Below are 288,358 nucleotides of genomic sequence, written 5' to 3'. Positions count from 1 at the left end.
CACGCACAGCAACAAAGACCCAATGCGACAAAAAATAAATGATAATTAATTAATTTAAAAAATATATATTGTAATTAAAAAATGTAACCTACTGCTTTCCTTCCCCTATTACTTTAGCTTAATATTTGCAGAGCTTGCAGTTAATAATAGTATACAATTTTGTGGCAGAGGGAAGGAAACATTACTAATAGAAAGAGTGTATTGTATCTTTGCAATTATATTATAGATAAGGCATGTGGAGTAAAAATGGCAGGCATTCTGACTTTGCTTTAATTAAGGATGTTTCATAGCAGCCCTGGCTCATGGCTTTAAAATGCCCCTTCTTCACATGTAATTAAATTATCTTCTTGCAGCTTTCATTATTTTCATTTCTTTATGTTAGGGTACAACCCATTAAGCTGAGTAAGCAGGAAAAAATAGAGCATAGTCCTGGTTCTTCCATATTCTTACACAAGTTTCTTCATTTCTCCAGGTTTTGACTTTATGCTCTAGAGTAGGGGTTGGCAAACTATGGATCACAAGCCAAATCCAGCCTATCACCTATTTTTATACAGCCCATGAGCTAAGAGTAGTTTCTATATTTACAAACGGTTGGGGAAAATTTTTTAAATCTTCATGGCATTTGAAATTATATAAAATTCAAATTTCAGAGTCTATAAATTAGATGTTACTGGCACATAGCGAGGCTAATTTGTTTATGTATTTTCTATAGCTGCTTGCACAGCAACAATGCAGAATTGTTAAACTTTCACATTCTTTTTTTTTTTTTTTTTTTCGGTACGCGGGCCTCTCGCGGTTGTGGCCTCTCCCGTTGCGGAGCACAGGCTCCGGACACGCAGGCTCAGCAGCCATGGCTCACGGGCCCAGCCGCTCCGAGGCATGTGGGATCTTCCCGGACCGGGGCACGAATCCATGTCCCCTGCATTGACAAGCGGACTCTCAACCACTGCGCCACCAGGGAAGCCCAACAATGGCAGAATTGAGTAGCTGTGACAGAGCTCTCAAAATCTACAACATTTACTAACCGGCTCTTTACAGAAAAGGTTTGCTGACCCCACTTCAGGCTGTTTAAAGAATGAAAGAACTTTATTAAACTATATGAAATGAAAATATATGTAGGCTTTTAAATAAATTAAAAACAATTTTAGATATTTCCCATCGATTGAGGGATCATCTTTTAAATGAATTTGGTAAGAAAAAAGAGTATTCTGAATGAAAAGCTAAACTGGTTTTGCATCAAGAATGTCCTGGTTGCTTCCTCCAGGTACTCTTTCATTTTATTTAAACTGATGTTCTAATATTCTGGTTTCATTCAGAATTTTAACCACAAAAATCAAAGAAAGATGAGTCAGAGTCAATTCCACCTGAAAGGGACTCAGAATGGAATTCTTGAGTTGATGAGACCCAGGTTTCAGTTTTGGTTCCACCACTTATTACCCAGGAAATACAGTATTTAATATCTTTCAACCGCAGTTTTCCCATCTGTAAAGTGGCAGTAACCACATTTACCTCTAAGGCCAGACCAGACATGAGGGCACCACAGGTATTAATTTGGTGCCTTTGCTTCAAACCAATATTCTTTATTTATTTACTAATTGTTAGTGGGAATGAAGAGAAACTAAATTTTCTATTGACAAAGATAAATTGCGCCATTTTTTGATGTTCAGAATAAGGAAAGGGGTTTCTTTTTTTAAAAAAAGTATTTATTTATTTTTGACTGCGTTGGGTCGCCGTTGCTGTGCGCGGCTTTCTCTAGCTGCAGCGAGCAGGGGCTACTGTTCGTTGCGGTGCACGGGCTTCTCGTTGCAGTGGCTTCTCTTGTTGCGGAGCATGGGCTCTAGGCGCGCGGGCTTCAGTAGTTGCAGCACTCAAGCTCAGTAGTTGCAGCAGGTGGGCCCTAGAGCGTGCGGGCTTCAGTAGTTGCCGTGCGTGGGCTCTAGAGCGCAGGCTCAGTAGTTGTGGCACACGGGCTTAGCTGCTTCATGGCATGTGGGATCTTCCCGGACCAGGGCTCGAACCCGTGTCCCCTGCATCGGCAGGCGGACTCTCAACCACTGCGCCACCAGGGAAGCCCCTGGAAACCTGAGTTAATGGTCATCAAATTTCCGATTTATTGCAGTGATATTATAAAATAGCCTCCCTGAGCTGGCTCATGGTTTAATCCTATGAGGAATAAATAAGATTGTATATATGTTACATATATCTATCTATCTATCTATCTACCTACCTATCTATCTATAGCACTCTAATACCACACTCTTTGGCACAAAGTAGGCACTGAAAGTAAGGCAATTGATATAATTATTGCCACCTTGTTACAGGTATCTCCTTAGAAACAGAAGCTATATCAAAATACTATGGAGATGTGAAAGGTAGGCTCTAGAACAATGCTGTCCAACAGAACTTTCTATAATGATAAAAATGTTCATTTTATTTATCTGGGCTATCCAGTGTGGTAGCCACTACCCATATGTGAACCAAGGAATGGATTTTTAAAATTTTAATTTCAAGTAACTTAAACTTTAAAGTCACATTAAACGGCATGACTCTAGAATTTTTAAAGATATCAATTTTTAAAGATATCAATCAAAGGATTAGACAAAATAACATAGCTCTGATAACACAGGGAGAATGAATTCCTAATAAGATACCAAAATGGGAAAATCCATAATAGATACATAGTCACATTAAAATTTGTGATAAACAGCCTTTTTTTTTTTTTTTTTAAATATTTATTTATTTGGCTGTGCCGGGTCTTAGTTGCGGGATGTGGGATCTAGTTCCCTGACCAGGGATCGAACCCAGGCCCCCTGCATTGGGACTGCAGAGTCTTAACCACTGGACCAGGAGGGAAGTCCCAAACAGCCTTTATTTGACAGGTTTTTCACGTAATTGATCATGCTGCAATGATGAGGGAAGGAATTATAACATCTAGGAAAGGCATTCCAAAGTGTAAGCATGCAATTTATTAATATCATATATGTTTACTCCAAAATATATTCACAAAATTAAAATAATATTTTTAATATTCACAAAATTTTAAATAATACTGAATGGAATTTCAGGATTGGTGAGATCTGAGCTTTCTTCCAAAACAGAAATAACTCCAAACAGTGGACTCACTGGTGACTTCATTTTGTGTACCACATTTTATTGATCAGTTATCTAATTCAACAAATCTCTGGAACCCTTAGACTCAGGGTATGTAAGGATGAACCAAAGAGACATAAGGAAGAACACGTCAGGAAGTAGAAATAACCTGGGAGAAGGCCTTGTACTGGAAAGAACTGAAGAAAAGCAATGTGGCTGGAGTAGAAAGAGACAGATGGAGGGGAGTACAAAAAGAGAGAGGTGGACAAGGGCTAAACCTTACAGAACCTTTAGGCCAGAGGGTGAAGTTTGAACTTTCTCCTAAGAGCAAGTGAAAGCCATTTGAAAATTTTTTAAGTTGGGGGTTGAAAAGGGATGATGACAAGATCAGACTATTTTTTAAAATCTGATGATTGGAAATAAAACGAGTGGATGGAAGACTGTCTAGAGAGAAGCATGGGAACCAATCTGGGAAATATGAGGGCAATTGAGTAATACACAAAGTCTTTCAAGAATAAAGTAGATTTTATCGCATTTCATGACACAGCCCCAAAATGTTTTCCAACACAGCAGCCAGAAGGATACTTTAAAAAGTCAGATCCTGGGACTTCCCTGGTGGCACAGTGGTTAAGAATCCACCTGCCAATGCAGGGGACACGGGTTCAGTACCTGGTCCAGGAAGATCCCACATGCCGCAGAGCAACTAATCCCGTGTGCCGCATGCAACTACTAAGCCCACCTCTAGAGCCCGCAAGCCACAACTACTGAGCCCACGTGCCACAACTACTGAAGCCCTCGCACCTAGAGCCCGTGCTCCACAACAAGAGAAGCCACCACAATGAGAAGTCCACTCGCGGCAACGAAGAGTAGCCCCCTCTTGCTGCAACTAGAGAAAGTCCTCGTGCAGCAACGAAGACCCAACACAGCCAACAATAAATTAATTAATTAAAAAATAAAAAGGTCAGATCCTATCATTTCCCTGCTTAAAACCCTTCAATGGGCCTCCTTCTCACTCAAGCCTAACACTGGCCTACAGGGCCCTATGTGATCTGGGACCCACAATCTCTCTGACCTCATGTCCTATAATTTTCACCCTCATGTCACTCCAACCCCACTGGTCTCCTAGTTGTTCCTTAAACATGCCAAGGTCTCTCTGTAGCACAGCTTTTGAACTCATTGTCCCTTCTGCCTGGAATTCTCTTCCCATCAGATATCCCCATGGCTTCTTCCCTCATTTCTTCAAGTCTCTGTTTAAATGTCATTGACAGTGGTGCCCCCTTATCAGCCCTAAACAACATATGTAAGATAGTACCTCCCACCTCCCAAGAGTCCCTTTTCCTGTTATCCTGTTCTCCACAACACTTATCTCTGGCTGATGTACTATTTATTTGCTTGCTGTTTCTCTCCCCACTAAAATGTAAGCTCTGTGAAGACAGGGACTTTGATTTGTTCCCTGCCATATCCTCATCACTGTAGGTGTTCAATAATTATTTGGTTTTTTAAAAAATATTTATTAAAAAAAATTTTTTTTTAATATTTATTGGGTTGCACTGGGTCTCAGTTGCAACAGGCAGTCTCCTTAGTTGTGGCATGCGAGCTCTTAGTTGTGGCATGCACGTGGGATTCAGTTCCCTGACCAGAGAGCGAACCTGGGCCCCCTGCATTGGGAGCACAGAGTCTTAACCTCTGCGCCACCAGGGAAGTCCCAATAATTATTTGTTGAGTGAACAGATGAATGAATGATGAGGGATGGACTTGATGACCTCTCTAATTCTTCCCCAGCTCACTGACTGTAGTTTAGAGAACCGTGACCAGCATGTCATGTTCTGCTACTTTGTGCAGAAGCACACTCCCACCCCCCAGCTTGGGGACAGTTCCAAGAATTGTGGCCAATCTCTCCCATCTTCTACTTCTTTCCCCAGCTCAGGTATCCACAAGGAACCATGCCAACCCTTCACCCAGCACCAACTCTTTCCAGTGCCAACTACCTTCTCCTCGACTCTTTTGCTTTACCAGTGGATGAGAGAGCCGATCAGGATGGCTGAGAGCCATGAGGGCTGGACTGGGGGGAATACTTGGTGGCTGCAGCCCAATTGCAGAGTTTTGGAACTCCTCCAAGGATGCACACAGGGCAGCTGCTGCCAGACTATAAACTTGTTTCCCATATACCATATAGAACCCTTTCTGGCAGTACAATGCATAGACCGCCGAGGAGGTCTATGTGGAGGAGTGCCTCTACATTGGTTGTAACAGAGATGGGCCACATGTGTTGAATTCACCTGGTGAGCTATTTATTGTCTTTAGATTTTAGAGGAGGAACCAAACAAATGGGATTTTTAGTCTGTCTCAAAAGCACCAGTAATTTTTATTTTATTTTATTTTATTTTATTGAAGCACAAAGTAGAGAAAAGAAGGTGGATTAGGACTCAGAAGATCTAGATTTGAATCCCATCTTGTGACTTGGTTTGTGCTATAGCCTTGGGCGAGTAACGAAAACTCTACTGGCTACAGTTTCCCATCTGTCAATAGGAATAACTATTCCTGCTCTGCCCAACCTCTCAGGGATGTTGTGGGGATTATGAGACCATAATGGGTGCATATTAGGTGAAGTATACAATATTTTTCATACACAGAGGTTTTTATGAACAGAAACATAATGGTGGCATCGCTCAAATGCCTGACAAAATGAAAGTGATCTCTCTTCATCCAGTAATGAAAGGAAAGTTCAAGAGAGGTGAGGAAACAGATCTTGATGCATTTTTGGACTTTGCTTTTCCATGGAAACCATCAGTACACGACCTATTGTCTTTAGAGAGATATTATATTACAGATGTGTTTTTATGGCATAGACAAATTGACTACCTCTAGTAATTTAAATTCTCTTAACCCAAAAAAGATAGATTCACATAGTCATGGTGACGAGTTAAAATTATGGCTCTCAGAAGGAATTTACTTTTTAAAAAATGGTTGGTTTGACTGTATATATATATGTGTGTGTATATATATGTATGTATATATATGCATGTGTATACATATGCTTATTTTAAATAAGTGTGCATGCAGAAATGCTTTTAAAATACACTCCACATAATTTTAACCTAAGCACAATAGTTTAATTAAGATTGACATGCAAAGTACAATGTTATGAAAGAAAATGTCATCATCTTTTCTGAGCACGAAAGAGGCTCTAACATAGTATTCATCCGTCATTTGAAAGCGTGAGGTTACTGTAAATCTAGAGAAGTGGCGAGACTGGTCTACTGTTTCTGGGAAAAAGGGTAGGTGGGCACAGGTGAAATCCCAAATGAAAATTCTACAGCAAGTAGAATTAAGTGATCTGTATGTCTCTTCCCACACATTAGAAAAGACTTGAGATTTATCAAAGAGAAAAATCTAAAATTGCCTTGGGTGGTTGACTCTGAGAATGAGGCAACCTCCTGTTCTGAGTAACCCTAACATGAGGTCTCAATGTTCAGTTTCCAAAGGGTCATCATCCAGTCTGGGACTGAGCCACGGCCTTGGCATCTTTACACATGTGTTTCATGACTAAGAAGTTCCTCTGCAGGATGAGGATGGGAAAGAGGGTGGAATCCTACCAGCAATGTAGGCCTTGGTCACATCTGTGCCTTGGTGACAGGAAGAGTAAAACTAAACTGCTGAAATAAGGGTTTGAGTTTACGTGTGAATTTCAAGTGTCTGTGATAGTCCCATCTGCATAGCATGGAACTCTAACATGGCACGCCTTGCTGAAACTGGCAGGTTTGCAAGGATTTCTTTTCTTTGCTTTTCTTTTTTGGCTGCACTGCACAGCATGCAGGGATCTTAGTTCCCCAACCAGCAATCGAACCTGTGTCCCCTGCAGTGGAAGCGTGGAGTCTTAACCACTGGACCACCGGGGACGTCCTCTGCAAGGATTTCCGAGCAGTGAGATGCAGCTATGGGTTCCTCCCGTTTTGCCAGTTAGTGTTTGCTCTGGTTGGGAGAAGATTGGTGTATATCTCGTGGTTCTGACTCACTTGTGGTCATTCTGTCCTCTCCGGAGCTGAAAACCTCACTCTTCAAACCTGCCCCTTGGTTCCTGGCTGTTCATATGTTCAGCAGCCTATGGATCCCATTGTCTTCCATGCATGTTTTAATCATGCTACACATGAAGCTTGTGAAATGGAATATCCACATTATATAAATTGCAATAATAAGCTCTTGACAGATCTCTACAAAATGTATGTCAGTAACTTCCTTCAACGTCCTGAGACATTTTACAAAGAATCATTGTCAGCGTTTCAGAGAGAAAGAAAAATGAGATAGTTATCTATACTATTTCTCCATTCTAGTATTGCATGTGCCTGGAAGCCAACCAGATTTCTAACAGGGTTTAAAATGTCAGCCAGAATGTACTGAATATATAGTAGAGGCTAAGGTTAAATTTCCTTTGGTTTACTTAGATAAACTGGGCTTGGGGTTAGCTTGGGGGAGGGAAGGAATCACTGGTCTAATAATATAATTCATTGCCCTTTAATAAATCTTTTCTTACTTTCCCCTTCAATTTCTGCTCTTCTACGCTTTTTATCATATCCAGAGAGGCAGGCAAGAGTCAAGTCTATTAAATGGCATCTTGTTTGAATATGTTCTAAAAAGCATTACCATGAAAAAAAATCAGTCATCAAATCACACACATTTCTCTACACCATGAGAAAATATAAATGAAGCAATTCGAATTACTTTATACTCCCCCTAAATTGAATAAAGATGTGGAGTTCCCCAATGAGAATGAATTTGCTTATATCAGTCCCAAACAGCATCACTTTGTTTGAAAGTCAAATGGACAAGGATGTTTTCTATTTGATGAAAAACAATCTCTACACTTAAGTTGCAAACAAAGCTGCTAAGTTCCCATGTCACTCCTGGACCCATTTGAGTTTTCCTGGAAATGCTCCAGATTCAGCCCAGCATGGCAAGAAGCACAGGCTTCTGGGATACTTCTTGGGCCACATCTGTAGCTGAAAGAGCTCTTCAGAACTCTCTGCACCTGTCTCCCTGCTGATATGGGCAGAAGCAGAGCCATTATTGCTGAAACTCTACAACTCTTAAAAAAAAAATGTCTTTTGGCAATATCCAAGCTCCTTCTCTTCTGCCACACTCCTTCTCTTTCTTAAGGTCTAGGAGCTGCCAGTTGTCACTAGCCCAGCTCCCCTGCCTCTGCGTAGGCTCCAGGATTAAAATCCTGCCATCAAGGAGTTCACATTTCCTCGGCTCAGGAGAAAGAATCACCATGATCCTGTGCTTTTAAGTCCTGATGAATTCTAACTACCTTCTTATATACATGGCTTAATTATAGCAATGAATTTTATATGTGATTGAGGTGCCATGACTTCACCATCATATTTTGAACATAGACGATTATAGTTTATTGTTTAATTCATGAGAATAAAATGATGTAAGTTTTGTGACTATAGACATATGGACCTGGGTGGGGTACTCAGGGTAAGTCCCCTGCTTCAAACCAGAAGTGGACATTAGCTGTCTTTCAAAGATGGTCTTTGTTTGTCTATCCCTATCGACCTCAGAAAAAATATAAACAAACAAAAAGTTGGATACATTTTTAAACAAAAGAGACTGACTTTTCCTCTACATTCCTTATCCCAGTGACTCTCCTTAGGAAAAAGAAGAGGCAGTGACATAAATCTTATCGACATTTCTTCTCTTGGTGGGAGACTTTCCTTAAAGATAATTTAGTTTGATCCCTCTATTCAACAGATGAGGGAAGGGAAGCCCAGAAAGTCTCAAGGAATTATAAGTTTGACAGAGAACTGACACTGGAACCTCAGACTCGCTATGTCTGTCTAATCCAGTACTTTCAGCATTGTTTCACCATGCTTCTGAGTCATTAAATCACCTGTGGGCACATGGGCAGAATTGTACATGCAGCCATTCCATACAGGCCTCTGGAGTATAGTCTTTGTGCTAAAATAAAATCTGTCTTTTCTACTGTTTGCACAAGGCCAGTACAGGTAGATAGGCCATACTTTCCCTAAGGCTGTAGAATATTTCTGCACTTTGAGGAAGGCTGTGGCCAGGAGAGAGGTGGGGTAGGGCAATGGTTTTCAAGTGCTTTCACCACAGTAAGAAATACATTTCATATTGTGACAAATCCCAAATAACATGACTATGCAGATGCAAGTATATGTATACAATGTAACTGAAATAAATTCCACAGAAAAACACTCGCCTTTATTATTTCAATGAATTCAGCTCTATTATATATATCTATATATATCTGTATATATACACACACACGTATATATATAGATATATATATATTTAGTTTGTGACCCGCTGAATAGATTTCATGTCCCTTTCACCCTTTCATGAACGGAACATGAGTCTGGAGCTTTCATCTTGGTTGGTCTCAGCATGATCAAAGGCCTTTGCTGTCAGCATGTCCATGGGTGTGTCCTAGGAGAGCAGATGCTCTTTAAGAACTGGGCTTGTGTCTCCTCTTTCAAGCTGCTGAACCATCTTTTGGGTCCCCTCCCCATCTCTCTTCCCAAATAGGAGTGATCAATAAAGGGTTTCAGGCCAACCTGTTCTACTCTATGCTGTGACCTTGAGCAAGTCACTTAAACTCTTTGATCCTCAGTCTCCTGATCTATAAAATTAAAAAAAGTTAATTCCATTTCACAAGGCTATTGTGAAAGGCAAAGAATATATTAAATGAGAAACTGCCTTCTCAACTTTAAAGTAAATGTTAGGCATAATTATAATTTTACCTATAACACTGTAGGCCATGACACATTAGAATTAAATGTACAAAGACATAGTGAACTGAAGCTCTGGGAGGTTTCCTGATGCTTCTGCAACTCTCTGGTATTTAATAAACTAACAAACACATTAATATATTCTAAAAACAAATTATTAAATCTATCAGTATCTATATAAAGTTATATGTCGCGACCTAACAAACTGTCTTAAAACTTATTGACTTAAATTCATAGAGAAAGAAAGTAGAACGGTGGCTACCAGGGCTGGGAAGAAGGAGGAATGGGGAGTTCGTGTTTAATGGGGACAGAGTTTCACCTTGAGATGATGAAAAGATTCTGGAGATGGATCATGCTGGTGGTTGCACAATAATGTGAATGTACTTAATGCCACAGAACTCTGTACACTTAAAAATGGTTAAAATGGTAAATTTTGTTATGTATGTTTCACAATAGAAAAGAAACACAATGACTTAAAACCACAGCCCTTTTAGAGTCAGGATTTGGGGCAGTGCTCAGCAGGCTTGGGTCACCTTTGCCCATTGCAGTGTCTCTTGGGACAGTTCACATGGCTTCATTGACCACTTTGATGCTGTCTCTTACCTGAGATGCCTCTGTTGTCCACATGGCTCTCAGCCTCTGAGGTTTCTCAATACCTGTGGCCTCTCTCTACAGCTGGACAGCCTGGACTTCTTTACAAGGCAGTTGGGTTCTGAGAGAGAAAGCAGAAGCTCCAGATCTCTTAAAGGCTTGAAGTCCCAGGAAGTTGCTTCCATCCTATGCTTTTGGCCAAGTCAGCCATTATGCTGGCACAGAGTCAGTGTGGAAGGGGACTGCACATGGCATGAATTCAGGGAGACATGGTACATGTAGAACCATTTTCTAACAATCGACTGCAGCCTCCATGCCACATTGGTAGCATCTCTCCCTGCTCTGCTTATCTTGAATTCTGTTCTAGTGCAATTTCTACATATTAGCAGTGCGTGTAGTGGGTAAGAGGATGGACTTTTGCAGGAGGCTTCAAATGTTGGCCCTGCCGTTTGTTGGTTCTGTGACCTTTGGCAAGTTATTCACTGTATCTGTGTCTCAGTTTTCTTATCTGTGAAATGGGGATGGCAATAGTATTTATCTCATTGTGCTGTAAGTATTAAACGATGAATCTGAACTGAAAACTTAGTAACAGTGCCTGGCACAAAGTAAGAACTATGTAAGCATTTGCTATGATTGTTACTGTTGTTTTTGTCTATTTTGTTATAAAACAAATAGGGTGATACGGTGGGAAAGGTAGTATTTAGGGCTAACTAGGCAGAAAGGCTAGAAACTTGCTTAAGTACACAGGACCTCCCTGCCTCACTGTTCTCACTTACATCTAAATCCCTTGCTGACATTTAAGCCTCTTTCCTTTTGTTCTGCCCACAGGAGACATGGAGAACAGCCGATCAATATCTCCTCATAATAATCCCCTGAACACCTGAAGACAGCTGTGAGAGCTTAAAGATTTGCTGAGGCTAATCTGAACACAGGTAATTGAGTTGATGATATGTTCAAATGCGCATAAACTTGTGCCCAGGCACAGCTGTGAAGTAGTAATAGGCACCTCACACTTCCCTTCACCCCCTTAGGAGCTGGAGTGGTGGGTCTTGTCTGTATGCGGTTAGGGAGTGAGTCTCCTCTTTCTGAGCAGAAACCTGGAGCAGGTTTCTGAGGAGGACAATGCAAGCAGGGCCTGAGAGGCGCCATGTGTATAGCACTCTGCTGGTTCAAAAGAAGAGCTAAACCCAGGAACCGATCATGTTGAGCAGTTAATTAGCACCTCCTGTTTATGTCAGTGAGTTCTTGCGGAGCTCACCAGTGGACCTAGTGCTTAATCCAATAGGCACTTTTCAACCCTCAGCTTCCTAGACAGCACTGTCATATTTGTCATCCTCTCCTGTTTTGGAGTGAGGCAGAACATTGTGGGTTTTTTTCAAGTATTGGAGCCAGAATGCCTGGATTCTAGTTCTGGCTCTGCCACTTACCAGCTTCATGACCTTGTACAAGTTACTTGGCTGGTCAGTTCCATCTTCATCTGTGAAATGGGTTTGACAATAGTTCTAAATTATTGCGTTCTATGTATTTATTTATTTTATTTATTTACTTATTTTGGCTGCTTTGGGTCTTCATTGCTACGCTCAGGCGTTCTCTAGTTGCAGCGGGGGGGGCGCTATTCTTCGTTGTGGTGCGTGGGCTTCTCATCGCAGTGCCTTCTCTTATTGCGGAGCATGGGCTCCAGGCGTGCGGGCTTCAGTAGTTGTGGCACACAGGCTCAGTAGTTGTGGCTCACGGGCTCTAGAGCACAGGCTCAGTAGCTGTGGCACACAGGCTTAGTTCCTCCACAGCATGTGGGATCTTCCCGGACCAGGGCTTGAACCCATGTTCCCTGAATTGGCAGACGGATTCTTAACCACTGCACCACCAGGGAAGTGCCAGGGTTCTCGAAATATTAAAAAAGAATTATTTTTTCTTAGCACAGTTGGGGAGCCATGGTAAGGATTAAAAATATTCTTTAAAAAACTCTTCTCCACTGACTTCTGGGATAGTGGCTCTTCTTCTGCCTGTTAGACCACTCCTTCTATGCCTCTTTGGCCGACACTTCTTTCACTCATCCATGAAAAATTAGCAGTTCCCCCAATGTCCTATCTTTGATCCTCTACTCTTCTCATTTTGTGTAACCTCCTATATGATTCATGCCCTTGGTCTCAATTACTATCTGTACACTGATGTTTTGAAAACCTTTATCTCTAGGCCCCCTTTTCATTGTAGAGTATCTCTATCTGGATAGTCCAAGGCTCTTTAAATTCAAAAGGTCTAACACCAGGACACCCACCCCTGGCTATGATGGAGTAGAAACTGGTAACAGACTAGCCATCCCACCACTTTAAAAAAAAAAATCACTAAGGTGAGCAAAATATTTGAGTCAGCTGTTTCAGGCAGAGCACAAGTTTGTGATCCTTAAGAGAAATCCAAGAGGTGAGGCCCAGAATCACTCTGCCTCTTTATCTGTGGGCTATTTCCCAACCAAGAAGCAATGAGCTGAAGTACCAGCTAAGCTGAGCAGACAGAGATTGGAGTCTGGGGCAGCTGAGCAACTCTCATCTGCAAGGTAGGGCACTGAGAGGAGGGAGCTTTGCAGAGGGAGGGCTCCAAAAATCCTGTGAGGATCCTCTGTGGGTGCTTGGCTAAAAGCTGGTTTGCACATGTGTAAGGTGAGACTATGCAAGGATTACCAGATACCAGCTTCTGTGGGGTTGAAAGCTGAGCAGGGTTATTAGAATTCAAGCAGTGATGAGGGTCATTGGAGTGGTGGCACAGCCTAAGTGGAAAGCCACATTAACACTTTGTTAATAACACCTCAGGCATCCAGCTGGGACACCAGAAAGAACACATTTTGAAAGTAAGGATAATGTTCTAAAGCAGTATTTCTCAGATAGCTGTTCCTGGGCCAGCAGCATTAGCATCACCTGGAAATTTGTTAGACATGCAGTTGGAAATACTAATTCTAGAGTCCCACCTCAGATCTACTCCATCAGAGACTCAAGGGAAGATGCCTAGAAATGTTTTTAATAAGCTCTTCAGATGATTCCGATACATGCTAAAATTCGAGAACAACTGCCCTACAATAGAAGACCTACAATAGAACTGCCCTAACAACGCCTAACACCAAGCTTGACAAGATCACAGGAGAAACAGCGTGAAGGCTGAGTGCACTAAGTCAGAGGGCTTGGGAAGATAGCTTGGACTTTCCAAAGATCTACCCTAAAAAATTAAAGCAAACAAACAAACAAAAATGCCTACACAAGTTCAAAGTGGCCAGACAATAAGTGAACTGCCTACTAGAACAAAAATCAAAACTTTTCAGAGGAAAATAACATACTACAGAATCCACAATTTCTACAATGCATCATCTGTAGCCTTAAGTATGACAATAAAAAATTACTAGACACTCTTTTACATTGGGACTTGGGAGCTGCTCTGTGGTGCTAGGAACAATGGTTTTCAGTGTAATGGAGCTCTTATGTGGAGAGCCTAAGCTTTTTTTAGATGCAAAGGAAAATTTCAAAACATACAGGAGAATATTGACTGGAAAATGACTTGGTTAAAACCTGACGATCTTACCAGCATCCTGCAGGTCGATGAATATTAGAGAAGCTAGGGATGTCACTGATTGATGAGCAGCTTCATTTTGAATGAGGGGTCGCTGTCTGCCTATTGAAAGAGGCCAGTTTGCTGTAAAGTTCCTAAGGTGTAAACATTTCTGGCTAGTGCCAGATTTGAAATTCACTTTGTTGTATGAAAAACTGGTGAACAGAAAAACCTCTTCATTTTATGGATATGGAAAGAGAACAAAAATCAAGACGGATTATATTTTTTAATTTTGAAATTGATTTGTAAATAGATTTCTGAACGAACATCAGATCTAGACTAATGCATCCATAAGATTCAAGCCATTTCTATTTAATCATGTCACTGCCCTAGAGTCATAACCTGTTAACCAGTATATTACTTTCTAGCTCTGAAACTATTTTTAATGGAAAATTCTTTTTCAGTTATCCAGCCTTGTAATTAAATAATTTTGAATGAATGTTCAGCCTTTGGTCGCCTCTCCGAATTTAAAATGCATGATTGTAATTACAGCCAAGTGAAAGTTTATAATACTGTGGGAAAATCCTTAGTAAGGTTTCTAGAGAGATGACTTGGTTTGGCAATCACAAGAACGGAGGATATGGAAAACCTTGGCTTTGTGCAGGGTACTAAGTATTACCGAATTAATGGAGGGGAGAGCATAGTGGAGAGACAGGATCTATTACTGGGGTGAGGGGAGAGAAAGCCAGGCATCAAAACAATCAGTATAATTACTAGCTGAATTATGGGATATTTAGTCCTAGAGTAATAGTAATATGAAAGGGTATTTATGCTAAAAATAGGGAGGAGTACTGCTGAAAATTAAGACAGCACAACATAACAATCAAGAGTCATGAGGGAAGGTTACTGATAAAATCTGGGTTAAAACTGGTCAAACATTGTACAGAATGGATTAGTGTAAACAGTAATAGCATCTGATGTAACCAAGGTGGTTAGGCCCCATGCATAATCATTTTCCCTAAATAGCTACATGAATAAATTGTTTCCAAGCCCATATTTAAATGTCACAGTCAGATGCCAATATTCTTGTCATCTTATAATAAACTCTTTTTCTTTATAAAAAACATTACTAGACACACACACAAAGGAAAACAAAAGTAGAAAATAGAAATCAACCCTAAGATTACTCAGATGTTGGATTTAGTAGACAAAGACATTAAGGCAGCTATTATAAAGATAGTCGAAAAATCAAAGGCAAATATGTTTAAGATAAACAAAAGTATGATCTGAATAAGTAAATAAGTAGGGAGTAGATAGGGAATCTTGAAGATGGGAACTATAAAATAGCAACGTAAACCCCAGAACTTTTCAAAGTAAAACAAGATAACACAATTCACTAGTAGCTTAACAGCAGATGGAAGATGGTAGAAGAGTCAGTAAACCTCAAGATTAATCAATAGAAATTATCCAATTTGAAGAACAGAAAAAGAATTGAAGGAAAATGAATAGATCCTCTGAGACCTGTGGGATAATATCAGATGTATGTGTAATTGGTGTCCCAAAAGGAGACAGTGAAAATGGGACAGAAATATAATAGAAGAAAAATATTCCCAAATTTGATGAAACTGTCAACAAACCTCCAAAGCTCAGTGAACCCCAGGCAATATAAATACAAAGAAAAACTACCTAGATACATCATTGTCAGGTTACCAAAAAATACAAAAATAAAAATAAAGAGAAAAATTTGAAAGCAGCCAGAGAAGAATAATGCATTACATATGGGGCAACAACCATATGGAGGTGACCAACTTCTTGTCAGAAACTGGAGAGAAGACAATGGAATGACAGCTTCAAAGTGCTTAAAGAGTCCATCACCAAATTCATTATCTTTCCACTTCTCACTGTGCTCATCATTCTCTAGTCTCCATTTGAATTACTGGTCACTGTCCATTTGACTTTCCAAGTCAGAAAATTGGGAATCGTTCTAGATACCTGTTTGTCCTCTCTCCTTACATAATTGCCCAGCAGATCTTTTTGATTCTACGTTTAAAATGTCACTAAACTAGTCCCACCTGTTCATCCCCATTTCTATTGCTTTAGGTCAGGCTCCTGCTAGCTAATCTTCAGAAATCAGATTGCCTGGGTTTGAATTTTGCCTTACTAGGTATAACTTTGGGCACATTCTTTGACTTTTCTGAGTCTCAGTTTCCTGATCTGTAAAATGGGAATACATAATAATAGTAATAATAATAATAATAATAAACCTATCTGTGGAGAATTTTAAGATTGTACAGAAATTTTTTGTGTCTCCTCCATAACAGTCCCAGGTGAACTGGGTTATGCTACAGTTACAAACATCCTTCAAATCTCAGTGACCTACAACTGGAAGTCAATGGGGGCTCTGCTATCTGCTGTTCTCACTCTGGAACTTGGACGAAAGGTGCAGCCACTACGTAGAATATTGCCAGATGCCATGGCAGAGAGAAAGCAAGAGCCTAACAAATTTTGTTCCAGTTCTTAGTTCTTAAAGACTCCTAGTTTTCAAAGCTTCTTCCATTTCTTTGGCCAAATTAGGTCACACGGCTGGCCATATCCAACTTCAAAAGCAGGTCAGAGCAAGAGGGAGGAGAAATGGGGATATATGTATATGTATAGCTGATTCACTTTGTTATACAGCAGAAACTAACTATTGTAAAGCAGTTATACTCCAATAAAGATGTTAAAATAAATAAATAAATAAAATTAAGTAAACCATTAAAGGAAAGAAAAAGAAAAAAGCAGGTCAGAAATGTGCAGTTTTATTCTATGCTCAGAACAGGATGTGGTAGTAATTAGTGCTGGTGTCTGAATATTTCTGGTTCTCCTTTTGGACTCATGGTAGGGTTGCACTTCCCTTCTCCCCTGGAGTTGGCTGTGGCCATGTGACACTTGGGCAGAAGCTTCGAGAGCCTATACACAATGAACCACACTCCCTGCCTACTGCTGGGATGATGATCTCCCCTCACTGCTGTGAGGTATATATTGAGATGAAGTCTCCATTATCCTGGGTTTCTTTGTGGCTATGAGGAGCATTGCTCCCTGGCCAACCTGCATGGCACATGTGGTAGAAGCAAAGAATTATTTTGGTTGTTTTATGCCACTGAGACTTTGGGGTTGTTTCCTGTCACAGCATAACCTAACCTGCCCTGACTAATATACTACCTTATAGAATCATTGTGAGGATTAAATAACTTATGTCATGGGCTTAGCACAAGGTTAGCACCCAATATATGTTAGTAATTACCATTCTTGTTTGAACTCTCATACTAACCTCATACCACTGGTATCTGACCCTGCCCCATTTACTCCATCTACTACATTGCCACCAGAGAGATCTTCCTAAAATGCTAATCTGATCATTCACTTTCCTATGTGAAATCCTTCAGTTTTCTCCTGACTTTGATAAAGCCTGAATTCCCTAGCAGGAGTCTAGAGCTTCCATGGCCTGGACCCTGCCTGCCTCTCCAGTCTCATCTCCCATTAATCTCCCAAAGGTCCCCTGGGATGCAGCCACATCAGGCAACCAGTTCTTGTTCTGCTCTTCTTACATTCATATCATTGCAAATGCTGTTCCTTCTGCCTGGAATGCCCTTCCTTCCCTCATTCACAAAGCAAACTGCTTATCATTCTTCAAGACAGCTCGAAGATCATCTCCTCTATGAATCTACTCTGATACACTCAGTAAGAGTTAGCTATAGTCCTCTGTTATGCACTAATTGTTTCCATGTCTATTTTCATTAGACTGTAGCCCTGAATGGCAAAGACTTTGCCCACTTCTTTTTTGTAGCCCAAGTGCTTAGCACTGTGCCTTCCATGAGCCAATTATGTGTTTAATACCTGTTTATTGAAAGAGTGAATAAATGACTATTCATTGAAATACTGTTTCTAATACAATTCATTAATTAGGACACACCAAGGTGGGCAAAGTTTCCAATTTTTCTTCTTAGACATGACAGGACCTAAAAATAGAAAAGATTTTCAAAATAAAAACAATGCCAAAAAAAAAAAAAAAAAAAAAATGCCAACTAAGGTAATTTGTAATTCCATATTTTTTATTCTGAAGATTCCAGGACTCATCTCCAAATTCAGTTCCATGGTTGTCACATAAGTGGTAGGGTAATGTAATAGGTAGAGGTGATAGCTGTTACATGAAATGCTTATTTTTTGACATTTTGAATACCTGAGATACATGACACTATTTTATATGACAATATTATATTGACAATATTTTTGTCAATAAATTTGACAAATTTATTTATATGACATTTATGTATGACAATATGACAATATTTTTGATATAATGACAATATTTTATATGACAATATTTTTGATATAATGCAAAAACAAACCATCAATAGATAAAATACCTCAGGAATATACATCTAATTAGTATTCTATGGGTGCACTTTCTTTTACAAATTGTAGCTTTAATAGCCTTGAACATCTGCAGTCACTTTTCTGGTAGGATTACTGCCCTTTCTATGGCAGATACTTACTATTCCTTTAATCTGTAGCTTCCTTGAGAGTTCTTTATTGTCTCTCTTACTAAGAATGGTAGCTTTTTTCTGTTGAGTTTTCAGAACTTTTTACCTCCACTTCCACCATAAAATTCATAACTATTGCGAAGGGTATTGTTTGAGATTTTTCCAACAAAACTTTCTCTTTCTGAGTCCATGACTTGATTTCTATGGGCCATAAAAATTCCAGTACGCTTATATTGCCCATTACTATCAAACTAACATAGTTTTGCAAGGCTGAGGTAGTCCAATAGCAAAATTTCTAAATAAGAGAACTCTAAAAACCGGACTTCCCTGGTGGCGCAGTGGTTAAAAAATCCACCTGCCAATGCAGGGGACATGGGTTTGAGCCCTGGTCTGGGAAGATCCCACATGCCACGGAGCAACTAAGCCTGTGCGCCACAACCACTGAGCCTGCGCTCTAGAGCCTGTGAGCCACAACTACTGAGCCCACGCACCTATATCTCGTGCTCCACAACAAGAGAAGCCACCGCAATGAGAAGCCCGTGCACCGCAATGAAGAGTAGTCCTCGCTCGTCACAACTAGAGAAAGCCCACGCGCAGCAACGAAGACCCAACGCGGCCAAAATTTAATTAATTAATTTTAAAAAGAGAGAGAGAACTCTAAACACCTAAGAAATATATCTCAAAGATTTATAAAGATCAGACAGATGGAGCAGAGGTTGAGGTGAGGAGGGCATGCAATAATCAGTAAGAAAAGGAATCTTGAAACGTGGGTGTAAATCGACCCATGTGTGGCAGAGTACAGGGACCCAGAGTGACTTGGAGAAGGTCTTCACATAGGAAACTGCCTCTGCAGGTTACGTCTTCAGAAAAAAAGGAAACATGGCTAATGAAGAGATAAATGTAGCTCCCAGTCAAGGAAAGGTATGACTCAGAAATGCAATACTTCTGAGAAAAAATGTGGCACCACCCACATGGGCTAGTCTTTAGACCTGGGAGTTGGTGTAACTGCACTTAGCAGATGGGAGGAAAGAGAAGAGCAGAAACACAGTTCTGGGACAGGAAAAGGACATCGCCAAAAATACTTATCTCCTCTCATACACCAGGGTGTTTTGACCCTCCAAAGACAAAAATGACTTCAACCATAGGGACTTCCCTGGTGGTCCAGTGGTTAAGACTCTGTGCTTCCACCACAGGGGGCGTGAGTTAGATCCCTGGTCAGGGAATTAAGATCCCACATGCTGCATGGCACAGCCAAAATAAATAAATAAATAAAGAACCAAAGGCATCAGCCGTAGTTGGTGCTTTCAAAAAGGAAATGTAAATTCCACAAAGAGAAAGAATTGGAGCAATAGCACAACCGTGTCAGCAACGGTGGGAAAACATATGTCACGTGGTGACTGAGCTGACATTTTTAATTTATTTATTTATTTATTTATGGCTGCACTGGGTCTTCGTTGGTGCGTGTGGGCTTTCTCTAGTTGTGGCAAGCGGGGGCTACTCTTCGTTGCAGTACGCAGGCTTCTCATTGCGGTGGCTTCTCTTGTTGCAGAGCACGGGCTCTAGGCGCAAGGGCTTCAGTAGTTGTGGCACGTAGGCTCAGCAGTTGTGGCTCACAGGCTCTGGAGCACAGGCTCAATAGCTGTGGCACACAGGCTTAGTCGCTCCACGGCATGTGGGATATTCCCAGACCAGGGCTCGAACCCGTGTCCCCTGCCTTGGCAGACGGATTCTCAACCACTGCGCCACCAGGGAAGCCCTGAGCTGACATTTTAGTTTCAAATAGTCTGTGGAATTGTGAAGGGGACCCATCCAGCGTTTAGCATGTTGTGTCTATGAGAAAACATGCTCTCGGTTGAAAATGAGGCTGGAGGACAGGCTATTTCTCATTTGTGGCAGTTTGTATCCAAGTAGCCACCTCTTTCAAGTGCATAACATCTTTAGCAGAATATGACTAGTCACGCAGTGCAAAGGAATTGGCAAATTAAACATTTAATGGTCACTGAAGAGAAAAGTCCATTTTTATAAAGAAACCAACTACATAGATACAAGGAACAACAAAAGGAATGTAGTTACTGAAGTCAGTTCTTTCTTGGACTGGGTCTGAAATACTCTGAACATATGGATTGTTTATTATTACTGTTTATTAGTTGTAGTGAAACGTGCTTTAGAGAAAGACCACATCAGGTCACATAATAAAATTATGTGATTAGCAAGGAGTTCCCAACATTGATCAATCCAGATTGATATTGTAGTTCTTGGTCTTCCATTTCCTAAACTTGCTTCAGGTAATAGACCCGGGGATCTGATCATTCTTTGTTATTTCAGATGAAAATGAATGAACAAAAATAGAAGTAATGGTCTGTGTGGAATTATTTGCTGGCATTAAGTTAGGGTTTCAAGGAGAGGCATGTGTCTGCTCCCTGTGTTGGGTATCTGTTGTCTCTGTGGTAGCTTGAAAAGCAAGTCAAATATTATGCTGGTCAAGACACACGTCTACCCAAGTGTCTTTGTATTTTCAAGTTAAAATGAAATAACTTTTCCCAATTTTAGAAAGAGATAAAAGGCCATCTTCATTTTGAGTGATATTACCTGAAAACAGCAATTTTTCCCAGATGGCAAAGAATCCCCCAATTGTTTCAAAGAACGTCTGAAACACCAAAAGCTGAAACCACTGGATTAGATTGGGATTCAGGAGTCTTCTGTGATAGAGAACTAGGCCAAGTTGAAAATTTTTTGCAAGGAGGACCAGAGATTAAGGAAGTCCATCTTCAAAATACATTTGAAAAGCCTTAAGAGCATGCCAGTGTAAGAAGTCAGCAAATTGGTGAGACTGAGGATTAACAGCTATACAGGATGGTTGGTTTAGTAATGCTCCTGAGCTCAGAGAGTATTTGTTTCTCTTACTCATGTGGGTCAACCAGAGGGCGGTGTACGGGTAAGGTGGGGGAAGGGATGATGGTATGTAGTTGTTAATACCATATTCCTAAGTTATTATTGATTCTATATACTTTAATGATTATGTATAATTTAATCTTAAAGCAGGAAATTAGATTTTTATATTGATTAAATAAATGCATAGGTTAAAATGTACCAAATGGTACTTGAGGGCCCTCATTTAGACTCCCTTTTGCAAAGTTCACGGTAGCCCTTTCAAATAGATTGGTCATGATTCACAATACTTACAATCATTTAAACTATAATCTCAAGAGAAATGATAAAATCAAAGTCTTCCTATCTAACCCCTAGTGACTCTCAATTTTTACTCTATAAGGATTTCTGTCCTTTCTTCAAAGTATCCACCATTGTTAAGGGTGAAAGGGACATAGCCAACATCCCAGTGGTCCTTTTCTACAGGAGGGTGAAGTCTGTCTGCTTTCAAAGTACCAGCTACTTCTACCACTACATACTGTAACTGTGTCCAAAAGGAAGAGTATAGTCAGAGCAAGCTCCCAGAATACATAATCCCTTATAAAACATGTTCAACTGGAGCACAGACCCTTTCAAGTACATTGCATAGCTCCCTGGTGACTTATCTGAATGCTCCACTCAAAGCTTACTCTGTATGGCAGGGTCAGATTGAGACTGCAAAACTATGCAGGTGTGCTTCCAAGCATCTCCACCAAAAACTTCCACTGAGCCATGCAGATGGTCTGGTTAGATCACCAGTCTTTGGGCGGGTATCATGACTTCCTGCCTTAAATGTATGCCCATCAACCTTTTGGGTTTCATTGCCATTCCCACACAAAGAGGCCCTTACACTGTCAGAAAGTTCTAGATCAATGGTCCCCGACCTTCTTCTTTATTAAAATCTCTTTATTAGCATCAACACATTGTAACTTTATTTGGACTTTTATTGAGTGAGAAAACTACATAACTGCAAAAAAAAATTACTAGCTACCTAAAATTGAGAATTAACTTATTAATCAACATTATCTATAGGTATTTTAAAAAATAATAGTTATATATGAAATATAGTCAGTCTTCAGGCAAGACTTGAAGACCTGTTTTACTTAAGGCTCTTTTGGTTGCAAATAACAGAAACAAACTCTGGCCAGATTAGATTAAAAGGTTCCAAGGAAAAGATAAACACCAAGCCATGGGAAGGGTCACTGTCAGTGGCAGTTCATGGCTTCATTTGTCTAGTTGATGACAAGAGTCAACTCATCCCAAAGAGTTACGTCCTCCTAAAAGGGAGAGATCTTCAAAAACTTACTCAAATTCTATAGCTTTTTTTCCTGAAGATCACACAGTATTAGTTGGCTAGGGCTGCCATAACAAAATTCCATAGTCTGTGTTGCTTAACAGAATTTTTTTTTTCACAGTTCTGGAGGGTGGAAATCCAAGGTCAAGGTGCCAGCAGGATTGGTTTCTCCTGAGGCATCTCTCCTTGGCTTGCAGATTTTCACCTTCTCATTGTGTCCTCACATGGTATTTTCTCTATGTGCACATCCCTGGTGTCTCTTGCCCTTTTTATAAGAACACTAGTCATATTGGATTAGGGTCACCCTTGTAATCTCATTTAACTTTAGTTACTTCTTTAAAGGTCCTATCCCCAAATACAGTCACATTGGGGTGGGGGGGGGTAGGGCTTCAACATACGAATTTTGAAGGGACACAATTTAGTCTATAATAGACACCATATCTGTTTTTTTCTCAGTAGGACTTATAAACTGCCATTGGCCAAAAGCACAAGAATCCCACCAGGTTGGGCACCTTCTTTTTTTTTTTGGCCATGGCTTGTGAGATCTTAGTTCCCCAACTAGGGATTGAACCCAGGTCCACGGCAGTGAAAGCCCACGTCCTAATTACTGGACCACCAGGGAATTCCCTGGGCACCTTCTTAAGTAGGTAGGATTAAACAATTTTGATAACTCAGAGGTGAACACCAAATAAGCACTGACCCAGGAATGTCACACTTTACAGGAACACCTCCTGGCAGATTTCAGTATTACTATTTCACTAGCTGCTCATTTTGAAGTTCCAATGAGCAAGGAGTTCCATGATTAGCATATCTAGGCTGCTGTGTGGAATTTTTAAAATATCTGTGGAATCATCCTTATAGAATAGATTCAAGACCAAATGGAGATAGTACATTTTTTGACTTCCAAATTAGGGAAAAGCAAGGAAACACTACATGTATGGCTGGTTTCAACTAAATTCTTTCTTCAAATGACATAATATCATTCCTTACAGGTTTGGATGCCACTGTCATGGGAAAAAATGAGGGAGGTAGGGAAGAGTTAGTTACATGTTATTCAGTGAAAACTGGAATTTGAGCAAAATCTTATCCGGAAAAGAAAGAAAAAGCATTGAGAGTTATAGGTTTTTGTTTGTTTGTTTGTTTTTGCGGTACGCGGGCCTCTCACAACCTCTCACTGTTGTGGCCTCTCCCGTTGCGGAGCACAGGCTCCGGACGCGCAGGCTCAGCGGCCATGGCTCACGGGCCCAGCCGCTCCGCGGCATGTGGGATCTTCCCGGGCTGGGGCACAAACCTGCGTCCCTGCATTGGCAGGCGGACCCTCAACCACTGCGCCACCAGGGAAGGCCGAGACTTAGAGTTTTACCAAACTTCCAACCAACTTGTACCATGATCCCAAACAAATACCGTTGACCTGTGAATAACTCGGAGATTAGGGGTGCCAAACTTCTGTGCAGGTGAAAATCTGTGCATAATTTATAGCTGGTCCTCCAGATCCCCGGTTCCTGGTTCCTCCCTATACACAGTTCTTCCATATGTGCAGTCCAGCATCCGCGGATTCAACCAACCTCAGATAGTGTAGTACTATAGTATCAATATTTACTATTGAAAAAAATCTGCTACGAGTGAACGGAGCAGTTCACACCTGTGTTGTTCAAGGGTCAACTGTACATGACCTCTCAGATCAAAGACAAATTTTCCAAAAACTGAAAAGCCCTTACCAAACAAGTCGAAGGTACAAGAAGATCTAAACTACAGCTATATATAACCCAATATGTAATATCTGTAATTCAAACCTTATTACTTTAAAAAGGTATGGATTTTTATCTGGGCTTACAGCTTCTTTCTCCTCCAATTATGTGCCAAAATAAACAGAGTTGTTCATATTCTGGTACATAAAGTCACTTTTATAGTATTGCCTGCCATTAATTATCACATGAATAGTATCAAAGTATAGTATTACCTGGAATGAGTAGTTTTAAGTATTAGTCCAAGGAGGAAAACCTCTTTCACCAACTAAATGCCCTGGCAAACACTGGCATCTCCCAGGCACAGGCACTGCTGCCTCTCAGCAAGGAACAGTCAGTCCCAGGGGTGCCATATTGTTGAACGCAGATAGATAATCACCAGTACAGAACAGAATACCATGTCCTCACCTGTGTTAAAAACAAATCTGTGGGGCTTCCCTGGTGGCGCAGTGGTTAAGAATCTGCCTGCTAATGCAGGGGACACGGGTTCGAGCCCTGGTCCGGGAAGATCCCACACGCTGCGGAGCAACTAAACCCGTGCACCACAACTACTGAGCCTGCGCTCTAGAGCCCGTGAGCCACAACTACTGAGCCTGTATGCCACAACTACTGAAGTCCGCACGCCTGGAGCCTGTGCTCCACAACAAGAGAAGCCACCACAATGAGAAGCCCACACACCGCAACCAAGAGTAGCCCCCGCTCACTGCAACTAGAGAAAGCCTGTGCGCAGCAACGAAGACCCAACGCAGCCAAAAATATAAATAAACAAATTTATAAAAAACAAAACCAAAAAACATATCTGTGAAAATGGTCTACATGATATATTATCGTGTAAATATTCATACTGTAGTCTGTGTATAGACTATCTTAGGAAGATGTATGAGACTATAGTATCAGTATTGCTTCTGGGAGCCCACTGTCTGGATGCCTTGGGTGGGAGAAAAACTTAGTTTTTATTGTTTATCTTTTCGTACCCTTTTAAGTTTTGTAGGATGTCAAGTATTGCTAATTCAAAAATAAATAAATAAACCATAATTTGAAAAATCCGTGCCACTGTCTGATAAGAGAGTAGGTTAGGCTGGGGGTGAAGAGAGAAGCCTTAAGTGACTCACTTTTGCTACCCAGTGCCAGGCCCTACTGTGAGCATTTTGTAAATATTTAATTCAGTCCTCACCACAGCCCTATGAAGTAGATGCTCTACAGGTGAGAAAACTAAGCACAGAGAGGTTAAATAATTTGCCCAAGGCTACATTGAAAGAATACAGCAGAGACAATATTTGAACCCTAGCAGCGTGGCTCTAGAGTTTATGCTCTTATGGATGCTGTGTTGTGCATCATGATGATGTGAAAACTATGCCTTGATCATATCATATTTAACACAGTCAACCCCAATATCCTGAAATTAATTCAGAACCCCATCCCACCCCCCTTTTATTTTTTCTGGGTCTTCAGTAATGTGCAGAGGCCATTCCTTCTTCATTTTTAAGATGACAGAACTTAAGCCAATTCCCAAAATTCAGTTGGGTACTATAAAAGCCTGAGCTCAAAGTCCTGTGTTGATGAACTCCACCAAAGTACATAGGAAGGAAGAGGAAGAGGCAGCTTTGCCAAAATTATTTAATAAGGGAGGGAGAAGTATTGTGTTGGCCAAAAAGTTCGTTCGGGCAATATCTTACGGAAAAATCTGAACGAACTTTTTGGCCAATCTAATAATATACTCAGAAGATAAGGGAGGAACTCAATCTTTGTCTTGTTAAATTAGATCAAATAGAATTTCCAAATCATCACATCAATGCTCCAATTAAAATAGAGATCACTTATTATGTGGAAAATACTATTTTAACATCCATAAATATGAGAAAGATCGTAATAAGCATTTACCATGGACAATTCAGTCTCGCCTTATGCTTGATTCACTGAGTAGCTCAGATACTTATCTGCTCCCTGCATCAAAGGGGTCCTCATGCATTAACAGTGGCTAAATCGATTGTCTACTATTTTACACACATACATTATCTCTAATTTTCAGGGAAATTCTCTGAGCAAAGCATTTGTTGTAGGCAAAATTTTTTAAGGGCCCCCAAAGCTGTCTTGCCCTAACCCCTAGAACCTATGAATATGATGAGATTTCACTCTGGTGATTATTTTATGTTATATGGCAGAGGTGACCTTAAGAAAGGGGGATTATTTGGGTGGGCCTGATCTAAATACACGAGCCTTGTAAAGCAGTTAGCCCTTAAATGGGTGAGAGCAGAAGTCAGAGACACTCCAAGTGTGAGAAGGACTTGATGTGCAGTCCCGGTCTGAAAGATGGAGAGGCCTCGGAGAAGGAACGTAGGCGCCTGAAAGAGCTGAGAGAGGCCCGCAACTCTCAGACCTACAACTGCAAGGAACTGAATGCTGCCGAGAACAGAAAAGCGCTTGGAAGAGGACCCTGGGTTCTAGGTGAGAACACAGCGGATGGATACCTTGATTTCAGCCTTGTGAGACGGCCCAGAGAAACCAGTTATGCCACCCGGGACTTCTGACCTACAAAACTGCGAGACAATAAACAGGCGTTGTTCCAGTCCTCTAGATGTGTGCAAATTTGTTACGCAGCAGTAGAAAACTAATATACATTAATATCCCCCTTTTACAGAGGAGGAAACTGAAGCTGAAAAAAGTCAAGTAAACTGGTTAAAACTATCTTGTGGGGAATTCCCTGGCAGCACAGTGGGTTGGACTCCGGCTTCCAATGCAGGGGGCTTGGCTTTGATCCCTGGTGGGGGAACTAAGATCCCGCAAGCCGTGTGGCCAAAAAATTAAAAAATAAAAGTGGGACTGTGGTGAGGACAGGGTTTGACTTAGGCTTGACTTCCCAGCCAGCTCACCTTTCTCGCTCACGCCATACCACATACAGTGGGGGAAGCCGACGGCCCTGCCCACCCGCTGCTGAGTAATGTGTTAACCAATCAGGAGCCACGGGGGTAAAAGGAATAAAGTTCTCTCTGGCTGAGGAAAGGATGACTCAGATTCTTATTTTTAGAAACCAACATGAAAGTATTGGCTGAACAATAGCTAGGTTTTCTACAGAGATCTTGATCCGTGGTCGTGGCCTCCACTATCTGCTCTGTTGAGATGTATTAGTTGGTCTCCTTTTTTAGCTGCAAGCACTAGGTGACTGATTTTCAAAGAAGTGGAGCTGAATGGATTTAGACAGATTAACATTCTAACAACAAGAAATGGGGGAAGAAGAGCGAATCCTGCGGTGCTTGCTAACGTATTGAAACAGATTCAATAAAACCCCCCTCTCCAAGGCCTAGCTTTGTAAATATTTGCGTTATAAAGATATGTCAGTTTAAAAGAGAGTAGTTTCGAAGAGCAGTTGCCAGCAGGATCTGGCCCCAGCTCCCTATGTGACCTTTCTTCCTCCTTCCGGCTTGCTCCACTCCAATCACAGGGCCCCTGGGCATTCCCTAGAACCTGCCAAGCGCTATGCTGCCTCAGGGCCATTGCCCTTCTGTTCTCCCTGGCCTGAAACGTTCTTCCTCTAGTGCCTGCCCTGAATTCACTCAGACCACTGTTCAAGTGGTATCTTACTTGAGTGTCTTTCCCTGACCATCTTATTTAAAGCATCTGTGCTCCCCGCCTGTCACTCTCTCCTTACCCTGCTGCATTTTTCTTATAGCACTTTGACCACCTGAGACTCCTTACACATAAAAATATATTTATTTGTTATCTTCTGTCTCCCATACTAGAATGTAAGCTCTAGGAGGGCAGAGAGGATTTCTTTGTTATATTCTTCGCTGCATCCCCAGTGTCCAGAACAATTCATGGCATATAGCGGACAGATATTTGTTGAATGAATTAATAAATCAGGAACAACAGCATTGCATCTGTTTAAATAATTTGTCTGGGACTTCGCTGGTGGCACAGTGGTTAAGAATCCGACTGCCGATGCAGGGGACACGGGTTCGAACCCTGGTCCAGGAGGATCCCACATGCCACGGAGCATCTAAGCCCGTGCGCCACAACTACTGAGCCCGTGTGCTGCAACTACTGAAGCCCTTGAGCCTAGAGCCCGTGCTCTGCAACGAGGGAAGCCACCGCAGTGAGGAGCCCGTGCGCCACAACAAAGAGTAGCCCCCGCTCTCTGCAACTAGAGAAAGCCCACGCACAGCAATGAAGACCCAATGCAGCCAAAAATAAAAAAAAAATAAATAAAAATACATTTAAAAAAAATTAAATAATTTGTCACTCCTGAGGTATCTCTGCATCCACTTTGTTTTCTCTCTCTTTTAAAGCATTTGCTAACATGTTCGATATGGAACAGATACTTGATTGCATGGTTATACAAAATCCAGAATAAAAAAAGATTGAAAACCAGAAACAGACTAAGAATGAAGTTCTTCCTTGCCTTTCAATAGTTATGTGACCTTGGAAAAGTCAATTATTGCTCTTGGCTCCAGACGTCTTATCTTTTAAATAGGGATAGAGTCTTTTTTTTTTTTTTAAATTGAAGTATAGTTGATGTACAATATTACATACATTACAGGTGTACAACATAGTGATTCTCAACTTTTAAGGTTTATATTCCATTTATAGTTACTACAGAATACCAGCTATATTCCCTGAGTTGTAGCACGCAAATTATAGAGTCTACTTTGAAGGACCAAAGCAAATGGGATCTAGAGGTTTCTTCCTACACTAAGATCCTTTGAAATTTGAATTCACTTGGTAGAGAAACAGGAAATATCAGTTTTAGCTTTCCCAATGTTAAATGTACACTGAGTATGTAACTTAGGACATGTCCTTTAACCTCTCTAGGCCTCCAGAGAAACCAACATTTTTTTGAGGTCAGGTCTTAGTCACCAGCAGGGGTGGAGGTGGTGCGGAGCTGGGTCAACCAGATGTCCTGGTGTTTGCAAGACCTTGATCTCTGTCTCTACAGGGCATGGGTCCACCTGTTGTTTGGTTGGGGTGAGGCTCAAGACTGAAATGTTGGTTCAGTAAATATTATCTGAGCACTTGCCATATGCTATGTGCTGGAGGATGCCACAGTGAACACTGCAGACAAGGTTCCTGCCCTCTTACATTCTAATGGTAGGAAACAGATGATAAATAGGTAAATTATAAATGAATCAAGACAAAATGATAAGTTCTAGGAAGGAAGCAGAATGTTATAATAGAGAATAGCAGATAGGAATTATTGGGTTAACTTGGATCAGGGAAGTCCTTTCTGGAGCATTTAAACTGAGCTTTAAAGGATAAGAAAAATCCAGCTACAGGAAGAGCGTTCCAGGCCAAGGGAAAGGCAGGCCTAACCGGCAAGGCCTTGAGAAGGGAAAGGGACATTCTAGGACCTGACAAAGGCCAGTGTGCAAAGGGTGTAATGATTGAGGGGACAGTGGCATGAAATGAGGCCACGAGGCAGGCAGGAGTCACTTCCTGTAAGGCCTTACAGGCCACGCTTAACATGACCAGTCACCCCTATTGCCCAGAACTGAGGAGTTTCCTGGGATGCGGGACTTTTAGTGCTTAGATCAGCAAATTCCTGGGCAAGACACGGCATGAATTGGTCACCCATGGTAGAGGGTTGTACTCTAACCTGTCTGCAACAGGCAGCCACTGAGGGGTTTTAAGTAAGGGAATGATATGTCTTGCCTTCTCTTTTCAAAGGTCATTCTTGGCTTTTGTGTGGCAAAAGGATTGGAAAGGAGCTAAAGATGGAAAAGGAGGAGGCCAACTAGCCAATTATTGCAATCCTCCATGCAAGAGAGGATGGTGGATTGAAATAGACTGGTGGCATAGAAGATGGAGAGATGTGGATGGATGGAAGACACATTTTGGAGGTAGAATGAATAGGACTTGGGAATGTATGTTAGTGTTAGTGAAGTGAAAGGAGTTAAAGATAACTCCTGGGCTTCTGATTTTAATAACTAGGTAATGATTTTTTTTCAGAGGGAAATCTGAGAAGGACTAGATGTGGAATTTGGTGGAGGACAGGGATGGAGGTATCTAGAGCTCCATTGGGAGGAAAATGTGATATTTGGAGTGAAGACACTCCTATTGTTGACGTTCAAAGTATTTTGTAAGCAGGAACTAATTAGTTCTCATAACAGTCATTCTGAGTTGTTAATTACCCGGACCCCATTTTACAGGCTCTGGAGAAGAGCAAGTGTCAGTAATTCCCCTAGGGCTAGAGCAAATTAAAGAAGTAACAGCAGCACCAATTAATACCTGGTAGTCCTATGCTCTGCCAGTCTTTTAAAAGAGTAACTCTTTTGGGTAGGGTGAGTAACTCAAATGGTATTTTGGAAAAGAACGGCATGGATTTTGAGGTTAATAGACCTGGAGTCATGTTTTGGCTTTGCCCTTTATTACTGATGTGATATGGGTGCATATGTAATAATAATATCCTTGAGCCTCAGTTTCCTATAAAATAATACTTATAGAGTCAACTACTAAACATGTTCTTATTTCTGCTGTATTTTCTGCCTAGAAACAATCTTTCCCAGAAAGCCAACTGTCATCCTATTACAGAGAGCTTCTCTGATCACCTATAATAAATTAGCATCCCCCCACCCAAAGGCATTCTCTACCCACATTAGCCTGGTTTGATTTCTCTTTATAGCACTTATTACCACCTGACCTATTATATATCCATTTCCATCCGATCAGGGATTTTGTCTGTTTTGTTCCCTGCTGTGTCTAGAATGATGCCTGGCACAAGTTGCTAAATAGTTGTTGAATGAGTGAATAAATTAAACAAAATTTTACATATAATAAAATTCTTTGCATGATATCTGCCGTGATAGGAACTCAATAATAGTTATCAGAATAGAAATTGAGAAACATACTCAATTTTATGTATTCCTTGTCTAAGAAACATTTTAGCAGTATTTCTCTGTATATTAAAGATAAATTAAATATATTAAAGATATCTTAAAGATAAATTATTAAAGATTTTTAAAGATATTAAAGGTAAATCTTTAGGTTATTCCTGAAAAGGTATACCAATTTTGTGCTTCATTTGATTCATGTACAGAACGACAGTCTTTGCTGTTCTGTGGTAATTCTCATTGTCATTTTGTGGATCACAGTTACGTGGTCATGAGAACAAACCACTTAATGCACTGACCCACAAACAGTGTGCTCATGAACAAACAAAACTGACTGAAGGTTCAAAAGTATGCTACCACCACTTAGGGATGAAAATTGTATTTTTAAACAATTGAGATGAAAATGGAGTTATAGATACTTTGTCATCTCCCAGACCTCCCAGGGAAGAATGGGAAAGCTACAAGTAACTTTTCTCCTGTAAGAGTACTCAACTTCTCAGTAGTAATTTTATTATAAAATATTCATTCTTCATTTCTCTATTCTAGTGATATAGGTCTTACCATTCTTATTATTATCTTTCTTTTAACCTCATCTCCTTTAACTATTTGTTCAAATGCCACCCTATATGTGAAACCTATTCTGACCATACACCCTCCAGTCCCTACCACTCCTGGTCTCCCTTACGCGGCTCTACTTTTTCAAACCACAGCACTTGCCACCTTAATGCTATTATATAATTTACTTATGTATTATGTTTATGATCTGTATCCCCCCAATTAAAATGTAAACTTCACGAGGGTAGAAATTTTTATCTATTTTGTTCACTTCTATCTGCCCAAGGCCCAGAACATAGTCTATCACATCATAGATGAATGACTGAAACTGAAACTCTAAGACTAAACAAAATATAAGTTTGTTGGAGTTTAGGGAGATGAGATGGAAACCGCAGTCTCTGGTCTCAAGTCCCATCAGACAGGTGTAGTAGCATAACCTTTGCATGATGCCAGTGAGACTTCTAACCATGATGTCAGCCAAGTCTGTCACTGTCTTTTCTGCTTCTCCCCTATACTCCCAAGCATTTGTCTCTACTTAGTTACCAGCCCTCAGCTCGTTTATTTTTCTGGCCACTTCCATTTTATTAATTGTCTCTTTCCCCTTCCTTCTGATTTTCTACCTTTCCTCCTTCATTGAGAATAAACAAGCGAATGAAGCATCAATCGATGAATCAGTCAACAAACATTTACTATCTGCTATATATTTAGCACCAGCAGCCATATAATATATCCTAGTGGTTGAGCCAGCAACTTTGGGGTCGGACAGGCTTTGGTTGAAATCCTGGCTTTGCCCTTTACTAGCTGGCTGACTAGGGACAGTCACTTAACTTCAGTTTCCCCATATATGAAATGAGGGTAATAATGACATGTGCCTCAGAGGCTGTTCTGCAGAATGAGTGAGAGTGTGAGTATGAAATACTTAGAATACTGCCAGACACAAATTAGGTGATCCATAAAAAAACATAACATAAACATTAGCTCTTAAGATTAATTCTGTTCTAGTTCTCTGTGGGGAATAGGCTATATGTCTAAAACTTGATCCTTATCTCCATAGAACTTCTCATCCCATAAGCCAGTTAGAAAACAATCCAGGGCTAGATATATGACCTAGTACTCATTTGTTCAGCTTAAACTGTATAGAGATGTAGTGGTGTTCAAAGGAGTAAAAAGGGAAAAAAGTAAATGCCAGAAATACTGATTTGTAGCATACTTAAGAGGCAGAAAATATATATTATTAGATTTGTGGTGCATTAAAAATTTTATATATAGTATATTTAAAATATGTATTAGATTCATAGTATTGGAGGAAAAAAATTGTATGAATTGCAAGCGTTGTTAGCCTTTTGAGGTGCAATGCATTGTAGGGGTTGAGAACTTCAATATCCTAGAGCCATATTGCAGGTTTGAATCCCACTTAATTAGCTGTGTGATGTTGGTCAAGTCATTTAGTCTCTCTGTATCTGTTTCCTCATCTGTAAAATGGAGGTGAAAATAATGATAAATATATTGTAGGATTGTTATGAAAACTAGATTAACACATGTAAAGTACTGAGAACAGTGCCTAGCATATGGTAAGTGCCCAAGTGTTAGATACTATCACCCCACATTTATTCTTTCTTTCTTTCCTGAGTCTTCACGAGAGAAGACTAGTTTAAAATGCCATAGTTAGATTTTTTCATTATTTACTCCTAATATAAAATATGTGTTTAATTTGAGCTACCTCGTAATATGTTGGTAGTAAACAAAGCAAAACAAAACGAAGAAAACACAATCCTTCTTAAGAGTAATCTTAATGCAGTGATGCCAGGTTAGTATCCTGCCGTCTCCTGGGAGGACCAGTTCTTGAATTCTGTGTAAGAAGGTGATATGGGCTTGATTATGTATTAAAGGGGAGAGCTGTTATATTGCTTCATATGCCCAAACTATCGAGCTCTGTTATTTTGCATTTACAGTATTACCCTTCCTCCATATGGATTTCCAGGCTTTTTCATTGCATTAATTTTTTTTCTGCCCAAAGAATTACCATTTAATGACTATACATGGCACATACCTAATACATAGGCCTCACTGTTTTTTATATTTTCTTGTCTCACATGTTCATTACAGTCTAAATTTTCCTTTATACATGTTATTTTAAGTTTACAATAGTGTTCCATTGGTCTATTACTCCATGATAAAAAGCCTTTTAAAAAAATATATTTATTTATTTATTTTGGTTGTGCTGGGTCTTAGTGGCAGTAGGCAGGCCCCTCAGTTGTGGTTCATGGGCTCCTTAGTTGTGGCTCACTGGCTCCTTAGTTGCAGCACACAGCCTCCTAAGTTATGGCATGCAAACTCTTAGTTGTGGCCTGCATGTGGGATCTGGTACCCTGGCCAGGGATCGAACCCATGCCCCTGCATTAGGAGCACGGAGTCTTAACCACTGCACCACCAGGGAAGTCCCCATGATAAAGCTTTTAGACCCCATTCAGATGAGCTTTGCATAGAAGTAACCAAAACGTTTTTTATCTGAGCTGCTACTCAAATTATATTGTAAAGTAGCTCTGTCTCTTTTACTTCAAATAATAAAGTACATTGGGATGTTGGGTCATATGTATAAAATCTTTCATAGGGCAGGATGCAAATGTAAAAGCATTGTTACAGACGGCTCTGGCATGCCAAAAAATCTTCCTTTATTCTAAGGTTGCTAACAATGTCTTCTATTCTAGAAAATAGGTGTATAACTTTGCAGTGGAGAAACCTTAACCAAGTAATCAAGTTAATACCACCACTGATAAAGAGATATCAACCTCCTGTTCCCCCTAAAATGATGCACCAAGGACACATCATTTCTGTGGTCCTCCCGCCAAAAAGGCAAACTTCAATCTAATCACGAGTAAACATCAGACAAACCCAAACTTCAAGACATTCTATAAAATAATTAGCTGATACTCATTGATAATGTCAAGGTCAGGAAAGAAATGCAAAGACTGAGCAACCCCTGTGGATTGGAGGATACTAAGAAGACACAACAACTAAATCTAACACAAGAACTTGTGTTGGATCCTGTACTTCAGTGGAAAACTGCTGAAATTTGAGTAAGATTTATAGTTTAGTTAACAGACTTGTTTCTATGTTAACTTTCCAGCTTTAATAATTGTACTACAGTTATGAAAGATATTAACATCAGGGTAAGCTAGATAAAGGGTAGTTGTGAACTCTATACTATTTTTTCAACTTTTCTGTAAGTCTATAATTATTTAAAAATAGAAAGTAAACAAACAAAAGAACTCTCTGTGTCTGACTTTAAAGCCCTGACTCTTAACCACCAGAATGCACTTTGAATTCTAGGTCCAAGCTTCATAAGGATTGATTGATGGTTGGCTTGTGGAACTGCATTGCAAGACACCTGCCTGGTATCTCAGAGCTAATTCATGTGTTTAAGGTAACTGGAAATAAATAAATAGGAAAAAGAATAAGTAACAGTTTGCCTTCAATTAACCTATTAACAAACTTTCAATCCAAAAACAATTAGAAAGCATGTCAGCATTCAAATAATAGCTAGTATTTATATGGCACTTACTATGTACTGGGCCTTTCTCTAAGCATGTTACAAATTTTAACGTATTTAATCCTCACTCCAACCTTTCGAGGTAGATAGCATTAATTATCCCTTTTTACAGATGATGAAACTGAGACACAGATTTTAAGTGGCTTGCCCAAGGTCACAAAAATGATAAATGGGGAAGCCAAAATTCAGACCCAAGCAGTCTGTCTCTAGTCATTGGCATGTGCTTATCCAAATTTCTACACTGCTCTCCACATAGATTTTTGCGTTTTTAGAAATTTTATTTTGAGTTACCTATGGTTTGGGGAGCACCAATGTTTGTCAACATTTAGGGTCTTGAGGCCTGTACTTTTTTTTTTTTTTTTTTTTTTGTGGTACGCGGGCCTCTCACTGTTGTGGCCTCACCCGTTGCGGAGCATAGGCTCCGGACGCGCAGGCTCAGCAGCCATGGCTCACGGGCCCAGCCGCTCCGCAGCATGTGGAATCTTCCCGGACCGGGGCACGAACCCGTGTCCCCTGCATTGGCAGGCGGACTCTCAACCACTGCACCACCAGGGAATCCTGAGGCCTGTACTTTTTTGGCCCTAAACTATGTCCAGTCATGTCCTGGTACACAGCACAAAGCCACCCTGCAGTTTCCCTGCAGGGTCTACAGAAAAGGCGTTGAAACCTCAGCCAGGTTGGCTCACTGATCTAGCTTTGCCCCAGAAACCTGGAGAGAAAAGATTCCTTTCCCAAACGCAGGTCTCAGTTCTCTATCTTAGGAGTGGGTTTTATTTTCTCTACACAAAAATAGAATCAAATTTATGCTATATAATCAGTGAGTTTGCAAAGTAAGGATTCCATTTCCCTGTGATAGTATCTGAACTGAACATGTGAACCAACAGGCTCCTAGAACTATTGGTTAGTCAATTCAACTAGAAAAACAGAAAATATGCTCACTGGCATGGTTGGGCCAGAGTGGGCGGAGGAAGGCTAAATTTCTATTCACAAAGTCTGATTCATTTAGAAAAAGAAAAAAGTCACATGCCATCAGATTGGGGTTGTGTTCACTGCACTGAGGAGAAGTACAGAGCCTTCATACTCTCAGGGGTGACTAAGCCATTATTTCACTTGGAACACAAAGAACTGTTGCTTTGCGCACCCCTCACTGTAATTAGCTCTTGCAAGCAGGGGATGAAGAATCAAACACGAGAGCTCCGTGGCTGTGGGCCAAACACTCAGAATTATTTATTTTATTTTGCTTAAGGAAACAGAGGAGAAGAGGGCCATGTCTAACAGCCTGTTTCTTCATAGGCCCCTGATTTATGTGCAGTGGGATGATAATTATACACTCTTCTGTCTGAGAGCAATAGTGGGTCCTTCCAAGAGACTCAGATTGCACATGCTGGTTTGAGGCAGTGGTGCATTGGTTTGACAACCAGCTTTGGGAGAGGTTGAAGGCTGATTTGTTGTGTTTGCCAATTTCTACAGTGTAAATACTCCTACCTTGACTGGTTTCAGGCTACTCATCCGACATCACTGAACAAGGAGTTGGGAAGAGATGGATGCACAGCAGTATGGCCATTATATACTCTTTCCACCATTCAAATGCAGTTGATGTAACTAACCTTAAAAACAGAGATAATCGCAAAATGTAATGAAATAATTAGGAAATGATAAGTTTTGAGTATTTGTTACTTCATTTTAAATGGAATTTATCGAATTGTAAGCTTACATCATTTAATTTTAGTAATGGCTGTATTTAACAGCTGGCTCACCAGCTGTGAGAGCCAGAACAAGGCAGCTCAAGCACCGCTGATCTAAGCCCTGTGGCAGGGGCCACTGTGTGGCATGGGCACAGAAGAACTCAAATACATCTGTCACTTCAAAACGGAGCCCACCCATTGTCATCCAGGCTTCTATTTTCTCATTTTGTGAGAATAGTCATTCTAGAATGTCTTGCCTAGCTTTAATCACCAACAAAGCAGAGAGAAGACCATCCCTATTCCTGGTTATAGTCTGCAGGCTCTCTAATCCAAGCCTCTGGTTTTACAAAAGAGGAAAGTAAGTCTCAGAAGAGTCAAATAATCGTAATAATAGTTGATGTTGATTAAACTCCTACTATGGGGACTTCCCTGGTGGTGCAGTGGTTAAGAATCCGCCTGCCAATGCAAGGGACACGGGTTCGATCGCTGGTCTGGGAAGATCCCACATGCCACGGAGCAACTAAGCCCTTGAGCCACAACTACTGAAGCCCGAGTGCCACAGCTACTGAAGCCCGCACTCCTAGAGCCCGTGCTCTGCAACAAGAGAAGCCACTTCAATGAGAAGCCCGCGCACCGCAACGAAGAGTAGCCCCTGCTCGCCGCAACTAGAGAAAGCCCGAGAGCAGCAACAAAGACCCAAAGCAGCCAAAAGATAAATAAATAAATAATAAACTCCTACTATGGCCAGCGACTGTCCTAGGTATGTCATGGTTCACCAAAAAGCAGCTCCTCCTCTTGACTTTGTGTTTTCATCACCCAAGCTGCCTCCCATTTATATCTTGAGAGTAAAGACTATGGCTTTATTATTTTTATATAGCCTGCCATAACTTGCACAGAACCTTAAATATAATAGGTACACAATAAATGTTTACTGAGCTGTATTGAGATATTTAGGCTCCAGACCCAAATATGCTGCTTGAACTCTTGGAAAACACTGCCCCAGTATTCCCTGTCATTGCCAAAAAGGCTTTTAGAACATTTGAGGGGGAGTAAAATATACATATTATAAAATGTACCACTTTAACCATTTAAAAATGTACAATTTAGTGGCATTAAGTACATTCACAATATTGTGTAACCATTATCACCCTCCATTTTTAAACTAGTTTTAAAAAGACACCCATAATAGTTATTTTTTTGTTTATTGAATAAGTAACATATGCCTATGACATAAATGTAAACAGTCTGTGAGGATATATAGGAAAAAGAAAGTCTTCCCATTCCAGACCCTGTAACCTCCCATTTCTTCTCTCCAGAGGCAACCAGTATACATTTCTACACATCTTTGTATTCGAGGAGAACATGAACACTAGAGCTAGCTGGCATGGGTTTAAATCCTGGCTCAACCACTGACCAGCTGTGTGACCTTGAGCAAATCACTTAACCTCTCTGTGTCTCTGTAAAGTAGGGATTATAGTAGTACCTAGCTCCTAGGGTTATTGTAAGGATTCATGCATTCATATGTATAAAGTACTTAGAATTGTGCACATAGGAAGTACTATCTACTTCCTGTAAATAATATTCTGGGATTATTATCTTCCCAAAGACCTTAGTGCATATATGAGTGATATGCAAGTATGTATGTGTCACAAGCAGTGTGGGAGCACTGAAGGGTAAGGGATGGGATGAGGCAGCAGCAGTATGCTGGGAGAACAGCATATGGAAAGTAGGAGACTGGTGATCTTCCTGTGTTGCTGACAAAGCTTTGGGGCTTCAGACATTACCTCTCTGAGCCTTTGTTTTCTCACCTGTGAAATGAGAACATTTGACCAGATGAATTTTAAGGTCCTTTTCACATTTAACATTCAGTATCTGTCTCTAACAGGTTTGAAAGGTGCCAGGACTTTTTAAGGGAACTGAAGAAATCAAATTAGTAGGTAGGGAGGAGGTTTCCTCAGACAGACATTGATACTTCAGTGGGACCGAGACTCTCAGGTCAACTGTGCCACCTGCTTGAGTCATCTGGTTTCCCACATCCTCTTTCAAAGGAGCTACGCACCATTCCTCCGCACTAAGGTTCAATTTCAAGTTCACGTGGTCCAGTTCTAACAGGCCAGAGGGATTCTTTGTTGGCCTTGATGACTCATAGGGACAGTTTGCCGCCTATTTTACTGACTACAATCCAGGATTACTGCGCTGATAGATTCTTGAGTCTTTTGCTTGGTTTTCTTAAAAGGTAAAATTTACCAGCTGGTAATCTCTGGTTATTTTCTGGTCTGCTTGGCCAGATGGCGCTTTCAGTGATAAAGCTGCACAGCACAAAGGTTTCGCTTTGTTCTATATCTTCTCTGCACTGTTTCTCAGATATCAACATTTCTACTCACGCAGCCTTTTTTTCTGAACCCAGAAACTTAGACATTCAGTGATGAAAACTGATGAGGGGACCTTCCCTGGTGGCACAGTTGTTGGGAGTCCGCCTGCCGATGCAGGGGGCGCGGGTTCGTGCCCTGGTCCGGGAGGATCCCACGTGCCGCAGAGCGGCTGGGCCCGTGAGCCATGGCCGCTGAGCCTGCGCGTCCGGAGCCTGTGCTCCGCGACGGGAGAGGCCACAGCAGTGAGAGGCCCGCGTACTGCAAAAAAAAAAAACGGATGAGGGAAGCTTCCAGAGTCTGATGAGCTTGGAGTCATCATCTAGTCACTGTCTGATTAGACATTAAAATAAAATTATGCCCATTTCTTTGGAGACTCACTTTGATTATGAACATTTGAAAATTCACCGTTATTGTTGTTGTTACTACTACATTATCATTATTGTATTGATAATAAATATTGTATAGAATACTTGCATATTGCCATTCACAAAGTATCTTTTAAAATAAGCTTATTTGATCTATATTATTATCCCTTGGGGAAATATAGGACTGTAGATGAGAGAATAAGCCTCAGAGTTGTACCAGATTGGGTTTGAATCCCAGCTCTGCTCTTAGATTTGATTAGTCTCAATGTCCATGTCTGTAAAATGGGGATAATAATACTTAATTCATACAGCTGTGGGTGGATTTGGAGACCTAATGTAAAGAGCCTAGTTCAGTGCTTGGCACATAAAGCCCTCAATAAATGGTGGCTATGAGTACTACTGTTATAATCATTCTCCTTTTCTACATGAGGAAATTGAGGCTCAGAGATGAAGAGATTTACTCAGGGTTGTTTATGCCATAAGTGATAAATTTATGATTCAAATGTAGGTCTTTTGGATTCAAAACTTGTCTATGTTCTTTCCACGGTGTGACATTGCCACCCAAAACAACTGTTTTAGTACACTAAAAGTGCCTAGCTTTGTGATTCAACTCGTTAAAAAGGTACTTGTTGTGTTTTTAAGTTTTATTAGCTATTTTGCTTTGTTCCCTTTTTTTTCTTGTTTTTGGCAGCGAATAGGGATTGAACCTGGGCCCTCGACTGCCAGGGAATTCCCCCCTTTACCTCTTGATAGTTTTCTCTTTCTCTTTCCCTGTCTCTCTCTCTCTCTCTCTCTCTTGCTCTCATTTAACAGAACCCAAATTAGGGAATTTGAAGTGAAGAGCAATAAAAATAGTCCTTGGATTGGTTCCTGACTCATAGCGAAACAGCTCCAACTTACACTCAAGTGCCTACCTCTTTGAAAGTCTCCAAATGTGCCCTTAGATCCTCGGAGCTGGAAGTTCTCTTCCTTCTCTTCTGTGTCATCTAGCACAGCTCCTTCGTGAAAGCCGAGGAAAGCAAGTTAGCGTGGGAAGTTCAAACTCGTGAAGGAGCCAGAGCTGGAACCCACATGTCCAGGATCCCAGTCCAGGTTTCTTTCTTCTTCTCTTTGCTCTTCGATGAGCGTTCTCTCTCCTCTACCCTTTTACTAAAACTAATGGACATTATCTTCATAATCCCATGTGCTGGATTCGATCATTTAAAGTATCAGCTGCTTACACAATTGTAACACTCGAGACATCACAGTCATAAGACTAGCATGGCTTCTTTGGAGATCATGCTGTCAAGATGGGAGTCTCCTCCCAATGCTTTTGTTCTGGTCTTAGGGTGGTAACACGAGGCTTTCTCCTGACTTACCTAAGCTTTCCTGCTTTGGGCAGAATTGAAAGCAGGGCAGTACTTGCCAATCCCGTGGTATTTCAGTGTCTCCCTATGGTCATAACCAACGTTAGGAAGTATGAAATTTTAAATCCTACGCTTGCAGGCTTCCTCCCTCCCTCCCTTCTTGCGTCCCTTCCTCCCTTCCTTTCCAAGCCAAGTACACTGCTAAACCCAAATTTGGAGATTTTCCAAAAGTTAGACCTCTTTAAACTTCCCTTCCCCCTTCTCTCTCCTACAGTCACAATGCCTACCTCACAGTGCACCCAAAGGCAGTGAATTTCCAAATGCACAGAGGAGGAAAAAAATATGTGCCCAGTGTTGAGTTATGATCCCTGACTATTTTGAGCACATGACCTAAATCAAACAATGATGGTCATCTTGTGTTTTGAACTGGGTATGAATTATTTTCAAACTCTTCTTGTCACTTAAACCTAAATTTCATTCCTTACTAGCTGAGACGCCTTGGGCGGGCGAGTCATTTGACCTCTCTAGGCTTCTAGTTTTCCATCAGTCCATGGCTGTGATAATAGCTCAAAGGGCTAGTAGAAGAAATAAATGCTACCTGCCTGGCACATGTCAGCCCTTAAAATATGCTAACATTCTTTCCTTCTTTGCCTCCTTAGTGCCTCTACCGCCCCTCTTCAAATCCTCCTTGGTTCTTTCACAATTTCCACTAACAACATGGTGGAACTCAGGGTCATTTTCCTGTGCCAACTCCCATTTCTTACACTGAAGGCTGTTTAGTTCATTTCCATTTCTGCTCAGCAGGGAAGACCAACTTTCGTTCTCATGGCTCTGGAATTTGTGTTCCTCTTTGTTTGTCTGAAGTCTAACATTGTCGGGTATCAGCCTCCACCTTCGATCTAATCCCTGCTTGTCCAGGCGGACAGGTCTTCCTTGGCAGTGAGATTTTAAAATAACACCACAGGTAAGCACTGCTGAAATTCAACTGAAACCAGCCTTCCCTAAAGACCAGCTGCCTGCTTAACCAAAAGTCTTGGATTCCTCTCCAGGATTACATCTCCTTCTGGGCTATTTACTCAGCCCACAGCTTACTACAGAGCTGGTTTTCACCCTATGATAAAAACTACAAAGATAGCCGCTTTCTTAAAGACTGATGGCATCTTTGAGTTGCCTCAGGCTCATCTACAGCAATTTTCCTGTAGCCAGTCCACCAAGCCGCAGGCCTCTAGTCACTGGTTTTTCACACCCTTGGAATTTATTCCATGGATTGCTAATGGCTGGGCAAGTCTGTTTGGAGACTTGCCCTGCATTGAAAGGATCCTTTTTTTTTTTTTGCAATAAGATCACAATCAGAGTCAGTCCTGCGGGAGGGGCAAGGAAAGGTTTCCTAACCTCCTCTCAAGACACAGAATTCCCCTTGGCCCAGCAGTGCAGGGTCAGGAACATGGCTTCCAGCTTTTTCCTGTGTACGCGGGGGTTATAGCCAGGAAACCACGGCAGAAGGTTTTTTTTTTCTTTCATCAAATATTTATTGGGCATTTACTCTGTACAAGGCACTTTGCTAGGACCTGGGTTGACAAGATGAGTAAGTCATAGTTCATCATAGTTCCTAGTGGGCAAAGACAAACACACCTACACGTAATTACAATGCCATGTGATGCACATCATAAGAGAAGTCTGTGTAAAGGGCCAAGGATCTTGGAGGAAGGAGGCCCTCGCATTGGACAGTAGAGTATGGTGGATGAAAATGGTATCACAGAGGAGGTGATCGTCCAGCAGAACTTCCAGAATGGGGAGCTCAACTGACTGGAGACAAGTGGCATAAGGGCCGAAGTGGAGGAGAAAGGAGAGACTGTTTGGTTGGATTGCTCCAGAAGTAACTTCAGAGACAAGGACTTGAATGCAATAATTGATTTGGGAGATGATTCCAGGAGAGTGAGGACTGCAACAGGGATGGAAGGAAGATGCGTTATCAAGACAGTTGCCATTTGACTTCCCTGGTGGTCCATTGGTTAAGACTCCGTGCTTCCACTGCAAGGGGCGCTGGTTTGATCCCTGGTAAGGGAGCTAAGATCCCACAAGCTGTGCCGCGTGGCCAAAAAAAAAAAAAAAAAAAAAAGTCTGGCATCTGAGGCTAGCATTAAAAAAAAAAAAAAAAAAAAAGGGCTTCCCTGGTGGCACAGTGGTTGAGAATCTGCCTGCCAATGCATGGGACACGGGTTCAAGCCCTGGTCTGGGAAGATCCCACATGCCGCGGAGCAACTGGGCCCATGAGCCACAACTACTGAGCCTGCGCGTCTGGAGCCTGTGCTCCGCAACAAGAGAGGCCACGATAGTGAGAGGCCCGTGCACCGCGATGATGAGTGGCCCCTGCTCGCCACTAGAGAAAGCCCTCGCACAGAAACGAAAACCCAACACAGCCAAAAATAAATAAATAAATAATTTTTTAAATTTAAATAATTTTTTAAATTTATAAAAAAAAAAAGACAGTTGCCATTGTGAGTACTTGGAGCTCAACCCCTTTGGGCAGCTCTGGGAGTCAGTGTAGCATAATGCATGGCTCACACTTACCCCAACAGAAGGGCAAAGACGTTGGAGTAGGGAGAAGCTACTTCCAGGGACACTTCTGGCTTACCCTGCCTAGGGTGCTCCTGCAGCCAAAGAAAAGCCACAGGAAGAGAGATGCAGATGTTTGCAGCAATTTTTAGTGTGGACAGGTAAATGTGGCCTGATGTGAGTGAGGCTCCCATAACATGAGACATGAAAAGAGCACCATGAATTATGGAATTAGTGAAGGGGCAAGAGATAAAACTGAAAAAGAAAGTGGCAGTCAAATTGAATGCCTTGCTAAGGGGTTGGATTTTTATTCGATAGGGGATGGGAATCACTGAGGCATCTGGGCGGCAGAGTGCTATGGTCAGATGAGTCAAGTGCCACAGAAGCAGGACAGGTTGTGAGATGGGAAGGCAAAGCAACACCCAGATACTGGACCTGTCAGCAAACCGGATGGACAAATCAGCAGCGCTTACGGGGAGGAATTAATTGTTCCTTCTTCAGGAAGGAACTTCAGTACTCTCAGGCAAAGCAGGGCCTTTATGCTTTTATAATAATTGTACATGCTTACTCAACCAGACCATCCGTTTACGGGATCTGGTGTCATGCACCAACCTGAGCCCAATACCTAGTGCAGGGTCTAGCACGTGGCAGGTACTCAGGAAGTATCTGACTGATGGATGACTAGGTTGGTTTATACTCATAGCCCTACCCAGAGCTATTCACTTTGCTTATAACAGGATTATCCTTGATTCCAAAGGGCGCTAGATTATATTATGTATGCACAATATAATGGACTGCAGAGGCAAGTGGAAGTGGACTGCAGAGGCAGTGCTGACAGGATGCTCTGAAGTATTCTGAGTCTCCTCTATAAGCCCAGAGCAGGTCACAGATGATGTTTCCTTCCCCCTGTGCTGCTCTCGCAAGGCCTCGGTGGAACTTTCCCTAATTGTCACTTCCATGGAGACATTTTGCCACAGTCCCTATGTCATCACCGGAGGCTGGACTTTCCCTCTGGCCTGGGCCAACTAAGTGTCCTAGCCCCCTCTTTCTGCCTAAATCGGACAGCAGTTTCTTCTGCCTGCCAACCAGAGAAAGAGGGTATCATTGTCATTCAACAAGAGGATAGTTTTCTGAAGTGGCTCTGTGACCTTTTCAGAAAATCCCCATAGAAAGGGGAAATATCCTGATGATAAACAAGAGGAAAATAGAAACAATTCAGTAGCCAAATCATTTCCGGAAGGGGCTCCACGCCCAGTGATTCTGACCCAGATCTCAAAGTAGAGGAGAGTTAATCAGATCCCACCACCACAGAGTCCAAAAAGAATCTCTAGAGGTCATTCGATCCATGACTCTGCTGTAGGCACAGCCAAACTGAGTTCATGAAACAGCTGTACTTCAAACATTTTAGGAAGGAGATTCTTTATCCTTTTCCATTAGAGATCAAAAAATTGTGTGGTTAAGAAGTCCTTCAAGGAAGTAACAGAACTCATGACCTGGAAATTCATTTCATAGCTGATGAAACTGAAGCTGAGCCAGTGCTAAAACATTGTCCCTTGACCCCCCGTTTAGAAACTTCCTTCAATCACTCATCAAGCATTCCTTGAGTGCCTACCATGTGGACCTCTAGTTGGAACTGAGAAAACACAGCTCAACAAGACAGTTTCTGCACCCCCAGGAGGGGGCTCATAATCCAGTTGAGCAGAAATATTTGCATTTAATTAACTATAACCAAATGTCACCAATGCTAACATAAAGGCGTATTCAAATGCGTCTTGAAGTCTTACCAAGGTCTTTTTTGTTTAAAAAAAAAAATAGGTGCTAATATTTACAGCAGATTGCAAATGTTTCTACTTCTACCTCCTGCTCCAATCCTTGTGTTCATTAAGAAATGTACACATTTCATTAGGGACACACTTAATGACAATTGTGTAAATCCCTGAATTTTATTGTAAAATCAGAAAGCACACGCTCCCATCTCAAGTTGCAGTGTCAAGCTGTTATTTGTCCAAAGCGGTAAAGGAGCTGAACTGAGGTATTTACCTCCCTACTGCCTACGACCTTAGAAACATCGTCACCGTGCCGACAATCAATGGAATCAGATGCTAAAAAAAATAAGGAAGAATAAAGAAAAAGGAAATCTTGATACTTTCCAGGTTTATTGTAAAATCCACAATGAAACCCTTAATGCTTTTGAGGCGGGGAATCATACAGGTCACTAGCCCCTGGACTGGTTGTCATTGCCAAAGAAATAGGCTGAAGTTAGAATGTGATTTATTTGAACAATATTGTGTCAATTAGAGCCTAAAAGAAAGATGCTGGTAGACTAGCCCTCTTATCACTCTAAAAAGAAAAAATGCACCAGTCTTACCAAAGTTAAGAGAGGAGATACTACCAGGATGATAGCTTTCTGATTAGTAGGATGTGAGGGGGAAAATGCCCCTGGGGACAGACAGGTAAGTGTGTATAAATTTCACTAACTCTGCCATTGCTATTTCATATGACTCTTCAATCAAGAATTGAACTTGAAAGTGTCAATCAGTGATGCATTGAAGTAAAAATGCCACTTAGATTCTGGAGCCAAATCTCCTTCTGCTCCCCTGTAGTCAGTACTGACCTAGTTTCAACTGCCGGCCCCATAGCTGGATGCTGTGGCGAACCTGTTCCTGGCAACTCATGGGATGCCCCACTCTCCTACCTGCAAGTCACCACCTCTCTCTGTGAATTCCTGTTTTGACTGATGGTCATATGAAGCTAGAAACCTTGGAAGCAGGTTGCCTGCTCTTTTTTCTCACTGCCACTCCCTCCCGTCTTCCTTACCACATTCAGGTGACATCAGATTCTCTCAGTTCTATTTATTCAACAAATCAGCGAGGGTTAAACTGCAGTAAATAGAAATCATTCTAGCTGTTTTAAGCAGAAAGGGATTTAATATACGCAACTAAGTACTTATACAATTATTGGAAGTGCAGGTATTCCACTGGACCTTCAGGCCTGGCTTCCATAGTAACACTGCAGAATTGGCCAGTCAGGGGAGCTGCTGCATTGCCACAATCAGGGAGGTGGGGAGTTAGAAAACCACCACTGGAACTACTGAGTTCAGGGAAACACCTTTTTCTGGGGTCAGAAAGCTACCACTGCCATGTTTGCAACAGACGCATGCCATGTCTGCTAGATTCACACCAGCAAAAAATGGGTGCTCTGTGATCTACGTGTGCTCTGTGCTCTACCCACAAAGCTAGCAGCCCCATGGGATGATGCCACAGGAACATTCCACGTGTTTATGACTGTGCTTGCTGGAAGAAATAGCAGAAGCAGCCAGAAACCTGGCCCCTTCCTCACTTTTTTTTTTTTTTTTTTTTTTTTTTTTTGGTACGCGGGCCTCTCACTGTTGTGGCCTCTCCCGTTGCGGAGCACAGGCTCCGGATGCGCAGGCCCGCAGCCATGGCTCACGGGCCCAGCTGCTCCGCGGCATGTGGGATCTTCCCGGACCGGGGCACGAACCCGTGTCCCCTGCATCGGCAGGCGGACTCCCAACCACTGTGCCACCAGGGAAGCCCTTCCTCACTTTTATCTTCCAAACTTTGCATAAAATGGATCCGTTTGTCAGAACTCACATTGCATTTGGAGCTTCAACTGCAAGTGGTCTGGGAAATGTGGTTTTTAGCTTTCCAGCCTTTCAGGACAAGGAGGTAAACTGGAAGAAGAGTAGAATGAGATAATTCACAGTATCTACCACATTCAACATCTCTTGAACAGCCACTGCCATATGGACCTGGTCATCTCATCTCTTACCTGAACCATTGCAATTTCCTCATAACTAGTCTCTCAGCTCCAAAGTTCTCCCCCTCTTCAATCCATCCTCTGTGTTGCACTTAAAACACAACTGGGATCATGTCACTGTCCTGCTCAAAATCTTATCACCCATAAGAATATGGACCATTCTCCTTTCAAGTCTCTTATCCATCTGGCCCCAACTCACCTTACCAGCTGCAAATCCTGCCACTTCACCACTCCCTAGGCTTTGGTCACACTGGGTGTTAAATGCTTTCACCACTCCTCCCCCTATCTTGTCGTTATTGTTCAAGACCTTCCCCTGACTAGAATTCCCTACTACCCTTCATTTTTCTTATTTTTACTTCCCTGTTCAAACGTTACCACCTCTAAAAAGTTCCCTTCACTTTCCCCCTCTTTCCACTCAGGCAGAATTAATGGGTTCTTCCTGGCATTTTGCATCTCTCTCTATTGCCTTCCTTGCTTTGTATTATGTATAGTTAAATATGTGTCTGTCTTTCCAATATGAGGGAATGGATCATGTTTCTATTCATCTGTGTATCTCCAGTGTGTGATTCTTGGTAGATACTCCATAAATATTTGTTGAGCAAATGAATGAATGAATGATTTGTTCACTGTGTCTAGGACACCCTATCCCACTTGACTAGCTTTCCTCTTCAGCTTATAGACATTCTGAGGCCTTTCTCCTCTCAAAAAGCAAGCTTTCCTTTGATCCTCTGGCTATTATCTTATCACCGTTCTACATTTCAAGCCCAGTTATCTGAAAGGGCTGCCTACACCTGCTATCTTCACTCCTTCACCACCCAGCTTTACCACTCTACCAAAATCACCTTTGTCTAGGTCACCAGTTATCTCCTAGTTGCTAAACAAAATGATAGTTTTCAATCCTTATCTTACTTAACACTTTGCCTCTCTTGACTTTGTGAACAAGCCTTCCTTCTTGAATCTCATTCCTTCCTGGGCTAACACTTTCTCCTTAGCCTTCTCCGTGGACTCTTCTCCCTTTGTCAGGACACAGTTTCTGTCTCTAGTCCTCTTCTCTTCTTCTCCCAACACTCTGGGTGATCTCATGGCCCCATTATCCTCCTAACTCATTTCGTATCATTCTCTCCTTCCATCCCTCCACTCCAGCTACACCAGCCTTCTAGCTGTTCTCAAATAGGCCAACAACACTCTTGCTCTGCCTGGAGTACACTTCCTCTGGGTGTTTGAGTTGCTCTGTACCTCACCATCTTCATCCCTCTCAATGTCACCTTTTCAGAGAGGCCTTCCCAACAACTTTTTTTTTTTTTAACATCTTTACTGGAGTATAATTGCTTTACAATGGTGTGTTAGTTTCTGCTGTACCTGATCACCTTTGAAATGTTGCAACCCACTTCAACTTTATTTTTCTTCCTTGCTTTACTCTTCTATTCCCTTCCCTGCTTTATTTTTCTTCATAGCTTCATGGTACTTACGATCATCAAACCTGCTGTATATTTGGCTTATTTATTATATTTTGTTTTGTTTTTTTTTTTTTGTCTGTCTCTCCCAACCAGAATGTAAACTCCATGAGGACAAGTTTGTGCCTGTTTTGTTCACTGCTGTTTTCCCAAGTTCTAGAACAGTGCTTGGCACATGGCCGGTGTTTAATAAATGTTTGCAGAATGAATGATTACCTCTACTCCAAACCTTTTTGTGTTTCCTAACTCACCCCCAATAACTGATCAGTCACTAAGCCCCATGACTCTTACCTCCTAAATATATTCTTAATCCTCGCTTCTCCATGTGCTTTGCCTCTAGTCTAGCCTCCAACAGGTATGCGAATTTGATCTCTGCACCCCCTTTTCAAAGCCCTTCTGAACTCCTTAGCATAACAGATAGTTCTCATGAACTGGTCTATCTCTCAATTTCATTTTACACTACTGTCATCCAACCCTCTAGCTATAGAGAGCTCCTTGTCTCAAACCCCTGAATCCACCATCTCTCTTGTTCTGGGGTGGTTTTCACTCTCCTGAAATACACTTGTCAACTTCTAAGCAACCTACAGGCCTCTCAGTTCTGACATCATCTCCCTTAGTCGACCCCTAAAGCCTGAGTTAAACTGCCATGAACTTCCTGGGCTTACACACTGTAATGCCATTGGCCGGTTGCTTACCTGTTGCCATAGAGTCTAAATTCCTTGAAGATAGGGACCTTATCTCATTTATTTTTCTATATTCAGCATGATGCACAGAACCTAACACATAATAGATGCTTGATAAATATTGGTTGACAGTTGGATGATGGATCATAACAGGAAGTACTTACATTGGGCTTATTATGGTCTGGTGCTCTTCCCAGCACCCCAATTACAGTAACACATGGAAACTTCCCAATACTCCTAATGGTGAGGATACTGGTAAGGAGCCTAAAGACCCGGGATGGTTAAGTTATTTGCCCACAGTCACACAGTTGGTAAGCGGCAGACACAGGATTCAGACTCAGGTATCTGGCTCCGCACTGTCTGAAACACTATGCTTATACCGGTGATGGATGAATGGAAGGTGTATACCAGGATAGTCTAAGTAGAGAAACAATAGAAACAAAGGTGAGAATATTTACATTATTTTTATGTGGCTTTTATGGTCAATAAATTTGGCCATACGTGAAATGAATTCTGTCGTGTAAAATACTCATCCCTGGACTTCCCTGGTGGCACAGTGGTTGAGAATCCGCCTGCCAATGCAGGGGACACGGGTTCGAGCCCCGGTCCGGGAAGATCTCCCATGCCACGGAGCAACTAAGCCCGTGTGCCACAACTACTGAGCCTGCCCTCTACAGCCCATGAGCCACAACAACTGAAGCCCGCGTGCCACAACTACTGAAGCCTGCGCACCTAGAGCCCGTGCTCTGCAACAAGAGAAGCCACCACAAGGACAAGCCTGCGCACTGCAATGAAGAGTAGCCCGCACTTGCCGCAACTAGAGAAAGCCCGCGCACAGCAACGAAGACCCAACGCAGCCATAACTAATTAAATAAATAAATTTATTAAAAAAAATACTCACCCCCTACAATGTATGTCAAATTAAAACCTTACTCATATTTTGGACAACACACTTTGTATTCACTCTCCAATGTGACCCTAAACCTCAGATCCTAGATGAGCTAAACCCTACCTTCCTTGACACACACTTCTACAAATTGATATCAAAACATTCAAATGTATATCCACATTCACTCATTCATTCAACAAACACGTTCCGAGTGCTTCCTGTGTGCCAGGCACTGTCTTTACACTGGTACTACTGCTACTGGAGTACACACGCCCATATATAATATAATCATAGACAATATAGAATCTTTTCTGAGGCTGTAGAGTGTAGTGGTTAGGATCACAGGCTAAGGAGCCAGACTGCCTGGGTTAAACCCCAGCTCTGCCATTTTCTAGTTGTGGGATCTCAGCATTGTCATCTGTCCTGTGCATTGGTCTCTTCATCTATAAAATGGGTACAAAAACAGTCTGTCTCCAGGGGTTTTTGTGAGGATTAAATAGTTAAAACATGTAAAGTGCTTAACACAGCATCTGGCAAATACTCTGTAGCAAGCACTTAATAAATGTTAGTAATTTTATGTTGACAATCTTTTTTAATAAGTTATTGCTGAATGATTGAGCTTCTTATGTGAGGCTGTCTTCCATTATAAAATAAAAAGAAACCTGGAGGTCTTCTCTGATGGGGAATAAGCCTTAAAGAGATATAAAGGAATTAACCACATTTGTTGCCATAACAAAATCATGTCTTGGTCTCGAGTGGGCCTTTAAGGGCCTGTAATTTACATTAGGGCTCCTTCTATCTCAGCAGGCGGGTGAGGCGGGCTTTGGCAGAGCTATTTGTGCAGGAAGAACGGAGGTCAAGGGACTTCTTGTATTAAAGGCCTTTCTCAAAATGAAGGATTTGGATTCTGAGATTAATGTTCGAAGTGAACCCCTGCTATACTTAATTCCTTTTTCTGTGAACTCAGTGCATTTTTAAAATTCAGTTAGGGGCCCTCCTATGGTGTGGCATGGAAACCACAAACCCAGACGCCCTTCCGATGGAGTTCACACTGCCCTCCCTCATCTTTCGACCCATGGGCTGATGACTGCATTCTAGGGTTAGTCACTGTGCTAAATTCTTTGGGTTAAAGTGTTCCCAGAAATAACATGTCTTAAATTTGCACACTTTAGATCCACTGGGGACTTAATATAAACATTTAAAAATAAAAGATTTCTTTAAAAAAGGCTTCTATGGGTAGTTAGTGGCCACCATGTGAGGAAATGAGAAGCTGTGGAAACTGTGGGGATGAGAGGTCTCTTTGGGTCGAGTTGCATTTTTTAGATTATAATAGGGTTTCTTTTCTGAATAATTTCTGTTGGGCAAAATATCAACAGCCTCAACAGAAAGCTTGGGTTCAGATTGATGATTTTATCCCATCTACCAATAAGTTTTCTGTTTTAGGTAAAATCAGGAGGAATGAGGGAAACTGGTGGAAAGTAAATCCATTGAGAAGATATTTGCCTTTTTCACTTTATAAGATCAGCTCCCATGAGAAATAAACAATAAAAGCTCTCCTCACCACAAAAGTCAACTGCTTATCATATAACCACTGTTACAAGGAATTGTTATATAGGGAAATGATTATAACAGTAATAATAGCAAACAGTTACACAGCAATTACTATGTGCCGGGCATTATTCTAAGCTCTTTGCACTTATTTGTTACATGCCTCATTTAGGCCTCACGTGTACCATTTTAGTGCATAGTCTTTGGTCTTAAAAAAAAAATAACTAACGTGTTGAAACTTAGCATGTATTGAGCACTGTGTTTTTATGTGTATCACCTCATTTAATCTTCATGATGACCCCACAGTTAGGTATTGCATCAGCCGCAAACTGAGGCTCAGAGAGTTAGGTAATGCTCTCCACAACTGCCAGGATGCAAACTTCGGTCTTATTGACATCAAGCCTGAGCTCTTTATCTTGCTGCCCTTCTGTTTGTCATAGAATTGGAAGCATACTGCATAGGGTCAGTATGCCTCACTTTCACAGGGATATTTGATGGGGTTCTTTGTGGGTTTCCATGCCTCCAAAGTGAGAAGTGTCTGGAAACTCTGTCTAGAATTTCCTAGTCCTCTCCCCACAACTAGGAACTAAAATAATTGTTTGGAACTCCTTGATTCTGTTCCCTAACTGGGCATAGGAATAGAGTAAGCATAATTCTAGCAATAGGAATAGTGAAAAGCAGTTTAAAAGAACCCCCAAAAAACCTGAAACAAAAAACCTTGGCTCTGCTATTTACCAGCACCTCGGAGCAACTCTTGATAACCTCAGTTTCCTAATCTGAGCAGTGGGGTGATACAAATGATTTGTGACTTACCCATACGTACACTGTTGTGATGACCAAAGATGACAATACATCATCATTGGAAATTCTATGTAGATGCGTGGTTATTATTGTACTGTGGTTCTCTACAAAGGTCTGAGGCTTGCCCCTATTAATGAGGGTGTCTTGCGATAGTGTTATTTGACCTTAAATATGTGAAACACAATTCTTTTTTTTTTTTTTTTTTTTGCGGTACACGGGCCTCTCACTGTTGTGGCCCCTCCCTTTGCGGAGCACAGGCTCCGGACGCGCAGGCTCAGCGGCCATGGCTCACAAGCCCAGCTGCTTCGCAGCATGTGGGATCTTCCTGGATCGGGACACAAACCCGTGTCCCCTGCATTGGCAGGTGGACTCTCAACCACTGTGCCACCGGGGAAGCCCGTGAAAGACAATTCTTTGTGAGCTGTGGAGTAGGTTTTTTCCAGGTACAAAAGGAAATACCATTTCTGGAGTACCTACTATGTGCCAGGAATCATAATGAGACTTCACCTCTCATTTCCCTCTTATAGAAATCCAGAGAGGGAGATGTTATTATTTTATAAATGAATAAACTGAAGCTCAGCACAGTTAAGCAATTTGCCCAGCATCGCATAGCTAAGAGGTAAAATTTAGATTCAAACTCACGCTATGGGAAAACAATCTCCATGCTATTTGCATCCACTCTAGCACTCTGCCTTTTAGGCAGAAAGGAAAGAAGAAAACAGAAAGCAAAAGCAGGGGTCTGCAGAACTCAAATGCCCCAGGATTATGGGGTTTGCCTGAGAATTAAAATGATGATGATGATAATGGTAATAGTAAAGACGACGAACAGACATCAAGGTCAGCCACAAAGAAGTAATAATGAAAGTTTACATTTCTTTTGCCATAGGCTGCCACTGAAAAAATCCATTTTGTTTTCTGTACATTCCTAGGGATAGCAGTGGGAAGTAGTTAGGAATAAGAATTATACCCACTTAATAGATGGCAGTGTACAAAACTGAGAAAGAAAGAGCAGAAGTGCCAGGCAACATTTGAGAGAAAGTAGCCAACTCAGAACTGCCATAAGGACTTGCTTCCAGGGCCATCTTCCTTGACTCCAGCTTCACGGCAGTCACTGACCTCCGCACTTTCAAACTCATTGTATTATTCCTGGTCATTATTCCCCAGGTTTGGCCCAGTCCTTCCTGTAGAAAAACCTGTTCTGAGGTGGAAGAAGCTGTGAGCCTGAGAATGTCCCCTCTCGAATTCTCTAACTCAGAGGGTCCCTGACACTGGGAGGCTCTCAAGGCCACAATCCAGATATTTCTGGAAAAGAAAAGAAAAATTCAAGCTAATGTGGAGTTGGAGTTTTTAAGTTGTCTTGTGGTTATGGAGCCCTTGGGCATGCCTGGCAGCTTAGATACTGTGAGAGAACCTAGGAGAGTTCTCGATGCCTGATCTTCATGCTTCACTCTGGCTTACATACTGACAAGGAATGAATCTAAAACTCAGAAAATGTTTAATTGATCTGTTATGCCTTGCACCATAGAAAGATAAAAAAATCAAAGGGATTTAAAATGTTTCAGAATTCTTTGCTGGTTTTAAGGAATCATTTTTTCCAAAAGGTGGCAGATGATGCTTTTAGATTTAACTAGAACTGAGAACAACCCCAGCCTCACCACTCAGGGAAAACTTGCACTCATTGACCTCAGTGCCTTCAATCTGCAAAATGGGGATAAAGTACTTCATAGGATAGAACTGTAGGATCAGATAAGATGAGGCGGGTGAAAGTGCACAACAAAGTACAAAGAGCCTCATTCATGTAAAGGGACTATGATTTCTTTCTTTAAGAGTGAAGTTAAGTGGAGGCAAAAGGGTGTCAGCACTGATCACATCTTAGCCTTCAATAATCACTTTCGAAAATTTATGAGGAGTTTGAAAATTATTTCCCCCGATTTCACACTGATTTTCAATTGGCAATGACCATTATTTGTCCAGCATTGGCTTTTAACTGAATAGGATAAGTAACTCTCCCAGGGTCAGACAGTAAATTAAGTGCCTAAATCCAAATTAGAATGAAGCACACATCCATGGTAGATTGCAGGGTCCTGAGTTTCCTCTCTGTTAGTGAACTTCATGGAGTGTACAGGCCGATTTATTTTCATGTATCTTGTCAACCTTGCAACTTTTAAGTGAGATGGAAATCATCTGAACACTATTTTACAGGACCTTTATTTTCCATCACATTCAAGACTGTCCACAATGAATGTAAACTGCAAAAACCTCATCATTAGAATCTCCCAGAAACAGAGGCTGGGAGAGGTTAAAAAAACAACAAAAACAAAAACACTGGCTCAAAGCCTTACAGCTAGTGAATGGCAATGCTGGATCAAGAGCCCACTTCTCTGATCAGGACCTCTCCTCTTCACAAAAAAAGCCATAGTACAAATAATAATAATAATTTAAAAAATATATAGTGGCAGCTGACACAATGTGCCAGGCACTGTTCTAAGCTTTTTGTATGTATTAACTAATTTAACTGGCAAAAAAAAAAATTTTGGAGTATTTCTTCACTAAAGCAGCCCAGTGAGAAGCAGCACTTTTTTTTTTTTTTTTTTTTTTTATAAGTTGAATGACATTGCAACCCGAAATCACAACTCCGTTTTAGGTTCCTGGTGGTGCCTGCTTCCTCTTCTAGTTTGTTTAGTCACAGAATTCGATTCCTGTTGGCCGATTACGCGCCTACAAACAGGCTTAGCGCTCAATTGAAATGCGTGAGACTCCTTAACTCTCGTATAAACAGGTAATGCGAAGGGGTGGGGCACAGATTGCGGATTTCTTTGCGACGGGGCTGGGGTGGGAGTTAGAACTAACTACCCAGAGATCAGGCAAGGTGAAGGGAGGGCTTGGCTGCTGTTTTTAAATGCAGTGTTTTTTGTTCCCTTTCTAGAAACCAGCTGCAACTTTAGGTCAGGGCGCATTAAAATGAGCCACTTCTGAACGAGCAGCGCCCAGGCCCCAGGCCCTGCTGTGAAGGCCCCGGCAAAGGTCAGGGCTTGGTCCGCGTGACGTTCCAGCCCGTGCTCATCCAAGCGGTGCTCTGCCTCAGGTAAGGACACTCTGGGAGGTTCCCCCGTCTTCAGGCCCGCCGCCGAGCTCGCGGTGATCCTGCCTGGTCAAACGACTTCTTTCCTACGGGGGAAGAACGGGGGTGGGGTGTACTGATCGGCTCGTGATTCAACAGCTGGTTCCTTATTCCTCAAACGTGGTTCTGCTTGGGTTCCCCCAACAGCCCAAAGGGGCCAGACGTCTGATTCAGACAGATGTCCTCAGGTGGCGCAGGTGCCACTTCTGGGGCTGTTTCTGGCTGTCTGAAATGGATGTGACTTTTTGAGCGGGGAGAGAAGTCTGTGAGGTGAAGTCCCCAAATCTCTCCCAGTCAAGACAAGATTTTTTTTTTTTTTTTTAACCTTCAGCAAAGGTATCTGCCCTCCTAAAACAACAGGAATGTTGCACTGGCCTTCAGCCAGCGAAGGCTCAGCGAGCAGGATAAAATTTCAATGCAGATTTACGGGAAGTTGCCGGTGCTGGGAGTAAAAATCTGGTTTGGTGAGTTTAAGGGAAGGGAGTAGACGAGAGACAACCTTGCTACTGTGAGGCGCGGAGCCTCGACTGGGGGAGGGCAGAGGGAGGAGGGAGGAGGGAGGAGGGAACAGGGAAGAGCTGGAGCCGAGACTGAGCGCTCCCCGCGCGCAGCACCGGACGCAGCAGGGCTCCCTGGGCCGCCGGTCTCTCCCGGGTGCGGATCCGACGCCGCTCTGCCAGTAGAATCGCCGCGCTTTCAAGTTCACGCTCCCGCCAGGAATTTAGCCCCAGAGAGCTGCCTTCTGGTTATCGCTCCTGCTTCCCACTTTGGAATGTGCAGTTTGGGACAGTGAGAAGCCGGGGCTCAGGGAGTTTTCCTCGTAGAGAGATTCTCTCTGCAGGTTTCCAAGGTTAAGAAATTCTGACAAACTGGAATTCCCAGAGCCTGGGAGTTAAGCCTCAAAAGATCTGTTGCTTTAAGCGGCGCGGTAGGGAGTAGTTGGACACTCCTTATTTTGGTTTTACATTAAAAAGAGGGAGGCCGAGAAGATGTTGTAGGTTACTTCCTAGCTCTGTAAATTGCTACCGGGCTGTGAATGGTGTTAATTTCTGAAGTGGGCGACTGCAAATACATAACAAAGGTAAGGTAGCTTTGGGCAATCCTTCTAACTACTGTCCCTTAATCTTACATTTGGGTCCCAATTTTGAAATCTTGTTTTCTTCTCTTTTTAGCCCTTATCTCCCCTCATTCTACCATCCCCCGTTCCGACTCTGGTATATTTAATGGGAAAGAAATGGTTTATAAAAAGATTTTAAAAGCGTCAGCTACTGGAAAAGCAGAAAATCATATACAGTCAGCCCCATCGTTTCCTCTGGTGATGAAACCTTTTCCATACAAGAAACAGATTTTTTTTTTTTTCGCTCTTGAAAGCATACGATTGGGCCGTCCAGAGGCACAGGTGACTTTTTAGACTCAGATTATTAAAGTGAAATTGAGGAAACCTTTATGACAGGCATCTCGCTTAAGAGAGTGGTAAGGCGGGAGTGGGGGAGGGTTGCTGGGGCGTGTGATATCTTCTTGTACTCATTTACCTCCCAAGGTAACACTGAGTACAGGCTTAGTTGTTTAAAGTTAAAAATTCAGTCCGCATAGAAGCGTTGAGTTGATGAACTCAGACAGCTGACAAATCAGTCACCGGATATTTAAGAAATCAGTTAAAATAAATGAACTGGAATTTTTCAAATAAGTGATTCATTTTTTATTTAGGCAAAAGTTCATATACTCTTGGGTACTGTCCCAAGGCATTTGGAGATGAGGCTTCTTTCTTGAAAGCTAACCAGAGATAGTGTCCTCCAGGTACTCACCCATAGGCTGTACTGATTAGAAGGAAAGATCAAGGAACTTTTTTTCTAGTGGCGTTGTAATGGCGCACTCAGTTTTCTTTAGCATGAATGTAGGTTAGAAATGTGTTCTTTCAAACTTGTAATGCTGGAGTCACACACATTTTTTAGAGCAGAGAAAGCAAAGGGTTGACAACACAAACATGAAGAGGTTGCCACGGTTTGAAGGACCATTGCAATTTAGACCAAGAGCGTCTGAGAATTGCAGGTGCCAGTCCTAAAGAGTGAAAGGTTGTCAGCAGAGTAAAACACAACCTCTAGACAAAGACAAAGCCAAGTCCCCAGTCAAGGCGATGAGATAGCATTTTGCGGGAGTTTGTGTTGCTGTTAATTTAAACCATAATCCTTGTCAGATTGAGGATATGAAATCTTGGAGGGAAACAAAACTAAACCAGTCTGAAATGGAAACAGGAGGAAGGAAAGAAAGAAATTTGGGTTTTTGTATCCTTTCTTGTCTACCTCACCCTTCACCTTGTTCTGATACATTGGATTGGCCAAGAAGTTCGTTCGGACTTCTCTGTAACGTATGGAAAATCCCGAACGAACTTTTTGGCCAGCCCAATACATACCATTGCTTAATTACTGCACACAGGGAGAATGAGGAATCAGACATTTCACAAGAGCCCAGCTCTTGTGAAGGAAGAAATAAACTGACAAAAACCAATCTCCTAGCCAAACTCTGCCATGCTTCTTTACCTGACTAGGTTACACTTAAATTCTGCTCAAGAGTCTTTTGTGAACATATGCTGAAAGTGAATCAAATTTTGAAGATTTATTATCTTTTAGTTTCTGAGTTTTCAGAAACTTGTAAGATTGAAAACTCAGCGTCATCACTTTACTACAATCTCTATAGTTTTAATTGTCAATGTATTTTTGATTCCCTACCTGTGCTGCTGTAGAGTAAATTTTTGCCCAAAACAGTTGGTGACGCTGAGGATGAAATCAAGATAGGAAGCAAGGAAACTATGTGCTTCTGGACACGTGTCTTCAGTACTTGCTCTGACTAGTGTTTAGCACTACTCCCATTTTTTTCCCCTCACATGATAAGAGCATTCAGATTAGACTGTTCTCTTTGGTTTACTAGTAACAGAACCTGTTGTCAGTAATTTAAACAAAGATTAGAAGGTTAACGTAGATGAAGTTATTTTCTTACAAAATGAATTTGCTTTCCAAATTCTACTTTTGATCTGTTGATTAAAAATAAATCACGTTCCAGATGATTGAGCTTTGACTGCCATAGGACAGTATTTGCCTGTTTCAGACAGGTTCCCATCTCCACATTTCAAGTCCCTTCTGATTTTTCAGGACTGGATACAGGGGTGCTGGTTGGGGGAGGGAGATCTCCTTAAAGTTGGACCGAGGTTCAAGTGAAACTGTGATTCAGATTTCCCAGAGGACGCATAATCCTAGAAAAAACTTACTCTGAAGAGGGCTTAAGCTTGGGATTCATAAGACTTAGAAAAAGGATAGATTTTGCATGAATCTAGAATTTGTGTGCCACACGTTTGTGAGATTACAATGAATATGTAAATGCAGTTTAAAAAGTGTTTGTCGGAGTGATTCCAAGTTAAAGGTTCTATCGGAGCATTTCAGCTACTTGCCTTATTAAGAGATATAGTTTTCCTCTTGGGACCAGTCTCTGTGTCTTATGGCGATGTTGATTTTCTGGTTTAATATTCTGAGACGTGTGTGTTAGTCAAAACAACCACCTGCTCAGAGCAATTGTTTCAAAGGACAACTGGAAAAAGATTTTCAATAATGGCAGTGCTCGGATGACTTGGGTGATGAGATAGAAGGCCTTTAGAAACTCCAGAGAAGAACTAGCATAGAAATGATAAGAAGTAATTGTTCAACTGCCACCTCAAGCTGTTCAAAACGTCTCATATGGAGGGATTTAGGGGGAAATGGCACCCTGCCACTTTTTGTGTGTGGTCCTGAATCATCTTGTCAGTAAAACGCTCCCGAGATGGTCTGAGCTTGCTTTCTGATTGTTTCTGCTCCTTTCATATTTGCCTCCCCTTCTATTCTGTCAGCCTGTGTATGGGGGAAAGGAGGCAGAGGGAAAGGATATCCTTCCCTAAAAGTCAGTGTACCCCCTCTTTTCAGAACCTCTTACTTTTTGCCTGGAAAAGGGGGCAAGGAAGGAATTTTCCAGTGAAAGTAGAAGGGGAGAGAGTGTCTGGAGGAATAAAATGCCAAGAAACAGGTGAGCTCCAAACCCTGTTAAGTAATGTGTTCACCCGAAAGCTCACATGGAGATTATCGATGCCCTCCAACTATTGCAGGTGAACTGGCAACTGTAGGAATTTGAGGCTCACCCACCTTTTGTAATTCAAATGCTCCTAGGGCACTGCAATAGATGGCTCATCTGAATGAGTTCAAGATGTCATCTCTAGGTACAACCCAAAGTAAACTGATTACAAAAGGCACAAGCCTTTCTTTCAACTATGCTCCACTCTGCCTTTCCTCTACTTTCTGCAATGGTTTAAGGACACCTGAAAAAAAAAAAAATCACAACTTAGTTTATGTAATTTAGGTATATAATACGAGCATTCTTTTTCATTGTGGATGTTGAGTTTTTGTCATCTTAGGAACTTAGTTTATGCAAAAGTGATTTATGGGTGTGTTTAGATGCAAACAGTTTATATGTCTGTAAAATACAAAACGTGAGGAAACTGATACTATGATAGAAATGCTCGACTATATTTTATAGTTTCTCTTTTTGGTAAGCCCTATCAGGTTTTAAGAGTGGGGTCATTTTAGAAATCAAAAGAACAATCTACCTTTCTGAAGGCCACTTAAGAGAGATGACATCAGAAGACAAAGGGCTGGTGTAACCCTGAAAACCCTTTGTGATTTTTGAGAAAATATCAATCCTTTGGTCTCAGCGGATTCCGGGTAGTGCAAAATGTATACTTAAAATTACATATACAAAATTACAGCCATTAGGCAAGAAAACAATCGCCGGCCTCCAATCACGATATTTGTCTTTGGGAATACTGTATGTTTGTGGTTGTTAGGAACATGGCGGCCCAGTGCCAAGACCATAGTAGGTGGGTGTATGTTGATGAAAGGGGATTTGCTGACAGCGTTTGCCTCCTGCTTATGCTTTGCTTTGGCTAATAGTCAATTTTGCTTATATTCCTTGAGTTTCCACCTACTGGGGAAAAAAACAACCTGATCTCAGAAGCAATGGATAATCCACATGTGAGTGAGCAAGAGTTAACTATACATAACAATGGGCAATGGGTGGATGTGCAATAAATGTGGGGCATTGTGTAGCTGAAACAGGAACAGGACACTTCTACCTGACCAAGGAAATGCCAGCCTGTAAAAATTATAATAAAAAATGTTTACCTTTCAGAGCACTGAGACCTGGCTCAGTCATTTTAAGCATTATACATCATGCCATAAGAAAAAAAGAAGTATTGAATAAAGTGAATAAGATGTTTTTCAGATGTTAGTTCTCTTAGGTCAATGTGATTGCCATTCTGAAAATGTGTATTTGGGCCTTTTGAGCTCAAGTAAAATATTCGTGTTTCTGAAAAGTAGGCATCCATGTCCATGATGATGGTAGCACTGTGCCTTTTGAAAAGACAGCTTAAATAATATTTCTTTTTGTTTGCTGTCATTTATTTTTAAAAATAATAACATGGTTCTTGGTACACCAAGCCCTTGCCAAGATTAAGCCCATCTTCTCAGTAGCCTTCTCAAGACAAAGTTGCCTTTGTGTAACAACTGGGAGGATTTGGTGACACAGAAAACTTAGTGGGGCACTGCAACTTATTATTAACAGAAAATTCAATGGCCTGATGTTTTTTCTGTTGCTGTTATTTTTATTCTACCAGATAATATCTGTGATATATTTCTCCATACAGATGATCTTACTATTTTATTTTAGACTTTCCCAGGGAAGAATGTAGTGGTTGAGAATTTACGTTGGAATTTAGTTAGATTATAAAAGGCAAAAGCTGCAGCATACTGATGCAGAGGAGAACTTGGCTCTGTGGGCTAGTTTGTTCTGGGGGTAGTCAGCAAAATTTGGTCGCATGTGGAGGGAAAGAAAAGGTAGCTAGCCAGAGTGAAAATGACAACCTGGGGGAAAAGGATGACCATTCACATTAAATTTAAACTCCATGGGGAAGTGGCTAAGAACACAGTTTACCTTGGTGCAAATCCTGGCTTGGCCACGTATGGGCTGTAAGCAGGTTACCTAAAAAAAAAAAAAAAAAAACTCTCTGTGACTCAGTTTCCCCAACTGTGAAATGCCTACCTCACAGGGTTGTTATAAGGATTAAATAAGTTAATCTACTATGTAAACAGTGCCTGGTGTGTAGTCAGTATATGGTACATAGTCATCATGATACACGTCATGTTTGGATGCCTTTCTATGTTTGAATTCTTATCTCACTATCCTCCTCCTTTCATGACCTCTTCTGCTGGTTGTAATCCAGGTTTCTCTTCCTAAGATCACTCCTTCTGACCAAGTGCCATTGCCATTATAGGTAGGCACTATTTTTGCAAGTTTCTTTTGGTTTTTGTATCTTAGTTGTATGGAGAAAATGTAACTTAGAATCACCAAGGTGCCTTTTTCTTTTCTCTCAGAGAGCTATATGATGTTGATTAGAAGCAAAAAGAATGATGCTATTATATCTGTCAAGTGAGAGACTGGCAAGTGTCTTGCTGACAACGGAATATAGATTCTGGAAACGGCTAATGCAAAGTAGAAATATTTTGTGTAAAATAATACAATACAGCAAACTTAAGTAGGTCCTGTTATGACTTTTGTTGGTTAGTGTTAATTGGTCATAATCATAATCACAGTATGACATTTTCTCAGAACTGCCACAGTGTCTTATCTGTGCACTTCTCATGGCATTTTATATCACTTGCTACTTATACATATACTGTTTTCCCTGCCAAACAGAAATTAAGAGGCAGGATTTGTGTCTGAATAACATTTGCATCCCTCAGTGTTTGTATTTTATAGTTCAGTGCTCAATAAATAAGAATTTCTTTGCCCAAATTCATTACCATCTAAAATAACAGCATTTTTGCATTCCATAGGCATGTATTATGGATCTTTTTTTTTTTTTTAATAGATTTTATTTATTGGCTGCGTTGTGTCTTCCGTGGCTGTGCACGGGCTTTCTCCAGTTGTGGGGGGCTTCTCATTGCGGTGGCTTGCGGAGCACAGGCTTTAGGCACGCAAGCTTCAGTAGTTGTGTCACACGGGCTCAGTAGTTGTGATGCACGGACTTAGTTGCTCCGCGGCCTGTGGGATCTTCCCGGACCAAGGCTGGAACCCGTGTCCCCTGCATTAGCAGGCGGATGCCTAACCACTGCGCCACCAGGGAAACCCTATGGATCATATTTATTTGGATGACTTCTACTTTTTTCCACAAGCATTTTAGCAAAAGTTGTTGGATAGAATATGATGGAGAGGTAGTGAACTCAGAAAGCAACCAGAATGGAAGCTTTATCGACAGCTAAGCCTCTGAAAGCATGGCAGGATGGGGGAGGCCAAGGGCAGGGAGGAAGTGAATTGTTGCAGTGCTTAGGTGCCCATCACATTGTTTAAAAGTTTATACCTCTTTTTTCTGCTCTTTAACATCCTTTGAAAGGCCCAGACTTGTTACTAGGTAATTATGAGAAGGGGAAAAATGCATTTTGTCAAAATTAGAAGGAATTTATTAGATAATTATAGGAAAAAGTGCATTTTCTCAAAATTAGGGAGAGTGAACAAAGAGATCCACTGAGGAAGAACAATACCAAGTGAATAGATAGCTCTGTGAGCCACAGTGGTGTGGTGTTTCCAGTGGGGCTGCTGGTGTACTCTTGGCTAAGGCAAAGACAAGAGGAAGGAGGACAGGTGGCTGAAGAAATATTCAGAGAATTGCCTCCAGTGAAATCCTATTTGCAGAGCAAAGGGAATCCTGTAACAAGCTAGCTCTAACCAGCTGGTGCAAACAGTAGTTTGGCCCAGGTACCTCCTTGGCTCTTTGCCCTACATTGTGGGTTCCAGGATGCACCTCAAGTTATATGTAGAGTTGCCAATGAGTAAACAGAAACTACTAACTCCGAGGGTACTAATGAGCCCTGGAATTTGTGCCTTGTATCTGCAGTGGCTCCATATTCATAGACAGTCACTCCCAGCAGATGAGACCAAGCCTGGGAAGGCAGGGATCTTAGAATATTCTCCCAGCATCCTTCCCAGAGTGGAACCTAGGAGTCACTCCCGCAGCGGGACGTGTAGGAGGCCCACAGACCCTGAATCAAATGGTAACACCCATGTTCTCACACATCCTAGTAACGTGTGAAGGGTCTTGCCTTTTCCTCATTGGCTAGAGATCAATGAAATTGTCAGGGGAACTGCAGTCTGCTTATCTGTTCTCCCTGCTTCCACCTTTGCCCTTTATCCCATATGCTTGGTTCTTGACTCAGTATCCAGAGCGACTCATAAAACAAAGTCAGATCATGTCAGTCCCCTGCTGAAAACCTTCCAGAGCCTCTGTGTCTCCCTCAAAAGCCACATGAAGCACTGCCTTTCTAGTCCCATTACCTCTTTAATCACACCTCCTACCGCTGACTCTGTTAGCACTTTGCTTTAGCCACAGCTTCATGCCCCCGTGGCCTTTGCAGTCTTTGCTCCCTCTCCCTGAACCATCTTCCCCCAATACATCCACGGTTCACTTTTTCACCTCCTCCAAGTCTTTACTCTTTCTCCTTCTGTCTAAGACAGCACTTCCTCCTTCCTTTTGGCACTCTCTATCTCCCTACCCTGCTCTATTTTTTCATACAGCACTTTTTTCCATGCTATGTGATTTTATGGCTCATTGTCTGTCTCTTCCCCACTAGAACGTCTGCTTTATTTATTGATGTATCCCAAGCACCTTAGAGCAGAGTCGGCCACAGAGTAGGTACTCCATAAATACTTGTCAAATAAATGAATAAAACACAGGCTTTTACACAGCACGGGTATGACTGAAAGCGTAGTACTACTTGTGTGTTCTACTCAAAATATAACCACAAACACATCTTTCTGAGTAAGCATGATTTTTTTCCCCCAGGCCTCTCCTGTTAAGCTGCCATATTTTCTCTGGTTTCATTATTTTCTGTGCCACCACAAGCCCTTGATGGAGGCCATGACTAAGTAACGAGCAAGGCATAGCTAAGTGTGGGGATGGTGCAATCATTTCAGCACTTATCTGTTTCCAAATCAAAGCCTCTTCTTTGGCAATCTTTCTGCGATTTCCATCTAAAACTTACAGCTCAGTTTTGAACAGTCTTGTGAATTGCATGCCCTACAGATAATTAGGCTTGACTCACTCATGTTCCTATATTGTTTATCACTTTTTCTATTGTCATTTAATTATAATTAACCATTGTTCTAAAGGTAACTGTCAAGACAACTTGTGTGTGTGTGGTTTTTTTTTTTTAAACTGTCTCTTTTGACCTTTGAGATTTTGCCAAGTGCCAACTGCTGCTACAGGAGTCCATCTAGATTTTTTTCTCAGTTGCAGGGCTCAGTTGTATTTTCCCTTGACCTGGCCTGAAATGAGCGCTAATGTCTTTGTCTGAGTTGTTAATGTTTCCCCAGAACCTTTTACAAAACTTCAGTCCTGCCTTTACCAACTGGCACAACCGCTCTCTGATCTGTTGTACTGGTTTGCTAGCCCCTGCCTCACTTTCTCCCTCTGCACAATTTTCCTTGGTTTGGCAAAATTGCATTTCTTGGGTCTTGTGCATCTACCTGCCATTTTTAGATCTATAGCTCTGTAAGGTACTTCCTCAATGGCTGGTGGAATCCTGTGACTACTAGGCTTGGGGACCCTAGAATCGGTCTTGAAGGTGAGTGTACATTCCAGGAAGGTTGTTTGTAGTAAACAAACAAAACAAACAAAATATTATGTAAATTCTGCTGAAGGTACACCATGAAGATCCTGGCTTTATTTATTTATTAATAAATTTATTTATTTTTTATTATTATTATTTTTGGGCTGCATTGGGTCTTCGTTGCTGTGCGTGGGCTTTCTCTAGTTGCGGCGAGTGGGGGCTACTCTTCATTGTGGTGCACGGGCTTCTCATTGTGGTGGCTTCTCGTTGCAGAGCGTGGGCTCTAGGCACGCGGGCTTCGGTAGTTGCGGCATGTGGGCTTCGGTAGTTGCGGCACGTGGGCTCAGTAGTTGTGGCTCACGGGCTCTAGAGCTCAGGATCAGTAGTTATGGCGCACGGGCTTAGTTACTCCGGCGACATGTGGGATCTTCCCAGACCAGGGCTCAAACCCGTGTCCCCTTCGTTGGCAGGTGGACTCCCAACCACTGCACCACCAGGGAAGTCCAATTCAAGAAATTTTAAAAAATCCTCAGTATACCTAATAATCAGCTAATATTTCTAGTACTTTCTGCAAATCATTTTATTCCTTATCATATGTACTGAATAGGACATTAAAAATGGGTAGCATATAAATGTTAAATTAGACCTGTTTTTAACAATATACTATGTAGATGGAGCTAGTGGTAACTATTTATGAGTTAGAAAAACTTATCAAAATATAGACCTAGTAAATAGGTATACTTGAAAAAAAAGATGAATATGAATTAAATTGGTTTAAACCAGGCATTGAAATGACCTGTTTTTTTTGTATAGACACAGACTCAACTGTTATTTATTGAGTAGCTGCTATGTGCCAGATACTGGTACTAGGTATGCAGTGGAGAACAAAAGTTCTCTGCCCTCATGGGACTTTCTTTGGGGATGGAGATGGGATTCAGTACTCTGAAGGAACTGAGAGGTACTAGACAATAGAAGGTGGGACTCTGAGCTGGAGTGGTCTGAGATGGCTCCTCTAGGGATGTGATGCTGAAGGTGTCTGATGGAAGAAAAGGTCTAGAAGGTGTAGCATTTATGACGGTCCTAAGGCTGGGAAAAAGCTGGGCATGTTGAAGGACGTAAAGGAGGCCGATGTTTCTGCATTGCTGGGAGCAAGGAGCAGAGAGGCACGAGGTAAGGTCATGGGGTTAACTGAGTCCTATAGTATGTAGGCCCTTCATGACCACGGAAAAGAGTTTTGTTCCTCCTGAGCCCAATGAAAAGCCAAGAAAAACAATTTACTTGTTAAACAATAACTGACTATTGGGTGAAGACTGAACTGGAGGGAGGGTGTTGTGGCAGACAAAGCGAGATTAGAGTCCATTTTTGAAGTTGGCAGTGAAGGTGGGGTCATGCTGGTCAACTGGGTTGACCATTTCTTCTGTGCACCCTCTTGCCTTTTTTACAGTCTCGGTTCAGCTGTGGTATGGATTTCACGAATGGCTGGCAGAAATAGCAAGACTTGGTGATGGCCTGCATGTAGGGTGGAGGGAAGGAATGAGGATTCTGGCTGGAGTTACTGGGTTCAATGGGGGAGACCAAAGGAGAACAGGCTGGAGCGGGGCAGAGGGAATCAGGAGCTCAGTTTGGGGTGTGTTTACTGAGATGCCTGTTAAACATCCTAAAGAGATGTTGAAAGTTTCCCTTTTGTATCCAGCACTTCTAGCAAGAATGAGAGGCACCTATGATAGGCAACTATTTTGGATTTCATTATTTTTTTTCACTGTGTCTAAATTTGCACATATAGATAAGGTGTGTGACCTTTATTTATATATAACACATGACTAAACAGTATTCGAACAAGAAATGAGCATCTGTGGTATATAGGAAACTGTGAGGGGGGGATGGGTTAACACTGAAAAATTTTAAATATAGTTTTAGCCATTAAGAATCTTCTAATTCAGGGCTTCCCTGGTGGCGCAGCAGTTAGGAGTCCACCTGCCAATGCAGGGGACGTGGGTTCGAGCCCTGGTCTGGGAAGATCCCACATACCGTGGAGCAGCTAAGCCCCTGCGCCACAACTACTGAGCCTGCGCTCTAGAGCCCGTGAGCCACAAGTACTGAACCTGAGTGCCACGGCTACTAAAGCCTGCATGCCTAGAGCCCGTGCTCCACAACAAAGAGAAGCCACCGCAATCAGAAGCCTGCGCACCACAACGAAGAGTAGCTCCTGCTCACCACAACTAGAGAATGCCTGCACGCAGCAACAAAGACCCAACACAGCCAAAAAAAAAAAAAAAAAAAAGAACCTTCTGGACTTCCCTGGTGGTGCAGTGGTTAAGAATCCGCCTGCCAATGCAGGGGACACGGGTTCGAGCCCTGGTCCGGGAAAATCCCACATGCCGTGGAGGAACTAAGCCTGTGCGCCACAACTACTGAGCCTGCGCTCTGGAGCTCACGAGCCACAACTACTGAAGCCTGCACGCCTAGAGCCCGAGCTCCGCAACAAGAGAAGCCACCACGATGAGAAGCCCGTGCACCGCAACAAAGAGTAGCCCCCCGCTCACTGCAACTAGAGAAAGCCTGTGCACAGCAATGAAGACCCAGCACAGCCAAAAATAAATAAAATAAATACATTTTTAAAAACTTCTAATTCAGATTAATCCTATATATATTTAATATTTCAGTATTAACTATATGTTTGATATTTGCATTATATATTTAACATATTGATATGCTACTATATTATAAATATGTATGTGCTAAGATGATTAAATATTATATTTAATATATTTAGTATAGAATACATATTTAATATGTGTTGAATTTACATTAAATGACATTTAATATTGAAAACTAAGTGTAAATCATGCATGAACAAAGACTCCGTATTACGGATGATAAAAAGGAAATATTACAACATGAAGTACAGTGGATGTCCTTGTGAGTTACAACCATTAGAGGCATGCAAATTCATGCTGTAAATATTGGCATATACAAATGGATCCATTTAGGGCGTGCAAATATATTTCTTGTCTCTTCCTTACCTAACTTTACAAAGGGTCTGCTGCACTTCTTCACAGTCTGTGAGTGGAAACTGGAAGCCAACACGGACACACTTTAAACTACACTGTGAAAAAAAAAAAAAAAAAAACTACACTGTGAAAAGCTGATTTGTATCTCTAGCAAACCCGTTTTTTTTTTTTTTAATTTTTTAAAAAAGTAAATTTATTTATTTATTTTTGGCTGCATTGGGTCTTCATTGCTGTGTGTGGGCTTTCTCTAGCTGCGGCAAGCGGGGGCTACTCTTTCTTTAGCAGGCTTCTCATGTGGTGGCTTCTCTTGTTGCGGAGCATGGGCTCTAGGCATGCAGGCTTCAGTAGTTGTGGCACATGGGCTCAGTAGTTGTGGCTCGCAGGCTCTAGAGCACAGGCTCAGTAGTTGTGGTGCATGGTCTTAGTTGCTCCACAGCATGTGGGATCTTCCCGGACCAGGGCTCGAACCTGTGTCCCCTGCATTGGCAGGCGGATTCTTAATGACTGTGCCGCCAGGGAAGCCCGCAAACCCGTTTTCTGAGCTTCTAGAGCAAGCAGTTGGGGATATGATAACGAATAAGACATGAGGCTTTTGGAGCTTGGAGGGATGGAAGCTATATCTGTACCACCACTGCAAGCACTCCTCCCCCACCAGTGGTTATTCTAAAAATAAAAAATAAAAAGATTGAGCTTATATTTCCAAATTTGTAGGAATAAAATGCTATATTGTGGTTTGAAGCAATGGAAAACTCTAGTCCAAAGAAGTAATGTTTTAGACAGTCATAAACCATTAATAGTAGGTGGACATAGGAGAGGAGGTTGATAATGTTTTGCAATCACAGCTATAGAAACTGTCAACGGCTGCATCTTTTCATTCTGGTATGTCAACACCAGTGGAGCCCATGAGGCGTAAGCAAATTTATTGTTGCTTAATTGGGCCAAATGGTGTGGTTTTTGGTTTTGCATAAGATGGGTCACTTTTCAAAAGGATATGTAGTATTTGAAGGTTTCGCATTTATTTCAATGCTGTTTTCAATAAGGAAAATACTTTGGTGAGGAGCTACTACATGTATGTGCCTACAGCAATGAATCATAGAGAAAAGGGGAGTCTTGTGTTTGAGGAATTGCTTAACAACCATCTGTAACGGAATATGTGAAGTTGAAAGTTGAAAACAGAAAATAATAATGGCTCCCAGTAATCGTTGACATTGAAGGAGAACCTACTGTAACGCCAGGCATGACTTTAATCAGAAGCAACTGTAAGAATTAGGTCTTCAAGCAGCTTGCCCAGGGTAAATAGTGGTCAGGATTCAGATTCTTGTAAGGCTTCCCAAATGAGGTGGAGTTTGGGAAAATCCCTGGACCCAGGACCAGTCTTCTTACTAAGATCTTCCCTCGGCTTAGCAGACAAGTGACTTTGGACATGGCAATTTACCTCATCGACTTTCAACTTCTTTGCCTTTAAAATTGGATAGAAAGGAGGGGAGATTTTGGACTAGACATGTTTTGCATAGCCCCAAATTTCTCTAAGTCATTTTTTAAAAATTTTATTTATTTATTTATTTGGCTGTGTTGAGTCTTTGTTGCTGCGCGCTGGCTTTTCTCTAGTTGCGGCGAGTGGGGGCTGCTCTTCGTGGCGGTGCGTGGGCTTCTCATTGCGGTGTCTTCTCTTGTTGCAGAGCACAGGCTCTAGGTGCACGGGCTTCAGTAATTGTGGCACGTGGTCTCAGCAGTTGTGGCTCGCGGGCTCTAGAGTGCAGGCTCAGTAGTTGTGCACAGGCTTAGTTGCTCCAGGCCATGTGAGATCTTCCCGGACCAGGGCTCCAGCCCATGTCCCCTGCATTGGCAGGCAGATTCTTAACCACTGTGCCACCAGGGAAGTCCCTCTAAGTCTTTTTTTTTTTTTTTTAAAGAAGATGTTGGGGGTAGGAGTTTATTGATTAATTTATTTTTGTTGTGTTGGGTCTTCGTTTCTGTGTGAGGGCTTTCTCTAGTTGTGGCAAGCGGGGGCCACTCTTCATCGTGGTGTGCGGACCTCTCACCATTGCGGCCTCTCTTGTTGCGGACCACAGGCTCCAGACGCGCAGGCTCAGTACTTGTGGCTCATGGGCCTAGTTGCTCCGTGGCATGTGGGATCTTCCCAGACCAGGGCTCAAATCCGTGTCCCCTGCATTAGCTTAACCACTGCGCCACCAGGGAAGCCCCCTCTAAGTCTTTTTACTTTCATTGTTCAAATCTGTAAAAGGTTGCTATTCATAGGATTTCTAAAGGGAATATCAAGATGGTGGGAGTAAATGAGGACGGGGGGTTGGGATGGATTAGAAGGGCAGTCACCCTGGCATTAAGTCACAGGAAGAAAATGGCTAGGTTAGATGGACTGTACAAATCTTACAGAGTTCTTACAGGCTCGATTCTTGATTCTTGAATCCCATTTGAGGTAGTGAATATTGCTGACATATAAAGTGGTTCTAAACCAGTGGTTCTTCACTGGGGGAGATTGTCCTCCAAGGGACACTTGGCAATGTCTGGAGACATTACTTGTTGTCACAGTCTGGGAGGGGTGGAACACTACTGGCATCTCTGGGCAGAGGCCAAGGATGCTTCTAAACATCCTGAAATGCACAGGACAACCCCTTACAATAAAGAATTATCTGGGGCTTCCCTGGTGGCGCAGTGGTTGGGAGTCCACCTGCCGATGCAGGGGACGCGGGTTCGTGCCCCGGTCCGGGAGGATCCCGCATGCCGCGGAGTGGCTGGGCCCGTGGGCCATGGCCGCTGAGCCTGCGTGTCCGGAGCCTGTGCTCCGCAGTGGGAGAGGCCACAGCAGTGAGAGGCCCGCGTACCGCCCAAAAAAAAAAAAAAAAAAAAGAATTATCTGACCCCAAAATCAGTAGTGCCAAGGTTTGGAAACCCTGTTCTAGGTGAGTCTTTGCTCTCCACAACCACTACAGTATACAACAAATAGTGTTCCTGCCTTTAGTTTTTAATAGCATCCATCTCTTTTCTGAAGATTAAGGGTCAGAGAAGGAATTTGGGGGAGAAGATCAGTGGCAAAGCTGAATTGAACTCTTTTCTTACGATGCAGGTGTTCACCAGCAGCCTGCTAGAAAAGTTCTCAATAGTTTATTTCTCCCTGGGACTTCCCTGGTGGTGCAGTGGTTAAGAATCCGCCTGCCAATGCAAGGGACACGGGTTCGACCCCTGGTCCAGGAAGATCCCACATGCCGTAGAGCAACTAAGCCTGTGCGCCACAACTACTGAACCTGCGCTCTAGAGCCCGCAAGCCACAACTGCTGAAGCCCGTGTGCCACAACTACTGAAGCCGGCACACCTAGAGCCCGCGTTCCGCAACAAGAGAAGACACCGCAATGAGAAGCCCACTTGCCGCAACTAGAGAAAGCCTGCACGCAGCAATGAAGACCCAATGCAGCCAAAAATATAAATAAATATATTTTTAAAAACAGTTTATTTCTCCCTTTGCCATGGATTCAGTGCTTAATGTCAGTCACTTCACTCTTGCCTACTCAGGTTCTGAGAATTTTTCCTTAGGTACAACTGGATGTCACTAAAATACTTCTAGAATTTTGCTAGACTTTGTTTTCTTTTTGAGAGATGTCTTGGTCTTTATAAATTCTAAGAGCTGGGCTTAGAGAAAGTTTGTTAGGAGGATCTTTTCAGATCTAAAGATGCCTTCAGTTTAAAGCTTTAGGTTAGAAAAGAATGAAGTTGTCCTGTGCTTTATCAAGTCTGTATCTTGGATTCATCTAAAAAGAAAAAATCTTGTACAATGCTTTAAATTCCATGGAGAAAGAAGATCTATATTATATAAATACATGCTGGTGATTGATATATAGACACATCGTCACAACTTTGGAGAAACAACAAACATTCAAGGATGTCTAGAAATGAACTCCATGTATTATGCTGACATTTTCCTCTGAAGAAACATTTTGGTCAATATGTGATGTCCTATAGATTTGGAGAAGAAAGATAAATGGATTTAGATTTGCAGTTGTTCCTGGCTGAGGGAAGCTTAGTTTACCTAGTTTCCATACGAAATTAATTACAAAGAACACTTTTTGTGTTATGCTGGGTCAGGTCATTTAAGGTCACAAAAGCTCTACAAATACCCTGTTAGATCAGGGCATTTGCAGGCTTCATGGGATATATTTTGGACAGTGTAATTCATGAATTTCTAGTTACACTCTTTGAATGTCAGTTAGATACAAACCCTAGATGCCATTATGTCTACACACCCACACATTATGCATTCATGATCAGTGAATTCATTCAAATTCCGGAGAACTTACCTACATTTCCCTCCCTTTTACCTTTAAGATCAACTGGTTCTACAATTTACTATGTCTCATTAAAGAAGTGCTTATTTTTCTTCACTCTAAAGCTAACTTTCAGGCTTTTTAGAGGTAGCTAATTTAACTGCACCCTGGCTTTCTTGACCCTTCATGCTTTTGACATTTGAGTCCTATTACTTTTTTTTTTTTTAATTAATTTACTTGTTTTTGACTGCATTGGGTCTTCGTTGCTGCATGCACTTTCTTTAGTTGCGTTGAGCGGCGGCTACTCTTCTTTGTGGTGCGGGCTTCTCATTGCGGCGGCTTCTCTTGTTGCAGAGCACCGGCTCTAGGTGCACGGCTTCAGTAGTTTTGGCATGCAGCCTCAGTAGTTGTGGCTCATGGGCTCTAGAGCGCAGGCTCAGTAGTTGTGGTACACAGGCTTAGTTACTCCGCGGCATGTGGGATCTTCCCGGACCAGGGCTCGAACCCATGTCCCCTGTATTGGCAGGCAGATTCTTAACCACTGTGCCATGAGGGAAGCCCCCCGTCCTATTCCTTTTCAGTCTTCATCTTTCTGTTCTCAAGAGGCTTGTGTCTTGTATGGAAGGCCAATACCCAATGCTTGATTATTTTAGTTGCTCCTCTCATGATACTGGAGATATAGAGATACACATCTCATCTGTGATATTTTTGATGTGATGGAAAAATTTCCCAATTAACCTAAGATGATCTGTGGTTTTGCCCAACTATCAAATAACGCTTTCAATTTTGCTTCCAAAACTCTTCTTGAAAATTCTATGTGTTTTTTTGGCCTTTTTGGTAGTAATAACTCCAGCCATTTATTCATTGAGTAAATACACGTTCTATATCAGGCATTGGAGATACAAAATAGATAAGAAATACTCTGGGTTCTTAAGGAGCTCACAGATGAGGCAAGTCATGTAAGGAAAAAAACACGTTTTTGTATTTTCTATGGTAGAGGTATTTGTTGACTCATCCAATCGATTCACTAAAAACCATTTATTTTGTGTCTACATTTATCTTCTAGAAATAAGAAAAGCTCTATTTTAAAGGAGCATATAGACTAGTACAGACAGACTGACAACATTAAAAATGAGCGCCATGAAATATTCTAGATGCTGTTAGGGATCAGTAGCATCAGTTTAACCTGAGGAGGCATATGCGGGGGAAGGGGTGGGGGGAAGCGTGAACTTCAGGGAACTCCTCATAAAGACAAGACCTTTAATATACTTAACATTCACATAGCAAGTGTTAAGTGCCTGGTCCTATTCTAAGCACTTTACAAAGATGAACTCATTTAATTCACATAAAAACACTATGAAAAGCGGTGCTGAGGAACCTAGTGGCAGGGCAGGAATAAAGACGCAGATATAGAGAACAGACTTGAGGGCACGGGGAGGGGGAAGGGGAAGCTGGGACGAAGTGAGAGAGTGGCATGGACATATATACACTACCAAACGTAAAATAGATAGCTAGTGGGAAGCAGCCGCATAGCACAGGGAGATCAGCTCGGTGCTTTGTGACCAGCTAGAGGGGTGGGATAGGGAGGGTGGGAGGGAGGGACATGCAAGAGGGAGGAGATATGGGGATATATGTATACATATGGCTGATTCACTTTGTTATACAGCAGAAACTAACACACCATTGTAAAGCAATTATACTCCAACAAAGATGTGAAAAAAAGAAAGCACTATGAAGTACATACAATTATTATCCCCGTTTTATAGACTTAGAAGACTGAGCTGCAGAGAGGTTCAGGAACTTGGCTAGGGTTACATAACTTGGTAAGGGCAGAGCCAGATTTCAATACCAGGCAATTTGGCTCTGGAATTCGATGTGATTCTTGAATGAGTCTTGAAAGAGACTCAGAGATATGAAAAACAGGTAGTTGCCAATTAGGGGGGAATCCCTAACCCCAGAGAGAGATGAGGCAAAGAGGCAGGAAGAAACTTTAGAGATAAGAATTTTATCTCATGGCCAAAGCATGTAATTTATAGAAAGTAAATAAAAAGGCAAACTGAAAAAGAAGGAAAAATCACCTGGGTTAAATTTGTTTAATTTTTTGTACCTTTCCTTTAAGCTCTTTGGGTAATGTATTTGCATTTTTGCACATAGTCCTCGAACCATACCACAAGTCTGTGTTGCTGTCCTTCACGTTAGCTCACTTAATCCTTGCACCGTCCCTGGGATATTCGTAGTCCCCATTTTACAGAGGAGGACACTGAGGCTCCATGAGGAAACAGCTTAGATCACATGGAACCCACAATCTAACCCAGGCATTCTAAACTGATGTTCTGGGTTTTTTCTATTTCACACCTGCCTCCCAAAACAAAGGTGGATCTAAAAAGAGGTATGGAAATGTATCCAGACACTGCAGATAGCTCACATGTTTCATGTCATCTTGTTTTTCCAAATCAGCGATGACAGCAGGATTAGCAGACTGACTCTAAGGAATGTTCATGTAAGACACTCTACTTCGTTGAACGGTGCCATGCTTGCAGGATTTCTGCTACTTGTGTTTACTTCATAACATGTGCTCACCCCGAGTGTGGCTTCTTTGCCAGGATCTTACTAAGAATTGTACCTGCTTTACTGACGGCGTCTTTGGCAGGTCAGTGATTATCAGAGCAGAGATTGTCATTGCTCCAACAATCTCTAAATTCAGGATCGCTATGTTTGCCGGGCACAAACAAGCCTAGTTGACAGGAGAGAAAAAGAAATCCAAGTCTAAGCTTGTTTCATTCTCGATGACAAAAGAAAGGACTTTTTATGCTGTTTTGTACATGGTCTTAATACTCAACAGGGGTTGGGCCCTCATGTAGGCGCATGAGATCTTTGGCTACTAGGTTGGTACTTTAGAGCCTGTACGCTTGAGGACCTAATAACTCTCCGAGCCTGCTCTTCCCTCAAATGGTAATGTTCTGCTTACTCTGTCGACCCGACCAGCTTACTCTGTCGACCCGACCAGCATTTACTGGAGCAGCTACTGGTACTGGTCATTCTGATAAATTCTGGGGAGTTGCAGATGAACTAACCACTCTCCCTGCCTTCAAGCTGCTCACATTCCAGTGGGGACAGCTGACCTCTCCCACCTTACTGTAATATAACACGGCACGGGATCTGGACCGAGAGCCCTGAGGAGGGGACAGTCAGGCAAGAGAGGGGTCTTTTAGCTGGATTTTTTTTTTTTTTTTTTTTTTTTTGCGGTACGCGGGCCTCTCACTGTTGTGGCCTCTCCTGTTGTGGAGCACAGGCTGTGGACGCGCAGGCCCAGCGGCCATGGCTCACGGGCCCAGCCCCTCCGCGGCACATGAGATCTTCCCGGACCGGGGCACGAACCCATGTCCCCTGCATCGGCAGGTGGACTCTCAACCACTGCGCCACCAGGGAAGCCCATTGTTGTTGTTTTTTGATATATGTTTAATTCATATATCATAAATGTCACCATTTTTAAAGTGAAAAATTCAGTGGTTTTTAGTAAATTTACAAAGTTGTGCAGTCTAATCCGCCATCTAATCCCAGAACATTTTCATTACCCTAAAAGAACCCTGTGCCTATTAAATAGTCATTCCCCATTTCCCTTTCCCCCACCCACTGGCAACTACTAATCTACTTTCTGTCTCTATGGATTTGCCTATTCTGGACATTTCATATAAACAGAATCTTATGTGGCCTTTGTGTCTGGCTTGTTTCACTTTGCCTGTATGTTTTCAAGTTTCATCTACGTTGTAGCACGTATCAGTGCTTCCTTTTTTAAAAATATTTATTTATTTATTTGGTTACACTGGGTCTTAGTTGTGGCAGGCAGGCTCCTTGGTTGTGGCACTTGAGCTCCTTAGTTGTGGCATGCAAACTCTTGGTTACATCATGCACATGGGATCTAGTTCCCCGACCAGGGATCAAACCTGGGCCCCCTGCATTGGGAGTATGATGTCTTAACTACTGCGCCACCAGGGAAGTCCCTTCATTCCTTTTTATGGCTGAAAATATTCCATTGTATGGATGTATCATATTTTGTTTATCCATTCATGAGTTGATGGACATTTGGTTTCAGCTGGATTTTGAATAAATGGACACGTTTTTGCAAGGCATAGAAAGGAGGGTGCATTTTATGGCAGATAAAACCCATCATTTAAATTAACACATATGTGTGTGGCATAGTACCTGCGGAATGCCAGGCACATTTCAAGTCCTCATTACAACCCGGTGAGGTGGCAAATGAGGCAGAAAGACAATTTGCCTAGGTTACCAGCCAGTAAGTGGAGAGCTGGGGACCAAATGCAGGCAGTCTGGCTTCGGAGTTCATTGCTCAACCACCCAGTTGTGCTATGAAGCCAGGGTCGTGGGACAAGGCAAGCCTAGTCTGAGGAGCTGTCTAGGGCAAGAGGGATGCAAGAGAGCGTGACAGATGAGGCCAGACACTGGGTATCCTGCACTCAGCACTTGTCTTTGTAAAAGACACATCTGACTGCATCATTCTCCTATTTAAAAACTGCCCCTAGTTCTCCATCTTTTTATATTAGTTTCCCTATGCCAATTATTTCTTGCTACCTTTATACTTTTTCCCATACCTATATTTCACATATATCATTGTTTAATATGTTCTTTAAATCAACTCACTTTAGTTTTGCTTATGCACATTTATTTAAAGTGGAACTTTATCTCCCTTCCTTAACTAGAAAAGCAGTATTTTTCTAATGCACATTTAAATAAACCAAACCATTAAGATGAAATGCCTTCACTCATTGCCACCTAAAAGCAGCTTGCACACCAGAAGGGTGTGTCATACTTATGGAGAAATTGGGGCTTGCGGGGTAAGGTTTGAACACTTTGGGCCCTTCAAAACCCTGCTTCAGTCTATGCTTAAGCTCCATATCTGGCTAGTACATAAAAGTGCCCCATGTAGTTGTCACATCAAACATGCTTCCCTCCTTCTTGGACTCATCATGCTGTTTCATGACAACATATTGTTCTTTTGACTGTCCTTCCTTTTCTCTCTCCATACTTCCTTATCACCAGCTCAAATAATTCCTCCTCTCTCAAGTCTTCTCAGATCCTCTGTGTTCCTCCAGAACTTGGCTCTCAGATGTCTTACATTGCTGTTACTTTTTTAGTGTGTCCCTATTAGATCTGAGGTGCCTCAAGGCTGGGAACATTATTTGTTGAATGAATAAATGATTGATGAGGGCCAAAGAGGAAAGACCTTGAATGTGATGGTGTTATGAACAACAACATTCCCAAATCATAGAATGTTTTGAAACAAACAATGTGATCGGTCCTGTTTTTAACAAAACTTAAGTGGAGTTTGTTGTATGGAGATAGAAAGGAAGGGTGAGATCCTGGAATCAGGGAGACAAATATAAAATAAGCACTGATTAAAATGCCAGGTGCCGGGCTTCCCTGGTGGCGCAGTGGTTGAGAGTCCGCCTGCCCATGCAGGGGACACGGGTTTGTGCCCCGGTCTGGGAGGATCCCACATGCCGCGGAGCGGCTGGGCCTGTGGGCCATGGCCGCTGGGCCTGCGCGTCTGGAGCCTGTGCTCCGCAACGGGAGAGGCCACAACAGTGAGAGGCCTGCGTACAGCAAAAAAAAAAAAAAAAAAAAAAAACACTGGATGCCAAAAAGAGGACCCACTAAATCTGAAAATATACATAACTTATGAGCCAGCAATTCCACTCCCAGGTATGTTCCCAACAGAAATCTGTTATATATGTTCATCAAAAGAAAAGTTTAACAATGCCCTTAGCAGCATCATTAAAAATATTGCCAAACTGGAAGCAGCCCAAATATCTATCAATAGTAGAAATGGTTGATTTTAAAACTGTGGTATATTCATTCAATAGGATGCTATATACAGTGAGAACAAACAACTATTACTACATGTAAACATATTTTCACAGCTCACAAACATAATTTTTAGAGGAAGAAGACAGGCCCAATAGAATATATATTGTAAGATTCCCATTTACTTAAAGTTCAAAAATAGACAAATCTGTGGAGTTAGAAGTCAGGGTAGCTGTTGACCTTGGCTGGGTGGTGACTAGAAGGGCACATAAGAGGGACCTCTGGGTTCTGGTGACACACATGTTCAGTTTGTGCAATTCATTGAGAAGTACTCTCTTATCCTGTGCATTTTCTGTATATATACATATGTCATACATCAATGAAAAGTTTATATTTTAAAAAATGGGAAGAAAATAAAAGCAATTACCAAAAAATAATGTTTTAAAATTAAAAAGTCTTGTTCCAGAAAGAAATAAACAGCATACTAATGAAAAATAGCAGGGCTTCCCTGGTGGCGCTGTGGTTGAGAGTCCGCCTGCCGATGCAGGGGACACGGGTTCGTGCCCCGGTCCGGGAGGATCCCACGTGCCGCGGAGCGGCTGGGCCCGTGAGCCATGGCCGCTGAGCCTGTGCGTCGGGAGCCTGTGCTCCGCAACGGGAGAGGCCACAACAGTGAGAGGCCCGCGTACTGCAAAAAAAAAAAAAAGAAAAATAGCAGAGAAACTAATGATGAATCTAAGATCCTGAGCTGCTTCTCTCAGTTTTCATTTGGCTTAGTTGTCTTGGGATTTATTATCGACCATGGTTTAGCTGCAAAAGTAATAACTACTAACAATGGCATTTTTGTTTTACAACATTTGAACCATATAGAGTCATTATTCTATTTCATCTTTAGAACATCTCTCTGAGGGTTCACTATCATCCCCATTATCCAGATGAGGAAGCTGAGGCCCAGAGAGATTCCTTAATTTGCCCCAAGTCACAGGACTAGTGACTGAACTGAAACCGTGTCCTCTAAGTCCCGTCCACGACTCAGGGCCACATGGGATTGGCGGTTGTACTTGAACTTTGAGTCTCCAGGAGCAGAGAGGAGCAGAAGGAAGCTGGCACTAAGGGAGGGAAGAATGGTGAGCCATCTACATGGTTTAACCACAATGGAAGCTTTGTGACTCATTATGTCAAGCCAACAAACAAGCAAAACTTTTTTGGCGTGTGAGTTAAATCCATTGTTCTTTTCTGCTTAAATAATTAGGGGCTTAAGTACAAATGAAAGGACCTCAAGTTAATAGAAAGAGAATGCCATTGACTCGATTGAGTTGTAATTGAAAATGTTTTTGGCTGCTTCCAGTTAGCTTTCAGCAAACAAACTTTCCATGCGTGGTCATGGAATCATCTAAGCATGTTTTCAGTTGGACAGGACCACAGGGGGTTTCTGGTTCGACATTCCATCCAATGTAGAAATGCTTCTGCAGCATCAGGGATCATCATGATCTGATAATATGTGCACTGAGAGTTTGCAATGGACCAGGGGCTCATTACAGCTGTCTGAGTTGCTGTTGTTAATATCCCTATTTTACAGATGAACAAATAGACTTCAAGAGGTTAAGCGATTTGCCCTAAAACACAGGTAATTATAGCAAAACAGATTCAGACACAGGACTTTCTGACTCTAAACTTGAAGGGTTTTGTTGTTGTGCTTACTTTACTGTTTCCATCTTGGCCTTGAATTCCTATAGTGATGGGTGCATCTTCATGATACGTCATCCATGAGACACTTCAGGCTAGGAATGGAAAACCCTACTAGGAAGCTCTTATATTTAGCTGGAATCTTCTTTCTTTATGCAGGAATGAAAAACTGAAAATGATGTAATAGGGTAAGAGCATAAATTAGCCGATTTATAAAAACCCTTTGAGTTATAGCCTATTTATAAAAACTTTCATCTGTGGGGCCTAGTTTTGTTCTCAAGGTAATAATACCGCTTGAGATTCCTTCTTTTGGGTGACAGTCACCACTACAGAATTTTTTTTTTTTATGGCTGCGCAGCACGGTTTGTGGGATCTTAGTTCTCTGACCAGGGATCAAACCTGAGCCCTCGGCAGTGAAAGTGCGGAGTCCTAACTACTGGACCGCCAGGGGATTCCCTCTCCAGAAGTTTCAAGTGAGGGGTTACATTAGTCTGTAGTTACCAGAATGATGCAAGGGCTCCAATTATCTCTTGGTGTACAATAAACTACCCCATTTCTTAGTAGGTAAGCAACCACCAATGAATACCTGTCATCTCTCATGATTCGGGCAGGGCTAAGCGGGGAGATTCTTCATGTTAATACATGCATCAACAAGGACCTGTTGGTGATAATCAACTTGTGGCTAGTCTGGTCCAAGGATCCAAGGTGGCTTCACTCACATGCCTGGCACTCACATGCCTCAAGCCTCTATTTCATAAGGTGTCTCCTACAGGGTAGTTGAACTTCTTCCATGTCAGCCAAGCACTCCAAGGGTGAGTGTACCCAGAGAGGACATCAAAGCTGCCAGTCTCTTCAGGCCTGGGGCTGGAAGCTGGCACAGTGTCACTTTCAGGCCAAAGTAGGCACAGTGCCCACCTAAGTTCAAGTGGAGGGAAATAAACCCCACCTTTCAATGGGAGGAGTGTGTCAAACACTTTGCAGCAATTTTTAAAAAAATTAATTAATTTTTGGCTGTGTTGGGTCTTTGTTGCTGCGCATGGGCTTTCTCTAGTTGTGGCGAGCAGGGGCTACTCTTCTTTGAGGTGCGTGGGCTTCTCCTTGCGGTGGCTTCTCTTGTTGTGGGGCACAGGCTCTAGGCACGCGGGCTCAGTAGTTGCGGCGCATGGGCTTAGTTGCTCCACGGCATGTGGGATCTTCCCGGACCGGGGCTCGAACCCGTATCCCCTGCATTGGCAGGCAGATTCTTAACCACTGCACCACCAGGGAAGCCCAATTTTGCAGCAGTTTTTAATCTGCCATACTAAGGATCAGCGTAACTTAATCCCCATTTTTCTGGGTTGGAGGTGGTACTACCTATTGGGGTTTGAAAGTCCTGCTCAATTTATTATTTTCTCTATTTTGGGGTATTTGAACTTTAGGAACTTCTTTTCCTAATAATTATTTTATAGAATACAATCTTTATCAGTTCTAATTATTTGCTGAAGTTAAAGATGATAAGCTCATTGGTATTATAGTCCCCTAAGGACAGATTCTACATCTGACTGACAGACAAAAGACTTGCTGATATATATATATATATATATGATACATTTACAGTTTAAACACATATGAGTAGAGAACAGAAGGATGCTGGAGATTGGGTAGAAAAACAATATAAAAAACCCTACATCAAAGAGTTTTTATAAATAGCTTTATTTATACTCATACTATTACATCATTTTTAGTTTTTCATTCCTGCAGAGGATTTGTGGTGTTTGTGATGTTTTGATTCTTTTTTTTTTATAAATTTATTTATTTATTTTTGGCTGTGTTGGGTCTTCGTTTCTGTGCGAGGGCTTTCTCCAATTGCGGCGAGTGGGGGCCACTCTTCATCGCGGTGCGCGGGCCTCTCACTGTCGCGGCCTCTCTTGTTGAGGAGCACAGGCTCCAGATGCGCAGGCTCAGTAGTTGTGGCTCACGGGCCTAGTTGCTCCGCGGCATGTGGGATCTTCCCAGACCAGGGCTCGAACCCGTGTCCCCTGCATTAGCAGGCAGATTCTCAACCACTGCGCCACCAGGGAAGCCCTGTTTTGATTCTTTAAAACAGCATTTTAAAGTTCTGTACTTTTGGTCAATGATATTTCTTTTTGACTTTGTTTTCCACTAGAAATTGAGGCAAAATTCAATAGTTATTTCGCTACTTATATTAGTAGAAAGAATTAATTAAAATTATTTCTAATCTTTTGATCCCTGTCACACTGCTATGCAATAATACACTAAAGAATTTTCAGAAAGCAACTGTCGGGGACCTAGCCTAGCTCCCTGCCTTAAAAATGTGCCATTTTGTGGAGTTATGCTAGCAGCTGGTCTACTAAATTGACCGAAAGGTGCTGTTTTCGAAAACATAAAATGCTTTAGGCAGAAATAAAATCAAGATGCTTTGGTTGAGATGTGAATTCATTGTTTCCAGGTGCCTAGTTTTTTGTGCTTGAGATCCTGAGGAAAATCTTATAGTGATTCAAAAGCTGAAATAAGTTTTTATGGGCAAATATTTGTTTGTTTAATTTATTTTTTACCCATATAGTCATTACTGCCAAAATAGAAATGAACTTGAGCACACTCATTTTATGTGCCTTTGCTTTCACTTCTATTGAAATATTTCAGACCTCCTGAAAAGTACAAGGAATGGTATTTTTCCAAAGACCCCTGTGTCCCTGAGCCAACATAGGGAATAAAACATTAGAAAATTGAAGCCGCTTGCAAACTGCATCCCACCCCCAACCCCCTTCCTCCCTTCACAGGAGGGGTCTCTACCCAAAATGCAGGTTTTATCATTCCCTGGCATGTCTTCTTGCCTTTACTACCTATGGTATGAACCCATAATTAACATGTAGGCTTACTTAAGGGTTGGGAAAAAAATCAAAAGAAGATCTGTTGTTTTTGAAAATCATATGAAGTTCAAATTTTGGTGTCCATAAATAAAGTTGTATTGGCATACAGTATAAAAACATATTGTCTCTGGTTGCTTTTGTGCAATGTGGCAGACTTGAGTAGCTAGAACTGAAACAGTGTGGCCTGCAATGCCTGAAATATTTACTATTTGATCCTTGCAAAAAATGTTTGCCGAACCCTTGTCCAGCATTTACACACACATGAACACACAGTAAGTAATCTGGCTAGAGAAAGGTTGGTGTATAGGTCTATGTGCCTTGGCCGGGAGCCGGCTGAAGTGGACACAAGGCTTTTTTTGTTTAAATAACCCAAAAATTCTCCTTTTCTTTTGTCTCTTGACGAGAGCAATGATTGACTTTTCCCCTCCCAACCCCCATCCCCTGAATGATTATATTTTGTTCCTCTGCTCTAAGCTTCTTTTCCACTTGCACTTGTTTTTCCCACCCCCATGCCTACAAAACCAGCAAATTCCATTTGTCCTGTGACAGAAAGAACAGCTCCAAGGATAGTCACCTCCCCCCTCCTGAAGGTTCTCAGCCTAGCAAAGCGCTTTGCCGGCGTCTCTGATTTGGCACATTGAGTTCCCTTGGACTTCCCTTGTCTTCTTTCTCTTAGAATTCTGGCTTATTGTACACCACGAGATTACGTCCACACCAGCTACAGAGACAGGCGAAGGTCAGCAAAGAGTAATTGAGCATATGACCTTTTAAACATAAACTATACAAAGAGTTGATGAGGAAATTTCAATTTCTTTTGCATAAAAAAAATGATACCTCTCCCTTGTTTCTTTAATGATGGATCTTCTCCTTTCCCAAGCGAGAATTATGCAGATATTTGTTCCAACTGATGATTTCCTCTTCCAGTAATAGCTGAATAATGGATGGTGCTGTGCACTCAAGGGGAGCCTGATGGTGAGCTTCATGGACTTTGAAGTCAGGCAGCCTGCCTGTTATTGGGGATACCTTGGAGTTCTCTTAGGTTAGAAGAGGGGAATATGGTGTCTTTCACAAAAGACAGAATACAAAGAGTAATGATACTCAGGCTTCAATCTGAAGGAGCTTTTAAGTAAGTGAAATAAAAAGCGAACAATAGAAAATGATAAATACTACAGGGTAAAACAATCAAAGCGAGTGTGATAAAGGCTGTAAGAGAAGAATGTACAGAGAAGTTATTGGATTGGAAAGGAAAGAGATGATTTCCTTCTGGGGACAATCTGAAGGGCTTCTTGAAGGATGTGGCAGGGAAAAACAACAAAGATTTGGATCAGTGGAATTTAGAGCAAGAATTTTCTAGGCCATGGGATGCATGAGCAAAGGCACTGAGGCCTAGAGAGAGTAGGTTACAAACAGCAGGTCAATCTGACCTTGTATGAAGGGAACTAGGGAGATGAGAAGGGAAATGAGGAGTAACGTCTGGTGAGGCAAGAACTTGAATTCCAGGCAGAGGAATTTTGTACCTATGACAGTTTATATACTCCAACCAGTAATAGGTGTACCCATGTGATGATTGCTTTTGAAGCAGAGTTCTGGCCTCAGTTCTAGAAGACTGCTGTACCACAAGGCCTTGACTCTTCCTATCTCGGTCCAGTGTCACTCCATGCAGATTTGCTATCTTAGTACAGAAGATGTGAAAGACACTGGAACATGCTGTTTTCACAAAATATCTCCAAAAGAGCCAATCTGAGCAGCATTGCACAATGGCCCCCATCCCTTCGTTATCACTTTCAAATCAGGAGAAAATCCCTGACTGTAGCGGAATTTGCTGTCCCTTGCCTTCCTCACTCTTCTACAGTTCTGGTCAGAAAAAGAGGCCAGAGTGGAAATTTTCATATTTGAAGTGGGTGGAGGAGGGGAGGAGAGAAAAAAACATTTTCTAAACTATTCCCTTGGATTGGTAGGGATATATATTTATCAGGGTTTCAAGTGCATCTAAAGTGGTCTTCCATGGGTCTCTTTCATTTAGTAGTCAGGTATTATTCAAGGTTTCCATCTATGAAGGTGGTTTATTGAATGCAAAAATTATTTAATGTTTTTATAATAATCTGTGTCCTAAATAGTTTTCATTGATATTAAATTGGATGGGGAGGTTAGTAAACTGAACTAAGGTTCAAAGTGTCATTTCAGTGAGGACGTGAAGGGGCAGAGATTCTCAAATGTGTGCAGCCTGAGTCCTGGGTCAGCATCACTCTGGGTCCAAAGCCTTGGGATCTGCATTTTGACACATACTTGAAATACAAGTTTTTTTGTTTTTGTTTTTTTATACAGCAGGTTCTTATTTGTCATCAATTTTATACACATCAGTGTATACATGTCAATCCCAGTTGCCCAATTCATCACACCAGCACCCCTACACCCCCGCGGCTTTCCCCCCTTGGTGTCCATACGTTTGTTCTCTACATCTGTGTCTCAACTTCTGCCCTGCAAACCGGTTCACCTGTATCATTTTTCTAGGTTCCACATACCTTCGTTAATATACAATATTTGTTTTTCTCTTTCTGACTTACTTCACTCTGTATGACAGTCTCTAGATCCATCCACGTCTCAACAAATGACCCAATTTCGTTCCTTTTTATGGCTAATATTCCATTGTATATATGTACCACATCTTTATCCATTTGTCTGTATATGGGCATTTAGGTTGCCTCCATGACCTGGCTATTGTAAATAGTGCTGCAGTGAACATTGGGGTGCATGTGTCTTTTTTTTTTTGCGGTACGCGGGCCTCTCCCTTTGCGGAGCACAGGCTCCGGACGCGCAAGCTCAGCGGCCATGGCTCACGGGCCCAGCCGCTCCGCGGCATGTGGGATCTTCCCGGACTGGGGCATGGACCCGTGTCCCCTGCATTGGCAGGCGGACTCTCAACCACTGCGCCACCAGGGAAGCCCTTTTTTTTTTTTTTTTTTTTTTTTTTCTGGCATGTGTCATTTTGAATTACGGTTTTCTCTGGGTATATGCCCAGTAGTGGGATTGCTGGATCATATGGTAATTCTATTTTTAGTTTTTTAAGGAACTTCCATAGTGGCTGTATCAATTTACATTCCCACCAACAGTGCAAGAGGGTTCCCTTTTCTCCACACCCGCTCCAGCATTTGTTGTTTGTAGATTTTCTGATGATGCCTATTCTAACTGGTGTGAGGTGATACCTCACTGTAGTTTTGATTTACATTTCTCTAATAACTAGTGATGTTGAGAAGCTTTTCATGTGCTTCTTGGCCATTTGTATGTTTTCTTTGGAGAAATGTCTATTTAGGTCTTCTGCCCATTTTTGGACTGGGTTGTTTGTTTTTTTAATATTGAGCTGCGTGAGCTGTTTATATATTTTGGAGATGAATCCTTTGTCCATTGATTCATTTGCAAATGTTTTCTCCCATTCTGAGTGTTGTCTTTTCGTCTTGTTTATGGTTTCCTTTGCTGTGCAAAAGGTTTTAAGTTTCATTAGGCCCCATTTGTTTATTTTTGTTTTTATTTCCATTACTCTAGGAGGTGGATCAAAAAAGATCTTGCTGTGATTTATGTCAAAAACTGTTCTTCCTTTGTTTTCCTCTAAGAGTTTTATAGTGTTCGGTCTTACATTGAGGTCTCGAATCCATTTTGAGTTTATTTTTGTGTATGGTGTTAGGGAGTGTTCTAATTTCATTCTTTTACATTTAGCTGTCCAGTTTTCCCAGCACCATTTATTGAAGAGACTGTCTTTTCTGCATTGTATATCCTGGCCTCCTTTGTCACAGATTAGTTGACCACAGGTGCGTGGGTTTATCTCTGGGCTTTCTATCTTGTTCCATTGATCTATGTTTCTGTTTTTGTGCCAGTACCATATTGTCTTGATTACTGTAGCTTTGTAGGATAATCTGAAGTCAGGGCGTCTGATTCCTCCAGCTACGTTTTGTTCCCTCAAGACTGCTTTGGCTATTTGGGGTCTTTTGTGTCTCCATACAAATTTTAAGATTTTTTGTTCTAGTTCTGTAAAAAATGCCATTGGTAACTTGATAGGGATTGCATTGAATCTGTAGATTGCTTTGGATAGTATAGTCATTTTTCACAATATTGATTCTTCCAATCCAAGAACATGGTATATCTCTCCATCTGTTGGTATCATCTTTAATTTCTTTCATCAGTGTCTTATAGTTTTCTGCATACAGGTCTTTTCCCAAGGTAGGTTTATTCCTAGGTATTTTATTCTTTTTGTTGCAATGGTAAATGGGAGTGTTTCCTTAATTTCTCTTTCAGATTTTTCATCATTAGTGTATAGGAATGCAAAAGATTTCTGTGCGTTAATTTTGTATCCTGCAACTTTACCAAATTCATTGATTAGCTCTAGTAGTTTTCTGGTGGCATCTTTAGGGTTTTCTATGTATAGTATCATGTCATCTGCAAACAGTGACAGTTTTACTTCTTCTTTTCCAATTTGTATTCCTTTTATTTCTTTTTCTTTTCTGATTGCCATGGCTAGGACTTCCAAAACTATGTTGAATAATAGTGGTGAGAGTGGACATCCTTGTCTTGTTCCTGATCTTAGAGGAAATGTTTTCAGTTTTTCACCATTGAGAATGATGTTTGCTGTGGGTTTGTCGTATATGGCCTTTATTATGTTGAGGTAGGTTCCCTCTATGCTCACTCTCTGGAGAGTTTTTATCGTAAATGGGTGTTGAATTTTGTGTAAAGCCTCTTCTGCATCTATTGAGATGATCATATGGTTTTTATTCTTCAATTTGTTAATATGGTGTATCACATTGATTGATTTGCATATATTGAAGAATCCTTGCATCCCTGGGATAAATCCCACTTGATCATGGTGTATGATCCTTTTAATGTGTTGTTGGATTCTGTTTGCTAGTATTTTGTTGAGGATTTTTGCATCTGTATTCAACAGTGATATTGGTCTGTAATTTTCTTTTTGTAGTATCTTTGTCTGGTTTTGGTATCAGGGTGATGGAGGCCTAGTAGAATGAGTTTGGGAGTGTTCCTTCCTCTGAAATTTTTTGGAAGAGTTTGAGAAGGATGGGTGTTAGGAAATTTTTTTTTTTTTTAGGAAATTTTTTTAAGATGTTTTTATTGTGGTAAAATATACATAATATAAAATTTATTATTTTAACCATCTATCTCTGGAACCTTTTCACCTCCCCTAACCGAAACTTATTAAACAATAGTTTCCCATTTTCTCTCCCCCAACCCCTGGCAACCACCATTTTACTTTACTATGAATTTGACTAGTCTAGATACCTCAAAAGTAGAAACATATGGTATTTTGTCTGTTTGTTTTTTTTTTTTTAGATGTTGGGGGTAGGAGTTTATTAATTAATTTATTTTTGCTGCGTTGGGTCTTCGTTTCTGTGCGAGGGCTTTCTCTAGTTGTGGCAAGCGGCGGCCACTCTTCATCGCGGTGCGCGGGCCTCTCACTATCGTGGCCTCTCTTGTTGTGGAGCACAGGCTCCAGATGCACAGACTCAGTAGTTGTGGCTCATGGGCCTAGTTGCTCCGCGGCATGTGGGATCCTCCCAGACCAGGGCTCGAACCCGTGTCCCCTGCATTAGCAGGCAGATTCTCAACCACTGAGCCACCAGGGAAGCCCGGTATTTTGTCTTTTTGTGACTGGCTTACTTCACTTAGCATAATGTCCTCAAGGTTCATTTGTAATATGTGTCAGAATTTCATTCCTTTTTAATACTGAATAATATTTAATCTATGTAGAGTACCACATTGGTTTATCCACTTATCAGTTGATGTCACTTGGCTTGATGAATCTTTTGGCTACTGTGAATAATGCTGCTATGAATGCTGGTGTGCTAGTATCTCTTTGAGTCCCTGCTTTTAATTCCTTTGAGCCTATACCTAGGGGTGGAATTGCTGGATCACATGATAATTCTGTGTTTGATTTTTTGAGGAACTGCCATACTGTTTTTAATAGTGACTGCACACATTACCACCAACAGTGCACAAGTTTCCAGTTTCTCCATAGTCTAACCAACGCTTGTTATTTTCTGCTTTTTTTTTTTTTTAATAATAGCCATCCTAATGGGTGTGAAATGGTATCTCATAGTGGTTTTGATTTAGGTGATTGAGTCTTTTTTTATACCAAGTTTGGTAAGAGAATGTGAATTTAAAGAATTGTTAAAATTACTTTACAAATGTCGGTGGTCAGAAAAACACCTTGATGTTACATAGTCCAGCTGTGCATTTTCAAGTAGTTACTCAAAAGTAACAGTGATGGAGGGTCGTGTAAATAAGAGGAAAGTAAGTTAATGCTTGTGAAATGATGCTTTCCTTGTATTCCACGTTTTTGCTGAGTCCCTATAACTGAAATCTACTCAATCCGAGGGAGAACTAAGAAAAAGGAAAAAAAAAAAGTTTAAATAGTTGGGGGGAAAAGTTGGACATTTTAAAGCAAAGGTCAAAGATTGTGCATTCGAGATCCAAATGGGAAATGGTGGCCCTCTGGAAATGAGGAGGCACTGTAAGAACAAGTGAAGCAACACTTTGTTTATGAATAGGCACTTCTCCTGAGTTGTAAAACAGTTTTGGAAGTGATTCACTCTGGGATTACCATAGAGAATCTCTCCTAGAGATGCTTTCTAGGCATTCAAAATATATATAAACTTTAAGGGATTCAGTTTTCACAGAGAGTTACCTCACACCTAATTCTTGCCAGTCCTTAAACATCGTGTGCTCTTTCTGCCATATGTCTTTTTATTTTTTTTTAATATTTATTTATCTATTTTTGGCTGCACTGGGTCTTCGCTGCTGTGCGCAGGCTCTCTCCAGTTGTGGGAATAGAGGGCTACTCTTCACTGCGGTGCGCGGGACCCCCACCGCGGTGGCTTCTCTTGTTGTGGAGCATGGGCTCTAGGCACGCGGGCTTGAGTAGTTGTGGCATTCAGGCTCAGTATGTGTGGCTCACAGGCTCAAGAGCGCAGGCTCAGTAGTTGTGGCACACGGGCCTAGTTGCTCTGCGGCATGTGGGATCTTCCTGGACCAGGGCTCGAACCCATGTCCCCTGCATTGGCAGACGGATTCCCAACCACTGCCACCAGGGAAGCCCCTACCATATGTCTTCACATATGATGTGTCCTGTGCCCTCTCTCCTACCTAGAGAACTCCTTACAATGTTTACCCTCTGGGGAGCCCTCTGGTCCCAGGTAGAACCCATCACCTGCCAAGATAGTTGTGAAATGGTCCCCACACGTCTGCTACTCCTTGTTTTTTCTCACCCCCTAGATGCTGTTGCTTTTTTTTTTTAATTGAGGTAAAATTCATATAACATAAAATTAACTATTTTAGAGTGTATAATTTAGTGGCATTTAGTACATTCACAATGTAATGCAACCATCATTTCTCTCTAGTCCCGAAACATTGTCATCACCTCCAAAGGAGACCTTGTATCCGTTTAAGAAATCACTCCTCACCCCACCTTTCCTTAGCCCCTAGTGACCATTAATCTGCCCTCTGTCTCTATGGATTTATTTATTCTAGATATTTCATATAAATGGAATCATACAATATGTGGCCTTTTTTGTCTGGCTTTTTTCACTTAGAATGATGTATTTGAGGTCCATCCGTGTTATAGCATGAATCAATACTTCATTCCTTTTAAGATTGAAATAGTATTCCTCTGTATGGCTAGACCACATTTTGTTTATCTGTTCATCTGTTGATAGTAGTTTCCATGCTTTGGGTGTTGCTTTTTAAGATAGCCACAGCCAGGTTTTACGCTGATCACCAAGTGAGGCAGTATGTCTTCAGCTTGGAAACAGGGGCCCTTGCCCCAGGAAGAGGAACCTCTACTAGGACTGAATAGTGACCCTACATAAGAGGTGGCAAAGGGGCAGTTCACAGGCAAAATGAGGCTCCCAAGATGTGCTGTGGTTTGTTCTTCCATGTACTGTTGTCCTGCCCTATGTTTAAAAATTGTATCAGTTGGCCTCATTTAAACTTTAAGAGAATTCTCTCTCTCTCTCTCTCTCCATCCCCTCCTCCCCACCCAATGCATGTGGATTTCAGTCTTGTTACAAAACCAAAACAAAACAAAGCTTTATCAGTCCCTGGCCTATATCCACCTGGCAACTAACAGCTAGAGTTGAGTGTGGGCTGCCCCCATCTGGCCCTTGTGTTTGGGGAAGCCCTTTCCAGTTGTCATAGCCCTCACCCCTTCTTAGCGAGGCCAAAGGTCAGACCATTTGAGTTGCTGTTTTTTCTAATTAATGGAATTAGAGGAAAGTGAAAGATGGGCTCCTGTGTCTATCAAAAGTAGAAAAAAGAGGGCTTCCCTGGTGGCGCAGTGGTTGAGAATCCGCCTGCCGATGCAGGGCACACGGGTTCGTGCCCTGGTCCTGGAAGATCCCGCATGCCGCGGAGCGGCTGGGCCCGTGAGCCATGGCCGCTGAGCCTGTGCGTCCGGAGCCTGTGCTCCGCAACGGGAGAGGGCACAGCAGTGAGAGGCCCGCGTACCGCAAAATAAAAAGAAAAGTAGAAAAAAGAAATGAAAGTGGCAGCTTCCCTCATTGCCTTCCATGCCCCTGCAGGCACTTAGGATCTGTGTTCTCTGTCTTACCAAGTGTTCATCGCTTTACTAATTACTAGAATTAAGGGGAAAAAAAGGTTTTATTGAGATATGATTCACACTGCCTACAGTTCAGCCATTTAAAGTGCACAATTCAGTGGATTTATTATATTCACCAATTGCAGCCATCACCAAGGTCAGTTTTAGAACTTTTAAACAGTCATTTAACCACAGTCAGTTTAGAACATTTTCATCACCTTAAAAAGAAACCTTTAGCTATCACCTCACTTTCCCCCTTACTCTCGGACATAAGCAATCTCCGATCAAATATCAGAAGTTTTCTCTTTTTTTGTCTGGTCTTAGCTCACCGACCAGGGATTAAACCCACGCCCTCGGCAGTGAAAGCATGGAGTCCTAACCCCTGGAACACCAGGAAATCCCCAAATATCAGAATTTTTGATGGCACTGCAGAAGGGATGGAAAGGGAAACAACACTAGACACGTCAGCCAAAATTCCAATGCAGACACTGTTGGAGTATGACAGTGCCTCCCACTGCCACCGAAAGAGGGGGCGAGAGAGAGTGAAAGGAAGGAGAGAGAGAGAGAGAAACTCTGACTAGAGCGCTTCATCACTATATAAGCAGCTCATACAACTCAACATCAAACAAACAACAAAAACCCCAACTAGAAAATGGGCAGAGAACCTGAGTAGACATTTTTCCAAAGAGAACATACAGATGGCCAACAGGCACATGAAAAGATGCTCAACATCGCTAATCATCAGGGAAATGCAAATCAAAACCACAGTGAGATATGACACCTGTCAGAATGGCCATCATCAAAAAGAACACAAGTAACAAATGTTGGTGAGGATGCAGAGAAAAGGGAACCCTCCTACAATATTGGTGGGAATGTAAATTGGTGCAAGCCACTGTGGAAAACAGAATGGAGGTTTCTCAAAAAACGAAAAATAGAGTTCCCATGTGATCCCACAATCCTACTCCTGTGTATATATTTTAGAAAAACAAAAACACTAATTCAGAAAGATACATGCACCCTAATGTTCATAGCAGCACTATTTACAACTGCCAAGACATGGCAACAACCTAAGTATCCATCAACAGATGAATGGATAAAGAAGATGTGGTATATACACACAATGGAATACTATTCAGCCATAAAAAGAATGAAATTTTGCCATTTGCAACAACATGGATGGACTTGGATGGTATGCTAAATGAAATAAGTCAGAGAAAGACAAATACTGTATGATATCACTAATATGTGGAATCTAAAAAAAAAATACAACAAACTAGTGAATATAACAAAAAATAGACTCACTGATACAGAGAACAAACTGGTGGTTACCAGTGGGGAGAGGGAAGGGGAGAGAGGCAAAACGGGTAGGGGATTAAGTGGTACAAACTGTTAGGTATAAAGTAAGCTACCAAGAAACTTCCCTGGTGGTCCAGTGGTTAGGATTCCACACTTCCACTGCAGGGGGACGGGTTCGATCCCTGGGGTGGGAACTAAGATGCTGCATGCTGTGCAGCCAAAAAGAAAACAATCTACCGGGATATATTGTACAACACGGGGAATATATAGTCAGTGTTTTCATAATAACTAGAAGTGGAGTATAACCTTTAAAAATTATGAATCACTATGTACACCTGTAACATATAATACAGGTGTACACCTGTAACATATAATATTGTACATTAACTATACTTCAATTTAGAAAAAAAAGATACGGTTGGTCATCTGGTGAGGAAAAGTTCAGTTTCAAGTAGACTTCTATAAAGACCTTTCAGGTATTGTCATCATTCTCATTGAGGATTCAGTTGTGACATTTTGCATCCTGAAAGAGAAACCACCCCAGAAATAATTCCCTTGCTGGAGAACCATTGAATTTTAAATGAGGAAGCCTTGGGTGTGCTGGAATGCTCCCCGTCAAAGCCTGCCAGACTCACCTTGCAGGCTGTCTTCTGTTTCCTGTTGGCCTAAGGTTGCCATATGAAGCAAATGAAAATTATTGGTTGTTTATCCGAAATTTCGATGTCACTGGGTGTTCTGTGTTTTATCAGGCAGTCTTCTCTGGCCACAGCCCAGTAGATCTCATGGCTTCGTGCCTGCTCTGCACCACTGGTTCTTTGAGTTGCAGGGTCTGGGAGGGCTTTGCACACCTCTTAAAGAGGTGGGAACTCAGTGGGGCAGGCACTAGGCTGGGGTCCCTTTCCGGTTGACACAGCCAGGCCCCATGAACTGTCCAGGCAAAAGAGAGATTTTAGAAAAAATAGACTTTCATGCCTGTCATGGTGCTGTCTAGCAGCAGCCCAAATTTTGGGCCTGGTTTCATCACCTTGACCCAAGGCAAGTCACTATAATGCCTTGGAACTGCATTTTCCTCTTTTTACTTCCTTGAAGTGAAAATACCAGGAACCAGCATCTCTTTAGGCACTACCCTTTACTCGTCTGATGTAGCAACCCTAATTAGTGTGGCATCCCCCTCGCGCCCTGCCCTGGGCGCCTCATTTAATTTTTACAATTATCTTTGAAGAGTGTCATTAGACCCGTTATATAGACAAACCAAGGCTCTGAAGGGTTAAGGAGAGAACACCACCCAGCCCTCTCCAATATTTTACTTAGTGGAATCAAATTAAAATAAATTCCAAAACATGATTTCATAGAAGTGGAAGGAAAAAGCAGTCCACTATTGTCTTCATACTTAGTGCCCACGTTCTCCCTGCCCCCAGCATCTAGTGCCTGGCACGTAGTCTTAATACATGTTTCTTGAATGGGTAAATATTTGGAACCACAGGGAAGGTTGAGGAGTCAGGGCCTCTGGTCTCTTCCTTAGTGTTACTCCCTGCCGCACCCCCCAGCTACTCCCTGAGCCCTGCCTGTGGTCCCTGCATCCTGGCCCCAGTCCCTTCGTACCTCCGTTCCTCAAGGATTCCCCAGTCTAAGGCTCTGAGTCTGTTTGAACTGTTCTCTTTGTCCCTTTGCCTCTGCTTGTCTCCCTCAATACCTAAATCATCCTCATCCTCAGTCCCATTGCAGGTCCTGCCTCTTCCTCCAAGCCCTTTCCAACCATCCCAGCACAGTAGAATTCTCCATTCTTCACTCTTCAGGCAGTGAGTGGATATCACTCACACATTTTAGCCCATGGCAGAGCAGGAAGTTCCCTTTGGTTATATTCAGTCCAAACCCCTCATTTTATGGATGAGGGCACTGAGGACCAAGGAAGTCCTGTGATGTGCCCAAGGTCACACTGTTATCTAAAATATGTGTTTGTCGCTTGTGTACAGCTGTTCTGAATCTCCCCCCAACCCCCATTCACTCTGTCACCTGCTGTGTGCATATGTGCACCGTCTCCTGTAAGGAAACCCAGAAAACACCCTTAAAAGGGAACTCGGATCTTCCAGGTTGGCAACGGAGAGGGTCACCCTTGGGGAGGGGTTCCTGGTCCTTCTAGCTGAGACTCTTGTTTCCCAGGACAAGAGTAATAAGAGTAACAAGACTCTTGTTAGAGCTCCCGTTCCCCACCTAAATGTTCTCAGGAGCGCTGCTCCCACTTTAAAACTTGAGTCCAAGCTGGATATAGGATGCTCGAGGGGGTGGAATAGCACAGAAAGTTGCATACAGCTAGATACTCTGGCTGACAATCTAAGGCTTTTCCTTTTCACTTGTAGTTGGACCTTCACTCTCAGTCTCCTTCCCTCACATTTCCATGAAACGGAGGTTGCCGTTAACACCCTCCAAAAGTCTGACTCCTCCTCCAAGAGAAAACTCCAAATTGCAGGAGTTTCTGTTCCTGGTGGTCAAAGGCTAATCTTCCAAGTGCTGATTTTCGGTGCCTCTTCTTTTCAGGGTGTCTACATTAGAAATGGTCACAATCTTTAAAGAAGACGCCCAGCACCACCACTACACAACAGAGTTTTTTTACCCCAAACCTCAATAGGATGAACCTATCAGATCACAACACAGTTATCTCCACATTCAGTATTCTCTGCAGAGGAGTGGGAGGTGGGGGGCAGGCATCTCCCTAACACGTTAATTCTCTAAGACGAGTACCCTCTGTTCTCTTTCTTATGGGTTCCTGTCCTGTGGCTTTAGCATGGTGCTGGGCATTTAGTAAACCCTTGTTAAACTGAGTGGATCTGACACACCAAGTGTACTTTAAGGAGGGAGCTTGGGATGGGGGAAAGAGGGTGGTGTGGGAAGAGATAAAGGATGCCATCCTGCTTACCACCTTCCAGACTGCCAAAGAATGCCTGCTCAGCCTTTGTTCCCGCAATGTATTCATTCATTCACTTATTCAACAAGTATTTCTAGAGTGCCTGCTACTTGCCAGGCATTATATTTGGGGCCGAGCATCAACAATGAATAAAAATAGCATCTCTGCCTGCCCTAAAGAGCTATGTTCTCTGCATGGTGCTTGATGGATGACCTGTCGTGATCTCATTAGTAACAGTACGAGCATGGTTAATAAACCATGCTTGATCATGTGCTGAAACGCCTTCGTCTTCTGGAGATGGCTGGGTTTACTTTGATTTTGTTGTGAAGCATGGGTGCTCAGATGAGTTTTGCCCTGAGAAGCCCCAGCAATGTGGTTACACCAGTTAACCAAGACAGCCAGTATGAGGCAAGAAAATAATAGGCAGTTGTGTAATGGATGTGCTTTTCTTTACACAAGACCTTTAAAGGTCAGTTTATTAGAGCCTAATGAAACAATTAGGTATATATATGTGTATGGGGTAATTTAGTTGCTTCCTTACTTCTACAATAAAAGTCGCAGTTCTTGATGATTGTAAACTAGTTCTGTGCTTTGAAATGAAAAAGATACTAAAGATGAGGCACAAAGGAGCTTGATATTTTTCGCTTTTCATTTTTATTTGGCACGTGAACTCCATTCCATACCAGTTTTTCCCCCCTGTGCATTGTAAAGTTTTAAAACAAACGGCAGCAACTCTGTTTTCCTAGTTTAACTAACATGGAAACATCTAATCCTCTTAGTTTTCTTGATTTTGCAAACAAGGATTTGTTGGGATAAAATCTTTAAGTAGTCCAGTCACATGGACTAGGTATTCATTTAATGACCCCAAGTACAACCTGTAGGAAAAGCAAAGTAATGAATTAATAATGTTGCTCGCAGTAATTTTCTCTGCCTTATTTTTCAACCACAGGTTGTGCAATGTTAATGGAAGTAGTGAATGCAAAGTTAATTCATCCTGTATGTAGGAAACAGTCACTTCACATTATTCGCTAGCACTCCTTTCAGCTTTCTGACCTTTCCATTTTGAGCATGTGGAAAAAAACCATGATCTACAGCTGTGCTTTCTGATACAATGGCCATTAGCTAGCTACTTGTGGCCACTGAAATGTGGCTAGTGTGACTGAGCTAAATTTTTAAATTTTAATTAATTTAAATGTAAAATGGAAACAGTGTATTCTTTTGTTAAACACAACTTTATTGGGAAGCTTATATGTTTGGAGTAACCTGAATGTGTGAGTCTACTCTTTCAACTGTAAATTTTATGCAATACTGATTATTTCTGATGAAAATGTAGCATCCAAATTGTGATGTGAGTAGACCTGAAATACACACCAGACTTTGAAGACTTCGTAAAAAAAAGAATATAAAATATCTCATTTAGTAATTAATAATTTTTGTATTGACTACATGTTGAAATGTTAATGTTCTGGCTATACTGGGTTAAAGAAAATGTACTAAAATAACTGTCACCTGTTTTTTGTACCTTTTAAAAGTGGCTACCATAGAACGTAAAATCATATAAATGTCTCACATGAATTGATACAGAACAGCACACCTCTGTTGGATTGGAACGAGAGGTTCCATGTCATGGTCCACAGGGTTCTGAACAGTTTACCTTGTGAGAATATCACAATGAGCTCAGTTAAAAGCATGAACAAGGAATTCTATGCCATAGAAAATCATGACATATTTAATAATTCTGTTTTTTTTTTTTTTAAGCTTGTCAAACCCAGGTGGTCTTGGATACTTTTTGATTCCAAAACGGCATCACATATTTAATTCCACTTATCTTAGGGGAATCTCAGTCTAAGCTTTGAAACTTTAAACAACTCAGTTGGTTAATAGAGCCATTCAACAGTATGGTTTAATGAGTCTAATTATAGATAACGTTATAAAGCATTTAAATAATATTTTATGCTATAATCACCGTAGAAACTGTGGTTAAAAACTCAGATTTTAGAGTCAGGCAGACCAGGGCTTGAATTCCTGATCTGCCATTTTCTAGTTGTGTGTCCTCGGACTAGTATTTTAAACTTGCTAAGCCTTGATTTCCTCATCTATAAAATGGGGCAAGAATAGTCCCTACCTGATAGCATTGTTATGACGATTAAAAGATATAACCCATGTAGAGTGCCTGGCACATGAGAAGCACTCAGCTTGTTGATAATTGTTGATTATGAGGTTATTATTGTTGTATTATTATTATTGGCCTTATAAGGTATCGGACATTGTCCTCAAAGATCCTATCAGCTGTGTTGCTGTAGTATCTGCAAGACTTGGTCAGAGCTTCCATTCATTTGCAAGTTGTGTTTAGTGTTAAAATCACTTGCTCTCCTTGCAACTTATCTTTTTCTTTTAATATTTATTTATTTATTTGGCTGCGTCAGGTCTTAGTTGCAGCATGCAGGATCTTCGTTGCCGCATGCGGGATCTTTAGTTGAGGCATGCGAGCTCTTAGTTGCAGGCACGTGGGATCTAGTTCACTGACCAGAGATCAAACCCGGGCCCCCTGCGTTGGGAGTGCAGAGTCTCAGCCACTGGACCACCAGGGAAGTCCCTCCTTGCATCTTATTCTTGACATTGTTTTGTTCTTTTTTTCTCCCTTCTTGTTCTTTGCCCCATTCTGCAATTAGCCTTTGATCCTGAAGTTTCTCTTCTCTTACTCTGTCTTTCCTGTACTTGGCACACTCCATATCTCTCCTGAAGTTTTATTTATGTGAGTATGTGTTGAGCACTTCTTGTGTGCCAGGCTCTCTGATAGGTGCTAGGAATACAAAGGTGAATAACAAAGCTCCTGCCTTCAAGGTGCTCACTAACCAGTTAGTCCAGGGAGAGAGTTTATAAAAAAGGACAATTAAATGTCCCTAAGTTGGTGGAGAGTCCAGTGTGGGCAGGGGCGGTAATGAGACAATGGATTCTACCAGGGCGATGATTAGACAAGACTTCTTAGAGAAAGTGACAGTTGAATTGTTTTGATAAATGAACAGGTATTGAGAGTAGGATTAAGATTGGAGAAGAAATATGTAGGGGGCCTGGTGTAGACACATGACACAGCCTGGAGCCAGAATAATGTGTTCAGGAAATGTCAATAGTTTGTAAGTCATAGTACAGAAAGTTGGAGTTGGAACAAGACATCAGACTGGAGAGGGGGCAGGGAACTGCTCCCAGAGGACTTGGTATGCTTTGCTAACTAACTGGTATTGAGTGACACAATCAGACACTAGTTTTGGAAAGATCCTTTTGGCAATAAGGACTAGAGTTAGGGTGAAACCCTGTAATGTTAAACCAAGACGGTGGCTGCGGGGGTAGAAAGAAGGGAGACGAGACATGGAGATTCAAGATAACTGTGTGGTGATGGATGTTAACTAATCTTATTGTGTGTGTGTGTGTGTGTGTGTGTGTGTGTGTGTGTGTAATATTTATTTATTTATTCTGCCTGCGCCAGGTCTTAGTTGTGGCACGCAGGATCTTTAGTTGTGGCATGTGGACTCTTAGCTGTGGCATGCATGCGGGATCTAGTTCCCTGACCAGTGATCGAACCCGGGGCCCCTGCACTGGGAGCGTGGAGTCTTACCCACTGGACCACCAGGGGAGTCCCTAACTAATCTTACTGTGGTGATCACTTCCCAATATTTACATATATCAATCATTATGTTGTACACCTTAAACTTGCACAATGCTATATGTAAATTTTGTCTCAATTTAAAAATTAATCAGTTTCCTCCTATAAAATAAAAAGGGGGTAGGGACCAAGAGTGGACTCGGTGAGCCTTGGCCATTGATGGGGTGAAAGCAGTGAGGAAGCAGGAGAGTCAGGCACCGTCCAGGATTCTGGCATGGTGACTTGGGGGATGCGATCCCCTTGCTAAGACGGGCACCGAGGAGGGGGAGCAGGTTTGGGGGAAAGAGGATGAGGTCAGTGTCGGACATGGTGAGAGCAGCCGGGTCCAGCTGGTAGTTGCTCTACGAGACTGGGGTTCAGGAGAGAGAGCTGGCCCACGGGCTCCGCAATTGTGTAGCTGCTGTTCTCTCTTGCTTTTTCTTTTCCCTCTTGCAGGACTGTTGCCACACATACCACTACCAGCCCCCTCTACATATGCACACACACACCACCACCGCCAGCCCTCTCCGGCCGTACACACACTCTGAATGCTCTCAGTGTTATCTTTCAAAGCATTTCCTGTCAGTGGGTTATGAGCTCTCTTCTGAAGAGGGGCTAATTTAACCCTACTCCCCACACCAGCCCCCCTTCTTATCCTTTCACAGGCAGACTGTACCTACCAGGAAGAGGTCTTCCTCCAAGAAAGCAAACAAACCATCTCTATGGGATGCTTTCTAATTCTCCATCTTCTCAGATGTCCGCCTGCAAAGCTCAGCACTCTTCAGTGGCATCTCCCTGTATTTAGGATAAAACCCAAACTCCTCACCGTGGCTCTGAAGGCCTTCGTCACGGGACCCCTGGCCACCTCCCCAACCTTGACTCTTTCACTTCTGCCTCCATCACCAGATTTCTGTTCCTGGAATTAAAAACAAAACGAGCAAACAAATGCACTTCTCCCCAGCGGACATTTGCACAGGGCGTTTGTACTTGTTTGTGCTTAGACTGTCCTTTCCTCAGATCTCTGCTGGTCCCCCTCCAGTTCTTCTTCCAGTTCTCAGCACGAGTGTCTCGGGGCGGCCCTGGCTGATCCCTGTTGGTCTCCATCCATTGCCCTGCTTCATTTACTTAACAGCGATTATTGTTGTCTGAATTTTAAAAATTTGTATACCTGGTCATTCCCCATTAACGGGTAAGCTCCATGGTTCCCGCACATTCCCAGCACCTAGCACAGTGCTGACACATAGCAGACACTCATTAGACATTTGTTCTAGGAGCTTGAAATCTTGGTGAAACAGCCTTAAATTAAGGTGTTTTCCCCCCAGCCGCTTCTGCTAAGTTGTTTTGAAACAAACTGTAGTTTCTGGAGTGACTCTATCTTTTGGAGTGGGTGGGGAGGCAGTTACATCATTTGGATTCCCCACAGGAAACAGATGTACACTCAACAGGGTAACTGAGGAGAGATTAATAAAGGGATTATCCGGGTTTAGGGAAACCAACAAGGGATTGTGAAGTACTGCCAAGAACCCAGAGCAAATAGAGGCCCTGACAAGAGCCTTTGGTAAAGGGCTGCAGCCACCCTCTGTCACCCAGAAGGGAGGGAACCTCGGGAATAAATGCCCTGACCTTTCTCTACTCCCAGCCTCTCATCTTAACATTGCGAACAGGGAATGCGCTTACAACTCCTTTTAAGAACATAGAGTGTGATAGGGAATTATTCCTCAGTATGTGTGAACTTTTAACCGCATTGAATGATATGTGAAAATTCGCTAAGTGATTATGTTCTGAAACCAGAATATTTGGGGTCAATCTTAGGAATGGCAAGCAACAATTTAACCCTCCATAACAGCATTTCGATAGTACCCCAGTGCTTGATACACCAGGACAATATATGGTCATTTTTGTGTTGTCGGTTTGCTTGTTTTAGTATATCATTTATGGCCACAGTCATAAAACTCCATTTGCGTCCTAGGTCAGAAAAAATTCCCTGTAGGGAAGTGGACAGTCGATGAATCTTCTAGGGCACTTTCTCTATCTGGGCTGACTCTACTCTCAGGTTGATAATATTACTGAAAGGTTAGTGATGCAGCCTTGTCCTGTCAAGTAATATATTTTAGGAGCCAAAAGAAAAAAAAAAAGCGGGATTAAATTTGATGGTAAAAAAGTTAAGCTCTAACATAATCTATTCTTTACTGTTTGTTGAGAGCTCATGAGGTAGACCATGAGTCCCCAAATGTAACAAAAAATAATATCTGCCTCTTTTGAGCTTCTACTGTATACCAGGCACTGGAGTCCTTGACATGACATGTAACAATCTCAGGGAGTTGGTATTATTATCACAGTTTTATATATGAGATGGACTTAAAGTCATCAGCAAGAAAGGGGGATTCAGGATTCAAACTGGCATCTGTCTGAAACTGAGGACAGGTTCTTGCCACCTGCACAGATGCGCTCAGACAGGACTGCTGGGATCCATATTGGAAGCCTGCAGTGGGGTAAGGGTGGGACTGTGGTCAAGTAGGAGGACAGGGCTGAGGGCATGTGTGAATCACTCTTGCTGTGCCATGCCGTGGGAAGTCAGCACTGCGGAGAAGAATGAGTTGTGGAAAGGGCGCCAAGGGACAGGCAGCTGACACTAGTGGTTGAATGCACGTGAACCAGCCCCCAGCTGCTTGGCTTACTGGGAGATGCTGGCAACCACAATCTCAAGCCTATTCTCCCTCCAACTTGTAGACCAACTGTCACTGTGCTTCTGGTCACAGGGTCTCTGCCTTGTGTGCGAGGTTCCTCATTTGGTGTCCACAAGGCTATCCTGTAGTGTTCTGAGGAATTCTTGGAGCCCTGAAACCAGGAAGAGGATCTAGAGTTTAGGTTCCAAATGAGGAACCCAAACTCATTTGTTGTGCAGTTTGATTATCTTTCACAACTAAGAGAAGGTACTAGAAAGTTGGAGGAGGAAAGTGAGGAAGAGGAGAGGAATCAAGCATACAGGTAAGTCACTTGTATTCTAAGATTTTTTCTTTTTTAAGTAGAAGTAAACAAATTTAGAAAATATCCATGAGGTGGAATCATTTGACTTTGCTAAGTAAACGGAGCTTAGCCGGAGAGAGATTTCCTAGTGGAGAGAGGCCCACGGTATTTGGCGTGCTGCACTTTAGACAGACCCAGAATTTGGGAGTACCGTGAAAGCATTTTGGGACTCAAAAAATTATTAGATTTTGCTGAAGATTTTCTGTAAAGTAATGGTCAGTTTGGGAGAAAATACTTTGTATTTCTGCTGGTCAGTAGCTCTACTAAAATCCATTTTCTCAGCATAGTAACTCCAAAATCATTGGAGAGAAATACTGCTGCTTCAGAAAATTTCCCCAGAGCTTCTTGTTAATGTGGATTTACGCATGCATGGGGCAAAGTTGCTCTGATTTGAACGACCTCCGTAAAATGGGCCCAGTGAATTGTCTAATTCTCCCTGAAGTCAGATCTTAGTTTTCATAATTACTTTAAAATGTTATCAATGGAATTTTACCTACATAGACAATCTGAACTAGTAGATTCTGTTTAATTTAGGGTTTCTGTTCATTGACGGTAACTATTACGTTTTGAGCGCCTACTATGCACCAGGCATTGTGCCAAGCATTTTATGAGCATTATTATCCCTGTCAATCCTCACAGCAAGTGTTGTTCTAGCACCATCCACAGATGGAGGAACTGAGGCATAGTCCTCTCGATATCCTAAATAATATAGTCACTCTAGAAGTTAAGGTGAAGGAAAAAACTATATATATATAAAGTTAAGAAAACTAAAAATGAATGAAAGTAAAAATGGTGTCAGAGGGAGACCATTTACTCAACAAATAGTGCCAGGGGGAGAAAAAAAACCCATACTTGTGTGTTTCTTGGTTTCTTTACCAGGGAATAACACAATGGTACTACATCTATCTAATCTCAAGATTTGTGCTGAAGTAGGAGAAAACCCCAGAGTTTGAAAGTGCCTGTGATAAGGCAGAGATTTGGGGCTTTTGGTTTCTTGTTTGGCTGCATTCCTGTCTCTCTGTAACTATAAAGGTTATTCCGGACACTTTTTTTTTTTTTAAGCATGAAACACCAAAAGAGAGGATCAGGGAAGGGAACACAAAATTTTTTAAAAATTGGGACAGAGGAGGTGAGAATAAATGGCGGAGAGGAACATCTTTCTTTTTTCATAAAATCTGACAGGTACCTATTATACTCTCTGCATTTGTTTGGACTGTCAGTCGTGTGAACTGTTTCTAGAACTGTCTTCATGTAACTGTTAACTCCCTCCTCTTTCTGAGGCTGCCTGCAAGGTGTTTAGTCTGCAAATAAGCTGTTAGTCTAGGACCCTCATGAGCAGGCATTTCCCTGTTTGAGGAAGTCCCTGTGGCTGCAGTGTTGGACTGGGGTCACTAGCTTGCAGAGAACGGGAGTGTGGATGCAGTGATTAGCTAGATGGAGTTTAGCCTCTTTCCAGAACTGAAACTGGTCCCTATCCGTTTGTTGGCTCAGCACTCGAGAAAGGCTGTTTCAGGAAGCAAACCCACAAGGAACTAAGAGCACAGTTATGGGTGTATGAGTGACGCACTCAGGCTTTCTGCTCCAGCACGTGACCGTCAGGCAACCAACTGCGTGGGGTGGGCTGAAAGTTAATGATGCATTAGGGTGGGGGTGGATTTTATCTGAGCAACTCTCTTCTTTCTCCTGAAATGGCTTGAGTGATAGGTAGCAACATCCAGCATGAACTTTAGAGCCAGCCTGCCTGATTCTAATCTCCCAGCACCACCAGCTCTGTGACCCTGGGAGAGTTATTTAATATCATTCTACCTCAGTCTTTTCATCTGTAAAGGTATTTACAGAGGAAAACATCTGTATTGGGCATCATCATAGTAATACTTGATAGGGTTTTTGTGAATATTATATGAGAACAGATGTACAGTGCTTATAACAGTGCCTGCCACCTGCTAATTGTAAATGTTTAGCAAGAAAGAGAAACAACTGTCCCATTGCTAACCTCAAACATAAGTGATTTCTCATTGTGACATTAATATGTTACATTTATTTTGTATTTTAGTTTGTGAAATGCTTTCATATGGCATTTCATGAGGTCCTTTGATGAGAGGATAGATAGTAGTTAAAATGTTTCACATTTATAAGAAATAGGCTGAGGAGAGAGTATAATCTAGGAAAGATAAGGGGAAGGGTTTCCACTCTCAAGGAATGCATTGCCTGAAGTGCTTCCCCAGGGGAAGTTTAAGAAAGGTGAACCAATGCTGATTGCATGCCCTGTCTGTCAGCAAGGTATGTGGGCCTCCAGGGCAGGAGTGTTTCCAGGGACCCTATCCAAAGAAGATCCTGGACCACTGGCCTGGCTGGGGGTAGAACGATGAACTGTTGACAAGCCAGAGACCCAAGTGGCTCCACCCTTCCCACCGGGGCTGTTTGCCAAGAGGCAACCTCCAGGTACAGAGAGCATCTGAGGGATCAAACCCCTTGTTTCCCTCCTGGAGCCAGACCTTAGGAGCTTGTTATGTAGAAGACACGGCTCAGAGAAATCCATGAAGGAACCAGATTTTTCTCTTCAAAAGGGAAAAATTCCAAATGACCAAATGGAACTGTGCCCTTGGCCAGCAGAGTGGCTTCACTTGTCCTCTCAGTGCTAAAACCAGGATATTCCTGGGCAAACCCAGCAGTCGGTTACCCTGGCACACTCTAGGCCCTGATCAAAATGGCCTAAGGGGGATTGAGGGCAAAGCTATTACTCAAATTTCAAGGCCAGATAACCTGATGACACCTCTTTTTAGATAGCTACTTCCTTATAGGTAGCTATGGTAATAATATTTTATTATTTTTAATTATAATATATATTTTTTATTTTAATTATTTTTAAATTATTAATATAATTACTTTGTGAATTATAGTGTTGGTTGAGTATTTTTGTGGAGTCCGTCTCCCCCCCAGGTCAGGGTGTCTTAACTCTGGCACAGTTGGTATTTTGGATTGTTGTGGTATGTTGTCCTGTGCATTGTAGGATGTTTAGCAGCATCACTGGCCTCCACCCACTAGACGCCAGTTGCACCCACACCAAAAATGTCTTCAGGCATTACCAAATAACTTCTGGGTTGGGGGGCAAAATGGCCCCAGTTGAGGACCATTGCTCCAAGGTCCATAACAGCATCCACGTTTTAGGAAAATGACCACCAGTTATCTTTGTAACCTATATGAGTTTCTCTTAATTTTTTTGTTCCTTCCCTCCAATTTTGCCCCCTTGATATTTTGATAGCCCTCTTGTCTTTTCTAGTCTCCTATCATCTATGATCATATGATTACTTATGAAATTCTGAAACATACCTACAGAACACAATTTTGTCTAACAGACTGGAAGGAGTCATTTCATTGAGTTTTCTAGAATCTATGGAAATTCTTTCTTGCCTCAACTTCTTTTGTCTCAGAAGGGTGTCCTCTGAGGTTCACTGGAATCAAGCATAAAAAAGTCTTTAAGGTTTATTAGAAAAACCATAATTAATTTTGATGTTACTAGAAAGCTTGTTTCTTCTCATGGCTAGTTTTGCCCAGGCCACTTCTGAAGTAATAAAATTATATTCCCTGTAAAAACTTTTGGAGGAGCTTATTACATGCTTGGAGAAGATTTTTTTTTTTTTTTTTGCGGTATGCAGGCCTCTCACTGTTGTGGCCTCTCCCGTTGCGGAGCACAGGCGCTGGACACGCAGGCTCAGCGGCCATGGTTCACGGGATTAACCGCTCCGCAGCATGTGGGATCTTCCCGAACTGGGGCACGAACCCGTGTCCCCTACATCGGCAGGCGGAGTCTCAACCACTGCGCCACCAGGAAAGCCCGGAGAAGACTTTAAATAACCTGCAACACCTGTAGAGGGGCTGCAGAACTGAAGACCATTTGTACAATCTAGATTCTTCCACCTGTTTAGTCAGCCCCATTCTTTCAAATTATTTAAATGAAAAAGTATTCTAAACACTACTCTTCAGTTGCCATGACAGCTTTGTGGTAAAAGGTCATCTCATCCACCTTTTAGCCTTTAACAAATGAGTAAACCAGAGATGTCTAATACTATTTCTATAAAGTTTTGCAGACATAGAAATTCCAATTATCTTTATTAGTAAACTGTTCCAATTTTTAATTACCCTCTAAGTCAAAATTTCTTCCTTTTCTTAACCACTGAAGACAATCTCCTCCTTATTTACTTTAGTAGAACAAATTTTAATCTAATTATAAAAGTAACCGCAGGCTGTTAGAGAAGCAGAGAGGAACACAAAGGAGAAAATAAAAATAATCTATAAACCCACAACCCAGACATAATGCAGATAATGTTTTTGGAATTATACGTTTTTTTAAAATGCATATAATATATGCTTATCAGATTAACTCTTCTATTCCATTCTCACTAGGGATAGAAAACAGTTCCACAATTTTGTGGTGAATTTTAATATGTTGTATGTTTAAATGAATAAATAAGGAATTTCACAGGAGAATTAAATTGACAGATAATGCATAATGATGAAGACACAGCACTTTTTTCATTATTAAGTTATTGTTTTATTCAAATAAACGAGGTGTGGATATCAATCGTCTTAGTTTCTTATCTATTCTTTGAGAGTTTCTTTACGCTCATCAAACAGACATCTACTCCCCTCTCCCCTTTTCCACAAAAGGTAGACTATTAGGTGAATTGTTTTGCAACTTGTTTTTCTTCACTTAGCAGTACATTTTGGAGTTTTCTCAATCTCAGTACATTGAGATCTTTCATATTGAGTTTTTATAAAACAGAGATATAGTATTCCATTGTATGGATTTACCATACTTTATTTAACTAGTCTCCTATTGATGGGCATTTGGTTGGTTTCCAGTCTTTTGCTATTAAAAACAATACTGAAATAAATTATCTGTACACATGTCATTTTCCAAGCATAAAATATATCTGTAGAATAGATTCTCTAAAGTAGAACTGCTAGGTTAAAAAGTATATGCAATAATAATTATAATAGATATATAATATGATAGATAAGGGTCCTCCACAGGGGTGCCAGTATATACTCCCATGAGAAAGGTATGAGAGTGCCAGTTTCCTCACAGCCTTGCCAACATAAGGTGTTAATATGTTACTGTAAAACTTTTGGATTTTTGCCAATCTGATACGTGAGAAATGATATTTCAATGTATTTTCAATTTGTATATTTTCATAAAGTTAAAGGTCATTTGTTCTTTGTCAACTCTGTTCATCTCTTCTGCCCATTTTTCTATTGGTTTATTGATCATTTTTTCTTTGATTTGTATAAGCATTTTAAGTATTACAGAAATGAGCTCTTTGTGATGTGAATTGTGGATATTTTCCCATTGATTATCTTTTGTTTTTGTTTTGTGGTTTAAGCAAATTTTGTATGTAGTTGAATTTATCAGTCTTTTATTACGGCTTTTGGTTTACAAGTCACAGTAGAAAGGTCTTTCTCATTTCAAGGTTATAAAGAATTTTCCCATGTTTTCTTGTAGAATTTTTATGGTTTAATTTTTCACATTTAAATAGTTGATCCATTTGGAATTTACCCTGGTATGAGATATGAGGTATAGATCCAACTTTGTGTTTTCTAGGGGAAATGTAGATGTCCCAACACCTAGATCTCCACTGGTATGGGGTGTGCCTTTCATGGTCTAATAAATTCCCATATGGACTTGGATATATTTCTGGATTTTCTATTCTGTTTCATTCTGACTACTTATGTGCCAGAGTTTGATTTTTGCATATAGGTGCCTGTGTTTATCACTCCATTTTTCCCTCTATTAGGTTGGAATTCTGTCTTTTAAAAAATATTTTTAGCATTCACTCTGTATGCTACTGGACAGCTTTTAAATCAATTTACCCACCTTAGGGGTTATGTGCTACTCTTCTCATGTATTTTAATTCTATTTATAGTATTTTAAATTTATTAAATATTTATTTGTTTATATTAAACTCCATAAGACATTATCATGATTGTTTTATGTGGTCAGTGTTTGTTTAAATCTACCATTTTTATTGTTTATTGGAGTTTTCCTTGTTTTATTTTTTTGTTGTTCCTCGTTTTATCCTGTATTCTCTGACTTTCCATCTTGCGCCATTTTCCTTCTGCTTAAAGAACATTCTTTAGTGGCAGTCTACTTGTGACAAACTCTCCCTATTCATTTGACAGAATATGTCATTATTTTGAGCTTCATTTTTGAAAGATACTCTTGATGAGAATAGAATCCTAAGTTCGTAGTTTTTTATGGATTTTGGGTTTTTTTTAATTTTATTTATTTATTTTTGGCTACACTGGGTCTTCATTGCTGTGCATGGGCTTTCTCTAGTTGCAGAGCGGGGGCTACTCCGTTGCGGTGCACGGGCTTCTCATTGCTGTGGCTTCTCTTGTTGTGGAGCACAGGCTCTAGGTGCGAGGACTTCAGTAGTTGTGGCTCATGGGCTCTAGAGTGCAGGCTCAGTAGTTGTGGTGCACGGGCTTAGTTGCTCCACGGCATGTGGGACCTTCCCAGACCAGGGCTCAAACCCGTGTCCCCTGCAGTGGCAGGCAGATTCTTAACCATTGCGCCACCAGGGAAGCCCCTAAGTTCGTAGTTTTGATTTGTTTCGCAGCACATTGAAGATATTATTCTACTGTTTTCTGGCTTCCATTGTTACTGAAGAAGGCAGTTGTCAGTCTAACTATTAGCCCTTTGATGATAACTGCGTTTTGCATGATAAGCATAGCTGTTTATAGTCTGTCTAATAATTTCCATATCTTGAGTCCCTGAGAGTTTAGTTTTGTTTCCTGTATTTCTGCTGATTCTCACACATGTTGTCTTTTTTTTTTTTTTTTGCGGTATATGGGCCTCTCACTGTTGTGGCCTCTCCCGTTGCGGAGCACAGGCTCCGGACGCGCAGGCTCAGCGGCCATGGCTCACGGGCCCAGCCGCTCCGCGGCATGTGGGATCCTCCCGGATCGGGACACGAACCCGCGTCCCCTGCATCGGCAGGCGGACTCCCAACCACTGCGCCACCAGGGAAGCCCTCACACATGTTGTCTTGATGCACCTGTTTCTCTTGGACTGAATGCTGGATCCTGTATTTGAAAATGTTTTTGTAGAAATAATTTGAGGTTTAGCATTAAGTTATGTTCTTCCTGGGTCAAACTATTTCTTTACTGAAACTTTCTACTGTGTTTCGATGTTTGATATTGCTAGTGGCTCTTCTGTCAGAATTTTCCTGGTTATGAACTTTAGGATTCACTTAACTAGTTCCAAACCTCCCCTCCTTAAAAAAAACCACTCCATTGTTATTATTTTTTTGGAGGTGAACATGTTAAATTTATATATTAATTCAAAATGGCATCTGAGGGCTTCCCTGGTGGCACAGTGGTTAAGAATCCACCTGCCAATGCAGGGGACACGGGTTCCAGCCCTGGTCCGGGAAGATCCCACATGCCGTGGAGCAGCTAAGGCCGTGCGCCACAACTACTGAGCCTGCACTCTAAAGCCCGCGCGCCACAACTACTGAAGCCCGTGCACCTAGAGCCTGTGCTCCGCAACAAGAGAAGCCACCGCAGTGAGAAGCCCGCGCACTGCAACGAAGAGTAGCCCCCACTCACCACAACTAGAGAAAGCCTGCGCACAGCAACAAAGACCCAACACAGCCAAAAATAAATAAAAATAAAATAAATAATAAATTAAAAACAAAAAAAAAGCCCAAAAATGGCATCTGAAGATGTTGAGTCTATCCAAAAATATGGTAGAGACAACATTTATAAAAAGACTTGTTGGGATTCTCAGGTGTTTTATTCATTTTGGGAGTTTAAAACCATTTGCTGAGGTCTTAATAGACCTCAGTGTTCAGGTATGGTTTAATATATAAATAATTATTTTAGATTGTCTCATTTATAAACATGATAACTTTATCAATGCTATTGTGATATGAGACTCATGGCCTCTTGACTCTCCAGCATTAGGGGTTTTTTTGTTTTGTTTTGTTTTGTTTTTATTTATGTTTGGCTGCGTTGGGTCTTTGTTGCTGCATGCGGGCTTTCTCTAGTTGTGGCGAGAGGGGGCTACTCTTCGTTGCTGTGTGCAGGCTTCTTATTGCGGAGGCTTCTCGTTGTGGAGCACGGGCTTCTAGGCACACGGGCTTTAGTAGTTGTGGCACATGGGCTCAGTAGTTGTGGTACACGGGCTTAGTTGCTCCACGGCATGTGGGATCTTCCCGTGAACACGTGTCCGCTGCATTAGCAGGCAGATTCTTAACCACTGCGCCACCAGGAGAGCCCCCAGCATTAGCTTTTATTTTTATACCTCTCTCCATCCTGAGTCTTGCCCCATTCTGAGTCATTTCGGACAACCAAAAGCTCTGACTTTGATCTTGATTCGGTTAGGCTAGCCCTACATTCCTTTGGCTTTTACGGACGCTGGATTGCAATTCTTTCTTCAGATGTATTCGCTGTGCTTTACAGCATTGTTCGTGATACCCAACAAGCAAGCTGGCAGTGCTTCCACAGAATCTTGGGGTCAGAGACAACAAAGCACAGTGCTTCAGAGAGCAGGATCTGGTGTCTTACCAAACTGGCTTGAAGTCGTAGCTGGGCCTCTTCTAGCTTTGTGACCTTGGCTAGATATTTCACCTTTTGAAGACAAAGTTTCCTCCTCTGGAAAATGGATGTAATAACAGAATCCTCATCAAAGTATCTCGAGCATTAAATGAGGGAACTTATGCTGTGCACAGTAACAGGTGCATATTAAGTGGTCAATAAATGTTAGCTAAAATGTACTTCTCTCATTTAACAGGGACTTCTGCTCAGGTTCACTCACTTGAATAACTTCCCTAAAGTCCCCGGGATTCTAGGAAGTGGCAGAGCTTTTTATCTCTGAGGCCAGTGCTCTTTTCACAGTGCCACCAATGAATAATGAGTAAAGAATAGCTAAGGTACATGGTGCTTATCAGGTACGTACTGTTCTTAGCACTTTACCTCTGTTAACTCAGTTTATCCTTATTAGAGAGAAGGTAGCTACTATAATTATCTCCGTTGTACAAATGGAGAAACCAAGATACAGAGACATTAAACGAGGTACACACAACTAGTAATGATGGAGCTAGGATGTGAACCAAGACAATCGAACTCTTAACGCAAAGGTCTAATTGGTCTGGTAGTCCCCACCACTGGCAGTAGGGATTTGCAGTTCTCAACAGTGTGGAGTGACCCCCTCCAGGTTCTTCTTTGCTGCTCGCCTCCCTGCCCTCAACTGTGGCCTCTTGTCTCTCCCTCTGTCCTCTTATCCTTTTCATTCTGTGTCCTTATCACTTATCCTGTTTTTCTTTTATTCTAATCCCTGTGCCTTGGGCTTGCTCTGAAGATGGTGTAAGCTAAGGAGGAGCTTTAGGGAGACTAGCTTTTAATAAACACCTACTAAACATCAGACGTAGTATCAGTTGCTTTCCTATCTATGTTCTCATCCTCATTTTGCAGTTGAGCAAACTAGGCTCAGAGAATATAAGTAATAAATTACCCACACTCACTCAGTTGGATTGTAACAGAACAGATTTGAGCCTAGGTCTGTTTCCAAAGCTTGTACTTTTCACCAGGGCTGATAAATAGCTGCATGCCCTTGATACGGCCATGCCGGTTGTTAAAATATTGAAATCTCTCTGAAGCTCTTGGTGGATAGCTGCTGTTCCAAGTCTTTCATGTGTCTCTACCACCACCAGTCTGGCCTGTCTAGTCCCTTCCCCAGGAACCTCTAGACGTGCCCATAAGCCAGCAAGTAACAGATTGATGGCCAGTCCAGCAGGGGCATCAAGGACCGTGCTCCAGCACAGAGGCTGGCTGGCAGATGTTGTGTCAGTGTCCTTGAGGCACTTCTGCTCTTAACCACGCTGTTGTGTAGTACCAAGCTTCCTGCTGAGTACTGCCTGACATCACTAGGGCACATCAGGATGAATGAGAAAATAACGTAACAGCTCACTAATGAAATTGCCATTTGGAATCAAATCAGAAACACTGTGGAAGCTTAGCTGAATTCATTGCCTCCCTTGATAAAGTACTGGATGAAGAATGTTGCATCTGTACAGATGGATTTTGTGTTCTCACCAAGACTGGGGTTGCTATAGAGGGAGCTTTTTCTCAGCCACTACCCAGTCTCCACCCCCAGTACCCAGCCTACCCAAGCCACCCATGCCAGGGCCCTCCTTCTAGGCCTCAGCCCCTGGGGCCCTTGCTTAGAGGCTTCTCTGCCTGCCCCCTCCACCCACTGAGGATTTTAAGGCCTCAGAGGCCCACAAGACTGACATTACCTTTAGAATCATTTCTATTGCACTTGTGCAAAAAAAGATTTTTTCATAGGGCGTGGGGTTTTGAACATCATTTCTAACATTTTTTCTTAGGAAAAGGCATTCTGTGTTTCAAAAAGCTACTTATAAATGAACTTTTCTAAAATCAAGACAGGTGTTTTTCTTGTATTCTGGAAGGAAGCTAAGTTAGTCTAGTATGTTTTACTCTTCCCCAAATCCTGTTGATTCCTTCCTGTTGTTTTGTGGTTGATGATAAACCAATAGATCTGTTACCTGAGCTGTTTATTTCTCCTACTTTAAAGCCATGCTTTTCCCAATCTTCAGAGATTCCTTGTGTATTTGTTAGGATAAGCTAAGTAGCAGTAATGTGCAGAGCCCAAGATGTCAGTGGGTTACCCGATAGAAATATAGTTCTTGTAGTCCTGGTATGTGTGCAGGTTTCCAGGGTATCACCTCCATGAACTCATTTGGAAATCCAGACTGAGAATAGCTTTGCCTTTTCCAACACATGATGTCCAGAGTTGCCTGGGCATTGCTATCCCAGTTGGCCAGAAGAGGAAAGAACCCAGAGGGGAGGAGATTTTTAGGGCCAGGCCCACATCACATCATCATGGTGCACATCAGTTTCTCTCCATCCATTGGCCAGAGCTAAGTCAAATGGTCACACCCCACTGCAGTGTGGGAACTATGGTCTTGCTGTGGTCCATAGGAAGGAACGACCACTATTCCTTGTATTTTTCATACCTTTCAAATATACCAGGCAGTTCTAGTTGTAAATGTGCCTTCCTGAAGGATGTACTTAGGGGATGTACTTAGGAGATGTGCCAGTGAGAGCAGGGCTATCACTCTTTTGTTTTAATTCAAGAAGTAGCCTTGGTAACACAGCCACACTGGGAGGAATGTTTATTACCCTTCTGGATTAGGCGAGTCCAAACTGTGGACCAGGTGGGAGGTTAACGTGTGGGAGAGTCCACCCAGGTTCTGCCCACTGGACATCACCGTCTCTGAGTACCACCGTGCATGCAGTGGGAGAGGCCCCAGTTCCAGGCCCAGCCGAACACTGACAGGCCATGTAACCTTGGGCAAGTTACCTGTCTGAATCTGTTTCCTTATCTAGATCAACTAGCAAATATTTAAGGTATTTCAGTGTTTTAAGATGGTATGGTTCTAAGAATTTGACCCCTGGGGATCTGGTAGGGTAATCACAACACAGCCACAAAGTTTGGAGAGCATTTTACAGCTCTTATAGCCATTTAATCATTAAAAAAAGAAAGAAGAAAAGGAAGGAAGGAAGGAAGAAACGAAGAAAGAAAAAGGAAAAAAGAAATGCACCGCAGATCATCAAAGTGTTCATTGTTTAAGTGCTGTTTATGAAGGAAAAAGGATTTGTTTGGAGCCAGTCTAGATGAGTGGTGAACAGCTCAGAGGTCCGCAATCACACTAAAATGTACTTTAGAGTGCCAGTCTAATGTAACACGTGGATCCATTCACTTTGGATGATTTTAAACTGCCAGTTTACACGGCCTTATCACTGGGCTTAACCCTCTTTGGGATGTGGCATTTGGAGCTTCACGCCCACCCGTATGACTCTCAACCCTTGGAGTGAATTCTTCATTGATGTCTCCTCTAAGAATAATATTACTTCCAAGCCCTATATATTGAACCAATACTACTTAGTATGGAAAAAATATATTATCAGTGAAACAAGTTTTTCTTCCTAGGGAGTAGTCATAAATAGAAAGGAAGCATCTTGTGGGCAAATCATGTTATGTTTTCCACTGCAAGGAGCGGTGTATTGTGCACATCTAAGCTTCTGTAGGCTTTGGCTTGCAAAGGGCCAGGCCAGGCTGTTGAAAAAAGCATTGAGTACGCACTTGCTCAAAGCACTGGGCTAAGGGCTGTGTTAATATTCAGAATATTACCATCAGTGTGGGCTACCTAACATTTGCTGGTCTTCTGAATATTATGTCATCTGAGATCTCAATGGGATAGGATCTAAGTTTCTGGGACTTCACTTGGTAGGATTTGGGGCAAAGGAATGAGGGAAAAAGGGCCTTGGTTTGATAATAGAAGCTGTTGTACTATTATGTTTCAAAGCAGTTTTTAAAAACTCTGACTCCCCAGCGTATTACATTGCATTGAATATATTACCTCTTACTGAGCCCACACCCGCAATAGGCTAAATGAACCGCCAGAGAACTGTGGTTGACAAACTTCCCCAATGAGTAGAATTACTGGGACACTGTTTAAGATGAGAGATTTCCAGACCCTTCCTTTAGTGGTGCTGATGCAGAAAGTCCAAGGCAAGGTCAGGAATCTGATTTTTTTAAAGAAAATATTTATTTATTTTTTGGTATTTTTGGCTGCGTTGGGTCTTAGTTGCAGCACACGGGATCTTTCGTTGCGGTGCGCGGGCTTCTATCTCTAGTTGTGGTGTGCGGGCTCTACAGTGCGCGGGCTCAGTAGTTTCGGCACACGGGCTCAGTAAGTACAGCGCGCAGGCTTAGTTGCCCCGCAGCATGTGGGATCTTAGTTCTCTGACCAGGGATCAAATCCATGTCCCCTGCACTGGAAGGGGGATTCTTAACCACTGGACCACCACGGAAGTCCCAGCAATCTGATTTTTAACGAGCTCTCCAGGTGATTGGACCAGCTTGAGAAACACTGCTCCAGTGCAGTGGTCCCCAGCCTTTCAGAAGAGAGTTGCCATGAGGGGTGCCACGGGGACGAGAAGTACTCCTGCTCCAAGGCCAGGGCAGAAGATCTAGATGAACACCTGGCTTGGAGCATGCCCTCTATCAATATTTGTTGACTACTGGAAATAAGGTTACTTTGAGGAAATGAGCACATTCTCTCTCAACCTTAAGTGGATAGGGAGAAGCAAGTCATTTTGGAAGACTACTGGAAGTCCAGTGACTTTGGAAGTTCCAGTGGGCACTGTCAACTTTTATCTGTCCAGCTTTTTCTAGGCTTACCAACAGGCCCACCTCTTCTTTTGAAAGTCACATCATTTTTTTCTTCATTCACTTTGATTTTACAGTCTTGGAGCCAGGCAGACCAGTGGTCTCTTTCTGTTGCTTTTGTGTATCTTTACATCTAGCGGCTCTTAAAGATTATCTCTCAGGGGGCTTGTTCCCTGAATTGTAATCTGACTGTACAGATTGTAAAACGTGCAGCTGATTTAGTAATAGCTTTTAAAATATACACATTGGTTATTTGAGAGATGTTAAAATATAAAATTTGGTGTATTGTTTCGCGTTATTGAGCAGACCATACATTGTAGACCTCTAATGACTATTACTAACAGAGATTTCTCATCTCCTAGTGGAAGGATCTGTTATTTTAAGATAATGGAATAACGCCAGAAAGACCAAAGTTTAAGTCTCAGTCTACTTCTTAGAAGCCTTTTTTTTTTTTTTTTCTTTTTAACGAGACACTCTGAGCCTCAGTTTCCTTCACTAAAAGCAGGCTTACCACTTCCCACCTTGCTTGGTTGTTGGAGAATTAAAACCAGACACATGGTCTGGGTTTTTTTTTTTTTTTTTTTTTTGCGGCATGCGGGCCTCTCACTGTTGTGGCCTCTCCCGTTGCGGAGCACAGGCTCTGGACGCGCAGGCTCAGTGGCCATGGCTCACGGGCCCAGCCGCTCCACAGCATGTGGGATCTTCCCGGACCGGGGCACGAACCCGTGTCCCCTGCATCAGCAGGCAGACTCTCAACCGCTGTGCCACCAGGGAAGCCCCATGCCCTTGTGTTTTAAAGGCTGACCTTAGTGAGTGCTTCAAGGATTTTTGGGGTTTTCTGCAATTTTTATGGAGTGGATTCAGATTCTGCAGGTGATGTTGGTGAAACCTTTAACTGTCAGTGACCCTGGCCATGTTAGGAAACGCCTGACAATTGTGAAAATTCTGACTGTTTTGGCTGTGTTTTGACAACAGCATTTCAGCTGACTGGTCTGGTTTTTCACTGTTTTGCTTCTATGAGGGTCGGGGCAGAAAATGAGAACAGGTTAATGCTCGAAAGTGAGTGCCTGGCTAGGGGTGAATGATTCACAGACCTACTTGCTAATCCATCTAACATCTATCATAAGTAGTTAGACAAAAAAAACATTTAAAACTGTTTGAAATATATAGATTTAAAGGAACACCAAGTTATCTGTTTCATTTGTGCTTGACAGTCAGGGCTGGGGCATGTTTTGTGCTGCCAGCAGGAATGAGGAATTGAGAAATAAGGAACAAGTGTTCTTTCTACCCTGTAATAAAGGGCCTGACTTAGCAAAACAACAAAAAACCCTGCTTTTGTGCCACTGAGAGTTTTCCTGAGTTGAGTGGGACCTGAAGGATGGTGGAGGGGATATTTCATGAAAGTAAAAAGAACTTAGCTGAATTAAGATTTTCTCTGCCCTGTGTTGGTCCCTCACATAAGCAAAGTTAGAACTGTATTTTATATTTAAACAACACTCAGTCTTCCTGGGCCCTCTTGATTTATTAAAAAAAAAATTTAGACACTATCCTGCCTTTGGGGGCTTCAATATTCAATAATATTACCTTTAGAAATACCTGTTTTGAGCATTAAAGGAAGCAACCATTTAGAAAGAGTAGATGCAAAATGCTGGTGAGGGAGCTTTGAGGATTTCGAGGCAGTATAACTTACACTCCATGTGCTTCTAATCTAGTTAGGAAGATAAGATCTAAACAGGTTAAAAGTTAAATAAGAATAATAAAGTGAAGAAATAACCTAAAGCTGTAGAGATAACATGTCACTGGGCCGGCATATGATGAATTGCCAAATAGAGTTACACAGCAATAAGGCTTTCACAATTCAGAGGTGGGAGAAGACCTGGTGTGTGTCTGCTGGTGAAGTGCTAGCCACCTCCGGGGTTTCTGTTGTGAAATTCAAGACTCATTCATTCAACAAGTATTTATTTGTGTCAGGTGCTGTGCTACATGCTGGGCATACAGAGGTGAGCAGACAAGGAGATTGCAGTTTGGTGGGGACAGCTAGACAGTGAACAAATAAACTCACAAGTAGTTCATCACAGGTCATGATGAGTTGTACAAGGGAAAGCTTACACCAAGATGACAAAGGGGGGAAACAATCTAATTTGGGCTGCTGTAGGGGAAGGCTACCCTGAGGAAGTAACATTTGAACTGAGAGCTGAAGAAAAGATTTCACCCCAAGTATTTGGTGAAGTAAGAACGCTGCTGGACCCAATTAAGTAGCATCTTTTATTTCCACAGATAATTAGTTTAGAGGATAGAAAAAAGCCAAAACACAATTTATAATTGTTTCATGTTGTGGACATTAGGTGAAAGTCTATTTGTAATGAGCATATGCTTCCATGAACACAGACACACACACACACACACACACACACACACACACACACACACACACACACACACACCCTTCTTACACATTGTCCTGCTCATATCCCACCCACGGCTCTCTCACCCCACTTGACAGAGTAATTTTGTAAACGACTGTGGAAAAGGTCATTCCAGATTCCTAGCAGGTCTGCCTCAACGTTTCCTAGAAGCTCTCGTGGAGGTGAAAATTTTGATTGCCAAAAGCTTTGTATACCCTCTCCCCGAACGTGGCCATGACTTCCCAGGAAGAGTACTGTGCTTGGGTTAACTGTCCCTACGCCTTCATTTAGCTGGCATCAGCGCTGGTCCAAATCAGTCTTCATGGATGACAACACAAGTTTGCCCCCACCATTCACCTTGCCGGATCCTATTTCCTGGAGCCACATCAGAAAAATAGTGGAGGCAGTAATTGCTTTTCAGATGACAGCGACATCATCGACTGAAGAGACAGGATAATGTGGTGGCCGCTAGCACAGCCTGCAAAATTAGACTGCCTGGGTTGGAATCCCAGCCTGCCTGTGTGACTGTGGACAGCTTTCTTCTCCGCGTTAATGTCAATCTGAGACATCCTCACCTGCAACCTATTGGGTCAGATGCGTTTTGGAATCCAGAATATTTCAGATTTTAGATAGTATGTTGCCAATACTCTATTGCTAAACACCACTAGCTGGGTCTGGGGCAATATCCCATAATCAAACACATCACTATTTCTTCAGCAAAGCATATGGATACTCATATACTGGAAGAAAGGAAATCTGCAGAGTCTTGTTAGAGACTAGACAGTCTAGGTTTGTCTACTGAATGACTTCTAAAAAATACTTGGTTTTTCAGAGTTTAGTATCTTTCTTACAGGTGAGATGGATGTCTTAGGAGGATCAATGAGAAGATATATGTAAGTGCTAAGGACAGAAGACACCATGCCAGGGTGAGCTGTTTGTGTGAAGTATCTGTTATTATAAAGCCACTGTAGACTGAGAAGAAGCTGAATCTACAATGTCATTTCCTTCTGTTCTCCGTCTCAACAGATAGGCCTTGACTGTGTGCCAGGCACACTGCTTGGCGCTGTAGGAAAACAAATATGGACCAGACAGGGTTCCTGCGTTGCATTACAGTCACAGCACCCATGGTCGGGGACGCTGCAAGCATTTTTTTTTTTTTTTTTTTGCTTTGCATATCCCACTCTTTCCTAGGTATTTTCCATGCTGGGCTATTTGAATTATGTAAGGATCAAATCAGCCTCCAGATAGACCATTGTGTCTGGTATGTTGTCATACACACAGAGGGCAGGAAATGATGACACATGATGCAAGTGACTGGAAACGGTTCTCAGGTAGGAAGTTATAGTTGGGACAGTAATGAGAGGAAGGAAGCCAGTTCAGTTGAATGAGCACTTAGAATAGAAGTGAGGACACTTGTTCCTCGGGCACCCTTCTTTGTGGCAGGCACCTTGCTGGCTTGTGGGACTGTAGGAATGAGAAGGGCGAGCACTCTGTGCCCTGGAAGTGGTGTGGTGTCTGCTGATGTTCACTCTTTCTGTGTGAGCCTGGAGAAACCAGTCACCCTCTCTGAGCCTGTGTACTTATCTTCAGAACAAAAGGGCTGGAGCCGGTTATAACTAAGGCCTCATCTTACCTTCAAAAGTCTGTGATCCTAAAGAATTACTTAACAGCTTGTTGCTCAACCGCTGTCCATCACTCTGGGATTCAAGTAAAGGATATGGGCTTTTGCTGCAATAAGAGAGACTTGAGGTAGACCTAAGGAAGGACTTGTTGGTGACAGAGTGTTGGAATGTATTTCATTAGGGTTTATTATCTCCCCAAGCTGGGATATCTCATTTTTCAAATAATGAAGACTGACAAGTGTCAGGCTCTGTTTTAGGAGAGAAAAGCCCCTTCTCTCGTGGAGTTCACATTTCAGTGGGGCAGAGAGATAATAAAAAGTGATAATAATGAATACACGATGTAATTTCAGATAATAATAATTGCATAGACGAAAATTAAAGACGGGAAGGAGGAGAGAGAGTGCAAGCAGGGTTGGTGATTGGAGGGCTGTTTTCATAGAATGGTCTGGGAAGACTTGCAGAAGGTGAGTCCAGTCACGGAGAGAGCCAGGCGGGGAAGGTTGGGAAGGGCAATTCCAGGTGGGGGCAACCGTGAGTTCTGAGGCAGGGAGCTGAGAAAGCCGACATGTTGGAGGAACAGCCAGGAGGGAGTGAGGGAGTGGGAGAGAGGCAGGGAAGGAAGTAGAGAGCCACGCAGGCTCCTGGAGGGAGCCCTGGGAAGGACTTTGGATTTTATTCCAACTGTGAGAAGAAGCCATTGGAGGGTTTTGAGAAGGGAAGTGACATGATTTGATTTGAAAAGAAAGCTTGCTCTACTAGAATATGGATCTAGCAGTCATTTATCAGGAGTGCCTGTGACCCTCGTGTAGGTTAATTTAGTCCAGCCTGATATTACTGGATCTGGACTAAGTGCATTTTTAACATCTCAACAGTTGAAATACAGCATCTATTTCCATCTGTATCTTTGTCTTTTCTCTATGTATTTCTTTGACAAAAGGGCTTGTATGAAGATGGATTGCTTTCTAAAGAGAAAATATTGTCATCTTTTGAGTTACTGCTTGTGCTGTCTTTTATCTTTTTATAGTGCAACTTTTGAAAAGCTATGCTATTTGCTCCTTCCTTCCTTCTTTCCTTTTTTAAAACAAATACTTAATGTTTCATAAGACACCTAGATTCACCGCATGCAAGTGTTTGGGTAGTATTTGCTGGGTGGTGTTTTCCTTTTTTGTGCAAACAAACCTTGGAATATTGAATAGTATTCACAGATGGTGGAATTGAAACTTTCAGTTCTATTTTCTTTGCACACACCTTGTTTGAGACAGATGTTTGCTGCTGATACGCTGATAACAATGTTGCGAAAGTGAAATTTAAATTGCCTTAAAATGTCTCCTGAATATGTCAGCCTCAAATCATGTGTATTTTGTGGCAACCCTATTTTCTTAAAGCTCAGCTATGATACAAGCCCAGAATGCCCCGTGTGCCTCTTGTGTGCAAGTGGCCAGCACACCCACTCTCAGTCACCTTGGGGAATATTTAAGGGCAGGCTGGGCTTGCTGCCCGAATAGCTTACTAACTGCCCACTTTTGTGCTCAGGAAATATATATCAAAGCCACAAGAGGGCAGCTTGTCCAGTGAGTCGAGGGGTAAAAAGTGCTTTAGACACAGGATAACGAGGGTGAGAACTTCTGAATTTTTCAAAATGTTTCTTGCATAAGGAAGCTTTTTTATATTCTTAGCCAGCTTCATCCATTTCAAGAGACAGTGTTTTTGGAAATTAAAGGTTTTAGGGCAAGTTCTTTCACTCAAATCTATTTTCACTTTTGTTTGGAATATGAGTACCCATTTCCCCTTGAACTCCCCTTTCCCCCATCTTCCAGCCCTTTTATCCTTGTTCAATCTTTACTGAACTATAATTTACACATAGATAACATTCAAACAATTTTTAGTGCTATGTGGAACACATACAGCCATGGAACCACTGCCCTCATCAAGATACAGAAATTCCCAGCTCTCTAGAAAGTTCTCTTGTGTCTCTTTGCAGTCAGTCTCCCTTTGCAGGTCCGAAAACCCTTTGGATCATTAATCTTTGAAATTTTTATAAAGCATTTTACAAAGCATTTTATAAATGTAAAGTAATGATAATGCACAAATATTGGGGCCCTTTCTAAGAAGCTGTGTGAGGGCTCTGGAGAGATTAAGGAAATTAGAGGCAGCTCCTTTCCAAGACAATTATATGAGTTCTTACTCTTTATAGTTGTGGTGGTAGTTTTAATCTGGCTCATTTTCACTGAGAGGGAGGATTATCGTTAACTGCACAGTTGATAATTATCCATTTGTTCTTTAAAGTTTATTTGTGCTCTAATAATAGCTGATTTAATAATAATGCATTTCTGGCACTTAACTACTTACTGGTATTAATGAGCTCAAGGAATCTTCTCTGTGAAGGAAGTGCCATTATTATCCATATTTAGATGAGGAAACAGGTACATGTGACTTTGATGGATGAAAAGGATAAGTAGAGTTAGTTTCTTGATGTGAAATGTAAGATAAATGAAATTAAAAGCTTAAGAAATGCATGTTCTCATTGATCAAAGTAGTACCCTTAAAAAATTAGTGCTTCGGGCTTCCCTGGTGGTGCAGCGGTTGAGAGCCCGCCTGCAGATGCAGGGGACACAGGTTCGTGCCCCGGTCCAGGAAGATCCCACATGCCGTGGAGCAGCTGGGCCCGTGAGCCATGGCCGCTGAGCCTGCGTGTCCGGAGCCTCTGCTCTGCAACGGGAGAGGCCACAACAGTGAGAGGCCCACGTACCACACACACACACACACACACACTATATATATATATGTATATATAGTGCTTCTCTAGATGCACATAATGTCCTTGGGCAGTGTCGTCTGTGGCCATGGGTTGAACGCCATGACAACTTCAGTTCTGTATCCCTGACCTTGCCTGCCAGGCATCCCTCTGTCTGTTTCCCTGGTCCCCGCCTTCATCTTCTCCAGATGGGTCACCCTGCCTTTAGCCCCTCTGCATCGTGGTCAGGAGATCTTTCTAACAGGTAGTTCTGGTAATGCCACCTTCCTGATTTAAATTTTCCAGTGGTTCATTGTGCAATGAAATGTGAGTGCCTTGCGTTTTTCAGCTGCACGTCCTGCTGCCCCCTCCGCTGCCCACCCTCAGTCCAACTACTCGTCATTCTCCAAAGATGCTGCACTCTCTCAGGTCCCCATACCCAGGAACTCACTGTGCCTTCTGGCTGAAAAATGCCCTCTCCTCATCTGTCATCCCTGTCTGCCAAGCAGACTGTTATTCATCCTCCAGAACTTGGCTCACGTCTTCCTTGATTAACCTTGACAGACTTGCAGTCATCTTTCCACTTTCCATTGCTCCTTGTGTCTTAGAGCTGGTGTCCCATTGTTTCATGATGGTCTTGTTTCATGTCTGTGGTCTGCTAATCTGCGGCACCCTGGAGGGCAGCAACTTTGTCTTTTCAACTTGGCGTCTCTCGCCTAGCTCAGTACCTGGACTCCCTATTCCAGACCATTATATACCATGAAGGCAGAGAAGATGCCTCTTTTATTCACCACTGCTATACCCAGTGTCTGGCTTAAGGCCTGACCTGTAGTAGGTATTCAATTAATATTTGTTGAAAGATGAATAGTGGGTGTTTTTAAGTGTCTCATTGCAATGGTTTAGCCCAGGGATTGCCACTGAAAGATCCCCGGCATAATCAAGCCATGGACATATTCTGTGTGGCTTCCCAGTATTTTTTTAAGATTAAAAATTTGGTACCTTTCCTATTTACCACTGTCTACACCACTCCTGTTATTTTTTGCTCTTAGTCTACTTCCTCATTTGTTCCCTGCCTGGTCCTGAGACATAAGGTTGGGGGTACAGAGAGGGAGGTAGTGTATTAGACCTCTAGGGCTGCCATAACAAAATATCAATACCACGGACTGGGTGGCTTAAACTAGAGAAATTTATTTTCTCACAGTTCTGGAGGCTGGAAGTCCAAGATCAAGGTGTTGGCAGGTTTGCTTTCTTCTGAGGTCTCACTCCTTGGCTTGCAGATGGCCACCTTCTCGCTGTGTCCTCACATGGTCATCCCTTGCTTTATATGTGAATGTATCCTAATCTCCTCTTATAAGGACACCATTCATATTGGGTTAGGGCCCACCCATATGACCTCATTTAACCTTAGTTACCTTTTCAAAGGCCCTATCTCCAAATACTGTCACATTCTGATGTACTGGGGCGGGGCGGGGGGCGGTGTCAGGGCTTCAACATATGAATTTAGGAAGGATACTATGCATCTTATAACAGGCAGGAACATGCGCTCTCAGGTACTATGGTCTCTGCCTTGTGTCTGACGAGTGTTTTAGAACTCAGGAGCCATGAGAGAGAGCACTTTGCTCACCAAGGCAGAATCTAGATGGACATAGCACTAGATGGACATGCACCTGCTCCAACACCTGATCTCCTCCACTCTGATCACTTTGATCAGGGGATCATATTCATGTTTCCTAAACAACTGACATTTAGGTAAAGTGCCAGGTAGAACTTAGGTGCTTTTCAGTTTGGAAATATACAGCCTTTCATCCTATTCACTCCAAAAGCTGACGTGTGGGCTGCAAACTACCTTTGCCAAGGGTTCGGTGGACAGTCGAGGGAAAAGCCTTATAGTGACACGGCACCACCTCCATTTGCTGTAAGCAAACAGCCAGGTCCTTTATTACCCTTGAAACCAGCACTCGTGACACAAGTTGGACTCAGAAGCAAGTCAAATGCCAACTTTCTGAGGGTCAAAGTTCCTTCAAGCACTGTGTTAATCAAAAGCTCAACCTTAGTTAATTAGGCCATTGAGTTGGGAAGAACTTTGGAACAAATGATTACCTAGTTCAACTGCAGGAGTTAGCAGAGCTCAGTATTTTGTTTCCCAGAGGTAGCTTGCAGACTTGTGGTCTTTCTTGGAGCGGGTGGTAGTGAGACTTCTGTGGGGTTTTATTCATTCTCAGTGAGTTGTAGCATAATAAAGTCTGCTGTACAGAGCCTAGTTAATCAAATGTATTTAATTAAAGATGAAGTGGAATAGGTAGGGAATATTGTTCATATATGGGCAGAAAAGCTAGCTGCAAAGGGCTTCCAAAGGTAAAGAAATATTTAAAACACTAACAGCTCACAGGGCTTTAAACAATTTTGAGTGTTTGGTGATTTACCCTGAAAGACCGCAATTTAATGTGCCTCTGCAGAAAGACATTTAAATGAATATAATAATCATAGCTGCCCTCCATTGAATGTTTTCTCTCATATGGGGCCCCAAGGGCTTCATATATGTTGTCTTGTTTATTGTCACAATGTCCGTAACACGTGGATAAACAGGCTCATATTAGATGAGAAAAAGGAGGATCAGAGAGGTTGAGTAAAACGCCCAAGGTCACCCAGCTAGCAAGCAGTAGAGGTGAGTTTTGAGTACCTGGCCAAACCTGTGAGCTTCTCCTCCCCGTTATACCACCTCTTTATACGTTCCTCTTCTCTCCTTGTCGGACTGAGATTTTTTTCCCTTGAATGTCCTTTAGCTAATATCAACCTGAATAGCCTTGTGGAATTGGCAAAAGGGCATGACCTATTTTCTCCATGTATGTGAGCCAGTGCAGATCTCTTGTACTGACCGGTTATGTAGCTTTCCTTGTAATCCATGCACACACAAAGGTGTGTATTAATCGTAAAACACCATATTTCTTCTTACCGCTTCCCCTCCAACCACTTAGCCATCATTTACTGCATACTCCTCCTTAGCCATCTCTGGGTCAATAGTATTATCTTTTCCATTTCAGAGTTTGGGTAAGAGAAGCATCAGGACACCTCGCATTAGGTCACCTAGCAGAGATCGGCCACTCCTGGGCTCAGTGAGGAGGTTTGGTAAGTCATCTGGCTCCATCTTCACTGGGGCTTAAAAGAACATCATTCAGGGGTGGAGAAAAGTAGGTGAACATTACATAGTGACAGCCAAATGTTAATCCTCTCTCATTTTTTAAACCAACACATCGTTTTTTTTCTGGGTATTTGCCTAATTTACTAGGCCAGAGTGCCCTGTATGTTTTTTGTTTTTTTTAATTAATTTATTTATTTATTTATTTATTTTGGCCGTGTTGGGTCTTCATTTCTGTGCGAGGGCTTTCTCTAGTTGCGGCGAGCGGGGGCCACTCTTCATTGCGGTGCGCGGGCCTCTCACTGTTGCGGCCTCTCTTGTTGCGGAGCACAGGCTCCAGACGCGCAGGCTCAGTAGCTGTGGCTCACAGGCCCAGTTGCTCCCCGGCATGTGGGACCTTCCCAGACCAGGGCTGGAACCCGTGTCCCCTGTATTGGCAGGCAGATTCTCAACCACTGCGCCACCAGGGAAGCCCACCCTGTATGTTTTGCAAGTACCATTGTCCCCAGAAGACTTCCACAGTCAAAAAGAATGACAGAAGCTATATTTGCGTGACTTCGCTTAAAGTCTTTTAATACTGAGTTTTTCTGTAGTGTACACTGCATTTCATCAACTGTAGAATACACTTCCCCCCCACAATTTAACATGTCTGAAGTTGGGATACATCTTGTGGAGATTTCGATTTGGTTGAAACACAGCATTCCTCTAATAACCCACAAATGACCAGCATTAAGTGTTCTCTGCCTCCTATTTTTCACAAAGTGCAAGTGCCTTTAAAAACTAAAATTTTTGGTGACTCCATATGATGGTTTTGAGACGAGTAGCCTGTGGACCTCCTAAGCAGCGGTCCTGGCATTCAGAACAACCCATGTGACATCACGGAGCAGCCTCTTAGGCAGCAGGTCCTAGAACAGATACTCATCCAAAGCCTGGCTCCCTTCCAGTGCTCTGCATCATGGGATTTACAAGTCAAATACTCTGTTTTAGAATATTTCACTACTATGTCCCCAGAGTGATTTGTTAGCATCCATTTATGTGTGAATGAGTCCAAATTCACATTCATGTTAAATGCATGGGTAAGTAGCATCTTTGTAGAGGTAATGCCACAGAATGGACAGGATTCTCCAAGTCACATGGGTCTGATTTATACAGGCTTTAAGATTTGCAGAACCTCTGTATTATAGGGCCCCATGGGTGATAGTACATTAATCCTTAAATCAGTAGGGGTACAGGTAAATTGGTTAACTAAGGTTTTTCCCTGCACCTACTACGTGCCAGGCTCTGTGCCAGGTACTGGGTAATTAAGAGATTAAGACAGAAAGGATTGGTTTTCTGCCTCCAAGAACCTGGTCTAGTAGTGAAGGCGGACATTAAATAATTGAGTTGTGAGTGGGCTGAAGAAGAATTACAAGGAGTTAAGGGAGTTTAAAACCAGAGGACCTACTCTGAATGTCAGTGGGAGGAGTGACCACTGGTGAAGGTTTCTTGGAATTTAAGTGCTGTTTTAACTGAGACCTGAAGGAGAAGGAAGGAGTGGTTTACTAGGCAGAGGGCATCTGGGGGCAGGTGGTAGTGACATCAAATGAGGAACAGCTGGAGGGTTTCAACATGGGCCAGCGAGTGTCAGGTTCAAGGAATAAGCATGAACCCAATGGGGAAAGAGGTAGAGGGAAAATGGCTTCAGATGAACAGACGTCTGTCCTAAAATCAGGATATAGTCACGTTTCTTGAAGAATATTTAAAAGCCCTTAAGAGATATTTTGTTTTTGTGGTTCAGACATATATTCTTCCTTCTCTATTAGCATCATTTCCTAGAGCTGGATTGCAAGTCCTGTTTTCCTGCCAATCCTTTGAATTCTCCCCAAATCTATGTTCTTAATTCCCTTCATCTACCCCTTACAGGAAGGTGATCAGCTTCTAGTGAGAGATTGTTTTCATTAATAAATGTGTCCACTTTTCTTTTTCTCTACTTACTTGACGGCATCAGGGAAGGGTGATCACTGGCATAGTATAATACATAATTCCTCCATCCAAAAGCCAGATTAAAAAAAAAAAAAAAGATGGTCTAAATAGAACAGACAGAGGCCAGCTACTTGACTCTGCTTCCATTTTGGACCATCATGAGATTCTCAGGTTTTGAAACTTCATGCTCTATGTTCACATTTTCTATCCAGAGTACCGCTAAGCACTTGAGTAACTTCATTGACAGATTCGGAAATTCACACACGTGCATGTACACACATACGTGCATGTACACACATACACATACCATATACAACACGGAACCCAAGTTCCACTGAATTGGCCTTCTCAAGCTTGCTGGTTTCTTAGTCATGAGTGAATTTGATGTCGTCATTTTTGAGAGGTCTGTTGAGTGTAGGCCCACGCTGCTCCCGGGCCCCTTGAACTGTTCTTGTTCTGGGATATCTGCTGATGCTTCAGTTGTCTTGAGAACTTTAAAAAAAAAATGTCAATGCACAGGCCCTGCTCGCTGAGACACTGATTTAACTGGTCTGAGGAGGGACCCGACTATCAGTATTTTTTGAAAACTCCACGATTGAGTCTCATCTATGTCCCGTGTGGACAACCACGGTTTTACACTTTTGCTTATTAACCTGGTGAATGGCTGTGTATTGCTTTTTCCGGAGAGCATAATTTGCGTTCTGTAGTAGCTGTTTTTGGGCTTGTTTTTCCTGTGGTCTGCGAAGATGGTTTGGGCCTTAAAAACCTTTGGGTCTTAGGAAGACTTTGCCACTGCTTGGTGGAGTCCTGTCTGAGAATGGATCCCCTGTTTACACCACCCCATTACATGTCCTGGGAACCACACCTACACGTCCTCCCTATGACACTGTTCAGAATATACAGTTTAATTACTTAACACCTAAAATTTTATAGATTACAGGTGTATCTATAGATACAGGTGTATCTGTAAAATAGATACACCTGTAATAGAACTCCTGTTCTGTGTTACTGGTACAGCTTAAAGATCATGGGAACATTTTTGTCTTATGACAACCCCAGCTATCTATCTGTTGTGATGTTCACTTAAAATGAACAGAGACATAACACAGACACATTTCAGTTCCATTTTAGGTCTGGGGGAAGGTCTTGAAAATCTCATCTGACCTTTACTTAGACACAGTAAGAAGAGATTAAGAAGTTGATCTAGACCAGTCCCTAGATGCTAAAATGCAGAAACCAAGGCTAGGGGTTGAGAGAGAGGCGGCGCATTGAAATAGTCAAGCTTAGAACTCAGGTCCCAGGTCCCTTAACGCTAATGATCTTTTCTCTTCACTCTGCTGTCTCACTTAAAAATTTTTTTTGTGGCTTTTCCTCTTTATTCACACTACCACCTTCCTAGTCCTAAATTTATTCCTGAATTATTGCAATAGCCACGGAAGGGGGAAAAAAACCCAACAAAACCCAGAAGAAACTGCATCAAAATGCCAGCTACGGTTGAGTGTGAAAGGTAGAGGTCTAGATTTAATTTTTATATCTGCTTTTCTGTGATTTATACATTTTCTTTAATAAACAAGTATTACTTTCCTAAAGGAAAACCATAAACCATTAGTGGAATAGCCTTCTTACCGGTTTCTGAATGTATGTGTCTATTACGCAATCCTGTTTGTGGCTCGCTATCAGATCAGATTCCTAAAATATGTTTTTCTCCTGTCATTATCCTGCTTAAACCTTCAGGGGCTTCTGTTGCTCTTGAGAAAAAGTCTAAACTCCTGGAATGCAAAGGTCTCCTTAATCTAGGTCCCACTTCTGTCTGTCCCCGTATCTCCACCTCACCCAGTGCAATCTTCCCTTCTGGCAGGGCCAGCATCCCCCTTGTCCTAGAACCAGGAGAACTCTGTCCAGTTCTTCGGATCATGCTGTTCTCCACTTGGAGAGCCCCACACTCTTTGTCCCTTTCTCTTTATGTGTCCAAACGTTGCCTTTCTAAGCTCAGCTCAAGTACCTCCTTCTCCTGTTCACATTTGTCACTTTTTATATGTATCAAGGATGGCAAATAGGTTTCATTATATATACCAGGTCCAGACAATTGAGAATAACGTTGCATGGGGAATCCTGAGAGCTCATCCCTGCTCAGAGGGGAAGGGTTCTGTGATCACCAGTGGTTTCTGCCAAAGGCACAATAGGGAGAAGTGACAGAATATTTGTTACCTATCTTCCATCCAGATGTATAACCATTCTTTCAGACCTGTGATGTCCAATACAGTAGCCACTAGCCACATGTGGCTATCTAAACTAATTAAAATTAAATACCATGAAAAGTTTACTTCCTTAGTCATGAGACAGGCTGGGACCTGGGACCCTTTACACCAGTGCTTGCACCTGGACGAACGTCTCCTCGAGAGCAACAAAATGCAAAGAAACTATGAGGGACTAAAAATAACTGCAAGCATGTGCAGTTGGGGCAAATTATGAGCATGTCACAAAAAGACCAAAACCCAACTGCCATTTCTGAGGTGCAGGGAGCAAAAGCAGGGTCCTGAGCATGACCCCTGCAAATAGCACCACCAAGGGGGTGGGCAGACCACCAAGCCACGCCTCCCCCCACGGATCCACCCCATCCTCACCCCATTTAGGGGACCAGCTCACCCCGCCTCGGGGGGTGAGCAAGGGAACCTATTACCTGTTTTTGCTCCCTTGGGCTATAGCAGGAGTCCCAATAAAGCCTTGCCTAACTTCCTCTTCTGGCCTCTTATCAATTCTTATTGATTAACGGGTCCAAGAACCCAGGTTGGTAACAGTAGCACTACCCACATTTTAAGTGCTCAGCAGCTACACGTGGCTGTACTGGCCACCATATTGAACAGCAAAGATAAAGAACCATTCTGTCATTACAGGAAGAACCATCAGCTCTGTTTTAGCTGTATAATTAAATAACAATGTAAGACAGAATATATTTGTTTCATGTGTGTGTGCCTTGTTTTCTCAGTGGGCTCAAAAGCTTTTCATGGGCAGGACTCTTCTCTTACACTTGTTTTGTATCCCAGAGCACTGAGCCAGTGCTGGGCATGTATGGAAATACTTTATAAGTATTTGTTGAATTGAGTTTTTAGTACTAACTTGGCAATGTGCTATAAAGTAGAGTAGTAGAATGAGAACTAATTTGGAAATCGGGAAACCAAGTTTCTGGCTCAAGCTCTTCTGCCAGCTAATGTGTAACTTGAAATATTTCATTTAACCAAAGTAGGTCATAGTTTCCTCAAATGTAAACAGTTATGGACTAGACTACATCGGAAGATTTTTTCCAGGTTTGGAATTTTGTGATACATAGTGTTCATTTTAAACAGAAATGCACTCACGCACACACACACACACACACACACACACTCAGAATGGAAAACTAGCCTGTTAAAAAATATTCTAGCTTATTTTAAATGCCTTTTATCTAATTTCCTGACTATATAACACTATCATTTGAAGGTTTAATTTCCTGCCAGATCTACAGCTAAATTCTTCTTTGAAGAGGATCATAGCAAAGGGAAGATGCCTCCACAAGTGGAGAATGTCAGACTCGGCAAGTGCGATGGAGAATTAGGTAGCCTTTGTCAGTAAGAAGGCAATGGAACAGCTGTCTCATGTTATGACAACCAGACTGCGTGCAGAAACCTCCAGTTTATGCCGCCCACCCTTTGCCCTTGCTCTAAGTAAGAGATCAGCAAACTATGGCCTGCTCTGCTGCCAGTTTTTGTATGTAGCTAAGAATGGTTTTTACATTTTTAAGCGTTTCCCCCAAAAAAGAAAGAGAAAGAAAAATATGTAACCATATGGCCTGCAGAGCCGAAAATATTTACTATCTGGCTCTATACCAATGGCCAGTGACCGTCATGTACAGATCCAACCACTTTTCAAGGCAGATCGCTTTCTGAGATATCATAAGGGCCTGTAGCTCAAACACAGTGGGATAAAACTCCCTGTTCTCCAGGCTCTGAAGACAGGGAAAAGCAATGGGCTGGTGGGGCGAAGGCCGGGCCCCATGGCTCCACCGCCTTTGTATCTGAAGCAGGCAGAGGCCTTGACTCTCAGTGCTCTGAGTGCAAAGCCAGTCCTTGGATCCAGACTGTGCATTCTGGTCTTGACGTTGGAAATTTGATGAGTCACAGTTTCTGGCTGTGTCCTCCTTGACATTCAGCATTCACAAGAATAAATTCTGAGGGTTCCTTGAAGGGGAAGGCGACACTCCGTGGTCACCCAAGCTTATCTGAGGAGGGAGCCGGGCTTGCATCTCAGCTTGTTATTCTTTTTCTTTTTCCTCTCTCTGCAGACACTCCTTTCAGTGCTTGAGTTATCTAGACTGAGTGTGCAGATAGAGAGACTGCTGGAAAGGCAGACCCCGCCACCAGGGCAGGGCTGGGCCAGTATCTGAACTCAGACAGCAGCCCTGCCTGGTGGGCCTGAGGCGAATGGCAAAGTTGACAGTTTTAAAAGTAAAAAATGACTCTTCTACTTTTCCTTCAGATGCCCCACAGCAAGGGCCCTTGGGTTTCCCCAAACCCTCTTTCTCCCTCGGCCTGCTCTCTAGGCTCTCACTAAACCTTGATTTCTAAAATGCACATCTTCATTATCCAACACCCCAGTTCTGGCATCTTTTATTTTCTGATCTACCCTTTTTTCCCCCTCCCCTTGTCTCATTCTCTCCTCCAGGATAATTTTCAAAGTTCTATCACCCTTGGCTTCTGGTTACACACAACTGCCTTTAGTATAATGTAGTGTGCCTCACATCTAATAAAAATCCAAATTTACAAAACAAAAGAGATTTGAAAGGTAAATCTTCCCTTTGTTAAAGAAATTTTCCCGAATGAAAGACTAGTATCTCTCTTTCTCCCTCCCTCCCTCCCTTATATGTTTATCACTTTCTACATTTCATTATAGCCCTTGGTGATTGAGGGTGGGCCCCTAGTTGGCTGCAAGCAAATTCATTTTTGTATTTGCAGATCATGGGGCACCCCCTTGCCCCCATCCTGGATCATAAAAAAATTTACTTTCTCTAGTTTGTTTACTGTCAAACCTGAGCTCATTAAATATATCCAGTGGCCTGGGTCATGGTCATACAAATAATAGGACCTTGGCTCACTTACAACAATGGTTGCATTTGCTTCAGCTAGTACGGATTCATTTGGAGAACTTACCAATTTATTCTCAAGGATGATCCTAGCCCAGCACCAAGCTCCCAGCAGCTTCCAATTAACAGTAACGAGCAGTGCCTGTGCACCATTTCTCCATTCTAGAATTCCCAGCCTGGAACAGTGCTGTTGTCACGCCCAGGGAAGCATCCATTAGGAAAGTCTGCTCCGAGTCAAATGCTGATGGCCGGTTCTGGATAGAATTCCCTGACACACAGCCTTGGTTTTCATCATGGTTCTGATAGCAGAACACACAACTATGAGACAGAGAGAAGGGAAGCAACAGAAATCGATTTGCTAAAATTTGAGATGCAAATACACAGAAAACCCCATCATCTTTGGGATTCTCCATTATTCAGAGTTCAGTGTAAGCCTAATAGTTACAAGCTGAGATTTGGGTGTCTGAGTTCCAGTCTTGCCTTCCCCCAATAACTAGCTTTAGTTAACTAGGGATCATAATAATACTTGCCACATAGGATTTTGGAATGATTGAAGAGGTAATATTTGTCAAGAATTTAGTGCTGGGTCTGGTACACAGTGGGTGTTTAATAAGTGTTGGTATTAGTGTGTTAGTACATGTGTGAGGGGCATGGTCTACTGCAGCTTTTCTCAAACTTTTTTGGGCTCAGCACATCTTAACAGGCAAGTAAAATAAAGGACACTCAATGAGATGTAAACTTCAGATAAGCAATAAGTAATTTTTTGGTATAAGTATGTCCCAAATATTGCATGGATACTTATGCTAAAATATTATTTGTTGTTTATCTGAAATTCAAATTTAACTGGGCATCCCGCATTTTTATTTGCTAAATCTGGCAACCCTGTCTTTACATTCTTAAGAATTATTGAGGAACCTGAAGTGTATTTGTTTATGTGGGTTGTATCTGTTACTATTTACCACATTGGAAATTCAAACTAAGAAATTAAAAATATTTATTTATTAAGTACTTAAATAATCGTGATTTCTTATGTTAACATAAATGACATTTTATGAAAAACTATATAAAAAGTAGATGGTAGAAACCACATTATATTTTTGCAAATCTCTTTAATTACTGGCTTGATAGAAGTCAGCTGTATTCTTTTTTTTTTTTTTTTTTTTTTTGCGGTACGCGGGCTTCTCACTGTTGTGGCCTCTCCCTTTGCGGAGCACAGGCTCCGGGCGCGCAGGCTCAGCGGCCATGGCTCACGGGCCCAGCCGCTCCGCGGCACGTGGGATCTTCCCGCGTCCCCTCCATCGGCAGGCGGACTCTCAACCACTGCGCCACCAGGGAAGCCCCAGCTGTATTCTTATATCTGCTTCTGCCTTCAATCTGGTGAGATATGTTACTTTTATCAAAGTAAACAAAGAATACTCAGCTTCACAAAGATATGTATTTGGGAAAGGGAGGGGTATTGTAATAGCCGTTTCAGATAATTGAGAACATTCTTCTTTGATATTAAACCCAAACTCTACAAGAGATAGTTTCTTAAAGATTAGTTGCAGTGTAGAATCTGAAACCATATCAATGAACTTTTCATACTCATATTAAAATCCACTGGTTTATCTTGTACTTTGAATGGATCTTTTACTATGCATGATTCTATAACATCGTGGATTGGTCATTTGGAAAATATTAGTTTACTGAGTTGTGAAGATGATCCAAATATTGACACATTTCATTATACAATATTTTAAAAAATCACATTTAATAATGTCACAACTAATCTCATCAGAAAAGCACTTAATTATTGGCAAGCTGTCAAGCTCATGGTGGTGAATTCAAGTTCTTCAAAATTTTAACTTTTGCTAGAAAGCTCAAATTTTATCATTGGAAACAAATAGTAATACTATTAGTTGTGTTCTTTGAAGTGACAGGCACACTTCACTCATTTTTCCAGAAATTGTCTACCAAAAACCCACATCCGGATAGCCATAGTTTATCTGCTTCAAGTAAAAATAGTGTTCCATGCTTTCCATGATGAAAGCAGCTGTAGCTCAGTCTGTAACTCAGTCACACACATGACTTTCCTTGAGCCTATGATCATAATTTATTATGCAGCAAAAGTGCTTGTACTTGCTTCCCATTTCATCACAAAGAATATTTAAAAAGGTATATGCTCAAAACATAATAAAATTAATATTTTCCTGCTTCAAGTATGTTCTTAAGAAAAACTGCCTCTTAAAAAAAATAAAATAAAAACAACTTCTAGTGCCTGGCAATAAAAAAATGCTATGATTACTAGTACACATTTGTGCCACTGTCTTATTCTGTGCTGAGGTACCAGCAGTTTTACCTTCTGCCTTTTCATCATTGGTGCAAATGTCAACACAGTGAAAAAAAGGGCAGAAATGTTAGTATTATTATGAAAATAGTTTTGACTTTGCAGACCTCTGAAAGAGTCCTAGGGTCTCCCAGGGGATCCAGGGACCTACCTCACTTTGAGAACTGCTGATCTAGTGGCTGATGACCCAGTGAAAGACATTCCTGGACAGTGCAGATTCATCACGTGTTCCCTTCATCTGTTCCACCGTCTCCTTCCTGAAGCAGTTTGGGAAGACACCAGGGACTATTGGGACCTTCCTTAGGGTTTGGTTTAGGCTGGACTAGGGAACCAGCAGTTTCTGAGGCCTCACTCACAATGCTCTCTGAAGCCCTCTTCAGAAAACTGAAGTGGCTTGAGTGATTCAGGGGAGTTTCATGACCTTTCCAAGATTCTGGGAGACCTACTAGTTCCAAATAAAATATTCACCTCCTGCTGCTGCTTCCTCTCCTGTCACTAGTCTCCGAGAGAGCACAAAACTCCTTTCAGAATCTGGAATCATCTTGCAGGCCAAATATGTGCTAGATTCAAATATACCTAAGCTAGAGGTGGGCCCCTGGAACTCACAGACACTCTGGAACAGGCCCACGGTGATAGAGCAGCACACGCCAGAGGTTGTTTTTTCTGCCCTAACAGAACTTGGCAGTTAAAAATACTAGGGGCTCACCCGCATGCTGGCATACCCAAAACAATAGCACAAAACTCGATTTAGAATTGCCTGGCTGGAAGTGGGAAAATGCTATTATAAAACATTGATATGGTGTAGAAGGCACGGGTCTTCCTCAGGGACACAGAATTTAGTCTCTGAGCAGCAAGAGGTAGAATATTTGAATACAGTAGCACACCAAGGGCTATACGTAACACAGGGAATTTTAACACAACCTACAGTGTTTAAAGTCAAGTATCAAATTTGTGACCATAGGAAAAAAACGAACATAAAGGCGTACGTGAAGTAGGGAAATCCATACTATCTGGATGGTTTTTGTGGTCAAATGAGGGCCCCAATAACAGAGTTTGTCAGTAGATTTCAAAGTGAGCAGGATAGATTGTCTTGGGGATAAAAAGAAAAGGTGAAAGGAAGGGATTGGGGAACTCAAGGAAAAGGAGTTGAAGAACAGGGCCGAACGGGTTCTCATAGAGTCTAGAAAGCATACACAGGTGGCTCTGGATTTGGGCAACAGACACTTAGTCCCTAGACTGAGCAGGCTGCAGGGTCCTTGTGTCAGGAGAGTGTGGCTCAGGTGAAGAGCGAGGACTCGGATTGGATCTGCTTTGATTCTCAGATCTGCCCTTATTGGCAAAGTGCGTGCCCTCGGGCAGGCTCTTTGAACCTATCTCCTCCTCCTCTGTTTGATTAAATTAAATGAGATTGTATATCAAGTACCTGGTGAATTGTAGGCATTTAATCATTGGTTCTTGTTTCATGGCGTGATTTCATGGTTAGTTTATTTGCTACCCTGTCTTTATAATCCACTTTTCTCATTCTCTCTGAATACAAAACAAAACCAAAACAAAACCTACTACATCAAAACCCTAAACTCTTGGGCCTCCAGTCATTCCTGGAGTTTACTCTATGGAGGCACTACTTTGGATTCTGATATTATGTCTTCACATTTTTTTCCTTCAGAATTAAGATATATTCCTTAACAGTAAGCACTGGACACTATGCTAAGGGTGCAGAGGTGGATACTGTTATGGTCTAGAAAACTTTTGACGTACACATAAATATGCTGGTGCAGCGTGGCATGGGTACCCAATAAGGAAAGACTCCTATGAAGTGAATAATTATTCCCCAGTCATGCAGCTTTGTCACTTTGGAGATTTGCTTCTCTTGGGTTTGCCTAAAGAAGGGCACACAGGGCCAGCAGTAGCCAGGAGGTGGGTTATGGGGGTCAAGTGAGATAGACTCTAAAAATAGGGTGAGAGTTTGACAGTCCAGAGAGGGGAAGAAAGGAGATGAGGAGAAGAACGCTCTGAGAGGGGAATATGCCACAATTAGTAGTGAGACCCGATTAGACCAGGTGGGGACTTTGGGGCACTGAGAAGAGGTACATTTGAGGGTGGGGAGTCAGGTGGTCAGGGCCAGGAACGGCAGTAGGGCAACCCTGGCCTGTCAGGAGAGCCAAACTTCAGCCCCATGACCTCGGGCCAGCTGTCGAATCTTTCTGGATCTCTCTTTAGTAGAATCTGGATGATAACACATCTATCTCACCTCCCTCACCGGCTTGTTTGATATATCATGTAAAATAACAAGAAACAGGATGATGGGAATAATTGCTGTGCACATCTCTCTCTCAAGGATGCAGGGCAGAAAAGGAAGGAGGGTAGAAAGGGGAAAAAAGAAAGAGAAAATGAGAAAAAAAAAGACAGAAGGAAAAGGAAAGGGAGGCAGGCAGGTATCTGTGTTAGAGGGCAAGATGAATTCAAGAGGAGAAATGTGAAAGCACAGGCACTGACAGCCTGGGCTGGAGACCGGGAAGGCCCCCTCACCACGCCCCTGAGAGGCAGATAACGGGCATTTAGGATATCCACCCAAGGCAGATCAGTCATAGCCCTAACCTAAGGCATCTGTGATACAAGGAAATTGAAAACAAGATAAGACTTATGTACAGGAGGTAGGGGGGAGAAAAAAATGAACAACAACCCTAAAATGCTTTGAAAATGTGTATATGCCATTTTCTAGGCTCTCAGATTGGGAGTGCTGTCAGTTCTTTGGCAAATCTTTTCTGTTTCTAGACATTTTTACTTTATAGATGAGGGAACGGGCTCAGAGAGGTTAAGTGATTTGCTCAAGATCACACAGTTGGTGTGAAGAAAAGCCATGACAGCAATTCTGTGTTCAGTTTTCTTTTTTCCCCGCTGGATATACTAAAGGTATGAAATGCAGAATTCTAAGTATTCCTGGGGACTGGGTTAGGGGGTAGGGCCCAGAGAAACGGTTTTCATAGTTGCCTAACCTGGCTGTGTGTGAGATTCCAAAGCCAAAGTCACTTCTTTCTTCTCCTCTCTACAGCCTTGGTCTCTTTTCATAGAGTAGGCTTGACCGTCACTTGATAATTCTGTTTTCTCATTTCTCAGTTCCAAGAGCAGGTAGGTGCAAGCGGCCCACTTGAGCCCCAGACTCCAGCCATGTCCATATGTAGTTTCTGTAAAGCCAGGCCGACGATCCCTGGACACCCTCTCTTTTTATCTTGTTAACCCTGGTGGTACCAAGAGGCACCTGACATTCTGGGTATGCTAATAATTCAGTGCCAGCAAGTTTCTGTTATCCTCCAGTTGTAATTGTTAACTCGAATGGAATGCAAAACTTCTGGTTTGGAGCAGAGTTGGTTTTTAACTGTGAATTACTTGAGGGATATGGAAAATGGGGAGTACATTTTGTGTTTTGTGGAAGATGGTTTATGAAAAGCTTTTTTGGAGTCGGATTTCCTCTGAAAAATAGAAATCTATGGTACATGTGTAGTTGCGCTGGTGTCTACAGATTCACTGGGGGACTCTACCCTCTGTTAACTCTTGCCTTTAACACTTTTTCATTTAGAAAGCCAAGACTTGCTTGGGGATTAGAACAACGAGCTTATCATAATGCCACTTTAACCAAAACAGAACACCACACAAAACTCGAATGCTTCTAGTATTAAGGTTTATTTCTGCGAGCCCTTCCTCTAGCCGCCCTCCATCCCACCCCTTGCAAGTCTGGGATTTTTTTCCCCTTAAGGAGAAGTGTGGAAATAGAGCCCGCCTGTTCATTTGCATCATTGCACATCACACGATATCTCTGCGACCATTATATTGTGTTCTCTCAATGGTGTTTGCTCTGAGGGTGGGACTCAAGGCTGTTTAGTGTCTCGTAAAACATTTACCAAAAGCACTGAGCCATGGTTTTGAAGGGCATTCCGTTGCCAGAGCGTGTGGGAGGAGAGAGCCAGCCGGGGAAAGAGCGCTCCAGGTGTTTGGCAGGTACTTGTTTCATAGTTTAGAATTTATACATGTTTAGAATTTCAGATTGCGTACCGATTCGGCTTCCCTTCTGCTGAAGGGGCGGGAATGGTGAGGGGATGAAGGGGGCCAAGTGATTGCTTTGCAAACTCTTATTTTTCCGTGGCTTGGAGTCCCCGGATAATTGTAATCTTCAGTTTCAGTCAAACGTTGTTTTCAGTTTTACTAGGGGGAGGTGTGTGTCATGGAGGAGGTGAAATCTGCCTGTGCTTGAGGTTTTCCAGGGGCCTGATTCAGAACTTAGCATTTGCTCTAGCAAAGAATTCGGAACCAGGTGCGGCGTTTCTAGGAGACGACGTGTAACCTTGTGATTTGCGCTTCATTATACCCCGTGACTCATTCCATGAAAAGCTTTCGCTAAATGGTGGTTCTGGTTGCTTGAAAATACTCTTAAACTTTCTTTCCTCCCCCATCCCCTACCCCGATTAAAGGTCAGCTTGAAAGACTGCTTCTTATCCTCAACTTTTGTTTTTAGAACGCAGTTGCTAGGAGTAACTTTATATACTGGTCATACATAGTTTTGGAGAAACTAATGACAGTATTTCTTGAGAATACTAAGTATTTCTATTCTAGCTTATTTTTTTTTCTTTTGTAGAAAATACGAGCGTACATGATAAAACTAGAGCCGTAATCAAATGTTTACTTTTGATCAAGTGTAATAATGATATCCTGGACACAGATACCTGGAACTGTGTTATTAGTGGCTAAAACCCAAACGGGAGATAGGAAAATCTAGAAAAAGAATAGCTGCAAAAGATTTCTGTAATGGCCAGTTTTTGGGGAAAGAAGTTGCAGTATAGTCTTTGCGGTGTAACAAGCATATGGAATCTTTAGTGTGTTTATCTTATGGTGGGAAACCTCAGCATGAAGAGGGAACTAAAGTTAAGATCAGACTGCAAGCATATTGATTTATGAAAGAATGTGATTTGGGTACTCTTTTGCCCAGTAACGCTGGCAGTAAGAAGCTGAGAGTCTTCTGACAAGTTCCCAGTCATTGCAAAATGGCTGGAATAAATGATTGTTTCAAAATTAGAGGAAACTTCCTTCATGGGAAAAACGTCCATGTGGCTTTGTGTACTTAGGCAAATGGGACTAAATCTAACAACTGTGGAGGGCCAAAGACATCCAGTTCACTTGAGGGAGAGCAGATTTAATTATTTTTTTTTTTTTTTTTTTTTTTTTTTTTTATGCGTTACGCGGGCCTCTCACTGTTGTGGCCTCTCCCGTTGCGGAGGACAGGCTCCGGACGCGCAGGCTCAGCGGCCATGGCTCACGGGCCCAGCCGCTCCGCGGCATGTGGGATCTTCCCGGACCGGGGCACGAACCCGTGTCCCCTGCATCGGCAGGCGGACTCTCAACCACTGCGCCACCAGGGAAGCCCAATTATTTTTATATGAATATCAGAAAATTGAGTCATTTCACTACCCTGACTACTGGAAGTTTATGTAACTTGCCACAATCAGATCAATATTGTTCTTACCTCTTCTAAAATTTCAAAACAGGGGTAAGAATACTTGCTCTCTACTTGTCTGTCCTATAGATGCACCTAGATTGCTTAAGAGTCTGTCAAACTTTTGACCTTCAATGATACCTCATAAATCCAAAATAGACCCTGACCGGGGAAGGAAGTCATGTGTTAATTCCACTGTCTCTGAAGTAGGTTGATACAGTTTTACATTTGAAATTTTGTCAGAGGAACAGAAAGACTGGAAAAAATTCTAAAAATAAATCCCCTTTAGATACTTGTCATTCCCTGCTTCCCTTTATTTCACTGGGAAATTCCTATTCCGTGCAGTTCCTTTGTTTGGCTTTTTAAAATTAGAAGTCCCAAAGATCTGTATGGAATTGTAAGAAACTAAGGCCAGCAAAGGCTACATTTACATCTCTCATTAGGAGGGTTTTTTTTTGTGTGTGTGTGTCTCTGTGTGTGTGTGTGTGTGTGTGTGTGGTACGCAGGGCCTCTCAGTGTTGTGGCCTCTCCCGTTGCGGGGCACAGGCTCCGGATGCGCAGGCTCAGCGGCCATGGCTCACGGGCCCAGCCGCTCCGCGGCATATGGGATCCTCCCAGACCAGGGCACGAACCCGTGTCCCCTGCATCGGCAGGCGGACTCTCAACCATTGCGCCACCAGGGAAGCCCTCTCATTAGGAGTTTTTGCAGTTACATGGTAGTTTGTTAATTGATCAACTCAGATGTCAAATTAAACCCTGTGTACATTGGCCCCTATCTCTGGCATTTTAAACTTTGCTGCTATTCCATGTGATATGTTAATAATGCTTCTATATCAGGCTGGCTTTATAAGGCGTATATTTGAGTAAAGACTCTCCGCAAAGATTGTTGTCATCTGTTCCTTCTGTCCTTTAGACTGCAAGTTCTTGGTTTGTAATATGTCATAAAGGTGAAATCTCCAGGGACAATAATAGGCCCCAAATTAGGCGGTGGTTTGCAACGTGCGGTAATGCCCAAGGAGTCATGGTTGTTTTGGCTTGCTTGGACAGAGCTGTCACCAGAAGGTATGGGTGGGTGACACCACCTTTTTGGGTGCCCTTGCCAGGAAGGTCACATTCATGGGAACTTGGGATCAGAACTATGCAGGCAAACTAGAGGAATCATCATAAAGACCCAGGGCTACTTTGGGCTGGTTTTGTTTTGGTAAACACTGAATTTGTATAGGTTAATCAAGCAACGGTTAAAAATCCTTCACTGGTCTGGTAACTCAAGGTCTTGAGTTAAGGCAAAAAACAGTCTTCACAGTAGTCAAAAAATTAACACTATTATGTCCGTCCGGGCCTCACTCTGTGCCATTGGCTCTTGGTTTAGACATCTTTCAGTAGAATTCCTGTTTTCTCAGTGCACAATAAATCAGAACTCTTCTTTGTTGGCTAATGATCATTCACTCATTCAACAAGTACTTACTGAGGTCTCATTCTAGGCTAGGTTCTAATCTCTCAGTTCTCAAATGTTCCTTCCTCAAGGTGGCCTTCCCAGACCCCCTAAATTAGGTCCTATACCCCTGTCCCTTTAAGATAGTCGTCACCCTTGTTTTATATTAATACTTGCCTCTTCTGCCAAAAAATAAGTCCCCCTTACATTATGGATTGCAAGTGTCTTATTCACCACTATATCTCCAGTGCTTAGCACATACTGGGCATTCTAAAGACAGGTACCAGATACATGAATAAATGAATGAAAGAAAGCAAATGGTAAGAACCAGGAAGGTTAGCGGCAGGCATGTAACAATGAAAAATAGCCCCTGATAACAGGGAAGGGGCAAAAATTACTGTCACCCAGTTTAGAAGCAATGGCCCCTGAAGCCATCATTTCCTCTCAGCTCAGCTCAACCATATAAGTTTCTAAGGATAGCCTTGGTTCACTAAGAAGAAGAATGTGCTCAGTAGCATTTAAGATGATAGGACTACAAATCATTTTATAAAGATTTTCATCCAAGAAAGTAATAGTTTTCTTACTTAAATGGATACATTCAGTTATTTGGAAAATTTAATATATGAGTAATATTTTATTCCTACAATTATGAGGTACCAGTGAATATATTTATCACTTATACAAAAAGAGCCTAGAAGAATGCATGAGAGAAAAACTTCCATGTAATGAAATTAAGTCAAGTAAGTGCTTTAGAAAATATTATTTCAAATATTATTTATTCAAGTATAACATAAAGGCAGTAAAATGAACAACTCTTAAGTGTACAGCTTGAATTTTTACATACACTTGTGTAACCACCAGTCTTAGTTCAAGGTACAGAACATTTTCAGTGTCCCAGAAGGCTCCCTTGTGCCTCTCCTCTCTGTCACCCACCCTGCTCCAGGTAACCATTATTCTAACTTCTATCACCATACATTAGCTGTTCTTGAACTTCATAAAAGTGGAATCATATGTATGTGCTCTTTTGTACCCGGCTTCTTTCACTCAACATTACTTTATGTAGCTATATATTCCTTCATTGCTGCATCGTATTTCTTTGTAAGAATACCCCACAATTTAATAAATTTGGTGGTGGGGGGGATTAAAAACATGACTCTATGAGCTGCAAATTATTCCCTGTGTGTGCCAGCCCTTTCAAATTAAATGATTTTATAAAAGGTGGGTTGTAAATGTTATCACCTGAAAGGGCGGAAGGAGAGAAGTCTTTCTGGGAGTGGATTTGCTAAGTACTCTCTGCACAGGCTGTTTGTTTAAGTGAAACCAGCACCCTAGGAGGCGACTCCCACGGTTTGCAGATGAGGAAACTGAGCCTGAGAAAAGTTTCATGACTTCACAGTTGGTCTGAACTAACACACAAGTGGTTAGTTACAGTAGAGAGCAATCCTGTCCTGGCAGAGGCTGTGCCAGGTGACTGCTGAGGCTGTGCTACCTCATTAACAAAGACTCAGCTTTTATACAGTAGTGCAGACCTGTGTGCCTCCTGCTGGAAAGCTGGCCATTGACCTGACTTTTCTTAGGTCATTTTCTCTATCTTTCCCTTCAAAATTTGTTTTGTTTTGAAAACAAGCAAACTTTTCTTTATGAATAAATTTTTGTGGCTTATGAATTTTTTTTTGAGTTGCGCGTGGTATAATCTAAAATCTAATTAGCAACTATTGAGGTTTTTTTTTTTTTTTTTTTTTTAAATTTTGGCTGTGCCACACCCTGGCCATGGCAGTGAAAGCACCAAATCCTAGCCAGTAGACCACCAGGGAACTCCTTAAGATCAGGTTTCAATATCAATGCATAAAGAAATGTTCAATCACCATAAGAAAGGATGGGTTAATTTCCAAGTCAGAATTGCTGAGAAATTTCCTGGGAGGCAAAAGTCACATCTTTCAATGTGGGGTTTGAAGTGTTTTAAATCCGAACTCCCAGAAGGGTCTATATGTTGAATTCTCTGACTCATCTGATCATCTTGGAAATGAACAAAATTTCTAAATTTCCTTTTCCTTACTACCTTTCTTGATTTTCCATCCTACAAGTATAGGCATTCACAAATGTTCCATTCCTGCTTCAAAATTTATCAGAAACTTGCTTATAATGTCCTTCAGGTAGACTAACAAAAGGGAGCATATACCCTTTAGATTTTTTTTTTTCTAGTTGGGAATAAAAGAGGTTATGTTTTTAATTTTGCATTAATATTGTAAGGCAGATCAGTGTGATCAGATCATCATTTCAGTGAGACCACAGATAAGCGTCCCCCTATGCCCAGAGGAAGACAAGAGAATACCCTGAGTGTCGCAGTCAGTTGTTTTAAGTCACTTTTAGAAAAAGCAAGAGATGCCCAGATTCTTTGCTTCAAAGGTATCATTATTTTCTCAGTTAGTAGAAATCCCCTTTCATATGGGATGCTTGAAAGCAGTCATTGAAGATTTGATTTGATTCTTTTTAACTTTATGAACCACCACAGGAACAATATCTTGTATTCGTATACTTTAAAAAATACGTTCCCAAATTTTTATAGTTATCTTTTTTTTTTTTTTTTTTGCGGTAGGCGGGCCTCTCACTGTTGTGGCCTCTCCTGTTGAGGAGCACAGGCTCCGGACGCGCAGGCCCAGCAGCCATGGCTCACGGGCCCAGCCGCTCCGCGGCATGTGGGATCTTCCTGGACTGGGGCACGAACCCGTGTCCCCTGCATCGGCAGGCGGACTCTCAACCACTGCGCCACCAGGGAAGCCCTATAGTTATCTTTTTAAAAAAAATTCTGAGATGTAACATATACCCATTTTGTGTATGAGAAAGCTGAAATAGAGAACCTAAGGTCACACCTTGTTAGGGAGAGAGGTGACATCCAGACTTTCGGCCTCCATGTTGCCACCTCTTCCCACTGCCCACATAGCCACCCAAGCAGTGTTTGGTGAACTGCATCAGCCATTAAAAATAGTTCTCCTTCAAAACCGTCTTTGGTCTGTGATGGCTTCTCAAATCATACCATTTGTGCACTTACTATGTGTCAGGCATTGCACTGGCTACTATATGTATATTATCCCCAATTCTTGAAACAATCCTGCAAGCTAGGAATCATTAACCCCCTTTACAGTTGGGGGAACTGAGTCACTGAGAGCTCAAGAGCCTTGAATAAAGCCACATCACTTAGTAAGTGCTGGAATCTGCCTTCACACTCAGATTAGTTTGACCCCGAAGCCCATTCAGTTTCCCCACGCCATCCTGCCTCTCATCAGTAAATAGTGTGTTTCCATTATCTTCTCAATTACAACTGAGACAAGTGCAGGAGCCCTAAAACAAATTGTTGACAAGCCTTAACTCACCTCAACACGTCTTCCTGACAAATGGGCATTTTCTTTAGAACTTAACAAAGACATGTACTGTGTTGTATTCAGTTAAAAAAAAATTTTTTTTTAACTCTTGGAGCCATAGGAAAACTAGATTTGGTTGCCATGTGGTCAAGTGTTGAGTGCAGAGGGTCCTGTCTTCATCAGTGAGACTGGGGGACCCCTGATGGGGATGCTGGAAGAAAGGGTAGCTCTTTGAAAAGGTGATTGGTCCAGGTGATTCGCAAGATCTCTCTAACTCTCAAGATTGTTGTGTTCTAAAAAACAGTTCCATGATGGAAAATTGGAGAGAAGTGTTCAAAGCCACTGCTTATTTCTCTCCATCAGAGTTACTGTTTTCCTTCACCAAACAGCTACGTCTTGAAGTGGAATCAAGTGGTTTCCAGCATCCAAGACAACTATAGTGTGGCTGCAGATAGGATGGTCTCAAAACACTGAGTCAGCCAGAAAGATACCTTGGATGTCAGTTGGGTACAAAACAACACCGTCATGAGGTTGACTACATATTGGTCTTGTCCTGTGTGATAAAACCAGAGCCAGCCAGCAGCCGAGCGTTCTGCCCTTCCCAGTACAGTGGCTTTCTCTGTACGGCACTTTTACTTTTTCGGCAAATTTACCAACCTTCTGGCAGTTACTGTTAGGATTAATTGAGATAACATGCAGTATATGAAAGTATCTGGCACATCATGGGTGATCTTAGTTTGCCTTCCTCTCAAACAGGATTTCCTGGAAGGAAGTTGGCACATGTGAATGGAACTGGACTCTTACTTAATAGTGAATTCAGTGGATTGAACATTGTCACATAGACTTTCTTCCCCCTTAAGGATTGTGAAACCTCACCATTTAAATTCCCCATTGTTGAAGTGAGCGGGATCTCTGTGTCAATTGCAAATGCAAACTTTGAGTAGAAGCAAAACAAAGGCTTTTATTCTACTCCTCTAATTAAATGGCTTCTTATTGTAAAGCTGTAAGAAATGCCCACTCTTTCATTTTTTAATGACAAATAGCGTAGTTCATAGGCACAGTCCCTGCTGTTGTTTGAATAGATATGTCAGAGAGAGTAAGATCATATAATGAGGGTGTTAAACAGGGCATCTGCACACATCACAAATGATTGAATATAATCCCATTCATAAAATGATAAGGGTTTTACTTGCTACATAATAGGATAGCTGTTTTCATTGGAATTTTTAAATGAAATATTTTGTAGAAGATGTCAGGCTCTGAGGAGTTGGGGTGCTATAGAAAGAACACTGACCAGGAATCAAGGAATTGATTTATGCCTGGGCCTTCTTCCAACTCATCTGTGACTTAGAGAAATTTCTCCATGCTTCTGGCTGCTATCTCATCTGTGTACTGTCACATTGAATGCCTCTCAGGAACATTCTGCTGTTTTTTTTTTTTTTTTTTTTTTTTTTTTGCGGTACGCGGGCCTCTCACTGTTGTGGCCTCTCCCGCTGCGGAGCACAGGCTCCGGACGCACAGGCTCAGCGGCCACGGCCCACGGGCCCAGCCGCTCCGCGGCACGTGGGATCCTCCCGGACCGGGGCACGAACCCGTGCCCCCTGCATCGGCAGGCGGACTCTCAACCGCTGCGCCACCAGGGAAGCCCCCATTCTGCTGTTTGTGCAGTAAAAGTTTTGTTTTGCTTTTAATTCTAGGAAGTGACACTGATTTGGATATTGTACTGTTATTCTATAGAAAAAAAAATTAAATATCAGAAGATTCTGGCCTGTGAAGTTTAGTCCAACCCTTCTTTGTCTTTGCCATAAGAAAAATTAAGGAATAAAGCAGAAACTAACACACCATTGTAAAGCAATTAGACTCCAATAAAGATGTTAAAAAAAAAAAGAAGAATTAAGGCATCTTCTTATTCTTAAAAGTAAAAAAAACAACAAACAACCTTTTTCATTTTTATAATTTGCCTTCAGAAGTTGACAGTCCTTTGCCCTCCCTAAGCACTTCTTTGGTAAAAAACCTGCCGCATACAGATATTTCACAAATGGCCTATTTCTGGGCCACGTAAAAGTGGTGACCAAAATAAGAAATTTGAGTGGAATGTGAACAAATTAAGTTAATAATGATAATTTTTGATGGGGAAGGATTTTCAACACAAGGAAGTCATTCAGTATTTTATTAATTCAGTATTCTATTCACAAGGTCTTATCATGGAATCTGAGAAGTAAAACAACAGAAGAAAGTCGAAAGGAACAGTCTAATTCACAAAAGAGAAATACTGGTGTATAACATTAGGAAGAAAGTCAGTTTTGCAAATAACCTGCAAATTAAAACAACAGTGAGGTACCATTTTCCTGCCATGAAAGCCAACTTCCTTATATATGTCTGGTGGCCACGCATATCGGTATGACCTAGTAGGGAAAACAGTTTGGCAATATATATCAAGAACCTTAGAAATGCTCAATCCAGTAATCCCATGGATGGGATTCTGTTTGAAAGAAATAATGTAGAAGAATGTAGAGGAACACCACTGAAGAATCAAACACCCAAATTCCCACCCATGATGAGAGAGAGGGTTTACAATTTTATATTTAATTATCCATATTTCCATATCCTATCTTCTTACTTCCCTATGGCCTGTAATAAGAAATCATCTACCCCAGTGTGTGTGTGTGTGTGTGTGTGTGTGTGTGTGTGCGCGCGTGTGATGTTTTTCTGTTTTCCATGGTGAACACTGATTTTTTTTTTGTATAATCAGAAAAAGCATATGAAAATGTTATTTCTAAAGATCACTGAAATTCAAAGTCTCCTGCTGCCCGAGCCACAAGATAAAGAGAGTAAACACTGTCCAAGGTGACGGGAGCAGAAAGCAGTGACCATGGGAAGAAGCTTTTTGACCTTCCAACTGTATGCTGCTAGTAAGAACTCTTGCACCCTCTGAGTCTTTTCAGAATGCCCAGGACTGGTGTTACTTGTGCCCACAGCTCTCCTCCACTGCCTCCTCCCGAAAATGCGAGTATGCAGTTCACCTTTCATGAATGATCTTCTTCCGTGATCTGGAGGAAACCTTCTCCTTCCAATTCCTGTCACCCACTGCTGGCCATCAACAGCCACCAGAACCTCTGCAGACCTCACCTCTATGTAGCCTCCCTCTACCTTGAGACCACGTTGTAGGGAGGATTCCCTTGCCCAGTGCAGACTCATCATACTTCTATTGCATTTGTTCTTCTCTCTCAGCTTTAGGTTCTGATTTCAAGTCTTTGTAGTTCTTGTTTCAAAGACAGGGAGTGAAAGAAGAGGGAAGATATAAAGGTCAGATTTTAGTCACCGGTTCTGAGCCTGTGACGCAACACTGCCCTACGTCTGTTCAGGCTTAACAAATTCAACTGTTTTCAAGTTCTATATCATTGAACAGTGACTGGTTCACACAGTCATTAATCTCTCTCCCCGCCTCTCCTCCTCCGCCTCGCCCCCCATCAGAGAGGTGGGAAAAACATGCACTAAGCCAGGGCATTTATTTCTCAACAACACTTGGAGAGTCCTGTCCACTTCCTCATTCATACTTGACTTCTCAATTCAGACCAGGCTCATTCATTGAATGAAGTTCTGTACTCTTTTCTGAACAGAGTAACAAGGACCAATCAAACAAATATCCTCTGGGAAATAACGTCAACATGATTACAATACAACAGGCGATTTGTCCAATTCGGCAGACCCACCCTAGAAGGCAGGCAGGCAGACCTGCTTCAGACATACCCAAAACAGCTAAAAATGCCCAAACTTGACCTTCGTGTGTATTCATTCTGGTGAGCTGACAGGCCAGAATCAGGGGGTTTTGCTGCAGACTGTGTTAATGCTTAAGACTGCCTGGATGGGAGATTGAGCTGGGGGAAGCAGGAGATGGAGGAAAGAATATGTGTGTGTGCTGGGGCTTGTGGTGGAAGTGGTTTTGTGGTTACTTAATATTGGTGTCAGGAAGGGAATTCTGCCTCTGGAAACGAAGAACTAAAAGACTAAAGTAACATCACTTGAGCTACTGAGCTTCATTTGGCTCTCATCTGAACCTTTATTGAATCTTGAAAAAGATGACCTCAAATATTCATAGTGCATTAAATGATATTGGTGCCTTCTGCTCACCACTTGAATGGAAAGGGCGTTGATTAGCTCCTTGCCCTCTACCAGACTGGATAACAACATTTCTAAGACTTACTAACCTGCCCCAAATCTCTTATTCTTCTGTCTGGGGGCTACCCTATGAATCTAGACCTGTGTGTCCAATACAGTAGCTAATAACCACATGCAATGCAACTATTTAAGTTTAATTAATTAAATATAAATAAATTAGGTCCTTGTTTGTACCAATACATTTCAAATGCTTAATAGCACTTGCTTGGTAGCCACTGTATTAGACAGTGCAGATATAGAATGTTTCCCTCATCACAGAAAATTCCGTTGGACAGCACTGATCAAGATAACCTGTTCAGGATCTGAGAGTATGAAGTAAAGGCCGTGCATCCCTCTACCCTCTGAGATTAGAACCATAAGCAACAGAACTCCTGGATTTGTTTTATATGCCACCCTTATTTCTGTTTTCCACATCTTTGCCATACAACCTTCACTGTAACTTTTATCTTCATGTTATATGAGATATGTATGGCCTTAGGTTGCAACGGTCAAGTTCAAGTTTTGATTATGCTCAAATGAAGACCAGGAGTATTTCCCTGTTTTTATTTTACTCTTCATCATAAATGAAACCATCATCTGAACTCCTGTGCACATTTGGACTCCAAATTAAACCTTCAGTCACCTGGAGCTTTTGTTTTATTACTACTGTTTTTTTGACATTGTGGAATTCAATGAAGAACATAATTGTTCCAGAGCCCAGTTTAAGTACCTATTCGCCTTGCAGACATTTCTTCAAAAACTTAGAACTTGAAATTCATCAACAAGTGAAACCTGAATAAGAGACATGTCATAGACCAAAGAGTAGATCACAGGCCCATAGTCTATGTTTTCTGTAATGGATTTATTACTAAAAAGTTGTGGTTAAAGGGAAATCTAGCAAACCAATCGAGTTTTCAATGTGTCGAGGAAGCAAAAGAGAGTACTGGGGTAGATCATTTTGTAAAGAAAAATATTATTTTGTTACATGACCTAAATCACCTTCTAATTCATCTATTTGGTAAATTCAGAAGCCCATGTGTTGTGTGGTTATCTCAGTAAGGCTTATACCTACATAACCAGTCTGTTTGGACCTCAGATCAGTTCATTAAATACAAAATTAAGTCGAGTTGTTTAGGATCAAGTAGATGAAAATGTTATTGGTTTTTTATATATATATTTATTTATTTTTGTTTGGCTGAGCCACGCAGCATGCAGGATCTTAGTTCCCCGACCAGGGATTGACCTCACACCCCCTACAGTGGAAGTGCAGGGTCTTACTGGTTGTATTTTTTAAATGCCACACCTTACGTGTTGGAATTGTTTGGGCCTGGCTGTGGGTTTTTCCTAGAGGTGTTTTAGGAATTCTTTATATACAGTGTTTCTTCATAGTTATAATTATATTACTATGGAGTTTGCAAAAGAGACATTCACTGAATGAATGAATGAATGAATGACAATGCTATCTTTATTTAATATGACTAACCCAGTAATTCTAAGACCTGCAGTTGTGACTTGGGTGTTTCTAATTCATTCAAAGGAGTCATAAGAATTTAAAAAATTCTAGTAACAAATCGAACTTAGATTCACTTTAATTTTATTTATTTTTTAAAGTTTTTTTTAAATTTTTATTTGTTTATTTTTGGCTGCATTGGGTCTTCATTGCTGTGCACGGGCTTTCTCTAGTTGCGGTGAGCAGGGGATACTCTTCGTTGTGGTGCGTGGCTTCTCATTGAGGTGGCTTCCCTTTTTGCAGAGCACAGGCTCCAGGCACACAGGCTTCAGTAGTTGTGGCTCGTGGGTTCAGTAGTTGTGGTGCACGGGCTTAGTTGCTCCGTGGCTTGTGGGATCTTCCAGGACCAGGGCTCGAACCCGTGTCCCCTGCATTGGCAAGCGGACTCCCAACCACTGCACCACCAGGGAAGCCCTATACTGCCATCTTTTGTCAATTTCTCTTTTTGTTATACTCATGCCAAACTCAGGCTTTTTTTTTTTTTCTTTTTAACTGTTTACTTCAAAGTAAATAAACTCAAATAATTTGAAAAATTATGTGCTCTAGTTGTCTTAATAATTTCTTTTTACAGTTGGTTTCTTCATTAAGGCTTTGAACAAGGCCCCCAGAGTATGCTTAAGTCTCTTTTTTTCACCATTTTATTATTTTATTATAATCATTTCAAACATACCGCAAATTTGGATCTTACAATGAACACCCACATACTCAAAACTTAAATTCTGCCATTAGCATTTGCTATACTTGCTTTATCATTATCTACCTCTTAATCCATTCCTCAATCCATATATTCTCTCTATTTTTTTTTTGATGGTCTTCAAAAACAAAGTGCTGAACTTTGGGATACTTACCCTGAAATACTTCATTAACTAAAGTTCAATATTTGTTTATAGTTTTTTTAGATAAAATTTGCATAAAATGAAATGCACTCATCTTAGGTGTATATTTACTGAGCTTTAACAAAGGCATACCCTGGAGTAACCCAAACCTCAGTCATGAAAAAGACATTACCATCACTCCAGAAAGTTCTCTTCATGCCCCCTCCAAGTCAATCCCTGCCCCTACCCCTGTCTCCCAGAGTCAACCACTGATGTTATTTTTCCTACCACATATTAGTTTTGCCTGTTTTCGAATTTCATATAAATGGAGTTTACTCAGCATGTACTCTTCTGTGTAAGACTCCTTTTACTCAGCATGTTTTCTGCTAATGATCTGTGCTAAGAAGCTAGTGAGCCATGATATTGCATGTATCTGATGTTAATGAGCAATATTCCGTTGTATGACTATATCACAGTTTGTTTATCCATTCTCCTATTCTCAGCAGATTCTTTTTTTTGGCTGCACAGCATGTGGGATCTTAGTACCCCGACCAGGGATCGAACCCGCGTCCCCTGCTTTGGAAGGCAGATTCTTAACCACTGGCCGACCAGAGAAGTCCCACAATTTATTATTAATCTTCATTAATTTTAAAAAATATTTATTTTTTTATTTATTTTTTCTTCTTGGCTGCGTCAGGTCTTAGTTGTGGCACATGGGATCTTTGTTGAGGCATGAAGGATCTTTTTCCTTACATTGTGCGATCTGCTCGGGTTTCTCTCTAGTTGCGGTGTGCAGGCTTCCCTCTAGTTGTGGCGTGAGGGTTTTCTCTCTCTTGTTGAGGCGTGAGCTCAGTAGTTGTGGCACATGGGCTTAGTTGCCCTGTGGCATGTGGGATCTTAGCTCCCTGACCAGGGATGGAACCCGCGTCCCCTGCATTGGAAGGTGGATTCTTAACCACTGGACCACCAGGGAAGTTCCATAATTTATTATTAGTCATCATTATTATGATGTTAAGGACTTCACCTAAGTGGAAAAACTCACAGTGTTCAATGAAGAAGAGCATTCCCATGAAAATGCAGTGTTTTGCCAATAAATTGGAGCTTTGAAGGGATGTGGTTGTAAAGACACTAGTGGGCTTTTGAGCTACAGGAAAATAACTATCACAGTGCCACTTGAGTTGTGAATTGATCTGGAGTCAATCATAAAGTGAATTTTACATGAACTTTGGGTTGGGAGAAAAGAAATCTGACCTTTAGTGCTAGCCCTACCACTAATTAGTAACTTTGTCATCTTGAGAAATAATGCAGTCACCAAAAGGAAATGAGGGGTTGAGCGAGATGATCTCTAAGGTGTGGTTCACGTCATTAACCATTTCTCAAATATGTGCTAAGCTTTGAGGGCACAGTTAGGAATAAGACATATCTTTTGGTCTTCACGCTGTTCACAATGTAGGAGTGCCAGATGGTGTTCTCCAGCTGTAAAGTGTCTGTGATATTGCTGATTCATTGTGTACCTCCTTTTGGGCAAAGCACAATATAGTCAATGGATGAATGAGTGAATTGAATGAATTAATGAATGGAAGCAAAACAAGAACACTGTAATGTAGCTAAGGTGACTGATAGGTCTACAACCGGTTGTAATATAAGCAGAATATGCTGTCTGCTGTAATAAAGACTCTGTGCTTGGGGAACAGTGGAGGAATGACTAAATAAGATGTGATTCTGAAGTAGTAACTGCTTCCTCATAGAGTCTTTAGGAAAAGAAAGTCTAAACAGTAAGTCACATTTCTGATGTAGGAAAACTTCTCCATGTATGTATTTCCATGTACCTGAAAATGTAAATAAATGATACATTTTGGAATCTAAAAGCCCTGTTGGTAGAGTATAAGATCCATATGCTGTAGATCTTAAATTTCACCCTTTTTGATTTATTTTTGAATGAATGTGTGGAGTTTTGCTTTTCTGTCTGAGGTAGCCTTTCTCCCTAATTTTTGCATTTCAGTTCCCTCCCGCATTTATATATTCATTCAACGGGTATTTATTAAGTACCTATTATTAACATGAGGCGTGAGGTGGTAATACCACAGGGAGGTGTAAACTAACTGAATAAGACTTACCTGAAGCTAACTGTAAGATCTGCTCCAGTTTGTAAAGGTACCAAATCACAGTCACATTTATACGTTGTGTTAGAAGTGAAAACCTCTGTGTGTGTGTATGTGTGTGTGCGCACGCCTTATGTTTCCCAGCAAGTAGAAGCTATTATATCAACTGTCATACTTAACAGTTTTTAATAGAATGCTATACTATAGTTTGCTTTCCAAGGATCCCTAAGGGGAATTTCTAGATTTACCAGTAATTTAAGCATTTTTCATGAAAAGGAATTTAAAGAAGCATCAATTTTAGGTAACTGGTATCCTGGGATATGTATTACTAGAAAGTTCACTGATGATATGTGGCCCAAATCAATTGTGTATTCACCAGACTAAGTAAAACCAGCTTGCTCAATAAAGTAAGTTCAAATTGTAAATGGACAATAGAGTTTTGAAGGTAGGCTGGTAACAGCTCGACATTTGTCTCTTTCTAGAATTAGAGAAATTTTAAAAAACAATAAGCATTTACAGTTTATATAAAATGAAGGAAACTTCTTTTGAATTTATATTTCTCTGAGTTTTCACCAGTTTTCAAAGCTAATTCTTTTTTTTTTTTTTTTGCTGTACACGGGCCTCTTCACTGTTGTGGCCTCTCCTGTTGCGGAGCACAGGCTCCAGATGCACAGGCTCAGCGGCCATGGCTCACGGGCCCAGCCGCTCCGCGGCATGTGGGATCTTCCCAGACCGGGGCACGAACCCGTGTCCCCTGTATCGGCAGGTGGACTCTCAACCACTGCACCACCAGGGAAGCCCTAGAAGGAGCTTTTAAAAACTACCAAGGCCCAGGACCCTCCACAAATTCTAGGGTTTTTTGTTTTGTTTTGTTTTGTTTTTCTTAAGATCTCTAGCCAAGGTTGTTCAGCCAAGGCTGATGTGTAATAGTTTAGACCAAATGACAGTTTAGAAGCCATCGTTTCTGCTTGATAGCCTTGCTTTGCGCTATAGATAAACAGGTTTATGAGTGAACCACTGCTTAGCCCACACAGGTGCTGATCTGGTTCAACCCTGGTCAAAACTTCACTTACAGATTTTCCATTTCCAACAAGTTTTGTTCTTTATTCTTATCTGCCCTCTCTTTTTTTTTTTTCCTAAGAGGGAAGCAGGAGAAGGCAGATAAAATAAAAGGAAATAGAAAAATGAAAATGATCAATTGTTTCTGTTCCTTTTTTAATTTTTTTTTTTTGGTGAAATAGGTAAGGGGTAGATTTATTGAGAGAGATACACACTCCACAGAGTGCGGTCTGTCTCAAAAGGCGAGAGCGGCCATGGGAGCAACACACTCCGAAGACAGAGTGTGGGCCATCTCGGAAGGCAAGAGGCCTGTTTCTGTTCCTTTGAGCGATCCCAGTTAACATTGCTCAGGACAGCAGGCGGAGACATGGAATCAACAGGCAACAGGGCCTTTAAGGGGTTGCACTTTAGTGACATTTGGCTATAATAATTGCAAAAAAAACTATCTCCAGGAACATGATAATTTTCTATAAATTTTTTCTACAGAGAGAGACCTGACCACTTTTCACAACAGAATTTCTAGGAGGAGACTTCTTTATTGAAATGTTCTTTGTTAATTTTCTGTTTGAGTGTCAGCACTTCTCTTCAAAGATAAGTCATATTAGCACCACTCTTCTGTTACACCAAAAAGGATGAAATGCCCTTTTCAGTAAGGGCAAAGAGGCATAGAGTAAAGTTTTACTGAAGGAATTAAGGAGGGAAAGTGACAGCTTTTCATAAGACCTGGAGAGTACATTTGTTGAACTGGAAAAATGAGTGAGAAGAGTGAATTGGCGTTAGGTGAGATTACTGTGTGACCTTGGTTACCCCATCCCATAATAATACATAGCAGGGAGGAGAGGTGTAGTGAGACCCTTTGCTACTTAGGATTCATTCGGTTGCAAGTGACATAAATCCAATCCCAAATAGCTTAAGCAATCGATCAACAAACAAATATATCAAATTAAATTCTATACATAAAATTACATATATACATGTATATTTACTTAGCTGGAAATTCCAAGGGGTGGAACATGACTAAATCAAAGGAGTCAAAAGAGGTCATCAGGATTGTTTTTCTCTATCTCTCTATTGTCCTCTGTGTTGGTTTTTTGTTTTAACAATTCTCATTCCTATGGAAAACCCCACAGCTTTCTCATCCCCAGAAGGACTCTGATTCACCAGCATGGTGCCACACCTGGACCTGTCCCTGAGTCCTGGGACATGGAGGGGTCTGTTGATAGGAGACATGAGAGGGTAGATGGGCAGGAGAAAGTAGGTGTCTGCTGTACTCCTGAGCTCCCTTTCCTCAGTGCAGATGCCTAGTTGATTCCCACATCTCATGCCTCAGACTCCAAAGTTGAATTACACCACCTTCCTTGCACTTCCATTTACTAGCATGGATTTACAACTCTCAGGGTTGTTTACCTGTGTAGCTAAGCCTATTGATAACTGCTGGAGGTTTTATCATTTCAGCAAGATTTTACTCTGAGAATACTGAGTACTTGACTTGTCTCTATTGAGAAACTTTATCATTTCCTTTTTTTCCACCAAGGGGACGCCCATTTGCAAATATCTAGTTCTAGAATTGGCATAAGCGTACAGATCTGATTGGGAAGGAACCAGTATTATGAACATTATTATCTCCCTGCTTTGTTTCAAGAGCAAGAAAACCTCCTGAATAATCCTTGGGGGGGAATAAATACAACATGCTATTCTGTCAGCATTACGTTTATTAAGGATTTGTATTCTCTTTCCTAGTCATTTGAAGTTTGTGGTAAGTTCAATTTTATATCTCTGTTGCATGGTACCACATAATAGGGAGTGAAAACATATCTATTGAATGACTGAATGAAGAGTCAAGAATTTTTGGATCGTTTTACTGGATGTTCTAATTTGGCAAAGTTAGAATTATATGTTAAAATTCATAATATTACCCCAGAACATCCACATTTATTTGTTATAATTTAGATTTATTATAATTAATATGTTTTTAGTTATCATATTTATGAGCAGGAAGAAATAAAACACTGATGCCCACCTTTCTTTAGTTGAATTAACCCTTGATAATAACTGGCTAGAGCAGTGAGCGCCCTTTCCAGTTTCTTATCTCTCTTGACAAAACTTAAAATTTTTTTTCGTGTACATTCCTAGGGCACTTTGTGGAAGAACTTCACACTCTTTGAGCACTTGCTGTGTGCCAAGTGTTCTGTGGACACACTGTCTTAGTGAAATCCCACAGCCACACCATAAGTCCTTCTTCCTCTTTCTCAGCTGTGAAGAGAATCAGTCATTCCCTCCTTCGTGATACCATCTATTATGGCATTTATCACACTGCACTGTAATAATTATTTGTTTTTCAGCATTTCTGTGCCTCCTACTAGCCTATGAGTTTTTCAGCATTTCTGTGCCTCCTACTAGCCTATGAGTTTTTCAGCATTTCTGTGCCTCCTACTAGCCTATGAGTTTTTCAGCTACAGAGTCTGTCTTATTCAGATGTGTATTCTCAGTACCCAGCTCACAGTGGGAACTCTAGAAATATTTTTTTAACAATTTGGGTATTTTGTGATCTTTATTTTACAAATTAACATCTGAGGCTTGCCCATGGTTACTAAGTGGAAAGTGATAAGGTTAGTTGTTTTTTTGTTTAATTTATTCTTGGCTGTGTTGGATCTTCGTTTCTGTGCAAGGGCTTTCTCTAGTTGCAGAGAGCGGGGGCCACTGTTCATGGTAGTGCGCGGGCCTCTCACTGTCGCGGCCTCTCGTTGCGGAGCACAGGCTCCAGACGCGCAGGCTCAGTAGCTGTGGCTCAGGGGCCTAGTTGCTCCACGGCATGTGGGATCCTCCCAGACCAGGGATCGAATCTGTGTCCCCTGCATTGGCAGGCAGATTCTCAACCACTGCGCCACCAGGAAAGCCCCTAAGGTTAGTTTTTGAGCTCATGTATACCGGACTCTGTCTTGTTTTCTTTCTGCTAAACCACTCTGGATTATTAGAAAGGAAGGTTGGCTGGAGTGATGAGGATGACTGAGGAGGGGAAATATAAGGGAACGATGAAGAGAGTCATTGCTTGCTGGGGCTGGGAGGGGAGGTTAATTATACATTGCTCAGTTTAGCAGTGCTCTGGCCCCAGCACTCCCGTCCCCAGTGCATGTACGCCCATACACACACACACACACACGCACACGCACGCACACGCACGCACGCATGCTCGCATATGCAGACACCATCAGGGACTGCGTCACAAAGTCTGAGTGAGCAGGGACCAGAGAAAGCATTTTCTTGAAAAGCTATTCACTGTGAGGATAACAAAGAGCTGGAGCACTCAGCCATCCACCAGGACATAAAAAAATCATTTTCATAATGGAACCTTCTCTGTAGGGTTATTCTGTGTGGTGAGATTTTACCTATATGGTTCTAGTTTGAGATGAAAGCAGGGGAGAATATGTAACATTAACATCGCAGTTCCCACAGTTGCATGTCTGCATGTTATTTCTTGGACATGAGGGGTTGGAATGGGAGAGATTTAGGGGAAGCCTTTGAAATAGATCCTCCTAAAGTGGGGGTGGTGAGTGTAGCATCTGCCATCCTTCCACTCTCACATGCTTGGCTTTTTTTTTTTTCTAAATAACATCTTTATTTGGGATATAGTTCACCTATTTAAAGTGTACAATTAGGGGCTTCCCTGGTGGCACAGTGGTTAAGAATCTGCCTGCCGATGCAGAGGACATGGGTTCGAGCCCTGGTCCGGGAAGATCCCACATGCCGCGGAGCAACTAAGCCTGTGCGCCTCAACTACTGAGCCTGCGCTCTAGAGCCCGCGAACCACAACCACTGAGCCTGCGAGCCGCAACTACTGAGGTCTACGCGCCTAGAGCCTGAGCTCTGCAACAAGAGAAGCCACCTCAGTGAGAAGCCTGCGCACCACAGCAAAGAGTAGCCCCCATTCACCGCAACTAGAGAAAGCTGCGCGCAGCAACGAAGACCTAATGCAGCCAAAAATAAATAATAAATAAATTAATTTTTTTTAAAAAGTGTACAATTCAGTGGGTTTTAGCATATTTATAGAGTAGTTCAACCATCATTACAATCGATTTTAGAACATTTTCATCACCTCTCTAAAAAAAATCCCCTGTACCCATTACCAATCACTTCCCTTTTCTTCCCACCCCCTAGTCCAGCCATATACAAAACTAATCTACTTTCTGACTATAGATTTGCCTATTCTGAACATTTCATATAAATGGAATTGATACAATATGTGGTCTTTTGTGACTGGCTCCTTTCACTTAGCTTAATGTTTTCAAGATTCACCCATGTCTCAATACTTCATTTTTTTTATTGCTGAGTAGTTGTTTTCCATTGTATGAATAGACACATTTTATTTATCTTTATTCATCAGTTGATAGACATTTGAGTTGACTTTACTTTGGGGCTATTATAATGCTGCTGTGATCATTCATGTACTAATTTTTGTGTGGTCATAAGTATTCATTTCTCTTGGGTATATACTTAGAAGTGGAATTGCTAGGTTATGGTAATTCTTTTGATGAACTGCCAGACAGTTTTCCAAAGTGACTGTACCATTTTACATTCCCATCAGCAGTGTATGAGGGTTCCAATGTCTGCACATCCTTCCAACACTTGTTCTGATCAGCCCTTTTGGTTATAGTCATTCTGGTGGGTGTGTAGTGGTATCTCATTACAATTTTAATTTGTATTTCTGTGGTGGCTAATTATATTGAGCATTTTCCATGTGCTTTTTGGCCATTTGTGTATCTTCTTTGAAGAAAGTCCATTCAGATCTTTTGCCTGCTTTTCACTTGGGTCATTTGTCTTTTTATTATTGAGTTGTAGGAGTTCTTTATATATTTTAGACACAGGTTTCTTATTAGATATCTAATTTGCGAATATTTTCTCCCATTTTGTGGGTTATCCTTTTACTTTTTTTTGTTGTTGTTGTTAGCTGCGTTCGGTCTTTGTTGCTGTGCACGGGCTTTCTCTAGTTGTGGTGAGCGGGGGCTACTCTTCGTTGTGGTGCGCAGGCTTCTCATTGCGGTGGCTTCTCTCTTGCAGAGCACGGGCTCTAGGGCATGCAGGCTGCAGTAGTTGTGGCGCACAGGCTTAGTTGCTCCGTGGCACTTGGGATCTTCCCGGAACAGGGCTCGAACCTATGTCCCCTTCATTGCCAGGCAGATTCTTAACCACTGTACCACCAGGGAAGTCCACCTTTCACTTTGTTAATGATGTCCTTTGAGGCACAAAAACATTTCAGTTGGCTAAGTCTAATTTAATGATTTTTTTCTTTTGTTGCTTGTGCTTTTGGCGTCATATCTACAATGCCATTGCCTGATCTAAGGTCATGAAAATTTACACCTATTTTTTCTTCTAAGAGTTTTACGGTTTTAGCTCTTGGATTTGGGTGATTGACCCATTATTATTATTATTATTATTATTATTATTATTTTTGGCCATGCCACGCAGCATGCAGGATCTTAGTTCCCCAATCAGGGATCGAACCTGTGCCCCCTGCCTTGGAAGCACGAAGGCTTAATCACTGGACCGCCAGGGAAGTCCCTTAATTTTTGTATGTGGTATGAGTTACGGGTCCAAATTCGTTCTCTTGCATTTGGATAGTTGCTCTAGCATCATTTCTTTAAAATATATATATATATATTTATTCATTTATTTTATTTTTGGTTGTGTTGGGTCTTTGTTGCTGCGCGCGGGCTTTCTCTAGCTGTGGTGAGCAGGGGCTACTCTTCGTTGTGGTGCACAGGCTCTAGAATGCAGGCTCAGTAGTTGTGGTGCACAGGCTTAGTTGCTCCATGGCATGTGGGATCTTCCCAGACCAGGGATCAAATCCATGTCCCCTGCATTGACAGGCAGATTCCTAACCACTGCCCCACCAGGGAAGTCCCTAACATCATTTCTTAAAAAGACTATTCTTTTCCCATTGAGTGGACTTAACACCCTTGTCAAAAATCAATTCACTGTAGACATACGGTTTGAGGTTTTTTGCCTGTTTTCTGGACGGTCAGTTCTATTCCATTGATCAATATGTCTGTCCTTACGCTAGTACTATACTGTCTTAATCACCATAGCTTTATCGTAAGTTTTGAAATTGGGAAATGTGAGTCCTCCAACTTTGGTCTTCTTTTTCAAGACTGTTTTGGCTTCTGGGCCCCTTTAATTTTTGTATGAATTTTAGGATCAGCTTATCAATTTCTTCAAAGAAGCTAGCCGGGATATTGATAAGAATTGTGTTGAATACATAGATCAGTTTGAGGAGTACTGCTATTAGCAATATTACGTCTTTGATCCATGAACATGAGATGTTTTTCTCTTTATTTAGATCTTTTTATTTATTTCAACAACGTTTTGATGTTTTCATATTATTTTGTTATTTTTAATGCTATTTTAAATGAAACTATTTTGTTAATTTCAGTTTTGGGGATTGTTCATTGATACTGTGTAGAAATACAATTGATTTTTGTATATTGGTCTTGTATCCTGCAACCTTGTTAGACTTGTTTAGTAGTTCTAATAGTGTTTTAGTGGATTCTTTAGGATTTTATGCATATAAGATCATGTCAGCTGTGAATATATGTAGTTTTACATCTTCCTTTCCAATAGGATTGCCCTTTATTTCTTTTTCTTGCCTAATTGCCCTGGCTAAAATCTCCAGTACAGTGTTCAGTAGATGTGGCAAAGAGTGGGCATCCTTGTCTTGTTACAAATCTTAGGGGGAAAGCATTCAGTCTTTTACCATGAAGTATCATGTTAGCTGTGGGCTTTTGTAGATGCTTTTTTATAAGATTGAAGAAGTTCCCTTGGTTTCTAGTACGTTGAGTGTTTTAATCATTAAAGGTTGTTGCATTTTGTCAAATTTTTTTTGGTGTCTATTAAAATGAGTGTATGTTTTTTGTCCTTCATTAATAAGGTGTAGTGTATTGCATTGATTGATTTCCTTATGTTAAAACCTTGCATTCCTGGGATAAATCACACTTGGTCATGGTGTATAATCCTTTTTACGTTGTGTTCAATTTGCTAGTGTTTTGTTGAGGATTTTTGCATGTATTCATAAGAGATATTGATTTGTAGTTTTCTTGTGAGTCTTTGTCAGGATTTTGTAGCAGGGTAACACTGACCTCACTGAATTGAGAAGTGTTCCATCCTCTTCTATTTTTTGGAAGAGCTTGTGAAGGATTGGTGATAATCATACTTTAAACATTTGGTGTTAGAATTCACTAGCAAAGCCATCTGTTCCTGGGCTTTTCTTCATGGAAAAAAAATTTTATTACTAATTCAAACTCTACTTATTATAAGTCTATTCAGATTTTCTATTTCTTCTTGAGTCTGTTTTGGTAGAAGTGTCTTTCTAGGAATTTGTCCATTGATACGTCTAGGTCATAGATATATCTTTTTTATTTCTGTGAGGTCAGTAGTGATGTCCCTCTTTTATTCCTGAGTTTAATAAGTGGAGTTTTCTCTTATTTTCTTGGCCATTCTAGCTAAAGGTTTGTCAATATTGATCTTTTCAAAGAACAAACTTTCAGTTTCATTGATTTTCTTTATTATTTTTCTATTCTCCATTTCCTTTATTTCCATTCAAATCCTTATTTATTTCTTCCTTATCTTGTTTCAGATTTAGTTTGCTCTTTTTCTAGTTTCTTAAAGTGGAAGGTTAGGTTATTTATTGCATTTTCATTGTTGTCTTCGTTATCTGTCTCACAAGACAGTTTGTGAGTGACCAATGCTGAATCTGAGCCAGTGCATTCAGACCTTCTGCTTTGGGGACAGAATAACAAGGCTACTGGATCCATGAGATGGCTATAGAGAGAATAATTGATGAAATACTGGCTTCTCATTGTGATGGAGTCCATGTGGCCTTGTAGTTCTGGGGTCAAAACATGGGCTCTGGAGTCTGGCTGCCTGGGTGTGAGTTCTGTCTCTGTCATTTAGTAGCTGTGAGACTTTGGGCGACTTATGTAAGTTCTCGAAGCCTCAGTTTCCACATTTGTAAAATCAGCGTAAAGCTAGTTACTCCCTCATAGTGTTGTTGTGAGGATTAAATGAGCTAACACATGAAGTCTCAGCCCAGAGTTGGTACATGGTGACTGTTCAGTCAGGGTTAGCTATCCTGTTGTTGTTGATGTTGTTAGGTCAGATGAGCCTATGCTGTGCTAACTCCATGCAAAGTAGCTTCAGAGCCTGGAGTTGTGTTTCCATTAGTTTGTACTTCCTTGCCACCCATCCATGACCTCACCTGCACGTGCTACCAGGATGAGCCTCACCTGTGTTTGCTACCAGGCGCCGAGACACATATCCTACTGAGGTGTGGCAGCCTACACTGTTATCACTTCCAAACAAGAAATCTTCTTTTCTCCAAAAGATCGCCATCCTAACTTATTTGATCATCCATCCATCCATACTGTAATGATACTATGAGAACAAAGGCAGGAAATGTATTTTCCTAAGCAAATTTGACACAAGGTCAGGATGGGAGTACCATAAATTATGAAAACAGTGTCACTAAAAAATTCTCATTTACGTTTTATAGTACTTAAAGTTCTCCTCTTGAAGTGGGGATAGAAATGCTCTCTGTGAACGCACCAGAGGAGCTAACATTAAGATTCTGGTACCTGAGGCTCCATGGGGGTAACACGTTCTCCCATTGCAGCTTCAAGGCACTGGCTGTTGTTTATGTGCCCAATGGAATAAAAACAGTATATACATGTTATTCTCATCCTTTAGCCAAAGGATGGCCGTTACTTTTAGAAGAAGAAAAAAGGTATAGATCAATCCTCATCAGGAAACCTTCAGTTAGCTTCCTTTAAAATGAAAATACAGCCAATCTCTAGTTATTTATGAATGGTATTAGTTAAGATAAAACTAAAACCTTCAAGCAAAGTAATATTTTCATAAAAATATTTTATTAACTATAGCTAGATACTAGTTTTATGTCTTTACCATTTGAATATAAATATTAGTATTTAATATTAAAACAATAGGTGAGCATTATTTTAATAATATATTGCTTCTCTTCCTGAAAACTCAGAACATTTTCTTGCATAATGTATATTTTTCTCCCTCACAGCATCTCTGAGGTTGTTATAGGGAAATAATTATTCCCATTTTACCTGTGGGAAGAAGAAATAAAATATTTCAAAGATATTTTCCCCAAGATCTTCTAGTTAGTAGAATAAGTACAACCAGTACTCAATTACTCAATTATTCATCCCTCCCCTTTCTCTCTCTCTCTTTTTTTCTCCATTAAACTTTTCTTATTAGAAACATCACTAAGTATTAGAAAGGATGTGGATATCCCCCTTCTTTCCTCTGTCCCTGTAGGTGCAGAGAAATTTGAGAATACTAGGTTATACATAGGGAAAAAGTGAAGAAAAGAACTCATTAGTCTATAAATTGATAATCAGCTTTCTTAGTGAGATATATGTATCATTAGATGAATTTTATCCAAGGATGGGTTGACAGTAGATTTATTTTTTGGAAGACTGAATTTAGTATGAATTAGTCAAAGATATAGTTATATTAATAATCGTTTTGTTTACCTCTTCATACACGGAGGTGAGCCACTCTTGTTCTTTGTGTAGCCATGATTACAAATAATTATACGAGGATGTGAAAGATGGGCCATAAGGGGTGCTGAGAAAACTGATGGGTCATGAGTTATAAATTAGGCAATTAGAGTGGTCTGGGATCAGCAGCACAGATGTCTCTCCAGGCTTGGGCTCCTTAAACACTTAAATGTCCAATAGAAGTTTCTGTGATATGCTGAGAATCTATAATTGAAAGTTGTTAGGTTAAATACATTTTGTAGCTCTGTGTTATCAATCTGTAAATGTTATTGGCTGTCTACTATTTTCCAAAAATTTTAGGCCAGCCAGAATAAGAGACCACTAGCACTTTAGAAGATCATTTCAAAGAGTGCCAAGACATCAAGTTAAGCTGCACACACTGAAGCAACTGTAAAGTGTGTGTGTGTGTGTGTGTGTGTGTGTGTGTGTGTATTTATTACACATTATATCTAGATAGTGATTTTTCGCAGGAAAGAAATGGATGATGTAGAGGTGAAATCACTAACATCATCAGATAGTGGAGACCACAAGGAACATCTCAGTTCCTGAGACCGACTCATTCTGGTTTCTTTTTTGTCACATTCAATTCTACCTGCCAATCTTCAACACAGGTTCTAAAAGAAACTTCTGGTGTAAAAGAGCTAATAGGTAAACTTTGACCATCCTATGTTGCTGCCTCCTAGGGGAGCACTGGGAATAATTTTTGGTGGCTACTGAAATCTTAAGACACTTCCACTCCAGTGAATGATCAAAATAAATTTGAACCCCTGTGAGTGGACCAGGGGTGACTTATAGAAAACAGTAACAATCAGGGATCACCTGACAGATAAGGATTGATTAAGCATGTATGTGGATTATCAAGATCATAGCATATAAATTACCCAGAGACCAGCCATTAATGCTGTGTAAGTGCCTTTACGGTTAAAAAGGGTACGTGTGTGCTCTGTTGAATCATAGTCACATGGGGAATTGGTTCTACCAGAACTTCTAAATTCACAAACCAGTGTCTCTCAACCCATTTCCCTTCTACCCAGCACTCACCCTCCCCCGCCCCCATTTCCTCTGAGGATTTTACAACTTCCATTTAAATCTGTAGCCCTTCCCAGGGTATAACATTGTCAAAAGTATTCCGTACATGTAGTCCATTTCTAAAAGTTGATGAAAAATTTAATTACTCCATAATCTGAGATAAAGTATGGACAAGAATGAATTTTATAAATTATACAGTACTATACAAATTAGTAATTATCCTTACTACTGAAAATATAAACATTTCTTCTTCATTTTGATAGAACAGAAGCTAGATTGTTCTCTTATGCAAATGAGAAAATTATTATATTTTTGTCATTTAACAGATTTTGAATTGAGGATCTACCGTGTAGGAATAAGCCTACAGCACAAAGTAGGTTAGGCAGCACAAAGAATATGGACATGAAAGAATTTGCTCTGTGTCCTCAGGCATCTTACAACTCCTTATCATGTCCTTATACCAGTTTATATTCCCACTGGAGTATATGTGAGTCCCTGTTTTCCCCAACATTCACCACCAGTGGGTGTTATAAAATTTTTAAATTTTTGTTGATTTGATAGGACTTTTTTTGTTTAGGTTTACATTTATTTAACTGAACAAAATTCAATTTGAATAGAGTGGAACATATTTTTATGTTTATTGGCCATAGAATTTTTCTGTACATTGCCTGTTCATGTCTTTGCTTGTATTTATTGGGTTACATTTTCTTTATTGATTCGTAAGAGCTCTTGCACATTAAGGAAATTGACTTTTCATTATATGTGTTGCAGCCCATCCTGTTTGTAGTTTGTCTTTGATTTTGTTTTAATAAATATTTCTGAATTCCATTTAATTCTTGATAGAAAGAAAAGTAATGATTGGGACCAGTTTTTAGTTTGATTTGAAATTTAGATAAATTCTCAGTTTCAATCTTAGCTACTGTGTTTAGTTATTTAATTCTCCAACCTAAGTTCAACTATTAACTGATGTGTCTTTTGGCACATAGGTATGTGCATATAAAGAATCTAAAATGGAGATTTCTTATATCATAATTTTTTAATTCTTCATTTCTGAAAGAGAGGTAAGTACCATTAATGGTATTCTATTTCTTCAATTAATTATTATTATTACTATTTTGTAGTTTTAGTGACAATCACTCAAAAGAAATTTAATAAGCAGTTACTGTTAATCACGTGCTTGTAAGTTTGAGGGATGTGTCGAGTTCCTCGTCATAAAAGTATGTTTTCACAGTAATGTGTTTTTTCCAATTTAAAAAATTGTCCATTTGAGAAATTATAAGGAGTCATGATCGACACTAACATTTCCATTAACACTTCAGATCAAAGTGATTTTCATATAAATGTTTTCATAGTTTCACTTGGAACTAACTCTGGGACTGATAATTTCAGTTTTGGCATTTCTAAAAACATACTGTGTTAATAAGTTGCTCCATTGCCATTTTTTTGGTTTCCTTTTCTGTAAAACAAAGCCAGAGAAATGAGGTGCTTCTCAAAGCACTGACGTGTCAAGGACACATACGGATTTTAAATTGGAAACCTGAAAAAAATATGGTAGGAGAACAGCAGAGGCACATATATGTATACTCTTACTATACTTGTATACTCCTACTATTCCTTTTTTAAAATTATTATTTATTTATTTTATTTAGTTTTGGCCACGTTGGGTCTTTGCTGCGGCACGCAGGATCTTCCTTGAGGCATGTGAGATCTCTCGTTTCAGTGCGTGGGCTTCTCTCTAGTTGTTGCCTGTGGGTTTTCTCTTCTCTAGTTGTGGCGCGTGGGCTCCAGGGTGCCTGGGCTCTGTAGTTTGCAGCATGCAGGCTCTCTAGTTGAGACGTGCAAGCTCAGTAGTTGTGGCGTGGGGGCTTAGTTGTCCCGTGGCACGTGGGATCTTAGTTCCCTGACCAGGGGTCGAGCCTGCGTCCCCTGCCTTGTAAGGCAGATTCTTTACCACTGGACCACCAGGGAAGTCCCTGAGTTTTCTTATTATGATTTATGGCTCCATATTGTAAGTCAAAAATATTTTACCAATAGTTTGGAATTCTTATCAAGAGCAATTGTTAAGCACCCAAGTTAGTGAATTTCTATAGTCTTAGTTGAGATCACACTATACATACGTTTTCTGTGTATGTCCTTGGCAGGGAGAGAGGTTGAAAGCAAATGGCTTGGATATGATATATTTTGTAAGGTGCTATCAGCTTGTCATGCAAATATGACAACTATGTAAATGAACAACAATAACAAAACCGAGAGAAAGTCTTAAACTTTGTGTATAAGTTTTAAGTTTCAAATGTGGAATTATAGTTTATGCCATGCTGTGATGAAACAGAAATTCTCATCGATTTACAAGTCTGATTGCAAATGACGTTTGCAACACACAATTGTCAACTGTATTAAAAAAGGAATGCTGAAGCAATGTGGCAGTAAAGTCATCTGGAGAAAGGCCGTTACGTGGATAAGAAGCCTTTCTGAGGAAGATGATTCTGGAGGAGAATTGTAAAAGAAAACAAGGATCTGTTCGGACATAGGAAGTAGAAAGGTAGTTGGGGATTTTGTATGTGGTTGTGTGTCTGTCGAGGTTGAGAGGCACAAAGGGAAATTATGCAGTGGTTTGTAGTCACAAGTTAAACAGAGATTTGCAGTTCATGATCAAAAAGCTCGTAATGTTATGGATGACCAGGATCACATCAAATTGCCTTCATGGGAGTAATGTGATCCCAGCCACACTTAAGGTAGATGGTTCTTCCTACTGCTTTCAGGATGGTTAGCAGGGAAAGTGGCTAAAGGAGAGAAGCAAAGAGGTTGTGCATGGTTAGTGTTGAGCTAAATTGGTAAGAAAGGAAAGGAAAATAATTGGCATTAAGAACTTAATGATGGGCTGAAAAGGAGAGAAGGGAGCTAGAACAAGAGATTATTTTATCAAGTCGTTTTAATTTTTCTGATAACCAAAGTTATGCTGAAGATAGACATGTATAATGTTAAAATAGAAGAACATAAAGAGAAAAACTTAAATCACCAATATTCTTACTACCCAGAGACAACTGCATTCAATATTTTGTAATATTTTTCTAGTTTTTAGTTCTATAGTATCAGCTGAGCTCACACTATACATACGTTTTCTGTACTATTTTGTTCATCTCACATGTCATAAACCTTCATTCATGACATTAAAATTCTTCATAAATGTAATTTTTAGTGACTGAACAAATAATATAATTTTTAGTGGCTTCTGTACCACCATTTATTTAACCATTTATTTCCTGAAGGTGAAGCATTTGGATAATTTCTAAATTTATTATGAAGAATTCTGAGATAAGCATCTTTGTATGAAAACTTCACTTTTATTATTTCTATAGGATAGATCTTAATGATATAATTGCCAAGTGAAAAGAATGAACATTTTCAAGGCTCTTCATATATATTATAGTTTTTTTTGTTTGTTTGTTTTGCGGTACGTGGGCCTCTCACCGTTGTGGCCTCTCCCATTGCGGAGCACAGGCTCCGGATGCGCAGGCTCAGCGGCCATGGCTCATGGGCCCAGCCGCTCCGCGGCATGTGGGATCTTCCCAGACCAGGGCACGAACCCGTGTCCCCTGCATCGGCAGGCGGACTCTCAACCACTGTGCCACCAGGGAAGCCCAAGTTTTTGTTTTTTTAAGGAAAGTTTTGATCAGTTTATATTTGTCTTACTGAAGCGTGACATTTTAGCAGTATTCATTAAAAATATTTGCTAATTTTGTTGGTTAAAAGTGATATTTTAAATATATTTCTTACCTTTATTTACATTTATTTGCTTACCAATGAGGCTAAACATTTTGTTGGGTTTGAGAGTCATTTGTAATAACTAGAAGTGAGAGATTAAAATACATATGCTATGCATATAAGTACATTAATCGGCATATTTAATATTATTAGCATACAAGACATCTAAAGAGATTGTAGAATATTATTTCAAGTGGAAGAACAGAAAGTAAAGGCCAAGTGATGTAGATCTTCCAAAGCAGACCATAGTCATGAGGGGAACTAAGTAAGTATGGGATCATGAAGCCCAACATGGAAAGAGTATGGAATAGACAAAGAGCAGGAAACTCAAAGGGCTGGGGGCTGGGTGGAGATGAAGGCCAGACAGTAAATGAGGGAGGCGCCCACTCACTATGGTCCTCCACCTCCACCTCCACCAGGCCTCGGGAGCTTCTCAAGCATTCCAGGCAGGCTCTTGTTTATGCAAGTCTGTATTTACCTCAAGTTTGGCAGTTTCCAAGGGTATGGATCTTTTGTATACCCTCTCTCCCACCCACCCAGTGTGTCTCTTAAATGTGTAGTTTATTGCTTTTAATAATGGAGGTTGCTGAGACTATATTTTGTATATTTTTTGTTTCTTGGCCCTGAAGTCTGTTTTCCATAGTGTGTACATTCTTTTGAATTAAAGAACCATAAAACTACCAGAGAAAACTAGAAATGGAGAGGACTGCAGAGTTTATGCACAATACAATTTAGCAATGAAGTTAAGAACTGAGGGTGTTGGTTGGCTCAAACCTAGATTTTAAAAACTAATATTCCAAAGTGCTGCCTGGTGGTTAACAGCACTCACACTATATATTTGTGCTTTTACTGCTTATGACTGAATGCTGTGCCATGAAAAACGTTTTGCCCCATATTACTGACACGGTATTATGACACCACCCTTCTCCTAGCTGCTCAGGCTGAAATGTGAGTCATCCTGGACACTGCCATCCCACAGGTCATCCATTAACCAGCTCTGTCCACCCTGCCTTTATGATACTACTCAAAGTCAACTTCCCTTCTCACAACCCCAGGGTTACCAGGCTAGTGTAAGCCACCATCATCCCACCCCTGGATGACCAGAACAGCCTCCAGCCCATCTCTCCTCCTTTGCATGCCTGGGATCTCTTTTCTACACCAGAGTGCTCTTAAGAAAAAGAAAATCAGATTTCATCATTTCTCTGCTCAGAATCCTCCATTAAGCCCAACAGAATCAAAGTCCTTGCCTATAAGCCCTTCATCTGACCCCTGTTTGTGACTCCTGTTTGCTCTGCTCACCCTACTTCAGCATCACTCTTCTTTTCTTGCTATTCTTCAGATACCCCAAACTTCCTCCCCCACTGCAATCTTTCCTTGAGAGAAAAAGGACAGCCTCCATTTTTTCCTCCTAACTCTGCTTTATTCTTCCTCATAGCATTTGTCACTATGCCCCCTCCCCAAAACATATATATTTGCTTGTTCATTATGTTTCCCCAGTATAACAGGAAGGATCTCATCTGTCTTGGTCACCACTTTATCTTCAGGGTCTAGAACAAAGACAGTTGATGACCGGTAACCATTTGTTGAATGATCAAATGACTCACATAACCAATTCAAAATTGAGTGTCTTGAGAAGTTACCATTTACTCATAGAAAATTAAGTTCATTATGTCTAAACTGTTTGCTTCAGTACTATTTTATGTTGTCCTTTTTCTTTTTTTTCTTTTTTTTGCGGTACACAGGCCTCTCACTGTTGTGGCCTCTGCTGTTGCGGAGCACAGGCTCTGGATGCACAGGCTCAGCGGCCATGGCTCACGGGCCTAGCCGCTCCGCGGCATGTGGGATCTTCCCGGACCGGGGCACGGACCCGTGTCCCCTACATCGGCAGGCAGACTCTCAACCACTGCACCACCAGGGAAGCCCTTGTCCTTTTTCTTGAACATACACTCTTTGCTAATTTTAGCATTCTATCTAAACTAATCAGCCTTGCAGTTGATCTTTTAAAGATGTCCTCGTGTTTCTAATTAATGACTTAACCAGTGTTTATAGATCCACAGCAGCTAAAGTTTTAATCTGCTAGATTCTTTTTTGTACAGTTTCTACTATTTCCATATTAAAAAAAATTTTTTCTTTACAATATCTACTTCTATGTTCTCAAAAAGTAAGAGCTTCTGTAAGAAAAAAAAAATGTTCACAGTCTGTTAAAGACAACATAACTTATTTAGTACCTTGACAGCCATTCAAGCCCCAGACAATATTCAATTTCTTGGTTGATTAAGGTATTATATTTATAAAATATATTACGTTTAAGGTTAATGCCAATGTTGATAATACCCAATTCTTGAAATAAAAAAAATTCTTCAGGAAAGAAGTTTTTTTTTTTTTTTAATCACAAAGTAAAGAGATTCAGAGAAGTGCATGTTTTAAAGTTGTGAGGTTTGTGATTGCCGTGTTAGTGACCTATGACTGTAAATCAGAATGCAGCCTACTGGCATCTCTGGCAGGAAGCTTTTGCCCGTGGACTTTGGTCAATTTGATAACACTCCCTACCTGACTCTATAGCACTTAGTGCCTGCACAGCAGGTGATGCTGCGTTTCACCCAGTATTTTATAGTTTTAATTGTTTGACATTTAATTATCTCTCCAAAAAGATTATTAGCTCCTAGTTAATAGAGTCCACATCAGGGTCCAGGTCTTTGACTGCCTTCTCCCCCTGTGCTTGAGTACGTCCCAGAATATTATTGAAAATATATACGTTTGGATGGAAAAGCACAGTACTTGGTAAATCCAGGATGGTAGGGGATTTCTGTGGTAATTTAGAGGAAATTAGTAAAACACCATTTAATTATTAAAGAGCAAAACTTACATAATACTTTGCAAGATCACACACTTCCTGAGTTCTCATTATCCTGATTGCTCATTGGGGGTGGCGTGGGGCAGTCTACCTTTTACATTATGACTTTTCTCTAGCAAATGTGGAACACGGGGCTTGGATTTACACATTATTTATGACTTTGTAATAGATATCTCCTCTCCACTTGCATTCAATATTTATTCTGAACTTCCTCTTTTAAAAATAAAGAGTCTGTTCAAACTACAACAGGATATATAAGGGTAAAGGCTGGTAATTATGAGACACTACAGTTTGCTATGGTAGAGGGGCAGAAAGGGATCACTTTAAAATCTAACAGGTTTCTAAGAATTAATGAAGAGTGCTGCCTAAGGTAGAGGAAGAGTTTAGGGAGAGAATTGTCTTTAGATTTAAATTAGATTCTGTGACTTTTATAAATTATCATTTTACTCACCGAGCATTAAAGGTTTTCCTCCCTGGCTCCAAAGATACCATCTTATTCCAAAGGGAGTTCCCTGGCGGTCCAGTGGTTAGGACTCCGCGCTTCCACTGCCGATGGCGCGGGTTCCATCCCTGGTCAGGGAACTAAGATCCAGCACAGCCGCAAGGCGAGGCCCCCATCCCCATCCCCAAATGTTCCAAAGGTTTTCTGTAAGTACAGAAATGCCTGTCACTGGCAGGCTCAGAGCAGCAAGGTCAAGGGTGAGTAGGTAGCTAGAGAGGTAGGTAATTAAGAGGAAAGAAAGGAGAGGGAGGAAGGAAGGAAGATTACTTATCTAGATGTGGTAAAATGTGATCTCTGAGAGCCAGAGTGCCTGGGTTCAAATCCTCATCCACTATTTGCTAGCTCTTTGTCTTGATCAAGTTACTCTATTTCTTACGCCTTAGATTACTCATCTGTAAAATGGAGACATTACTAGTACCTACTGCAAGATATATTTATGAGGGATGCATGTGTTAATATATGTGAAGCACTTAATAACAGTGTCTTGTATCTGACAAGGGCTATAGAGAGAAGTTAGCTACAGTGATTTTATTATAGATGGAGGTGATGAGTTTAAGTAAAAGTTAGGAAATTTAGGTGATGATTCTGCTTTGTGCCTCTTCATTGGCTGCTTCCCCAAATGTACCCTTGTCAGTGTTGTATGTGATAAACATGGGTGCCTGAAGTCTGTGGTCTCCTCATGTCTGCCTGTGACACAGGAAGGTGGAGAGCACTAGAAGGACTGCTTTTGTGACAAATATAAATTTTAAAGTAAAAAAAAAGTATCCCTGGCTTGAGTAAAGCTTGGGAAGGAAGGAGTTGGTTGGATATGGCATAGGGTTATACTTTAATTTATTGGGTAAATCTCTCTGTCACTTTGAGAAGTTAGAGACAAGCTCTGTAGTAGGCATAATTAACATATAATATTGTAAAGCTTCTGGATTAACTCATGCAGTGCTGATGCTGGAACCCTAGATTCTGAAAAAAAAAGTTAGTAGACCTGATCCACACCCACCTCTCTCTTCTTGAGTCAGTGTTCCCTGTCATGATGAACATTTCCAAGAAGTAGGGACTCAGTCCCGCATATCCCCAATAAGGGTGAACCTAAAGACTGATTAAATAGGGGCGAAGGGGGTGAGCTAGGGTAAGGGTGAGAGGAGATCCCACTGCAGCCCAGCCTGGCCAATTTAAACCCTCTGAAGTTCCTGCTAACCTGAGAAAGGAGGGGAAAATTCGTTTTACTTCAAAACAATCATCCCTGGGGCTTCCCTGGTGGCGCAGTGGTTGAGAGTCCGCCTGCCGATGCAGGGGACATGGGTTCGTGCCCCAGTCCGGGAAGATCCCACATGCCGCAGAGCAGCTGGGCGCATGAGCCATGGCCGTTGAGCCTGCACATCCCGAGCCTGTGCTCCGCAACGGGAGAGGCCACAACAGTGAGAGACCCGCGTACCACAAAAAAAAAAAAACAATCATCCCAAAGCACTTCATTCTCTCTTGGGTTCCTTTCTGTAATACCGTGTACCTGGCTCTTACTACTGTATTTAAGATGTCTGCTGCCTTGCCTATGTCCACGTTAAATAGCTATACTATGTAAGCAGGAAGTACTTGACATATGATTTAAATGAGGGCAGGTATATGCTTTAAGAGTGTATCCCACTAGACATCTAATGGATTCCAAGCTTAATTTTTATAATAAGTAATAATAAATATACTTTCCCTTGTAAGACAGGGACCGTGCAGGATGGTCCCCCGCCGCTCTGGCCACACACACACATTTTCCTTCCCTGCTGTTTCTTCTCTTTAGCTCTTTCATAATCTAACATACTATATATTTTACTGATCTATTCATTCAATGTCTGTCTCCCCCGATGAGATTATAGGGTTCACGAGGGCAGGGATTTTTGTCTGTTTTGCTTACTGTTATAGCCCCAGTACCTAGAACAGTGCCTGCCACTTAGAAGGTACTTGATAATATTGATTGAGTGAATGAAATACACAAATATTAGTTATTATAATTTTACTCTTTAAAGCAATTGTACCAGTTGAGAAGATAACGTTTAAAATTTTTAAATGAAAGCCCTCGGATCCTTTTCTGATGTCCAGATAAGATAAACTCGTCAGCCCAGATATGGCAATGTCCATTATTTAATTCTTCCTGTTGATACTGTTAATGGGATATTTAACAAATTAACCAAAAGAGAATACATAAAAGTAGAAAAAGACTTTTTGGTCTAAAGTAGTGGTGGAAGAGGGCAGGTAAAGGGATGTTAACAACGCATGCAGCTGAGGCCAAGGCATGTATATGTTGCGTGTATGTGGAAACCAAAAGCTGTCTTGGAGGCGTTAATCCTTTTATAATATTGCCATTCTTCTGGTGGGTTCTGTGTTTATCACATACATTCTTTAGGAGGACTCTCATATGTATACCTGCATGCCTTCAGCTCTTTGAACTCACTTTTCCAATGTTGGTTAGTTAGTGTCACGACCAACTATTGTTGCTGACACCACCAGTACAGATATATGGCATCAGTGCCAGTAATCGGCACTTTTTCAGATGAAAACTAGTACCTCAGTGTGTGTGTGTGTGTGTGTGTGTGTGTGTGTGTGTGTGTGTGTACAGTTTCTTCCTCTTATGCTTTAGTTATGCATTAATACAATGCCCAGTTTCAGCAAAGGTTTTGAAATTCTAAATACATAGTGTAAAATTTACATCTGGAAAACTATATACTGCTATTAAATAAAGAGCAAACACACATTTACTTGATCTTTACATCGGCTATATCTTTAAGCCTTTAGGTAAGTGAAAATAAAAAAGAATGTTCTCTCAGTAGGATGTAAAAGGGACTTTAATAGATATTACCTATATTTAAAATAGCCCACATAACAATTTCCTGGCTTCTTACCAGGTCTTCACTCATGCTCCAATTTCTCTTCTCCCAGGCCTGTCTGAATCTTCTTATTCCTTTTTCCAGATCTACCTTAGAGCTCATCTTGTCTCAAGCTTCTGTTTTGTACCTGTATTTTTTTTTTTTTCTCTACTGTCTCAGATCTCAGATTTGCCTGCTGTCAGTCCACTCTAAAAACAAAGTTGCCTTGTTAAAACAAAGGATGCTCTTCCAGGGATGACCAAGGCACACCAGAGCTATCAGAAGTTAAGGCAGCAAATGTAACGTGTCTACTCTGATGCCACTGACACAGTTTTTATACTGATACATCTCCCTACATCGAGGGCTATGTAATAGGAGTCAGTGTCACTACCAGTAGAAGGGATGACTTTTACTTTTTTCGTGTACTTGTCTATATTGTGTGCATTTATAATAACTTGTGTGCATTGTTTTTGCCAGGACCATAGATATCTGTGTGCCATATATGTATTTTTAAAATTAACTCTGTTCAAAGCAAAAGTAGGGAGAAGTTGCTCATTTTTGTTTAGGGCAGGCAGTAGTTTTAATGATTGCTTTTAGATATCCAGTGAAAAGCTGCCCTGTCCTTACCACCTTACTCTTAAAATTTATCATCCTGAGTTGGTTTGTTTCCTATGTTTTTGCATTCTTGGTAATGGTTGGTATAAGAATTCACACATAAACAAACACACACACACACTCTCTCTCTCTCTCTCTCTCTCTCTCTCTCTCTCTCTCTCTCTCTCTCTGTCACATGTGCTCACCCACTTGACCGACACCCATTCATACACCAAACCTCCAAACCAAAAATATTCTTCCTAATGCTTAAAGCATGTCACACATCCAGAATTGATAAAAATTCTTATATAATATACTCAATTACTCTTATATACAAGGTAGATTTTCTGGGTTCCTTTTGTAGTCAAAAGGAATTTAGTCTAAAGTCGATAGTTTTTTGGAAACACTGCCTTAGTATCGTTGAAAAATTGCTTCCATTTTCCTTTCATCAGAACCTAGCAATTTAGTTTTATACAATATTTAACATGATTATAATCTTAGACTTGTTCTGGATTTTGACCCTTTACTAAGTAACCTGCTGATAATTTTCTTGTCACTACTGATAGCTTTAGATTATTTCATTTGGGAGTAATAAAACTGTTTCTCTTTAAAAATATCGGTAGATAAACAGATTTAAAACTTTCTTGTCACTCTGGCCTTTTTACTTCCCATCCTGGCTACTTCAAATTGCTAAAGTTTATGGGATTTAATAAGGTTCTCAATTACAGAATAACAACTAAGGGAAAACTTGAGGTCACAAGTTTGAAATGTTTGTTTTAGGAAGAGTTTCAGATTTGTTCCTCTCTTTGTACGCTGTGGAGCTCATGTTAATCCTGGTTCAGGTGGTCCCAGATGTCACAGGTTAGCTTTCAGGGACCCTCCTCCCGCCCATCTTCTGGTCCCTTCTCCCCTCGTCTCCCAGCTGCCTGAACTGACAAACTCAACCCCCAGAGTAGGTTCCATCTCTTCACTGCTTGAAGAGGAGTGTATTTACTCTGTTTAAGTGCTTCAGGTCCTGCTGATCCATTGTTATGTACGGACTGGTTTTATTATGCATGAATCATGTTTTACCACTCCTTTTTCTTTCTCTGTCCCTTCTGTTTTTCTCTGCCTCTTACCAATAAATCCATTTCCAGTTCCAAATGGATGAAGTAAAATAAATGAGGGTTTCGTTCTTGTGTAATTTTTGCCTCTATCTTTTTTCTGCCAGGCTTGTCATAAACCCAATTATTGGTAGCGATTAGTAGAAAAGATGAAGGATACTCACTCCAAGTTACCTACCCCAGATACAATGAAAAGAAAAAAAACCCAATATTTGCTAAAAATAGAACATTTCTAAGAAATCATAGTAGTATTTTTTGAGTACTTTCTGTATGCCAGGAAATTTTCTAAGCACTTTATATGTGTGTTCATATATAAAGTGTTTAGAACTCAACAACTCAAGTGAAGTAAGAATTACTGTTTTCTTTGTCTACAGCAAGCAGAACAATGTAATGGACATCCATCTTGTTTCTAGGAAGGTGAATTTAAAAAATCATTTGTTTCCTTTTAGTCAGTATTGGTGTATGAATAAAATATTTCAGTTAAATTTCCTTCTCTGTGAAATGTCAGAGCTTTTGTCTTCTTGGGTCTTCCCCAGATCTATTTGTTACAGTAGGTTTGCTATTAAATTTTCAGGCTGCTGTTGAGCGTTTTGTATCTGGCAATTTTAACACCTCCCTTCTTTCCGTACCACCCACTCAAGTTCATTTCAGGTGCCCTTAGCAAATGACTCCCAAGGCATTTAAGTGGCCAAAGCTCATTGACCAATGAGGAGAGGTGTGCCATGTATAACAGAGTTACGCAGTTCCTGGATCAGGAGCAAAGTTTGCTTAAGGAAAGCTTTTGTTACCATTAGCCTGTTGCATCCAGATTTCAAGACTGGAAAGGTAGGGAACACCTTATTTGTTGTAATTGGAAGAGAGGAGTTGGTTAAAATAATTTAGATCATGTAGAATAAACAAATGATCTGTTTTGTTTTTAACGGAAGGCAAAAAAAAAAAGAAAGCAAAAAAAGGAAGTTTGTGAGAATTTCAAATGCTGCACAGTTTGTCTTACCAGCAGCAAAACCGAAATTCCTAAGCTAAGAACATTTTTTTTTTTAAATTAGTTTGTCTAGCATCTCTTCACTTTAACAAACTTGAAAAAACTAGGTGGGAAAAAAAAGTCATGTTTTCATAGATTGCTGCTATTTTAATTATGGGACAAAAAGCAGGAATTTGTCAATAATGTCCACATTTATTTTCCAAAGTCATTTCAGAGTCAGTCGTTAAGAAATTTTAAGTGACATGTGGTAAGGAAAAATGAGAAATTAATGGAATTAGCTCTTGAGAGTTACTGCACAGAAGTTAGTGATAATGACTTTTCCTCTGAGTAAAGTGCTGGTATAAGATATAGACTCTCTTGTATCAATCATTTTTTCAAACCAATAGTAAACTTTATTAAATGGAATTAGTTAAGTGTAGGTTTATATACTTTAAAGACTACATAAATTAGTTTCACTTTTATTAGAACAAATAGTTTAGTTATATTTTATGTGCTGTTTAGATTTGTTCTAATATTAACTCAAAGAAACCAGAGATAAAGAATCTTTATTCGCTTCTTTCTACCTGGAAATGGAGCGATTTGGATAGCATTTGAAGCTAATCCTGAAAAGAAAAACCCTCTTCATTATGAATAAAGTATGATGAATCAATGTTGCGACAAAATGTATACATTAAAAAGCATATATTATTATACTTATTCATTAGCCTACATCTAATGTTTAGTATCAGAAGGTAAGTTTGAGTTCAAAGAAAAGTTTAACTGGTTTCCCATGATTGCTTTTTCCCAGAAATGGCTTAATATGGGCTTTAAAAGCTGTAAATTTAAAAGCTGTAAATTTCTAACAGAAATTAGATAATGTATTTGTTTAAAAATATAATATGAGAGATGGTACCATCTGGTAAAAAATTTTTTTAATTTTTATTTTATATTGGACTATAGTTGATTAACAACGTTGTGTTAGTTTCAGGTGCACAGCAAAATGATTCAGTTATACATGTATCTGTTCTTTTTCAAATTCTTTTCTCATTTAGGTTGGTGCAGAATATTGAGCAGAGTTAATTTTAGTGTTTAGTTAAAACTCTATTTTTGTTTAACTTGTAAAGAGAATTTTTTTAGTGCACATCATCACTAGGTATAAATGCCCAGTGATTTCAGTTATCTCAGATTCTCCCCTTTTCAAAAATTATTTTTATATGCTCCTTTAAAAGACTTGCATCCTGAAATTTTCTACTTATATTAGATTTGTTCATAATGCCACTTTATGAGAAGTTTACTCTCGAGATCTCCCTCCTAAGTCTCTTGCTGTGGTTGACTCTTTGGGGGAGGTGGATGTAGATCAAGCACCGGTCATGGAGTTAACTATTCACAGCAGCCATCTTCTCTGGTACAAGTAAATGCTGTTTCTCAATTCCAAGCTGAGGTTCAAAGGTTTAGACTAACTTCACAGATCAGAGGTCAGGCACGAATTGCTGCAATTTGTAGTTCAGTTCTGCCGATATGACAGAATTTCACAGCTATGATGATTGCTTTTTCCACTTGTGCACACAGGCCAGGCCGGGCAGTTAACAGCGTAATTTGTACAAGTCAGCCCTTGGCACCCAAGTTTAATGAGTAACTAGCTGGTGCCTTAGGTTTCACTGGTACAAGGTGCACATTATAAAAAGGGTCAAATGTCAATGCACAAAGATGGAGGGGGGGTGGGTAGTGATATATCAATAACCACCACCTGTGAATCGTACATAAAGAATTAGTAACTTGCGTTAATTTAAAAAATAATTTCTGTGATGTGAATGTTAGTGTGTTTGTTTTCTTTGCTACTAAAAGAGGTAGATTATTTTATTGAATGTTAGCAAGAAAGAACGATCTGATTAGAGATTATTGACAACCGTAGAAAGTGAAATTGCAGGCTCTGTTTACTCCTTTCATGGGGTCTCTGATTTCTCAAAAACGTACCCAAATGTGCCAGCTTTTCAAGAATCTAGGGAACAAATTGGGTAATGAGGTATTTCTGAGCTCATGATATTTATGAGTATCTAACATTCTCTACTTTTCATCCAAAAGGTTAAACTCCTATCTTTATTTCTAACCCAAGTTGAGAATATCTTTTACTGTTTAAAGTTGAATATTGAGACGCTTCAAAAAATTCTTAGATGTTGGGCCTTGAAAATCCATGGGTTTGCCATTCACAGTTTTGACTTCTCATAAATGACTCTGAAGCTGCAATATAAATACATACAGAGTAATTTGTCACTTTTGTTATAACACAAATTTTAGTTTTCCACCCTTCCAGACTGGGGTGTAGAAGCAATCGGATTCTTCCATAGAGCAGAATAATTAAGAGCACAGATTCTGGTCTCAGACCTCCTGGGGTTGAATCCCAGCTTCATCATTTACAGTTAAAGGACCTGAGCAAATGGGCAGCCTCCCTCTGTTTAGTTCCCTCATCTCCAGAATGAGTATAACCATAGCATTTGCTTTGTGGGGTTGTAGTAATGATTAAATAAGACAGGGTACACGAAATGCTTAGCATGGTGCCTGGTGCATAATAAGTACTCTGTGAATATTAGCTGTTATTAATATTATTAAGTTACATGCTTTGTGCACAAGCCTCCCCTACCCTGTACATCATCCCAACTTGTTTAGACTTGGTCTTTCCTCTGTTCAATTCAGGAGGGACACAAGATAAGGCATAGCTGGGTAAGGCGATCTGGGAATGTTTTAGATGCATTCTTTTTGAATATCATGGGGAAGTGTATTTTTTAATTCCTCGGTTTCAAGTCTAGCACTCTTTTATATGCTAGTTTTCCCCCCTAATTGATTTGCTGTCACGTGGCAAAAGCTGTAAAAAAAGATAAATCCAAATCATCTGGTTTCCTTTGAGAGTTGTTTTCCTTCTGCCCTTTGGTGAGAAACATTTGAGTTAAAAAAGAAAAAAAATCCATAAATGATACCATACCAGTGGGCTAAATTCTATCCCTGATGATATGTATTATACTTACTAGAATTCATTCTTTCTTTCCAGAAACACCAGAAATGAAAATCTTTAAAAAGTGATTTTCTGTGTTCTATTTCTTCATTTTGTTCCTATGCAACACAGAAGTGGCATCTGAATAAAAACGTGATACTACCAATGACAATATATAAATTATGTGCTTAGCATTAAAAAAGTAGTAACAGTTCCTCACACTAATTAAAGTATGAAGCACCTACTCCTGTGCTAAGACTGTGTGTGGGACACTGGGGTTATAGTAATGAGTCAGATCTAGATTCTGCCCCGGGCAAGTTTACAGTTGCCTGGAGAAGACTGCTATTATACCAACTACTGTAAGATTAAACCATATAAAGTTGCCAATATTCTACCGTTTTTGTCCCCCCAAACAGCAATTTCATGAGGTTCAAGCCAGTGTTATGAGAAGTGCTGTGAGGGATTATATGATGTTTCAGGAATGTTTTGAGGGGCTCCAGGGATGACCTCTGAGGAGTGGCGTGTAAGGATGAGAACAAGCTGGCTAGGTAGGAGCATTGGTGAAGGTTTAAGGCACTGGGAACAGCAAGTGTTAAGGGGGAAGTGACACAAGATGAGGCTGGAGGGAGCAGCCAGTCTTCCTTATACCCCTTACTAGGGATACTGATTTTATTCTAAGGGCAGTGGAAGAGAGTGTAGAGGTTTAAGCAGGAGGGTGACATGATCAAATTGTGTGTTTTTAAAAGGTCACTTTGCCTGTCTTGAGAGCCAGGATTGATTGCAGCAGGCAAGAGTGAATGGGTGAAGTCAGCTGGGTTACTACTGCAGGCATCCAGGCCGGAGTTGATGGTTGGCAGTTTACATGATGCGTTCAAATGTAGTGTCTCATTTTATCCTTGTAATGACTCTCACATGTGGTGTTAATAGCAGCTTCAGTATACCGGTGAGGATGCTGAGGCCAAAAAGCTAAGTGGCATACGGGTGGTCTCACACTGCTGGTGGCAGAGCGAGAACCAGAACTCTGTTACTAGACTATTGCCCTGGTAGTCTCCCGGTAGCTTTAGGACCGTGTACTAGCCTCCCTGGGTGTGGGCAACTGGTTTATCTTTAGAAAGGATTTGGTTTTGTTTTTGTTTTTTTTGCGATATGAGGGCCTCTCACTGTTGTGGCCTCTCCCGTTGCGGAGCACAGACTCCGGATGCGCAGGCCCAGCGGCCATGGCTCACGGGCCCAGCTGCTCCGCGGCATGTGGGATCTTCCCGGACCGGGGCACGAACCTGCGTCCCCTGCATCGGCCGGCGGACTCCCAACCACTGCGCCACCAGGGAAGCCCAGGATTTGTTTTTAAGAAACAGAATTCTCATTTGTTGGTGGAGGAGTCAGGGTGAGAAAGTTATTTTTAGTCTCGGTTTATGCATGAGAGTTGAGAGAAGCAGAGTGTGTCATGGAACTTGATATTAGATTGGAACATCCTCTGGGAAATACATTTATTAATTTCACATACTTATTTACACCCTGCCTCATTGCAAAAGTGGATTTGAACAGCTTTCAAAAATACATATGGTAGACAAAATAAAGAAGAGAGGGTAAAAAATCAGGGTAGGCAAATTAAGATGATGCCACAGGCGTCATAAGTCCAACAAACGATTGCCCTCAGATCCGACCATTTGTTGAAGAGGGACCCATGAGTAACTCTTAAGATTCACATGCCTGAAAAATTGAAAACAAACCAGTGTTCTGCTCAGGACAGCTTTTTCTTCTACTGGAATCTAAGAAAATTTCCCCAGTTGGTCTTCCTAAAGACTTCATGATATAATGGACAATATCCATAGCTTTTTCACACAACGAGGAGTGGGTGAGGGGTTGGAATGAATTAATTAACCCAGTTTATGTCTGGAAATAATTCTTTTCTCTAAGAACTTCCCCACAAATTTTACATGACCTTCAGTAAGACAGTTTCCTCCACAGTAAAATGGAGGATTTGTACTAGAGATCGACTTGTCAAACAGGGTGCCCCGAGACACCCAATTTTGTGTCAGGAGGAGTGTGAAGCCACGGGAAGAAAGTAGCATGTGGGTTTTGCTTGAAGATTTTTATGGCAAAATAATATTAAAATATTTATGAAATGGGTTATATTTGGAACCATTCTGGAAAATCGGATTTTTCTGGAAACAAATAGTCCGAAGTGTTTTATTTGGGGGAATTTTTATTTTCTGTTACTTGAATAGCTGTGAAAGGCACTTGAATAATTCTTCTTCCCATCATTAAGATTTAGCACAAAACTATATAAAACCTACAATTTCATTTATATATTAATAATTTGCTTCCAATTCATAGAGTTTACATGTCCATTACCATGATATTATTTCTCAAAAGAAAAAAATTGCCATTATAGAGAGAAAACTTACAACTCTGCACAAATATGTGCCAGGAATGGTGCTTTACAAGTATTTTCTCTGTTCTCCATGCAGTCCTGCAAGGAATTAGCTCCACTTTATGGATGTGGAGACTGAGGCTCAGAAAAGTTGAATAAATTTGTCTGGATTCACTTAACTTGTAAATGAATAGTGCAGGAGTCTACATTTTATTCTGTTGCCTTGACAGGGTAGAATTAATTTCAGGACACGGCTTGTGTAATTTGCACATTTATTTTTATTTATCAAACACTGTGATGCTGATCATTAGGTATTATCCAGGATGTAGCATTTAGAAAATCGACCTCACAGACGAGGGTGAGGATTATATGCTTTGAGATATACAGAGTTTAACAGCAATTACTCTGTGATTTATTTGAGGGTGTGGCTTTTTTTTTTAGTAGATCATTGATAATAAGGATTAAAGTCAGCTCATGATTTAGTTTTTTTTTTAACATCTTTATTGGAGTATGATTTAGTTTTTTGTTTTTTTAACTTTTTTAATTTATTTACTTTTGGCTTCCTTGGGTCTTCGTTGCTGCGCGCGGGCTTTCTCTAGGTGCGGCAAGCGGAGGCTCCTCCTTTTTGTGGTACTCGGGCTTCTCATTGCAGTGGCTTCTCTTGTTGCGGAGCATGGGCTCTAGGCGCGTGGCCTCAGTATTTGTGGCACGTGGGCTTAGTAGTTGTGGCTTACAGGCTCTAGAGCACAGGCTCAGTAGTTCTGGCACATGGGCTTAGTTGCTCCACTCCACGGCATGTGGGATCTTCCCAGACCAGGGCTCGAACCCATGTCCCCTGCATTGGCAGGCGGATTCTTAACCACTGTGCCACCAGGGAAGCCCTGATTTAGTTTTATTGCTTGTGTTCCCATAAAGTTATGAATCCCATTGAATGCCTTGCCAGTCATTGCAATATAGACGTAGTTATGGCAGAATAATTTTGGAGCTGTAACTGACTTTAGAAGCCATTTATTTATTTGTTTGTTTATTTATTTTGGCTGCACTGGATTTTAGTTGTAGCACACGGGATCTTCGTTGCAGCATGCGGGCTTCTTAGTTGCAGCATGCAGACTCTTAGTTTAGTCATGCATGTGGGATCTAGTTCCCTCTCTAGGGATCGAACCAAGGCCCCCTGCATTGGGAGCACGGAGTCTTACCACTGGACCACCAGGGAAGTCCCTAGAGGCCATTTAATTGGCAGGTTCCAAATTGTGCTCTGTGGTCCTAAAGATCCTATGGTATTTCCATACAGCCCCCGTGGATGATGGAGCAGAATGGGTAGAGATGCTTCCCCATATCATCCCCAACCACCAGTTTAGCCAGCTCCGGTTTTATCAGTTTGTTTCTGCATCTAGGTAAATTTTTGGTGGAAGAAAAGACGCTACACCTAAAAAAACAAAGGAAAACAAAACAAATAGTAAAAAACCAGTTTGAAAACTACTGGTAATCCAACTCTTTTATTTCTTCAGGGGAGCAAACTTTGGCTCAGCGAGGTAAAATAATTTGCCTGAGAACACAGAACAAGGCATGGCAGAGCTAGAGTTAAAATCCCAGTCTTCTAGGTGCTCCGAGTCTGGTGTTGCAGCCACTGTGCCATATTGAATCGTGGAAGTCATCTGGATCTTCAGATGGCTTAATGAGGGCTCTCCATAGTGAGGAGAGAATATTCCTGAAGTTTGGTAGATTATATTTTCAGATGTGAAATACAGGTAAAAATTTTGTGCTTAGGATATATTTTAACGTCTCATCCAAAATACCCTTATCTTGAACTTAAGTTTCATAATCTGAATGTTTTCTATATCATGATTTTTAAGATTATCCTAGGATCCCAAATCCTACTTTTTATAGTAGTCCATGCAAAGAACATCCTCAGAAGACTCTTAACTCTTCATTTTAGGGCAGAATAACAAGTTGCTTTTATACCACTTCTAATCAGTTGATAGTGGTTGGCTGGAGCGCTTGTTTCAGTGGTTTTGGAGACCCTCTTTGGATTCTGCAGGCAAGAATGTGATGATCCATAGTGATGTGTGGCATAAGCCCCCAAATGGGGCAGGGGGAGTCCATGAGCTAGATAGTATCATCTCTGTAAAGAGCACCACCTCTTCTTTTTGTGAATCTATAAGCATAAAATATAAGCTACATGTGTATTCATTCCTAAACATTGTGTTGTGCATTTTGGAGTCGGTGGCGGGGTGGGGTACGGATAAATAAGACAGAGGGGAAAATAAAACGAAGAAATTGGTCATTTTCTTATTACTGTTCCCTGTCTTTTCAAGGATAGAAGGAGGAATAAAGGGTTGCATTTCTTGGTTTGTAGAGACTATGTTAATTAGTAATAGTAATTCATTTTTTGAAGAAAATGGCCCCAAATTCGTAATGCACATATGAAAATTATATTCAAATAGAAAACATTCCTAGCAATTTTTTTTTTTACCTCTTAGGATTTGCCTCAAAGGGCGCTCCACAAATTGAACTGAGAAATCCCAAGGAAGCTGCCTGAATCTCCTTGCATATTCGTATTCAACATTGTGTAAAGGACCAGACAAATCAAATTGGTGGTTTTTGGTAAGTACATCCGCTGGTGTCCTTTTCTTCTTCACTTAAGGAAAACATTAAATTTTCATTCTTATGAACCAAGATGTCTGCTGTATAGACAATGTGTACCTGGTGTATGTTTATGTCGCAACGTTAGTAGTACATAGAACTTGATAAGTCATTTGGTAAGTCATTTTGAACCGACAATATAAAATCCTTATTTCTTTGTTGGTTTACATCTTTGTGGCCTGAGAGGAAAAACTACTGCTGCTGATATGTGAGCATCTTAGGAATTAAGGAAAAATGTGTATTGCTTATAAATGTCTCCCTCACAAAAAAAAAAAAAAAAAAAAGATCAAGGGTATTTCAATCAGAGTTGTCTTTCGAAATTTTGGATGCAAGGAAGGGTCCTTTGTACAAGCTATAGAAGATACTGGTATGTTCTCGAACAATCCTTGTGCCTTCTCTAATTTCTGTTTCCTCACCTGTCATATAAGGTAAAAATAACTACTGTTATGTTAGACTCTCCAAATCATGGCAATCCAATGAATTACAACATATGTAAATATACTGTGACAACTATATAATTCTCCACAGACAGAAGGTATTATTATTCTGTGGGTGATAATCCTATGTATGCTATGGCAGGGATGGGGGCATAGAAGAAAGAGGCTGCTCGTATCAGCTTCACCCAGAACCTTGGATGGGCAGCCCTCCCGGCCGCAGACACGGCCCTCACTTAGCTTTGAAAGGTAGAGGCAGTAGATCCCTGTGTGTTAGGGAGGGGCTACTGGTGACACTGATTGCCCAGCAACTCCCCATGCCCCCCCGAAGTCCCTTTTCATATCCTCTAGGCTGGATTCTGGAACTCGGAGAGCTAAAATTGTTTTAATTATATATATTTAATTGTTTTAATTATATATACTTTTATTTTTTTCTATATATTTTTATATATTTTTTTCTTTTTCTGAAAGCATATTAATTAAAGGAAACTTGGAAATTAAAGAATAACATAAAATTATTTATTTTCCCACAATCGAAAGGTAACCACAGTTAACATTATAGTATATTTAATCCTTTTAAAGTTTTTAAAAATATTTCATATATATTCTAAAATATTTTTTAACAAGGTTAACAGAGTTGAGAACATGAAATAAGTATTCTAGCCTACAACTATGCTGTAATTTTTATAGCCATTTCCATACTGCTGAACATTGTTTGTTATATCACATATAAATACATGCTATTATGTTCATTACATTATGCTATAAATACCACAGTAGTGAACATGCCTGACTATAAATTTTACTCATGTCTCCAATTATTTTCTTGGGGTAAATTTCTATAAATGGAATTAATGAGAAGGAACTGCTTTTAATGACTACTGTAAAGCTCTTGATGTTGTCAAACTATCCTCCAGAAATGTACCAAATTATATTTGCCTTCCCATCCCCACCTATTATATATGACAATGTTCATACCACTACACACATGTACAGATTGAATTCTATCACGTTGAGAAGATGTAAAATTATAAATATTTCTACAGAAGCTCAGGAAGTATAAACCTGTTCCCTCCCCCTGGCCCAGCCCAGCCTTAACCAACACCAGGTCTCTGAAGTAGAAGACAGTATCATCCAATCGACACTGCATCCACCTTGATTTCTCAGATCTGTTCATGGGGGAAAGCACCTATGAGGCTTGCATTCATTCATTTGGCATTCATTACGACTGCTTGTGTTCATTTCTGTACTATGTGCTTCCGGGGAACAAAAGAGCTTTTCTTTGTCTACGAGAAGCTTAATTCAGTTGGTGAGTCCAGACAAACAACAAACAAAAATACTTAACCTTGGATAGGTCACTTAACTTCTCAAGACCTGTTTCTTCTTCTTTAAAGTGAGAGGTTCAATTTGTCTATATCTAAAGAGTGTCTGAGGTGGTTTTTAGTAAAAATATGTGAGTACACAAAGTAGTGAAAACAGCAATAAATGTATCTAAACTTTGAACAACATGATGTGTTGTATAATTTCCATTATCCCACAGTGGAAGCACACCAGTTCTTTAGGAGAAAAAAGTTTCGCTGCGTTAAATACTAGGAAAAAATTTCAAGTTAATCATATTTTTAAATGTAAAAGTAAAGTAATAGAAAAATCCTTCAAGATGGCCTCTAAGGTTTCTTTTAGCTCTAACATCTATAATTCATAAGTAATAGATAAAATAGCAAAGGCCGAGGACCCCCAAAGCAAAGGAATGTCAGTGGGCTTCACAGAAATTTGGAGAGTCAAGACTAGGATTTTTTTTTTTTTTTTTTTTTTTTTCTCCTGCTGTACGGGCCTCTCACGGTTGTGGCCTATCCCATTGCGGAGCACAGGCTCCAGACGCACAGGCTCATCGGCCATGGCTCACGGGCCCAGCCGCTCCGCGGCATGTGGGATCTTCCCGGACCGGGGCACGAACCCTTGTCCCCTGCATCGGCAGGCGGACTCTCAACCACTGCGCCACCAGGGAAGCCCAAGACTAGGATTTTAAAGCGATCATTTCTACAGATGAGTTCTGTCTAATCATCATCCTCACCACCCATACACTGGAAGTCTGTCCTAGTACTGGTACTGTTCATGAATTTTAATCAGATTTTCAAACTTTGGAACACACCAAACAGGTTTAAGGAGTAAATAAGCTTATGAATATTTATCCTTCGCCATTACCACTTACATCTATCAGAAATGTTAAAATTGTCTGACTCAACTACTGAGATACACTGAGCAATGTCAGGGAGACTGGGCCAAACTTTGGCAAGAAAGTCTGCCACTGGCCATTGCTCTCTCTTTGAAGTAGACTGTCCCTTGCATTTTAACACACAGTAGATACTTCATAAATATTTGCTGGATTCCTTTCTACTCAGATTTTGTGCCACTTTGTAATACCGGTTTGTTTTGTACTCAGAAAAAAAAAAGTTACGTATATGTTGGAACAACTTCCAAAATCTAAAAGCATGAAGGAATTATAATATCACCTCAGACTAGCTCTAATCTTAATCTTGGAACAAGGACACGTTTTGACTAGATTTCACACACTTGAAAAGTCACAGTTGAAAAGCCAATATATTGATCATTTGCCTCTCTTTGCAATTTGAATCGTAAATATGAAGAAAAAAGCTGCAAAACCTAGAACATCATTTGTCTAATCATTTTCCCACTTTCTCTTAAAAATCTGCATTCCTTCCTCCCTTTCATTCCATATATTAACTCTGCTGGTTTTCCATGACTCTTTTTTTTTCTTTTTTGTGGTAAAATATGCATAACATAAAATTTACCATTTTAACCATTTTTAGGTGTACAGTTCAGAGACATTAAATACATTCCCATTGTTGTGCAAATATCACCACCATCCATCTCTAGAACTTTCTCATCTTCCTGTACTGAAACTTTGTACCCATTAAACAATAACTCTCCATTCCTCCCTCCCCCCAGCTCCTGGCAACCACCACTCTATTTTCCGTCTCTATAAATTTGACTATTCCAGGTATCTCATATAAGAGGAATTATACAATATTTGTCCTTTTGGGTCTGGCATGTTTCACTTAGCATAATATTTTCATGGTTCATCCATGTTGTAGCATGTGCCACGATTTCCTGCCTTTATAAGGCTGAATAATTTTCTGTTTTGTATATATACTACATTTTGTTTATCCATTCACGCATTGATGAACATATGGGTTATTTCCACCTTTGGGCTATGTGAATAATACTGCTGTGATCATGGGTGGTACTAATACCTGTTTGAATCCCTGTTTTCAATTCTTGTGAGTATAAACACAGTAGTGGAACAGGTGGCTCATGTGATAATTCTATGTTTAAGTTTTTGAGGATCTACCATACTGTTTTCCACAGCAGCTGCACCATTTTGTATTCCCACCAACAATGCACAAAGGTTCCAATTTCTCCACATTCCTGCCAACAATTATTTCTGTTTTGTTTTAAATCATAGACATCCCAACAAGGTATGAAGTGGTATATTATTGTGGTTTTGATTTGCATCTTCCTAATGATTAGTGATGTTGAGCATCTTATGCTTATTAGCTATTTGTGTATCATCTTTGGAGAACTGCCTATTTAGCCCTTCGCCAATTTTTAAATTGGTTGGCTTGCTTTTTTATTGTTGAACTGTAGGAGTTCTTTGTATACTCTGCATATTAATTCCTTAATATTTTGAGAAATTATTTTCTCCTGTTCCTTGGGTTGCCTTTTCATTCTGCTTACAGTGTTCTTTGATTCACAAAAGTTTTCGTTTTGATGTAGCCCAATTTATCTATTTTTTTCTTTTGTTGCCTGTGCTTTTGGTGTCATAGAAATCAATGCCAAATCCAATGTCATGAAGTTTTTCCTCTATATTTTCTTCTAAGAGTTTTATAGTTTTAGCTCTTACATTTAGGTCTTTGATCCATTGTGAGTCAGTTTTTGTATATGGTGTATGGTAAGGGCCAGGCTTCCTTCTAAAGAGGTACTTTTCAATCCCATCATGTCTCAGTGAAGATGTGTGTCAGTTAAGCAACTGGCACACATATTCACATGTATGCTCATCCTCACTCACTTTTCTTTCTCGTGTAGGCTTTGGTGGTTTCCCAACAGACAGATGAGAGAAAGCTGAAGCAGTTGGGGACTTAACAGCCCAGCAGGCTCAGCTCTTATAACTAGGATATAGCAGTGAGAGCCGTGAGGCAGTGGCCAGGATCAGCAAGCATTTTGATGCAAACATGCTTGATGAAATCCCCAATAAAAGAACAGCAGAGGTGCGGTGAACAGTGTGGTACATGACTCTTTTTGAATTATGGTTTTCTCAGGGTATATGCCCAATAGTGGGATTGCTTGGTCATATGGTAGTTCTATTTTTAGTTTTTTAAGGAACCTCCTTACTGTTCTCCACAGTGGCTGTATCAATTTACATTCCCACCAACAGTGCAAGAGGGTTCCCTTTTCTCCACACCCTCTCCAGCATTTATTGTTTGTAGATTTTTTGATGATGGCTGTTCTGACTGGTGTGAGGGGTGGGATAGGGAGGGTGGGAGGGAGACGCAAGAGGGAGGAGTTATGGGGATATATGTATATGTGTAGCTGATCCACTTTGTTATAAAGCAGAAACTAACACACCATTGTCAAGCAATTATACGCCAATAAAGATGTTAAAAAAAAAAAAAGAACAGCAGAAGTAGATAGCATTTTAGGCTGAGAAGAAAAAAGGGAGTGTGTGTGTATGTGTTGTGTTCGTGTGTGTGTGTGTGTGTGTGTTATATGTACATATACTTGCCAGCAGAGGGAAAGAGAGAGGTCACTCCATGCACTGTGACTGTGAATTTTGGGCTACAGCAAATTTTTATTTATGTTCGTACAAAAATAAATTTCTCTTGGTGCTGCTTTAGAGAAACCAAACTAGATTAGCCACAGTTATGTGGGCAAACTGTATTTCCAAAACAGTTATCCTAGTTCTGTTTTACAGTGAACAGAACCTAAATGTGCTTACAGTGTAAAATGTGAAGGTCTGCTTAGCCTTCACTTGCAGAATCTTGAGAAGAAGAAACTACCAGGCGGTGTAAGCTGCCTCATCCAGTATCACCAGGACCAAAGGTCTGCCCTGCACTCGCTGCTCTGACAGGCTTGGAGATAACATCGCCCCACTCACATAACTCATAGTTGCAGGATTCTGCACATGAATTAGATTCTCAACATTAGAACCCAGTATTGGCAGTTGGGCATCCAAATCTCAAATAAATTACTGTTTATCTACTAAGACTCCGACTTCAGGACCTATGAGAAACACACTGTGACCCAGTCTGTCCCCTCTTGTTTTTCATGGGGGCTGGTTTACAAACATAAACTGTTTGCTGCTCTGGGTCCTCATCTTCTCTTTACCATAAAAGGCGACTTAGAGAAAAAGGAAATAACTAAGCCTATTAAGTTTTCTGATGTCAGGTGGGATAAGCTAAGCCACACTTTCTAAAAACAGTTTGCAAGACTGGTGTACTATATTTCCCTTGAAGCATTAAAATCATTTCATACTTTATTAACTCAAAGAATATCCAGTATTTCCCTGTGAGACTGAGAATAAATGACTAGCTTAAATCAGGGGCGTTTTTGCTGGTATGCTAGGTTTTCAATTGAAATATTAACTCCAAGGGCACACAAGGAAAGTACAGACTGCGTGAGACGTCAACAGCAATTACATCTCCAGCAATAGTCCCAGGAGTTTATTATACCTGAAAAATCATAAGCTTCCTGACACTTGACCATTTTATTCTAAATGCCCTAGGTTCAGGAAAACTCTGGAGATATATTTTCTGTTCATTTCCATTCTTAAATTTCAGTCTATATTTCATGAGTTTCTTTAACTAATATAGTTCTGCTTTCTGTATAACTTTTATATTCTATGTAACTTTTATGTAAATTTCCAGTTAACTTTAACTGCCTAGTTAAATTATAGAGACTGGGAAAACTGGTTCTCCTTCCCCTCCACCCTCTTTTCTTCTCCTTCTTTTAATAAATATCTTTCCTAAGAATAGAGAAACTTCCCTATGCCCGCCCCACCAAAAAAAAAAAAAAAAAACTCTGCAAATTCTACCTTGAAAAAATTAGCAATTTAGTATTTAAATAATTTGTAATTGAGAAACTCTCTTCCTTTCCCTAGTTTAAAACCATATATTACTACATTTTGTTCAAGTGGTGAATACCCGGTAAAAAGTGGGGTGTGTGTGTGTTATTTAAACAAGGATTAAAGCAAACAGCTACTAATCAGTAGCATCGCTCTATTCCTGTAAGTTACTCTGGGGTACTTAGTAACCAGGTATTTATATTTGAAAACCAGGGATATTAAATGAGAATTTAAGATGAGAAAGAGAAAAAAATAATTAAGAGAAAGAAATTATGAAGAAATATGAATAAGGAGGAAAGACGGCAATAGTGATTTTTTTCTCCCCTAAAACCAGAGGTCCCAGTGCTGCTTCCCCACCTTTTCCCCGCTGAACAAGAGGTTGCTTGCCTGTGTGGCAAGACAGATGGGTAAGTGACACTACTGGATCAAGAAACTTGGAGATTTCCTACATAGACATTTGTGAACTTCTATATTCTATTCAGTGTCAGATTAGTTTGTGATTTCTCTTCCACGTCATTAAGACCCACTACTGCATGGTAGAGAACTGCTCGGGAGCAGAGATATACCAGAGAGAAAAGGACCCTATCCCATTGTGTGAGCTGAAGCAGTGTAACACCCAGCCTTTCAAAACACCTGCACATAAGAGAGCATATGGAAACTGCCTTCATGGTCAGGCACTGTCTTTGTGCCTATTTCCTTGTGGCGGCAGAATATCTGTACCAAATCCCTGAGACAATACAGTAGAAACTAAGCATATCGGCTCAGGCAAAAAAAAAGTCATGGAAGTTCTCCAGCTGCCTGACCAGTGCCTGCTTTACCAAGAAGTGTCTAGGGAGCCTTTGATATAGTCCATCAATCAGTGGTTGGTGGGGCTTTTCCCCTTGACACTGTTGATGCCCGAACTGTGTATTAGAAATGCCAGCTCCTGTACCAAAGCTGACCTATCCATTCTTCAGTGTGCTCCTTCTGATTATGTCGACAGACCCTGGACAGTACTTGGCATGGCTATTTGTACACAGTTCCAAATGCAGGTAAACCACAAAAGTTAAATAAATAGGTAAGTATAAATAGAAAAACATATCCAGAGCAATTTACTGGTAGTTATACATAATATTAAAATTCTTTTTGTAGCTTTATCCTACCATGTTTCTTATAAAAGGCAGTGCTCATTCACTGGTTCTTTCATTAATTTTTTCCTTTATTGAAATATTTTTTCATTCAGTGCTAGGCACTGGGGATACCAAAATAAAGGTCCCTGCCTTTGAAAAGCTTCAATTATACCTAATGAGATAAACCATATTCTTTTAAGTTTTCTAATACATTTCAAACAGTGTAGAAGAAAGTGGAAATAGCCTAAAATGTCTAAAATCACTTCATAATAGAAAGTGAATTTGACTTTTTCTGTTATAAAGGGACCTCTCTCCGATGGCCCCATTTCTAATAGAGTCCAAGTTTTTATAATAAGAATTAAGCTACTGAGTATTAGGGTTTAACTTTAGCCATACTTTTGCTAGAAGGACCTGTTCTTTAAACTATCATTTTCGTTTCTCACTGTATGCAAAATAATAATAATAATAATAAACCAAATATCACCAGAGGAAGACCAAAGGTAGTAAAGGGAGAGTAATATTTAAACATTTAATGAATAAAAAAATATAATTTGGGGGTTAGTTTAAAGTTGCACTTTCATGCATATCGTCTTTGCCTCCCACTATAAAGTTTACTTTCTTTTATATTTTTTTTCTCACAAAGAGCCTATTATAGTCGTATTGTTGTGGTATTTAAAAATATTTTTAATTTCAAAAATAACCCGCATTCAACTTAAACATTTGTAGAAGAAAGTAACCCATGGCTTATTCAGTATTGAGAGTATTTCTGGCCAAATGCTATTTCACTGTAACTATTGCCTTGGGATACTTGGCAATGAAATACAAGGACATCAACATTAAACAGGATCTGGTTTTTTTTCTGTGGTAGCAGATATTTTTTCATAGAACTGAAATGACTTATGTTAACCAAACAAAATCAGAAGGTCACACCTAAAACTGAAGCTAATGTTTGACTGTGTCACTCCATTTCAGAGTCTTTGTTTCAGAACAGGCAATTTGTCATTTTTCTTACAAAGAGACCTATGATATTCTTATAGACTACTATTTGACATACCACCAGAAGGTAATATAAGAACATACCCCATAGAGCATGTACTCGCGTATAATATGGCATAGTAATTAAATAGACCATATTATTACTATATAACTACCACTTGCAAATATAGTTTGAAATTGGAGGAAAGGAAGAGCATTTACACATCATCATAAAGACTGTGTAAGCTTATGTTTGGGAAAGTTCACTTTCTAAATCTGTTTTGGCATAAATTCAAGAAACTAAGCAAATGAAAAATATTCTTTACACACAAATTTTAGAATTTTTAAAAAGCTATAGATATCTGGATCTCTACTCTATTTGGACTGCCCAGATTTTGTCTTGAATATAAATGGACTCTTGTCAAACAGAAGTTAAACTAGAGACTATCATCCCAAAGATAAGGTTCCTTTATTAAATTATAATTCCAATTTATCACTGTGTAATTGTGATCTTGAGCTTAAGCACATGGTCATCCAGTTTCTCCATCAAGAAAATGGGACTGATACTTTGGCATAGTTTGTAGGTATATATCAGTATAGGGAAGGTATATACAGGAAAGATATATAGAGAGAGAGATCAGTTTTTTAATAACTTGCATCATATTCTAGATGACATAGGGGACTTCCTATCTAAAGGAACTCTATTATAAATCCCTTTGCAAATTAAAGAATATTTTTATAATAAAAATAACCATTCATCAAACTACCAGTTCATATATTCCAATGCTGGCACATAAAGTTTTTCTGTGAATATTATTCCCAGGTAACTTTCTTAAACTTGCAGTGGTAATTTGAATATATCATAGTTAATAAACAACATTTACTACTACATTCAATGGGTAGACACAAAGCATTAGTGTAGATATACTAAGTAGTAACAAAAATAATATAATACACAATTGAACAGGTATCAAAAAGAACATAGTTTTTGCTTTTTGCATAATCATTAGCTTTAAAAATGCATCATTATAACATTTCACATTTACAATGTCTTAAAGCATTTTGCTACATAAATATAGAACATAATAGCTATAGAAGTTCCCTTCCAGTTTATCCACAAAAATCTGGGAGTAAATTCCCTCAGATTCTTTAGCTTTTAAAATTAAATTGTCAAGCAGAAAATTCGTGATTCTAAGCTGTGGCTATATAGTTCTCTCCCAAGAGAACAGCCTTGAAAAACATCTGCTGTTTTGCCCAACTGAAATAATAATAGTTTAAAAATTATATAGGATATGAAAATATAAAATGTAGTCAATTTGAGCATTTAATGTAGCCAAGTACTTTTCTAAGTGCTTTATATGTATTATCATTTAATCTTCACAACAGTGTGAGGTATATTATTCCCATTTTATAGATGGTGAAACTGAGGCTCACAAAGATTAAAGTCACTGGTGTGATGACACTTGTTTCTCAAGCGGTGGAGCCAGGGTATAAGCCAGGCAGTCTGACCCCAGAGCCTGGGTTGGGTAAGCCCATCCCACTGCCACATCGTAGTCCCATATTCTCACTTAAAACATTTGGATTATGTGAACTCTAGTCCTTAAACATTTCCATTTAAGAATTTAATTCAATAGCTTTTTTTAAGTCTAAAAATTATCATTTGAACCTATTAACTACTTTATAAAGGGCCAGAAATAGGCTATGGAACGGTTTGTAGAACTCTCTGAAGAGGAGTGGGGAGGGTGGGAGGTGCAGTGAGGCATTTGGTAGAAAGGAATGGTTTTCCAACAATTTTACTGTGGATCTGTGCTTGAGTTTCCCTTCAACGCTGTTAACCAATGTCCATCTCTCCTTGATATTGTTTTTATTCTGTTAACACTGGCTATCCCTAACTCTCCGATTACTAAGAAAATAGCAAAGGCAGAGTACCATGGTAGAAAGAGCTTGGACTTTGTCATCAGCTAAATTTCAATTCTGAGTGGTCTTGGGTAAGTTATTTGATTGCTCTGAGCCTCAAGCTCCTGATCTTTAAAAAGGAGGCAATAATAGCCAACATTTATCAAACACTCAGTATATACTTGGTTTTGTTCTAAGCACTCGGTATATATTGTGTAATTTATTCCTCACAGTGACGCCCTGAGAGAGTGATTATTATTACCACCAGTTTCATTTTGCAGATGAGGGTGGTGAGGAACGAAGACTTTAAGTAACTTAACCAATGTCATACAGCTCCATAGTTAAAGAACTAGGGCTCAAACCCAGGAAATCTGACCCTAGACCAGGTCTTCTGCTATAAAGCACCAGACAGTAAATATTTTAGGTTTCGTGGACCACACTAGTCTCTGCTGCAGCAGTTCAACTCTGCCATTGTAGCATGAAAGCAGCCGTAAACAATATGTAAACAAGTGGGCGTGGCTGCATTCCAACAGAACTTTATAAGAACAGCCACACGGTTGAATTTGGCCCTCTGGCTGTAGTTTGCTGATCGCCTGCTCTAGAGCCTGCATTTTAAACTTCATCTCATAGGGATGTCACAAAAAATCAAAGAACTTCCTTAAGGTGACTTATGCACATAATAATTGCTCAAAAACCGTAGCTATCATTAACTCAAGTTTTTAAACCATACGTTACGGAAATTCTTTGATTATTTGTGGCCCATCTCCTTCCCTCCAGGGAGGATCGCACTTAAGTCATCTATTGTGTTTTATGCCACCCTCTTCGTAGCATGTAAGTAAAATACACTCTCCAGCCACATTTCCAGAAATGCTAGACATGCCTGAAATCATCTCACTGTGCTAAATGACGGCAGTCAGCAGAGTGGCTTATAAAGATGCTCAATAAAATTGATTTTGATTTTCATGATTTTAATTAATTCATTCCACTACGGCACCATCGGGTATTATGTTCGCAGTAATGCGATATATGATAATGTAACTTTAAGTGTAGGAGGATAAGGGGAGCTTCACCTTGCAGAATTTCCATCTGTCTCTAAATGTAATTAAACCAGATGCGCAGATTTTCAGTCCTTGTCCACCTGTTATAGCTGGGTCACTCCTTGGGTTCTGTTTTGACCCATGGTTCATTGTTGCTTGTATACTTTACGAAGGCACTGTCATACCTTCGGCACTCAATAAAATGTTAATTGAAAGAACATATGTGTCCTCCTAGGGTTAAATAATCTTAAGTGGCTGCCCATCTTTGCTCAGGATGTTTGCTCTGCTCTCCCTCCTCTCCCTCCTTCTTTGTCCACCCTTGCTAGACTAGGAACCCCAAGGACTGTGCAGTAGTCACCACTGTATCTCCAAGCACCTAGCATGGCCTGGCATACAGCAAGTGTTCAGTCACTTCAATCAGCAAGTGTTTGATTGAATGAATGAGTGAGTGAATGAACACATACACAAATATTGTTTGATCGTCTATTTCATCAGTTCATTGCCTTCTGCCTAAGGGGTACAGAGGTTGATTTTAGTATCAGTAAATTGACTGTGTTCCAGGAGCACATTTACAGTGATTGTTCATAGTGTGTCTTTAAAAGAAACAACTCTGAATCTTTTATTTATTTATTTTTGGCCGCGTTGGGTCTTCGTTGCCATGCGTGGGCTTTCTCTAGTTGCAGCGAGCAGGGGCTGCTCTTCGTTGTGGTGCGCGGGTTCCTCATTGCAGTGTCTTCTCTTATTGCGGAACACGGGCTCTAGGCACGAGGGCTTCAGTAGTTGTGGCACGTGGGCTCAGTAGTTGTGGCACACAGGCTTAGTTGCTCCACGGCATGTGGGATCCTCCCGGACCAGGGCTCGAACCCATGTCCCCTGCATTGGCAGGTGGATTCTTAACCACTGCGCCACCAGGGCAGCCCACAACTCTGAATCTTTTTTTTTTTTTTTTTTGGTACGCGGGACTCTCACTGTTATGGCCTCTCCCGTTGCGGAGCACAGGCTCAGCGGCCATGGCTCACGGGCCCAGCTACTCCGCAGCATGTGGGATCTTCCCGGACCGGGGCACAAACCCGCGTCCCCTGCATCGGCAGGCGGACTCTCAACCACTGCGCCACCAGGGAAGCCCACAACTCTGAATCTTCAGTGAAGCTTTCTACATAATTAGAAACAAGCAGTGACACCAGAGAAAGGTCTAAGTCTTAAAAACCAGATTGTCAGCGGTTTTCACATGTCCATGAAGCAGAGGGGTCTGAATTTAATGAGGCATTTCTATAGCTTGGCAGATCCTTAGCCTGATTGCAAAAGTGGTATTTGTGTGACCCAGGCCTGTTGGCTTGCTGGAAGACAAATCAGTTTGGCGACAGAATCAGTGTGATAGAGCTTTATGGTGGTAGTTCTTTGCGTTGAAAAATAAAATTGATAGGTTTTCCACCAAATTAAATGAGTAGTTTGGTATCAAAAAAACACTACCTTGGACCTTTGAAAAATGTTGCACAGTTCTCAGTCTTGACAGCCTTGACAGGAAGAGCCAGATCAAGACACCAAGGCCATGTTGGGTGTGGAGGTGCTACTATTTAATTAGTACCTCCCATGTGTAAGTGTATAATCTGTTTAAAACTCCAAGATAGATTCGATCAGTAATTCTCAACAGGGAGCAGTTCTGCCCCCCAGGAGACATTTTTGGTTGTCATGCATGGAGGGGGTGTGGGCATGTAGAGGTTAGAGGGCAGAGATGCTATGAAACATCCTACAGTGCACAGGACAGCCCCCCAAAACAAAGAATTATCACACCCAAAATGGCAGTAGGGAATGAAGTTCAGAAACTTTGGATTAAATGATACCCAAGGTTCGTTTGCAGCTCAAATTCTGGGATTTTAGGATATTAGATTATGTACGTGAAAGAATTTTATGAGTTGCCAAACGCTATACTATAAATTCAAGCTACTATTATGATACAAGCCATCGCTGCTCTCCTTGTCCTCTCTGGTATCTGTCTGGCAGTCATCCTTTCTGTTCTGAGCCAGATCCCTCAAAGGTGTAGGTCAAAAGAGCCAAGATAAGGGGTGAAACTAGAAGTCCCTCCTACTGCTTGTTCAGAGTTTGAGAAAATCCAGTAGACAGATGTTGCCAAATTTGCAGGTTTCATTGTTTTCAGCATTATCCCATTAACCTGTTGAGAAAAAGTATACGTGTGTAATGCTTATTTAAAGGGAACCGGATAGCCGATTCTTAATGGGTATTTATGTGCTGCCAAAGCCCCATAGAAAATTCCCCCACGCCACCTCTCTGGAGTGGGTGGTGCTACCCCTCTCCTGGTACACAGCCAGCGTCCTTGGGAACCCACAGCCAAATGCCTTATTTTCAGGGATGTGCTGATAGAAATGCCTGGGAAAAGTGAGCCTCTTGGCCTTCATCTGTTTATCAGTTATTCACTGAATGATGCGCCTTGCCGAAACAAAATCTGTACAAGCATCAATACAACTTAAGCAACAATACAATTAACTCTTCTCAGATTAGCCAGGACCCGACAGAAGGAATGGCCCAGAATGTCATTATTCTAGTGCCTCTTTATCCTTCCAGAATTTTCCCTAAATAAAAGAGAGTCATGGGAGGATTTTTGTGTCTCCCAAGGATCGTGCCTTCAAATAGCACAAGGTTGCTGGCTGAGATAGAAAAAAAAAAAAGAGAGAGAGACCAGGCTTCAGTCTTCAGCTTACTGTGTGGGACCCCAGGTAAATTCCAAGTGTTCTGCCTCCAGTTTGAGCAGGACTTCTTTTACACGTTCAGACTCTGAGGTAACAGAAATGTCTCCATGCCAGAGGCCGGCTTGGTGGTGGGAGTGTGCTCTCTGCTGTTTACTCTAATGGGTGGTGGTAACTTGACACAGGAGCAGTAAGATAACCGCTCAGCATGAGGCCAAATCTTGGAAACTTTTTGCAGAAGCTGGTCTTCGATTCTGTTCCCCCTGATGTGTGGCACTAAATGTCATTTGACCTTGGAACCAATACTCTGAAATGGGTGCTATTACGAGCACTATCTTAGAGATGTAGACATGAAGCCTCATGTGACATGGCGAGTAAGTGGCACATTCGTGATCTGAACTCCTATTTCTTCAACTCCAAAGTCTTTGCTCTTAACCAGAATGGCATATGTTTTATTATATCTACACATTGTGTATATGAGGTCATGCCTAAGAAGTGACTATTAGTAAAGACAAACATTTTATGGTATAAATAAGGGGACATTAAGAATAGAACTCTAACTGCAAACAGATAGAATCACCTCTTGGATAAATACATTCTAAAACCTTCTACTGGATTAAATTCCATCTAGTGCTGGAAGACACTGCTCACCACTGAATATTAACTTCAAATTGCAGTGTGTCCGTTGGTCAGCGAATAAAACTCTTCCAAGAATTCCAATTCCAAATTGCATATTAAACACACACACACACACACAACACACACCTGTGAACCAAAGCTCACTGGTAGTTTGCATAATTCTTGAGTAAACTCATGCTCATTTTTGATCCTAAGACTGGTTGGTAAACACTGGAAATATTTCCCAGTACAGTGTTTACAGTGTTATCCCTTGCCCTCTAAAATGTCCCGCTTCAGGGAATTCCCTGGCGGTCCAGTGGTTAAGACTGCACGCTTCCACTGCTGGGGGCCCAGGTTCAATCCCTGGTGGGGGAACTAAGATCCTGCAGGCCCCGCAGTGCAGCCAAAAAAAAAAAAAAAAGTCCACTTCAAAGTTAAAATCTTACCGAAATGTACTCTAAACTGGTACTAAGGGAATTCAAATCCTTGATGATTTCTAGTTTAAGTCTGAGTTAACCCCAGAATGTTACGTTACCCCAACAAGCTCAAACTCAACCTAAAATAAAGACAACAGAAATTCTAGCTAATAGTTCATAATAATAATCGCTTGATTTGAAAGAATATTCTCCTCTGTTTTACATGCCAAACTGTGAATAAATGATTTGTTTTGAATATATTGCCATGTTTGTTTAATGCAAGCAGCCTTCAATGACCACTAATGCGTTTTTAGTGTGTGTGAGCTCGGCTCTGTGTTGGGAGGGTCCTGCCTCAGGGGATTTGGCATCCTTGTGAACGACTGTACCATTTGCATCCAATGCAGCAAGTCTCTTCAGGTTCTTTCTGAAGAGCCTCTTGCAAACTGCTGTAGCCAAGGGTTAGGTGAGAAACAGGCTTACACTTGGACGCCTGAGCCACATCACCAATGGAGAATCACACTGCCAGACAGCTTACCTGCAGTGAACAGAATCTGGGAGGCTCTGATATGCCAGTCTACACGAGAACTCACAAGCTAGGCTTCTCATTCTGACTGGTTTAAAGTTGGCTGGGGTAATACCTCTTGCTTATTTCCGTACAAACACAAGAATCCTACATAGGGGTAAGAGTCTTACCTCAAGTTCATATATCTTTTTCTAAGTTCAGATTTCTTATGCTGACATTTCTTGAGCACTTGGTGCGAGGTTCAGCACTCAGAGCTTTGCATGGATCATTTCAGCCCAATGGTGAGAGTTAACTTAGCGCAGCTGTGGTACAGACTCTAAGCCACACTGTGGGTTCAAGGTAAGCTCCGTGAGGATGAGGTCCACAGGTATCTGGCACATAGTAGGTGCTCAGTTAATATTTGCAGAATGAATGAATAAATGAACACAAACTCTTCTGTGTTTGTGTCACTTTTAAAATCTTAAGAAATTGTTCACATAAAAGTGTTAGGAGCTGAGCCAACAATCTTTACCAGATGTCTCTTCTTCTAGGCCTCACAAATTTGACCATGTAGTTAAATGGAAAACAGCTTAGAATGAGGGTGGGAAGGCAGCTCAAGAAGACTCTTTAAAATATGTTAGAACTTAAAACTTTGTCCTGAAATTAAGTCACTGCTCAGCATAGGAAACAGAGGGAAAAGTGACTGTAATACTTGGCAATAGGAATCTCTGTTACTTAGTCTCATTGATGTTCTCTGCACATCTCCTAGAGCAGAGGTTGGCAAACTTTTACTGTACCTGGCCAGAGAGTAAACTTTTTTTTTTTTTTGCGGTACGCAGGCCTGTCACTGTTGTGGCCTCTCCCACTGCGGAGCACAGGCTCCGGACGCGCAGGCTCAGCGTCCACGGCTCGCGGGCCCAGCCGTTCCGCGGCATGTGGGATCCTCCCGGACCGGGGCACGAACCCGTTTCCCCTGCATCGGTGGGTGGACTCTCAACCACTGCACCATCAGGGAAGCCCGAGAGTAAACATTTTAGCCTTTATGGGCCATGCAATCTCTGTCTGAACTAGTCAACCCCACCACTGTACTGCAAAAGCAACCATCTTCAAAAAAAAAACAAGTATGGCTGTGTTCCAATAAAATTTTATTTACAGAAACAAATGGCAGGCTATATTTGGCCCATGGCACAGTTTACCAAGCCTTGGTCTAAAGCATGTCTAATTGTCTTAAGTTTTCTGTTTCATCTCTGACAGAAGGATCATACGGCTAACGCCATATAGTTCCCCTTTTATAAGGCATTAAATAAACCATGTATCTTTCACATATCTATGCCTTTGGCCTTGAAAACTCATTGAACAGCACACCATGTAATTTATTTAACTGTGGTATATTATCTTATAAAGATGAGAAGAATGGAGTTCGTAGCCCATAAGGTTTTATTGAATGTACCATTTTTAAATGGCCTCTAATGAAATCCTAATTTTATGGAATCTTTTTATTCTTTTTGCATCTCTGAGCTTTCTCACTCTTTTTTTTTTATTGTGTGTGTGTGTGTGTTAAAAATATACATAACAAAGTTAACCGTTTTACCTGTTTTTAAGTGTCCAGTTCAGTGGCATTAAGTACATTCACAATTGGTGTGCAGCCATAACCACCAGCCATCTCTAGAACTTTCTCATCATCCTTCACTGAAACTCCATAAACACTAATTCCCCATTCTCCCTCCCTCCAGCTCCTGGCAACCACCATTCTACTTTCTATCTCTATGAATTTGACTGTTTAGGTACGTCATCTAAGTGGAATCATATAATATTTGTCCTTTTGTGTCTGGCTTATTTCACTTAGGATGTCTTCATGGTTCATCCATGCTGCAGCATGTGTGAGAATTTCCTTCCTTTTTAAGGCTGAATAGTATTCCACGGAGTATACATGCCACATTTTGTTTGTCCGTTCATGTGTCAATGGACTTTTGGGTTGTTTCTACCTTTTGGCTACTGTGAATAATATTGTTATGATCATTGGTGTACAAATATCTGTTTGAGTCCCAGTTTTCAATTCTTTTGGTTATATACCCAGTAGTGGAATTGGTGGATCGTATGATAATTGTTACCTTTTCGAGGAACCACAATACAGTTTTCCATAGTAGCTGCACCATTTTACATCCCCACCAGCAATGCACAAGGGTTACAATTTTTCTACATTCTTGCCAACACTTATCTTGGTTTTTTGTTAGTTTCTATGTTTGGTTGGTTATAATAGGCACGCTAGTGGATGCAAAGTGGTATCTCATTGTGGTTCTCAGTTGTTTTTATGCTAGTGTTTGTAGTTAGTGTAAAAAATAGTTCATTTAAACACTACATTAATTTATATCTCATGCAAATTTTATATATATATATTCACATATATGTGCATTTATTCCTCTCCTAATGCCAAAATTATGTGAGATGGCTTCCAAGGACATGAAAACAATAAGATGAATAATATACATAGCTAAATTCATGGCATTGGGGATATAGAAGACTAAAAAAAATGAACCAATAGCCACGATTAGATGAACCTGAGAGTGTGTTGTGATGTCCTATACAATTACAAAACTAAAGTGACAAAGTCAATCCTGAACTTGTTAGTGGCCAAAGAAAAAAGGGAAAGGGGGCCAGTAACATGATTCACTTATTCCAGATGATGAAAGCTCAGGAAAAAAAGGCTTTTCTTGGCTCGCAGATATAGGAAAATAAGCTATAACTATTTTAAAAGAGATGATATGTTACTGAAAGCAGCAGAATTTTTGGTGAAATTAATGGGGCTGGAATTGGGAATGACTCCTCTAGCCTGACTGTTATACAACTTTTTTGTGTGTTAAATGGTAGTTTCAAAGTACAATTTTAGGAAAATAAAAAGTCAACTCCACATCTCTCAGCAGAGCGATAAGGACTATTCCTTTGGACTTTAGTCACTGTTTTATGTAGGACAACTATGTAAGATCTTGAATTCCCTCATATATGTTTATATATGTACCTGGCATTTGCTTCCCAGGTCACAGATTATAAATGCATATGTGTTTGTACAGATAATCTTCTTAAGAATATATCCTTATCTTCCTTTTGGAAGGAGGGAAAGATCTTCATGTTCAAATTTGATATTGAATTTCTGCTTCAACTTGAAACTACAGGAACTGATGTATATTTTCAAATTTATACCAGAAAAAAGGCTTCATGATAACTGGATATGTTGCCAAACCAGCCTTCAAGCAGTTGAAGAGCAAAGCAAATTAAAAATAAGAATAGAAGCCGTATCAAACAGATGTTTTTAAAGAACTGAGAAAGTATCAAAATTACTCTAAAACTGAAAGAATTGGTCTGAAGTTTTACCCAGAAGTTTGGATGAAGAATAATAACTGACATTTCTTGAGCATTTACAATGTTCCAGGCATAGTTCAAAGTGCTTTGTATGTATTAACTCACTTCTCTAAACTCAACAAAGTTAATACTACTGTCATCATTCCCATTTTATAGATAGGGAAACTGAGGCATGGGGTAGCTGAATATCCTTGCTCCAGGTCATACAACTAGGAAGTGTTAGAGCTAGGATTCACACACAACCACGCATTCTGGCTCCAGTGGCCAGTCACTGACCCACTAAACTGCAGGGGTCCCCAGCCTCTGAGGTACCGGTCCCTGGCCTGTTAGGACCCTGGCCACACAGCAGGAGGTGAGCGGCGGGTGGGCGAGCGAAGCTTCATCTGTATTTACAGCTGCCCCCCATAGTTCACATTACCACCTGAGCTCCTCCTCCTATCAGCATTATGGTGAGTTGTATAATTATTTCATTATATATCACAACGTAATAATAATAGAAATAAAGTGTACTACCATAAATGTAATGCGCTTGAATCATCCAGGAACCATCCCCCACCCCCACCCCATCCGTGGAAAAATTGTCTTCCACGAACTTGTTCCCTGTCGCCAAAAAGGTTGGGGACCACTGCTAAACTGTACTGCCCCTTGATGTTACAGCAAATGAACCAAAGAAGTATTGGTTGGCCAGTGGGCAAATAAATATCTTCTGTTGTGTCCCTATATTTTGTTTTGTTTTGTTTTGTTTTCTTTAAATGATCAAACTTACCTTAATTATCCTTGAAATTTCCCTTAATATTCTTATGTAGAATTCCCAGTAGTAAATTTTTTTTTAACATCTTTATTGGAGTATAATTGCTTTACATGTATCCCCATATCTCCTCCCTCTTGCGTCTCCCTCCCACCCTCCCTATCCCACCCCTCTAGGTGGTCACAAAGCACCTAGCTGATCTCCCTGTGCTATGCGGCTGCTTCTCACTAGCTATCTATTTTATGTTTGGTAGTATATATAAGTCCATGCCACTCTCTCACTTCGTCCCAGCTGACCCTTCCCCCTCGCCATGTCCTCAAGTCCATTCTCTACGTCTCCGTCTTTATGCCTGCCTGCCCCTAGGTTCTTCAGAACCTTTTTTTTTTTAGATTCCATATATATGTGTTGGCATATGGTATTTATTTTTCTCTTTCTGACTTACTTTACTCTGTATGACAGTTGCTAGGTCCATCCACCTCACTACAAATAACTCAATTTTGTTTCTTTTTATGACTAATATTCCATTGTATATATGTGCTACATCTTCTTTATCCATTCACCTGTCGATGGACACTTAGGTTGTCTCCATGTCCTGGTTATTGCAAATAGTGCTGCAATGAACATTGGGGTGCATGTGTCTTTTTGAATTATGGTTTTCTCTGGGTATATGCCCAGGAGTGGGATTGCTGGGTCATATGGTAGTTCTATTTTTAGTTTTTTAAGGAATGTCCATACTTTTCTCCATAGTGACTGTATCAATTTACATTCCCACCAACAGTGCAAGAGGGTTCCCTTTTCTCCGCACCCTCTCCAGCATTTGTTGTTTGTAGATTTTTTGATGATGGTCATTCTGACTGGTGTGAGGTGATACCTCATTGTAGTTTTGATTTGCATTTCTCTAATGATTAGTGATGTTGAGCATCCTTTCATGTGTTTGTTGGCAATCTGTATATCCTCTTTGGAGAAATGTCTATTTAGGTCTTCTGCCCATTTTTGGATTGGGTTGTTTGTTTTTTTAAATATTGAGCTGCATGAGCTGCTTGTAAATTTTGGAGATTAATCCTTTGTCAGTTGCTTCATTTGCAAATATTTTCCCCCGTTCTGAGGGTTGTCTGTCTTATTTACAGTTTCCTTTGCTGTGCAAAAGCTGTTAAGTTTCATTAGGTCCCATTTGTTTTTGTTTTTATTTCCGTTTCTCTAGGAGGTGGGTCAAAAAGGATCTTGCTGTGATTTATGTCATAGAGTGTTCTGCCTATGTTTCCCTCTAAGAGTTTTATAGTGTCTGGCCTCGTAAATTTTTTTAAATGATAAAAAATGGAAAAAATTTAGTTGAAAGATGAAACCTTATTCAGCTATTATAAAGTATGTTTTTACAGTTTTAGGAGCGTGGAAGAATGCTTTTAAAATGAAGTAAAGCAGCAGGATGTAAATTTATTGGAAGCCCAGCTCCACCTCTCCCACCCTCCAAAAGAAACTATTGGAAGAAAGATGGGAAAGTTTAATTGTAGCTATCACTGGGTAGGAGAATTAGGAATAACTTTTTTTCTTATTTTTCTTAATTTCCATAGAATTTACTTGAATACTATCACAGACCCAAAAAATGAACTAAACTTCATTTTTTAAAAAGCTAATCAGAGCTGTTCTCTACAAACGCAAAATACGAAGCTCCTAGTGATAATCTCACTGCATAACTTAAAATCATTTCCGTGAGCCCTATGCTATAGGAGTGAAGGTGGCATGATTTAGACTTGCACTGGTGTAGCTATTTAATTTTAAAGTAAAATGAAAAATTCTTTAATAGTCACATCTCCAGTGTTCAGTAGCCACAAGTGGCTAGTGACAGGTTTTCCATCGTCACAGAAAGTTCTATTGCTCAGCACTGGTTTCAAAGAAAGAACGTGGAATCTGGAGCCATACGCCTTGAAATCGAGTCCTGATATGAGCTGATACTTGCTGTGTGAAATGAGCAATTTACTCAACCTCTCTGAGCCTATTTCCCCATAGACATTTGGGACTAATGATAATATCACTTCCCATGAAAGGAGATTAAGAAGATCAAATAAGATAATGCATGTGACAGTTCTCTGAAAACTATAGTGTAGTTTATCAGGTTGTTGCCGCTTCACAAGTCCCCCAGCCTGAACTTAATCTAGCTCTTTGTGCACTGATTCCAAATCCATGAATGATTCATACCAAGAATTTTGCTGATAGGGAACGACACCGTAAAAATCAGACTTACCAGCTCTTAGCACAGTTCCCAGGACAAGTCCTTGGTAATGTGGGTGTTCCATTTCTTCCTTGTAAAAAGCTTCCGCACACAGCTCTGTATCTTCAGTAACACCTCCTCGGTTTTTTCCTTAATATAAACACATTGCCCTCCTTCCATTCCTAAATGAAAAAAGCTGTCTTAAAAAAGAAAGCAAAGAGGTTTTGTCTGTCAACGAAATAAAGGGGGTACAATGCTGTAACTAAAAGGAAGTCAGTCTGACTTGACAGTGCAGGAATTAAGCAAAAGATGTTGCCAACTGCTGCAAGAACGTGAAGTTTTCCTCAACAATGACAGCAGGTTCTCTATGCTTCAAAGCTATTGGGTTACTGACTAAGCGGAAGTACTTGCTCATTCTGATTCTTTTCCCCCGAGTCACTTCTGGTTTTTCCTGCAAAACACCTTGCCCAATTTAGACAATTTTAGAGCTGCTGCATATCTAGAGCGGTCTCTATCTTATTTCTCATTCAACCACCTGATAGTTAAGCGTGAGTCTTGTATGGCTTTGAAGAAGAAAGAAAGAAAAAAAAAAAAACAAGTTCTGACTCAACTCGGTAAAGATTCCACACTCACCCCCTCCCTCCTGCCTCCCCCAGGTTTCCGCCGGGCTTGGATGCCTTTGACATTATGACCGCAGAGGATTCCACCGCAGCCATGAGCAGCGAGTCGGCCGCTGGGTCCTCCGCCAAGGTGCCCGAGGGCGTGGCGGGCGCGCCCAACGAGGCGGCGCTTCTGGCGCTGATGGAGCGCACGGGCTACAGCATGGTGCAGGAGAACGGGCAGCGCAAGTATGGCGGCCCGCCGCCCGGCTGGGAAGGTCCGCACCCGCAGCGCGGCTGCGAGGTCTTCGTGGGCAAGATCCCGCGCGACGTGTACGAGGACGAGCTGGTGCCCGTGTTCGAGGCAGTGGGCCGCATCTACGAGCTGCGCCTCATGATGGACTTCGACGGCAAGAACCGCGGCTACGCCTTCGTCATGTACTGCCACAAGCACGAGGCCAAGCGCGCCGTGCGTGAGCTCAACAACTACGAGATCCGCCCTGGCCGCCTGCTCGGCGTGTGCTGCAGCGTGGACAACTGCCGCCTCTTCATCGGCGGCATCCCCAAGATGAAGAAGCGCGAGGAGATCCTGGAAGAGATCGCCAAGGTCACGGAGGGCGTGCTCGACGTGATCGTCTACGCCAGCGCGGCCGACAAGATGAAGAACCGCGGCTTCGCCTTCGTCGAGTACGAGAGCCACCGCGCCGCCGCCATGGCGCGCCGCAAGCTCATGCCCGGCCGCATCCAGCTTTGGGGCCACCAGATCGCCGTGGACTGGGCCGAGCCTGAGATCGACGTGGACGAGGATGTAATGGAGACTGTGAAGATCCTCTACGTGCGGAACCTCATGATCGAGACCACCGAGGACACCATCAAGAAGAGCTTCGGCCAGTTCAACCCGGGCTGTGTGGAGCGCGTCAAGAAGATCCGCGACTACGCTTTCGTGCACTTTGCCAGCCGCGAGGACGCCGTGCACGCCATGAACAACCTCAACGGCACCGAGCTGGAGGGCTCGTGCCTCGAGGTGACGCTGGCCAAGCCCGTGGACAAGGAGCAGTACTCCCGCTACCAGAAGGCGGCCAAGGGCGGCGGCGCAGCTGAGGCGGCAGTGGTGCAGCAGCCCAGCTACGTGTATTCCTGCGACCCCTACACGCTGGCCTACTATGGCTACCCTTACAACGCGCTCATTGGGCCCAACAGGGACTACTTCGTGAAAGGTTAGTGGGGACTCCTTGCCTGGGTAGGCCCAGGGATCCGCGTCTGCCAGGCGGGCGGCGTCGGGGGTCTGGTGGCTGTCATTTACCGAGCCGGTGGACGGCGAACCCCTTACCCACCCTCGTTTGGGTATGGGTTCTGGGTTCTGTTCTTTGCTGGCGCTTAAGGCATGCACTTCTACAGCACTGAGAGAAATGCAGATCGTTAGTATGTGTGGGATGAGTGGTAGAATCATGGGCGCATGCAAGCTCTTCCTGCGCTCAGCCTTTCCAGGGCCTACCTACTGTGGGGCTAGTCCGCAAGGCTCTGGGTTCTTAGGTTTAAAACTACGTGTGAAATGAAATCTTTAGAATGTTGGGGATTAGGGGGCACAGTGTTGTCGTTGGGTTTTTTGTTGGGGTTGTTTTGTTGTTTGTAGTCACTGGCTAGCCTGTAATGAAACCAGGCATTACACTGGGAAGCAGAATGCTTAGCCTCTGGGTCCTGTTCTGTGCTTCTGTGACTGCTTCTGTGACTTAAGTCAGCCCCTCTAACCTCCCGAGGCTTGTTTTCTCACGCGTAAAATGAGAAAGGTGACTAGCAGTTCCCCTTCCACAACTAACTTTGTTACAGTCTGTGAACATTTTTATTTATTGGAGTTGCAGTTGCAGTCCTAGGAACTCATCCTTCAAGTTCATCTCTCGCATTAAGCAGACATTTTAGGGTGCACCTAGGCTGGAACAGAAGGTGTGAAGCATCTTCGAGCTCATTGAAGGGCGGAGGTGTAGCCACCTGCAGCTTAGAGCCAGCGCAAACACCTAAGTGCCAGGAACCTTGAGCTAAGGTCCGCCTCCTGTACTGTTGCTATTGGTAGCTCATCATGTTTTGTGTTGTTATTATAAGCAGGCAGCATAAGAGGCCGGGGTCGAGGTGCAGCTGGCAACAGAGCCCCAGGGCCCAGGGGTTCCTACCTTGGGGGATATTCTGCTGGCCGTGGTATATATAGCCGATATCATGAAGGAAAAGGAAAACAACAAGAAAAAGGATATGAACTTGTACCGAATTTGGAAATCTCTGCCGTCAATCCAGTTGCCATTAAACCTGGTACAGGTCAGTATAAACTGGCGTGAGAATGGATCTTTTCAGCCTGAACCCCAGCCCTCCCTTTGAAGTGACTTCCTTGGGTACTTTCATCTGCATATGGGTTCCTCTTCTCAAAGGCAACCGAAGATTAGGCAAGGAACGTGGCCTCCTGGGCCTTCTTATCTAGAACTTAGGGAGATAGTCTAGTGTCTAGTTTTGACCACGTTCCAGTCAAACTTTCCGATAGTGGGTTTTTCAAATGGGTATCACCAGTTGTTAGGCTTTTTTTTCAATTAGGCAGATTCTCAACTAGGCAGATTGGGATGGGGTGTGCAGAGAGAGAAGAACACGAGTCTCTTCTGTGTCTTCTACCAGCTAAAAACTTTCTTCTGCTTACTCAAGCCTATTTCTACCACATGCGTCGGAAGCCAGAAGGCGCATTTCTTTGCTAGTTCTGAGAGTTGCTTGGAAGGGTAGAAAATTCCCCTTCAGGAGCAAATAACACTGCTGTCTCTTGTCATGGTCTTAACAAACCAGAATGCCTGGGAGCAGCAGTGAAAGTTTTTGCGGCTGATTTCCAGCTCTCATTTCCGCCTTTTGCTGGATCCGTAGATTGGGGGTAGGGGCACTCAAGTAATTCAAGCCAGGGACCTTGAACTTTGCTTCCACCCTCCACAGACCAGGCCCCACAAACCAGTTTTCCAACATTGTTAGTGCTCGTTAGCCTAATGTGAAACAGGTCTTTCTGATCCTAACCTGCAAGGAGCTTTATTTAACTCCACAGTGTGAACATAGCACAGACTCCCTATTTACACACACCACACAAGCCCACACATGGGAGATTCTTCCCTGATCCTCCTCCAGACCTTTTCCCGGTCTCATGGAGGGTAGATTGAAGAACTCTTTGAGAACATCCTCACTTGGAAGCTCAGCCTCTCTGACTTTCTGTTGGCTGAGGTCTGCACTCCTTCTCCCGGCTGAAACAGACTCAAGGGAGCTGTGCGAGTGGGGCGTAGGTTGGCATTGGCCACATAGAGCTTACAAAGCATTTTCCCAGTAGAGTTTCCTTTTTAAGTAATCCGGTGATTTTTTTTTTTTTTTTTTTTTTAATGCCTGTGAAAAAATTCTGCAATTTCTGCAGGTAAGTGACTCCTTAGACTGGATTTCCTTATAAATGCCATTGGTGCTTTAAGCAGTGTAAAACAGATCCTGTTTCTCCCTGTAATTCCATAAAGCAGAGCCTGGATACAAGACTTGTCACTTCTACTTGTTGGGAAAGGGACTCCTGTTGGCATTAGCTTAAGATTTAACTAGAGAAAAGAACTCTTAAACAACCTTTAAGCATATAGTTGTGTTCTGGGGCATGTAGTAGCTGACAGAATAATCCAGAGTTGCTTAGTACGACTCAAATATGGCTCAAACTTATAACCCTTTCTGGGCCCTATCCCCATGACCTCTATTTCTGATTAATCCAAAAAATTAGAACTATGTATTTTAGGAGGAACACCAGGGCAGTAGTGAAGTATCTGGGCACAAGATCACATGGATGGAAAGGCAGGTAAAAGATTTGGTTAAGATTTTAGGTATATTTTGGGCTTCCCTGGTGGCGCAGTGGTTGAGAGTCCACCTGCCGATGCAGGGGACACGGGTTCGTGCCCTGGTCCAGGAAGATCCCACATGCCACGGAGCAGCTGCGCCCGTGAGCCATGGCCGCTGAGCCTGCGCGTCTGGAGCCTGTGCTCCGCAACGGGAGAGGCCACAGCAGTGAGAGGCCCGCGTACTGCAAAAAAAAAAAAAAGATTTTAGGTATATTTTATTGAATGGCTGTATCATTGTTTAGCCCACAGTCATTTCTCTTTACCTTATATCATCAGCTTTTATTAGAAGAAAGTACTTACAGTTGGAGAAAAAACATAAGTGAAAGGTTACTTTGTGTATGCATTTCAATATTCTTGCTCTTCCTTGCAACACACACATACCACACACTCACGCAAACTCCCCCACATCAGGGCTAGTATTTTTTTTTCTTTTTACCTCTCCTTATCATACATTGACATTCGATAACTGCTGTCTGTTTGAATCTCTGGTTGAAATGAGCCCTTTGGACTTGACTCACAGAAACATGTCTTTGAATTGGCAGGTACCACCAAAAAAAGCAGTCACTCTACTGCTTTGCTATTATGACTGGCCATTAGAAAATTAGGGAATTTTCCATTTTTTATTATGTATTTTTCCTTGAGTCAGTAATATTGAAATCTGAAATGTGGGGTGGGGAGGATGTACACAGACCTCTGAGTTCTCAAAATGAAACCCTCAACAGCACCAGCTTTTTAAAACGTGGTGAAAGTGAAAAGGGCAGCGGGTCTGGTAACGAGTTAGATGAGTGATAAGGAACCAGCAGTCTCCTTCTCACACTCTTGGGCCTCAAGCCCCTGCTCTCACTTCTTATTCTGAGACTGTTTTCTCAGAATTAGAAGGCCCTTTCTTGCTCTGTAGAACCTCAAGAGTAAGAGTCAAAATGCGATTTTCTGTTAGAAGCAGTAGGAAATGTGGGTGCAGAAACCTAACTCTAAGCTTTCCTTCCCTGATGATCTATGGGGAGACCCCATTGGTACCCATGTGTTTCCTTTTGAAAGTCAAGTCAAGGGGACGAGGGGTACCTGCCACCTCCTCTCTCTTCCTCTTGGGTAGCACCTGTACTGAGGGAGCATTAGTTAGCAGGGAGAGCCCTTGGCTGCTAAACTTGGTTTTTAAAAATATTGAGAAAGTGATGGACCTCCTTCAGTGACTGGATGACTGACCTGTGTTTCCTTCTTACTTCTCTTGCAGTGGCCATCCCTGCCATCGGGGCCCAGTATTCCATGTTTCAGGCAGCTCCAGCTCCTAAAATGATTGAAGATGGTAAAATCCACACAATGGAGCACATGATCAGCCCCATCGCTGTGCAGCCAGACCCAGCCAGCGCTGCCGCGGCCGCCGCTGTCATCCCTGCCGTGTCCACGCCACCACCTTTCCAGGTAGGGTTCTTACTGCGGTCGTTGCGTTTGTGTGAGGCCTCACTTGTCGTGGATTCATTTAATACTCCACAGGAGAATTTACTGTGTGCCTAGCTCTCCGTTAGAACTATGGGACTGGATGACAGACAAATTTTGTAAGATAAATCATGGCAGGACAGAAAAATTTTCAGTAATAATTGTACTACCCCAGTATCGTCACTGTATTAAAGATGGGAAGCAGTATGCAAAAATGGCATGTGTAAGTTTTCACAGTGTCATAATATTATACATACTATTTTTTTTTTATGATGCTGGATAATTTTTAACTCATGTTCTTATTGTTAAGGAGCTGACACACAAAATCCCGGGAGATAGTTCACGTTTTCCCATTCCAGATTATAGTTCAGTGAAGAGTTATTTAAAGTCCTGCTGCTCCCTCACTCCCTCCCTCCCTCTCTCTGTATCAGTAGATACATATGTATACATGCATACATATATATGCATGTGGCTGTAGAGAGAGAAATGTCTAGAGAAATATCTATAGAGATAAAGATACATGAAACTTTACAAAACCTGCCTTTACTCCTCTCTTACCACCATATCCAACTATTCCCACATCTCCTCCCAATCCAGTCTTACTATTCCATCCTCCTTCCCCACCTCTACTTACTCATAGTGTTCTCCTCTCTGTGGTTTCTTCTCTAGAATCTCTCCCATCCACATCTCACCTTGGAAATCATGTCTCCCATACTTCTCATTACCTACAGTATTCCTTGGCATTTGACTGCCAGTGTGTTCTATCTCCCCAATTAAAACAAAGTTCGTCCAGAACAAGAGTTATGTCTTATTTTGCTTTGTATCTGCAATGTGTAGTACACAGGGAATGCTTATGTGATATATCATTCATCCAGACAGAAAAATAATCTCGTTGAAGCTTTCCTTTGTGAGGCAGTGAATCTCAACTACCTTATCAATCAATAAGCATATTAAAAACTCAGGCCGGGGATGTCTTTTACCTAATTGAGTAAGAATTATCCAGGGGACATGTTTATATTGATAAAACAGAGATTCTTAGATTCAAAGCCCAGAATATTCCAGTTCAGCAGAACTGGGCTGGGGTTCTAGAATCCATATTTTGTCCCAGCTCCTCAGTGATGCCGAAACAGAGCCAGACTGTGAACCCTCACAGTAGCCTGCTGTTTGCTTGCTGTTGCCCACTCTGAGCCCCAGTCTTTTTTTTTTTTTTTTTGCGGTACGCGGGCCTCTTACTGTGTGGCCTCTCCCGTTGTGGAGCACAGGCTCCGGACGCGCAGGCTCAGCGGCCATGGCTCACGGGCCCAGCCGCTCCGCGGCATGTGGGATCTTCCCGGACCGGGGCACGAACCCGTGTTCCCTGCATTGGCAGGCGGACTCTCAACCACTGTGCCACCAGGGAAGCCCTGAGCCCCAGTCTTGACTGCACTATTCAGAAAGGGTCAGGCCATGTGAAGTTTATCTATCAATATATCGTCAAGTATTCTTTAACTGCAAAAAGCCAAAAAAAAAAAGGAATAGGTTGGAAATGACTCACAAAGTAGTTATTCCTGTGGCCTGACTATAAATATATACAGTAACCTACAGGCATTACTTTGTGGAATTTTGCTAATAATTTCTAATTCCTCTTTACTAAGAAACTCGTGAACTTTGGTCTTTGCTGCATGGTCACAGTTCTGGTGGACCCCAAGTTCCAGGCTTCATGATCACATTCTGGAATGCAGACTGTTTCTATCTTACGTCAGTCTGCACTGGATGCTGCTGTGGGGTCTTTACACGAAGTTGTGGTTTGGGAATTTGTTCAGTGTGCTGTCATTAGCAGTTGATTCCTGTGGAGATTGTTTCCTTCTCCAGTATATTCTGCAGAATGCCAGGAGCTACTTCCTTTGTAACGTGGGAATGGCTTCTTTGAGTGTGTGTGGCCCTGCCACTCTCCCTCAGGTCTAAGTACTCTGTATCCTGCCTCGAGTTCATTGACCTGGGTTCTCTGACGTGTTCAGTCCTCTGCCGCCTCTGTGTTCTCTGCCAAATTGCAGCAGAGGGAGGAGCTTTTTTTTTTTTAATATTTATTCATTTATTTATTTGGTTGCACTGGATCTTAGTTGCGGCTGGCGGGCTCCTTAGTTGTGGCATGCAAACTCTTAGTTGCAGCGTGCATGTGGGATCTAGTTCCCCGACCAGGGATCAAACCCAGGCCCCCTGCCCTGGGAGCGCAGAATCCTAACCACTGTGCCACCAGGGAAGTTCCCAAGGAGCATTTTAAGCTCCACGGATCAGTAAATAGAAAACTTTTTGGAGTAGAGCAACACTGGAAATCAGTTCCCAGCATGGCTTCCAGAACCTTCTTGGGGAACACCTTCGATCTTCCTCCTCTGTTTTGCAGGTGCTCAGGGATGTTCCTGTTTAGCCATTTTATATCCAAAGTTTCATATAGCCTTTGCAAGCAATTTAAAAAAAAACTTGCAGGTATAGACGATCATTTTTTCACGTTGATTTCTCAAAGTGTTCTCAGTCTTCACAACAAGTCGGTGGTACAGATAGAGCAAAGATAACCATTCGTTTTTTGAGAGGAGCAAAATTTGAGGCCTTTTTCTCTCCCCCTCCCCAACTCCCTATGCTCAGCCCAACCCCATTGCGCTCACCTGAGCCCAGGTGTTGGGCTGCAGTGTAGCACATGGAAAGGTTTTTCTCACATGTCACCTTCCCTGTGATTCCTTCCCTTTGTGCATTTGTCATTAAAGAGATGTCCACACATTTGGAAAAGATGGCTTGCTGTCTTGCTGTAAACCACAGTCTTCCCAGTTCTGAAGATTGTCTGCCTGGTCGTAAAGCGTTTCTAATAAGATATTCATTGTGACTGCAAGGCTAAACGCACAGGCTCCAGAGTCACACATCCCCTTGCTTAAGAGCCATGTCACCGGGACTTCCCTGGTGATGAAGTGGTTAGGATTGCCGTGGAGCAACTAAGCCCAGGCACCACAACTACTAAGCCTGCACACTAGAGCCCACGAGCCACAACTGCTGAGCCCGTGAGCCACAACTACCGAAACCTGCGTGCCTAGAGCCCGTGCTCTGCAGCAAGAGAAGCCACCGCAATGAGAAGCCTGCACACCGCAATGAAGAGTAGCCCCCACTCACCGCAACTAGAGGAAGCCCGCGCGCAGCAACAAAGACCTAACGCAGCCAAAAATAAACAAAAAATAAATTTATAAATAAAATGAAATAGGTAAAAAAATATTTTTCAAAGAAAAACAACATCATACAAATAAGGCACTTAGAATAGTGCCTAGCAGACTGTAATCTCTGTTATTGTTCTCATTTAGTATAATTATTATTTCGGTTACAGTTGAAAGAAATGACTCTTAGGTTATGAAGTTCCTTTGCACATAATTTTGTGACTCTGATTTGCAGGTATTGTAGAGGAATGATAAGTAATTCCTTTATAAAAATCCAGGAAGAAGTAATTTTTTAAAACCTAATTCTCCATTTCACATATCCTGAATTGTTTATTTTAAAGATACATTAAGACAAGGAGACCACAGCAGCATGTACTAGAGGGCATTCTATGAAACATAAGGTGCACCAGATGTTTCGTTAAATGTGTGTTTTATTTTACCAAACATCTATCTACTTTTCCATAAAGCAGCTCAGAGAACGAGCTCCATAGCAAACACTTCGGGAAGTACGGAACCAGTCTTCCCTGCATACTCCTATTTGTTCTGAAAACATAGTATGTTACACTTTCAAATGGAGGGAAGGAAGCAGCAGGGACTTTCAGAGCCAGCATGGCATCTGCAGTGAGGCAGCTTCAGTTAGCTTGTCTTTCCCCACTTCCTCCTCATGTGGAAGCCCCACCTTATTCTTCAGAACCCAGCTCAAACGTCTCCACTTCTGAGATGCTTTCTCTGGCTCCTCAAGTTAGTTGGCTCCTTCTCGAAGCTTCTACAGCAATTTGTTTATATAGTGGTGTCATATCTTAGGTGGGAGACGGTTGAAGAGATCACATTTGCTGAAAATCGTGTCTGGTCACAATCTTTTTAGGTCACAGCTTAAGAAGCTGACCCTTTGGAGATCTGTGTACTTTGTTCCGTAAAGTGGTCACAGACTATGCTTCTTTCTCTCCGTTCTTGAAACATCATGTTTCTTCAGTTAAGTATGAGTTCAGGCAGCTGGCATGTAGTTCAGGAAAAATATTTCTTCTTAGTTACAGTGAGATCAACTGAGTAAAGGGTAGACCTCAACTCCCATCTCTAGCTCACTCTGGGGCATAGGCTGATTGTGTGGAATGGTGGGCAGAAGATTCCAGAGCATTGGAACTTTCCCAGAGCATTCCAATTCCATCAGTGTCACCAGCTGAATTCGAATGAGCCTTGAGGATGCAACTTCACCTTACTTTAATGGCTCCTGCCTCACTCCCTTACAGTTACTGTTTGTCTACCCCTCTGCCTTTCTGCCCTGAGAATGGCAACTTTTGTTTTGTTTTGTTTTTCAATAAATTTATTTATTTATTTTTGGCTGCGTTGGGTCTTCGTTGCTGCGTGCGGGCTTTCTCTAGTTGTGGCGAGCGGGGGGCTACTCTTCATTGCGGTGCGTGGGCTTCTCATTGCAGTGGCTTCTCTTGTTGTGGAGCATAGGCTCTAGGCGCCTGGGCTTCAGTAGTTGCGGCACGTGGGCTCAGCAGTTGTGGCTCGCCATCTCTAGAGTGCAGGCTCAGTAGTTGTGGCGCACGGGCTTAGTTGCTCTGCGGCATGTGGGATCTTCCCAGACCAGGGCTCGAACCCGAGTCCCCTGCATTGGCCGGCGGATTCTTAACCACTGCACCACCAGGGAAGCCCAAGAATGGCAACTTTTGTTTCTCTGTTTCTCCTCCAGACTCCTGGGAGTTGAATGAATCAATGAATGAATGGGTAAGTAAGTAGCTACACATGTTCAGTAAGGATTCTTTCTCTCCCTCCTCCTTAGGGCCGCCCAATAACCCCAGTGTACACGGTGGCTCCGAACGTTCAGAGAATTCCCGCTGCCGGGATCTACGGGGCCAGTTATGTGCCATTTGCTGCTCCGACCACAGCTACGATTGCCACGCTGCAGAAGAACGCAGCGGCCGCCGTCTACAGCGGGTACGCAGGCTACATACCTCAGGCCTTCCCCGCCGCTGCTATCCAGGTGCCCATCCACGACGTCTACCAGACCTACTGAGATCCACCCACCACGATCACTGAAGGAACACTTTACTATTTATGAAGAAAGACCGTGTTGGGTTAGCACACACGAAACCTGAACGTGAAGAATGTTATCAGATACCATACTGGAATATTTTATATACATGAAGTTTTCACTAGTTTTTTTAAGACTGTTTTCAATTTAGCAGACCTGTGTTTGTACATTTCTAAGAGGCTTGCAATGGTTTGTGCCTTAAACACCATCTCTTAAAAATTTGTATGCTGTAGTACATTTGTATAGAGGTTTTCGTTTTTGTATTTTTAAGGATATATTTTCAGTATGAAGGTTATTTTCTTAACTTCTGCACTCCAGAGATTTCTATTTTGTAGTACCTTCAATAGTAAATATATCAACTATATATTAAAAAGCACACGTGAGCAGCTAGGGAACTATTTTGAAAAATATATTCAATATTTAAAGATACAAACAATAGTGCTTTAAAAATACTACATAAAACGTTATTTTAAAAGTTATACTGGAAAGTGCAATTTTAAAATGAGTGAAACCTCTATTTCTGCTGGAATTAAAAGTTGACGGGTGTTACTATGTGTTATCCATGACGGTTCTGTTTTTTAAACACTCGACCTCTCCTTAAGCCAACATTGAAAGACTTGTCACACTTCTGAGTCCAAACACTGGAAAGCTCTCTCACCTGCCACCATCACCCTGGGTCCCTGTTCCTTCTCCAAGTGCCTTTGCTCTTAGATAGGTTCTCTCCCCACCCACTGGCCACCCTGTCCCCCTGTTCCCAGACCCACCTTCGTGTTTGGCAAGTCTAGGACAAATGCATTACTCTGACAGAGAAAACATTGATGACTTTTATACTTCTTTTTGTTGGGGTTTTTTGTTATGGGTTTTTGGTTTTTTGGGGGCGTTTGGTTTGGTTGGGAGGTATTTTCAATAGCAGAGTATGTGTAAGCACAAGATTTTAATAGTTTGCATAAGACATCTTTGCATAGCTATTTAATTGTCCAATATACAACTTTCATTCCTTTCCTAATGCTTTTATTTTATTATATTTGTTTTGAAGTATAAGTTTGTAGAGACAGAGAATGTTATTGTAGACAAGACCCTGAAAGACTCTTGTCGGCAGATACGCTTCTAGTTGCCTTACCATGTTTCATGGGAAATGTCTGTGGTTGTCACGGTGTCGGAAATACTGTTTCTTGAACAGGGCCTCCCTCCGTTGCCGTGCAGGTGGCAGGTGAACTGAATTGGGGCATGCACAGCCAGGAGGAGGAGGAGAGACCTGCAGGAGTAACAGATAGTTTGTAAATATCTCCTAATCCTTGTTTTTAGCTGTTCTATGTTGCAGAAGTTCATGGTACCTAGTTGAATGCAAAGTGAAACCATTTTATTTCAATGTTATTGAACAGTTTTGTTTTAGTAGGAAGTAAATGTATTGTTGCAGTGTTTTGTGCCTGGTTAAAGGCCTTTGTTTAGCAGAGTGAATGTAAAATACAGTAAACTGTTAAGATTGTCATCTACTTTAGGAAATACACCAACTTGGAATATTTTGTTTTAAAGGTTCTATCAAGGAAGTGAGGTGTGCAATAGATGGCACGGCCACAGTTGTGTGTTTATGTCATATTGGAGATTCCATCAAACCTTCTACTCACTGAATTTTGCTGATGGCTGCATTCTTATTGTGGATTAATAATAGGATAGTGCCCTTAGCAAATGTATTAGTTTTGTTTTACATTTTAAATTAAGAGATTCCCAAATGCCCTCTTCTCCCTCATCTTAGGGTGGGTTGAATTCTTTATATATAAGCAATATTTATTTAACTGTTCTATAAAATTATTGAGTGCCTGCGAAGGCCTTTAAACATTCCTAACCTTCCTTTCCATCGTTCTTAAATGACATAAAGTAATTGTGCAATGTTCCTGATTCTGTACCCAGCAAACTGCATCCAAACTCAAATCTGTTGTAATGAGTAATCCAACAAAATGCAGTCTGGATTAGATCCCCATCCTTTGACTTTATGTGAAAGGAGTACTCTCCTACTCTCCTTCCAGTGAAGGATTCATTATCACAGAGGTTCACTGGATGAGACTGACCCAGGGGTCTTACTGTATTTTACATGTGCCTGTAAATTATTTGCAAAAAAGAAAAAGGAAAAAAATGGTGTCTTAACATGGCAACTACCAAACTACCTTAAAAATAAACGTTGCTGACATAGCCCGTTAAGGATCAGTGAGCCTCCTACCTACCTATGGTCTGTCTGTTCCTGTTGTTTGAAAAAACATTTCACATATGTACACTACTGAGGTAAGTTTGTAACTTGAAATGTGAACTTTTTTTAGGGTTAAGAACAAACTATATAAATGTTTAAAAAAAAACAAACTTTGGAGTTCTCTGTTTTCAAACATGCTAGCAGTTTAGTTGTTATCTTTAGTTGCATTGTATTTGAAAAGCTTTTAAGTTTATTTAGATCTTGCTTCATTTACAATACATTCTTAGGATGTATGTAGTAAATAAAGCTTTCTTTAAAGCAATTTCAAGACCTTATTTTAAATTGTGTTTTTCTTTATACACATTTTTTTTTCTAACAAAATTAGAATAACCCTTACAGCATAGAAGGAACTAATTCATTATTTTCAGCTGGAGAAAAATCATATCTTTGATTTGGAATTACTAATGAAGATGAGGCACATAGTAAAAATTGTAAATTATCAGTGTCTTCAAACGTGTGCCCAGGTGGTAGAAAGTTGAGCACTCATCTACTACTCGGCACCTGGATTAGAATGGGATGTGGCAAAGCCTGTCACTGTTCTTGGCACTGGTTTGTTTATGATCCCAAGAGCATTACACTCAGAAATCTACATGGAGGCAGTTGATGAGACCTCGAGTTGTTTGGTGGTCTCATGAAAGTGCTGGGGTGACCTAATGTTGGTCACCGCATTGGAAACCAAAGCCCTCTGTTTCACCTTTTTCACAGCACCCAGCAAGATTAGCAGGGTACTGCCTTTTTCTCTAGAGATCATCACTAACTTCAGGTAGGATCCATCAGCAAAGCCAATCAAGTGATTCAAGGGAAACTGGTAGGTTGTCAATGGAATTCTAAAAACTGCCCCACGTGGCTTTGCCGTTGATTAAGAATTTTACCTTCTTAGTCTTGAGCAGCCTGGGTCATGGCCTCCCGACCCACATTTCTTAGAATTCTAACTTCCTGCTTCCTCTTAAAAGGAAAAAAGGCTCTTTCAGAGGCAGAAGAGGCCAGGGAACTTCCCAAGATGACAGATCATTAGCCAGTGTTTTCAAGGGGAACAAGATCTGCTGACTCCTTCTTGTTCTAGGAGAAGAGTACAGATACTTTTCAAGTTGCAGAATCAGAGTTTGATTGCTCTTGTCAGAAAAAGAATTAACAGTCTTACAAAATGCATATTACACCTCTACTAGATGCTGCCCTGCCCGGCTTTGTTCTAGGAGCTGCGGTGACTACAGCATCAACAAAACCAACAAAACCTTGCACACATAGAGCCTACATTCCAGTGGGAGAACACGGACAAAATAAGCAGGTAAATAGTGTGTTGGGTGGGGATAAAAGCTTTGCTTGGGTGATTCATTAGGCTTTTGGCTTCCATTGCCACAGGACCTCACAAGAACTCAGTGAAGTATGCAGAGCAGATATGTGACCGGCCAAGGTCCCACAGCTGGTAGGAACCAGGGCAGAAATCTGTGCTCAGACTCCAAGTCCCAGATACTTTCGAACAGCAAACACACTGACCCTGGACATGGACAGATTCGGTAGTGCCAACAACCGACTTCACGGTCAACAAAAAGAAAAGGAAAGCTTTTCTCCAAGTGTAGTTTCTTTTCTGTTGGTTGGCTTTTAGTGTGTTTTCAAATGCAGCCTCTTTCCTTGGGGGGATGGGAACTGAAGGAAGAATGGCTGAAATGCCTACTTTCAGCCTGGAAGACACAGCACTAGGTGAGCTGCTAAAATTGTCTGGTAGATTTAAGGAATTCGATCTACAGTGCCGTATCGAGGATTATGGAGAGGGCTAAACAACTATTGTTAAGAAGTCAACTGTACCCTTCTGCTTCTTCACTAGGATAGATGCCCCAATTTGTTTTTAATTCCAAAAATATCTGTCAAGACAACATGCATAAGCACTTATTTAGTTGGAAGTCAAAACAGCTAGAAAACAAAGTTCTAATTTTTCTTTTCTCACGAAGGGTAATCCTATGGACAGTCCAACATTTTAGTGGGTGCTGTGACATGGCCTACACTGTGCTGGGTATATTTTGTTAACTATAATTGATTCTACTGGCTTGCCAGGCCCTGTTTTAAGGGCATTAGGGTAGTTGACTATTTTCAAGAGATGTGTATAGTATATTACATGATATTGGGTTGGCCATAAAGTTCATTCAGGGTTTTCCATAAGATGGTATAGAAAACCCGAACGAACTTTTTGGCCAGCCCAACATTATAAAGTCTTTTGGGCAACCTTTATATCAGAGTTGGGTTTTTTCAAAAAACAAAATGTGACATTTTGGCATGGCTATTTTGACGAAATCACATTTGGCACAATGACCCTAAAAAAAAATTATATCTTCATCTTAAAAAAAAATTACTGATAGGATAACAGATGTATTCACTTTATCCTTTGCCCAACCATTTCCTTGACACACTCTCCATCTCTCTGACCATCCAAGGTCAAGGACAGGAGTAGGTTTAAATACAGAATGAAACTCAGGAGATGAGTTTTGCTTCAGTTCCAAGTTCTAAGCTACCAGATTGGATACAGCCTTTCTTCTCTTTCTCATTAGTTTTCCCTCTCTAGGTGCCCAGTATTCCTCTGTTTCCTAACTCCTCACACCAAAATGTAATTGCCTAAATACTTGTCAAGCACTGTGGCCTGGTAGAACAGGCTGGGCTTGCAGTTGGGATGCCTAGGGGCTGAACCTCCAGCTTTGCTATTTACCAGCTGTGTGACCTTGGAAAAGACGCCTTGCCTCTCTGAGCACCAGTCTCTTAATTGGTAAAACAGAGATAATAATCCTGACCTCATAAGGTTATTGGGAAAATCAGATGAGTTAACGAATCTTTAAAAAGCCTGGTATGTCAAAGACAAAGTTATCTCCTTTCTCTTCCTCTTTATAAACTGTAGTGTGAATGCATCCCCACTGTATTCTCATTTAAGCCTTTCCATTTGGCACCTTTTTATGCTCTTGTTCACCCATTTTTTTCAATAAACATTTGTTGAATTCCAGCTATGTGCCAGAACAGTATGAGGCACTGGAGAGACAATGATCAACAAAATCGACCCCCTCTGCCCTCCAGAAACTCCCCGGCGTGATAAGGCAGTGTTGCAAGGGCTATGAAATGGGAGGCGCACCCAGGCCTGGGCAAGGGGTTAAGAAGACTTTGGGGAGGAAGTGGCATCTAAGCAAAGAAGGACAGGATGAGTAGGAGGAAGGGCAGATGAGCAGGGAGAAGTGGGAACAGGAAATGCCCAGGCCAAGAAGAAAAAGCGTGGTATAGTCAAGTACCTGAAAGAAGTTCAGTGTGGCAACCTCAAAAAAGGAGGAGAAAGGGTGTGGAGTGGGGAAACACAACCTTTGTTCCCTCCAACACTAAACATGATTGATAGGCCCATATTAACCGTGGAAGGAAGAGATTTGGCCTGCATAACAAGGAAGTAGGAAGAACCCTAAATCATGCCAATTTAGGACTTTGAGTTTCTTTTAGAAAATGGGGGTGCCCCACATTTATCTAAACTGAGAGGCTGAGGGCTTGTCTAGCAATCAACTGATGATGCATCTGAGCACTCCCCTAGCAGGCAACTGCCTCTCTCCGGCCTTCCTGGCCCCAGGTGATGCCCACCAACACTGATCTTTCTATGGGAGAGTTTGTAGGGGCAGCCAAGGCTCTTAGGGTTCCCACCCCTTCCTTCTTTAGATCCAGGTTCCACCTTCTGGGGACTTCCATCCTTCCTCTCTGGAGTCTTACAGCAGATACAAGCATCGGCCAAGCTGTCCCCACTCTCCCTCGCCACAAGAATGCAGCCTTCTCAGCAAAGGTGATGGAGGCCCATAGTCCTCCAGATGACTGTGAGGGTAGAGGAGGGTCCCACGTAAAATCTCCAGACACGCACTGGCTTCCTCAACAGGGTTATATATCCTGTGACTCCATTCCACACAGTCATACCCACAATCAAAAGCAACACCAAACCTTGCATTTGCAAGAAATATGACCTTTCCTGAGCTAATTTTTAGCCAACCTTCTTTCTTGGCTTGTTCTACTTTGTTTGGCAAAAATCTTTAATGATTAACCAAACACGAGGCTTAAATAGGCCTTAGTCATTCTGAGGCAGGTAAGACAAGTTGCTGGAGCCCAATTGTTTCTGAGATGACCTTGCTGGGGGCGCTGGGTCAAGACATTTTGAGCTCATGGTACCATGATAACATTGGGTCATGCCAGTAGCATTCTGCTGGGATTTTTCCTCTCCTTTCTCAAGACTTTTATTCCAAAATGTGGTGGCAGCAGGGAATGGTATTTCTGTCAGCTTCACCCCCATCCCAATTCAAATATGGCCACCGACACTTTCTCAGTCATACAAAGTCGTATACAAACTCAGCTTCCCAACAGGCACCTAATCTCCCCTTTCCATATAAGATGCTCTCCTAAGAGGAGAAATTCTGGAAATGCAACTGAGCATTTGAGCATTTATAGAAAGAAGCATTCTGAACATGAGACAATAGCAAAAATTACCTATTTAGCATAATTTCCTAACCCCTAAGTACAAATATCTAAACCATCGAGTGCCCAGTCAAAGCCTGCCCTCTGTGAGTATTTCTCTTTCTTGTTTGCCATTTTCCTTGTGTTTGGGAATAAAGTTAAAGCCTTAGAGGGTGATCACTCAGCCGGAGAGAAAAGGAATTGTTGACAGTAACTTACTGTATGTCAAGTAGTTTACATGGATTTTTTAAAAACTTTATTAAAAAATAACATAGATGCAGAATTATGCACATATCGTATATACAGCTTGATAAATTTTCACAAACTGAGCACCTCCATGTAACCAGCATCCAGATGAAACATATGACCAGCATGCCAGACGCTTCCCCTATGGCCCTTTCTAGTTGCTACCTCCTCACCAAGAAGTCACCATTCTGACTTCTAACAGTGTAGATTAGTATTGCCTGGGTCATTTTTTCATACCTGAGATAGCTACTACTATTATCCCCATTTTACAGATAAAAAGCAAGCAGGCGTAGGGAGATTCAATAACTTCCCCAAGACCATACAGCTGTTAAGTAAAAGAGTCTGAATCTGGGCTTCCCTGGTGGCGCAGTGGTTGAGAGTCCGCCTGCCGATGCAGGGGACATGGGTTCGTGCCCCGGTCCGGGAAGATCCCACATGCCGCGGAGCAGCTGGGCTCGTGAGCCGTGGCCGCTGCGCCTGCGCGTCCGGAGCCTGTGCTCCGCGGCGGGAGAGGCTGCGGCAGTGAGAAGCCCGCATACCGCAAAAAAAAAAAAAAAAAAAAAAAAAAAAAAAAAAGAAAGATTTGAAGAGTCTGAATCTGAACCTGGCTCGTCTAACTCCAGGGCTGGGGATGCGGTAGGGAAGTGTAATGAGAATTCATCCATTTTGCAAGGACCTAAAGTCACTTGTTTATTCTAGAAGCTACAGTGATCTCCTAACTGAGTCACCTGACCACAAAGGTCATTGGAAAAGAGAGATTAAAAATCAGCACGTATGGCAGAACATGGGGCACAAAACCTTCTGGAGCCCCCAGGCCCCGTAGGATTACCTTTCTACGTTCATTTTTCCCTGGTGGCTTCCAAACTTGCACCTTAACATTCCCTGTTATCAAACTTCACTCTCAGTGAGGGAAGGAAAGAACCAATTCCCACTGAGGTAGGTAACACATTTTCACTAAGGGCAGATCCCTTGTTCAATAAACTGAGGAGCAAAGTTCTAATTTTGGAATTTAAGGCCACACCCAGTTAAATACAGAGATTAACTCCAAGGGTCCGGAGGTCCTCCGCCTGCCCATGACACGGTACCACAAAGGCAGCCCGGTCGAGGGAGCTCGGCGTAGGAATTCTGAGTTGCTGGGGGCCAAAGAATTAGACCCCTGCAGAGTCCATTGAACAAGGCTAAGGAGCAGCGTCCCAGATATGAGACAAACTCAATAAAATTCTGGAAAGACATTCCAGTCAAGGAATTTCCTTTATTCTAAAACACTACTCATAATTTTAGCTTATTTTCGAACAGCATTTCGCAGTCCACAGAAGGCTTTCTTCAGGCCTATATCATCTGAGCCTCACGACAGTCTGTAAGATAGTTATGAAAGACATTCTTCTTTCCTCCTCCTCTTTCATTCATTTATTACGAAATGTTTTTTGAGCATCTACTGTGTGCCAGGCTTTGTGGTGGAGCCTAAAAATACAGTGGTGAGCATGATCTCCATTTTATCAAGGAAGAAATTGAGGCTTAAAGAGGATAAATGACTTGCCCAAGATCACAAGTATACTCTAAATTAAATAATATGGTGTGACCTTTCACCCTGCACCAGACTTTTAAATTCAGGGTCTCATTAAATCCTCACAGCAACTCTATGAGGCAGTTCCTATTATTTTACCTTCCACTTTACAAATAAAGTAACTGAAGGTCAGAGAGGTTATATGACTGCCCAAGCTCTCACAGCTGTGTAGGTGGAAGGGCCAGCATTCAGATCCTCATTGGTCTGACTCCAGAAATGAGAACTTAAGTATTACCTTGTAGATTCAACCGCCGATGATATCACTGACCCATCTGGGCCCTAAATAGAACTCATGAGAGTTTTGACTCTGATGCGAATAGTAGGGTAATTACGAGCTCTGTGGTTCTGTGGGAGGCCGTACAATGACTTGGTTGGCTCAGCATAAGCCCTGCTTCTTGGGTTAAACAGGGCTTAACCCAAGGCTGTGCATCTCTTACAGAACAGCCTTTTCACCCCAATGTTAAATATATCCATTCAAACAGAACTAGAAATAAAGTCCTTGAAATCTGAAGTTTTAAAAAACATGCCACAAACTAATAAAGATGTACTGTATAGCACAGGGAACTCTCTACTCAATACACTGCCATGACCTATATGGAAAAAGAATCTAAAAAAAGAGTGGATATATGTATATGTATATTGATTCACTTTGCTGTACACCTGAAACTAACACAACATTGTAAATCAACTATACACCAATAAAAAATTTTTTTAAAAGGATAAATAAAAAGCACGCACGATAGCTTGATGCCTTAAATACACCCTGCCCTGAGTAGAGCTGGATATGCCAGAGATGGAAGGGAGATTAACCACTGAAGGCTTCACTTCCACTTTTCAGAATGCTCCCCCCTAGTAACCTGAGTGTTTCTATGCCTTCCTTTCCCCCAGAGTTAGTCCCATCATGGGCAATCACTCAAGGAGTGTCTGGCTCCTTGTGTTTTGAGGATCCAGAAAGTAGAGACAGTGCCCCACTTTCTCTGTGGAGCACCAGTAGCATCTAGAACCATGTGGCGACCTAGAACATTGGTGCTGGCAGCCTCCACATGGGCCTCCCTGCCTCCATTCTTGCTGCCCTCCGCTTGTGCTCAACGTTTATAGCCAGTGATCTTCCTAAAATCAAATCTGAATGCCACTCACATCAAAAATCTTCAGCAGTTGGGCTTCCCTGGTGGCGCAGTGGTTGAGAGTCCGCCTGCCGATGCAAGGAACACGGGTTCGTGCCCCGGTCCGGCAGGATCCCACGTGCCGCGGAGCGGCTGGGTCCGCGAGCCATGGCCGCTGGGCCTGCGCGTCCGGAGCCTGTGCTCCGCGACGGGAGAGGCCACAGCAGTGAGAGGCCCGCGTACCGCAAAAAAAAAAAAAAAAACATCTTCTGCAGCATCCCACTGCTGACGGTACAAAGTTCAGACACCAGCTTAAAACATAACGGGCCCTTTATAATCGGGCCTCTGTGTCTCTCTAGCATTATCTCCTGCTGACTGCACGTGGGCAGAACTGATACTCAGATAGTATGTACCACCAGTATCCCTGTGATTAACCAGAGCCTGTGCTGGTTACTGAAGATTCTATGTTCCTTTCACCTGGTTACCATTTTCTCCAATTACAGACCCGACCTCATTTTATTGTGCTTCACTTTATTGAGCTTTGCAGATACTGTGCTTTTTTTTTACAAATTGGAGGTTTGTGGCAATACTGTATGGAGCAAGTCTATCAGTGTCATTTTTCCAATAGCATTATTTTTAAATTAAGGTATGTAGATTGTTTGTTTAGACTTAATGCTATTGGAGACTTAACAGACTACAGTGTAGTGTAAACATAACTCTTATGTGCATTGGGAAAACAAAAAAATTCGTGTGACTTGTTTCATTGTGATATCTTTGTTACTGCGGTGGCCTGAAACTACAGTATCTCTGAGGTGAGCCTGCATACCAAACCATCTGCAGCTCCTGTAAGAAGGTTCTGTCCCTCTAGTAGTGTCCACCCAACAAACTTCCACTCATTTATCAAACATTTATTGAGCACCTCATATACTAAGTATTGTGCTAGGCATTCAGGGTAGGGACTCCAGCTCTCAAGAAAATACTGGTCTAGTGGGAAAACAGAAAAGTTAAGAGATAGTTATAAAATAGCAGGAGAAGTGTTTGGACAGAGAGAAACTTCAGTGTTTGAAGAGAGCAGAGAAGGGGCACTTAACCCAGACTCAGGGTTTAGGGAGGTTTTCCTGGAGAGGGGAGATTTCTGCTGGGGTTCTGAAGGCTGAGAAGGGACAGAAGGAATCTTGAAAAAGTAAACGATGAATCTGTTAATAGTACAAAAGAAGTAAAGCCTAAAATTAGAGTTGAGGGGACTCCCCTGGTGGTCCAGTGGTTAAGAATCCGCCTTCCAATGCAGGGGCGCAGGTTCAATTCCTGGTCGGAGAACTAAGATCCTACATGCCGCGGGGCAACTAGCCTTTGTGCCACTACTGAGCTCACGTGCCTCAACTAGAGAGAAGCCTGCGTGCCGCAACTAAGACCCAAAACAGCCAAAAATAAATAAAATAAATAATAAAAAAAAGAGAGGTGAGGCTAGTGATGTGAGGTTGAGGTGTGTGTGTGTGTGTGTGTTGCGGACCATTCAGGTGTGAGATTCCATCCTGACCACAGTGGGGAACCAATAATTGATTTTCTTCAGGGAAGTGACTTGATTAGAATTGCATGTTAGAGAGAATGTTCTGGCCAGAGCATAGAGAGCAAGCTGGAAGGGAAGGATGAAAGGAAGGGAGACCAGTTAGGAGTCTGTTGCAGGAAACAGATGAGAGATGGTAGTGGGCTGGAATAAGGCACTAGCAAAGGGGTTAGAGATGGAATGGGCTCAAGAGGTGTTAACTAAAAGTCAATAAACACTGGTGACTTGTTAAAGATGGGGCAAAAGGAAATGAAGACTAACTCCCAAGTATCTTCCCTGGGTAACTGGGTGGCTAAAGATGCAGTTTTACATAGCTAACATGATATAGCACTGTTCTGTGCACTTTACATGAATTGACCAGTTTAATCCTGTTAACAACTCCATGAGATTATACCTTTTTCTTTTTTTTTTTTTTTTTTGCGGTACGAGGGCCTCTCACTGCTGTGGCCTCTCCCGCCGCGGAGCACAGGACCCGGACGCGCAGGCTCAGCGGCCATGGCCCACGGGCTCAGCCACTCCGCGGCATGTGGGATCCTCCCAGACCAGGGCACGAACCCGCGTCCCCTGCATCGGCAGGCGGACTCTCAACCACTGCGCCACCAGGGAAGCCCAGATTATACCATTTTTATTCCATTTTAAAGCCAAGGAACCTGAGGCACAGAGAGGTTAATTAAGTTGTCCAAGGTCACACAACTAGTAAGCGACAGAATCAGGATTTAGACTCAAGCAGTCTGAGAACACAATTCACATTCTTAACCAGTACCACTGGATTGCAATTTACTGAAAGGAAAAGTATGGAAGGAGTAGCAGATTTGGTTGAGCACATGACAAGCCCAGCTTAGGACACGTTGAGCTTCAGATGCCTGTAGAGGATCCAGGTAAAGTCCAGAAGGTATTTGGATATATGGAGATGGGCTAAAACTATGAGTTTATAAAGTATGACCCTTTATAATCTAATATTACTTCTGGCATTTTTCAATGGGTGTATTTTTCATTTACCTTAAATCATGGTGTCCCTAGGGCATTCGTGGCTATGCAATTTCCTCTTCCTCTTGGGAGGGAGCCTAAAGTAGACAAGTTCCCCTCTGTTCTTCCCTCTCCCATGCCCTCCCAAACCCAGTTTTGCCTGTGACCAGGGGGTGGGTAATTCTACTGAATTTTGGGGCTCAGTTGGCAGGCGCATTTGGCTTTCATGCCAGGCTAAGTCCTCCAACATCCTCCAATCTCCTCCATCAGTAATAAACATGGTACCCACATCTCCATTTTTTAAATTGATGGTAAAATTAACATAATATTCACCATTTTATTTGGAAGTAGACAATTCAGTGGCTTTTATTACTTTCACAGTGTTGGGTATACTGGGTAACTATCACCACTATATAATTCCAGAACATTTTCATCACTGCCACCCACCCCCCCAAAAAAAAAACCCTTACCCATTAAGCAGTCACTCCCCATACCCTCTCACTCCAGTCCTTGGCAACAACTGATCTGCTTTCTGTCGCTATGGACTTGCCTATTCTGGACATTTCCTATCAATGAAATCACATAGGGCTTCCCTGGTCGTGCAGTGGTTAACAATCCGCCTGCCAATGCAGGGGACATGGGTTTGACCCCATCCGGGAAGATCCCACATGCCTCGGAGCAACTAAGCCTGTGCACCACAACTACTGAGCCTGCGCTCTTGAGCCCATGAGCCACAACTACTGAGTCCATGTGCCACAACTACTGAGTCCATGTGCCACAACTACTGAAGCCCACGTACCTAGAGCCCGTGCTCCACAACAAGAGAAACCATGGAAATGAGAAGCCCGCGCACCGCAACCAAGAGTAGCCCCTGCTCGATGCAACTAAAAAGAAAGCCCGCGCGCAGCAACGAAGGCCCAATGCAGCCAAAAATAAATAAAAAAATAAATTTATTAAAAAAATGAAATCATATAACATGTGGCCATTTATGACTGGCTTTTTTCCCTCTTGGCCTATTTTCAAAATTCACCCATGTTATCACATATATTAGTACTTCATTTCTTTTTATGCCATTGTATGGGCATACCACATTTTATTCATCCATTCAACAGTTGATGGACGTTTGTATCGTTTCTAATGTTTTGGGTATCATGAATAATGCTGCTAGGAATGTTCAAGTTTTTGTTTGAACGCCTATTTTCATTTCTTTTGGGTATGTACCTACCTAGGAGTGCAATCGCTGGGTCATAAGGTAATTCTGTGTTCAACTTTGAAGGAACTGCCAAACTGTTTTGCAAGCAGCACCATCTTACATTCCCACAAGCAGTGTATGAGGGTTCCGATTTCTCCATATTGTTGCCAAGGCTGAGTTTTTTTCCTCTTCTTTTTTTTTTTTCCCAGCCATACCAGGGATCGAACCCACGCCCCCTCTGTGGAAGTGCAGAGTCCCAACCACTGGACTGCCAGGGAAGTCCCTCTTTTTTTTTTTTTTTAAATTCGAGCCATCCTAGTGGGTTTGAAGGGGTATATAGAGTGGTTTTGATTTGCGTTTCCCTAACGACTAATGATGTGAATAATGTTTTTGTGTGTTTATTGGCCACTAGTTAAACTCTTACATCTTTTTTATTGGCCACTTACATAAATTCTTTGGAGAAACATTAAGTCCTTTGCTCATTTTTAATTGGGTTGCCTTTTTGTTGTTGAGTTGTAAAAGTTCTTTAAATATCTTGGATACCAAACCCATGTCAGATACATGATTTGCAAATATTTACTCCCATTATATGGGTTACCTTTTCATATTCTCTTTTTTTTTTAATTAAAAAAAATTTTTTTTGGCCACACAGCATGGCTTGAGGGATCTCAATTCCCCAACCAGGGACTGAACCCAGACCATGACAGTAAAAGTGTTGAATCCTAACCACTAGACCACCAGGGAACTCTCATGCTTTTCATATTCTTGATAGTGTTCTTTGAGGACAAAAGTTTGATGAAGTCAAATTTATCTGTTATTTTTCTTTTATGCTTGTGCTTTTGGTGTCATATCTAAGAATTCATTGCCAAATCCAAAGTCATGAAGATTTTTCCGTTTTTTTCCTAAGACTTTTCTAGTTAAACTCTTACATCTTTGATCCATTGAGTTAATTTATGCTTATGGTGTGAGATAGGGGTCCAACTTAATTCTTCGGATAGTTTGTTGTCCCACACAATTTATTGGATACCTATGATTAACTCATTTTAGCCCCAAGATATAAAGATTTGTTGTCTGTGAGGAGGAGATAACGAGCTAGGGCAGTGGCTTGCTAGTAAATGTTTAACAACTGGCTCTCCGGAAAGAAAAATCCCTGATTTGTAGCCTTTGCCAATTTCCATGGTCCAAGTAGTCCCACCATGGCTGATTTCAAGGTGCTATCACCAAACACCAACTTGGGAAGAGAGTGCGATAGTCCAGCATTATTCGGTATTTCCACCATACAGATAAAACAGGTGCAAATAACCTTAACAGCATAGATAATAGTGGCAAGTTTTAAGTAGTTATCACCTTTGTTTTTACTATATATTATTTATGTTATTATAAGTTTATACACTTTGTTTTTTCAATAATGGCTGTGTTTAACAATTGGCTCACAAAATTCCTGAAAATTAAAGAATCATCTCTCATGAGCTAACACAAGTCAGCTTCATCCTGGGCTACAGGCACACTTTGAGCTAAGGGACACACGTCCTTGCATAGACACGAGAGCATGGCCATGAGGTCAGACAGACCTCTCTCAGACTTTATCCTTATGAGAATTTGGGAAAGTCACTAAATCTCAGTTTCTTCACCAATAAAATGGGATGATAGTATTTCTTTCTCAAGGTCGTTATAAAGATGAGAGGTAAATATACAGAGTCTGAGCCATAAGAGGTGTTCAAAAATCCTAGTTTAATATTATTTTCCATAGCTTTAAGCATAGTATCATTTTGTGTGTGTGTGGAGGGGGTGGAGTTTAAAAGCAAAGACAATTGAGAGTTACCCAGGGTATAACTGGGAGATACCAAGTCCCACACTAGGCATAACATTTGTGTGAAGACACAGATCCAAATAAGTTTCACTTATTATACACTCGTCATGGGCAGAGACTTGGAAATCTTGCCTCTGGGAGTTTGGGAGGAGGGGAAGCAGAGTATCAGGCTCATGGCAACCCTAGAAATTGGGGAATCAGACTGTGATTCTGTGTCTCCCCACAAGGTCTTCCTGGCTCCCCACATATATTCCTGACAGACCGCTCAGGAACTTGACTGTTCTACCCTTTACATTTCAGATGTGTTACCTAAAGGGAGGGAGGCTTTGCCCTGAGCACATCATAGGGATCAGCTTATCAGTCAGCCTGGGGGGCAGAGAGCAGGGCCTCAGACAGATGTCACCTGGGGCAGAGCGGGGAGGACTGGGCAAAGCTCCTGACCTGGAGTAGGGCTTTGCAGGGGGCTGCTGGGACATGAAGGAAGGAAAGAAACCACACCGCAGTGAGAGGGAAGGGTCAAGAAGAGGCACAAAAGCAGTTCTGCCCCACCTCCCAGACCTGCCCACAGACTCCGATTTCACACCACCCCGTGAGAAAGCTAACATCCTCTTTGCTTTTCTGTGTCCTCAGCTGCAAATACCAGGGACACACTTAATCAGGAAGTAAATGCACAGTGGCTGGCACTTGATCCCGTTTGTCAACATTTCACAGCCTCTTTGGAGAGGCCTGTGGAAAGATGAGCTGAAAGGTATAATCCTTTTGCCCTGGGGAGGCCAGGTTCTTTGTTTTTTGCACCCTGGTATACTGGTCACTTATGAAACAGCAGTTGCAAACTGTCGATCATGTTTTAAGCATGGAAAATCCAGCATGCTGACAATCCCACCAAAACAGGTTCTTATTTCAGAGAGCAGTGGCCAAGTGTGTGCTGGGAACCTGGCTTTGTGCTCAACTGGGGGTCCCTGGGCAAGTCACTTGGCTTCTCTAGGCGTCCATATCCTTTCCGTAAATCAGAAATACAGTAACAGTACCTACCCTTGTAAGGCTGTTTTGGGGAGACCTAGCCTAATGCAATGCTTTGCCCGATGATAGCTAATGTAGTAAGTGCTCAATAAATTGGAGCAGCTGGTGTTATTACTACTGCCTGTGTGACCTTGGCAAGTTATTTCATATTTCTGGGTCTCAGTTTCCTCACAAGTTTTTGTCTTGTGGCCCAGATGACCTTGGAGGCGCCTCTGATTCTAGCATTCTATTATTCCCTGACAAACAAGATTCTTTGCCTCGACTCTGGCCCTGTTTATCTAAAGCAAGAGATCAGACCATTTGCTGCTGCTGTTGCAATGCTCAGATAGCAGAGACCTTTGACAGCCCAGAAGGCTTGTTCACCCTTCCCCCTGAATGGAGTTTCAAGGCTCTGGCATAAGTAGCAAACTGATGTGTTTCCCTAACCACAGCATCAGAAGAGGGGGCAGGGTGCTAGGCAGCAGGACCTGGGTGTATTGAAAACAATTGCCCTCGAAATGCTGCCTGGAGGGGAGAATAAACGTGCTCTTGGGCCAAGGTCATGAAAGACACGTCAGCATTTGCTCGGGGACCCAGCACCATCTCCTAGGATTCTACCCCCAAAATAGGTGGTGGCCGAGGCCGGAAGACAGGGCTCCACTTTCAGAAAAAAATTCCCCTCTGGACTCCAGTTGAATGATACAAAGCTTTTCTTTCTGAATGATTATAAAAAAGTGAGAGAGAGAGAGAGGTGGAGAGAGAGGGAGAAATGGATAGATGAAGTCAAACTTTGTATCTCTGGGCTGAAGGGGACGGAAAGATAGGTTGAAGGCCGGTGGCACCCTATTAATGCTCTTAGCCCTGCCTAATATTTCTTTTTTTTTAACTTTTTATTTTATACCTGAGTATAGTTGATTAACAACGTTGTATTCGTTTCAGGTGTACAACAAAGTGATTCAGTTATACGTATACATGCATCTATTCTTTTTCAAATTCTTTTCCTAATTAGGTTGCTACAGAATACTGAGCAGAGTTCCCTGTGCTCTACACTAGGTCCTTGTTCTGCCTAATATTTCCAGTTATCCTAATGTCCTTAGCTCAGGCACATAACGCGACAAGGATTGAGTACCTTGGACACAGAGTAGAGGGAAAGGCTTCTTTTCCTCAGACCCAGGTCCCTAGGGCAGAATGGTAAGGAGTTCAGACTGACGTATTTCCAGAATATCTTGGGTCAACCTCATCTCCATAACGAGGGAAAGAAAAGGGAAAATACCTATGATTATGTACAGAATGCGTTTTTCTACAATCCATGTTTTCTCAGAGCCACCACTTCTTTGGGGCCCTCCCCTGATTTCCATTAATGATTTCCAGATGTCAGCTAAGGAGCTGGTTTCCAGCTGGTAGGAAGTATTGCTCATTAAGAATATTCACAAGACCCCAGGCCTTTAGATGACAAGTCACAGGGCTTCTGTCACCCTCCCAGCTGGAAGATTTCTGCTAAATGACAAATTTCCTGACGTTTTTCCTCACACATCTTGTCCTGTGATCAACTTTCAAGATTACATTTCAGTTTTTTATACTGTCTCTCATTTTGTGCCACTGGTTCCATGCCTCCCTGTCAGTACAAAAGAAGCATCTGTCAGAAAAATGGCTTGAGTGGGTAAGGGCCACCCCCCACCCGGCTGCCATCTTTTTGTGCCTCTGTCGCTCTGTCTCCTGCCTGGACTCAGAAAGGTGAGAGCCGCAAGGTACCTTAGAGATTATGTGTTGTCAGTGAATACCAGCCTGCTCACTGATCCTGCTCACTGATCCATCATGCCATGGCCACATGTTATGCTCAATAATGGCAATATATCTAGCATTATCCTCAGAACAGGAGCATTGACCTGTAGAATGCCCTGCTACTGTAAAAAGTATGCCGGTAATGGGCTCCAGGTGGGGCTCTCTTAAACCACGCGACACTCGCACAATTCTGTTATCCAGGCAAAAACAAAGAAAGGTGAGTGTATTCGTTTGCTAGGGCTGCCATAACAAAAAACCACAAACGGAGTGGCTAAAACAACAGACTTTATTTCTCGCAATTCTGAAGGCTGGAAGTCAATGATCAAGGTGCTGGCTGGTTTGGTTTCTACTGAGGTCTCTCTCCTTGGCTTGCAGACAGCTGCATTCTTGCTGTGTCCTCACATGGTCTTTCTGCTGTGTATGTGCATCCCTGGTGTTTCTTGGTGAGTCCAAATGTTGTCTTCTTATAAAGACACCAGTCGGATCAGATTAGGGCCCTCCCTGAGGCCTCACATTAACTTAATCACCTCTTTAGGGTCCTCTCTCCAAATACAATCACATTCTAAAGAACTGAGGGCTCGGGCTTCAACATATGAATTTGTGGGGACACATTTCAGCCCATAACGTGAGCTTTTCTGCTCTCTGTTGTCACTGACGTGGTGGAAGAGGAAGGAGAGGAGAACACACTCTATCATTTCAGAGGAATATAAACACTCAGGACCTCTCCAGAGGTTAGCAACTAGGACCAAGAAAGTGTAAAAAAGGGAAATCACTGGGCCTGAAATAGAAAAGGCTGATTTCTTTCATTGAAATATAGGGTGGCGGGCTACATATCCTCACCATCAAACTTGGGTGTGCAGAGAAATCGTATTCTCATCTTATTTGTTGTTATTTGCTAGGTAAAGAGGAGAAAGATAACTGAATGCCCAATCCAGCTTAAATCTTAGTCTAAATAATCATTCAACTGGTCCCTTTTGGGTTCCGGCAATGATGCTGGGAAGAAGGCACCTTGGCTTTGTGCAGGCCCTTGGGTGGGTGCTTGGCCCCCATTTCTGATGTCTGCATCTGGCATAGCTCCTGGTCTGGACTCCCCCTCACTTGCCTCCAGCTCCTCTCTTCACCTCAGCTCCTTCTGGAGCTATGGACCCTTCAGAGCTCTGCCCCAGCCTCCTTCTGCTGTGCTGGCGCAGTGGGCCTCATTGCTGGCTCCTGGCTCTCCAGCGGGAATGGAGGGAAGCTTGGGACTGAATCCGGCCCTCTCTCTCTGCCTGACATGCAGCTTGCCTTTTGTACCGTGTTGGACTGCCCAGCCCTGCCACTGTCCCAGAGCAGAGTCTGCTACCAGAGTTCTCTTCTCAGCTTATCCAGCATGCCTTTCATCAGAATATGTAAACTCACCACTTTCCCTCCTAACTCAGCTCTGTTCGTGGCCTCTTCTTCCCATGATGCCCCCGAACGAGAAGAGGCAACTCATTTATTTCCTCTTCCTTATAACTTCCCAGCTCTAACCCAGATATAACGTATAGACTCCTGACTAAAACTCCTAAATCATAAACAGAGTTATCTTCTCTGTACTATGGGAGAAACTCTATGATCTAGACCAACTGGGAGTTTAAGTTATTTGGAAAAATCCTTTCCCTCACTCCAAGCCTAGCGTTCAAGTTATTGTCTTGCTGTGAAATCCTATTTTCAATGTCAGAAACTGAATACTAACTCTCTTTCTCCTTGAATTCCTTCAGGAACCATTCTAATCACTTCTCCGGATAAAAAAGATTCCTCTAGTCAGTAAGGAGAAAGCAAAAAAGAAAAGCACATTAATCCCCCCAATTATAACTCCCATAACAATAGTTTGTTACTTCTTGACATGCAAAGGGCAATTTGCCAAAGCACTTGCTTAATGTTTTTCAAGGAAAGAAAGGAAAAAGAGGGAAAGAAATGAATATTTTGAAGGTCATAACTAATTATCCATGATCTTGACAGGGTAGAACAAGGCATATTTGGTTTCAATTGAAATGGAAACTGCTTTGAGCAGTCTGAGAGAAGCTGAGCACGTAACCATACTTGAGAATTAGAGTAAAAAAGGGTCATTGTGGTAAAGATGAAGAGATGAACTAAATGATCTCTGCAAACTTCTTCTAGATCCCACTCCTGCTCTAACCCCGAGAGGGCCCAGAGATGATGTTGGAGCTATTGTTTCTGGAGTCCAGTGTATACATGTGGCCAGGGGTCCACCCCCAGCATGGTAGGAATATGATAGGGCCGAGAAGTTCTTGGTTCCACAGAGAGTCCGTGACATCCTTCCCAGCAAGGTGGCTGAGGTTCAGTAAACTTCAGGAGACGTGGAGGCTTCCAGGAAGAAGAAAATCAGAAAGGCAGCTGGGATTCCTCTACCCCTGGAGGTGGGGAAGCTGAGAGGACCTTGAGGAGAGTGAACCAAGCCCAACCGAGCGCTGCTTGGTGACTCGATGGGGCTTGGTAGACAGGGCCCCTGAGAAAAAGGTCATATGGCTTCTCGAAGCCTCAGTTTCCTCAAGTGTAGAAAGTGGGTATCGGTGCCGACTGCCTGGGTTTACTGAGAGGGTTACTGGGATAACATAGACCCAGAGCCTAGCACTGGGCCTGGTACAGAGCAAGTTGTCGGCACACGGTGGCTGTTTTTGTGACTGCCATTATTTTTTTATGAAACCTGAAGAAACAATACAGGGACAGCAGAGTAGAAAAACCTGCAAGAGGATCCTCTGGTATATAAAATAAACAAAAGATCTCTTTGTATGGCCTTTTTTCCTCCTTCTGGGTAAAACCAAGGAGCACAGATCCGATTCTAAAGTTGCAGTCCATATTGTCAAAAATGTAACCAGGATCCTCTGGGTGTTTACTGAGAAAATGACAAGGATATTTAACCCCATGCTTAGGGTGAGGGTCACATGCTGAGAGCTCAGCCCCTCTACTGTTCTCTCGTGACCCAGGAAAAGTCAGAGTCCTCAGGCTGAGTGATCTGGGGCAATGTATGCATGACACTGTGTGGGAGGACTCCGGGTTGAGCAAAGAATGGAAAATGCCCCTTTTTACTGTGGCTCCATAACTGGTGTGTTAAAAATGGACAAAAGGGATAGAAATAACGCAGACCAGAATTAAGAGTGGGAGAACCCGGAAAGTCAGGAACCCGAGAAGTGGAGTCGAGAAAAAGAAGACATTGGTGTTAGAACCATCATCACTGTGATTCAGCAGCACAAGAAATCTTTATAGTCACCACCCCCTGGATTTCCCAGAAAAGGAAACTGAGGCTCATATAAAGTCAGATTACTTGCCCAAGTCCACGGTTAACCAATCCGGGTCTCCTGACTTCAATCTATCACTCTTGCCATAGCCAGTGATTAGACAGACGACCCTCAGAGGGAGAAGCCAAGAAGGAAAGAAAAGGTCATTTCAATCCAAGTCCCAAGATCTATGATTGGTTAGCAGGCAACGTGCGGCTTCATGAAAGGAAACTTGACTCCAAGACTTCAGCACGGAGAAGGCCCTGGGGATGGAGGCCCAATGTTAAAAACAACAAGCAGCTGGAGTTGAGCAATGGATGGCAGGACTCCAGGCACTGGAAGGGAGCAAATGCACCTGCTCAGGTACTAAAGCATGACAGGTCTTGGCCAGGCCCAAGCTCAACAGGAGAGAAGGTGGAGGAGGGCAGAGCAAAGGGCTTGGTTGAAAAAACTCACTTTACAACACTAAACAGGATTCCGGCTTATCAGTGGACATTCTATTTTTTCCCCTTGCTGTTTAGTGTCTAAATCCCCCTTCCTAATTTTGAGGAATCCCCCCGCCCCCATTGTGAGAGTCAGAGCCTTCTTCTGGCACCAGCATCTCAAGAGTTAACCAGAGGATGTGAACCCAGCATAACTATGCTGTATGTTCTGAGTGTTAGCCGACACGTGCATAGTACAGAAGCGAAAAGGCGGAAAACCTCGCACTTCTTGTCCTCGCTGCTGAAGGGACCACACAGGGTCTAGGACACCCCCATCCAGGACTCTGAATTGTGCAAAGTCATAGAAACAGTGGTGTTGGATCTGTGGTGGTGGCTGACGTGGCCTAGTATGAAGATCAATGTCCAAGGACTGCGGCCATGGTTGGCAAGGGTGGTGGCGTCCCGGCCACGCTGTGTCTGCTGCTAAGCCTGCCTGATTTCCAAGGCTGCTTCTCCTACCTCCTCCCTTTCATTGACTCATTTCTATCACTGTTGGCCAGCCTCCAACTACAGATACCTGGTTGCCACAGGCCCTGTGCCTCACCTGCCACAGGAGCAGCCAGTGAGTTTTAGAAGGCTAGGACTCAGCTCAGCTGTGAATCTTACAAAGGCAGAAGATGTGAGGACACGATGGATGATTAAAAGGTTCACGGTGGAACACATCCAGCGGAAACACATTTACAAAACTGTCTCTTATACCTGCTCAAACCACTTATCTGATTCTGGGGGAGAGATTTGGCCACGTGGTCCTACCACTGCTGCTCTCCATCGCGGACAGACCCACGTTCAGGCCCGAGGTTTAGAAACTTGCCCAGGATCACACAGGTAGCCAAGGGGCATAATGCTTGGAACCTGTTAGGTTCAACTGGGCCTTGAAATGTCAGGAAGAAAAGAGGGTTTGGTTCTTTCTAAAAAGAGGCCTTAGGTGCTAAAGGTCTGAACTGGATTATACAGTCTGCACCAAGGACTTCCTCGGTTCCATAAACAATGAATCATTGATTGCCGGAGAGAGAGTCCAGAGCTATTTCCTGATTGGAACAAAGAAGACAACCTGTAAGCCACGCTGAGAAAGTTACATAGGCATACTATCTCCCAGCTCTTCCATGCTAAAACAGGAAGAAGGGAGAAACAAAAAATAAGTAAATAAATAAATAAAATAAACGAGGAAGAAGGGAGAAATCCATGGTGGATATAGAGAAATACCCTCTGATCTTCTGTTAGGTTACCATTCTCTATCCAGCCTCTGGACTCCCTTTTCTTTCTTTGCAACAAGCCCCAAAGACTTATCCTGTTTCTATTTCCTCTCTAAAGCTGCCTTCATTCTCTCTATCCCCTAGAGTTCTTACCACTCTTCCATCCCACCCCAAAGTGGCTACAAAGTAAGAACATCTCATTCCAGCTGCCCCCAAAGAGGAATCCAAGCCCTTATTCTCTTAAGGATTTTCATCCTAAGAATTCAGGACAAACAAACAGGGGGACAACAAAAATACAAACAAAGGGCTAGTTACAAAGCTTAAGAATCTTAAAAGGTTCACATAGTCCTGGTTCTTTCATGCTGAGCCAAGATGTTGCTAACATTTACCCGGCATTTATTATTCACCAGGCACTGGACTAAGTATTCCACAGGTGTTATCTTACTTTATAGTCCCAGCAACCCCATGCATTTTATTAATGGGACCGAAGCCGAGAGAGAGATTAAGTAATTTTCTAAGGTCAATTGGTAGTTAGCTGCAGAATTGGAATTTGAACTCAAGTCTCTCTGACTCTATATCTGGTGCTCTTCTTTTAAATTTTATTTTATTTTTATAATCTCACTTCCATTCTTGTCCCTTCATCCCATCCCCATCTTCCCCTTACAGATAATTTATAATAATTTCTGATTTACCTTTCTAGTGGTTTTTTTTGAGAATATACATACACACACAGAGATTAAAGCTGGTGCTGCTTACACTATGCCTAGTTGAATGCCTACTCTGTCTTTTTAAAAACAAAACAAGGGACTTCCCTGGTGGCGCAGTGGTCAACAATCTGCCTGCAAATGCAGGTGACACGGGTTTGAGCCCTGGTCCGGGAATATCCCACATGCCACGGAGCAACGTGCACCACAACTACTGAGCCTGTGCTCTAGAGCCTGCAGGCCACAACTACTGAGCCCGTGTGCCACAACTACTGAAGCCCGCACGCCTAGAGCCGGTGCTCCGCAAGAAGAGAAGCCACGGCAATGAGAAGCCCGCGCATCGCAACGAAGAGTAACCCCCACTGGCTGCAACTAGAGAAAGCCCACGCGCAGCAACCAAGACCCAACGCAGCCAAATATAAATTAATTAATTTTAAAAAAAACACAAAAGGAAAGCAAAAAGTCAGTTTAGTCAGAAGGAGGGTGTTTTTCCAGAGCCACATCATGAGGGGATTTGTAGGAAGTAAATGCTTCTATAATGGGTGAAAACAGGTATGTAAGGATTTTCCAACATTGCCTAAAACTATTCCCAGATAGCTTTTTTAAGTGTCTACAGTAATAATACTAGTATATGGATATCAGAAACAGAAGTGTGAAAAAATTGTTTCCCTAACATAAAACAGAAAACAGGTCTAACCCTAACAAAAGCCGGGTGTCCATGTGACCAAGGCTCTGCATAGAGTCACAAATAAGGAAGCATATTACTGTGCCCCAAAGTAATAAAAACTAGATTCCAATCTTTACTCAAATCTCTCAAAGAATATCAACAGAAATCCAATTCGTAAACCTCAGCAAATTTCCCAAATCCAAATTCTCTCCAATACTCGGTCTATGATATTTTTTCTTCCTCCCTCCACCTCTCCCCTCTCCCCTACCTTTTTAGTATGTAAATCAACTTAGCTTCCGTGCTAAGTCTTCTGTGCTTTCTTCCCACTTCTCAGATTTTGTCTATTTCTTCGTGTCTCTTTATTCCTCCAAGGATCTGGGAAACGGAGCTGGCAATGATCCTGTAGAGGGGGGCTACTTTAAAGAATGGCTTCCGTGTTGATAAAGCAATTCCCTGAATAACACCCAGTAACTCATCATTGGTAACAGCTGCAGTTTAGCGGAGAAACACATCAGGTGTGTTTCCAGGAAGGAGAAAGAAATCACACCAGCTATTTGAATAAGGAAACTTTAACATAAAGAACTGTTAACTAGTAGAAGGTGATTAACTACTAAGAGGATTAACTACTAAGAGGAGTAAGAGAGCCCCCTAAAGGGTTCAGAACTATCCAGTGCAATAAAAAGAAGCTTTTACCTCTAGGCTGAAGAAACTGGACAAAGAAAGAATTAAGGAATTAGGAAACCTCTTCCAAGAGGATGTGGCTACTACAAGAACACACACAAAAAAAAAAAAAAAAAAAAAAAAAGAACACACAGCCTGGGGCTTCCCTGGTGGCGCCGTGGTTGAGAGTCCGCCTGCCGATGCAGGGGACACGGGTCCGTGCCCCGGTCCGGGAGGATCCCACATGCCGCGGAGCGGCTGGGCCCGTGAGCCATGGCCGCTGAGCCTGCGTGTCCGGAGCCTGTGCTCCGCGACGGGAGAGACCACAACAGTGAGAGGCCCGCGTACCGCAAAAAAACAAAACAAAACAAAAAAAACACACAGCCTGACAAGACGAAGAAACATAGCAGAGTCAGACTAGAGCTGTGTCTAGAAAGAGTTCTCTATTAACAGAGCTTGTGAGCATGAGACAGGCCAGGACCTGGGGCCCTTTGCTGCAGTGCTGCAGTGCTTTCACTTGGACCAACATCCTAGGCTACAAAATACAAAGAAACTATAAGGGACTAAAAATAACCGTGTGCACATGCAGCTGGGGCACATTCTGGACAAAAGATACAAAAAGACCAAAAAAAGCCCAACTGCCACTTCTGAAGTGCCTGGAGCAAAAGCAGGGGGTCAGGAGGAAAAGCAGGGTACTGTGCACGCTCCCTGCACACAATACAAAAAGGGGTGGGCAGACCCCCTAAGCTACCCCTGCAGCCCGACCCCTGGACACACCCCTACCCTCAACCCATATAAGGAACCAGCTCCCATCCCCCTTGGGAGCAAGCAAGCAAGGGAACCTGTTGTTTGGTCTCACTCCCTGCTGCTAACCCTAACTAACTCTAACCCTAACACTGTAACCCGTGTTTACAATGTCCGGCTCTGATAACACAAAGCTGTGTAAAGAAGGGTAAACTTGCAGCTGAGAGACAATAAATTGATAAAGGTACAGATCCTGACCAGTCAAAGTAGATGCCAGCCGTAAACAACCAGTATAGACATGCTGGTGTGTATTAGTTGAGTATCACCCTGCAAAGATGTTGCATTTTTCTAGACTCTTGTTTCAGCTTTCCGCTGCATCCCTAGAGCTTGCATGTAAGAAAAACCTGGGATATCGGTTCTGTACTCAGAAATCAAAGAGATGCGATTGGAACAGGGCAGGTGATGAGGAGTGGGGTGTCCAAAGGATAATTTTTATTGGAGACATTTATAAAAATACCAGTTGTGAGCCAGACATTGTTCTTGACGACTTGTATGCATTTTCTAAGTTAGAGCTTACAGCAATCTTAGAAGGCCGGTGTTATTCCTGTCTTCCAGGTGAGAACACTGTGCTTCACAGACGCTAGGCAACTTAACGAAGTCACACAGCTAGTAAGTGGTGGAAAAAAGATACGAGCTCACATCAACTTGATCGTCACCAAGGTCTGCTCAGTCCTATTTTCTTAGGGAAATGTGTTAAACTGCTAGTTTTATAAGCTGTTGCTTTACATGTTTCCAGGCTATCTTCTTAGGTGCATATCTGTTCATGGTTCTTGATGTAAAGGTCTTAAAACAGCACATAATGCCCCCCCCGTCTCTTATGATCATATGAAATTCTATTTTATCTATTATTGAAATTGCTCTCCCACCTTTCCTTTGGTTTCCTTGTATGCGTTTTCCTATTCCTTATTTTCAAATTCTCCATATCCTTTCATCTCAAAAATGTCTCTGTAGACAACATGTTACTGGATAGAGTGGAAGAGGATGGTTTGCAATTATCATTTACAAAAAATTTAATCTGAGAGTCTCCTTTTTGCCTTTGATTCTAAAGTCTGTGCACTTTAGAATTAAAGTACACACTACATTTCTCCACAGAACAAGCTGGCAGGCAGTTGGGGAGATTCAGAAGCAAGAGAGGACCAGACATGAGACCAGTGGTCAGTGTCTGGGTGCCAAGCCCTGCAAGGGCTGTGGAGAGAAGACCAAGGTAGGACCTCAATTTTCAGAGAAATAGGATAATAGACAAGAAAATGATGTAGAGCCAGGGACCTCTTCTTAAAATTGGGGGTGGAAGTTGGGAGTCTGGTCATGGGGGCACAAGCAAGGTTTGCATTATTAGAGGTCAAGTCAAACGAAGTAAAGAAAATGAAAGAACATGGTGTTTACAAATATTAAAATATTTATGATTCTGCATCCCTGTATCACAGGGACTTCTTTAGCAGGTGTGCTAAATGACTTTTCTCAGTAATGCATTCCAAAATTAGCGCTTCCTTCTTCCAGTGTTTGTGTCTTTTCCATCTTCGTTGTCCTACTTCGTTGTCCTAATGGTTGTATTTGAGGGTAAACCAAATTTCTTGAAAACAATTGAACAAAACAGCTTCTTGCAATTATTCTTTTACTGGAAGGTTGAATTACTTAACCATCTTTCTCCAACCAGTTCTTGTGCATACTCCCTGCCATCAAAGCCACTCCTCTCTCGTGCAAAAAGAAATTGTCATCAGACACCATATATCTAGAACTATTCGTCACAGAAAAAGAACTGGAAAGACTGTCAACAAGACACTCCCAAAGAGTCATCCATTTGACTGATTTATTATTTTCCCCTGATAGTCACTCAGATTATTCAGTGTCCCAGAAAAGGAAAGTTTGGAGTTCTACTGATTCTTGCTTTTGTTCACTAACTATGGAAAAGTTATCTTGTATTATTTGGCAAGTGGATACAATCTCTTACATAGAGCGTTTTCCAGGTTTTGAAACACTGTGAGGTGTATTAACGCCATTTAAAGCCTCCCATAGCTCACTGAACTGGAATTTAATCGTTGGGGAAATGAAGGCTGAGAATGGTAGAATGACATTTTAAAGATTACAGAGAGTCAGTAACTACACTGGGACTCAAACTCAGGATTTCTGACTCCAAATTCAGCCCTCTTTTCAGTTTCATTTTTTTACCTCCTCTCCTTCAGTGAGTTTTGTCCTCTGTCCTCCCTCAACCGTAGCCATAGTCCTACCTTAGACCTTGCCATTACTAACAATCTACTTATCATGTTAGTTTTAAACATCCCAACTACCACCCACTTTTATTTTTCCAGCGTACTCCCTCTTGACCCTGACCCCAACATTTTTTTTGATCCTACCAGGACCTATAATCCTACCTCTTGACCCCATGTTCTGACCTTCTGATTTTCCCAGCTCAGATTTTACAGTATAAAATTGTCATCGTTCCCATACATACATCTTCAGCTCCCTTGCCCCCATCTCTTTCCTCATAAATCTCCAACCCTGGTGAAATCTAATTTGCCACCAATTTTGCAATATGGCAGTTGGCAGCCGAACGGCAGTTGGCAGCCGAACGTGGCTGAGAAACACCGATACACACACACACACACACACACACACACACACACACACACACACAGACTCATTATCAGTCTCTGAGGGTTTTCTTCAATAAACAGCATGCTTCTTCCCCATCCATGTTCTCAACAAGTTGAGAAATAATGTAGAATAAATACGGAGGCCAAAATCACCTTTATGATTGATAGAGACCAGATTAGAGGACAGGCTTTAGGTGTGTTGGTCAAAGGCTTGCTGATACTAAGTCCCAGGACCCACCCAGCCCCAGTAGCAGTGGCAGCAGCACTGACCTAGAGCTCTACATTCAATGACTTCCATAATTCAACCACTCCTCACCATCTTTTTTTTTTTTTTGCGGTACGCGGGCCTCTCACTGTTGTGGCCTCTCCTGTTGTGGAGCACAAGCTCCGAACACGCAGGCTCAGCGGCCATGGCTCACGGGCCCAGCCGCTCCGCGGCATGTGGGATCTTCCCGGATCGGGGCACGAACCCGTGTCCTCTGCACCGGCAGGCGGACTCTCAACCACTGCGCCACCAGGGAAGACCCGGAGCGAGCCTTTTAAATCAGTAGTCCTCAGCCTGTGTAGTTAAAGTTGAGAACCACAGCAGTCAGATGTGTCACTCCTCTGCTCACCCCCCGCTCCCCACCCATGACCTCCCATTTTGCTCAGAATAGAGGGAAAAGCCCTTTAAAAGGCCTGCAGGGCCTCATGGGACCCTCCGTAACTCCCAACCTCACGTCCAGGCACACTGGCCTCCTCGCTGGTCCTTAAACACACTAAGCCAGCTCTTCCTTGGGGCTTTTATGGGCTCTTCCCTCTGTCTAGATAGCCTTTTCTCAAGCCTTTCCTCACTCCCCCACTTCCTTCAGATCTCTGTTCAAATATCTCTTTATTAAGAGGCCTTTTCCAAGTATTCTGTCCAAAGAAGCACGTGCGTGCACACACACACCCCCATCCTGTTCTACCTCTTTTACTCTGTGGAATTTTTCTTCATTGCACTGTTGACTGTCATTGATTGACTCTCACCCCCACTAGAACAGAAGCTCCATCAAGGCAGAGATTTTTCCTGGTTTGTTCACAGCTATATTCTCAGCGCCTAGAACAGTGCTTGACACAGAAGAGGAACTTAATAAATAGCTGTAAATGGATGAATGAATGAATGAGCCTCTCCTTTGCAAACTGTCAGCTCAACCACGCTGCCTTCTTCTTGATCTACAAGACTCAAAAAGTAGGTTATCGTCAACCAACATATATCCAACCCAGGACACCAGCTATGACTTTTCACTTCCTAAAGAGAAATATTATTGCATAGGAAAACTACCCTCTGTCCTCTCTCCTTCCCTCTTCCCAAGCCCTTCCCAGTTCCTCTGGAACAAGATGAACTCTAAGCAGCGTATGCTGAATGAAGCCTGAGTGTCCCCACGGGCGAGGTGCCCTGACCAGTTTGGCTTTGATGAGAAGCAATGTGGCAGGGTGTTCATGGATCACTGCCACTGAGAGCATGTCCAGCAGGGGTCCGTCCACACTGGAGGAAGTCATACAATCCCAGTCCACAGCCTGCAGCCAAGTCAACAAAGGAAGAGAGGATCAAGGACAGAATCCACAACGGATCATCCTGTACCTGTCATTAACAGAATACCTAGGTCCTGGGTTTGCCAAGGGAGGGAGGCAGGGGAGGAACAGAAAGGAGGAAGTGGATTTTTGTATAATGCATTTATTTAAAAACAGTTTTTCTTAAAGGTAACATATTGGAGAAATTTAGGAAAATCTTATAAGTAAACTGAAACATAATTTTTCATGATCCCACTACCCAAATATAACAACTGCTCAGATTTTTTTTTTTTTTTTTTTTTGCGGTACGCGGGCCTCTCACTGCTGTGGCCTCTCCTGTTGCGGAGCACAGGCTCCGGACGCGCAGGCTCAGCGGCCACGGCTCACGGGCCCAGCCGCTCCGCGGCATGTGGGATCTTCCCGGACCGGGGCACGAACCCGTGTCCCCTGCATCGGCAGGTGGACTCTCAACCACTGCGCCCCCAGGGAAGCCCAACTGCTCGGATTTTTATGAGTTTCTTTATAGTCTTTGTCCTATGAGCTTTTTTTTTCTTTTTCTTTTTTTCTTTTTGTTTTTTTGTTACTGATGTAAACAACACAATGGCCTGCCTTGGCGAAATTTCTGATCATTTCTGTAGGATACTGCTCCAAAGTTTGCACTCAAATGGATGATAATTTTAAGGCATTTTGAGATACACTGCTTTATTGCTTTATAGAGTTCATACTAATTTACATTCCCTCCAGCAGGGCATGAAAATACATACTCACTTGGCCTCACCTGACCTCACCTCACTTCACCTTACCTCACCTGCCCTCACCTCATCAGTGCCAACCAAAATCACCTTGAAAACATTTGAATCAAAACACTGTGTAAAAAGATGCAGTCAACAGGCATTACCATCTGACTACCTTAAACCTCCCAGAGAGGCAATGAAAAGGCAAGGGGAAAAGTTTGACAGATTGAGATGCCCTCTTAGTCTAAAAAAATAGTGCTTCTCATCACCTGCCTTGTCTTTTATAACCACCATTGACCACCTCCCCACTTCTCTTATCAGATCTGTGGCCAATCAAACCCTTGTCCCAAGGGCTTCTCTTCTTCACTAAAGCAGAATTAAGTTATCTTTGTCTTTTGTTGGTAATTTCCCTGCATTAACTCCTTAGGAATCTCCTGAGCTCAGCGCCCACTGCCTTGCCCACAGCAGCTTTCTCAATGGCTCTCGAATTTGGCCTCTCCCATTCCTGATTTGCTGCATTGCTTTCTCTTCCTCTGTCATTTGGAGATTAGGAGGAAATATGCAAGCATCCTACCTTGGGCTTTTCTTCTGTGGGTGTGTATGTGTGTGTGTGTTTAAGGACTCAAAATACTTCAGAGTGTGGTGATGACGAAGGTGATGACGTCACTGCCCTCTGCGGCGATGCCTGGCATTGACTGAACATTCCAGTCACTGCACTCAGCAACAGGAAACACGTGTCCTTTTAACCCTCACAGCTGCCCTATGGGCTGGGCACTGTTATTACACCCATTTTATAGATTAAGGAGCTTTAGGGAAGGTTTGATTTAGGTCCCTTAACCTGTAAATAGCAGTGCCATGCCTAGAGCTCTATCTGACTCCAAAGATGATGTTCTTAAACCTTCTTCCCCTGGGTTCTTCTCATATCCATGCCAAGCATTCCCAATGTTTCCACTCACCCATTCTTTTAATAACACTGTCATCATCGTCAAATTTTGAAATCATATCTTATATATTTGCAGAAAATGTATTTTCCTTCCAAAGATTTCTCAAGATCTTGGAGAAGGGGGAATGCTATTACCCCTCACTGTGGACAGCTGCTCCAGGCTACTTTATGGATCGTTCCTCCCTTCTTATAACTTTTCTCCAGGTGGTGGTTCATCCCAAACACCCCAACACTACCTGTGTCCCAGTGTACACATAGCTTCACTCTGCTCTCTCCCTTCATGACACTGCTATACCCAGAGTTGGATACAGATAGCTTTGCTGAAGACTTAAGAGGAACAGGAGGAGATTATTACAGAACAGGAGGGCTTGAAACCGGCAATCAGATTTCAATCCTGCAAAGTCTGGTGATGAGACAGTATAGTGGAGTGCATTCAAGAGCAGAGAATCTGGAGCCCAAGTTCTCGCCCTACCAAAAAAGAGCCTTTTTGTGGTGGGGGGAGGGGGGATCCTGGTTGCTAACAGTGGCCTCTGTTCTGACTGGTTAGAATTCATGCCCGCATCTGTTCAGGTTGGTCAGTTTCGGCTGGTGTCTATTTTGTTTGCTATCAGCACCATGCTGGTTATTAAACTTTTTGAATATCACCGTCTTAGTATTGGAATTGTAGCATTTTTGTGCCTCCATTTCCTCGTGTTTTTGCCAGAGGCCACAAAGCCCTTTGGGGTTGGAGTAGGGGAGGCTACTTATTGTGGTGACTGGCATCTGAAGATGGATAGGAGGAAGCTTAGAAAATGAGACAGCTCTGCACATAGATGCTGAAATAGACCGTCAGCTTATCCGGTGAGACTGGACCCTGAGTGGCACCATAAAAAAGTCCTAAATTCATATGACCGTTTGCTGACAACTACAATTTCATGAGGGCAAAAGCCATTTGTGGTCAATGCTATAAAAAACTCCTAAAGTCACTCCTTGCAAGAAAACAGCTTACTATCATCTGCCCGAGGTGAGTGAATTTCAGATAAATGAGCGCCAGAGGAGTCTCTGGAATTAACATAAGAGATTTCCTGGGAAATTGACAGAATTATACAAAGCTGCTACTTTTAGACTAAGCTTGCCTCAGAGGAAGAACTCACAATAGATTTAACTATGTAAAAATGTAAATTATTTTGTTTAAAAAAATTATAAAAATGCTAACTACAAACCAAAAATATATATGTTACAGTATATGGCAGACAAAGAGCTTAATCTCTTTAATGTATAACATACCCGTTAGTAATGTTTGGGGAGAGGCTGTGTAACAATATAGAGAAAACATTGTCTTTGGACCCTAATTTTTTTTGTTTTAATAAATTTATTTATTTTATTTATTTATTTTTGGCTGCATTGGGTCTCTGTTGCTGTGCGCAGGCTTTCTCTAGTTGCGGCGAGCAGGGGCTACTCTTCGTTGTGGTACACGGGCTCTAGGTGCATGGGCTTCAGTTGAGGCACACAGGCTTCAGTAGTTGTGGCTTGCGGGCTCTAGAGCGCAGGCCCAGTAGTCGTGGCGCACGGGCTTAGTTGCTCTGCGGCATGTGAGATCTTCCTGGAGCAGGGCTCAAACCCGTGTCCCCTGCGTTGGCAGGTGGATTCTTAACCACTGAGCCATCAGGGAAGCCCTGGACCCTAACGTTTTTAAATGGCCAAGGAACATGAGTAAACAAAACAGAAAGAGTAAATGTAAATGACTTAAAAAGTTTTTGAAAAAAAATTCTGCATCATTGATAACTAAACACATTTAAATTAAAAAAAATTCTTTGCCTGTCAAATAATTTATTCATATTCATTATATATTTAAAAGTTGCTAAGAAAGTAGACCTTAAAAGTTTTCATCACATGAAAAAAAATTGTAAATACGTGAGATGATAGATGTTAACTAGACTTACTGTGGTGATCATTTTGCAACATATGCAAATATCAAACCATTCTGTTATATACCTGAAACTAATATAACGTTATATGTCAATTATATCACATAAAATATTTTATTGCGGGCTTCCCTGGTGGCGCAGTGGTTGAGAGTCCGCCTGCCGATGCAGGGGACATGGGTTCGTGCCCCGGTCCAGGAGGATCCCACGTGCCGCAGAACGGCTGGGCCCGTGAGCCATGGCCGCTGGACCTGCACGTCCGGAGCCTGTGCTCCGCAACAGGAGAGGCCGCAACAGTGAGAGGCCTGCGTACCAAAAAAAAAAAAAAAAAATTTTATTTCTTCAAAAGATAAGTATTGAGCACATGTTACATACAAGACACTGTTCAGGCTCTGGAGCTTCAGCAGTGAACAAAGCATACACAAATCCCACCTTCTTGGAGATTTCATGCTAATGTGAGGGACAGATGAAAATAAACAAAGAAATAAAATAAAATGTATAATATGTTAGATGGTGGTAAGTGCTCAAAAGAAAAGTAAAGCCAAGGAGAGGAGGGCCTTAACCGTGGGGAGGGACGAGTGCTCCTTTTGACAGGGTGGCCGGGGATGAGTAAGTAACAGAACGAGATGAAGGAGTGAGGCATGCAGCTATCTAGGGAAAGGGCTTCTCAGTAGAGATGCCAGAAAGCTCAAAGGCCCTGAGGCCAAAATGTGGCAGCTGTGTTCAAGGAACAGCAGGAAGGCTGAGTGGCTAGAATAGAATGAGCAAGGGAGAGGCTAACAGGAGTAAGGTTAGAGAAAGGGGGTGAAGGCCAGACGATACAGGGCCCTGTAGGTCATTGTAAGAACTTCAGCTTTAACTTGTAATAAGATGGGAAGCCAACGGAAGGTTTGGGGAGAGGAGGGTGTAATCAGATGTTTCAGTTTGCTACGACTGCCATAACAAAATACCGCAGACTGAGTGGCTTACACGAGAGAAATTTATTTTCTCAGTTCTGGAGGCTGCAAGTCTAAGATCTAGGTGTGGGCAGGCTTGGATTTTGCTGAGGGCTCTCTCCTTGGCTTGCAGAAGGCTGCCTTCTTGCTGTGTCCTCACATGGTCTTTCCTCTGTGTGTGTGCGTCCCTAGTGTCTCTCTGTGTGTCCAGGTTTCCTCTTCTTATAAGGACACCAATCAAATTGGATTAGGGCCCCCCTGGATGCCTTGTTTTAACTTAATCATTTCTTTTAAGGCTCTATCTCTAAGTATAGTTATATTCTGAGGTACTGGGAGTTAGATCTTCAACATATGAATTTGGAAGGACACAGTTCAGCCCCCAACAACTGATTTACATTTTAACAGCATCTTTCTCACTGTTGGGCTACGAATAGATCTAGGTTCCCAGGGGCAGAAGCCAGGAGACCAGTTAGGAGGTTATCTCAACAACCCAGACAAGAGATAATAGTGGCTGGGACCAGGTAATAGTGACAGAGGTAGTAAAAGGGATTGCATTCTGATCATTTTGAGGATAGAGAGAGCTGACTGGATCGACTGATGGACTGAATCCTGGGTAGGAGGAACAAGACAGGAGTCCAAGGATTTTAGCTTGAACAACTAGGAAAACAGCTCCTGGTTATTGATCGGGGAAGAAGACGTAGGTTTTGTAGCAGAGGGGGAGGGGTGATATCAGAATCTCTGTTTGGTATTTGGACATGTTAAATGTGAAATCCCTATTAGACATCCAAAAGGTAGTTGGATCTATGAATCTGAAGTTCAGGGGAGAGATCAAGATGGACATAAAAATTTGGGGCCTGGAATTCATTTCAACCCAGCCCAAGACTCTCAGGGGTGGGCGAAGAGCCCTGTTTCAACTCTCCAAGATCTTGAAACAAGGCAATTCACTTGCTTTGAGTTTTTGTATCAACCTTCTAAACTTGGGACCTGCAAGTGGGGTTATTAGTCTGTAAATGACTAAAGTAAAATCAGGCTCCAATGACAGTCTTCAGGCCAGATACAGGCCAAAGAAAACTTTTCTTTGGTTTATATCCAGAAAGGAGACCTCACAATCAGAGTTTTTTAAAATGCTGTTGCCCCCCCCAACTCTAGGAATTTGACTACTCTAGGTACCTCATATAAGTGGAGTCATACGGTATCTGTTCTTTTTATAAATTACTTCTTAATTTAAAAAAGACTGAACACATAAGAACCAGTTCAACTTGGTTGAACCCCCATGATCACAGCAATTAACAGTTCAAACATGATTTAATCTGTTCCCTCAATGTCTCAATAGGACAAGACCTAGCAATTTCTTGGCAAAGACACATTTTTTTGTATATTCCTATCACTCCCAAGTTCCCTCAAACCACTGTGGATGGGAGTGGAGCAGAAGTTCCGGAACGGGGGAAGGTTTAGGGATGCTAAAACATCATCACCGTGGGCCTGTCACCTCACCCCAAATGACCGTTGGCCTGAAAATATTTGTTGTAGAGTAAGAACTATAACGGGATTATTAATAATTAGTTATACCAGCTGTCATCTATTAAACACTTACTGTGGGCCAGGTCCCATTTAAGCGCTTCACAGCAGCTCTATGAGGACAGGTATAACCATTATCCTCATTTTGCAGATGAGGAAATTGAGGCACAGGGAAGTTGAGTAACTTACTCACGATCACCCAGTAAGTAGTCGAACTGGTTTCAACGAGAGCAGCCTGCTCATTGCCCATAATGCTCTTCACCAGCGGTTCTCAAACATGAGTGCACATCAGAATCCCAGGAGGGCCTGTTAAAACAGATTGCTGGGCCCACCTCAGAATTTCTGATTCAGTAGCTCTTGGATGGAACCCCAGAATTTGCATTTCTAGCACAGTCCTAAGTATGCCACGCTGCTGGTCTGGGGACCACATACTGAAAACCCTGGCTCCTAATAAGGAGTTAAAGGTAACTGCATCTGCTACGAATCAGGCACTTGACAAGTACAGCAACACCGTGAGGGGTTGTTCCCATTTTCAACTCAGGATTTGAGCATCATCGAGATTAAGGACCCGCTTAAGTTCACAGAGGTGGAAGTGTGAAGCCTGTGTTCAGGACCAGCTTGCTGAATGCCATAGCCCCTTTCACACCCACCGTCTCCCTGACAGAGCCACACAGGGTGCTCTCGACAGGGTAAAAATTGGGCACCTCTTCAAAGCAATGCTCAGTAAATATATGTTGTTTATTCTAGTGGAGGCAGGTGAAATAGATTTCCTATTAATAGAATTATACATACCTGGCACATATATCTTTATGTTAAAAAATAAAATGAATCCCTTGCATTGAATGGCACCTAACATTTTAACCTCTTTGGCAGTGTCTTTCATTTTATATTACTCTGTCACTCATAACTGGGTAGTATTTGGTCATTCACAGTCATTAAGGATGACTTAATGGATGTAGTTTCAAAGCCTTGTTCAACATTTATGTTTGTTTCTATTTTCTTTTCTGACTTTCATGTTGGCATAATATTTCCTTCATTTCTAAAGTTCTTTTTCAATTGATCAAACCAGACAAATTCTGAGAAAAACTGGTAAAGGGTTTAAGTTTCAGACTTTCAGCTGACTCTAGGAACCAACTTTGTATTACTATCAGCTGATTGGTCTCAGAATTCGTGAGGTCTTTAATTGGGCTACTTGCAACATACTTGGACCCAGAGAAGAGTTTTTGCTTCTCATTCCAGGTTGCTGTCTACTTTGGCAAGATAGGGACAAATTTACATTTGTCCTCATTACATAAAGAATGGTATGTAGATACCTGGATTAATTGGTGCCCTATTTCTATTTTTTCCCAACGTTGCTGTGGTCCACACAGTTGGCTACCCAACCTAAATCTTCCTTGGCAACGCAGCCCTGCTGTTGCTCAGTATTGAGAGTGCAGCAATGTGGTGAGGGAAAGTGGACCCTTCCCCCAGCTGCAGGGAAAAAAATCTGATTGTTCTAAAACCAGTTATGGAAAGGTATGGTCTAACCTCTGTCAGTGATTGGACTAGGGGTATACATGTGACCAAGTTCTGGCCAATGAGATGTACAAGGAAAACTGCTGGGGCTTCTGGGAAAGATTTTGCTCCCTGATTAAAGTAGGGAAATCTATTCTACTTCTTTTTCTTTCTCATTGCAAAAAGTTTTATACTACTTGTTCCCTTTGCAGAACATTTAAAAAAATAGTGTAAGTTACTGCCTAATTCTCTAGTAAGCATTGAATCGGTGGTAAAACTGCTCTCCCTGAAGAGATAGAATATCTGGAGTTCTATAGCTTTCACCCTACGGCAGTTGGGGCAGGGTCTGCAATGCTTGGAGTCCACTCCTAGGGACAAAGAATACCTGGATGTCAGCCAGCTCTCTGCCTGGTCTCTGGACATGGGCCCAGTTATCTAATATGAGAATCTCAGCTGCTATATGTTCTACAGCTAAATTACATACGAATTACATATGGAGGCTCAGATAGGCTTACGGCTTAAATAACTTCCCACAAAACCAGCCATTAAGAATTCAATGTAGCTGGTGCAGAATAAGACAAATCTCTATCTATAGGTAGGTTTTCTGGGTTCCAGGGACTCCTCTGGGCTACATTTAGGCCCTTGCAACTGTTCAGTTGCTACTGCAGTTGTACACCGCTTATTAATTAAATTATCAAGAAACCAAGGACTATAGCAACAACTTTGGCCTGGAATTCATTTCAACCCAGCCCAAGACCCTCAGGGGTGGGCGAAGAGCCCCGTTTCAACTCTCCAAGATCTTGAAACAAGGCAATTCACTTGCTTTGGGTTTAAATATCAACCTTCTAAACTTGGGAACTGCAAGTGGAGTTAGTCTATAAATGACTAAAATAATCAGGCTCCAATGACAGGCTTCAGGCCAGACACAGGGCAAAAAAACTTCTCTTTGGTTTATAGCCAGAAAGGAGACCTCACTACCAAGAGTCTGTCAAAATGCTGTTGCCCCCAACCTCAAAGAAGAACTAGACTTTCATTGTCTCCATGAAAATATTGAACTGTTTTATAGTTTATGATTCTGAATTATTCTTGCCCAGTGTTTTTCAACTTTTTAAAAAATTAAATCAGGGGCTTCCCTGGTGGCGCAGTGGTTGAGAATCTGCCTGCTAATGCAGGGGACACGGGTTTGAGCCCTGGTCTGGGAGGATCCCACATGCCGCGGAGCAACTGGGCCCGTGAGCCACAAATACTGAGCCTGCGCATCTGGAGCCTGTGCTCCGCAACAAGAGAGGCCGCGATAGTGAGAGGCCCGCGCACCGCGATGAAGAGAGTGGACCCCGCTTGCCACAACTAGAGAAAGCCCTCGCACAGAAAACCAAGACCCAACACAGCAAAAATTAATTAATTAATTAATAAACTCCTACCCCCAACATCTTCGTTAAAAAAACAAACAAAAAAAACAGAAACAGGAAAGAAGTGAAAATTAAAAAAAAAAAATTAAATCAGGCCCCCTTCAGAGCTTTCTCACACTAAATTTTTATATCCCTACCAGCCAAGATTTAGTCAGTTTTGCTTCCTGTAGTGGGATGAATGAAAACAATAACTATACGGCATAATCTTTTCTGAACCAAAGACACTTCTCCATTCTGCTATGTGCCCTGGAGATAGTGCCCCATCCCCGATTTGAGAATGTGTGTTCTGGTCTTGAATAATCCTAATCCTTGCACTTTCAGCCTGAGGTGAGTCATTTATTTCTAAATGTGAATAAGGTATATACTGTGTAAAGTAGAAAGTTTATTATATTTGAATTTCTGTGACCTGGGTAAGAAAACATGTACAAAAGAAAGAGATCTTTCATAATCTCCATCCTTGCTTTTCTCATATCTACTTATTTTATTTTTACTGCTTCACTCCCCCCAGTTGGCATGAATTATTGGTTACACATCAGTGCGCATTTTGCTTTTATTACACTTTCCCTTGGATCACTAGAACTTTATTGCTTGTGCTATGAATATTTCTTTTAATATGAAGAGCCTGTGACTTCAATAAAAACATTATTCTATCAAGTATGTACTACATGCCTGTTATAGGTTGAATTGTGTCTCCAAAAGGATATGTAGAAGTCCTAACCCCCATAAGCATGAGCGTGACCTTATTTGGCAATAGGGTCTTTGCAGATGTAATCAAGTTAAGATGAAGTTATACTGGATTAGGGTGGGTCCTAAATCCCATGACTGGTGTTCTTACGAGAGGAGAGAAGTTTTGATACAGAGACAGAGACACAGAGGGAGAACACCATGTGAAGACAGAAGCAGAGACTGGAATGCTACAACTGCAAGCCAAGGAATGCCAAGGATTGTGGACAAACACCAGAAGCTGGAAGAGGCAAGAAAGCATTCTCCCCTTGAAACTTCAGATAGACCATGGTCCTGCCGACACCTTCATTTTTTATGTCTAGCTTCTAGAACTGTAGGACAGTAAGTTTCATTTGTTTTAAGCCACCCAGTTTGTAGTACTTTGTTACAGCAGCCCTTGGACACTAATACAACATCCAACTTGATGATGAGATATATAAAGATAAATAAGATACAATTCCTCTCCTCAAGGTCCTCACAATCTAAGAGAAGACACAGCTCTGGACATTTTTAAATTACAAAATGTTAGTGTTTCATAGTGTGAATATAGAAATCTGTACATGCTATAGAGACAACACAAAGGAAGGAATACAGGAGAAGCTTTGTAAAAAATGTGAATTTTAAAAATTCTTAAATTTTTTTTTATATGCAAAAGCACTGGCCTTTTTAGTGAATCCTTTTTCTCTTTTTTGTTCGGTTCCCTTCCTTTTATCCTCCCCTTTCAACCCATATCAATAAGCACTCCCTTACTCTAGTTAACCTTGTTAATACTCTGGTATTAATTTTTTCATATTTTTCTCCAAGCTTAGGTAATCAATCATATTCTTACACACATATATGTTGTCATCGTTTATTTTATAAAAATGTGATCATATTGTAGATATTTTATGTATCTTTCTTTTCTCAACAAAACCTTGTAGAAACTCCTCCATTTCAATCGATATAGCTCTAAGTCATTCTTTTTACTGAGTGTATAATATTCCATCCTGTAAGTATACCATTCTTTTTTAATATATGCCAGCCAGCTTGGTAAAAAATGACAGCATTACTTTAATTTGCATTTCTGGACTACTTGTGTATTTTAGCAACTTTTTATGTGTTTTTTAGCCATATCAGTTTGGCTTTCTTGAATTGTCTTCTCATATTGTTTGTTCATTGTTTTGATTGGGTTGCTTACTCTTTCTAATCAGTTTTTAAGAGTGTTTTGATTATTACTAGTATTAATGGTATTTCCAAGTCTACCATTTATCATTTGATTTTTTTCCTTCACTATATTTATCATATCTTTGTCATAAAATTTTTGGTTATATCATCAACTATGTCTGTCTTTTTTTTAATAGCTCCTGATTTCTAGTTTATGTTAGAAAGATCTCAATAAATAAGTCATGGGGATGTAATATACAACATAGTGACTAGAGTTAATAATGCGCTATTGTATATTTGAAAGTTGCTAAGAGAGTAGATCTTAAAAGTTTGCATCTCAAGGAAAAAATTTGTAACAACGTATGGTGACAGATGTTAAACTAGATTTATTGTGGTGATCATTTCACAATATATATAAAATTCTAGAATCATTATGTTGTACACCCAAAACTAATATAGTACTGTATATCAATTACAACTCAATTAAAAAAAAAAACCTCCTCGGCCACTTACATGTAGCCTCCTAAATTTTCTTTTTTCCCAGCTTTATTATAGTTAAAAAATGAAAAGTATATATATTTAGGTAGTACAATGTGATTTTTTAAGGTGTACGAAGTGATGATTTAGTATATGCACACATTGTGAAATGATTACCACAATCAAGTTAATTAACACATCCATCCCCTCACATAGTTACTATTTTTTTGCATGTGTGACTAGAACACTTAAGATAACGATTTTAATCCTTCATTCTGTTAAGGTGGTGTATCATGTTTATTGATGTGCATCCCAGGAGTAAATCCCTCTTGATCATAGTGTGTGATCCTTTTAATGTGTTGTTGAATGCAGTTTGCTAATATTTTGTTGAGGATTTTTGCATTCATGTTCATCAGGGTTATTGGCCTGTAATTTTATTTTCTTGTAGTGTCCTTATCTGGCTTTGGTTTGAAGGTAATGATGGTCTCATAAAATGAGTTTGGAAGTGTTCTCTCCTCTTCAGTGTTTTGGAAGAATTTGAGAAGAATCGGTATTAATTCTTTATATGTTTGGTAGAATTCACCAGTGAAGCCAGCTGGCCCCCTGGGCTTTTCTTTGTTGGAAGTATTTTGATTACCAGACTTAATCCTCTTACTTGTTATTGGTCATTTCAGATTACTTTTTTAGGATTCAGTCTTGGTAGGTTGTATGTGTCTAGGAATTTTTCTGTTTCTTCTAAGGTATCCAATTTGTTGGCATATAATTTTTCATTGTAGTCTCTTATGGTCCTGTGTATTTCTGTGGTATCAGTTGTAATGTCTCTTCCTTCATTTATAATTTTATTTATTTGAGTCCTCTGTCTTTTTCTTTCTTGATTAATCTAATTAACAGTCTGTCAACTTTGTTTCTTTTTTCAAAAGACCAATCCTGAGTTTTACTGATCTTTGCTTTTGCTTTCCAAGTCTCTATTTCCCTTATTTCTGCTCTACTCTTTCTTATTGCCTTCCTTCTACTAATTTTGAGCTTAGTTTCTTCTTCTTTTTCTAGTTCCTTGAAGGTGTAAAGTCCCTGGGAGGACAGGGTTGGCCCCTGAGGATGGCTGATAGGAGCTGAACCAAGTCACAGGGCTGCTTCAGAAGCTGCAGTCAGACCAGAGTTGGTGGGCTTACCTTTGGTTGGTGGGTCCAGGAGGAGTGTGTCTCCCACTGGGTCTTGAGTGGGCAGGACTGCTCCTGACTGCAGCTGAAAGGGGCAAGAACCGAGTCATAGGTCTCCTTCAGGATCATAGTCAGACTGAGGTCTGCAGGCCTACCTCCAAGACACAGAGGGGCATGTCTCCTGGTGGGCCTCTGGGCAGACAGGATTATTCCTGGCCCGTGGCTGAGAGGGGCTGTAGCCCAGATACAGGCCATTTCAGCATCTGTAGTCCGACTGAGGTGGATAGGCCTACCTACAGGGACACAGATGGACATGCCTCCTGCCAGGTCCCTTGTCAGATGGTGCTGATGGCAGGATCAAGGCCAAATGGGGCTGTAGCTGAGTCCACAGGTTGTTTCCAGATCTGTAACCAGGACCACAGTTGGTGGATCTGCCACCTGGACACGTGCCTGCCTTCTCAAATGGGTCTCCTCCACCTCAGGCTCCACCAGGGTTTCACAGTCTCCTCTCTGGATCCCACAGGACTCCCACACAGGCACTTTTGTCTGGGAAAAGCTGCCAAATTATTGTTACTGAGGGGGAATATAAGTGGGGGACCTCCTATTTCACCATTTTGCTGATGTCCTTCCAGAGTTTCTTACAGAATTTATATATTTTTATTTTGCTTTTTACACGTCTTTAATCTTATTTAAGTTTTTTTTTAATGGATAGTCTTTCCCCACTGATTTGAACTACCCTCATTATCATATATTACATTCTTACACACACTGAGATCCATTTCTGGATTCTCAGCTCATTTCTACTGATTTTGTTTATTTGTCTGTTTGCTTGTTTTCGTCTGTTCCTAGCTTAATCCCAATTTTATTTACCTTCAATGTCTTCTCAGGCAAGCACTCTTCAGTCTCCTTTTGCATATTTTTCTTGGCTATTGATATTTAGTATTCATTCTCCCATATAAACTTTAAGAATCAAGGTCTCAGGTGGGGTACATGTCTAGCACAGCCTGAATCACATGCCCAGGGTGGGAAGCCAGTCTGGCTGCTTCTTTTCTAACCATCAAACACCAAAGGTCTTATTTTGATTGCTCCCAGGGATCTCAGACTCTCACAACAGAAAAAGTCTGATAACTTCTCTTGCAAGAGATAGCAAGGTGGTTACTTTCTATGCCAAGAAGATAATTTACACTCCTGGGGTGAACAAAGGAACATCTATTACTAGAGCAACAAAAAAGAAAAACCACACATTTTTAATCTCTGCTGTATCATATTAAGGAAGTTGGCGTTTATTCAACGTGTAGGTATTTAGTTAGCCATTTAAAAGTTTTAGGTGCAAGAGTCACAAGATCAGTTTGGCAGCAGTGAAGAAGACAGAATACAAGGAAAAGAAACCAGAGACAGGAGGCCCAGTTAAGGTACAACTGCAACAGTCCAGGCAGAGATGACAAAGACCTGAAATAAGGCAATTGCCAGGGATGTAGAGAGAAGAGGACAGATGTGAAAACCATTCCGCAGGTAGAATGGACAGAATCAGTGATTGGTTTGAGGTTGGGTTAGATAAGAATCCAGAATGACTGCTGGATTTCTAGCCTGGGTGGCAGAGTGGATGATGTACAGCTAAATGACACAGCAACACAGGAGGAGGAGGGGACTTGGATGACAGTGTAGATTATGAGCTTAGTTTGGGGGCACATTGAGTTTGAAAGTCTGTGAGACATTCAAGTGGCAATACTTGGTTGACATGAAGAGTATAGTGGATTTGGAGCTAAAGGGAGAGCAAGACTGGACAAGTGACTTTGAGAATCACCAGGATATATGTGGTAGTAAAAGCCATGGGGAGGAGAGCTGAGGATGGAACAGTGAGGGACACCAACATTTACCGGAAGAGGGGGGATTGGAGACAGCAAGGGGTTCTGAGAACCAGCCATTTAAGAAGCAGAAAGTGATAGCACAGAAGATTAGAGAGAAGAGCTTCAAGAAGGAGGAAGTGGGGCTTCCCTGGTGGCACAGTGGTTAAGAACCTGCCTGCCAATTCAGGGGACACGGGTTTGAACGCTGGTCCGGGAAGATCTCACATGCCGCGGAGCAACTAAGCCCATGCACCACAACTACTGAGCCTGCACTCTAGAGCCTGTGAGCTACAACTATTGAGCCCAGGTGTCACAACTACTGAAACCTGTACGCCTAGAGCCTGTGCTCCTCAACAAGAGAAGCCACTACAATGAGAAGCCCGTGCACCACAACAAAGAGTAGCCCCCGCTTGCCACAACTAGAGAAAGCCAGCCTGCAGCAACGAAGACCCAATGCAGCCAAAAATAAAATAAATAAATAAATAAATACAAAGAAGGAGGAAGTGGTCAGTTGTGCTGACGGCAGCAGAGAGGCCTCAAAAGTATCCAGTGGATTTGGCAATTACCAAATGGTGAACTTGGTGAAAGCAGTGTCAGTTGAGTGGGGTGTAAAGAAGTCAGTTTTTTTTGTGTGTTTTTTTTTTTGTGGTACGCAGGCCTTTCACTGTTGTGGCCTCTCCCGTTGCGGAGCACAGGCTCTGGACGCGCAGGCTCAGTGGCCATGGCTCACAGGCACAGCTGCTCCGCGGCACGTGGGATCTTCCCGGACCGGGGCACGAATCCGTGTGCCCTGCATCGGCAGGTGGACTCTCAACCACTGCGCCACCAGGGAAGCCCAAGAAGTCAGTTTTTAAATGTAGAGTGAAGTCAAAGAGTGAGAGAATGTGCCAGCTGTCTCCCCTTTGTCCGACCAGATCCACACTCTACCCTTTACCACTGTGCTCTTTGTCCCAGATATACAGTAACATCAATATGTTCCCTTGACTCTGTTGAGTTTGACCAATGGTGAGCCTTGGGAGGAGATTGAACGGAAGAAGGAGAGTGAGGCGGGGATATATATTCCCCCAATTCTGTCCCTACGGGGTCTGCTGCATTCACTCAACCATAGTTCATAGCCTTCTCCAGCTGGGTTCAGGTAACCACTCCCTCCTGCCTCCTCTCAGGCCTCAGAATGGTAATAGCTCTGCTTTACTGGTCTTAGGGTTTTCTACCACCCCTTGTGTTTCTCTACATCCTGCTCACACCTTTGTAAATAGTCCTTTATTAAACCTTCCTCCAGTTATCCAAATTCGAGCACACCATTTGTGTTCTGCTGGAACCCTGAATGATGAGGGGGGAACCTTGGCTGGGAAGAGTAGAAAGATAGATATATGCAAAGACAAGGGAGGTTTTGTCACAGGATTTATTTTTTAAGGGTTAGAGGGCTTTGGATATACTGACAAGCTCATGGAGTTTTTAACAGCCAGGGCCTATTTCAAAGGTGTGATCTGAGAGGAAGGAAGAAATAGGCAGAGAGCTCTTTGCTAGCCTCTGCAGTTGATGACAGTACGAGTGGCCTCACCGGCGTTGCTCGAGACATTCTGGATCCTGTGTTTCCAGTTTGACCAAGAACAGTCCATTTGACAGGTTTGCCCATGGTTGTGCTGGCAAGTGTTGGTCTGAGCAATGAGCTGATAGAAAAGTAGACACAAAGACTAAAGAAGGAAAATGAACAAAGATCGGGACCTCAGTAAACCCAGGCACCCCTCATTGCACCAAGGCAGTCAGACAACGAACAAAGTTGTTGGTGTTTTGTAAATTTTGCCAGGCTCTGCGTGACCCAGCCTTGCTTACCTTGCCAGTCTCCTCTTTCGTGTCTTTTGCAGGTGGCTGATTCCATCTCTGCCCCCAGGGCCTCCTTTCTCTTTCTCAAATAATAATAAGCTCTGTTCTGCCCTTGAGCTTGAATTCTGACCTTTCCACTGCCTGCAACCTGTCACTCTCCCCAAGTCTCATCCCGGCTAACTCCTTCTCATGCTCAGAGCTCATCTTCAAGGCCATTTCCTCAGCAAGCCGACCACCCCAATTCAAACCCATCCCCTTGGTTCCTCCCCGTCAGGCAGCCCTGGACTCCTCTTTCAAAGCAGTCGCCACATCTTAAAATTTATGGAGGTGGAGAATTTTATTCAGAAAGTCAACTAGATTTTATTACAAGCCTTTTGTTTTTGTTTGTTTTTTTTAATTAATTAATTTATTTTTTGGCTGTTGGGTCTTTGTTGCTGCTCTCGGGCTTTCTCTAGTTATGGCGAGTGGGGGCTCCTCTTTGTTGAGGTGCGCGGGCTTCTCATTGTGGTGGCTTCTCCTGTTGTGGAGCACGGGCTCTAGGCGTGTTGGCTTCAGTAGTTGTGGCACGTGGGCTTCAGTAGTTGTGGCACGTGGGCTCAGCAGCTGTGGCTCGCAGGCTCTAGAGAGCAGGCTCAGTAGTTGTGGCACACGGGCTTAGTTCCTCCGTGGCATGTGGGATCTTCCCCGACCAGGGTTCGAACCCATGTCCCCTGCATTAGCAGGTGGATTCTTAACCACTGTGCCACCAGGGAAGTCCCAGTTTGTGTTTGTTTTTACATCTAAGTCTTGAATTCATCTGGAATTTATTTTTGTATATTGTATAGGATGAGGCCTCTTTCGCAGTCTAAATTTCTTAGCACTTTGCTGGACCCTCTTAAGCACTTCCTTTCACTCACTCATTCTTTCAATAAGCATTTAATCGCTAATGACCTTGTACTACGCCCTTTATTGCACACAGAAAATAAAAGAGAATATCCTTATTGCAAAGGATAAAAAGAGAATAATGACCGAGCTACTGGGCCTTAGGACTAGAGAGGACCTCAGTATGTTTGGGGAAGCAGACTTGTGAATGGAAAAATGACAGCATAACAAGGTAACTGCTTTAGTGATGCAGGATGATTATAAACTAATGGAATTCTGGCAAAGAATGCCTTTCTGTTCATTTGAGTCTTGCACTGTTTGTAACATATGTCTTACCCACTGGAATCATTTAATAAATACTTTAACAATTAACCTGAGTGTAAATTTTTTAAACTTTCACTTTTCTCCAAAGTTCCAAATACGTGTTCAGTTACTTCCTATATTTCTCTACCAGGATGTCCCATAAGCATTTCCAACTCAGATGTCTTAAATTCTTTACGCCAAAACCTGGTCCTCCTTTACTCTTTGCCTCAGTAGTCTGAGATGGAAAGTTCAGAATCATTCTCAATGCCACCCTTTACCTAACCCTACATCCATCTTGTCACCAAGTCCTGTCTAGTCTAGGTCATAAATACTACGTGATCCATTTTCTTATTCCCACTGTCTTGGGTCAAGCCTTCATTATCAATTCCCTGAATTGGTAAAAAAAAAAAAAAATTCCAATAGATCACTCTGCCTCTTCTCTTTTTTCTCTACAATCTTCTAACTGCCACCACAGTGTTATTTCTGAAACAAATCTGAATCTATCGCTCCCTTGCTTGAAACCCTTTTGTGTTACCAAATATTTTTAGGATAAAATTCCAAATTTTTGACATGGCTCAATAGGACTGCCTCTCTCTGGCTATAGACAAATCTATCTCAGACAGATAATCTAAAATATGGAAAAAGTTATGTATGTAAAACCACTCATTGTGTACTATATAAGTTTTCTATTGCTACTGTAACAAACTACTGCAAACTTAGAATTTAGTGCCTTAAAACAACACAAAGGAAAGATGGGAAGATCCCTGGACTTCGTAACTCTGGGTTTATTTTTGTGTAGATGAATAACCTTAAGTCATGGTCCATTGGGTTTTCTACTATTTGCTGCCAAATGCAACTCTAATTTATAAAAGTACTTCTATAATTAAAATAAAGAAAAAATCATCTGATTCTAAGTTACATTTCCCCAATTCCTTCTAATCCCTTTAAATACTCACTTCTTTCTCTGTCTAGCAAACACCTACTCATCCTTCAAAGCTCAGCTCAAATGTTACACCTGTACAAAGTCTTTCCCAAGCTTTCCCTCAAACAGATTAATCATCATTGTTCCTGTGGCATTTTGTCCATGCTTCTATGATAGCACTTTTACGCTACATTCTTCTATTTTCTTGACTGTCTCCTCTACTGAACTACAAGTACCATATGAGAAACCAGAAGGTTGAAACCATGTTTTATATTTGTTTCCTTCAAGGCTGACTTAGCACTCAGTATATAGTAGGTACACAATAAATATTTTATGAATAAGTAGGCAAAAGAGTAGAAAACAATGTCTATATGTTTAAACCAAATATCATCCTCTCTTTTCTAGGTTAACGCTTGTCCTCTCTCCACTTCTGTTCATTTGTTTATTTGTTTTAATCGGTAAAAGAATAGTTGAGGAGTTGGAAGTTAGGGAATGGGTAGTAGTACTCAGATCATTTTAATCAAGATGGGAGTAAGGGAATTTGAAGACATTTGACTGAAAGTAGGAAAAAAGTGGAGAAGTACAGGAAGAAATTTAGGGCAGAAATTCAGAATTCAGAATGAGAATCCCTCAGTCACAACTATCCTAAATCATGATCTATCATGGCCGAAAGCTGTGTGGTTTTAGCACACCTGGCCTGAACTCACAGTGCTAAGGGTTTATTTCCCAGCTCTGTACGCCACTTAGTTGGATGTGGAGGTAGGTCACTTACACCCACCTTCCTCTGACCCAGCTTCTTCCTCTGAGAAGGATAACTAGAAATACCTGCCCACAAGCTCACAGAATTGTAGTGAAGATCAAAAAGGGTCAGACTTACACATAAGATTTGCTATGACACCCATTGCAGATGTGAATCATGCAGCTTTATTATATGTAGGAGAAAATAAATGTTTGGTGAATAATTGAATGAATGAATAAATAAGCCCAGTTTGCTGATGATCTTATTTAAATCCAAGACTAAATGCAGGCATGACTTCATCTTTAAGGTTTATATAAAATATAACCAACATATATGACATCATCATTACAAAGAAGACTCTCTACCCCATTAAGTCACTGATCCTTAGACCTTGTTTATAGGGGACAAAATTTTTTATTCCATCATTTGAGATATGGCTTGAAATGCACCAGGCCTGAGAAAGGTAACAGTGAGACTTAAATTACACTAAGGAATATATCACTATTTTCCTTTTTTAAAAAGCATGTTCTGGGCTTCCCTGGTGGCGCAGTGGTTGGGAATCCGCCTGCCAATGCAGGGGACACGGGTTCAAGCCCTGGTCCGGGAAGATCCCACATGCCGCGGAGCAACGAAGCCCGTGCGCCACAACTACTGAAGCCTGCGTGCCTACAGCCCACGAGCCGCAGCTGGAGAAAGCCCGCGCACAGCAACGGGAATGCAATGCAGCCAAAAATAAATAAATAAAATAAATAATAAATTAAAAAAAAAAAAGCATGTTCTAATAGGGACTAAGGGGAAAATGAGTTTCTTTTGTTTTGCTTTGAATTTTATTTTATTTTATTTTATTTTATTTTATTTTATTTTATTTTATTTTATTTTTTTTTGCAGTATGCGGGCCTCTCACGGTTGTGGCCTCTCCCGTTGCGGAGAGCAGGCTCCGGACGCGCAGTCTCAGCGGCCATGGCTCACAGGCCCAGCCGCTCTGCGGCACGTGGGATCTTCCCGGACCGGGGCACGAACCCGTGTCCCCTGCATCGGCAGGCGGACTCTCAACCACTGCGCCACCAGGGAAGCCCTGCTTTGAATTTTAAATGGAACGTAGTGTGCTTTTTTTATCTGTACTGCTAAAGGAGAGAATAACTGTGTGATCTAGAAGCCAGACACCTATCACTCTGGTAGGTTATAAAAGGGGTCCTTCTGTATTTCCTCCATTTTCCTGCCCTTGAAATTTTGGACCTCCTGCTTGATTTAACCTGACAGATGGCTATAATATTGATCTGAAGTTGAAAACAAAATGTAAAGACAACATAAATCCTAATTTATGTATATCTGTGTATATATAGATATAGGTATTTCTAATTTGGAAGAACATTAGAGTAGATCACAGGGGAAGTTTATTGATTTATCCCCACATACCAAATGCTCACGAATCTGCTCTTGCTATGATCAAAAGAGTCATCACAAACACCATAATAAAGAAAATCCACATGAAGAATCGGTCTATGACTTTTGCAACCTTTTTCCATTCGCTGCCCTTGGAATTGGTGGCCTTATGGTCTTTGAGGCATTTGGCAATGTATTCGATATTCCTCGTCAGCACTTTGTACCGTGCACAGTAACTGTCAACGTCCTGCGGGTTTTCACCCTGGTACCTCAAGTCATTCTTTAAGAGTTTGTTCATTTCCTTCTTTCTGGGAAGGTCTTTATTTCTGGTCGTCTTCAGATTAGCCTCTGGAAGGTTGCCATATACCTTCGTGAGGTGGTCCTCCTCCCTGTCTTGGCGGGGTCTAAGGCAGCTCTCACCCACGTCGTAGACAAACAAGATCCTAGACATGTATTTCAGGATGACTACCCTGGCCCAGTGTGGCACTGGCCGGGCCTCAGCCCCGCAGAAGTGGATATTCATCACCATGATGGTCAAGGCAGTGGAGGCTGTGATCAAGGCCATTGTGGCTATGTAGTATTTGCCTGGGAAATAACAACAACCAAGTTAGCTTAAAACTGTCCTTGTGTTTGGCTCAAAAAGAAACAAACACCTTTTCTAAGGAAGCTGTATACACTGATGGTTACTATTACAGACTTTTGAATAAAAGTGGGTTCAAATCCCGGCTCTGTCATCACTAGACTTGTGACCTAGAGCAAGTTATATAATTCTGGTAAGCCTCAGCTTCCTTCTTAATAAAATGACTATAATATTAGTATCTAACTCATAGGACTATGACGAGGCTTAACTGAGAAAATACAGGAAAAGTTTTCAGCACTGTCCTTTGCCCTGAGTTAAAAGGTTTGTAAATTTTTGCTGAGGTCATGTTGTGAAAAACTTCCACTTTCAACGAACAAATAAATAAACAATGAATGGTCTTGGTCAGTTCTCAGAATTGTCTTTGGACCTTGTTAATATGAAAGCTCATTACCATTGGGGAAGAAAGGAGACACTGCGTCACTCTCAGTCTTTAACATGTGATTGAGTAAAGCAAATATTCATGAAAAAGGAAAATTAAGGAAGGAAACAATAAAGATGAGGGTACAAATTTCTGAAATGTAGAACAAAGAACCTAGAAGATGAACAAAACCAAAAGCAAGCTTTTTGAAAAGTGTAATAAAATTGATAAACCTTTGATGAGGCCACTCATGGAATAGAGGTGAGAGAAAGAAAGAAAAAGGGATGCAAAAGAAAAAAATAAGAGAATAGAAATTTAGAAAACAATAAAATAATATTACAAATAGCTGTATGATAATACATTTGAAAACCTAGATGAAATTTCTGCGAATATATAAGATGTCAAATTTAGTGTAAGAAGAAAGAACACTTAAATAGAAATAGGAATTAACCAAATACCTCTACCCACCCACCTTCCAAAAAGCTCTAGAGCCAAAAGGTTTTACAGGTGAGTTTCACCGTATTTTTAAGGAACAGATAACTCATATCTTATGCAAGCTGTTCCAAAAATAGAAAAGACGGAAAACTGCATAGAAAATCTCATTTTATGAAGTAAATTCAGTCTTGGTTCCAAAAGTAGCAAGAAAGGAAATATTAAGGTCATTTCATTCATAGACACATTTGAGAAAGTTCTATAAAAATCATTGGCTAACTAAATACTACAGTGTCTTTAATTGATAATTCTTCATGATAAAGAAGAGTTTAGTTCAACATCAGAAAACTGTAATATAATTCACTAACTTAATGGGGGAAAAGAAAAAAACTCACATGATCATCTTAACAGATGAAGACAATGCATTTGATAATGATTATCATCTGTTTATTGTTTGTTAAAAGCTTTGAGTAAACTAAAAATAAATGGAATCTTCCTTAACATTGTCAAGGCTGTGGGCCAAAAGCCTGGATCAAATGCTACACTTGATGCAGGAAACTTCAACACACTTCTATGGGATTGTAACTCTATTTCATAGGTGCTACAAATAACAAATTGTGACAATTAATAAAGTTCTCAAGATCTGTGTACACCCTTCCAAAAAAGATACATTTCATATTATCACAGAAACAGAAAAAGTAATGCTTGTAAAATTCTTGAGACATGTTCTGAGACATCTTTCTTCAGAAATTGATCCAGCTTGCTTTTGAATCTTACTGCTAAAGAAGAGAGAGGGGTCTGTCAATTGATCTTGCCTCAAACAGGGTTATTATTAGATGTTGTCACTGTCAATCATTTCTGCCTCAGGAGAGGTGATAAAAGTACCAATAAACGTCTTCCTCTTTATTAGTGGTGGTGAGAACCTTCTGTGTCTATTTCTCAAAAAGATGTACATGAGTGTGTGTGTTGGGGGTGGGGAGGTGTTGCTGGGAGAGACGTAACAAGGAAGAGATCTCCAAACAGAGAAACCAATGTAGTAACGTCTAAATACTGGGTAATACTGGATACAGGAGAGGGTAAAAGGGCAGTACAATACCCCTTTTATATTGCTTTCTAAGTCTCCTGGTGTTCTGAAATTTCTCCTCGTTGTTTCCATTAAAGAACTAAAAATTAGGTCTAGCTTCTGATTCTCATAAGCATCTATTACAACAGCAAGTCATTGAGATAGACGTATTGATCTGGGTGTTATCCTTGGTGGCAGGAAGTAGGTATTAAAGGTGTTAGGAAGCATCTCAGAACAAGGGAGGTAAAGGAAAAGGGGAAGCAGGGATGGCAGCCACAGTCTACACTCCTTCCCTTAGAGGGACATTTCATTATTGCAAAATTTTGAAAGTGTGTTCTACTTGAGAATCACCTCAGATTCCCAAATCTTGCCCAAGATTGCTTAAAAAGAAAAACAACCTCTTTCGGTGTAGGAACCTGCATTTTTAACAAGCTCTCCCACACCTACTATACCCAGTAAAGGTTGAGAATTATTCTATCAAGGGTAGACGGCAGGCTTAAAAATCCAGCTCATCATTTCCAACACGTTTATCACTCTTCCCAAGAAGAAATCCCTTGTAACGTGATAATAATAGTCACTTTTCTCTCAGTCCTCACCATATGCCAGACTCTGTGTTAAGCAGTGGCACAATGAGATAGCAATTACACAAATGTTCCTGCTGATGAAGTAGAGACTCAAAAATTAAGTAACTCTCTTAAGGCTGATCAAAGAATGAGTGGTGAAGTCAGAGTTCAAACGCAGATTTCTTTGACTTCAAAATCAGGGTCTTAATCTATAAGCCAGTGGTTATTAGACTTGAACAAAAAGCTCATCAAAATCACCTAGAAAGCTTTTGAAAACAGTTTGCCAGGCTTTACGGCCAGAGTTTCTGATTAAGCAGATCTAGGGTGGGCCCTGAGAATTTGCATTTCTAAAATGATGCTTATGCTGTGGGTCCAGAGACCATACTGTGAGAACCACTGCTCTAAACCATGTTGCTCTCATTCCTCTTTTGGGTAAACCTGGAGACAACAAGACCAGCTTTGTTTCCAACAGCCACATCTCTTTTCAAAGATGCCAACTGAAGACACCACATGAAGTATGTGACAGCCTGTGTTGAGTCTGAAGTTGACCTCATTGTTAGGAGTTTAAAGATACAGATACAACCCCAGTTACCACAGTGCTGACTCAAAGTGTAAGACACTTGAACTCACCTATCAGAGGGACATTTTCTGAGGCTGGCATGATCTCTGCCACCATGAGCTGAAATACAGTCATGGCCAACAGTATGGTCACTCCCAGGGAGACCTTTTCCCCAGAGGCTGCTGGGAGATAAAAACTCAAGGGAGCCAGAAAAGATATGAGGACACATGGGATGAGGAGGTTGACGATATAGAAAGAGGACCGCCTCTTTAGAAGGAGAGTGAATGTCACATCCGGGTAAGGCTCAGAGCAGCAGCCATAGGAGATCACATTCTTCACAGCAGGCATGCCATGCACCTCCCACTCTACATCTTCGATGAAGTCGGAGAGGTCTCCACTGTCCAGGGCGTTGAATATATCCACCTGATTGCCATTGTAAGTCCAGGAGCCAAAGGTCAGGTTGCACTGCTGGTTATCAAAGGGGAAGTAGGTGACATCCACCACACAGGAGCTTTTGGTGATGGCTGGTGCATCCCAGGTGATCAGCCCATCATACCGCAGGACCACGTTGGTGTTCACAGGCTCAGAAGATTCATCATCAGCCCTGGAGGTCAGAGGAGGAAAATGAGAGCTGCTCGCCAGGACAACTCACCAAACTCCTTACCCCCGATAGCTCAGCGCCCTGTGCCCATCACTTCAGTGTCTTGGCAGTGGATCACCATTCCTGTCACCCTGGCTTGAAAGTCTGGAATCAACTCTAATTTGCCCTCTTCTCCATTTCCTGTGAATAGTTAGGGCCGAGTTCTCTTGGATTCTTTCTTTAAAGCATCTCTGCTTTATGTCCCTTCCTCTCCATTCCCAGTGCCACTCTCTTGGTCCAGGTATAATTATTCAAACACCCAGAAAAAAAGTAAACGAGGCTAAAATCTAACAGGGGGCTCTGCTTACCTGATTTTGTTAACTGTGGGCACAAGAATATTAAAGTAACTTTTTGTTGCTGTTGAAAGAGTTGTACATGTTTACAGTAGAACATTTGAAAAACACAGAGAAGAAATTATTCACCCATAATCTAAGAGATAATAATTTATTCTAGATATAACTTCTTTTTGCTTTATCAACGTTTATGCCTTACATCTTGGGGGTACAGAATTTCTGTTTCACTTTGGGGAGTGACTCTTTCTCCATGACCATTGTAAGGCAGATGAAACAATGATCAAGTTTCCTCAGCCACCCTTGGCCAGGGGCTGGCTGTGTGACCTGAGCTAGGTCCAAGTGATTCACTCTCCCTGCAGTTTGGATCTTAAGCAGAGTGACCCAAAGACCAAAAAAGACTCACACTGGTGATGGCTCCCTATAAAAGTCAATTAATTATTATTATTATTATTTTTTAAATCTCAATATTCCCCACTGTCTTGAACTGTAGAGTAGTCCTGGTTTGTCCTTTCCAAGGCCTGGTCATTGATTTTTTTCCCTTTAATTCAGTGAGCTGTACGATATCCTTCCAACAGATTCCCTTTGTCACAAGGTAGACAAAGTGAGTTTCTAATGCTTACAACCTTAACTGATATGTTTCTGTTAATATTTTAATGCACATTTTTCCAAGTGTTCCTTATGATTTTTTCCCTACAAAATATATTATGGCTAAATGTAATGTGGTTTGCTGAATTAGATTCTTACAGAAAAAGTACATTAGTGGAAAAACTGGTGAAGTCCAAATAGTCTGTAGTTTAGTTAATAGTATTGTATTAGTCTTGACAAATGTACTATGGTTACATAGATGTAACATTAAGGGAAACTGGGTGAAGAATAAACAAGAACTCTGTACCATCTTTGCAACTTTTCTGTAAAATTATCTCAAAATAGAAAAGTTAATTTACAAAATAACATTGAGACAATTTAAAAACATATATGATCATCTGTTCATATTCTTTTGCAACTTTATTTTTGTGGCTAAATGGTATTCAATTACATTCCATTATAGAGATGTGCCATAGTTATTTAACCAATTCACCTATTTTCAACATTATGGTTGTTTTCAGTTTTTACATTTACAAGCAATGCCGCAGTGAACATCTCTGTAGTCAAATTGTTGCATTTATCCACTGACTCTTTCCTTAGGTTAAATTGCTAGAAGAGGGTGTGTTAGATCAAAGAACTGGCATGTTTTAAAAGTTTTTTTCCTACTTATTAAAATTTAGGTACCACAATGTTAACTGTAATGGTCTGATTGGGTCCACTCTAATCAGAGCATTACAGCTGAATTGTGGCACTCGATTTTTAATGGAGGTCTAGAGAGGGGATCTTTAACGTGGTCTTGTGAAGAGAAGAAAATGAATACTTTGAAAATGCCTGAACCTACCCTCTGTAACAATGAGAAATATATATAGTTAGCTATACGAGAAGTGAGAACTGGAGGATGGGAACTCACCCATCCTACCTTCCTTGGTGTAAGAGATCTCGGGGTCAGAGAGAATCTATCTGGAGCTAGAATAATTGTATTAGTCATGGTCCCTGCAGAAAGTGGATGGCCCACTCAAATTAGATAATCTGAGGAGTGTTTAATGCAGGGACTATTTACAAAGGTATGGATAAGGTGTAGGGCAACCACTCCAGGGCTAGTAACAGCAGAGCTATTACCATTCCTGGGCCCGAAGAGGTGAAGGGAAGGTGCAGTTACCAAGACCTGGAAGGAAAGACTTGCTTAAGAGGGTCACCATGATAGGAGCTATACCTTTCTGTCAAGGGACACAGCAAGCCAAAGATAATAACTCTATAGGAAGAGAGCAAGGGAATACATGCCCTAACCTCACTCCCTTTTCTCCCTCCAATTGCTCACTGGTGCTTCTCATTGACCCAACCCAACCAGAAGCCAGAGGGCAAAGGAGCCCACTGTCTGAAAACATCACCCCAACTACTCAGGAGGAGTTTAAAGACATTACTATTTAATTACTTCATGACCAATATCTTGTTTTATCTCCCTGGTTTCTCTGATCACATCTTTTTACAGCTCAGCACTTGCACTGGTTTCCTATGGCCGACCAAATATTTCCACACCTCCTAAGTTCAGTGTCCTAGACGTTCCATGATCTACTCCCATCCCACTCTGTAGCCTCCCACTGGTCTCTGATGTCTTCCACTGGTCTCCTTCACTCGCACACCACCAATCAAGGCTGAAACCCTAACAGATCCTGTGATTGTCTCTCCTTTACTCAAACTCTTTCTTCTCCCTATAATACCCGCCCCACTTTCTGCAAATATAAATCTAATACATTTTTCAAGACAGCTCAGATGCCTACCCCTCTGAGAAGCCCCGCCTGCCCCTCCAGTCTGATGAAATCCCTTCACCTTTGAAGGGCTCTGGTACTTTATTTCTGTGTTATGAGGGGCTTACATTTTACATACATTTCTTATTGGACTGTTCATTGAGGTCAGAGACTGAGTCTTAAAATCCTAACCCCTCAACACATGACTGAATGCCTTGCACAGAAGAAGGATTTAACAAAGAAAGGTAAGTGGGTAGGTAAGTGGGTTGATTGAATCAATATGGCTCATTCTCCTTTAGGAAGTAGCAATGACATCACAGAAATATCACAGAGAGATTTGGGTTAAAATCTTGGTCAGTTTCTGTAACCTTGAGCAAGTAACATTTCTGTCACCCACCTGTAAAAGTAGAGGCTATAATACCTTAAGGTTTCTTTTTAAATGTTATATTAAGTAAATAATTAATCTATTAATTTCTTATTGCTGCTGTAAAAAATTACCACAAACCAAGTGTCTTAAAATAATACAAATTTAGCATCTCTACAGTTTTAGAGGTCAAAAATCCGAAAATCAAGGTTTAGGCAGGGCTGTGTTCTTTCCAGAGGCTCTAAAGGAGAGTCCATTTCCTTGCCTTTTCCAGCTTCTAGAGGCTGCCTGCATTCTTTGGTTTAGGGCTCCTTCCTTCTATCACTCTGATATCTGCTTCCTTTGTGGCATCTGACTCTCCCACCTCTCTCTCTTATAAGGACTTGTAAGGTTGTTTCCAATGGCCCCAGCAGGGTAATCTCCTCTCAAATCCTTAATTTAATCACACCTGCAAAGTCCCTTTTGCCACGTAAGGTGACATATTCACAGACTTCAGGGATTGAGATGGGGACACCCTGGGGGCAATTATTTTGTCTACCACACTATGTAGAGCCCCAATTCACTGCCTGACACACAGTAAGTGTCCAATACATATGAGTTTCTTCTCTTTCCCTTCCCTCTGTTTCTAACTATGTTCTATTTTCCCAACTAGAAAATGAAAAAAATTACAGGGACAAAATTTCAAAATGGAGGTCGAGAGGGCAGCGTTCAATAATATGACCCTAAGCGATTATTTAAATTGTTTTCCTCTTACCTTCCCTTTCCTCCAACACTTAGTGCCCTTCACGCAGTCCCTTCTCCCCTGATCAAAGACTGAGCTGACTTCAGCTTCGCACTTGAGCAGAAAGACCTTTCCCAGCAAGGGCTGTAAGAAGCAAGATCTCCAGAACTGGAGAAGTGTGGGCTGGTGAAGGAGAGAACAGTGAGAATCAGCCAGTTTTTCTGGTACCAGACAGTGCCTGGAACCTCGACATAGGCTTGTCTCTTTACTCAGTCCCACAATCCACCCTTTTTCCTATCTCCAATCTCTCCGTCTTTCGTGTGTTCCCCTTACCTTCCCTTCCACGTCAAAAAGAAGTCCCTCTCGGGCTTCCCTGGTGGCGCAGTGGTTAAGAATCCCCCTGCCAATGTAGGGGACACGGGTTCGAGCCCTGGTCCAGGAAGATCCCACATGCCAGGGAGCAATTAAGCCCGTGTGCCACAACTACTGAGCCTGCACGCCACAACTACTGAAGCCCGTGCGCCTAGAGCCCGTGCTCCGCAACAAGAGAAGCCACCACAATGAAAAGCCCATGCACCACAATGAAGACCCAACACAACCAAAAATAAATAAATTTAAAAAAAAAGGGGTCCCTCTCTTTCTTTTCAAGGTTAACTTCTCTTCTTGTACTGTGACTTCTTTCCTTCCAAGTTTCTTTCAGGATTTCGCCTCTCTTGGTCTCTCTTATTCTCTCTGGCTCCTCTAATCCCCTCCCAACTCTGTTCCCAAGTCTCCCTACCAACTTCCCTTCCTCCCAGGCCCCTCCCACCTCTCTCCTCTCTGCACACCGCTCTAGAGAGTAATTGATGCCTGCTGCCTTCACTTCCCCATCTTGCTTGTATTCTTGCAATTTGGCTTCTTCCCAACTTTCAAAGTGTGCTCTTTCAAAGGTCACTCATGACTTGCAAATGGGCAAATCTAAAGACTCTTCTAAGAGTCTGTCAACCCTTCCCAAGCACTTCACTTTCTGAGTTGTTCCCAGACATCCTTTCTTCCCTTGGTTTCTATGAGGCAATTCTCTCAGTTCTCCTTCTACCCCTTTAACCATTTCTTCTGAATGTTCTCTGTAAATTTCTTCAGTGAAGAAATTCTCCAACTTTATCCTCAGCCATTTTCTTTCCCTCCTTGAGCAGTTCTATAAGGGCTTAAAAGGGCTTTTGATAGCTCTAGCCGTGACCTTCTTTCCAGGCTGAAAACTTGCCTTTGCAATCTCTTTGTTGGTTGTCTCCTCTGTTCCTTTGGTCTCCCAAACTGAACAGGTCTCACACCAAACTCATCATCTTTCTCTCCAAACCTGTTCCTCTTCTGCCTCCTTTATTTCCAATGTCATCTTTTTTTTCTTTTTAAGGAGCTTTATTGATGTATGATTGGCATACAACAAATTGCACACATTTAAAGGATACAATCATAAAATTTGACATATGTATATCCAGTCTCATCTTACAGTTTTTCCATCCTTTCAATTCTCTAAGCTACTTTAGCAGAACTTAAAGCTAAATTGTAGACAACTCTTTCTGAGTACAACAGGGTACCCAATTTCTTACTAGGTCTAAAATCCAAGTATTAAACCGGTCCATTAAAATCCAACCATTAAAACTCTCTCATAATAAACACACTTCTGAAATTTCTGTAATCCACTCTTTACCTAACCTAAAAATGTCAGGAATCCTTGCACCCTCTTATACTAACCATTATATTGGCCATATACCTATACTAAACAACCCCACCAGAACTTTATTCCTTTACTGACTTGGTAACAGCCAATATCTGCTTGAGTCATTATATTGTTAAAGAGCTCACTACCTCTTGGGAAAATTCATTATTCAAATTATTAGTTTTTTTTAAATTGCATTAAAATGCAATTAAAAAACCCTTTAACTTCTACTCATTGTTTTGGGTTTTGTCCTCTGGAGGAATTTTCTCTTTTTTCTCTACCTTATTTTTCCTATGATTGCCTATGACAGCCATCAAGTCTTCCTAAGGACCTCTCTCTTCCAAACTAAGCATCGATAAATTCGACTGCTCCTCATATGAAATAGCTTCCAGGCCCAGGACCATCCTCGTCACTCCTCAGCAAGTCTAACCCATGGATTCAGGCACTAATGGTGAATCTAGATGTTAAGCATCTTCCTGCCCAAACTATCTTTATCACACATGACTGGATCACCTGCCTTATACCCCTCTTTATTCTCCCTACCACCACTCAGGAAGCCCATTTTTTGGTCTACAAGTTTCTGTACCAGTTTCTGAGAAGTACTTATATTATATCAGGGAGCAGAAGATTCTGCAGGTCCAGGGATTCAGGTAGAAGGACCAGGGTCAGGGTCCTTCCTCGGGACCCCAAAGGACTGGGGTCTCTCCTTTGCCTGATCCTCTCTCTTCTATTCTCATTTCAGTTGTTTAAAGGAATGCAAATGACATCCAACCATAAGTCCATTTAGGGTTTCCTCTGAATAGTAAAACTCTGATGTTACTGAGAAGGAGAACACACAGGAAAATAGAGGATCCAAAACAGAACTGTCCATGATAGGAGGGGAAAGAAGACTAAAGAGTCAATCCAGAGGAAAAGAAGAGTTGATGAATCAGTGTGGTGAAAAGGGTCTGTGTGTGAAAGAAAAGGGGATCAGAACTCACACTTCTCAAAGCCAGCGATCTCGGGGGGAAAGGACGGAGAACGGGGACAAAATTTACCAAAGCCACAGCAGGCTTGTGTGAGCTCATGAGTGCATACCTGGCTTCTCTGATAAAGGGGGACTGGGGTAGGCTTAACTTAGGTCATGCCAGCTCGGACAGAAGTGTTTCAGTAAGAGCTGGGCACTGCTTCAGTCAATCAAAGCAGGAGGAAAAGGAGAACCAGCCTTCTGTTTTCCTCCAGGGAGAATTTTGAACTTATTGAATGCTGTAAGTGTTCTATGTAAAGTGTATCCTCTGATTACTCTCCTGCACCCTGTGTGTGGGAAGAGGTAATGGACATCCTGGCTCGTTCTCTTGCCTGCTATGTATGTGTATGTGTGTGTGTATGTGTGTGTGTGTGTGTGTGTGTGTGCTGAGGGGAGTGTGAACCAGAGTACTAAAGCACCAGCACTTGGATGTGATCTTGCTTGGGAAGGGGTATGGAAGAGTTGCCATTCCAGAGTGGGGAATGGACAGCAGCATCAGGACTATGATTCATAAGGTCATGACCCTCGGACAAGCTCTCTGAGTAAGGACTGAGACTAAAATCCAGGCTGCAACCTACCAGTTGCTTCTTGAAGGGAAACTCACGTCCAGTAGAAGGCTGAGCTCTCCGGAGAGTCCCCCTGAGCTGCTCCTCATTCATATGGCTCTGCTCAGAGGAACCTTTCCCAGCCCTGAGAAACTTGAGTTCCAGAATAAAAAGAGAGAGGAGCCCCTTTGACAACAGGTGGAGCATCTGAACCGGAATTGAGACAGCTGTCTGGTTCCTTCTCAAAGTATGATCCGTGGAACAGCAGCACTACCGTCTGGGGCTTATAGAAATGCAGAACGTCAGACTCTACCCCAGACCTACTGAATCAGAATCTGTATTTGAGCAAAAGCTCCTCAGGTGATTCGTGCACACTTTAAAATTTGAGAAACTTAAACCTTACCTACCTACTCACCAGCAAGGCCCCTTGCTCTTGGACCAGGAAAAGGCCAACTGGTGATCTTATGATCTAGTTCATCTTCCACTCCATACAAGGTCCAAATTCCATAGGCCAGCTTCTAGCAGGCCCATTCTGATTTAATCTTAATCGTATCATGTATTTTTGATACATGATCTTAGACAAGGGAGCACCACTGTTAAGGGTTGAATTGCATCTGTGAAGACATGATGCAATGTATGTTGAAATCCTAGCCCCTGGCACTTCAGAATGTGACCTAATTTGGAACAGGGTCATTGTAGATGTAATTAGTCTAGAAGAGGTCATACTGGTGTGGTGTAAACACCTAATTCAACAAGACTGGTGTCCTTATACAAGGGAAAATATGGACACAGACAACACGCAGGGAGAACACCATGTGAAGAAGAAGGCAGAGATTGTGGTGATGCTGCTACAAGTCAAGAAACTGAAGATTGCCAGCAACCACCTGAGAAACTAGGGGAGAGACAGGGAACAGAGTGTTCCTCACAGGCCTCAGAAGGAACCAACCTTACCAGTACCTTTATCTTTTTTTGTTTGTTTGTTTGTTTTGCGGTACGTGGGCCTCTCACTGTTGTGGCCTCACCCGTTGCAGAGCACAGGCTCCCGACGCGCAGGCTCAGCGGCCATGGCTCACAAGCCTAGCTTCTCCGCGGCATGTGGGATCTTCCCCGACCGGGGCATGAACCCGTGTCCCCTGCATCGGCAGGTGGACTCTCAACCACTGAGCCACCAGGGAAGCCCCAGTACCTTTATCTTGCACTTCTAGCGTCCAGAACTGTGAGACAATAAGTTTCTGTCATTTAAGCCACCCAGTATGTGGTACTTTGTTACAGTAGCCCTAGAAAACTCACACGGCTTCTAATACAGTTTCTCATCTGAAAAGGGGGCTGTAACTCTAAGATTTTATGACCTATTGTTTTATTATCTGAGGTTTTATGACCTTCACTTCAGGGACTAGGAACATGAATAGACTTAACCTCATGCATGTTTTAAACATTCCTTTTCCATTATGTTTACATTCTGTTACATCAATAAATTCATTCCTGAGAAACTACTGACTTGCACTTACTTGTTATACAGGACAATATCTGGCCTCCACACCAGGTCGCTGGGGATCCTGATGGAGTCCAGTCCATCATACTGGTCTCGATCCCATGTGAGATACGCATCGTGCCAGATTTGGCGGATCCACAAATAGGCAGTCAGAATTTGATTTCTTTCATCCTGCACAATTAACCCAGATACAACTTTATCCCATCAACACCTCAACCGAATGCACCTGTCTCTAGAACACTCATCTTCAAAACAGGAATTCCAAGAGCACTAGTCTATTTCCAATAAGAAAGTGAGAATTTTTCCAGTCTATCCCCTTGATTGACTGCCAGGGAAATGTTTTTTTCTGTGATTTAGTGTTAGGAATGTAAAGTGGACAAATATTTAAATCATCAGATCTCTGCCTGGATCAACTGCCCAAATTTCTCTGAAAATAGATCAACCGATGATTCTTTTGAATGAAAAAGTCGGCAAACATCGATAATGTACCAAAGAAAAGTCTTTCAAGTTTCATAACTTCGTGTAATTAAACACATATAAGCATTATATAAGGTAAGTCATCTTAAAACATCAGCTTTTGGGCTTCCCTGGTGACGCAGTGGTTAAGAATCCGCCTGCCAATGCAGGGGACACGGGTTCGAGCGCTGATCCGGGAAGATCCCACATGCTGTGGAGCAACTAAGCCCGTGTGCCACAACTACTGAGCCCACGCTCTAGAGCCCACGAGCCACAACTACTGAAGCCTGCGCGCCTAAAGCCTGTGCTCCGCAACAAGAGAAGCCACGGCAATGAGAAGCCTGCACACCACAACGAAGAGTAGCCCCCGCTTGCGGCAACTAGAGAAAACCCACGCTCAGCAACGAAGACCCAATGCAGCCAAAATCAATCAATTAATTAATTAAAAAAACCCCACCTTTTAAAAACTGGGGATAAAATTCGCATTGCATGAAACTCACCACTTTAACCATTTTAAAGTGTACAGCTCAGCGACTTTCAGTTTATTCACAATGTTGTGGAACCACCACCATTCTCTACTTCCAGAACATTTTGTCACCCCAAAAGAGGAAGCCTATGACCGTCAAGCAGTCTATCACTATTCCCCCATTATTCCCACAGCCCCTACTCTGCTTTCTGTCTCTATGGTTTTGCTGATTTTGCACATTTCATAGAGATGGAACATGTAATGTGTAACCAACTTTCTTTAGATGATATAAGACTGTTAGTGTTAATTGGCCAGGATTACATAATTTAGTGAAATTAATTTTGTAGAAAGCTTTCTTCCCCTGGAGTTCCCTTCTCCCATCAGCTTGCACACAGAGCTCTGTGTTCTCACTTTCTCTCAAATTCCCAGTTCAGACATTCCCTTTGGAAAGCACTGCTAGTTTCATTCTAAACATTTCAGAGTTACCACTATGTTACTCACCATATCCTTAATCTGAGAAAGTGTAATCTGGAGCGTGACATTCAGAACTTTATCTGTATCTTCTACTGGACGAAGAGCATTGGAATAATCTTCAAAAATGTCATTAAACAACTTGTGAGCATATTTTCCATCTGCTGTTTCTCCAGCTGCTCAAAAGAGGGACCTGATCAACCTTCAGTGTCATGTATATTTTAAGGCAAAGAACAACAGTCCAAGGACTAGCATTGGGGATAATCTAGCATCAGCTGGGGACAAGCTCTAGGTCGATGGGAGTTATTTTTCTGGCACACCCTACAGGATTAGTATGAGTCAGTAAGAAGACGAAGTACTTCCTTGCAGTTAGAACATTTGTTCTTTTTCCTGGCCCACCCTAAAACCCAAAGAAGTGGCCCCAGATGAGTGACAATGGTTACACGCCCACCAGCCTCTTACCTCTCAGTCTGGAGGCAGCAAAGTAAATCCAGCAACAGGAGATGCAGAAGTGGGGCCAGTTCATCTTTTTCCTAAGCCTCTGTAAATTCCCAGCCAGGAAGTGCGGTCTTCCAGTTCTCTCTGTGAATGGGAAGGGTCTGGTCACAAAGCACCTACTCTGCAACTGTCTCTGCACAGCAAAGAGCTCAGGGCTTGCAGTGCACGTAGGGCCCTAGGTCCTGAGATCCCTCCCCATTGGTAATCTGAGACTGGCAGCTCCAGTAGCTGAGAAGTCAGGAGCCCCAGGTGTGTTAGGTCAGGCAGTGCTGTTCTAGGGGAGCCACCCTGGTTGAGCATCCCTAGCTACCTTCAGCAGGAATATCCAGACCAAAATTTTAGGGGAAGAGAGGTAGGAGTCTGACACTCCCTGAGATTCCACCTAAGCAGACCAGACACTTTCTATACCTGCAGCAAGAAGACTCAGCTGGGGACTAAGAAAAGCTGAACTGACCCAGCCATGGGACAGCCATCTGGAAAGGCCCTATGCATTTGGAGTGGCTTTTGAAGAGGGAAAGAGAAGCAGTTCCACAATCTCCGGAATAGACTGGCATTTGGGTTTCTTCTCTGCCTCTGCTTCTCACCACTCATTCAGTTGTCCCACTGAGCACAGATCTTGTATAGGAAGGGGTGTGTGTGTGTGTGTGTGTGTGTGTGTGTGTGTGTGTGTGTATGCAGGTGGGTGGGGGGCAGAAGAGCATTCACTTGCTTCAGAAGCAGCGGCACTATGATTTGGATTAGCAGTGCAGGACCTAGGTTTGACTGCCAGCCCAAATCCTCCCTCATAATACAGAGCTTTCCTGAGCTAGAAACTGGGAAAATAATATTCCCTGTCTCCCAGAGATACTGGGATACTGTATAGAGAAGCACTTTGTAAATTGTAAAGCACTATGTAAATGTTAGTAATTTTCACCTCTGATCAGCTTTGCAGATACAGAATTTCTATATTTACCAAGTCACCCAGTGTTTACTAGCTCTTTAAAAAAAATAAAAGGTTCAAAGGCTAACCAAATCAGCATGAAAATGATTCATAACTGGTGATGATATTACTAAGGACGCTTTGCATTTGAATGCTACTTCTTATAATTTCAGTCATTTCTCGTATGTGATCTAATTTTGCTCACACAAAAGAATGTCAGTTTCCAGTTGCCACAGCCTGTCCCTTCTCTTGCCTGGGGAAACTGCCTTGGGAAACCAAATTAAGATCATTCAGTTGCCTGGAATCAGAGCAAGGAAATTGGATAGCTGTACTTCATCAAGTTACAGCCTTCTTATGAGTCACCCTGTCCCTCTTCAGGAATATATCTTCCGAATGGAACAGACACTCAAGCCGTCAGCTAAGTGCGTTTCCTAATTGCCTATGCCCTTGTGTTGATTGTGAAGACGTTATTTTTCTGACGCCCTGAGTCTGACTCACTCATCACATGACACAGTTCCCGGTGCCCACGCACAGGCCTACCTCCTCCAAAAAACCATCGGCTCTGGAATCTCAGAAGCTGAAGGTCCTTTTGAAATTGAGTTGAATGCCTCATTTTCTCCTGAGGAAACTGATGTCTAGAGATTCGAATGGCTTCCTTCCAGCTGCACTCGGCCGGAGACAGACTCCAGGCCACCCACACCAGTCTGATGTGCTCCCCACGTTAATGCAGCCTCTCCTTCTCATGGTGAGAGAAGCTCTGTCTTATGTGTCTTTGATGCCTCACATCACTGAGAACAGCCCCTGGGAATAAGTGCTCAGTGAACACGTGGTGTTAGCTACCGCAGCTGCTGCTTGAAACCTGCCTCGAAAGTAATCGTCTCTGGTAGTCTGATTGCTTTTGATTAACTCAGTTCATTCAGTTGGTCACTTGAAATTAAAAAAAAATGGTAACACTTGATGCTCACCTGTCAATGTTAACACAAACCAAATTAAACCAATACTTTTGGGGGGAAAATTCTGAAATTAGAAATTTCAAAATTTGAAATTTTGAAATTAGAAAGTATAGAATGAATTCTCAAACTCATTCAGAATTTTCAAATTCTGAATTGAGAATTCAAATTCTCAAATTCATTCTAAAAACAACCACAAGGTGTTTTCCCTGGGACCTGTGCCCTTTTACCCAATCACTGTTTCCCTTAGCTCCAAAACACACCAAAAAACAAAAACAAAAACAAAAACAGAGGGCTTCCCTGGTGGCGCAGTGGTTGAGAGTCCGCCTGCCGATGCAGGGGACGCGGGTTCCGTGCCCCGGTCCGGGAAGATCCCACATGCAGCGGAGCGGCTAGGTCCGTGAGCCATGGCTGCTGAGCCTGCGCGTCCGGAGCCTGTTCTCCGCAACGGGAGAGGCCACAGCAGTGAGAGGCCCGCGTACCGCAAAAAAAAAAAAAAAAAAAAAAAGAAAGAAAAAAAAAAACCAGAGAGAGAGACCTTTAACATAGTGGTCCTGTAGCTTGTAGGAAAATTATGGAAGAAGTAAGCCGTTGAGTTCACCACTTAGAGCTCAATAAGGCTAAAAAGCAGGCAGATATGCTTTTGACTGATTTTCTAAAATACGGGTTCAGACAATGAAAATAATCTGAATAAACCTCAGCCATCTAGAAATCTGGAACCTCCAGAGTACACCCTATTTTCCTGAGAGCCCATTAACAGGAAATGGTCATATCTGTTGGCATATTAATTCAGGTTCACAGAGCCCTAAATAAGTTGGGAAGTTCACGATATTCATGCCAGCAGCTACCTTTCCCCAGCTCATGGTAGAAATCCGAGCGCATTTCACCACAGTTTGTGTGGTATCACTATCTGAGGGAGTATATTCTGGCCCAGAAAAAAGGGACCCACAATTCAGGAAAATCTCTAGAGAACACAACAACCCTTTCAATGTCTGCACCTTTTGAGAAGCAGCCTTCCTTGCCACAATAAAGGATTCCAGCCATTCAGAGTCGCTGGGAGCCAAATCCTCCTCTATGGATCTATCTTGAGGGACTTGTCTATTCCCAAAATATAATATTAGGCTATTAGAGACATTCTGTAAGATCTTAATTTTTTTTTTTTTTTTTTTTTTTTTTTGCGGTACACAGGCCTCTCACTGTTGTGGCTTTTCCCGTTGCGGAGCATAGGTATCCGGACGCGCAGGCTCAGCGGCCATGGCTCCGGGCCCAGCCGCTCTGCGGCATGTGGGATCTTCCCGGACTGGGGCACAACCCGTGTCCCCTGCATTGGCAGGCAGATTCTCAAACCACTGCACACTAGGGAAGCCCCTTAATATGTTTTAACACCAATTTTTGTTGTATAAGAAATACATGTCTAGTGTAGCAAGATTAGGAAGTATAGAAAGCACAATGAAGGAAAAGAAAGGTCACCCAGAAGAATCCAACCAGGCAGAGACAGACAGTGTTCATGCGGCAGCCACCTTTTTCAATGGTTATGGAACTGTGTTGTCATGTCCTGTGAGATCTGAGGGACCCAGGTCAGTAGCAGAACTCTGCCTCACTCCATGAAGATTATGAGTACAAAAGAAGCGCGGAGGGTGCTTCTAAATTCTCCTTTCCTCTTCTCATGGTGTTGCATTGTAGTTCACGCAGGATCTACCTTGAATGGTTTCCCTCCTTCCTACATTCTCCCCTCCCTCAGGGTCCCAGCTCAACCCTTTTTGGCTGAAGCTGCTGAGAACCCTATTGCCCATTGAGCTCATGCCTTCTGGGGGCATCCCTGGCTCCATTCCAGGAGAAGGATGGCAGTGCTTCTGCTGTTTGGAATAGAGCTCCTGCCTGACAGAGAATCCTAGTGAAATTTTTGCCAAAAGACCTTCTCCCCAGTAGCAGAGGGGGAGGGAGGGGGAAAGACAAAGGAGTAAAAAGCACAAATACCTCCATTCTGTTACATGTATTTTTTTAGCAAAAATCAAACATAATGCCTTTGTAAAGGA

General features: G+C 41.8%; 2 protein-coding genes and 1 long non-coding RNA gene across 10 annotated transcripts; 1 reads left to right on the top strand and 2 right to left on the bottom strand.

The window, feature by feature from the left end:
- Nucleotides 1–55,491: 55,491 nt before the first annotated feature.
- RBM47 (RNA binding motif protein 47) lies at nt 55,492–222,241 on the top strand. Of its 7 annotated transcripts, none has more exons than XM_032632129.1 (9): nt 55,492–55,620; nt 55,768–55,926; nt 56,294–56,426; nt 125,828–125,912; nt 186,316–186,439; nt 209,274–210,433; nt 211,317–211,520; nt 214,323–214,510; nt 219,485–222,241. In XM_032632129.1, exons 6-9 carry the CDS (start codon nt 209,305–209,307, stop codon nt 219,716–219,718), a joined length of 1,755 nt encoding a protein of 584 aa, XP_032488020.1. In that variant the 5' UTR covers nt 55,492–55,620; nt 55,768–55,926; nt 56,294–56,426; nt 125,828–125,912; nt 186,316–186,439; nt 209,274–209,304; the 3' UTR covers nt 219,719–222,241. The 7 variants fall into 7 exon arrangements, with proteins under 7 accessions (XP_032488020.1, XP_032488016.1, XP_032488017.1 ...); XM_032632125.1 differs by having other exon boundaries at nt 211,314–211,520; XM_032632126.1 differs by lacking the exon at nt 56,294–56,426 and having other exon boundaries at nt 211,314–211,520.
- LOC116754052 lies at nt 132,807–138,613 on the bottom strand. Of its 2 annotated transcripts, none has more exons than XR_004349924.1 (3): nt 138,323–138,613; nt 135,478–135,583; nt 132,807–133,318 (listed from the first exon to the last, which is right to left on the bottom strand). It is a non-coding gene; the product is annotated as an uncharacterized LOC116754052 (long non-coding RNA). The 2 variants fall into 2 exon arrangements; XR_004349925.1 differs by lacking the exon at nt 132,807–133,318 and adding an exon at nt 134,272–134,374.
- A 47,617-nt stretch (nt 222,242–269,858) lies between the features above and the next one.
- On the bottom strand, nt 269,859–284,597 carry CHRNA9 (cholinergic receptor nicotinic alpha 9 subunit). Its single transcript, XM_032633070.1, has 5 exons — nt 284,418–284,597; nt 283,986–284,131; nt 282,579–282,733; nt 273,550–274,082; nt 269,859–270,448 (listed from the first exon to the last, which is right to left on the bottom strand). Exons 1-5 carry the CDS (start codon nt 284,479–284,481, stop codon nt 269,904–269,906), a joined length of 1,443 nt encoding a protein of 480 aa, XP_032488961.1. The 5' UTR covers nt 284,482–284,597; the 3' UTR covers nt 269,859–269,903.
- Nucleotides 284,598–288,358: the final 3,761 nt, after the last annotated feature.

Source organism: Phocoena sinus, chromosome 5 (assembly GCF_008692025.1).
Source record: "Phocoena sinus isolate mPhoSin1 chromosome 5, mPhoSin1.pri, whole genome shotgun sequence".
Classification (NCBI taxonomy): domain Eukaryota; kingdom Metazoa; phylum Chordata; class Mammalia; order Artiodactyla; family Phocoenidae; genus Phocoena; species Phocoena sinus.
The sequence above is the reverse complement of the archived record's forward strand: the minus strand, read 5'-3'. Positions and strand labels throughout refer to the sequence as shown.

Coding starts and splice junctions, on each gene's coding strand:
- CHRNA9 (XM_032633070.1), bottom strand. CDS start 284,481: ATGAACTGGCCCCACTTCTGCATCTCCTGTTGCTGGATTTACTTTGCT. Junction 282,734..283,985: donor TTTCTCAGATTAAGGATATG/GTGAGTAACATA, acceptor TTAATTGTGCAG/GATGAAAGAAATCAAATTCT. Junction 274,083..282,578: donor GATATTGTCCTGTATAACAA/GTAAGTGCAAGT, acceptor TCTGACCTCCAG/GGCTGATGATGAATCTTCTG.
- RBM47 (XM_032632126.1), top strand. CDS start 209,305: ATGACCGCAGAGGATTCCACCGCAGCCATGAGCAGCGAGTCGGCCGCT. Junction 210,434..211,313: donor CAGGGACTACTTCGTGAAAG/GTTAGTGGGGAC, acceptor TGTTATTATAAG/CAGGCAGCATAAGAGGCCGG. Junction 211,521..214,322: donor TGCCATTAAACCTGGTACAG/GTCAGTATAAAC, acceptor CTTCTCTTGCAG/TGGCCATCCCTGCCATCGGG.